This window comes from Saccostrea echinata, unplaced genomic scaffold (genome assembly GCF_033153115.1).
Source record: "Saccostrea echinata isolate AGI-Se365-2 ecotype Australia unplaced genomic scaffold, CSIRO_AGI_Sech_v1 ptg000030l, whole genome shotgun sequence".
Lineage (NCBI taxonomy): Eukaryota > Metazoa > Mollusca > Bivalvia > Ostreida > Ostreidae > Saccostrea > Saccostrea echinata.
In genome coordinates, this window is record NW_026889779.1 from 24,353,306 (window position 1) to 24,641,663 (window position 288,358).

Sequence of the window (288,358 nt, forward strand, 5' to 3'; positions counted from 1 at the left end):
AATTGCATGAAAAATGATCAACAAATACATTTTCGGACAAAAAACTATAAAGGTATCCAGGCATTCGGAGAAATTGCCACGGCATGCTTTATTTACTTAAACGGTATTCTAGTTCTTTTATATACTTCAATTTTTTATATATTTGATATGATATAATATGTAGTGTAAAAAGCTTGTACCTTCATTGCAAGACATCACAGATCACGTCTAATTTCATATCTAATTGTTAATAAGCATTTTTTTAAGGTTGGATTAAAGGAAATTCGATTACAAAAAATTATTAATTTTTGTACTTTCTGGGGGTACAAAGTCAACTTTATAAAACTTCAAAAAATCTTCCATCATATTGGAAGGTGGCTTGCTTAGTGGCGTTAAAGTATTAATAAATGACCGTGATTTTCATAAAAAATAAAGGAGGTAATATTCAGGTTATTTTCTATGAGGACAGAACATGTTTGACTAATAAGGTACATGTAATATGAAATTTTCTCTGCTATTGCCCTTTTAAGAGCTAAAGACTACATCAGTTTCAAAGATGTCAAAAAGGCACTGAAATGCTGATTAACAGTTTCACATTTTGGAAGCTGTATACCTCAGAATTTGGTGATCAAGACCTTCACTAAAAACAAGACGAATCACGGCTGCTGTTGGTTCCTATATTGTATAAACCTTTTCTTCTTTAATAGCCATTTTTCTGATACTGAATTTATATTCAAGAATAATTCTTTCATCATTTAGAGAAACACTTAAAAACACTTTTTAAAAAATATCTTTAAGTTCAGACACACCTTTCCCTGACAATTCATTGAACAGAGATATTTTCGGAATCAGTGATATTATCATTTATCTCGGATTCTGATATAAGGAAATCATATTTCCGAATTAGTGCACGTTGAGATATCATTCATGATCTATGATCCCTTCCTCTTGACCCTCTCTATAACCGACATTCAGTTCAGATATTTGTGATCAACACCGTCCGACCCGGAATATTTTTGATCAAGCTTATTGAATATCTGGCACTTCAGGAAAATATTTATTAATAATTATTTGAAATTATTTTTAAATTGAAGTTATAACAAAACAAAAATCAAAAACTGTGAATATTTAGAAAAGATGTTAGTTTCATGCAGATACTGTTACTGCTCAGGTTACCCCCCCCCCCTCCTCTCTCTCTCTCCTATGCTGACAGGTTGCATATATATCCCTAAATTTGATTCTAATATCTGCTTTAATTTGCTTTTTTACATGTCAGAACAAAAATAAATACGTCTTGCTTATTTTGCATCGCGAGTTATCTCGTTTCTTCTGTAAAAGAAGCGAAGAAATTGTTCAGACGATCAGATTGTGATAGTTTAACAGATCTATGTAGCAAGTCTTCAGTCGTTCCTCGGTAACTAACAAAGTCATACTTTTCAAATCTGAGGTTGATTCCACTTCATGGGAATATTGATTGGAAGGAATTCAGTGATACATTTATATTTTTTAGATCACTTCCTGGCATTTCCAAATTCCATTCTTTTCTCTTCCATGCAGAGTTTCCTGAATCTGTGTTTGAAAAAAAAAATCTGATTCAAGCAAAAAGTGTATATAAAAATAATCAAATCTTTACAAATTAAATTCTGTGTATGTTACATTAAATTTTTAGAATTCAGAGAATTTAAAACTAACTATAACAATCATACAGGTATACGCAATTAAATATAGATATTGTCCAATAAAAGGGCTTTAACGTTCCATTTGAATCAGTAGACTCCCTTCTACACTGTAAAACTAATCTTGTTTTTAGTATTTTTATTTTATTTTTATTATTTTATTATTAATATTCATTTATTTTTGAATTTAATTAATTTAAAAAAAAGATTTACTATTTATTTATTTTTATGGAATTCCATATATGACAGCCAGCTGCTTACTGTCAACTGTTCACTGCTTACTGCCAACTGCCACTTGTTATAGATGATATTGCCTGTTTTGTTATCTTTAATACGTATGCTTTAATAAATCCTATGCAAGAAAAGAACGGCGAATGATAGTATTGTTCTGCCAACAACCTCCAAGTTCAATTTTCATATTTATGTCACAGCCTTTAATAAGTGGTAAAATACAACACAACACGGCTGCTGGGTTCGATGTTTATATATAAAAATATATTCTACGATTATGGAATTTTATAACATAGAAGGAAGGGTGACCTGAAATATAACAACAGGTATCAAGTATCTCTCGCCTCACTCACACTTTTACGCGGATCATAATTTAAATTTTATAAATTTGGATAATTTAGAAAATACTCGATTTGAATAAAATAATCAAAGAGATATTGAATAATAATTAAATCCTTAGAAATAATTTACCAATTATTTCTTACCGTAATTCCTAGACTGAAGTTCACAATTATCGTGAGATAAAGTTGTGTTGGGGAGAGAGAGCGTCTTCTCTCCCCAAAGTCTAAGGTTGGAGTGCTCGAGAATTAGTATTGGCGCGAATGCGCAGGGGACAGAATAAAACCAGTTTGACCACTCACACACCCGTACTCTCACTGACCACTCACCCGTGCAAATGAATGAATGAATGAATAAGGCAATGAATGAACATAGTGAATTCCGTAGTGATAACGGAATTCACTAGTTACTATAATAATATAATGCCTTAGACAAATGTATGAATATGATATGAATGGTAATTAGTAATATTAATTAATTAATTATAATTCACCCTGTGACATTTATATAGATATTTATGTGAATTTTCATAAAGCATAACTTATTTGGGAAAACAAAGAAAGATAAGTCTTTAATTTTGGTAAAACTTGCGTTTTTTACTATAGAAAACAACGAAAATTCAGTTTCAAAACATCCCCCCCTCCGTGAAACAATAATTCCTCTTTACAGGTATTTACAGGTATTATGAAATGTTATTTCACAAATTCATACAGAAGGTTTTGTTGTTTCACCGGGAGGGAGGGGGATATGTTTACCAAACTAAACACAGGAAAATAGTCGTTTTATTACCAATTTCAAAATTCCATGAATCTTTGAAAATCTGGTGATGTTTTAAATCCTGATTTCAATTGATAAAATTTTCTACCCCTTATGAAAGAAGAGCAATTAACTTTTTGCCTCTGGTTTTCAAAATTATAAATTCATAATTAATGAACTTTTCTTTGCATTCAAACAAGTTTTAATGGCCAGATTGTCATTTATATTTAAATAGATGTAAAATGTAATCTGGAATCGAGAATTAGCGTGCGTAGTTCTTACAATGATAACAAAAACTGGTGGATTTAGAAATTTTTGAACTGTGAAGGCGAGGAAGGAGTAAATCCGAAGAAGGAATATTTCCTCTTAAAAACAAAATATTTAATTCCCACATTTTCTTGCAGACAAATAATTCAATAGTTTTTTGACGCGCCGGGGATGTGAGGGTGTTGGGTATCCAGCACTATCTTTTAGTGTTTCTTTTTACCTATGAAAAGTACCTGTATTTGCGAATTTTGCTGTGTGTCTTATTTAAATCGTTTTTATGGTTAATGTCAGATCTGTAAAAACATTGGTGGTGGTGGTGGGGGGGGGGGGGGGGGGGGGTTAGTCCCCAGTAAATTGCCAACATATACTATACAGAAGTGCAGTCTTAATAATGACACCTGTGACCTTTTTTATTACTTGTCAAAGGATTTCTGTTGGGTTGTGCCCCCCCCCCCAACTGGAAGATAAACTGTTTTTGCATAGAGTAATGCCTTTTATTATGATTTTTCATTAGTATTTCTAGTATAAATGCATCTAGCAACAATGTTACCAAAGATCCTACTAAAAGTTTCTCCCCCCCCCCCCCCCACACACACACACAATTGTTTTCTGACGTTATATGAACCTATAATCTCTCCACCGTCAAAAAAGCTATTGAATTATTTGCCTGCAAGGAAATGTGGGAATGAGATGTTTTGTATTTTAAAATTAAGGGGAAATACTCTTTCCTCCTATTTATTCCTTCCTCACCTTCGCCGTTTAATAATTCCTGAAACCGCGATTTTTTTTTGCAATTATTGTAATATCCTTGCTATCATAGGGTTTATTCAAGCATGCGTATTAAAAAAATTAAAGATAACAAAACACGCAATGTCATCTATAACCAGTAGCAGTTGGCAGTAAGCAGCTGGCAGTTGGCAGTAAGCATTGATCAGTTGACAGTAAGCCGCTGGCAGTTGGCTACGAAAGCCTATTAGGATCAAACTACGGTAAAGAAAAAAATTAAAAGGCGTTATAACGCCTTTTGAAAAGGCGTTATAACGCGGAAAAAGGCGTAATAACGCAAAAAAAGACGTAATTACGCCTTTCCAAAAGGCGTTATAACGCGAAAAAAGGCGTTATTACACTTTTCCAAAAGGCGTTATTACGCCTTTCTATAACAGGCGTTATTACGCCTTTCTAAATAGCGTTATTAATGTAAGAAAATTTCACTTGCCTTTATTTGCCCTCTTTCCATTTCCATCCAATAAATTTCATTATAACGTAACCTGTCTTCTTTTAAGGTATGTTCGTTTGTTTCATATTAATTCAAGTCTTATTGTCATATGTTTCTTTATTTTATTGTATTAACTTTATTATGTGTTCTTATGTGAAATATGTTGTTTAATCATGATAGTTTTATTTCAGATTATTTTGTAATTCTCTCTTTCCATTTCCATCCAATAAATTTCATTATAACTTAACCTGTCTTCTTTTAAGTGACGTATAATAGAGTCACGATCGAAGACTGCTGTTGGTGAACACCCTCACTACTGTACAACCAAATAACCAAGCATAACTCAAACTAGATACTACCCCAAAGAAGCAACTACTACACACCCGAAACACGTACAAAATTATTACGCCTTTCTAAAAGGCGTTATTACGCCTTTCCAAAAGGCGTTATTACGCCGTTATTACACTGTAAAAAATGTGCTTAGGAAATAAACACTTCCATTACGTGTTTAGATCTAAACGTGTTTGATATTGTGTTTAAAAACAAAACACTTATGTCTAAATGTATTTAAAATCTATACGCGTTTAGATATTGAACATGTTTTATGTTTTAAATTCGGTCAAGTGCAGAGTTATCTTCCCGGAAATGATACATATTTGAACGTTAATAAGCGCGGTTGTCGAAACAAAGAAAATCACAACAAAACAGTAAACGATGTTTTCAAGAAAGCTGATGAGAATTTGAGTGCCAACCACCGCAGAAATAGTGAAAAACATGTGAAAGGCTCATTGTTATTGCTATAGGGTATGTATGCTTTTGTTTTTATATAAAATAAACATGATGAGCAAAGTAAATAACATTGCACTTTATATCAAGGATGTCTTTCGGTGTCATATCATGTATTCATTAATGAGAGTAAATATTGAATCTATAGTTGCAATAATATTTATTTAAACATTTTTTATATGCTTAGTAATTGATGTAAAACTTCAGCATGTTCAGTGAGAAGCACATACTGTTACTTATGCAACGTACGTCCTTTCTTACAGGTTAACTTAATTGGATAGCAGAGAGAAAGAACAAAATTCTTTTCTGATAATATATGGATGTGAATTATACTGCCGTAGAAAATACCTTCAAGATTATCCAGATAAGCTGTTGCTTTGTTTACATCACGACGGATTTGAAATAGTGATCCGTATTGCATCACACTGCAAGAAGCACACCATAGCTGGAGTCTTTTACATATATATTTACTTTGTATTGTGCTACTGGTACAAAATGCAGACAATTCAACAACTTGGATGTTACTAACTCTTCAGATGCCAGATAGTTTTATATGTCAAAACATCTAAAAGACTTTGTGACAAACAATGGAAACCATTCACAAGTAAAAGGAATTCCACCAGACAATGATTCCATGACTGCGTGAGAACACTTTGCTGTGTGTTAGGCCTTTTTTTATCATTTTAATATGATGTTTAGAAGTAAATAAAACTTGAAACGGACACACCTGTTACATTTTTGGTTTTCTTGCAGATCTTTGTTTAAAACATTGAAGTGTTTAGCTTCTAAACGCGAATCTAAGTGTTTAGAATTGCGTTTAAACTCTAAACATGTATGTATTTAGGTTTAAAACACTTTCCATTATGCGTACTGAAATTCAACATGTTTAAAATTTAAACGCATTAAAAAAAGTGTGACAAGAATGTGTTTAGAAATGTGTCTATCGTCTAAACACATTTTTTACAGTGTATACGCCTTTCCAAAAGGCGTTATTACGACTCTTTTTTTCAATACATTACTTATTTAGCCCTCCATGGGGGCATATTATAATTAGATTTCCAGGAAAAAAGATTTTTAAATGTGTAAAATATTTTCAGTGTTAAACCAACTTAGTCCTTCACTGATGCCAGACGCCTCTACTAAGGTGCATGGATTTAAGAAATTTGGTTGAAGGCTAATTGCTCATTATACCTATGCAAATAGTTTGCCTGTTTTTTTCCAAGAGGAGAGAAAAATATTTCAAAATTTGACATGGATTTTTAATACGTGGCTAGCAAAGCCCAAAGCTGGCTCTGCGTATATCCTGGATTTTCAAAAGTATAGTGTTGACTTCTCTTAATATGCATGCAAAATGCGAGATGTGCAGGAATATAAAAAATACTTTAATTTATAATATAATTGATAATATTAAAACTATAATCTAAATATTGCATAAATAAAGATGGCTTTGGTTCAATCTTTCATATATTTATTATTTTAAAATAACGCCTTTCCATTTTTTGATATAACTCTTTTTCAAACAGGCCGGTAGTACGAATGGGGGGGGGGGGCTCCCCCACCCCACTTTTTGGGAGAATAGTCTTGCTATAGTTTAAATATAAAAAATCATTTATTGATTGCTTGGTCCCTTAACATTTTGTTGCAGTATGGTTAAACTCGGGCAAGTCATTGCATTTAAAAAAAGTTTTACCGAAAAGTTAGAAAAAGATTCCCCTCATGTTTAGGCATTTTTTTTTGGGGGGGGGGGGCTTGTTTCTTGTTTTTTTTTTTTTTTGTTTGCTTGTCAATTTTATGGGAGGCTGCCCCCCCCCCCCCCCTCTTCAAAAGCACGGGCCTGTCAGAGACATAATATTGGCCCTTCAAAAGGAATAATAACGCCTTTTTGAAAGGTGTATTAATGCCTTTTAGAAAGGCGTAATAACGCCTTTTAAAAAGGCGTAATAATGCCTTTTAAAAAGGCGTAATAACGCCTTTTTTTTTAGAAAGGCGTAATAGCGCCTTTTTAAAAGGCGTAATTACGCCTTTTGGAAAGGCGTAATAACGCCTTTATTTGCGTTATTACGCCTTTTCCCGCGTTATAACGCCTTTTCAAAAGGCGTTATTACGCCTTTTTTCGGGTTATAACGCCTTTTAATTTTTTTTTACCGTAGTTTGATCCTAATAGGCTTTCGTACTTGGCAGCAAGCTGATAGCTGTCGTATATGGAATTCCATATATTTTAGTTTTTTTGTGTTTTGGGTTTTTTTTTTTTTTGTCTTTTGTTTGTTTGTTTGTTTGTTTTTTTTTTGTTATTGTTTTTTGGTGGTCATAAGACCCCTTATCTCATATACTGGTAGTACATAAAGATTTTTCTCTAAGAAGGGGGGGTAATTTCGCGAATTTTCTTGGTAAGAGTTGATATAAAAAAGCCCACTTCCGGTGTGATTCCACAAGAACGTGCTGACGACTCGATTGTCCTTGGGCTTGGTGCAAAACGCCGAACTTGAAGCTGCATGCAAGTAATTTGGCTATTATTGCACAGATAATCATAACGAACAACAGTGGATAACTGACATGTATTTTAATCTTGCAGTGTCATTTTGAATATTAATGATGAAACAGCAACTAGCAACTCGTTGCGTTATTCGTCACGCCCCTTTATCTTTTCACAATATTTTTGCTGTTTTACAAACTTGCAACCTTTTCACGTCATGTGTTTGAAACAGAGATGTTATTCATGCCTCTGGTTTGGGGAAGTGTGTGTGTGTGTGTGTATGGGGGGGGGGGTGTTAAGATGTTTTGTGCCTCGGTTGTTTAATGAAGTGTTTGGGTTTCGATTGATTGATTGTATGTTGTTTTACGTCCCGTACGAGAATTTATCAATCATATAGAAATGTCACCATATACTGGTGAAGGACTTCAAATTTATACCTTTCAAGATCCAGTTTAAAGACTATTTCTACCTAAGTAGCTATTAAAAGATACCTAGTATTTAAACCTACTTGAAGTAGCTACTTCTACCTACTTTTACCTGTCTTTGAAAATAAAATAAAATAATAATTATGGTGCATCTTTAAAACAGGACAAACTTATTGTCAATGTTTATCATCCTGTGCACTTCCACGGAAAAATTCAGGGTGATAATTTGAAAACTTTTCAAGGGTGGAGATTGGAGAAGAAATGCATTAAAAATCATCCAAAAAACATTTTATCTAAGAATGCTTGAAGATTAGTTTTAAAATTGATACAGATTTGTAAGTCATTTTAGACTTTGTTTTTATCCTTAGCTACCAGAAAATGAAACTGGATGGACTGATATTTTTAATGCAGAATTGATAAGCAGGATTTGAAATTAACAGTCGCCCACTCGCAATTTGCGACTAATGTTCCATGTGGGTGACTTAGAATAATGTTCAAGTTGCCCACATGGCGATTAGAAAATTTATGATAGTAAATATTTGTTTTTCAATTTTGTCCGAATGTTTTGTATTTTTCTCTTGAAAAATTTTGTAATCAGTAAAGTGCTTTATAATTACCCGTAAGAAGTACTTATACATAAAGCGTCTAAGTGATTGTGTTGGGCACAGTGTGGCATCGACGGGTCAATGAGCCCAAGAAACCAAAAAGTACTGTTGTTATTTGTGAATGAAAATGTGCCATGTGCTCTATATATGATATTGAATGATCATATCAATCTTCATAAACAGAAGAGTTCCACTTCAAATTTAGATAAGTCGTGCATAATGTTATAATGGATAGAAAAGAAACACGAAGCACATGATAAAAAAAAAAACCGAAAAATGGGGTTGTTGTTTTATATTCAATAGAAAGTTTGATAATTTGTGGGCGAATAAATTTTTGATGTGGGCCCCAGAATTGCAAGGTTCAGTAGCCCACATGGCTATCAAGGATTACAAGTTAGTTTAAAACCCTGATAAGTGAGAAAGTAATCATCTTTTGCCAAAATTTTTGTCGTATTCATCATCAGTGTGACTGTATTATCAGCTCACCTGAGCAGAAGGCTCAAGTGAGCTTTTCTGATCACATTTTGTCCGTCGTCCGTCTGTCCATCTGTCCGTCTGTAAACTTTTCACATTTTCGACTTCTTCTCAAGAACCACTGGGCCAAATTCAACCAAATTTGCCACAAAGTATCCTTGGGTGAAGGGGATTCAAGTTTGTTCAAATGAAGGGACACGCCCTCTTTCAAGGGGAGATAATTAGGAATTAGTGGAAAAAATAATGGCATCATTTAAAAATCTTCTCAAGAACCACTGGGCCAGGAAAGATGAAACTTATGTGGAAAGTTCCTCAGGTAGTGTAGATTCAAGTTTGTTCAAATCATGACCCCTGGGGGTAGGATGGGGCCACAATGGGGGATCAAAGTTTTACATAGAAATGTCTATAGGAAAATATCTTTAAAAATCTTCTTCTCATGATCAGCAAAGCCATGATAGGTCACATTTATATGGAAGTATCTTCAGGTAGTGTAGATTCAAGTTTGTTCAAATCATGACCCCCGGGGGTAGGGTGGGGCCACAATGGGTGATCAAAGTTAACAGAGGGATAGATAGGAAAAAATCTTTTTCTCAAGAACAGAAAAGCCATGATTAGTAGAATTGATATGGAGGCATCCATGGGTAGTGTAGAATGAAATTTGTTCAAATGAGGGACCCCGGGGGTAGGGTGGGGCCACAATGGGGGATCAACTTTTTACAAATGAATATATGGGAAAAAATCTGCTGCTCAAGAACAGCAATGCCATTTGTTATATTGATATGAAAGCATCATCAGGTAGTTTAAAATTCAACCCCCCCCCCACCCCAACCCCTGTTAACTTTTCAATACTAAACTGATTTTTGCTTTTTTTTTCCCTAGCCATTGTGCTCAGGTGAGCGATGTGGCCCATGGGCCTTTTGTTAAATTTGGTGCTCACCATATTGTGCCTTTCCTGTGTTTGGTCACAAAAAAAAAAAAGCAAAGCAAAAAGTAGGTAAAAATAGCTACCTGTAGTAGGTTTAAATACCTAGGTAGCTATAAGTAGCTACGTAGATAGAAATAGTCTTTGGACTGGACCTGCTTTACTCGGCACTCAGGGCCATTGAGCAGTGAGAGTTCCTTATCGTGCCAACACCTGCCATGACATGGGCTCGGATTCAAGGTCTCATTCGAAGGACCTCAACTTTCACTTCGAAGTGCTGATCTCTTGGGGAAGGAACAGTTGCTACCTATTTTTTTATATTGACTAAGGTCAGTTGTGGCCGTGATTCGAACACTTGACCCTCCGATCACGGAGCAAACTCTCTACCGACTGAGCTACCGTAATGGCTTGGGTTTTGATTTAAAATACAACTGTAGTAAATTACCCCTAGTATTAATTTTTGTGTGTTGGATGAGGGCATAGTAAAGTGGTTGACAGGTTTAGTTAAGCATACTAAGTATTTGGTTGAGTCACTTCTACACAGATATGAACAAAATTATGGAGGGATTTTAGCCAAACTTTCTCTAAAGTGGTGGGTTTTTTTTTTTCAAAAAGAACATTTTGTTTTACCTGTGTTTATGTATCTGCTTGTTCATGTTTTTAGTGATTATCTGAAAAAATCTAATTTAACAGTTCTATTTAATACATGGTGACTTCATTTTAATTTTTACTCAAGCCCTAGATGCAAGGAGTTAAAAAATGTAAATACAAGCATTGAATCATTATTTTTTGAAAGTTTCGTTGTTTCATATAAATTTTTGTTGGTAATTTTTGCTGGCCAAAATATCCTCAAGATCTTTCTGAGGCACCCATTATAGAAACTTGATAGTTTGTTTATACATGTATCACTTTCTGTCATCCTCCAGCATTCAGCACCATACATTAAGACAGATAGTACACAGCTCTTATACAGCTTGATCTTAGTGTGTCTGCTGATGCTGTTTGACTTCCTTATATTCTTAAGCTTGACAAAAGATCCTCTGGCTTTGCCTAATCTTGCTATTATGTCCTTGAATAAATAAATATACACTGTACTTATTAAATTTTTTTGGTGAATATTGCAGGGGTTGAAATTTTCCTGGAAAACTCACTAGCCCAGGGGCTACTGATCAGTTAAAAAATACTAGCCCAAACCTCAAACTAACTAGCCCAACAATTTTTTTATGTAAAATTAAAACATAACAAGTTAAAGTTCAAAACACTCTGATGACAGGAACAAATTAACTAGTTCTCAGTCGAAAGAGACAAGTATACATAGAAAAGCGAAAGTAAAATGACGAGAATTCTTTTTATTCCCATTCTCCTAGTCGGATGGACTATCATTACATTTATATTAGCTAGCCCGAGACTTAAAATGACTAGCCCCGGGCATTGGGCTACCGTATATTTCAACCCCTGTATTGACTTATTTATTGTGTATGACTTTTGCATGATTATGATTTAGATATACATGTATGACTTTGAATAATTCTGTACTTTGGGTAAGAATTATTTTCCTAAATAATTTGTTGTCCTCCTTGATTTTAATTTTATGTCATTCCTGCAATAAAGATGCATTTATGCATGTTGGAGACACCCAGATTGGTTAGAGACCAGAAGAGCTTATGCGATAGTAAGGTGTCCATCGTCCTTCCGTCTGTCTGTAAACAATTTTTCAAAATGCTACTCCTCCTACAGTTTTGGTCTGATTTCAATATAACTTGGCACACAAGTAGACTACACTAATATACATGATTCAGTGTATCGGTTTTTGATTTCGATGAACAGTGTTGCCATGGTTACTAAATATAGAAATTTCCTTGAAATACTTTCAAAATGCTATTCCTACTACAGTTTTGGTCTGATTTCAGTATAATTTGGCACACAAGTTGACTACACTTAAATACATAAATGTCTTTATTGTTTTTTGATTTTGTTGAATGATGTTGCCATGGTTACTGAAATTGAAATTTCTGTAAAATTCTTTTAAAAGGCTTCTCCTCCTACAGTTTTAGTCTGATTGCAATAAATCTTAAAAAAAAAGAGACTAAACCAAGGATCATTATTCTATTTATTGCTGTTGCAAAGTTTTAAGTCCAAGTGTTACTTTTATCTTTCCTTTGTCCAATCTAATTAAAATTAGATGTTCCGAATCCGCTACCGCTTCTCAAACATCTAACAACATCCCATTCGGGGTCACGTCAGAGCGACCTTTCGATTACCCAATGAAATCGCCGTCGTCGAAATCTTGGCTTATAGTTCGGATGCGATTCTTTTTTTACTGCCAAACCTAAACGCCCGAGGGGTTTCGTAGTAAACAAAATATGCATGGTAAAGACCGTGCTATATATGAATGTGACGTGGGGGATATATAGTAGTTTGTGCATTTTCGTTTGCGTTATTCAGGTAAGAATGCCAGACTGGCGGACTATAGCTCAGTTTATACCAAAATTACTTTAATTCATCGTAAGACAGTCTACTGAGCATCAATAATGTAAAGAAGTAGCCGTGGAACTAATTTTAGAATTGTATACAGAAGGTTGAATCTGATTGGCCAAAATTTTTATGTTTATTCGTAATCGAAAGGTCGCTCTGACGTGACCCCGAATGGGATGTTGTTAGATGTTTAAGAAGCGGTAGCGGATTCGGAACATCTAATTTTAATTAGATTGTCCTTTGTCATAAGTGCAAACCAGTAGAGCTACAGTCTCGACAGAGACTTTTTTTTGCAAATAGAATAAAAAATCTAACAAATATGATCTTTTTCAAAGTTTTTTTTATGTAGCATTTCAGAGTTTTGACATGATTGTCAGATTTTCCAACTATTTGCACAAGCAGTTTTTGTAGATTCTTGATTTTTGCGGAAAAAAATTTACATTTTTGTGCAGACTCTAATTTCGGTGTTTGTTTTAGTATTAAATTCTTATTTCTTGTAACTCTGTTTTGGGGATCGTCTAGACTGATCTTGAGAAAATGAATGTGTAGTATTGGTACAAAACTTTTTTTGCAGGGTAGTTTAGATTAATCTGTAGAGTATGTTTCTGAATAATGATGTTGATAGTAAGCTATCTGCATGCTAGCTAATTGAAGGAGTGGAATTATGCTACAAGTGATGAACAGGGATCAGTTGTTTCTACCAGGAAGCACTGGAGCAGTTGTAAATGAGTGGGACTAAGATTTGTCACTGAGGGGTTTATAACTTTGATTGTCTTCTGTGAATTAAAAGTTTCAGTGCAGTATTAAATACCATAGAACTAATATTTTTATCCATCACTATTTTTTTTTTTTTTTTGCAGTATGGGAAACCTATCTAAAATTGTGGACTCTCTGCCAGAACACTATGGGTGTGTTATCTTCACAGGTGTGGCCAGCACTTTTATAAACATGTGGATGGGTATTAATGTAGCCAAAGCTAGGAAGAAGTATGAAATTCCAGTAAGTACAATACATGCAAAGTTAAAAGTTGAATAATCTGTGTTTGGGGACAGCTTTCACCACAGTTAGAATATGTCCAATATAGTTGTAGTGTATCATGAATATAGTAAAATAGAGTGGATCCACTACAGCACAATTTTGGATATACAGTTGAACTTCGGTATCTCGAATACTGATATGTCATATACCATGGATATATCAAAGTGATTTCAAAGTCCCAAACACTTAATTATTCTTTAAGTATTTTACCCTCCATATCTTGAATTTCTCGGTCCCATTGAGTTCGAATTAACGAGGTTTGACTGTATTACTTACCTCAAAATAAGATGCCATGTTGACATTCGAAACTCTCTGAATTATTCGTAGTATACTCATAGATTAGAATGATCTATCCTGTTATTTTACTGCATTGCCAACACATGGAACAAATTATTTTGTTGAACCTTGTTTGTAGGACAAAATCAATTCAACGAAAGAACGTTCTACTTAAATTAATATTTGCATACAAAAGGAAATTTTTTTGTTAATCTATTTTACATCTTTATATTTTGTTAATAATAAAATCTTCTTACAACAATGTGTCATTTCATTTGTCTTGTTATTTTCTTTTTTTTTTTTTTTTATAACTATTTAGTACCCCAACATGTACAGTCCGGACAACAAAATGTTCAACTGCATTCAGCGTGCACATCAGAACACGTAAGAATATTAAAAACATATTTTGAAAACTCTGACTGTCTATCTGTGTTTGGATAGATATAGCTCAAAATGTAATTTTAAATGGCTTTATCATTCCTTGCTTCTTGAATCTTTATTTATTTAAGATGTTGATATTATATAGACTTTGTCAAACTGGTTATCTTGTCAAAAACCAAATGGCATACTATTTTTTGTTTAAATATTTCAGCATTTAAGATAACAATATCTTTTGTTTAAAATGACCAAGATAGTTACCGAGTATTTTAAAGATACTACCTTTAATTCTGATATTAACTTTTGAAAAACTACCATCAGTCAATGATTTAGTTATTAAAATTAGATTGCCATTCTGCCTTTACCCTAAAGTGTCAGTCTGTTCTGCTCTCTCATTGACCAGATGTTATTCATACTTCACCAACCTTTGGTAAAAGGTGTCCATGAACTGTAAACAAGGTTTCTAAATCAAAGATTAAAGTTAATTAAGACTCAAATTCATGGTTCCGGTTATAATGTCCTCTTTCTTTGATTCAGTACATTTATTATTTATATTTCACACATTGGATATCATTGGATGAAAAGTGTGCCATGACCGTGAACTTCATATTCAAAGGATAACTTCAAAATGTTGGGAGTATATTTTTTCTGTCTTTTGCTCAATATTTTTCATGTTTCATCCACTGAGTGATCATTGGTTATATATAAGGATGACCAGTGAAATTTAACCAATAGTGAAGATAGAATATTGTTAGAATTTTTTACCAGCAATATGCTTCTATACTTTTGGCCTAGCATTACCCACTTTTCTTCCGAAGGGTCTATTTAGGAGAGGGGTATGCAGATAAAGAACTTGATCTTTAACTCAACAAAGTTCAAGGTCATTGAATTAGACTGTACTCTATATTAATATTTCTCCCCATGTCCTTATATACCAATTCATATATATTTGTCACAAAGAGTCGTTGGTTAAGAATGTGAAATGACCAATTAAATTTCTAAGGTAAAGGTCAGCCAAAAAGAAAATTAGTATAAATTGTAAACACTAACCTGTATATGTGTAATATTTTATTTTTAGACTAGAGCGCTATATGTATTAATGTTTATATTTAGACTAGAGAGCTACCCACAATTCCTCATGCTGCTATTCATCGGAGGACTCCAGTACCCCGTAAGATAGATTATTTTTGTTTGGTTTGCTGGTGAAGATTTAAATATGCCTTATCTTTTGCACAAAATGCATGTATTTTGATGACGGGGTTTTGTAAATGATGTTCATAAAATGAAATAATCACCACTTACTTCAGCTAAATCTGTAAAATCACCAGAAGATAGTAAGAGTTTGCATTCTACAGACATTAAACTGTTGTACTTTTGATGTTACAGAGAACATCTGCCTGTGCTGGGACCCTGTATTATATCAGTAGAATTTTCTTTGCCAAGGGCTACTATACAGGAGGTATGTATATCCAGTCTGTGCAGACTGATGGTCTGTCTGTTTAAGGCTTGATGCTTTTTCTAAGTATCCTACATGCATTTAATATTGCAATCTGTACAATTTTTTTTCATTTAATTACCACATTGTTTAGTAAGAAAACTTGTTTAATACATTTGCGTGTATGTTTTTTAAGATAAATCAATATTCAAGGTACATTGTTACCTTTCCAAAGTTCTACAAAATCATGCCTGCTTTGCAGATCAATACTTATTGAAAAATACTAAAATTAAAAAAAAAAATAGATTCAATAAAGGCAATAAAGAAAATACTGTACATTTACAAAAATTGGCTTATACATTCAAAATTTAGCGCAATCTCTGGGTATGGAGTTGCTGGCAAAATCATTAATTAGCGCTCTACATGTCGGTGCCATATATTGTATTTATAAATGATTTCTTAGCGTTATTCATGAATTAGCGCATCGTTGTCTGCGCCAAAGCGGCTAAAATATCATAGATATGAAGCCCGTTTTTTTAGTGCACATACAGTAATATTGCTTAGAGCTGATATGACTCAGTTGAGAGTTATGACCCTTTATTTGGTAGAATGCAGCTTTCATCACATACACATGTATCCCAACATATATTGATTGTATTTTACAGAACCAGAGAAGAGGCGATGGGGATCATTTGGATATATTGGGTTGATCACCATGCTGGGTTGTACAGTGGGCGTCGCCCTCCGACAGCTCAAAGTCTTCCCTCATTAACTGTCCATTTAATGGGAATCTGACATTTTTTGTTGTGCTGTGCATAATTAGATTATTTAGCATTTGTTGTTTAACATTGAAAATGCTTGGTTGATTTCTTTTTTACTTCTATACTGATTATGTTTATATTGACACCGGTAAATATTCTTACACACAAAGAAAATACAAGTAGATTATAATTTATTGACAGAAATTACACTTTATTGTTGATTCTTATTGATTTGTAGTGTATTTCATTAGGAAATGTAATGATTTAATATACTTTTAAGTTTAATTTTATGCAGTTCAAAAAGAATTGTGAAAACAGAATTGCAATTAACATACAGTGGGTAATATCCTTGTTTGAAAAATCATGCTAAATGATTAAAATTTAAATAGAACTGTATGTCTGTCCCATCAGCTGGTTATTTTGTTTTGTCAGTTTTCATGTCCATAAGATTAGCATTGAGTGTTTTGTAGGTTTTGAATAACTGTCCTTGTATTTAATTGTTAGGACGATAAATATGTGATCATGATTAAATGGAAATGAAATGATTTAGTCTTTTTATTTGTTAATGAAACAGGTTGGCCAGGCCACTTGTACAGATTGGGTATGAATTTTCTTGAGTAGTATATTAATACTGATGGAGGAAGATTTATGTACCGGGGTATATGCTGAGATGAAGCAGCCACTCATCAGATTCTCATTCTTTAACTCCGGGGATATTGTACATGTACTTTCTCTTATGTGTTTTAAAAAGAAAACCACATAAAAAGAGGTCAGGAACCTGAATGGGAATACTTTCCCTGAGAGTTCATCTTCAGTGGTACAGCAGAGTGTGCCATTCATTCTTTATTTTTGCATGTAAAATGGTAACTTAAATGTTTTTTTTTCTTTTGAAACCAAGAGACACTTCCATGTCACAATATACAGTGTAAAGGAATTCAACAAAAATGAAACATTGTAATGTATATTAGTATTTTATTATGCAGTAATACAAGTTCTTCATAACAAGGTACATTATGCTTCAAAATTAGTATTTTTGACATAAAAATATTTAATGTCTAAACAACTTGAATTAAAAAAATATCTGTGGATAGAGGAGTAATAAATATGAGTATTGGCTATATTAAAAACTGATCTGCTGGTACAATGTAAGTCTGATTGTAAACATTAAAAGGTAGTATTCCTGAGCAAAATAGTGCTTTTAATTGTTTAAAAATAATTTGCAGCATATTCCTCAAAACAATGCCTGAGTGATATGTTGGTATTTTCATATAAATGTGGAACCATCTACTAAAAAAATCTCAGCACTTATTTGGTACAATTAAAGATACTGTGAGCGAATGCACAAAATGATACCCCTGCAAAACTTCATTCTGTTTTCCAATTAGTGACCCTGACCTTATGCAAATAACCTTGTGTTTGGTTCCCCAGAAAAAGAGATGTATCTTCCTCTGTCAGTGACCTGGCATAATTCACTATTTTGTTAATTTGAACTAATGTTTCTCAATTACAAAAAAATATGGCCTGGACAGAAATGTTATACTTTTTCTGCCAGTGATTTGAATCTGCCCAAATGCCTGGATTAAGGCCAGAACAAATCGTTCGGTTATAAGCAATTATTGTGACCAGTATCTCTCAATGTTTTTTTTTTCCATTACAAAGTAAATGGCTCAGACACAGCTGTAAGAATAAACAGCTGACAGACAGGCATTTCCTACATATAAGTCTAAAGTTTGCCCGGTGTATAGAAATATGTACATGTACATGTATTACCATATAACCATTTAAGTATACCTATAAATTTTGCAGGGTGTATAAAAATATGTACATATAGGCCTACTGTATTACTATTTATGAGTATATGTTATATGTTCAATTATATTTACATATTAGTGAATGAGTATTTCTTTGTAGAAACACTGTAGAATATAATTTTGAAATGAATATTTACAAACATACAGATGTTTTTGCACTGAGGGCCAGATCTACAATTATGAATGAAACACACATATATATACAGATTGTGGACATATTATTAAAAAATCATCAAAATAAAATAGGTAAAGAGAATGATAACAAATGTCAAGACTTGGGATATTCTGTCTCTCACTGATTAGCTAAGTTACATCAAATCATTTGATTTAAAAAAAAAACAACCTTGTATTAAGTGAGCAAGTCTGTGTATGTTAATGACAGAGCCACATTAAGAGCTAGAATAGTCATGCTAAATGTGTCATTCTATAAGTATAAGGAATTGTCATAAACTTATGGAAAGGCATTAAAGTACATCATTATGTAAACTGATAAACATACATAAACAGATGGATTGTTCTTTTTTCAGTCTCAAAATAACTGTATGGCTCAAAAATACTTTGTATAGTTAACAATTAATTGCACATTCAATACTCAAAAACCATACACACGATCTACTAAAAACACTGTAACACAGTGAATCACAATAACATGTAAATTCTTATTAACAAAAAAAAGGTCATTCTTCATAATAATAATATATAAAATATCTATATGTAATCTTGATGACAGCCAGGTTCAAATCAGCATATTAAAAAAAACAGATATTTAACAGCTGTCCACAAAATTGTCACTCAAAAACATCACAGGTAAAAAAAAAAAAAAGAGTGCCTGTTAATTTTTCAGCTTCAAATTTTTATAATAAGGCAAAGATTGCTTCACAGCCTTCTCAAATGAGTACAGTGGAGAGTATTTAATCAATGTCTTAGCTTTGTCATACTTAACGTAAAATTTCCTTGTGGAAAAAATAATTCCTGATAAACTCAGGGAAAAAGAGATTCTTTTAAATGGTGAAATTAGAAGACAAAATGTTTCCACAATAAGACAAATGGCAAACACCAAAAACAAAGGGATGTAATACGATGTCAATTTAAACCCCCTACTCTCTAAAAATGGCTGACTCAGTACCTGAAGAGATTGGGGAGGAGTGTCGTCCATGATAAACATTCTCTCATTTCCAAAGTGAGGATCACCATACATTGATTTTAAACAACATACAAACCCCCAAGCTACATTGCCAACATAGGCATAGGCTTCAAGATTGTGTCCTCTGCCCATGCGTATGAATGTGCCCTTGTTTTCTTCTGCATACTGTAGGATCATGGCAATCAGCTTGTCTCCCTCTCCATACATTGTTGGCGGTATTAAAGATACAGTTCTCAATTTCTTCCCTTAAAAATAAAATTCCTCCTTTAAATGAAACAGAATTCAAAAGAATGGCGATTTTTTTTTTTTCCACCTAATGCACTTTAAGATTATCTTCTTACTTTCCAATAAACTATTTCCTATTTATCAAAATATATAATATACATGAACATATATCAATAACTGACCATTTGATAGGAGTGTTCTGTCAGCGTTCAGTACCAGTTTCTCTGCCTCCTTTTTGGTACCTCCATAATCTCTGAATAACAATGGACTGACGTCCTTGAGTTCTGCTTCAGTCCCTCCCAGACAGTGGGAGTAGCCTTGAACGGTACTGATAGAGGAGCAGTAAATCAAACTAGTGACACACTCCTCCAGGCAGGCAGAGATCACATTCATGGTGCCTACAATAGGTTGTGTATAAAAATATAGCTGCAATACCAGGGCACTGTCAGAATCAATATCTTCTTAGCATTTTTATGCTGTTTGCTCAAGTGTAATTCTATACAATACTTGTATATTTTAATTCACTGAATGTTTTCTTCCTTACATCTCATAAAAACTGTACTGCTGTTTATCTGAAGTAATAAACAAAATATATTCATAAACCAGTTAGATCTGGGCTTTTAATGTGTATATGTAGATTTAACTCAAAATGTGAGAGAATAGTTAAAGGTCAACTTTTTCATGGCCATTCCATTGACATAACCTATGCTTAGATCAATAATACAATATTTTACATACTTTCATCTACTTTATATAAAAAAAAATTAAAAATAAATAAAAATATAAATGTTTTTCTTTTCTTTTTTTTTTTTTTAAAAATTAATAAGCTTTGGTGGATTATGTATTTTTCCGTAATATTGCAACCATTTAATATCTCCTGTTTTTAAAAAAACATAATGAAAGCATTTCATTGCTTTAGTTTACAGTACTATAAAAATATTGCATAATGACAGTTACTGTAAATGATAATATGTTGACTAGAAATGGTATTTATGCATGAGGCATATAAGAATCCCTTACTAAATTGTACACTAATGCTCATTCAAACAAGATGTGTTTGTGAAACACTGGTGCCCCTGTACGGCAGCTCAGGGCTAAGGTTAAAGTTTCTCATATGCAAGTCAAACTCCAAGGTCAAGGTCAAGAGATCAAAAATGTTGGTACCCAAGGCCAAAAATAAAATTAACTTTGTTTGGCGTTGCCGGCTGACTCCCATAAATAGGTGCGGTCCGAAGAATTTTTTCAACAGATACTGATCATAATTTTTATTTCGTTATATTCATCCAGATTTAGGTGTTTGTACGTTTGCGTATACAGAATGGGAAAGAATCATGTAAACGCTTGATTTATCAAACAGTTTTCATTTATAAGCATCTATGTGATGTTGAATAAATGTGTATCACAAATTCAAGCATGGCTGTAGAAAGCAGAAAATGTAAACTCGTATAACAGAAGTTGATGGCATGATTCTGTGGATGTGGTTTTAAAAGTAAACTGATGAATAAGATATACCAGTTCGAAATAGAAATTTCACGGTACAATGTCCTGTCCGATTTGCTAGATGAATCTAGCTGCTATGCTTGGATTCGTGCACATGATAACGACTTTACACTAATGTAATGTCGGTGATTTTTAATACCATGTATATTAAAGGTTTAAAACTAATAAGGTTTGAAAATCAGTGACAAAACTGGGAATCAATTTGGACTGTGGTTGTTGTTAAACTATCGGAAACCCATGACGTTCGGATACTAACAATATGTACCATTTCTGAAATTTTAATTAAAAAAAAATATTTTCCCTACCTACCGACCCAAACGTATAAATACTAAGTCGGCAACGCCAAACCAACAATATTTTAATTGTGGCCCAAGGGAAGGTCTTGTCACAGGAAATATACACCTGTGAAATATGAAAGCCCTAGCACCTATCATTCAAAAGTTACTGCCAAGGTTATAAATTTTTTCAAAAGTATGTCAAACTCAATGGTCAAAGGGTCAAAATTTATGGTGCCCAAGGGAAGGTCTTTTCCCAAGGAATACACATGTGAAATATGAAAGCCCTAGCACCAACCATTCAAAACTTATGGTCAAGGTTGAAATTTTGCAAAAGTAGGTCAAACTCTAAAGTCAAGATGTCAAATATGTTGGTACCAAAAGAAATGTCTTGTCACAAGGAATACACATGTGAAATATGAAAGCCATAAAGCCAACCAATCAAAAGTTATGAGCAAGGTTAAAGTTTCTGCAGATAAACAGACAGAGAGACAGATGGACAGAGCATAAACTATATGCCCCTAAATATTCCATTACGGGGGCATAATAAAAAAAATTTCAGCAAGTAAGATGTCTGAAATACAGTTTTGTAAATTATGAGAAATATACTTTGAAATATCTAAGGATCTAATAAGAGTCACTGACATCTTATATTAACACACTAGCTTCATCAAATATTTCTGTCAGATGAAATAATAAGGCCACATGTGCAGAGTGTATAGCTTACATTTTATCCATGTGATTGCAACACTAAATTGCTACGGTATAAACTTACCCTGGACATTAACTTTTTGAAGAAGTTTTTTATCTGGCTGAAACCTAACATCTATAATAGAGGCCACATGGATCACAGCAGTTGCATCACAGAAAGCCTTCCTAAGAGCGGCTGTCTCCCCTAGACCCCCTGTATAACTCTTTACCTTTAATCTGTCTTTGTAGTCTAAAAAGTACAAAATAATTCCATCTTATACAAATTACATATACTTCCCAAAGCTAGCCTTGGTTAAAGCAGGTGGTACTCACATTGTAATTTGACACATTTATTACAAGTTCTTTATTAACACAATGTAAAATGTACAATGTCTTTATCTGCTCAAAATATTTTTTAAATATGATATTATAATGTGAGTATGAAAGAGGGATCTTTTTCACATTATCCTACCATTAAACTATTGTAGTTTGAAAATTACCGAGAAACTTGACAAAGGGTACCAAATCAAACACCCTGATGTCTGTCACCCAGGGAGCATTTAACTGGAGGTGTTTGACGATGTGCTGACCCAGGAACCCGGAGCCCCCTGTCACCACCACTGAACACATATCTCCCAGCAGAGTGCTGCAGTCTGCACATTAATGGCTGCTTGATCTCTTGAGTAGTTCCTCCATTATTTCAAACATCTTACTGTAAATATTTTCAATAACATTTAATGACAAATATGTATTTATAAAAATGATAATTATACTGTCATTATATAGAATACTAATTAATGCATGTCTGACTTATTGACTATACCATAGTGATGGGAATCCGTAATGAGAATTTCATAATCCATGACTGGTTTTCTGTAACTAACTAATTTATTGGATATAATTGGAAAACAAAAATTATACATAATGATTAACCATTAAATTATTCAAAAGCTAAAAACATCATAATTAACCATTAAAAAAAAAACAAATAGTAATATGTGTACGAAGACTTTTATTTTGTGAGAAAAAGCATGTTGAGCACCCATTATTAGGAAAAAAAAGAATGAGGCCATCATTAAAAGAAAATATGTCTGATGAATACTGACCCACATTTTTCAAGATAGGTAGGTATTTCGAGGATGGGGGCATTACCTAATACATTAAAGGTCATAAATAAGAGGCCCATGGGCCACATCGCTCACCTGAACACAATGACTAGGAAAAAGCACAAATCAATTTAGTGTTGAAAAGTTTACGGGGGATGGGGGGGGGGGGGGGTGAATTTTAAACTACCTGAGGATGCTTCCATATCAATATAACAAATGGCTTTGCTGTTCTTGAGTAGAAGATTTTCAAAGATTTTTTCCTATATATTCCTTTGTAAAAATTTGATACCCCATTGTGGCCCCTCCCTACCCCCAGGGGTAATCAGTGGAACAAAATTTAATCTACACTACCCGATGATGCTTCCATATCAATATGACTAAACATGGCTTTGCTGTTCTTGAGACAAAGATTTTTTTTTCTTTATATTCCTATGTAAAACTTAGATTCCCCATTATGACCCCACCCTACCCCCGGGGTTCATGATTTGAACAAACTTGAATCTACAATACCTGAGAATGCTTCCATTTCAATATGACTAAACATGGCTTTGCTGTTCTTGAGAAGATTTTTAAAGTTTTTCCTATATTTCTATGAAAAACTTTGATCCTCCCTTGTGGCCCCACCCTACCCCCAGGGGTCATGATTTGAACAAATTTGAATCTATACTACCTGAGGATGCTTACATATCAAAATGACTAAACAATGTTTTGCTGTTCTTCAGAAGAAGATTTTTTAAAGATTTTTTCCTAAATATTTCCTTGCAAAACTTTGATCCCCCATTGTGACCCTACCCTACCCCCAGGGGTCATGATTTGAACAAACTTGAATCTACACTATCTGGGGATGCTTCCATATCAATATGACTAAACAATGTTTTGCTGTTCTTGAGAAGATTTTTAAAGTTTTCCCCCATATATTCCTCTGTGAAACTTTGATTCCCCATTGTGGCCCCACCATAACCCCAGGGGTCATGATTTGAACAAACTTAAATCTAAATTATCTGGGGATGCTTACATATTAATATGACTAAACAATGTTTTGCTGTTCTTGAGAAGATTTTTTCCTATATATTTGTGATAGGGTGATTTATTTCATATATTAATTATTATATTTCAGGATTAAATTAATTCAGTTAAATTGTCATATTTATTTCTTTACAGCATTTCATTTATTGAATAAATCCACATGGAATTATTTACATCAATCTGTGTTTATTGAGTTATTTATAGATGTATGACATCACAGTGGTCATTTAAACCCCTGTCCCTTTTCTATATATATCTTGTGTAGTGTCCAGGCCAACTTGGATTTCATTGGTTGGTTAGTTTCCCTCTCTTTTGGTTTTACTTAGTTAATTACTTTTGTTGGAGATCTTGGTCTGAGCAGACATATTGGCTTTTTGATATGATATGACTTAATTATGACAATGACCAAGACAGGACAGAATGCAAGTTTACTTTTACTATTTTCATTATCTCTATATAATTGTTTATCTGTTAAATTCCCAAATAACAATATTCTAATATAAAGTATGAAAGTTCAGTTTGTGTGATTATTTTATGACTTTGTAAATATTCACAGTAATAAGTATATTTTATATCTGTGAGAATAAGTGTGCAATACAGTAAAGTTATATAAATTTATTATTCATACACAGATCACTGAATAGAGTACAGCTGTGTTCAGCTTTATATATATTGGAGTTATGGCTCTATATCACATATAGGTATGATGTATATATATTTTGAATATTGTCTATATAATTATATTATTCTGGAAGAGTTCAGTATAATTTGATCTCATTGTTTTATCTATATATTCCAGTGTTTATACTTTGTACATATTATTGATTAAGAAAGATAACTCTTAATGTTTTATCTATGAGCACAATTAAAGGGAAATAACTTCATTTTACCGTGCTATCTGGCAAGTGATCAACATGTATCTTTTGTTATAAAATATTTATGTTTGTTCAATATATTTCAGAGCTGTGATACTACTGATAATACTGAGATTGAATATATTTATCCACAACGACAGTATGGTGTTTGTCATTATTTTCCTTTAAACGAACCCCATTTCATATTTCTATGCAAAACTTTGATCCCCCATTGTGACCCTACCCTACCGCCTGGGGTCATGTTTTGAACAAACTTGAATCTACACTATCTGAGGATGCTTACATATCAATATGACTAAACAATGTTTTGCTGTTCTTGAGAAGAAGATTTTTAAAGTTTTTCCCCATATATTCCTCTGTAAAACTTTGATCCTCCATTGTGGCCCCACCATAACCCCAAGGGGTCATGATTTGAAGAAACTTGAATCTACAATACCTGAGGATGCTTACATATTAATATGACAAATCATGGCTTTGCTGTTCTTGAGAAGAAGATTTTAAAGACATTTTCCTATATATTTCTATGCAAAACTTTAATCCCCCACTGTGACCCCACCCAACTCAGGGGGGTCATGATTTGAACAAACTTAAATCTACAATACCTGTGGATGCTTCCATATCAATATAACAAATCATGGCTTTGCTGTTCTTGAGAAGAAGATTTTTAAAGTTGTTTCCTATATATTCCTATAGAAAACTTTGATCCCCCATTGTGGCCCCACCCGACCCCAAGGGGTCATGATTTGTAAAAACTTGAATCTACACTATATAACAAAGGTTTCCTATAAGTTTCAATTTTTTGGGCCATTGGTTCTGGAGAAGAAGATTTTTAAAATATGCCACCAAATTTTCACTATTTCTGAATTATCTCCCCTTGAATGATGGCATGGCCCTTCATTTGAACAAACTTAAATCCCCTTCACTCAAGGATGCATTGTGGCAAATTTGGTTAAAATTGGCCCAGTGGTTCTGGAGAAGAAGTTGGAAATGTGAAAAGTTTACAAATGGACGGACAGACAGACAGGCAGACAGACAGACGGACTACAGACAAAATGTGATCAGAAAAGCTCACTTGAGCTTTCAGCTCAGGTGAGCTAAAAATATGACCAATCATGGCTTTGCTGTTCTTGAGAAGAAGATTTTTAAAGATTTTTCCTATATATTCTTATGTAAAACTTTGATTGCCCATTGTGGCCCCACCCGACCCCCGGGGGTCATGATTTCAACAAACTTGAATCTACACTATCTGAGGATGCTTCCATATAAATATGACCAATCATGGCTTTGCTGTTCTTGAGAAGAAGATTTTTAAAGATTTTTCCAATATATTCCTATGTAAATCTTTGATCGCCCATTGTGGCCCCACCCGACCCCCGGGGGTCATGAGTTGAACAAATTTGAATCTACACTACCTGAGGATGCTTCCACTTAAGTTTCATATTTTCAAGCACAGTGGTTCTTGAGAAGAAGATTTTTTAATGATACAATTAATTTTTCACGAATTCTTAATTATCTCCCCTTGGAAGAAGGCCTGGCCCTTCATTTGAACAAACTTGAATCACCTTTACCCAAGGATACTTTGTGGCAAGTTTGTTGAGTTTGGTTGAAATTGGCCCAGTGGTTCTGGAGAAGAAGTTGAAAATGTGAAAAGTTTACAGACGGACAGACAGACAGCTAAACAGATGGACAGACAGACTACAGACAAAATGTGATCAGAAAAGCTCACTTGAGCCTTCAGCTCAGGTGAGCTAAAAATTCATTTATGTTTTCATTATACCCTGGACAAAGTACTTTATGATTTAATAACATTTACTGCTGTAAAAACTTTCAATCTAATCTAAAAAGTGACACAGAAAAATATGATACATGTAAACCATAACTTTGAAAACAATACAAGTTATCTATATTTACCCGGGAAAAAAATTACTGAAAAAAAATGATGGGGTAGGGGCAATTTTGATGGTTTGGTCAGAGTATATCAATAATTTTTCATTGTTGGCCTTAGGTGCCATTACTGAGCACCTTTTCAGGGTACCGTATACGAGGGGTTATCAAAAAGTTCGTGGACTGAGGCGATAAAATTAGTACTATGTATTCTGTGCTTTCAAAATTTATAAGGAACATAAAACAACAAAAAATAAAGAAGTGTTGAAAAATTTAGCTTGATACGTTCATTATTTGCCAAATTATTATAAAATAAAAACGATATTATATGATCACCCGGCGCTGTCTCTGTTTAGTTTCATGACGTCCGACAACGTCATTGTTTTTCAATGTCTGATTCTTCTACCTCAAACACTTATCTTGATGAGATTCACTGGAGCTGAGTAAGGACTAAAACACGTCTTGTTTATATGACTTTACAATGCCATGAACAGCTGCTTTCAATGCATATAATATTGTAAATGGATTTATACATTGGGAGAGATCCTCGCTTGATTATGCAAGCATATTTTGATTTTTAGAGTTCAATATCTATCTCACATGATCAACGTCGTCTTTTGACATGATTGACTTTTCACACCTTGACTACAAATCGACATTAACTGTTAATCCCTTTTCTCTTTGAATTTATTTTGGCATTAAAAAACAAATACTCTGGATGCATTTTATTTCTCTATAGCCAGTTTAAACATTTCCTAGGTCTATACTTGTTTTTTCAGGGGCAAAACTTTATAGAATGTTGGAAAAAGAAACCCTCCCCCTTTTTGACGTCATTTTCAAGCCCTTAATTGTTTAGCACTCCATACCAAATTTACGATAAAATTTCATAGAACTTACAGAATAAGGTAAAAATTGCATATTATAGGGAACAATAGTGTCCCATCACATACCTGAATTAATGGGATTTTTGAATGTCAAGTATTCATAACAAAAGAGTTTTTCTCAGTATCACTCAGGTCGAAAAAAACGTCATGTTCGAGGTTGCGCCGCCTGGACATACCATTGCTTACAAAAACATTACTAATTTATTAAAAAATAAAATTTATGATTTGTGGTTTAGTCTATAGATAGAAAAGATGATGCTAACTAAATATTTAAAAATTCATTGATGTACCTAAAGCGGTTTTAATTTTATGGTGCTAGTCCACGAACTTTTTGATACCCCCTCGTATACTCGCTTATAAGTCTGTTTTTTGGGAGTTAAATTTTGGTCCAAAACTCTGTGTCCGACATATATGCGAGTCATAAAAAAATGGCATTTTTCTGGATGGCGAAATGTAGAATTTTATAAATATTTCCGGCCGTTATCATTTAACAAAGTTTGGATATATTATATCATTCTAAGATTACACATAAAGTACAAGCATTTACATATTTCAGTAATTTTATTTTTATCTTAAGTGTATATTACTTATTTGTTTAATGAATTAAAAATTAAATTTTGGTGTCATTTTTAAAAATATTATTTGAAACCAGGTTAAAAGATCAGAGCATTTTTTTGAAATTGTCTACCAATTCTGGAAAAAGTTGTACCAACTTATAAGCGGGTCAATGGCAAATCCCTCCAAAATTACCCCAAAAAAATACAACTGACTTATAGGCGGACCGACTTATAAGCAAGTATATACGGTATATTGGATAAATTGTGGCTGAAATCTTGCATTCCAAAAATAGGGCTTTGTGATAAAAATAGAACAACAGTTACTGATTTATCGAAATAACATTATTTTTTATTATCGAGCGCTTGGAATACTGACAATCAACTGATTTTCTGATTATTATTGATGATTGGAACACCACTACAATTCCAGAAATAACATTTGAAAATATTTTTAGCAAGCACAAATGAGGTCAATTTAAAGCAATATATGGCATATCTGAGCTAAAAAAATAATAATACGAGAATAAGTGTAGATATACATATTATATACATATTTACATTCAAATTATAAATTTCACCGATTTTGAACTTGAATAACCTCACTTTCTATAATTGAATTGACTTTAAACCTTGTCTTATTTAAATGTGGAGTCGGTAAATAAATGGGTTATTGTTTTAAAATTTTAATATCTTTGAAACACCATTGATTTAAATTGTGTAATTTATAGGAAAGTCCTATCTTTATATAAAGTAATAAAACAAATAGAAAGATCTTTTTAATTTTGGTTATCTGAACAGAACTTATCAAAAAATATGCCATATATGACTGTAATAAGTTCATCATTGGTGCTTTTGTGTTTTTCTAACATGTGCGTGTCTTATTCTCTTTAGAGAAGTGGGCAGGCTGTCACCTACATCCACTTCTCTAAAGAGAATAGTGCGTGTCTGAGATTAATAATCCAGTCTTTACTGTAACAGGTGTGTAAGATACTTCAGAATTCAGAAGACTGTAAATGTAATTGAATCACTTTCAATTTGTATGAATTAACTGCTTTGCAAATACTTTCTGATTGCATTTCATGTACCTATATTTGGTTTTCGAGAGAATAATCTTAAACTGAACATTAACCAGGGTTCTAATTAATGCAAACGTCTGCAGTACGCTAGTTTACTACACTGTAAAAAATGATGTTTAACTTGTGTTTAATTTTTAAACAGTCGTGTTTTACAATTAAACATGATGGGTTTAAATACAAAACATTAGCGTTTAACATATAAACACGACTATTTAAATTGGTGTTCAATAAGTAGGGTGTTTAATCATCCATCTTAAACACCCAATGTTCATATGCATCAAATCAAAAAAATTAAATTAGGTGTTGCTTCTCAGTATTGCTGTGTGCATTTGCCATTTGTACAATTTCTTAATTTATGAAGTAATTCCGCACATACTAGAAGATATTTTTCAACACAGAAAAAATACGAATAGCCAGGCAATACATTGACTTTAGATCATACCAAAAGCAATTAAAATTAACATTAATTTATGGTAATTTTGTGCCAAAAATTCATAAATTTCATAAACTGTTCAAGGGGAAAGAGAAACATATATTATGATGACTTTTCTAATTTTATCAATATTTTAATCACCGGTGTTTAACACGAGTGTTCATTTCTTAACCATATCATATATTTATAAATTAAACACATGGTATTTATATAGAAATTGCAACTTAAACACCTGTGTTTAATGCGTTATGATAGAAAATGACGCAATTGATTATGTCATAACATGCCATTTGAACGCAGAAGATGCAGAATCACGCATATACTGGCAAAACACCACATCTAATAAGGAAACAGGAGGTATTTATACATTTCTTTATATAAAATCTGAAAAAAAAAATTGAATGCTTAATACATTAGAGATTTATACTGCTTTTCATTTATGAAATGCTGGATTGTAAGGCCTATCGTCTGAGTGCAAATGCGGCCATGTGCAACGGTCGGCATAAAATGTTTGTAGTCTTTAAGTATATTGCAATATATAATTAATTTGCAGGGACGTTCATCTCTTATTGTGAATCCTGAGAAGAATACATTACTTGATAAAGGAAAGTGATTTTAAACGAAGATCACACTTAACCTTGAGAGGTGAGTTTAAAGGGCATTTCAAAGAAAAAGGGTCACCCCACCCCCTTACACACACACACACACCCTCACACACACACATCCTCATACACACACAAACAAAAACATTATTGTTTCCTACCCTACACTAGTTTTGGGTCTCCCAGTAACATGAAATTTAAGTAAATGTAATCCAATTACCTGCCCTTGATAAAATTTATGCTCCCTATCACGCATTATTATGATTATTTGCTGACCATACATAACTTAACATATAAGCGTTAACAGCAACACTTTTCATCCCCTGCCCGCGCATGTATTCATTAAGGAGACTTTACATTTTTGGGGAGTGTTGTTTACATTATAGAAAATGCCTTGAGTAGCCCCCACCCCCTTCTCTTAATTGTTGCTGTTGGGCTGCTCCTGCAGGTACATTGATATTTAATTTTTTAGTGTATACTCTGTTTGTATGCTTATATGATTTATTTGTATTGCAGATTTTTATTTCAAACTTGTTTCTCAGTATGTAGTATATAATTAAAATTGGCGTGAAGGATAACAAATTATTTTTTTATCTCAGTGTATTCTTTTACAGATAATTTTCTGAATTTGCATAGTGAATATTTTTTATCTATCTATTTTTCAGGATATTTCTGATAAGAAGAAGGAATTAGAAATACTAAGGTTGAATAAAATTTTGGAGAATGGAAACTGGAGATCATCATCCGTGGCAGAAGAACCTGAATTTTACACACAAGCAGAGGAGACTGTTTAACTCGGTTAGAATATTGTATGAAATTTAGTGAGTGATACCCCGGCAGCTCTTGTGAAGTTGCAAGAATATTTAATGAATAAGTCGTTTACAGATAAAAACTGGAAATTTTCTTCATTTTGTTAAAACTCTGAATATTAGTGAAAGTAAAATTAAACAGGTACAACTGGATTTATTAACTGCAATACATACACAATGTATATATTCCGTACCCGGGCAATAAATAACAATTTCAGTCTTGGTGCATTATATTTAATTATTAATTTGTTTGTTTTATTAAAAAAGATGTAATGGACGCCCTGTCCCTTTTTTAAAATAAAATTTCAAAATTTTATCCCTGAAAAATAATATTTCATTTTATTAAGCGATTTTCCTATAACAACCCCCTCGCCACCAGTTTTATTGAATTTTAGTTCACATGCAGGTTTTACATGTTCATGCTAATTTTTTTTTTTTTACTGATAATTCTATCTTTCAACTTGAATTGAATTATGTATCTACATCTGTGTGTTAGCAAATGTGTTGATAAATGTTATAATTGTTTATAAAGTTTGAATCTCTATTCAACATTAAATAATTTATTAATTAAGCTTTATGTACATGTTCATCAACAGTGTGTTTTGTACTGTTTTATGTTTGTTTCAAATAAAAATGTTGAAAACGTATAAACACGTTTAAGTGTTTATTTATTTTGTAAATTAAACACGTTGAAGTGTTTAAAAAATGACGTATAAACATGTTTAAGTGATTATTATCTGTTGCATCGAATAAACATGTTTAAGTGTTTAGGTTGAACGTGTTTATTAATAAAACATGAAATGTTTAAATTTTAAACACGTACGGTGTTTATTTAGTAAACTCCTTGTGTTTATTCAGCGTTTAATCTTTAAACGTTTTGTGTTTTTGATGTGTTTAGTATTTAAACAGATTGAGAAGAAAGTATTTAAATATTAAACCTCATGTGTTTAGAATTTAAACATTCTTACGTGTTTATTTCTTAAACACTTCACGAAGTGTTTAAATTTTAAACGTGTTAAAGTGTTTATTATCTGTGGCAATTTGGTGTTTATTTTTAAAACACTTATTTTTTACAGTGTACAATTCAATTGTACAGTAATAAACTAAAGTACTGTATGAAACAAGCGCCTGTGTCAGAAACACATAAATTGAGATGATGAGTTTAAAACTGTACCAAATTTCTTTCATCTTTCATTCTTTGGCAGCATCTCTCCATTTCCGGGTTCCTGGTTCAGGTTTTAATCAGCACTCGTACTGAAAGTGATTCGTCTTTATTAACTGTACAGTGTCTGAGTATGCTGAAAAGAATTCATCCAATAGCTAATCACATCAATGAAACAGAACTGAAATACTAAATTTTAATTTATATCACAATGCAATTTTTATACACTCTTTAGTTAATTGTTTGAACAATAACCCATGTTGGGAGTGTCAGTGGGGATAATTTTACTCTAAATACATTTTTTCCCCTTGATAACTCCCAAGGGGTCTATTGTCGGGGGTGGGGTGGGTTATCATTTTCAGTCTAACTTACCTGAATTTACTGACCCACCTCCCCTCTGGATGGATGTTTTTGTGATTATGTAGCTGTTTTTGGTTTATAAAAAACAAGGGAATTCAAAGAACCGTGGTCCCTTACTTTGGGTGGTTAAGATGCAGTTCACGTTATTTATGGCATATTGTAACTGTTTTGTTTGTGTGTCCTTCAAACTTCTAGGTCAAGATGCTGATCATAAAGTCAAAAATGATATACCTTTCTGAATGGTGTTGTAATATAGGTAATGTACTCGGCTGTAAAATATGAGAGCCCTATCTTCCCTCATTCAAACGGAATTGCCAATGTATAGTCTGTCCCACTGTATATATGTGGAAAGGTCTTGCCACAGGTAATGTACATGTGAAAAAATGGAAGCCCCATCTTTTCTCATTCAGAAGTTAATTATGACCAAAGTTAAAGGTTTTGTGTCTTTTCCAAATATACTATAATTTTTTACCCTGTAACCTTGACCTTGAAATTTGACCTACCTTTCAAACTTTTAATATTAGCTAAAACTTTTGAATTAGAGAAAATTGAGCATTCATTTTTGACATGTGCATTACCTGTGACAATTAGAACCAAGAAGTTCGACCTACTTATCAAAAATTTGAATTTTGGCCATTACTTTTGTTTCAGAAGAGACAGGGCTTTCATATTTTTTTTAAATACATGTGCATTACTTATAACAAAACCTTTCGGATTATATTATGGTATTTGACCTCATGACCTTGATCTCGAACTTTGATGCAGTTCTGAGAAGCTTTAATCTTTGCCATAACTTTTATTAATTCAATAATTTATATCTTTTTTGAATGATGAACAGACAAGACAGCTAGGGCACACAAACAAGACAGTTATAATATGCTATTTATAAATAATTGCATCCCAACCGCTATAAGACACCGAAAGCGGGGGGGGGGGGGGGCACTGAATTCTTTGAATTTGCTTGTTTCATCACTTTTGTAACAGCCCTGTGCATTGAATAATTTAGAAATATGAAAACAAAATTTATAAAAGATTGCAAATGTCTCTAGCTTGTGACTTTTTTCTTTTCTATTATCTCTCTTCTTTATTATATCGATGATTTGAGAGTCATTTGCAAGCACTATGATCGATGCATATTATCAAATTGACATGGAAACTACACTGATTTGTATTAGTGATATATATGTCAGAATTTTTGTCTATTTTGATTTTTGAGTTGTTCTATAATTAATAAGCACTTTCTTTAGTTTTGGGGATAACTCACTTGTTATGAGTAAAGTAGTCAAAACAACAATGTTCATTTTTAATTAACAATGTTCATGGAAAGACATTAGGAAAAATCCTCTGAAACTCTTCCCCAAGAACTAGGTGAGACACGTAAAACAGTACGCTAGCATTTTACTATATGTATCAAAAGTTATTTCAACTAAATTGCAGTGCATGGCTAAAGTTTAGGCATTTCTAAAATATACTTTAAACTTTTCTTTTTCATTCTTCTTATTTCCTGTAAACTAAAAATGCTCCTGTTTGAAGATATAATCAAAGAAGACAATATTCAGACTTTAACAATAGTTTTAAATTTTACAGACTTCTATTAGGTAGGATGTTATCATATTCGCTGTACACATAGTGAGTCATTTGTGAACAATGACAACAAACACTTCAGTCATCTAGCCAGTTCCCTCTTCCTGAAATATGTAACCTTTTACCGTGGCCATCAAAATAAAGTCATTTAATTGATGTTTCAAATAAATAAAGTGTAGTCTTGTTAATTTTACTGAAATTTACATATTTCAATGTAAAACATTTTGAATTAGAATTTTCTCGTACATTCCAATGTAAATATTAGACCCTTAATGATGGGGCCCGACCGACAATGAACAAATATGCATAATAACACTATTATTGACCAGGGGATCTTAAATTTTTCTTTCAATCACCCCATAAATAAGAAAATCATCGTATTAATTATTTTATTACGAAAAAAGATGCAGTCCTGTATTTGAAGAAAAGTTAATTAACCTTCACCCAAAATTGAAATCGGAAAGTGGCCGGAGAAGAAATCGATATAAAAAAAAATTAACAGACGAACAAACAACAGAGTAGATCTTGCGCGAATCTTCGGCTCAGGTGAGCCACGATATCGACGACTCGAATTCGCCACGATATCGACGACTCGAATTTCAGTAAACGGCACCAGTTACATTGGTTGTTTGGGTTTTCTTATGCATGCAAGTATTAACATGGCAATCTAAATTTACGAACAGCCATATATTTTTCTAATAGTTTGCTTTTTTTTAAGTATTTTTCTTAAAGTACCAATTTCTTGACGCTGCTTGCACATGTTGCATTATACTGTGAGTGCTTTTCAATATTTAATCTTATGTACGAAGTACTATGACTGGCAGACATTTTGATAACCACAATTCGCTTTAACAAAGTCCACCAGCTGTAACACCATTTATTTGCTTAGAAGAATCGGTAACGATTAATCAATAACCAATAGATTCGATTATATTTGATGTAAGGTAACTTTTTGAAAATAAATTTCGATCAATAGCAATACTAATCGTTTAGTGATATATTATACATATAACCAGTAAGATTTTGGTTATAAGTTATAAAAGTAATTCCTGGACTACATGGACTATATCCGTTGTTTTAGCGCAAAAGGGGAAGAAGGAATGTTGGCGGGAATACAACGTAAACGAAAAAGGTGCCGTATTCCTTATGGTCTCCCAATATAAAGTCCAAGAACTGGTAAAATCAGGTTTACGAAATTTATTATGGACGATGGTAAATAACAATGAATATGAAATTTAACAATATAGTTTACAAGTCTTAACCGAGTTGGATGTGGCCGGTAGAACATCGGGCCTCCAAACTGAAGAGGGAATAATGGACATAGCTTTTTGTTAGATAGAGAGTAAACAATAATTGAATTATGACACTGGCTGAATTAATTGATGGACATGTATGTTTCTTTGATAGAATGGACATAAATATAGGATCTCCCATGATTTGTAGTTGGATATGATTTTTATCCAACGAGTTGTGTGTTTTTTATCCCCGAGCCTTGGCGAGGGGATAAAAACACACAACGAGTTGGATAAAAGTCATATCCAACTACAAATCATGGGAGATTCTTTTTATCCCATGTTTAATACTTCACAACCAATATTTTACACTGTTTTATATAGGACTCCACTTTATTTTACTTCATCGCGCTAACGCAAAAACCATTGTGACGTCACAACTGTGGATTATGAAAAATTTATCCAATGAGTCATATCCACGGGATAAAGGGGTAAACATGGGATAAAAGACATTGCTAAATAATTATATAAACAAGTTATTGATATAAGATTAACAGGTCCTGAGGCATTTACACCTAACGAGTATCAATTCTTTTGACAGTTACTTAAAAGTCAATTGGAATGTCTTAATCCTGCTTCAAAGAGAATGAGACACAGTCAAATAAATAATAGACATACAATGATAATGGATAGAACATTTAACAGATAAACGTCCAAATTTAGTATATAATATATTAAAAAGTTATTTATTTCAAAAATGTTAATTTTGCTCGGTGATAATATCCTTAGGCCTCTCAGGGAAAACACGTCCTCGTGTTTTAGAAAGGAACACCCTCAATAAAATGGTGAGCACTGTTGGCACTGACAATGTCCGTGGAAGTTGTTGTACCCCGGGTAAGGGCTGGGTCCGTTTTGTCTCTCGTAATCAATAATGTCCTCTAACCTTTCGATTTCCTGATCTTGGTCGTCGATTTGATTCTGGAGGTTTTCGATTTCTTGAATTTGAGAGTCGATTGTGAAACGGAGGGAATTAATCTCGTGCATTTGACCATTAACTTGAAAGCGGAGACTGCTGATGTTGGCCTCCTGCTCGTCTGTCTGCTCCTGTTGTTTTCTCATGTTCTGGTCTGCTGTGTATAGCTGTGTCGACAACATTAGGATTTCCTCCGTTTGTTTTTTATTCTCGGCAGAAAGCTCTGATATATACGGTCTGAAGCCATTTTATTGTTCTAGTTTGCATTGTTTAGTTTTATTTTTAGGTCGACTATTTCCTGCTGTATTTCAGGTTTAGGTTTCTGTAGGTTTTGTTTCTAGTTGTGAGACTCTTGCGGCACTTTCATGTTGAACGGAGATGAGTTGTTTCGTTGTTGATTCGAAGTTTTGCTAGATAGTTATAGACAAGTTTAAACTTAAGATTTAAACTTTTAATGTAACATACATATAACTACAATTAAAACAAACATAAGTGGTAGTAAACAAAACAAATCAATAGATGTAAGAACATCGACAAATCTGACTGATTAATCATGTTTTGGAGTCCGTTAGCCTATATTGAAACATGTTGCTATTCATTCCAGAAAGTGTGTGGCGCCTTCTTCCTACATGTACGTAAGACTTCCTGTCTTCTCTCCTATCACTGTGTGAACGATAAACTGCTTTTGCAGAATGAGACAAACACGGTTCCCTTTGGGCCTTTACAGGAAAAGATGTATTCAAATTACGGTTATAATTTGGTGGGTTGTCCATAGCAAGTCTTCCGAACATATGTACTCTGGTTTGAACTTCTTTCTGTTTTCGGTCCGATTGACTTCGACGGACGCTAGAGGAAATAGGACGATAGTTGTCGAACCTCCTGTCCGACTGTGTACGGCGCAGGACTCCGGGTACGACAGTTTTCAAGGTTTGTGAGCAGGGTTTTTCATCTTCATGGAAACGCAACAAGTCATCCAAAGTTTGTGTTCCGTTGCTGCTCATGGACTCCGGTGCAAACCCAAACCTTCTAAGGTCGGCCTTCTTCGATTGGTCTGCCTTATCTTCTGCGCCTAAATGATCTTCATGGTCATAATTTTTTGATTCTTTTTCCAACTTTTCTCTTCTCTCAAGATTAAAACTGAAGTTCGGTAATTGATTTGAATCCACATCTTTTTGCACTGTTTGTATCGAATCAGAACTGCTAGTGGTAAGATTGCTCCTAGAACTTGAGACTGGATATGCACCTTTGCAAGAAGAACACAGCATAATCTCTTTAATGTAGCTTAGTTTCTCTTTAAGATCAATGTACTGTGGAGATATAGCTTCTTGCACAGTTTCCATATGTGTCCACAAGCCTCCGTGTTTGTCAATGTCTCTAAAAACCAGTCTCCAGACACTTTCTGATGTCCTGAGAGAGCTCAGCATTGCCTCCATTGTGTCATGGTGTACCAATCCCTTACTATACAGTACATCTATGGAGTCACGGATATCAACCTTCTTTGCTATTGTGCAGGCGACGCAGTCTTGTTTAAAACATTCTCCATCCGTCCTGACGTCCGAGATAGTATTCAACCATTCGTCATCCGTCTTCTCAAGAATGTTTTTGAAACGCTGGAAAACCTGTGGACCGTAACGACGAAGACGCATCAAAAGAAACCGAACCTGGTCTTTTCTATTGTGGCTCAGTTTTCTGATGTTCTCATGGTCAGACGGTGAAAGGATATAGTCTTCCAGGAGGCTGTCCAGAAAAGCATTTATATGAAGACGTTCCACAAAATTAATGTGCTCCGACTGCAAGAAGGCATCAAATGTAGATTCTGAAAATACACGTACATGTACATGTGTATGGGCATATGAATTGTTCGCTTACATATAATGGGCAGGTAAAATATTTCTGAAATTCATTTTGACAAAAATATAAAGCTTTAAATTAAAATGTTTGATTAAGAAGAAAGCAAATAAATTATATTTACAGTTTGTCAAAAATAATATTTTTCGTACAAACCTGTGTTTTCAGTAGTTGTACTTAATGACAAAGAATCAGTTGATGTCTCGTCACTGGCCGCGTATCCATGGCGATAGTTGTGGTTGTTGTTATTAACTTCCACAGAGCGGTTCGACATTTTTCTAGATATTTCATTTAAAATTTCTTCATGTCTGTTCAGTTTCACATGAATTGACTGAATCTCTGTCATCAACTTCTTCCAAGAACCGACTTCGTCCATTACTCTGTCCTTTTATATGTTAACTCACGGTAAATTATAGATTATTTTAACTGCATAAAACCATGACCACGTGAAGATATATGTCATGTTTTAATTTTAAATTTAAAAAAAAAAATGCTTCTACCACATTAAAAAAAAATGTAGAATACATGCACACATATGCACAGTAGTTACCCATTTTGAAATAAGCATTTTTATTTTTGAGTTTAAACAAATGTTATCATCAAAGCAATGCAAGTTTTTTTTTCCATTGACACATCGATAAAAATAGACTTAAATAGATCGAGATAGCATTGCTCAGCCAGGTAAAAAACCGCAAAATGTTCAAGTATGTGTAATACAGAAAAAATGGCAAAAACAATTAAGAGCTGTGTCGGTAGCAGATTTGTTTTTAATGCACGTATGTTAAATGTAACTGGAAGTTATAATGAGGAATGCTGAAAATATGACCACTAAGGCTAAGATTTTATTTGACAAAATAAAATATGTCAGAAAGGACACTAGGAAGCAGAAATTTATTTATTTTTTTTAATTACATTTTATTCCTTTCATGTACTTTTCAAATCAAGTCGTAAATAAAAACAAAAATAACAATTAATCGACAACTTAAATGAAAAAAAGAAGCCAAGATGTGTTCATGAAAGACTGATGCCCCCGTATGGCAGCTCATGGACAAGGTTAAAGTTCTTTTCCAAAAGTAGGTCAAACTCCATGCAGGATCATGGGGTCCAAATAAAAAAAATGTTGGTATCCAAAGAAAGGTAACAAGGAATACATATGTGGAATTTAAAAGCCCTAACGTCAACTGTTCAACAGTGTTTGCAGACAAACATACACACCAAAAACTAAATGCCTCCTGCAGCCCCTATCAGCTTCCTTGTGTTTTGATTATTTCATTTTTTCCCCCTCAAATTAAAAAAAATGCAATGGCAGAGAAATACACGAATGTGTATGCACGAGCTAATTTAAGACGAATATAATGTTTTCATATTCCTTTGGTAAGATTGCAAGCCCAATCAGCACTAAAAGAATTTTATTTTCCCAATGAGGTGTAAAATTAACTATTATAACCTTAAGGACCCTCTATACACCAGTGCAAAATGTTTTTTGGACATTGAGAAAATTATATTGTATATAGGTGTAAATTTTGAGCTTATCTATATAATTTTCAATATATGGTACATGGCATTTACCCCCAGGAAAAATGTTCAAAGACAACAAAATATCAATGAACAGAAATCACTGTTGTTTACTTAAGTGGATAAAATATATGCAAATGAAGTGTTCAGTTAATTTATCTTGGCCTTTTAAATTGTTAAGAATGCTTGAATTGATTACAAATTGAGAAATACACTGTAGATTTCAGTTTATTTGAATTTAGATCTAAGGGCAGATCACTCTGACTGCAGTAAAAATACCACAGAATCAGAACTCTTTAGTGTGCAGTGTATAGAGGGTTCTTAATTTCAAAACAAATACCAAGACTTCAGATTACTAGTAGGTACACTATTTTACTCAGGACAATGTCTTAATATAACAACTACGATTAAAATCTTACTGCTACACTTACAACTATAGTATATTGTATGGCGTCTAGGCACAAAACTCTGGCTTTTATAAAGACCGAGAGCACGTCCACGTACTCAATCGAGATACGTTGTGCAAAATGGCAAGAAATAAAGAAGTACTACATTTATCAGTGTACGTGGAGACATAAAATTCTTCTTTTTATGCGGTCATTATCATTAACTGTGGGTTTTGCATGGATTAAAGTCCTTATCAAGCGTTTTAACTGCTTTAAAATCAAATAGCAGTCTCCAAATCATTGGAAGATATAAAGTTTAATACAATTCATTTCATAAAATCAGCTCAGATAAAAAGTCAAAGTTGACAGTTCTTTATATATATATATATATATATATATATATATATATATATATATATATATATATATATATATATATATATATATAACAACAAGATCAATACTCATTTAATTTTATCTTAATTGAACATCGATGCCATGAGGACTGAAAAAAAATATTTATAATCTTTTTTCAAACTACATTTAATATTTACTTCGAATGTTAATTGATCGAGCCTAAATTGAATTACAGAACATTCCTTCCTTACAAAAAGTCTTAGTTACTCTATCCAATGTAAAGCATATTTCCAAAATATGAACCCAGTCATTTTAACCAAAAAACAAGTAGTCCATTGGTTTTACTTTTTAGTGGTGTAATTACTATTAATGTATGAAGACATCAAGACGTACCAAAATCTGATTATGGTTCTTAATGTATGTTAACAGCAAAAAAAAAAAAAAAAAAAAAAAAAAAAAAAAAAAAAAAAAAATTGTGATGCAAATATCAACAAAAATGTTACTTGTCCCCCTTTTCGAAGGAGAGATCAATAAATTAATAATTTACTCAAATTATTGATGGTGATTTGAACATTAATTGTGAGCACAGCTATGTAAGATTTGAATGAGCATTTAGAGATGACACGGATAACTTTTCCACTTTGTTATTATTACATCCTATCCAGATAAACCTCCCATCTGTTGCCAAGCAAGTTGGTTTTGAGTTCATCCTTTTCATCAATATCAATTTGCCATCTTCGTCTATTAGATGAATACCAGACATAACACAGGAGTCTGCAAGAACAATAATTCCACTTTTTAACATGCATATACCCACGAAATATCTCTTGAGCTTATCGTCTGCGGGATAGCGAAAACGAGGCTCTCCAGTACTATCCACACAAACAACGTGAGATGTGCATACAGTAGTTTCATTTATAAGGCAAAAATATCCTCTAGCAGACTCCAAAACTCCTGTGATTTTGGTAAAGCTCAAGTTAGTAGAGATGGGAATGTTTTCAAATTTGAACTCTTTATCCTCATATAGGGGATATTTCTGAAGATGTACGGACACAGCTTGTTGAGCGTTTGACTGCAAAGCTACCAGAATTTCTTTTTCAGATTGACATAAACTCATACACGTCGGTTGATACGGAAATGGATCGACAAATAAAAAAGAGGTTAGATGTCTATCTTTTGGAATTAGAGGAAGTCTCTGTTTCTGTTGCAGTTTAAATATTCCAGTTTTCTGCATAGAAGAAATAAGTATTTCTTTTGAAGACTTAACAATGAATCCGTTTATCTCAAAACTGATATCAGCTTTTATCTGAGCAATTTTATCATTACTTTTGACTTCGTAGATTTCCATTCCTGATGCCATGAAAAGACATTCATTTGCTACAGCCAAAAATTCTGGACTGAATTTCAGTGATAAAGAAGATATTGACGTGACGATTGTTTTGGGAGGAATTTCGGGAGCAGGGGAAACAGGAACTAAATACTCTCCCTCGTCGTCAGGTTGAACAGGCTCCTCGATTTTCTCGTATATTTCATAATTTATTTCTCCAAACAGTGGTTTTAATGCAGTGAAGATGTCTTTCGAAGGTGACGGAACAAATTTTGGTATTCCGGCTTGTTCTCGTGACTTTGTTTGCCGTGATTGCAATTCCTGTAATCGCTTCTCAATACAATCTATTTCCGTTTCCTCTAGTGAAGAAACAGACGACAAAGACTTGTCAACAAATGCTTCAATTTCTTTCACAGCTTCTTTCTCACTTTGTAGAACGTTATCAATTTCTTGTTTTGAACAGTTTAATTCCTGTACTATTTCGCTGGCTATCTTGTCTACTGTCTCTTTGAGATGCTCGACACGTTTCTTCACATTATCTATTTCTTCCTGTATCAGTTCGCTTTCAGCCGCCATCTTTTCTATATCTTTTGCGAATATTGGATAAGAGTCTTTCTGGAACTGCTTTAGTTTCAGTGACGTCGATGTTCTTCTCTCTTCTATGAGGTTTCTAGCCTTGCCGAAGTTGTGATTTCTACAATCACCACCGATGCATTCATCACAGATTCGTCTGTTGCACGTGAAGCAGAAAAATCGTGTATCTTCGTCATGGATGGAACACTCCGAAGTAGACGACGATCGGGAAGACATTTGACTTTAATTCAACATAAATCAGCTAATAAATGAAAGGGCTGTGCATGAAGAGTTCTGATATTTAAATTGATATTAAATTTAACAAATTAAATATTTACCTGATATTCTGTTCAAATCTCAATCAACCAGGAAGTAACTATTTCTTTGAGAATTGGTATTTACATAGCTCTGGGACACCGCGTCTACTTTGGTTTAATACTAGTAACCCAATCATCTATATCGATCAGAATGTATGTTGAAGGTTAACTATTAAAGGATTGACAATCTATTATGTCTTTTGTGCAATAAATGCTTATAATGTAAAGCATGACTGGATGTTAGATTTAATGTATGTCATCAACAGGTTAAAGCCAGCGTTATCTACTACAAAAAACTGAAGATCTTAAATTTCAGATAAATTTTGTACAAGTCTTCCTGTCAGGCCCTTGCACTTTTAGCTCACCTAAGCCGAAGGCTCAAGTGAGCTTTTCTAAAATTTTGTCCGTTGTCATCGATGTTGTCGTTAACTTTTTTTTACAATTTCTTATTCTCCAAAACCACTGGGCCATTTTCAACCAAACTTGATATAGAGCATCCTTGGGTGAACGGTATTCAAGTTTGTTTAAAGGAAGGACCACGCCATCTTTCAAAGGGAGATAATGGAGAATAAGTGAAAATTTAATGGCATCTTTAAAAATCTTTTTTCTCAAGAACAGCAAAGCCATGGTTAATAATATTTATATCGAAGCATCCTTTAGTAGTGTAGATTCAAGTTTGTTCAGATCATGACCCCCGGGCTAGGGCGGGGTTACAGGCGATCAACATAATTATAGAGGAATATATTATTATAGGGAAGAATCTTTTAAAATCTTCTTAAGAACAGCAAGTCCATGATAAGTCATAGTGTCATAGGCTATTGTGGGGCCACAATGGGCGATCAAAGTTTTACATAAGAATACTTCGGGAAAATCTTTTAAAATCTTCTTCTAAAGAACCGAAAAGCCATTATTATTCATATTTACATGGAAGCATCTTTAGGTAGTGTTAATTGAAGTTTGTTTAAGTCATGACCCCCGGGGCTATAGCGAGGCCACAATAAGGAATCAAAGTTTTACGTAGGAATATGTAAGAAAAAAATCTTCGTAAGAACAGCAATGCCATGATTAGTCATTTTTATATGGAAACATTCTCAGGAATTCAAGATTGCTTAAATGATGACCCCTGGGACTAGGGTGGGGCCACAATGGGCGATCAAAGTTTTACATAGGACTTATGGGAAAAATCTTTAAAAATCTTTTTCTAAAGAACAGCAAAGTCATGATTAGTCACATTTACTTGGAAACATCTTCAGGTAGTGAAGATTCATGATTTCAAATCTTGACCCCTGTGAGTAGGTTGGGGCCACAATGGGCGTTCAAATGTTTACATAGGTATACCGTATATACTCGCCTATAAGTCGGTTTTTTGGGCGTTAACTTTTGGTCCAAAACTCTATGTCCGACTTATAGGCGAGTCATCAAAAGCTTGGAATTTTTCTGGACGACAAAATATAGTATTTTTAACATACCTTCGACGATTATCGTTGAGAAATGTCTGGACGTATTATTTATGTATTCTAAGATTATATATAAAGTACAAGTATTTACAATTTTATTTTGATCTTAAGTGTATATTATTTATTTGATTAATTATTAACAAAAATATTTCTTTAATTAACTTGTGACTTACTGTAAATCTATCGTTTGTCGGTAAACTTGAATTACGAACCCGATATACCGGTAATATGTTCAGCTTTAATGTATAATTATAGGTACCGTCTGCAACGTTTTTGACAACAGAAATAATATTCTTAAAAAATAATTCAAAATACTATTCTGGAGCTATTAAAACTCGATTGTTTATGAAAATGCTTCCCATGTGTAGTACCCGATTTTCTCGGGGCGCGTGCCACTAAATAAGCACGGTGTCAGGTAAGGGATACAGGTAATTAAGAGACAATAATTGCTAATAAAATATCAAACATAGCGTTATTAAAAACTCTAGATATGGCTTGGACATTGAGCACCTCCTAATTAAATATCATCAAAATGTTACTAGACTCGTTACATAGTTCTTCACCATGCCAAAGAGATCGAGATCCGCCTATGATCGAGATCGGTGTATAAAATATACAAGACAAGGAATTTAACGCTTAAACAAAACAGTATAAAAAAGAAAACTAAAATGGTAGTGGTCTGGTTTGTTGAAAAATAAAAATATTAATTACCGATGTCATATCCTAACATATTATTTGACCACAGGTAAATACATTTATGTAGAGTATTGATATGAAATTTATAAGAGAAGACAAAAGAGAGATAAAATGTCGGCGTAATTTCTCAAATTATTATTTGAAACACATGTTAAAACATTAGAGAATTGATTTGAAATTGCCCACCGATCCTGGCAAAAAGTTGTACCGACTTATAGACGGGTCAATGGCAAATCCCTCCAAAATAATCTCAAAAATCACAACCGACTTATAGGCGGACCGACTTATAGGCGAGTATATACGGTATATAGAAAAAAAATATTTAAAATTCATCTTCTCAAGAACAGCAACGCCATGGTTAGTTATATTTATATGGAAAGATTCTAAGGTAGTGTTAATTCAAATTTGTTCAAATCACGTCCCCCGGGGGAAAAGCAGGGCCACAATTGAAAATCAAACTTTTACATAGAAATATATACTAGGAAATCTTCTAATGCCATGAATAGTCAACAAAATATTAAACCATCTTCAGTTTGTATAGAATCATTTTATTTTCAAATCACAACCCCTGGGGTAGTTTGGAACCACTTATATATTAAAACTTTTCAACAATGAACCAATTTCGGCTTTCTCTAGCCAAAGTGCTCAGTTGAGTGATGTGGCCCATGGGCCACTTAACTTGTTTTATAGACTATAATCAAGTGACTTTCAAATAGATCATCCTTGTGACATTCTAAAGTAAATTGGACATGATACTGACAATGCAATATAATTTCAATTATCATCTCTATATTAATTGCAGATTATTGAAATATGCTTCTTCAATGCAGATCAATAATACGAACACGAACAGTACTAGTATACACCTTTGTTCAAAAAGACAAAGCCCGGATTCTCTCTGTTTACATATATGAACTACGCTATTCCTTTTGGTTATAGTTATAGCGTAAGAAATCATCCACTTGAGTCTTATGAAAAACTGGACTCTCTGGTAAATTTGATTTCCTCGACTGTTCCATCATCAAATCCAACCCAAACGAGGTCATTAAAATCAGTAACGATACTAATGGGCAAGGGCCCTCCTTTCCCTCTTCGTTCAAAGTGTAACTGACACCCATCTTGGTCAAGAAAATGGATTCCTGATAAAACACAAGCGTCTGAAAGAACAACCATACCATCCTTTAATATACCGATCCCCAGAAATTTCCTTTTGAGTTTTTCATCTTTTGGATACCTATATCGAAGGACTCCTTCGCTGTCAAAGCAAACTAAAAACGAAGAGTCAACTTCGTCCTTGACTATAGCGCATATATCGCCATTTGTATTCTCGGCCACGTGTGAAATTAACGGAATCTGTATTTCTCTGGGCAGAACCAATTTTTCAAATGCTACACATACTTTCTCTTCAATCGGATACCTTCTTAGTTCGAACGCTTCGTCTCCAGTAATTTTTAGTCCTAGCAATAATGAGTCCCCGTGGACGCTATTCCCCATACATGCCAAGAGTAATCCAAGGGGATCTACAAAATTTGATAATTGGCACTTTTTTGTTTTTGCACTTTTCATCTCAAGTATATACACCATACTTGATGTCATCAGAATAAGATTTTCATTGGATCTTTCTATCCCTCTGATGATGTCGTTTGTATCTACTAGCTCCTTCGGCTGTTTTTCTTTCTCGGGCTTTATTTTGAATAGTTTGGATTTGTCGGTTATAAAGAACTCGTCATTCTCCTTTATAAAATGATGGGGCTGTATGCCTAGGTTGTAGGTGAGTACTATCTTGGCTGTGAAAATATTTTGTCTTCCTGAGGGTGTTTTGTGAACTTCCGGTGACCTTAGACTCATCAGCAAATATTCATCGTCCTTCGACGGCAACACCACTTCTTCATAACGACCACTTTTTGGTGGCCTTTTGGGCAGTTCCGAGGGCTTTGGACTCATCGGTAAATATCCATCTTCCTCCACGGGTAACAACACTTCTTCATATCGCCCAAACTGTACATAACCAAAGACGGTCTTTAGAGCAACTGTGTCGTTCTGTCCGACAGGACCTACAAATGTTGGTGGTGTCGATTTTAAAAAAAGAAGATCAATATTTTCTAGAACTTTCATCCTGGCATCAACTTTGTCTATCTCATCTTCATTCATTGAACCCAACTTCTTTAAGGACTCTGTAGCAAATTCTTCTTTTTCCTGAACATTATTTTCAATTTCCTTGAAGTATTTCTCCATTTCTTCTTTTGACTTCGTCAACTCCTCCAGAGTTTTCTGGCAAATCTTGTCAAGTGCGTTTTTAAGCGTTTCTGTGCGTTTGTGAACCTTTTCAATACCTTCATCAATAGAGGTCATTTTCGCTCGGAAATTCCCAACTGTCTGATCTTTTTCTCGGCTCATTGCCTCTAATTTTTGCTTTATGGCTGACCTCTTGATATCAACTTCATTTCTCGCCCTTTCTAAAGGGTGCCCTTTACATTCCGCGAGTACACAATCATCACATATTCTTCTTTGGCACATATTGCAATAAAATCTGGTTTCTTCGGAACAATGAACGTAACACGGATATGCCAACATCGTCAATGAACAAAAGTATGATTCCCAAAATATCAGTAGAATTTAAACATAATATCTGACGTCACAGGAGAAAAAAATATCCTTTAGTTTCGATTTCAAACAATGCGTATAATAAATTAAAGGTAGGTTGTTGCGAAATTTCTGCACACATTACCTGTAACTCAACATTGCTGTCTGTTAAATGGACAGATAATTGTGCAGTTAGGTATTATTTAGTAATTGAATTATCGCTTGAGTTTTGAAGAGACTGTTATACCATATGTTTATGAAGACTTTTATAAGATGGAGATTGGATAGACTCATATGGCATGTCAAACTTTGCAAATTTCGATCTTTTCCATTTGTATTGTATAATTTTCCATTTGTATTCTACAATTTTTCATTTGTATTCTACAATTTTTCGTTTGTATTGTAAATTTTTTTCATTTGTATTTTTTAATTTTTCATTTTTGTATGGTAAAATTTTTCATTTGTATTGTGTAATTTTTATATGTATTCTATAATTTTTCATTTGTATTCTATAAGTTGTTATTTGTATTGTATAATTTTTATTTTATCTATAATTTTCCAATTGTATTGGATAATTTTCCATTTGTATTCTATAAATTTCCATTTTTATTGTTTAATTTTACAATACAAATGGAAAAGTATACAATACAAAAGGAAAAGTATACATTATATACAAATGGAAAATTAAACAATACAAATGGAAAATTATACAATACAAATGGAAAGGATAGAATATTGCAACGTTTGATATGCCATAGGCTCAGGCACTTCCATAAATAATTATCCTGTCAAGTAACAACAAGCAAAAGAACATTTATTTACAGTAATGCATATTCAAATTATCTGTTTACCTGGAGATGGAGTACAAATACCTTAAATAAATGCATCTCTCTCTCCCTCCCTTAATTCCTCTGTCTCAATGATTCCAGGGATGAGGGAGAGAAATGATTTTGATGTATAAGAAGATCAAATGAAGTGTAATATATTGTAATATATCACTTTATTTTTATACGTAATATTATGCGGTCGTCCAGTTTTCATACTTGTTAAATCTATGTTTATCATGTGCCTGCCAGAAAAGTTGTTCGTTTACGATTTTATTGAAAATAATATGTCAGCCTATCTTGATACGATTGTAGTAATAGCTATTGTCGTCATATTTTACCTGTTGTTGCTTCATGTAAAGTTGTAGGATTTATAATATCAGGGATAAGAGGGTGGATTTTACATTTCATGTTTTGGTAGTCATCATACTTTACTCGGATCGTCACTTCCGGTTAAGTGACATATTTACTATAGTAATCTATGATTCAAGTTATGAATATTGGATCAGATTCTACATTTTAATTTGAGTTGTTGTGTATTTTGAGGCTATAAGTAGTTCTTTATTGTCAGCATTAACTTTATTATCAGTCAGCTTGATCGGAACTACATTTGTTTACGCTATCGTTGGTAGTTACGATATTCATACGCTATATTGTTCAGTATCTATTGTACAGCCTAGGGATGTTTTATAAACATTGAAGGTATTAATTTATTCGTCTAGTCAAGTTTATGTTATGTATTCTATTTCCAGTTGTTAATTTTACGTTGTTATTTTTGTTACGATATTGTACGGCAGTTTGTGTGGCAAAAGTAGTTCTGTATGGGAACTTGTGTGGGAACTCAGCTTCCCGTACAAGCTGTTGATTGGTTGATAGTTCGTACTGCATATTTTCATTGGATAATTTGTGTCATGTGACAGGGGATAGGAGGTTATATAAGCAAGCGCGTACTACGTTACGACAGATTTCAGCTAGTTGTACGGCGGCAACATTTAAAAAGATAAAGAAGAAAGCTAAGACGGTGAGATACTTATAATGTAAATTACAAGTAATTAGCCTAGTTAGAAATCTCCTACCACACTGGACGACCTAAACTTGTGTTTCTGAAGAATCAGCCATGTTTTCTTATGTTGTTATATGTGTATTGCCTATATTGTTATGATAATGAGATGCTATACGTACAATAAATGATAAGTATGACTGATCATCATCTTAAGTATTATTCCACCAAGTATCTACAGAGAGAGGAGCCTGGTCTATTTTACATGAGAGCAAATTAAATTGGTGCATCCTGGTAAATAGATGATTTATTTAGATGATGAAGCAATGACCTGTATACATACTGAGGTTTCAGAAATACTAGCCACCCCTTGGGTAGCTTACAGAAGCATCATTTTTTGTTACGACAATCTAAATTGAGTGCGGGTTCTTTAGGATTTTAAATCGCCATTTTTTTTTGTATGCCTCCAATTAAATGTTTACAGAAATTTATGTAAAAGGTGATGAAAACGGACAGTAATCAATCTCATAAATTCAGTTAAGAATATATGAATCGTGAATATGGCAAAAATACGGATCCCTGGAAGGTCAGGTGCCGAGGAGGAGTAAGCATTCCCTGTCGACTGAACACATCAGCCGTGAGACGTCTGTATTAATCAGGTAAACGGAGTCATCCGTGCTCAAAATAGCATAAAACAATAGCCTAACAATTGATGTGAAACATGTCAGTTAAAATACGACCCAAAGATAGGTTGTTTTTAATTGCAAACAGTCGATATAACGACCATAAAATTTGCTGAATATGCTACGATTTTAATCGAGATAGTAGAAAACCCTGTAATATCAATTTACTGGTCAATAGTCTCTGGTTAAAAATTGATCGTACTCGGACACCCTCTTGAGTATCAGTTGGAAGACATAAACACCATATGCAGGTAATTGTGGAATATCATTACATATTAATATGGGAAGTTGACAATGGAAAAGCTGAATTAAGTCATCTCGTTTAGTCAGACAATATTTGGAATTCTTTGGATTTCCCATAGCAAAACATGGACATTGCCATTATACTCGATAGAGGGAATATCCATTTTGTTAACGCAATTCCTCTTGTACCCCGGCATGAAACTCATTAGAACTTTCACAAAATCTCACTTACATACTTCCATGAAATGCAATTTGCCTTTATACTCGTATGGGAGCCGGGTTCTCATTTTGTGAGTTCAATTCTAGTTTTTATATACCCCGGCTTTAAAGGTGAAGGGGGGGGGGTATATAGTGATGGTGTCCGTACGTCCTTTTCAGGCACGTAGTATCGTTATTGGATTAAAATGGGCCATAAAAAAAATTTGGCAACTTACATGAACTTTGACAAGAAAAATAAGGTCACTTGTCCAAACACCAAAATCCTATTCCGTTTGTTGGGGGGCGGGGAGGGCAGGTTCCAACTTTTTTCCACGATCAAATTTTCCTGATGCATGTACATTACCAAGTGCATTACGTACCACAGTCTAACTATACCACTACAAAAAGCGGGGGCCATCCACCCTTTCAAAGTGGGGGGACAGCCATCCCCTTCCCTCAATACTACGTGCCTGCATCTACTGTGGGGTAGCCACCCTTATCCGCAACTTGAACTTTTCACAAAATCTTTATAACGTTGTGCCTTTTTGCATCTCTTATTTTTCGTTTCGATAGGAAAGATATTTGGGGTTTCCCATAGCAAAACATGACTTCTAAGCTTGGGGGTACCCATCTCTTATCCACAACACCTCCTATACCACTGAATAAAATTTAATGACTTTCACAGAATATTACAAAGTGCCATTGTGCATCTCCTATTTTACGTTCCGATCGGAAAGATACATACATAGGGTTTCGCATAGCTAAAATTATTATTAATAAATAATGGACTTTGCCATTGTGCTCGAAAAAGGGTGTACCCATAATATTGACGCAACTCCTCCAAAGCTTCTGAATGAAATTATGAAACTTTCACAGCATCTAATTTACATAATGCCAACAAATGGAGTTTGCTATTAAACTCATGATCACGGGGAGGTGAGAAGGGTCCTTAAATGCTCACAGTTACTTAAGTTAAATCTGCAACCATCCATTCATTTTTCTGGGCTGTACTCTTAATTGACACTTGACAAAAATTACATATATGTATATTTCTGTTATCTTAACGTAACGTTATATCAAACACTTTTCCCCATGTTATCGGTTGTATAAAAATGTAATCTTAGATACTAAATAATCATTAAAACCCCGTACATCACCATGATTTAAGTTTTGAAACCTTAGTATTCTTGCCAATGACTAAAAATTGAATTTAGGTTCGGTGACCTTCTGACAAGAAAGTTATCTCTCATGGGATATATGACTATTATTCCTATAACGAATTTGCCAAGTTTGCCTCGCCAGGTATGTTGAAATTGTGCCCATTAAAATATTTTCACCAATTAATCAGATTGCTTTTGAAAAAAATCATTAGCGATAAAGCAGTTATATGATGATAAAATCTATTCCATATTTCAAAGGTTATGATCGCTGGGCAATGATATACAACTATAGGCGTCGGAACGGGGGGTGGGGGCTTAGCCCCCCCCCTTTTTTGGCAAGTTTGCCAAGATAGACATAATACAGGCATTGAACATTGGGCTGTAGGTTTAGCCCCCCCCCCCCACTTTCAAGAAGTTCACCCCACCCCCCAAATAGGATTTTTGGGTTTGGTCAATTTTCAATTTTACTTTTTTTTTTTTTTTTGCTTGTCAAGTTTTTTTAGGTTTGAATTTTTTTTTTCACTTCCGACGCCTATGACAACCATATCTTTGAAACGCTTTTCACCTTGCGTTGCTGACCTACTTGTGTCATGGGCTTGCTGCAAAATCATATCTCAAAGGTCAGGGTCATATAATAAAGGTCATTAAATGAACGCCATTTATATAACTGGAAAAGTGGAAAATATCTTCTTTTTTGTCAAGAAACAACATCAAGTTTAATCAAAAGTCAAAATAAAAAGGAAACACAAAAAGTTTGGTATTCTTTTCTTTTTTTTTTAATAACAAAAATCCTAAAAGAGCTTAGGCTGTAAGTTATGGTTAGAGAACGTATGGATTTACAACACAATATACTACAGTAAAATCCAACATCCTTCACTTGTAAGTAAACAAACAACAATACAGTATAAACAGCATCAATGACTGAGGTAGATCTTCTCAACAAATAAAGGATTTGTCCCATTATTAATTTTATGATGAACTTTCTGATTAAAGCTATCCAAAATGGGGGAAAATCAATAGGTATCATTATACATGTAACAGTCTACACTATACACAACCATCTAATATCAATAAAAAAACAAATATTGTTGTAAATCATTACTTATGTAAATCTGTTAAATGAAAAAAAGAACATCATTGCTATGACTTGTATGTATCTTCATGTGAATGTTCAACATGCTTTGTTCACATTTTACCAAAGAAAGTTCACGTCTCCCCTTGTAATCAAATAAAACAGATATAAATACTGTCTTCACTGTACATCTAAATACCAGACAATGTCTGTGAATTAATGCATTCAAAGTAAATCTATTATTTATTTGTGATGATTCTGTAAATTCTATTTTGAAAATGTTTCAACCAAGTAAAGGCTGATAATTTATTCTTAATTAAGTATATGTAGTATTGGAATGCATTGAAGTATGAACAAAATAAACCAGCTAGCATAAATAAACTTGAGATAGCACCATTAGCGACATAATAAAAGATAAATCATAATACATGTACATGAAAATAAAAATATAAAAGCAATAATCTGAAAAAATGACAACCAATCTTGGGAACAGAAAGTAACTTTAAAAGAACTAGATTATTATATTTATTGTTAGAAAAATTGTAGCTTTCAAATTGGGGAAGTGAAATTAAAACTGAGGACACTGTGAATTAATCTACATGACTGATCAATAGATGGCACATTATTTGTACAACTTCTAAAACACTGTGGCAAATTGAAAGTTAAATCTTGAACAATTATGTCATACCAGATATTGACATTGAAGAAAGTCAATCATTAGTAGGTAATAAATCTGAATATGTCACAATAAATTAAAAAAGTTAAAAATCAAAAATACATTCAACCTTTGGCTTCCTACTTTTATGCTATACAGGCATTTAAAAAAATCTGTATACAGCCTGATTAATCTATATCAGGGTTTTATTGGTACAAGTAAATATTAATTTTATATACTATATCATACACAATTGCACTAAATGCATCATATTGTCTTTGCAACTGTTTTTGTCTTGCAAGCAGTTGTTCTTCCTATAAATCATGACATCATATATGCAGTGAATGAATAAATATAGAGAATTGCTTTACAATATCTGATCACGAGTTTTTGATCTATTACTGCCTACTAGTAGTTGTACATCTTTAGTAAGATTATACAGTAAAATTTAATACTGTTGTGCAATCTTGTATGAAATATTCTACAGATTAAATACCCAAACAAATTCTTTCTTTTATAAGTCCCCAGTAATAGTTCCAGCCATAATATGATTAACATGCCTTGGACTCCTGGATTCCTCTCAGAATGGTTTTGTGACAATCTTCTTGTCGTCCAAAGGAAGAATAAAGAACACAGAAGCGGCAGTGGTGAATATAAAAGCACCCCATCCAAAGCCGTACGTCCAATCAAAGTTCCAGGTCTTCAGTGTATAACGCCAGTGTCTGTCTGTTTGTAGGTTGATAATGTCCGAGTTAAACATGATTGGATAGATGATTAACGTTAGCAGATCCAGAAGAGCTACACAAAAGAAACAAATTTCTATACACTCTCTCCTCTGGTGAAACATACTCATATTAATCTCTCTACACCTGAACTGCATGTAGGAAAAAAAAAACCCTGAATCTTTCTTTCAAATAAAATAAATAATAGGAAAGAATAATGGTTTATTTATCCTATAGTATTCATTCTATTTATTAGGAATGAATGAAAAGTTTATCAATATGAATAATGGTACAGTTGAACCTCATTATCTGGAACCCGATGGGACCAAGGAAAAACTTATGTTATCTGAGGATTCGAGATATCTAGGGTAAAATACTTAAAGAATAAGTGGTTGGGACTTCCAATTCACTTCAACATATCCATGGTATTCGAGATATCTGTATTCGAGATACCGAATTTCAACTGTATATTAAACCTGCATACATCAGGTGGGTAATAACAGAGAGAGATACTCTGTATAATCACCGCTGTGTTATAGTGAACTTTCTTCTGAGTCTCTATTGAGCAGACAAGGAAGGTTTCTCTGTAGGAAGGCCTTGCATGCAAAGTTAAATTCCCTTTTCAACAAAAAATAAACAAAAGGATTTACAGCTGAATTACAGTTTGCTAAAAATATAGCACTACGCACTACGACATCTCTTACATTTGTATTAACATCAATAAAATACATTGGTATTGTCCCCAAAAAGGGAAACCAAAACAATACAAAGATACAGTGCAATAGTGTCATGATTTTGGCTGTATGTTGATTCATTTTCCTCTCATCTGATGATGCCATTCTTATAACTGCTGCTAAAAACCTCTGTTGTTTACGTGCCACAAGAAAAATCCTAATATAAAGAATAACGGGTATCACAGTTATAAACACCAAGAAAGCCAGAATGCCATGTTTGTCTACTAAAGGCCAAATCTCACGATATGGTCCGCAGTAATTCATAATGTCACTTCCTGTTTGTTTATCACCTGATATTCTAATCATCACTGGGGCAGTCATTAACATACAACTGAATATCCAAATTACAACTAAAATAATGATGGCAATTTTTTTTGTCATTAATGTATGGTATCTCAGTGGACATATAATAGCAATATAGCGATCCACTGCAACAGCTACATGGTTACACATCACAGCAGAATATATACCCATTGCCGAGGCATGGCGTATGATACACACAGCTGGAAGTTTTGCAATCTGATTTCCTCCGATATGGGAAGCCATAACCATTGGTAGATGAATCGCTCCTAACAAAATGTCTGCCACTGCCATGGAGAAAATGAAGTACTTAGTAGCCACAAAAACTTCAAAATTACATCTTATGAATGAAAAAATGACAATCAAGTTTCCAGCAATTATACACAGAATGAGGATTCCAGTAAGTATGCCTAGAACAAACAGGCCGCGCTCTCGGGCTAACTCAAATTCATCCAAGGCCATTTCCAAGATGCCTCCAGAAAATGTTCAGTCTAAGACACCTTCATAAAAAGTTCAAACTAGTATAGTAAGAATAAAATCCAAAATTTCAGATAGCAGTTATTTCATATCCTAGAACCAACTTGAAAAACAAATAAAGTGATTTTTAGTCTAAATATGGAATGGGATACCATTATTGTGACTTAATATTTTAATTATTTTCTGCATGCATGGACTTAGCTCTGTAAATAAATAATAGGAACAAACACCTTAATCTGCTAGATCCAATTAAATATAGGATAAAAATAGATATTTTTTGTACTCTTAATACTCCATTTGGTAATCTTACTTAATGAATTTAAACACCTACATATTTTTCTCCTATTGAACATACCTATAAATGTTTGTAACAGGGTTTAACAGCTTAGTCATCATAATTACCTGGAAAAATACCATACATCTTAAATGATTCTAAAAATAGAGTCTAATTAGTGCTTAATTAAATCATATCAAAACAAATAATAATAAGCTTAATTAAATTAATGGACATATTGTGATTGTTACTTTTTCTAATTAACAATATAAACCATTACTAAACATTAAGATACAAATACTGCCCTCTTCTTTACAGCTTATTTTGTTTATATGCAAAAATTTGTCTTTTTTTAAAAATACTTAGTCTAGATAAATCAACAAAGGAACCCTTTATATTTGTTTAAATTCACTAATTACATGAATCATAAACAGAATCAACTATTTGTAAAAGTGAATTAACATAATTAATCCTTAAATAACATTATATAATATTTGTTTATAGAAACCAACAAAATATGTTCCCATATCTCAAAAAATTTGGTGACCGAATAAAAACATGATTCAGTTAGCAATATGAAATATAAGAATGTACTGTTTATTATGTTTATAGAGTGGCAAAGTGAACTGAATTAACATTATCCTTAACAAAAATTGAGACCTGTTTGATGCATATAATAACATTTTTTGAAAAATTCTTCTTATCAAATAAATAAATAAACCTGGAATGAAGAATTAAATCTCCTTTTCCAATTAGTCACTTGCAATTTCTTTATTTTGAAGTAATTATACAAGCCCTTCTGCTTACAAAATTTTTATTCTTGCATAAATAAGAATTTAATAAGACAATAACCCAAAGTTTTGAATTTATTTCTGCTTATAAATAACAAATTCTTGAAAAAAAAATGAGGTGTCATGAAAATTTGGTAATCTTCTTTATTTGCTAGTAGTGAGATTCAATGTATATTTGTGTAAAGTCGTCTTACCTACAAGGGACATAACTGCCCCTGCCAAGACAAACCACAACCTCTTGCTGCAATGAGAATGGATACAGAGGCCCACAAATCCACAGATAAAGGCCCCCAGGCACAGAAGGAGGGAAACCAAGGACAAGGCCTGACAAACCTCCAGCCAGCCTGAATAATCAGATACCCATATATCTGTCATTATCTTACAAATTAAAGAAAGAAAATGAACCACTCTCATCTAAAATATTGTAAAATAAATGTACAGATATCTACAACAATAAAAAATTAGTACAATTTAAATTTTAGTTTGATTTGACTAGAAACATTTAGGTCACTTAAATATCATAATGTTAAAATATATTTTTTAAGAATGTTGAATTCATTCTCTTTGAATTCATAGACTACAGAATAATTAAGGATTGATTCAAGAACTATGAGTATGAAATAAATCTAAATCAAAAAAAAAATCAAACCGCTGTCCGGCAAGCAAAGTCCACCGACACAGATATCCCATAATCCCCAGGTGATAATGTGAGAGGTGCGGAAAAACTGGACTTCAACCCAATCCTTGCCAACTGCTGCTATGATGAGGAAAACTCCAGCTATTCCAGTAAAGGCCTCACCAATGATCTATTTAAATAATTAAAAATTGAAGTAATAAATAAATTGTATGCTTATATGGCTTTCAGATATACCATTAAATGTATTGGAAAAACAAATTTCTTCATCTCTGAAGACCATATCAATTTCTTTTATAAACAATACCAATGATAATATTAGCTGCAGATATGTAGCTCGCTAGTCTGAAAAAATTGGGATGGACGACCAGAGAGCTACAGTGCCACCCATTGAAAAAAGTGTATATTGATTGTGCACAAACAAGTGTGCTGTTTCTTGATTTATTTCTCCGTACATATCAAAATATTACATACCCTGTGTTCCTAACATATTCTTTTACTACTTCCACAGCAAAACTGTATGTAAAAGTCATGTACGAAGTGTGCTGTCTTGCCACCCAAGATGGTGAAATTTTCGATGGTCTCAATTTCAGGCCCAGGAAGGATATTAACAACAGTTTTGGGAAATGTTTTTTTATTGTGGAAGTAGTGAAAAAATATGTTAGGAACACACGGTTTGTAATATTTTGAGGTGGCAGTTTAATCATATGGAGAAATAAATCGAGAAACAGTGCAGTCGTTTTTGTGCACAATAAACATACACCTTTTCAATGGGTGGCACTGTAGCTCTCTGGTCGTCCATCCCATATTTTTTTTTCAGACCAGCGAGCTATTTATCTGCAGCTACAATGATATGTATAGGTACACAACAAACGTTTTGCAAGAAGTTGCACACTGGTTTTTTACCACAGGCATCTGAGACTGAAGCATGGATAACAACACCCCCCCCCCCCCCCCCGCCTTAACTACTATCTAGAGTCTCATGACATGTTTATAAATAGTATAACCAAAAGCTAGCTTCAGCATGTTCAGTCCTTCTAACACTAAATGTTATTGGATGTTAGATCGAATTAAACAAATATTTATGTATATTTTTTGGCAGTACGGTCTGCTCAAATAGCTTAATGATTAAATGTTTAATGGACTTTAACTGATGTTAAATAGTCTCCTAAAAATACTGTAGAAGTCATTAAAGAATGGTACAGATTATGGCACAAATGAGATGCCATTCATAATGGATAAAATTTTATCATCTACATCAAAAAATTTCAAATGACAACCCTTTTCTACAAACATGCATACCTTAAAAGGTCTTATGACGATAGCATTTTCTGACATTTTTGCTGAAAAATTACGAAAAAGACATAATAATTTGATTTCGTTTTGCCCTTTCCAACTGAAAAATCAATAACAAAGGGAAGTCACTCCATTATTATTAAGCACTTCCGGTTTAAGATTGACAGAGAAACAGATACACGTGCTTGCCTATTCATCAGTCAAGACACAGATATGTCGCGATTGATCGTGAAAAATTTACCCAAAAAGGTATGCCTTGTTTCTCTTTAGATGTGAAAAAAAAAATAGAACTGCTTGATGTACTGGGGAAGTTGAAGGTATTATCACTATCAGCAGGTTGGTCAGTTTTCTACATAATTTGAAATAAGTACACCGTACTCAGGTACTTTATTGTATATATTATATGGTTGTGATATATGTAATAGATTAGGCATAATCATGTTATTAAATTCGGGAATTGAATAATTTGACGGTGTACACGTTAACGTGATTATTTTCTGCATATCTAACGCATTTTAATGATTCACAGCATCTCCAGAATTTAAAATAATTCATATTATATATATATATATATATATATATATATATATATATATATATATATATATATATATATATATATATATATATATATGTATATTATATTATAGATTAGGCATAATCATGTTATTAAATTCGGGAATTGAATAATTTGACGGTGTACACGTTAACGTGATTATTTTCTGCATATCTAACGCATTTTAATGATTCACAGCATCTCCAGAATTTAAAATAATTCATATTATATATATATATATATATATATATATATATATATATATATATATATATATATATATATATATATATATATATATATATTCACGTTCTTTTTCTGTGGTATCCCTTCGAAACTTGTAAAAGGGAAAAACGGTTAAGTTGGGACTTTTATTCTTGGCACAGTTTCTAATATGGTCACTGACGGGGGTACATCGGTATTTTTCCCTTTTACAAGTTTCGAAGGGATACCACAGAAAAAGAACGTGAAACCAAAGAAAAACTTTTTATTAACAGATATAAACCTGTTTTAAATGCTACATAATTATATTTTGTATCAGATATATACTTTTTTCCCGCAATTTATATCTGTATTATTTGTATGGAAAATTTAATTTCCCGTATTAAATTTCTTACGTTATGTCATGACGTCATAATTAACTTTACTAATGCGTAAATTCACATTAGCGCTTTTTGACGTCACAGTAAGAATATTGATTTTGTATTTATGTGTAACTAAGCAATATGTTGTCAAACTCCTGAAGATTGAAAATGAAACCGGTAGAGTTTATTTCGGTGTTAAGATTTTTTTTGATATATATATATATATATATATATATATATATATATATATATATATATATATATATATGTATATATATACATATATATATATATATATATATATATATATATATATATATATATATATATATATATATATATATGAATATTTTATGGTAATATATGATATACTGTAAGGAAGGATGAATGGAATAACATGAGTTTATATATACAGACGAACATTGGTTCTGTCCAAGTAAACTGAATACAATATGAATAATATGAATCGAATACAAGTCAGGAATTAAGCAGCAAATTGAATAACATGAATGTATGTATAGAAAGGCAATGTTCTAAACGTCCATGAAAGGGGAGATATCCCGGAAAAGGGTTTCTTTGGGGTCATACAGATAAAAAAAATGGGGCTTGGATTTTTTTGGGGGAAGGATTTCATTCTTAAATTTGCAGGGATTTGAATAAAGTGAATATTGAATAACATGAGTACATACAGACGCAAATACAAACCAATAGGACCAATTCAATAATACAAGTCAGGAATTAGACAGCAAATTCGGTAATATGAGTGTATATTGATGCATTTAAAAAAAAAATACAAATCAGGTATATATATGTATTTTAAGTTTGGAGAGTTATTGCAAAGCATTTTCCATGCAACGTTACAGTACATTGATTTGATAGCTGCAGATCTGTAGCTTGCTAGTCTGAAAAAATTGGATCGACAACCAGAGAGCTACTGTGCCACCCATAGGAAAAACTGTATATTTATTGTACACAAAAACGTGCTGATTTATCGATTTTTTAAATTCTTTTTTTGTTTTTCAAACTGCCATCTCAAAATATTACTGTGTTCCCAACATATTCTATTTCCACAACAAAACATCCCATATATGTCCATTGTTAATAGCCCACCTGCATCTGAAATTGAGAGCATCAAAAATTTCATTTATTTATTCTGCCATTTTAAGTGGCAAGACAATTCGGTCCAATGCACTTTGTGCAGATGTCAATTGAGTATACAGTCATTTGACCAGTTGCGAATAGGGAACCGATTAGACGCTGCTATAAATATATGACAGCATTATTTCAAAATCTAATTTGTTTGTCAAAGTAGTTCAGTGACTTGCAGAATTAAATGTTGTTTCATGAATTTAAAGTTCAGCCTTTCAAAAAAACTTTCTATTTTAGCAAGTTAACATGGGTACTCATTTTACTAGTTAAGAATAAGCCAACGAGTTCCGAATACCCTAGCGGTTCCCATGCAATTCGACCTTACCGGTATATTAAAAAATATCCGTCCCACACATTATCAATTGTCATGCCTAGGATAAGTTAAAATAAATGCCTACCAGTAAGTAAGTGGTATTTCCAAAGGGTAAAGAGAAATAACAGTCACATTTACAATGAAGAAATAACAGAAAGCTAATGTATTATATAGAGTTTATAATGGGTATTCGGAACTAGGAAAATGAGAACACAAAAATATTCCGATATCTTCCGGTGGTCTAATTATATATTTTCGGCAAGCTTTAAATTTGGTATTTGTTAAAATACATATGAAACTTACTTTTGATGGTTGAAATGTTGTTTTATGTGAAAAATTGATGTCTTTACAGACTTTTTTCTGCAGACAAATGCGTCGAGGGGATTCAGATTTGTTGCATTGTAAAAGTATGTTGCCTGTTGCAAGTACGGTAGCGGACACAAACTGATGGCAATAAATCAAAACTTCACATAATTCTAACACTCATAGATAAGCCTTCATACCATATGTATGAATTTACGTTTACACTTTTGAAATTATTAATTATTAATTATCAGCTTTTAAATTATTAATTATTAATTATTATTAATTATTCGGAACTGGTCAAAATTCGGAACTGGACAAACGACTGTATGTGCAATTGAGGTAAGTATTTAGTGAAATAAATCCAGAACAGATCGCAACTTTTTGTACAACATGTACAATAAATATACTGTTTTTTTCTGGGTAGCACTATAGCTTTACAATCTGTCATTTATTTTTTTTTTTTACGGAGATATACAGTTATGCAGCTAATGATTTAAAGAATCCAGCATATATAACAACTGGAAATGTTTCATTTTTCTCTTTATATCAGATCAAAGAGGAGAGAGTGCGATCGATATTTGGAGCAGTTGGAACGCTGACAGATTGTTCTCTTAAGTTCACCAAAGATGGAGTGTTTAGGAACTTTGCCTTTATAGGATACTCTTCTGAAGCAGAAGCTGACCAGGCTGTTAAACAACTTAATAAAACCTTCATCGATGCCAGCAGAATTAGTGTATGTTTGAATTAAGAATGATTTCATTTAAAGATTGAAATGGACTGTTCATCCTTTTCACCCAAGAAGAAAATAGGCAAAATTCATGCAAAAGTATAATACAATTTATACTTTTGTATGAAAGTTATGAAACAGAGTTTATTTGAATTCATAAAAATTATCATGCATTAGTTTGAATTATCTGTCGTTACTTGTTACAGGTTGAGAAAGCAAAGGATTTCAGTGATGTGAATAAACCGAGAGCGTGGAGCAAATATTCAAGTGACAGTTCTGCTTTCCAGAAGAAACACAAAGATACCGATGTCAAACAAAATGATAATGCCAAGGTAGTCAATGATTTATAAATAATTACTCGGTGATCCATAAATAATAACTCAATGCTCAATAAATAATGACTCAATAATCAATAAATAATGATATACTGAGTGACATTCAGTTGTGGGTTATCTTTAGTTATTACATATACTTTTTATGATAGTTATACCCCCCGCAAACGAAGTTTAGGGGGGGTATATTGGAATCAGCACGTCCGTCTGTCTGTCCGTCTGTCTGTAGACGAGATTTTGTCCGGACCATTTCTTAGAAACTGTTGGAAGGATTTGTCTGAAAATTTGTACACTTATTATTCACCATATGAAGGTGTGCACCTGGTATTTTCATTATGATTGGATAATTATTTTGCATTTTACAGGAGTTTTTTTCATTTTTATTATGTGGTTTTGTCTGGATCTGTTCCCAGAGACTATTGCATAGATTTGTATGAAAATTTGTACACTTATTATTTACCATATGAAGATGTGCACCTGGTATTTTCAACATTATTCGATAATTTTTCTGCATTTTACAGGTGTTTTTTTTTTAATTTAATTTATTGACTTAGTCATTTTGGGTTCATGTCTAAGGTTTGAGACATAGAATCTAGAACATCTGTACAAAAATGTGAACTACAGCTTAAAACTACTCATTAGAACTAGAAAAAACCCACAAAGTATTAAAAACAGTTTTTACATTACACAGCAGATAGTGTAAATCCATTTGTCCCTTGGGAGTAATAAGTGGACATGCATCCAGTTAAAGATTAATTAATGAGTTCAGTGTGGGAAGCTGTTAGGGCATCTCTGATCAAGCAGGTCTTATCTATATCTCAGGGGAATTGGGCAGAAAGAAATAAAGATCTCTGTTGTCGAAGTCTCTTAATTGTAATTTATGTCTGTCAAAATACATAGTTACTAAAACCAGCCTTTTATTTTTAAAATGAGTTTGATATAAAGGTATTAAAATCAATTTGATTTTCTATAATTAATTATGATATTCTTTTTTTCAACAATCAATTTGCAGAGTGTCATGTCTCACAAAGATGGCAGATAGTTGCAAACTATTTTTTCAATGTTAATAAAAAACACTGTAATTATTAGTGTTTATGTTTTATTAGGCTGCACCTTAGTTTCATTCATTAAATAAAGTGGCCTACCACAGCATGATACGCCCATCAAATATTGTTAAATTATCATAAACAGTTTAGATTCAATTGTTTGAATGACATCTTAGCGAGACAAGGCAGTCTGCAATTTGTTGTAAAGATATAAAAATTCAAATAAAAAATGTACAATAAATAATTAGTTTAAATTATATTATACAATATCATATAACTTTTAATTATTATATACAATATCAAATTAGTTTTAATTACATCAAATTTATCTTGAAAGTAAGACTAGCCAACAAGAACAATTCAATACAACACAAGCATTATTAATTAAGAGACTGATTCCTTTTGCCCAATTCCCAAGAGATGTAGATAACACCTGCTTGATCAGAGATGCTCTACCAGTTATCTCCTCACACTAAACTCATTAATTTCTCTCTAATTTGACATGCAATTTTCTGCTATCAAAATTTTCCTTGACCAGTGCCTGATCATTACACCCATGGGAGAGGTGGAATTTTTGTTGTTACAGATTGCTGTAAAGAACATAATGAAAAAAATAAGACTAGTATTTTCTTGATTTAACACTTTTTTAATAAAGATACTGCAATACTCTGACATCTTTTGGGACTGTGTAATTTAAAAGTTAAAAGACATAGTTTTTTGATTCTAAGTCTAATGGTTTTCTAGTTATGATTTTTCCATATCTGGCCTTAGCGTCTTTATTAAAGGTCAGAGCAACCTGGTTTTAATGTGCGACACACCTTCTACCCTAGATGTATCAGCTGACAAAGTTTGATAATTCTAGGCCTAATAGTATTAAAGTTATGAGCCGGACATGAAAAAGCTAACGGACGGACAAACATGAATGCTATAACATAATACGTCCCGTCGTAAGACGGACGTATAAAAATATATAATGAGTAATTAAATTTTCACTGTAAATGTTTAAGGAAATTGTGAACACCTCTCACATCTAGAAAACATTAGTGATTTGGTACTTTCTCTGAAAAACCCAGCGGGGGGTATTTGTCCCTTTTGGACAGTTCTAGTTTGAATTGGGCCTATAATAAAATATTGTTTGTTTGCAGTTGCATCCTGACCCACTTAAAAAATGCACTTAACCCAATTTTTAGCTCACCTGAGCCGAAGGCTCAAGTGAGCTTTTCGGATCAAAATTTGTCTCCAGAATCTTCTCCAGAATCACTGAGCCAATTCCAACCAAACATTGGCACAAAGTACCCTTGAAGGAAATACAAGTTTGTTCAAATGAAGGGCCACTCCCTCTTCCCGAGGTGGTATCTTTTAAAAATCTTCTTCTCAAGAACCACTTGGCCAAAAAAGTTGAAACTTAAGTGAAATCTTCTATACATAGTGTAGATTCAAATTTGTGTTCAACACAAATTTGTTCCACAATGGCTGATCAAAGTTTTACATGTATAGGGATACATAGAAAAAAATCTTGAAAAATTTTCTTCTCAAGAACAGCAAAGCCACAATTAGTCATATTATTATGGAAGCATCCTCAGTTAGTGTAGATTCAGGTTTGTTCAAATCATGACCCCTGGGGATTGGGTGGGGCCACAATAGGCAATTAAAGTTTTAGGAATACATAGGAAAAAATCTTGAAAAATTTTCTTCTCAAGAACAGCAAAGCCATGATTAGTCTTATTAATGTCAAAGTATCCTCAGTTAGTGTAGATTCAGGTTTGTTCAAATCAAGACCCCTAGGGGTTGTGTGGGGCCACAACAGGGGATCAAAGTTATAAAAAAGAATATAATTGATATATCATTAAAGTTTTCTTCTCAAGAAGATCAAAGCCAGTCTTATTAATTCAGAAACATCCTAGAGTAGTGTAGTAGTGTAGAGTAGTTTCAAAAGTGTTTCAATCATGTCCCTGGAGGTAGGACAAGGCCTCAATAGAAGATCAAATGTTGGAACCACATTTATATTTAAACTTTTCAATACCGAACTGATTTCTGCTTTTTCTTAGCCTAAGTGATCAGGTGAGTGATGTGGCCCATGGGCCTCTTGGTTTTCCAGCTTCTGATTAAGATTAACTTTTACATATACATGTATTGAAACTTCATTTTTGAGATTTTAATGTATGTCAATTTGATGCTCAAATTAAATGTAGTATGCAGATACATAAACTTTTCAGTGGGAACCTAGGAAAATCTCGATGATTTGTAGTCCAATAAAAACATGAAAACTAAATGAAAAAAAAATACCCACTCTCAAAATTGTGGATTGGCAACTGCAATTAATTTTCTTTTTCAAGCTTAGCATTGCATGGTTACTTTTTTGAGTAGAATAATGAGAAGAAAGAAAAGAAGAAAAAATCCAGAGAAAAAGTGGTTGCTGAGATGTTGGGAGAGGTAAAATTTAAACAGTTTCTGGTAGTGGATTGAATACTTGAAAAAATTTCATGTCTGACCAGATCTAGATTTAAGTACATGTACATATATGTGTAATAGCAACATTGTTTTTGTATATCGTACGGCACATGTGTAATTAAGCTTATTATTGGAGATTATACATACTCATACTTTTAGTTCTGTGTACACAATGGAACATAATTATATATTTTTAAAGTTGAAAGATGATCCTAAGTTTGAAGAATTTGTACAAGCTCACCAGAGAAGTGGCAACAAGTCATTGTGGGCAAATGATGAGGTGATGCCAAAAGGAGAGACTTTAGAGGAGTCAGACAAAATGGAGGAGCAGGAGAGGAAAGGGACTGAAAATGATGAGGAAGGCAATGAGAAAGGCGATGACATTGATGAAGAATTGGAGGAGGAGGAAGATGTTAAAGGTACAAAGACAATCCGAATCATGATTTGTTATACATGTATATACTGTAGATGTACTTTTTTCCGCATGGTGTTATTTTCTGCAATATACGTGGTCACAAACCTTCCACAAAAAATTGTTCCAGTGTACTTAAAAAACAATTAACATACATGTATAGTGGCAATCTAAGAAATCTGCTTAATTTTATTTCTGCGCATTGAAGAGAAATTGTGATTCCATGGAATTTTGACTCGATCTGTGGAAAAGAGTATGTTTACAGTACTTCAAAGCTACATTATGCCACTAGATGATCAATTTTTCTTGGCAGATTTTTTCCAGGAGGAAGATAAATGTATTTTCAACTGTGACACAAGTTTGTATTAGCTAGTCTGATGAAACATGATAGAGAATCTATAAGATGTGTATGGTAGTAGTTGACTGACTGCCCTTGTTATTAGGATTTTGAGATTACAGTTTGTTTCTCTCAATACAGACCTTTGTGTATGATACATACAGTAAAACAGGCTTATATTGAAGTGCCTGGGATGGCCATTTTTGCTTCATTGTAAACATAATTCATTATAAGTTTACAATATATTTTAAACTCACAGGGAATGAAAATCACTTGGCTGTAAGTGTCAATTCATTATAAGTGTGTTTGCTATAAGCGTGTTTTACTGTATAATATATTTGCACAGTTGATTTAAAAATTAATGCAGTATACAAGTATTTTCTTTTTTTTTTTTTTTGGAGGATAACATTTATAAACATTGGCTTTTGAATTTATTGTCAACATTCTAGAAATGTAGTGCTGAATTTATAATGTTTTTCCTTTCAGAAGATAAGGATAAGCTGGCAACAAAGAAGAATGTAACAGATTTGGATGTAAGTACAGTTTGTGGACTATGAAGTGTTTATATTTTTTATGACTATAGAGTCCTTAATGTATTATTATTATTAGTATTATTATACATGTATGTACATGTATTTTCTGTGATTAAAGCTATTGGAAAAGTAACACAAGTCAAAATTAGCAAGTCAGTCTTTAGAATACATAACAAAGTAGACTTGAACATACTTGTATTTTGTATTCCACCAGGTGATGTTATAAATATTTCTTAAGGTTTTATTTCCTGTAATTTACTAATTCCTACTACTGTATTATTGTAGTACTTGAAATCTAAAGTATCCAGTCAGGCCATATTTGATGATAGCAGCTCAGACTCCGAGGAGGATGAAACCGAGACAAAAACTAGCAGGAAAACAAAGCTGAGGGACAAACAGGTGGAGGTCAGAATAGAGCTGGATTTCATACCTTTATATATGAGAAAAAAATTACCACCAATTACGAAATTCGGATAAGCATTATCTAATTAAAATTTCATTATTTTTTTTTTTGTTTTGTATGTAGCCTAACAAAGCTGAAGAGAAATACATGCTGAAAATGCGAAACCTGCCTGTTTCCTCTGGTGAGGTAAGTAAGGATTTATTATGTTTAATCTTGATTTTACCATAGATACAGGGCTTGACACGGTTTTTAATTGAAACTTGGGCTTTAAGGTATTCATAGCTAACCCTGAACTACATGCCATATAAAGGTTATTTTCAGCAAATGGCAAAAAATGATAATATTATCCTAAACGTGGGCATTTGTTACTTGCATAATTAATCTTTAGCGATGAAAGGGTTAACACTGTTTATTTTCAAAGACAATACTTGTGATTTTTAAATTATTAGTGAAATTTATTTTCAGCATTGCCAAGACCATTGCTAATAATGCAATAATTAGATATTCACTAAAATTTCCCTTTATATGGTATGGTTTGCTATATAGAACAAAAAATAATATATTAATTGCATCATCATTAGAGCATCATTTGGGCAGTCTAGATTTAATTTTAAGGTTCCACAGAAAATTAGGGTGGAAAGGATGATGTCAAGCCCTTCATATGAAACATTGAACTCATTCTACAACTACATTTGTATGTACAAAACCAGTCAATTATGGTATTTTATTTGTAAAAAATTCTTTAGGTAAAAGATATGCTTGTAGGTATAATTGCAAAAATACTACATGTACTTTCTTTTTCAGAAGGCAATCAAAGAGTTTTTCAAACCAATCAACATTAAGGATATTCGTTTGCCCCAAAACAATCAGAAGAAACCTATAGGTGAGTAGATAGGAAATCGTAAACTGTGTCGTATGTATGGTGGGAATTGGACATATATGTAGTTGCATTTGAAGAAAGGTTTAAACATATTACTTGTAACCTGAAAGAGGGTTTGAATCTTAATCAAAGGGATGTAGGGATGGGGGTCATGTATTGTCTACTGTTGTTGCTCATTGATGCATGCCAGTGCCCCAAATGTGTGGGAGAGCTCTTCTGATTGTACTCGTATGTATTCCAGTATGGCCTATGCATTTTTTTTTCATTTATCAGTTTTACTCCACTTCAAAGCAGGAGAACCTTTTTTAAATTGTATTAGTAATTCTTCATTTATTTACCATGAAACCTCAGAAGGGTATTCTTGAAAAATAAAAAAAAATTCTCTTTTTCAGGAGTAGCCTATGTGGACTTTTCCTCAGAAAAAGATCTTAATGATGCCATGAGAAGAAACAAAAATTATATCAGTAAGGCTTAGTAATATGTAGTAAAAAAAAAAACAAAACAAAAACTATATCAGTAAGATGTAGTAATATTTAGTAAAAAAACCAAAAACTATATCAGTAAGGATTAGTAATATGTAGTTTTAAAAAAACAAAAACTATATCAGTAAGACTTAGTAATACATTTAGATAGTAAAAAAACCCCAAAAACTATATCAGTAAAATAAGTAATCTATAGTAATAAAAACCCAAAGACTATATCAGCAAGACTTAGTAATATGTAGTAAAAAAACCCAAAAACTATATCAGTAAGACTTAGTAATATGTAGTAAAAAACCAAAAACTATATCAGTAAGGCTTAGTAATATGTAGTAAAAAAACCAAAAACTGTATCAGTAAGACTTAGTAATATGTAGTAAAAAAACCAAAAACTGTATCAGTAAGACTTAGTAATATGTAGTAAAAAAACCAAAAACTGTATCAGTAAGACTTAGTAATATGTAGTAAAAAAAAACCAAAAACTATATCAGTAAGGCTTAGTAATATGTACTAAAAAAATGTCATTGCTTAGAATTAAAGTGATCCCGATAAATGATAGATATGTTAAATGATCATCATCTGTTTTCCTCATGAGAATCAGTTGTATAAGCGTTATTAACTATTTGTTCCTTCATTCATTTTTATTGATACATAAATTTCTATATTAATGGGTATCTATTGAGTATGAAATGGTAACGTTGACTATAAAAGTATACTTAAGAGGAAAGAAGAACCTGAAGGTGTCTATTTGATAATACTTACACATAAATATTCCAGAAAGTAAGAGAGTTTACTTGAAAAAATGTGAGAAAGGGGATGTAACTCAGCTCAAAGATGAAGAGAAGGAAAAACAGAATAATGATACACAGTCTGCAAATAAAAAGGTACGATAGAGTTACACAGAATGTAGACAGGTGCTATACCAGACTTAAGCTTTACATTGTGTAGCTAGTAAAATCATCACATCTGTTGTAGAGGTGGGAAGAACATGAAGCTCAAATGGACAGTGTAGCAGAGGTAAGTACAAAACAACCACAAATCAGTGATATAGTGTTAAACAGGTGTAACAACAACCACAAATCAGTAATCGAACAGTTAAACAGGTGTTACAACAACCACAAATCAGTGATATAGTGTTAAACACATCAGGTGTAACAACAACCACAAATCAGTGATCTATTGTTAAACAGGTGTAACAACAACCACAAATCAGTAATCGAACAGTTAAACAGGTGTTACAACAACCACAAATCAGTGATATAGTGTTAAACACATCAGGTGTAACAACAACCACAAATCAGTGATCTATTGTTAAACAGGTGTAACAACAACAACAAATCAGTGATCTATTGTTAAACAGGTGTTACAACAACCACAAATCAGTGATATAGCATTAAACACATCAGGTGTAACAACAACCACAAATCAGTGATCTATTGTTAAACAGGTGTAACAACAACCACAAATAAGTGATCTAACAGTTAAAAAGGTGTAACAACAACCACAAATCAGTGATCTATTGTTAAATAGGTGTAACAACAACCACAAATCAGTGATCTATTGTTAAACAGGTGTAACAACAGCTACAAATCAGTGATCTATTGTTAAACAGGTGTAACAACAACCACAAATCAGTGATCTATTGTTAAACAGGTGTAACAACAGCTACAAATCAGTGATCTTTTGTTAAACAGGTGTAACAACAACCACAAATCAGTGATCTATTGTTAAACAGGTGTAACAACAACCACAAATCAAAAATCTAACAGTTAAACAGGTGTTACAACAACCACAAATCAGTGATATTATGTTAAACACATCAGGTGTAACAACAACCACAAATCAGTGATCTATTGTTAAACAGGTGTGACAACAACCAAAAGTTAGTGATTTATTGTAAAACACGTGTAAAAACATCCACAAATCAGTGATCTGTTGTTAAAAAGGTGTAACAACAACCACAAATCAGTGATCTATTGTTAAATAGGTGTAACAACAACCACAAATCAGTGATCTATTGTTAAATAGGTGTAACAACAACCACAAATCAGTGATCTATTGTTAAATAGGTGTAACAACCACAAATCAGTGATCTATTGTTAAACAGGTGTAAAAACAACCACAAATTGGTGATCTAACAGTTAAACAGGTGTAAAAACAACCACAAATCGGTGATCTATTGTTAAATAGGTGTAACAACAACCACAAATCAGTGATCTATTGTTAAATAGGTGTAACAACAACCACAAATCAGTGATCTATTGTGAAACAGGTGTAAAAACAACCACAAATCAGTGATCTATTGTTAAACAAGTGTAACAGCAACCACAAATCAGTGATCTATTGTTAAATATGTGTAATATGAGTAAAAAGAAAACAACCACAAATCAGTGATCTATTGTTAAATAGGTGTAACAACAACCACAAATCAGTGATCTGTTGTTAAACAAGTGTAACATAATAAGTAAAAACAACCACAAATCGGTGATCTGTTGTTAAACAGTTGTAATAAAAATGGATCAGTAAAAAGAAAACGACCACAAATCAGATATATAGTGTTAAACTGGTGTTTAATTTCAAAATATTACCAGATGAAACTTAGAAAGTGCAATTGAATGTAAAATTACTTAAAAGCATTTTATACTTGTATGGACTGATATGAATTATTCAGATGTTGTTTTATATAACTTATCTTTATAGAAGATTTGAATTTTGCAGACTGGGAGATTGTTTGTAAGGAATTTACCATATAGCTGTACACAGGAAGATTTAGAGGAACTGTTTGGAAAGTTTGGTAAGAAATTTAATGAAGTCTGAATAGTTCTTGTACAGGATATGTTATCACAAAAGAGTAAGCTCAATTTGTATATGTATATTGTCAGACATGCCTGTGTTATAAAATGATTCAACACAAGTAAATGTTTTTTTTTTCCAAACATGAGGCTGGTATTACTTATTTTCACTGGAAAATTCTTAGTGGAAGAACTTCACATAGACCACATAAATTTAAATTTTAGAATTTAGAAAAACAGCCAAACTTTTATGCTATTTTTCAATATTTTGTATAGAACGCAACCTCTGATTTAAAATGTGCAATTATATAATGATAGAACTGTTTAAGAAGATTCACCTTGGTCAATATTGACATATTTCTGGTGAATAACAAACCATATTCACCACCAAAAGAGTCCATAATATCTACAGGGCCATTTTATGCATAAAATGAGCCTAGCTCTTTTCAATGTTACCCTCAACTACATGCAGTATTTATTATACAGAATGTTTTATACAAAAAACAAAAAAGGTAAACCATTTGCACATAAATTCTGTACTGTCAGCATTTATAGCACACCTAAGCCAAAGGCTGAAGTGAGCATTTCTGATTGAAATTTGTCCGTTGTCTGTCATCGGTGCTTGTCATAAACTTTTCTCATTTTCATACTATAATTCAGAACCACTGGGCCAATATCAACCAAACTTGGCACAGAGTATCCTTGGGTGAAGGGGATGCAAGTTTGTTCAAATGAAGGCTGCACCCTCTTCCAAGGGGAGATGATTAAGAAATAGTGAAAATTCTCAACAAGAATCGCTGGGCCAGAAAAGATGAAATATGTGAAAACTTCCTGACAAAGCATAGATTCAAATTTGTTTAAATCGTAACCCCTGAGGATAGGATTGGGCCACAATAGGCAATCAAAATTTTACATATGAATATACAGGAGAAATCTTATAAAATCTTCTCAAGAACAGCAAGGCCAAGATAAGTCATATTTACATGGAAATTTCTCAGATAGTGTATATTCAAGTTTGAACAAATCATGACCCCATGACCCCATGGTGTAGGGTGGGGTAAGTATGGGCAATCAAAGTTTTACTTGGAAATACATAAAAAAATTATTTAAAAGTCTTCTCAAGATCAGCAAAGCCATGATTAGTCATATTTATATGGAAGCATCCTCAGGTAGTGAAGATTTAAGTTTATTCAAATCATGATCCCCGTGGGTAGGGTGGGGACTCAATGGGCAATCAAAGTTTTACATAAGAAAATAAAGAAAACATATTTAAAAGTCTTCTTCTCAAGAACAGCAAAGCCTTATTAGTTATATTGATTTGGAAGCAATCTCAGATAGTGTAGATTCAAGTTCATTCAAATCGTGACACCTGAGGGTAGGGTTTGGCCACAATTTTACATAAGAATATATAGGGAAAAAATCTGCTCATAATGAAAAGAAGGGCCATAGTGACTTAGGTGTGCATTTTGGCCCATGTTTTGGAATAACATCCATCATTAAGTGATGTTGACAGTTGCTATGTTCTATCACACTGGAGTGCATGGTTCCATCATTCAGAGGGTAATAGTGACTGTAATTTTAAACAAATATTTCTCAATGAATCAAATTCAACTAATATACTTGAAAGTATAATATTTTCACATATAGGGCCCCTGGCTGAGGTTCATCTTTCCATTGACACTGTCACTAAGAAGATCCGGGGTTATGCCTTCATCTTGTTCATGATGCCAGAGCATGCAGTTCGAGCCTATGAACAACTGGATGGATCAGTGTTCAAGGTTCATGCTTCTAACTTCTACTTAATGTTAAACAAGTACTTGTATATTCAAGATTTGATTAATCTTTACAATTTCATAATGAGAGTTTGTCCACGACTTGATTGTTATTCTACTTGTAAATTTCAGGGTAGAATGTTGCATATTATTCCTGGGAAAGAGAAGCTGGATGATGATACAGAACACTCAGGTAAAAATCAAACAATGAAACTGACAAGGTACAACAGAACACTCAGTTAAAGATCGTGAAACTGACAAGATAAAGAATACTCAGGTAAAAATCAAACAATAAACTGTCGAGATACAGAGCGCTCAGGTAAAAATGAAACAATGAAACTGACAAGATACAGAATGCTCAGGTAAAATCAAACAATAAACTATCAAGATACAGAGCGCTCAGGTAAAAATCAAGACTATGAAACTGACAAGATATAGAATGCTCATGTAAAATCAAACAATAAACTGTCAAGATACAGAGCACTCAGGTAAAAATCAGACTATGAAACTGACAAGATATAGAATGCTCAGGTAAAATCAAACAGGGAAAGTTAGCAAAAGAATGCTCAGGTAAAAATCAAACGATGAAACTGACAAGATACAAAATACTCAGGTAAAAATCAAACACGGAAAGTTACAACAGAATGCTCAGGTAAAACTCAACCATGAATGTGACAAGAATGTGAAAGTAATTATGTTCTTTGTATTCCTAGGAAACAATACATAATGTATAACATGACTGATCTTTATTATTTTTTTTTATGTACAAACAAATCTTCTTCTGATTTTGTAGAAGGGTCATCTTTTAAGACCAAAAAAGCTGCAAAGCAGAAAGCAGAGGCAACAAGGTAAATCCCTCACCTAACTGAATGATATAACAGACTGCAATATGTGCAATATATATTGCCACATAATCTCATTAAACAATGAAACACTACAGTTAATTTATGGTAGTTTTATTTTATCTACCTGATCTTTCAGCTCCCATAATTGGAATACCTTGTTCTTGGGAGTTAATGCTGTAGCTGATGTAATGGCAGCCAAATACAACACAGAAAAAAGTCACATTTTAGATCCAGTAGGTTCTTTTTTTACATTTAATCAAAATTTAAATCAATTTTCAGACATCTAGCAGTTATTTCAGTAATAAACCGGTATCAGTTTTTCTCATGAAAAATACTGATTACTTTTGAAGGAAGCACCTCAAAGTCTTGGTGTCAGAATGGCCCTAGGAGAAACTCAGATTGTGGCAGAAACTCGGGACTTTTTAACAGAGAATGGAGTTGTCCTAGACAGTTTCAGTCAGGTTTATTTTTACTTCCATTATTATTTCATCTCATCCATATGTTACATTCAGTGATAGTTTCTATTTAGTCAAAATTAGTATGGTTTGATTTAATTAGAAGAATGTTATTAATACCAATGTTTATCATCAAATCTTTTGCCATATTTGTCTTAATTTTCTTAATGTCTTGTTATGTACATTTATTTGTATTTAGTTGAAATATTCCTCTGATACAATGTGCCTTAAAGCAAAGAGCATAAATTCTCATAAATTCATTTATAGGCTGCAGCTCCACGAAGTAAGACGGTGATTCTAGTAAAAAATCTCCCAGCTAACACTGATCCTGAGGATCTGCGGACAGTCTTCAGCAAACATGGGGCTCTAGGGAGGGTCATTTTACCTCCCTCAGGAATCACGGCCATTGTGGAATACTTAGATCCAACCGAAGCAAAATTAGGATTTAGAAACCTTGCTTACACTAAGGTATACAATTGTTTGATTGATTGAAACTTAACATCTTTTGGATATAACAGACATGTATACATATACTAATTAATGAAACCTTCCTTATTACTAAGGATGCCAGATGTTTATGTGCAGAAGTAAGAGGCACATCAGTTTTGTTTTCTTTCTGCAGTTTCAGCATGTCCCACTATACCTTGAATGGGCTCCTATGGAAGTTTTCCGATCACCTGTTGTCAAATCAGAAGAAAAAGAAACTTCAAAGGACTCAGAAATGTACAAGGTACATTATAAAAACTCTTCAATGTTTGTATATTATCGATTTATTTGGCTTTGTGCACTTAAAATATTGGCAAAATGCACTTCAGTAAATTTGTACTCCTTAGGCCATCTTTTAAAAAAAATGTTTGCTCTCTCCTGACCGACTGGCTAAAAATGGCCTGATTCAAAACTTTTTTAAACCTTCAGGAAGCGACATTTTTTTTTTATTCATTTCAGAATTTTCTAATCCTGTCAATAACTATTTTAATTGTATTGATACCTTCAATTTTAAAAGATTTTAAAAATTCTGCATTGATTTTGAAAATTTCTGAGATAAAAAATTTTCCCACCTACTTACCAACCCAATTTTTTATCCTGAGTTTAGAGAGGGCAAGCAAACTTTATTTCAAAGATGGCCTTATATTTAAATTCCTACTGAATGATTTACCTTTTACCTAATTCATTTATACCCGATATAAACAGCACTCAGGCCATCATTAAATTTTTTTCTTTGATGTACTTCGACCCACAATTTTCAAGGTGAGTAGGTGGGCAGTTTGATGATTGTTATTGATGTAGTGATTTAATTGATTAAGTGATTTAATTGATGATTGTCATTGATAATGCAGAAAGAAGAAAATGAAGAGGAGTCATCTAGTGAAGATGATGAGAGTGGAATCCCAGAACCTGATTCTACTCTCTTTGTGAAAAATCTTAACTTTACCACAACTGAAGAAGGGCTCAGAGAGGTATGGAATTTTGTTGTTGTCATCAGATAAGTTTGTTGTGCTCTACACTTTAAGGAAGCGATTGCAAGGCGTCACGTGATCGACTCATGTGATGTTTAAAAAAAGAAGATTTACGGTAACCATTTCCGGAATAACAGCTGAATAAGGAGCGTGATTATGATTACGCCCATGACAAAATATCTTCGTGGCAATAATTTTAAAGCAGAGAAAGAATAATATTAAGATGTGATGTTGCAGAGTGTTGGTGAGCGTCGACGCAGACATTTTTTTTAATTCCTGGTTTTTTTTTTTCGTTTCGACACGTCTACCTTTTGTCGTAGTTCTGAACACTGAAATCTATTTCATGAATAAATTTAATTCATATCTGGATCTTTATGTCCTCTAGTTTTATTTAAAATATTAGAATTTTATTTGAGATCGGTTTCTTTCCTATAGGATCTCCATCTATGAATCGATATTCATTTCCTAGAAGCTTCAGACGGCGTGATTTTCTCAGTGATTATAATGAATATAGGCCTGTATGGATGGACAGATAAATGAATGCGTTTTTCATATATACGTGTATAGACCAGTTTGAGGCCGCATGCTGGACATGAACGTATTTTTAAAAATATCGCAGAGGAAATTGTTTTCCTCGGTAAGATCTTCTCTAGCATTTTCAACTCTTACATCGACCATGTAAACATTGAATCGTCGGCACATTATTGCGTAAACATTTATAATTGTTGTGGTAAAATGTTTTATTCGTCGTATTTGGTAAAAAATTGAAACTGAACACACTTCTTCTGACAGAAAAGAAAAGTTTCTTTTTGCAAGTTTTCACAAATCTAGCAAAAAATACGCGTGTAAGAATGACAGATGAAACTAAGAGAGGTTAATTCTGACAATCGAGGTACTACGGAGGTACCAGGTATACCAGAGAGGGAAAATTGTTTTGAGCATATTACATTTTTGAAAAAAAAAATTCAACTCATCCTGCTCACGGGAATATATTTGAAAAATGAATTTGATTTTTTAAAATTCACGAGGACATAAACAAAGACGTTTCACCTCAGCATATTTCATGAACCGCGTGAGCATGAAGCGCAAATTTATAAATGTCATTCAACGATTATTTTTGAAACAAAACAGTTTGCACTATAGTTTTGACGTCAAGTGTGGCATTATGACGTCACAATGGAGATATGTAGGCTTACCTATGATGATTATTGTTTTCTAACTTGCAATGAATCTGAAGGGAAAATATTTGCAAAATGTAAATATTAAATAGCAAATCATGAAATTTGTCAAATAAGATAATAGTTAGGATTTTTATATACGGTATATATTGCAGGTACAAGTTCTCTGAAATAACCTATTCATTCAATGTGTTCAAGTGACTCACCCCCCCCCCCCCCCCCCCTTTCCGATTCCAAGTCACAGTGCAGAGAACTCGATGAGTGTTCAGAGCATGAACAATTTGGCCCTTAGACCACTGTGCACTGGTTTAGAATGTATATACATGTACTTATGTTGATATAATAACGGAATGAATATTTTGGAGATGGGGAAATAAAAAAAATATGCATATTGTTGTTTTTTGTGTACATTATTTTATATTATTCTGCTATCATTCTGCTCTACGCATAAAATGAGCAACCACTACAAGATTTTCAGGAAAAAATATTTATTAATCTATACGTATTTTCTATAGTTTTTAACAGATTATGCATATTTAAGGTTCAGCAACAAACCATCAGATTAAAATTTATGAAATCTTTTAATATTTTAGGAAAGGGGGGGGGGGGTATTGAAATGCATGTAGCTTAAAAAAGAATGTGATGACCCCACTTCATATTTTAAACATAAGTCACTTATAATAATTGTTACAAAATATATTAATTTTGGGAAAATTCATTGGGCAATTTTTTGTCAAGACGTTGAAAACTGCTCTTGGGGTGAAAATATTACTGCAAATTTACAATGACTACTCCCCAAAGCAACTGGGGCATTAGTACATCTATCAATAGTTTCCGATACAATTTTTATTTCCGATGAATATAAAGCATGTTATTTAATATCTGGTGAAAATTATTTAATTTGTTTCAATTTTGATACCTGTATGGCATAATTAAAAATTCACTACATAAATATCAAAATATTGAAAAACGGTGGTTACCATGGCAACCATATCTTCCTTATAACCCTGATGACCATGGTTGAAATTTTCATATGATGATACCATTAACGTAAGGCAAATTATATGTAAAAATGAGAAAAATTCATTGAGCGGATTTTTTTCATGTACCCTTGCAATCTCTTCCTTAAATGGGTAGTTTTTTTTTCTCAGAAAAGAAAAAGAGCAAGGTTACTCAAATTGATATGAAGGACTATAAGATTTATGTTCCCATAAATTTACATATTAGAGACACACCTCATACTGTAAGAAGGTTATTACATGAACTGAACTAAAAATTAACCAATGTAAAATCATGTGGATCAAGTGTATGGCAGTAATAAGGGGTGTCACTCACTGTATCATTTCCCAGGAAGAGAAATGTTTCAGATGAGCATTATGACCCATTACCCACTTTTTTCTTTTTTAGAAATTCAAGAAATGTGGGAAAATACGATCAGTTTCAATCGCAAAAAAGAAAGATATGAAGAATCCAGGTACATGTTTTTCTTAGTGGAGATACCATACTTATACTGGTGCATTTACATTAGTTAATGATTAAGTCAATTCTGTGTCTAAGTTTAGTAATTAAAAATGAATTTTGTACCTAAAAAGGAAAAGTAAGGTTCTTCTATAGTTAATTGTTACTTAGTAAAGTTTATTCTGATGGGAAATTGAGAATTTTGTGTGTTTTGAGTTAACCTGTTTACTACTGTCCATTATTTTACAGGGAAATACTTGTCCATGGGATATGGATTTGTGGAATTCCAGAATAAGGAAAGCTCAATGAAGGCCATTAAGGAGCTCCAACACACTGACCTAGATGGCCATGCCGTAGAATTAAAGATTTCTAACCGGACAACTCTCACGTGAGTAACACACACATCTATTTCACGACACAGGGCTTTTAAATCCCGAAAGTTAGTCTTATTATGTCAATCTAAAATTTTGTTGCATTTTTAGAGTGTTCTTTATTTGTGTTACTTGTAAAATTTTAAACTTTTAATTTAAATTTTGACTTACAAATTTGAAAGTAAACAATGATACTGGAAACAGATCCGGTATGTTCACTTTTGAAAAAGTTTAACATGGCGTTTAATAATAGTTTCCGAAATTTGAACATATCTTGATGAGTTATACTTCCCTTACTTTGCCCATATACAGTGTACACATAAACAATCATGTTTATCAATTTTTTCATCCTCTTCTTTGCTGAACTTCTTTCAAGGTTCTGAAATTTATTTTTACTTGTCTATACATGTATCTGCAGATTTGGACTAAAATACATGAACAAGCATTAAAAACTGGATTTTGAGTTATGTCTCTTTGGTCATTTAAATATATAACTGATAGTGACAATGCAGCATATGTTAAGTATCCGCTTAATTTCTTTTTCAGAAAGGAAAAACCAAACACAAAGAAGAAACAAAAAGTTAAAAAGCAGAAAACAACAAAGATTTTAGTGCGGAACATTCCATTTGAGGCCAAAAAACCTGAAATATATGAACTTTTCAAGTACGTGCTTGTTATTTTACTATATTAATTTGGCAAGAAAACTCATCAGATGCAATTTAGAAAAAAACTTATACAAAGAATTGAGCAATACTACTCCTTATTGCTGCCCATCTTAAAGCCCTGGTAGTATTGCTCTGTTTTCCAGACAAGACAATATACATGTACGTATTTTTAGTCTATCCACTACCATAAATAGATGTCATCTGGTAAAGTATAGATTAACATAGAAGACTTCAGTGATTATTTACCATAAGTAATGATAATTTAAGATCTGCTTGGATAGAGATCTGCTTTCATACATATCTACCATATGCTGTTGAGTTGTACTTAGTCCAAAGCAATGCAAGATAATCCATTGTTACAGTCCCTGAAACGTTCTACTTTCCCACTTGAACGGTGAGCGAACGCTGAACGAACGGTGAACGAACGGTGAACGAACGCAGAGCGAACGGTGAGTGAACGATGTGTGAACGCTGAACGCAACTTGGTGAACGATGTGTGAACGGTGAACGGTGAGCGAACGCAGAACGCAAACGGAGCGCAAACGCGAACGCAAAGTGAACGGTGAACGAACGGTGAACGCAAGATGAACGATATATTCGGAATGCCTCTGATCTTTTCCTTGCATTGAAACTATTTTATTATATTATAATGTTAGGTGCAAAATAATAATAATAATAATAATAATAAATAAATAAATAATAAATAGGTAAACCAATAAATGAATGAATAAATAAGTCAATAAAATAAATTCTCCAAAATTGTCCTAAGAAAGACGATGCATGCACATTAAGTTTTTAATCACACGATTTTTATCGCATTAAAACATTGTAATTGTTGCCGAACGCTGAAGTATAAAAGATGTTTTTTTAGTTGGAAAATAAAAATGTTTATTCTTATTTGATAACAAATCAGAGAAAACTTCTGACTTACAGAATGAATTAAAGCGGTTGTAACATCCATTCATATATCTCTGTGTCAATGCGATTTCGTGTAAAGTAATGAAAAAAAATAATAATTACAAAGGTCAGTGGACGTTTTGCATTTATACGCTCGTATTTTAAATGTTTAATACAATAATATATTGTGTCACTTCTCTATTTTTCATGATGATTTATTGAGCAGACTTCTACATGTATCTGTAGATGGCCGTGATTATACGCGGACAAGATAATACAAAGATGCATATTCATATTATTTGTTATAAATTCAATTTTCAGAACTTGATATTTAAGTAATATGCTGTTATAGTGTTTATTAAACAGACAAATGAGAGAGAGAGAGAGAGAGAGAGATACCGTTTTAGCCCCCCCCCCCCCTCCTTTCAGGCTTTACTAAATGTTTGTACCTATATCAAACAAAAACTCTGAATTTTTTTTCTAAATATATCAGACAGTGAAAGTAACTTTTTTTTAATCAACAAATCATATCCATTTGTTTGACAGTCATACTAGTTTTTATTTTCCTGCTTCAAGTTCACACGAAGTCCACGTGCTTGTGCTGTCAATCAAAATCATTCGACACTGTGCAGGTGTGAAAGTTTCGTCACATCGAAGGCGAAGTGCGAGTATTTCCAACAAGTTATAACATTTATTTTCATCATTTCTAGATTTGATTCCAACATTTAGATAATAAATGAATAAAATACATTGGGCATTAACACTTGAATTTGAAACATACTCTCTGCCAATTTCAAATACCACCGCCGACATGTGTACATTTTGAACTACTATTGTTTTGTGACTTTTTTTAGATGCATGTTTGGTTTGAGACTGAAATTTTTGTTCTAAAAAAGACCTTAACTTTTATTTTTAAAATGTTAATTAAAATATTCTGGAAATACAGTACTGTCTAAGTAACCGATTTGAGGGAAAGGGGGGGGGGGGTATTAATCATATCGAATGGCAAACATATAAAGTTACGGTGAAGAAAGAATTTTTTTCTCTATAACTATAAACTTAACATATTATAGTAGAGAAAATTCTGTAGTGCATTACATTTTAAATAAATATTTCCTTTAACCACACTATCAATTTCATTCGCTCCAAAGATAATAAATTAACAGGATATCCGCAGTACTATGTATAACTCTCAGAACTAGTTCTATCATATTTTCTATAGTAATTGAAAAAAAGGTGTTAGAAATAAATATTTTCGTAATTTTGCTGCCTAATTATTTTACTTGGATAATTATATCACAAACATTTTATTTAACAAAACAACAAATTGTTGCAGAGCTTGAAGTATTTGCACATTGCCCTTAGTTAAATTTAATATTTCAGCATCGGTCTACATAGGTACAGAATGTGCTTATAACAACATTTATTTTCCAGAGTAATTTAATAAATAACCGAACAGCTAAGTTAGAATAATAAATATATATATCGTAGATATTTTCCCCCATTAAATAATGATTCTTCAAACACGATATGTTAGTTATTAAATTAAAAAAAACAACCTGTAACTCCTTACCTACAAAAAGATAAGTCCTTTCACTTCGGAGTTCCGAATGACAATCAAAACTGAACGAAAGGTGAACGCTGAACGCAAGGTGAACGCAAAGTGAACGGAACGAAGAGCGAACGCTGAACGCTTTGTGAACGGTGAACGCGAGCGCACGGTGAACGGTGAACGCAAAACTGTGAACGGAGAGCGAACGGTGAACGCACGGTGAACGAACGGTGAACGCACGCTGAACGAACGGTGAACGAACGGTGAGCGAACGGAAAAATGGGAAAGTAGAACGTTTCAGGGACTGTAGTTAATTTGTATTATCTAAAAATAATACTTACTTGCTTAATGAATTACAGGGTGTTTGGAGAACTAAAGTTTGTGCGACTCCCTAAGAAGCTGGGTGGAACAGGATCACATCGAGGTTTTGGATTCGTGGATTTTCTGACAAGACAAGATGCTAAGGTAAGTCACGGGTTTTCTCCTTGATTTTTTTTTTTTATCCAAAAAATAGACCTAAAAGGAATACATTTAATAACCATTCAAAGCTTAATGAAAACTATTTTAATATTGATGTTGAGTTTGATATTCAAGATTGAATGATAGGGTCATCATTTTTCTAAGTAGAGATGATGAGAGAAATTTATTTTTTCAAATAAAGTTGGATCCCAGATAGATAATAAGAATATGATGGTTTCTTTTATAGATAATATTTTCTTAGAATCATTTGGAAAAAAAATTTGAAAAGTAGACTTATTCTATTCATTTAGCACTATCAGTTAAGTAGAGTACCAGACTTTCGGTCTTGAGCCCACTTAAGATACATATTATGCAATAATATGCTAACGGAAAAAAGAAACTGTGCATCGGTAAATTTAGCATAAAACTCAAAGTATATCATTTATAGTTATAAGCAGATATAATTGATACAGATAATCATTTTAATGACAAAAGACTTGAACTCGACTCAATTGCATGGACTTTTCATGGTGGGCAAGCACATGTTGTTTTATGACGTAATTGTATTCGCATGGTATCTCGAGCAATATTTTTTGTGCGAAACATTTTTCAAGACTGGATTTGTTCAGAAAATCACTTTGGTATTATAAGAATCTGAAATTATGCTATGCCAAGACTAAATGAAAATCAACATCTTCGTGCTATTGGAATGCTGCAGGCTGGGATGGCCCAGAATGTTGTTGCACGACAATTTAGTGTTCACAGAAACACTATCTGCTCTTTAATTATGGAGATGTTTCCAACAATTCGCAACACTTTGGATCGACCACGTTCAGTATGTCCCCCGTGACATCAGTTCGCCAAGATAACCATATCAGACTCATGCATCTACAAAATCATTTTCAGACAGCAAGTCTGACTAATCCTAGCATCCCCGGTCTTAGGTGCATAAGTGCAAGAACTGTACGTAATTGCTTGTGCGAGCATAACATCAGACATAGATGTCATGTGATACGTCCAGCACTGCTCCAACCTCATCGAACTGCACAATTAGCATGGTGTCAGAGACATCTGAGGTACTGATTTCAAGATTGGGCCAATGTTTCTCATTTTGACAGCAGTGACAGTCGCCGAAGGGTTTATCGTTGGGATGGGGAGCGTTACTCTGATGCTTGTGTAGTGCAGCGTCCACAATTTGGAGGTGGTAGCTTAATGGTGTGGGGTGGTAATACAGCTCATGATAGGACCCCTTTATAGATAATCAGTGGAAACCTGACAGGCATTCGCTACAGGGATGAAATAATCCAATGTCATGTGATACCGTTCATACAGAGACAACAAAGTCCCTTTACCCTGCAACAGGATAAGGCCAGACCGCATGTTGCCCATGTTGTCAGAGACTTTATTGCCCAGCAGAATGTCGATGTCCTGCCCTGGCCAGCAGTTTCACCTGACTTATCACCTATGGAACACATATGGGATGAAATGGAAAGACAGTTACATGGTTTACCAAACCAGCCAGTGACGTTGGATGAATTAGGCCAGGAATTGACCAATATCTGGAACAACATTCCCAAGGCATTTTTGAACAATTTAGTGTCATCATTGAGTCACCAGTGTCAAACGTTTGAATGCAAATGGTGCATGGCCTTATGCGGTATTAAGTTTGTTAATCGCATTCCAAGTACCATTGTCTTTTTAAGGTCTTACAAGTGACGTTTTATGACATAAACATAAATTCTGCATATTTGTAAACAATACATTTGTGAATCATGCTACTGAATTTAATATATTGTCACTGATATTTAATTTTTTATTTTGTACTTTAAATAATGCACATTTTCTTTTTTCCGCTAGTATATGATAAAATATATTGATTTCAACAAAAAATGCATAAAAATGTAACATTTTGAACCCTTCTTTTAAAATTTCTTTTAGACCCCCCTTAAATTAAGGGACTTGTATCCCCTTTCCATGACACCCCCCCCCCCCTTTTAAGGTTTAGATGTTTCGGTGCATAGAGTCATTAAGCTTTCCAAAAAGAATATGAAGGTGAATATCTTCAGAATTCTCTACTCAGGAGCAAGGCTACATTTTTGTTTCACCTACAAAGCAGAGCAACAGGGAAGGATCACTTTGCCAAATGACTCTTTGTCCATTCTTACAAGAGATACCTAAAGTGGGATATAATGAACATATTTGATATGTCAGCAAGAGGTTAAACCCAAACACTGGAGATAACCCAACAAGAGTTTTCAGATACATTGCACAGTAAATGTAAGAGCAAGTCTATAGCACAATAGTGTAAAGGTGAACACCGAACTGAAATTGCCCAACCCTTTAGTGAAAATACGTGTATCAACATAAAACTGCACTGCTAAAAAATATGCAACGAGACCTTTTATCATTTCCACCATATAATGGAATTACAAACAAAAGTAATCCACTGCTAGTTTTTGCTCGAAGTTAACACTCTACTGCATAGCTGTCTGTTAATTAGCCTGTATCTTTTGTATGGTAAAAGAAGAGAAATTTGATATTTTGCATGTAGGTAACATAAGAACTTTTGTTTCATGCAATGGTTTCTAACCCCTTGATCTTGTCCTTTGAACTACTTTTCAGAAATATTTTCTAATGACTGTGTACTCAATATCTTTCAAAGATGTGTGTTAGGGCTGTGATAGCAATCCATTGTTGCTGTTGAAGGTGAATGACCACTCAAGTTCTTAATCTTGGCCTTGTTGATGTGAAGTTGAGGACATTATATATCAAACATGTCATTTCTTGAAATTTTCAGCAATCATGTTCATGGGTGAGGGTTGTTGCCCATGGGCCTCATCTTACTGACATCGGTGCAGGTTGAAAAAAAAAATTTACAATAAGGAGTTGCACATATTTGATACTTTGCAATTTAATGTTGTACCATACATTAAAAAAAAAACATGATTCATGTGAAAATTTGTGATAAATTTATGCTAACTTGGGCAACAATGAACTTGAATATATAAAAATTTCCTGGAGTAGAATACATGGTACATGTTAATGAAGTAGCAATAAGCTGGAAATTTGTACTTATTTCAAGTAGATGTTTTTTTCAGAAACTGAAATAAATATATATAATAATTAGTGTTTACCTGTTACTGTACAAATAACGGTTTAAAAGCAAGAGATAAAATACTAGGTGCTGTGATGGTTTGGGGCTAATATATTTGAGAGACTGTTTATGGAATGAGAATATTCATGATGATTTTGTTGGTGGTGATGAAGAGATGATCTTGGCCAAGGTCAGGCTAGATTTGGTAGATTACTAATGTCACTTTTTAGCAGCCTATTTTAAAGCTGTCAAAATTATGCCTTTATGTAAAAATAAAAAAATAAAAAAATAAAAGCAAAATCCTACATACCGACCCTATTTATTCTTAATTAGCATGTGATTAGTAAACAAACATTTTTTAGCTCACTGAACTTTTCTGATCACATTTTTTCCAGCATCTGTATAGCTGTCCAGCTGTCTGTAAACATTCACATTTTCAAATTCTTCCCAAGTATCACTCAGCTGATTACTACCAAACTTGCCACAGAGTATCCTTGGGTAAAGGGGATTCAAATTTATTCAAATGAAGGGCCACACCTTCTTCCAAGGGGAGATACATGTAATTATGAACAAGTGAAAAATTAATTGAATCCAAAGAACCACTAGGCCAAAAAATATTAGTCTTAAGGTGAAAGTACCTTAGGTAGTGTAGATTCAAATTTGTTCAAAATATGGCCCTGGGGGTTAGGATGGGGCCACAGTGGGCAATTAGAGTTTTACATAGGAATACAAAGGGAAAAAAAATATTTAAAAATCTTCTCAAGAACAGCAAAGACAATCATATTTATATGGAAGCATCTTCAAGTAGTGCAGATTCAAGTTTGTCCAAATCGTGACCCCCGGGGGTAGGATGGGACCACAGTGGGTGATCAAAGTTTTACATAGGAAAAATCTTTAAAAAATCTTCTTCTAAGGAATAGCAAATCCATAATTAGTCATATTAATACAGAAGCATCCTCAGTTAGTGTACATTTAAGTTTGTTCAAATCAACCCCCCCCCCTTCCTGGATAGAGTGGGGCCACAACAGGGTATCAAAGTTATACATAGGAAATTAGGAATATATAAGAAAAATTTTCTCAAGAACAAAGCCATGACTAGTTATATTAATATAGAAGCATCCTCAGGTAGATTTAAATTTGTTCAAATCATGACCCCAAGGAGTAAAGAGGGGCCGAGAACAGAGAATGGATTATAGTAATACAAAGGAATACACAGGAAAATCATTAAAAATCTTCTTCTCAATAACAGTAGAGCCGTGATTAGTCATATTAATTCAGAAGCATCTTCAGGTAGTGTATATTAAAGTTTGTTCAAATCATGTCCCCCAGTGGTAGGGCTGGCCAAAACAGAAGATCAATCGTACAAGAAAAAATCTTGTAAAATCTTCCATGATTCATCAAAGAAATATGGATGCATTCTCAGTTAGTGTAGATTAATACTGAACTGATTTCTGGGTTTTCCTAGCCAGTGTGCTCAGGTGAGCAGTGCGGCCTCTAGGCCTCTTGTTTCTTAGGCCTAAGTGTACATGTGTTTGCTGTAAAATATGTTTCGATGTAGTGACTTGATGCAACTTCCACTCCCTAAAGAGAGGAGTGAGATAGTTTTTATAATTGCAACAATTTTCTGAATTAATTCAAATTAATTTGTTTGGAAGCTTGGTTCAGTGTTGAAAAAATAAGACATCATTTCAACAGTTTTTTATGAAAATTCTTTACAAGAATTTTGGCATGAGGTATTTGTTTGAATTTAAAACTGAATAAGTTATGTTTCTTGATAGAAAATATGAAACCCGACAGAATTAAACAGTAATGGACTCGGTTCAAATAGAAAGCCTAAATGCTAATGCTTTTAAGCTTGCTGTCTTTGGACATGTTAATGGAAAAATCAATCTTCTGGCACCACACAAACAAGTCATTTTAGTGATGTTCTGTAGAAATAAGACTAACTCCCACATCTTATTGCATAATCCAGTTATCTCTGAGGAAGCTATTGATTTAAATTGTTTCTTTTCTACAATGTTGATCTGTAATTGTCTTACTTATATTTACTGGTAAATATAATAAATCATATACAGCATTGTTGAATTTATAAAAGGAAATATGACTTGTTGATCTTACTTATCTTAAAATGTGTAGTAAATTCGATAGCGTTATGTGCAATCCAAATAAGCCGGACTTGAATAAGCTTTTCTAATATTATTTTTATATATATATATTTTTAGAATACTGTTAATGTATTATATTTAGCATGTACGATATTTAGTGGAAATTGATTTTACAAGTTAGCAAAGATTTGATATTGTGAATTCTGAACATGCTATCATAGATATAAATATATACATACATTACATTTAGCGATGTACTGGTACTTGATTTAGCAGAATTGGACTGCTTTCTGCCAAAGGCACTAAATAGAGTACATGATAAAATGTAAAATGTTTACAGTACATTGTTGAAGTAGGCAAGCATTTATTACATTTTCAACAGTGAAATACTGTGATTTATTTATTGAATAAAAGTGATATTCTCTCACAGTGTGAAAGGATACCAAAATGATATTCTCTCACAGTGTGAAAGGATATCAAAGTAAGTAAAAAATAATTTCTGGACTGTCATAAGATAGAGATAGTAACTTGATAGAGCTAAAACTGCAAATTTCTTCCCAAATATGTTGCTAAAAGCCATGCTATGTAATGTTTTCAATCTCAGAACTGCTAAGCTGTGACGTCTCAACCGCTCAACTATGACGTCAAGCCTATGACACTTTGTTAAGAAAAGACAGAGGCAAAGGGAAAATCAAAGAAAATGTAATAAACAGAAAATTCAATGTTTTGTAGATGAATATGGAATTTATTTCACTCGTGAGACAGGATTTTTTGATATTTTCACTCGTGCTTTGCACTCGTGAAAATATCAAAAAATCCTGTCCCACTCGTGAAATAAATTCCATATTCATCTACAAAACATTGAATATCCTCTATATACATGATGTATTATATATTGTTTTTACCTAAATATTCTTTTCAAGAAATTGTTTGAAAGTAACAAATCTCCAATTCAGCAACAGGGGCAAGCCCCTGATAAACCCAAATTATTATGAAAATCTTGTTTGAATCCCTACATGTACAGGTGAACTTCGGTATCTCAAGCACTGATATCAAGAATATGGATAAGTTGAGAGATTTGAAAGTCCCAACCCCTTATTCTTCAAGTACCGGGGTATTTTACCCTGGATATCTTGAATCCTTGGATGTCTCAAAGTTTTTTCTCGGTCCCATTGAGTTTGAGATACTGTCAGGTTTGACTCTGCAAAAAGTGCAAAGAGTATTCCTTTGTAAAATCCACAAATTTAGACTAACAAAGTTAACTTGTGAAGAAATTGGATGGGAGTGATGGAGAGCAATAGATACTTCAGAGTGATGAGGATTGAAATCAATATTTATCATCATCATGTATCAGCAAATACAATCTTTCATTAAGTCAAATGCTGACTGACTTTTTTCATACTAATTGTTAGGCTATTACTTACACACTGAATTGTCGACAGATTTTTCTGTTATTTCCCGATCATGACAAGGAGCACATGGCGGGTGAGATCGGTCAGCAGGGGATGCTCACTCCTCCATGGCACCTGATCCGACCTCTGATGTCTTAGAGGTCCATGTTTGCTCTGCTCCTGTTTTGTAATGTTTAATGGACTTTTGAGCTGGAATACTGTTCGTTATCTCCATCAGTCATATATATGTACATATATCTGACCAAACACTTGGATATCTGTATAGTTAAGATTTTGTCCATTTACAGGAAGTTAGAATAATTCAATGTAATTATTATGACCATAATCAAGGGTTCTTCAACAAGACACTGGTCCAAGACTTAATTGTACACACTGCAAGAAACACCCAAGAGATGGGAACACACCAATATTCTTCAGTCTCTGAGTAGCAAGAGATACCGGCAAAATAATTTGTTTTCAACCTTTTTATTCTATTAGAGAGCTTTTGATGCCCTTTGTCACAGCACACATTTGTACGGAAGGAGACTTGTGTTGGAGTGGGCAGAAAGTGCGGAGGATCTAGATCAGCTTCGTAAGAAAACGGCTGAACATTTCCATGAAGGTCAGTAATCTCTTGGTTATTTTTCTGGTTAATAATGTAGAAGGGGCCTACTTAGCTTCAAAAATAAAGCCAAGGGAGTATGGAATAAGAATTGGTTTTTAAGGAAACATTGAATAGGAATTGGAAGTCAAGTTAGTTTGAAATACTACTTTGTATTCAGGGGGTATGTAATTTACAGTCATTGAAGTATGGAATAGAAATTGATATTCAAGAAAGTTTGGAATTGGCAACAAAAGAATTATGGAATAGGAATTGGCAACAAGAAAAGTATGGAATAGGAATTGGCAACCAAGGAAGTATGAAATGGAAATTGGTTTTAATTTAATGAGTATGGAATAGGAATGAATATTTTATATATATATATATATATATATATATATATATATATATATATATATATATATATATATATATATATGGAATAGAAATTGGCAGTCAAGGGAGAATGGAATAGGAATTGGTATTCTAGAGAGTATGGAATAGGAATTAGTATTCAAAGGAGTATGGAAAAGGGAATTAGTATTCAAGGGAGTATGAAATATGAATATTCAATATATATGGAATAGAAATTGGCAATTAAGGGAGAATGGAATAGGAATTGGTATTCAAAGGAGTATGGAATATAGTATTCAAGGAGTATGGAATATAGTATTCAAGGAAGTATGGAATATGAATATTCAATATATGTGGAATAGAAATTGGCAATCAAGGGAGAATGGAATTGGTATTCAAGGGTGTTGGAATCGGAATTAGTATTCAAGGGAGTATGGAATAGGATTGGTGTTCAAGGGAGAATGGAATAGGAATTGGTATTATACATGTAGGGAGTATGAAATTAGCAATCAAGGAGGTATGGAATATGAATTGATTCAAAGAAGTATGGAATAGGAATTAGCAATCAACAGAGTATGGAAAAGGAATCAAAATTCAGGGGTTTTGACAGTTTATTAACATGATATCATGTAGTGGGAGTTAGCACTAATGCAAATGCATTTTCAAAGCCCTTATCCTTCCATTTATCTTTCTTAAAGTATTGAAAGAATTTTACCTCTTTTTCAATAGAATTTTTTTAAAAAAAAAGAAGAAGAAAAATCTAGAGTATTATGATAGAAAAGGTCCCTTTTTATTAGTTGTTAATAAACAAAGTAAGGAAGTTAGCGATGTGGAACATACATTAGTAAATACTTTCACCACCCACATGTTTATGCAGGGAAATTGCCTTTGGTTTCTCCTCATCGTGGTATAACACTTTAGGTTTATTTACTTCCTGGTCACACTAACAATTATGTGAATGTTGATTCTTCTTATTCATCATGTACTGTGCATATTTTAAATTTGAAAAAAGAAAATATATTTTTGATTGACATTTTCAAGTATTTGTGCTTTATTTTTAGATGGACCATCCAAGAAACTAAAGAAATCAGCCATTCTTGACAACCTACAGTCTTCAAATTTAGAATTTTAATAGCTTTAAACTACTGTGTTTCAAGATTTTTAATAATTGACATCATTACAGTTTTTGTATTAGATTTATAATCTAATTTTAATTTTAATTTTTAATTGTAATTTTAATGACTGTTTACATTTCTCCACTATTAAAAATCTGTGGAAAAAATGTTCTTTTCAAATTTATTTTTTCATGAGCTTGAAGCATTTACTGTAAACCAACTATTATTCACCTCATCTTTTATTCGCAATTCGTCAGTTTAAAATCAATCCGCGACGATTAATTTTCGCGACTCAGGAAACATTCTCTGCAAATACAAAGTAAAATAAATGGTTCGCGGCAATTAATATTCGCGAGTTAATGTAGGTCACGAATCTCGTGAATATTTCTCGCACGCGAATAAAAGTTGGTTTACAGTATCTGGCAAGGGTTTTGATGCCCCCTTTTGAAAAAGGGGGGATTTTGGTTTGCACCATATGTTGGAGGGTCAGTAGGTCTGTAGACCAATTGGTGTCACATCAATATCCTTGACAAACATAAAACTTGGTCACTGGTGCTCTCTAAGAAGTAGATGATCCCATTTAAGGCCCTACATGATTTTGACATCAGAAGATAAAAAGTCAAACTTCTTTGGACAAAGGAAAATGTTGTCTGCTCAATATCTTGAGAGTTGAGAACCCTTTACTTGATAGACATCACACCTGAGGCCTGTTCAACAGAGCGAGCTCTGACAAACATTTCTGTTGAAGGGATAAGGAATTTTGGCGAGCGCTCACGAACGTTCGCTCTGTTGAACAGGCCTCTGGTACACTGGAACCCCCCTGAGGAGTTGAACCCTTACTGATTTTGAGGTCTCAAGATCAAAGGTTAAAGTTCCCTGCCAGACATCAAACTTGGTACACTGGTACTCTCTAAAGAGCCAGTTGTACAGATCTATTTAAGATACAGGTAATACTAGTGGCCTTTCATTTCTCGTAGATGTAAAATGAATTTTTGGCTAGTATGGCTTTTGCCGGGTCTGTTTTTTGTCCATCGTCGTCCGTAGGTCAAAAACTTTTGAACATTTTCAGCTTCTTCTCTGGAACAATTGAACCAGTTTCATCTGATTTTGGCATTTAGCATTTATGGGAGAAGGAGTACAAAAATGTAAAATTCATGGCCCCTGCCACCCTGGTGCCTGAGGGGTTGGGCTAAAACCATCAAAATTAGTACAATCTTTAAAAATCTTCTTTATTCCTGAACATCAAGAAGTCAAACTATTCCCATGAATGTAACAAGAGGCCCAGGGGCCACATCGCTCACCTGAGCACTTTGGCTAGGAAAAAAGCAGAAATCAGTATTGAAAAGTTTAAATATAAAAGTGGTTCAAAGAGGGGGAGGTAATAATTTGAACAAACTTGAATCTACACCCTAAGGATGCTTGTGAATTAATATGATATATAATGGCTTTGCTGTTGTTAAGATAAAAATTTTTATTGATATATCCTTTATAATCCTTTGTATAATTATGATTATCTGTTATGACCTCTCTATTCTCCTGGGGGGTCATGATTTGCACATGTGAGTTAAGGCTAGGTATAGGCGTTTCTATGCAAATGAGCTAATATGCAAAAGAGGTATATTTATTATTCAGAGAAAGTTTTGATTTATTTTCTTATGCATACTTAGTACCCACAATATGTTATAGCCAGTTCACATTATGACGTCACTGATCTAACTACTGAGGTAATAAATCACATCAACAAAACAGCTTCGGCACAAGGGATTACCCTATTTATTTTTACATAAAAATTGTATAATGCTAAGAAGAATATTCTATTAAGATTAATAAAACTGCTGCACAAATCCTTGGCATTTTCTCATTTGGTCAGAATTTGAGGAAACTTAAACTGGACTGTACATTTTTACCCTTATTCAACTTAAAACAATTACAAATAGAAATTATACAACTGAGCTGTTGATATTTGTGCAGCAATACCAGCAAACTTTGGGATATATTGCTTCTTAATACACCTTGATTCAGTTAAATAAAATAGAGCATGCCCAGGGCCGAAGCATTTTTGTTGATGTCCATTGTAATTTTGTGTAGTAAAGAACAATGGTCTTATTATATCATAATATGACGTCATAATGTATACTGGCTAATCTCATGTCATGGGTACCAAGTATGTATTAGACAATAAGTTTTAACTTTCTCTGTATAATAGATATAGTCCTTAGGCATTTTAATTAGTTTATTTGCATAGAAATGCCTATACCTAGCCTTAACTCACCTGCGTGAACAAATTTAAATCTTATACATTACCTGAGGATGCTTTTATATTATTATGACCAATCATGGCTTTACTGTTCTTATGAAGAATTTTAAAGATTTTTCCTGTGTAAAAATTTGATCACCCATTGTGGCCACACCCTATCCTCGGGGGTCATGATTTGAAGAAACTTCATAATTTGATCAAATTTGAATCTATACTACCTGAGGATGCTTCCATATAAATATGACCAATCACGTACAGCTTTGCTATTCTCAAAAAGAAGATTTTTAAAGATTTTTCTTATGTAGCTTTTTAAATGATGCCATTAATTTTTCAGGAAGTCATAATTACCTCCCCTTGGAAGAAGGCGTGGCCCTCCATTTGAACAAACTTGAATCCCCTTTACCTAAGGATACGTTGTGGCAAGTTTTGGTTGAAATTGGCCCAGTGGTTCTTGAGAAGATGAAAATGTGAAAAGTTTGTAACAATGAGAGACAATGGACAAATTTCGATCGGAAAAGCTCACTTAAGCCTTCGGCTCAGGTGACATAAAAAGTATTGAGCCCTCTACCAAAATTGTGAAATTCATGGCCCTTGAGTTGGGGGTTCTGTTGCTAGGATGGGGCTCTGTTGAATATATAGTGAGAATGCATTATTTATATAAAAAAAAACTCTTCTCCTTGGTATAAGCAAACAAACTAAATGCATAGTTATGATGAGCAAGGGTGCCTTTTCCAAACTTGTGAATTTCATGGCCCATGGATTCAGTTCTGATGTTAGGGTGGGGTTCTGTTCATTTTATACTGAGATGCATTAATTCTTTATAAATGTTCTCCTTTGCTCCTGGATATTAAGCAAGCAAACTAAATGCATAGTTATGATGAGCAAGGGCGCCTCTTCCAAATTTTGTGAATAGCATGGATTCAGGGTTTCTGGTGTTAGGCTGGGACTCTTATGATTAAATATTGAAAATGCATTTATTCTTTTGAAATCTCCTCCTCTGCTCCTGGGTATTAAGCCGATGGAATAAGTGCATATTTATGATGTGCAAGGGTGCCTCAGGTGGCATATTGTCACATCATATAGCCAAGTGGTGAGTGCAGGTAACAAGTATTGCCAAATTGTTTGTATACCCAAGAGGCAAGTCTTGGTACCAAGTGGCAAGCAGCTAAGTTGTTTGTGTAGCCAAGAGACTTCTTTGTGTACTTAATTGTAGCACTAGGCAAGTGACAAATACATTATCTGTATATATTCAGTACCTTACACTCTAGGCAACTGTCCATTGTATTTGTATATTTTGCATTCATTATCATCCACGTAAGACTTTGGCAAACCAAGTACGATCCCAAGGAGATCACTCAGGTCTCGCATGTTACAATAAGCAAGCGTATTTTTACCAGATTCTTGGGCAACATAGCTTCATTTTTGTTAATTTTGCTTTATACTTCTATGGATTCTTTGGAATGTTGTATTATACTCAGGTGACCGTTTAAGGCCATTGGGCTTCTTGATTAAGATTTTTCATAAATACAGTCAAACCTTGTTATCTCAAACTTGATGGGACTGAGAAAAAACTTGAGATATCCGGGGTTCGAGATATCGAGGGTAAAATACTCAAGAAATTCGTGGTTAGGACTTCCAAATCAGACATATCCATGGTATCTGAGATATCCGTGTTCGAGATACTGAATTTCAACTGTATTTCAATGTTAAACTGTGGCCCCACCCAACCCCTGGGGGATGTGATTTGAACAATTTAGAATCTACACTACCTTAGGAGGCTTCCAGATTAAGTTTCATCTTTTCTGGCTCTGTGGTTCTTGAGAGATTTTTCCTATATATTTCAATGTAAATCTTTGATTCCCTATTTTGTGGCCCCACCCCTCCACTGGGGGGCATGAATTGTACAATTTACAAGGGGCCCAAGGGCCTTGAATCGCTCTTCTGATACACTGTACAACCTATCACTTCTGTTTGAAGCCTCTAAGTATCCTGTATATTTCGATAAAGCCTTGAAATTCCAAAGGTAGGTCATCATGACCTACATTTTAGATGAAACACTGAGAACCCAAGATGATTCTAAGCCAATTAGTACCTGAGAGTAGGTCATGGTGACCTACTTATCACTTGTCATTCTCTGAGGACCCAAGATGAATCAACTAAGATTGATGATTCCAATTAATACCTAAAATATTTTTAAAATTATATCCATAAAATTTCAAAAGTAGGTCACAGTGACCTACTTTTCAGATGACATACTTTGAGGACATAAGATGCATCAACTGACAAAGTTTGATGATTCGAAGCCAATTAGTACCTGAAATATTTAAATAAAACCATAAATTATCAAAAGTAAGTCATGGTGACCTACTTTTCAGTCGACCTACTTCGAAGACCCAAGGTGCATCAATTGACAAAATTTAATGATTCTAAGCCAATTAGTACCTGAAATATTTAATTATAGTCATATAAATTAAAAAGTAGGTCACGGTGACCTACTTTTCAGTTGACCTACTCCAAGGACCCAAGATACATAAAGTGACAAATTTTGATGATTCTAAGCCAAATAGTACCTGAAAATATTGTAGTCCTATAAATTGAAAAGTAGGTCACAGTGACCTACTTTTCACTCGACCTACTCCAAGGACCCAAGATGCATCAACTGACAAATTTTGATGATTCTAAGCCAATTAGTACCCGAAATATTTAAATTTAGTCATGGTAACCTACTTTTCAGTCAACCTACTCTGAAGACCCAAGATGCACAAACTGACAAAGTTTGATAATTCTAAGCCAATTAGTACCCGAAATACTGTAGTCCTATAAATTGAAAAGTAGGTCACAGTGACCTACTTTTCACTCGACCTACTCCAAGGACCCAAGATGCATCAACTGACAAATTTTGATGATTCTAAGCCAATTAGTACCCGAAATATTTAAATTTAGTCATATAAATTGAAAAGTAGGTCAAGGTGACCTACTTTTCAGTCGACCTACTCCGAGGACCCAAGATGCATCAACTGACAAAGTTTGATGATTCTAAGCCAATTAGTACACGAAATATTTAAATATATAAATCGAAAAGAAGGTCAAGGTGACCTACTTTTCAGTCGACCTACTCTGAGGGCCCAAGATGTGTCAACTGACAAATTTTGATGATTCTTAGCCTATTAGTAACTGAAATATTTAATTATAATCATATAAAGTAGGTCACGGTAATCTTCTTTTCAGTTGACCTACTCCAAACACCCAAGATACATAAAGTGACAAATTTTGATGATTCTAAGCCAAATAGTACCCAAAAATATTAAATACAGCCATAAAATTTCAAAAGTAGGTCATGGTGACCTACTTTTCGGTTGTTGTACTCCAAAGACCCAAGATGCATCAACTGACAAAGTTTGATGATCTAAGCCAATTAGTACCTGAAATATTTAATTAAAGCCATAAATTTTCAAAAGTATGTCATGGTGATCTACTTTTCAGTCAGCTTACTCCGAAGACCCAAGATGCATCAACTGACAAAATTTGATGATTCTAATCCAATTAGTACCCGAAATATTTAATTATGGTCATATAAATTGAAAAATCAGTCACGGTGACCTACTTTTCAGTCGACCTAGATCAGATTTTTCGAGCAGAGGACCCAAGATGCATCAACTGACAAATTTTGATGATTCTAAGCCAAACAGTACCCGAAATATTTATTTATAAGTCATAAAAATTGAAAAGTAGGTCACAGTGACCTACTTTTCAGTTGACTTTTTTTTCTGAAAACCCAAGAAGCATCAACTTACAAAGTTTTATGATCATAGGCCTCAAAATATCCAAAATATGCCTCTAAAATTCAAATGCCTGCAAAGTTCAAAAAGGAGGTCACTTTGACCTACTTTTTTATAAATATGTTTTATGGTCCCAAGATGCATCATCTTACAAGATTTAATGATTCTAAACCTCTCAGCATTCAAATTAATGACCTTAGTTGTTTTGAAAAACATTTGTTATATAATATTAAAAAAGTAGGTCAGGTGACCTACTATTTAGTTAACGTTCTCTGAGGACCCAAGATACATCAACTGACAAAGTTTGATGATTCTAATCCAATTAGTACCCGAAATATTTAATTATGGTCATATAAATTGAAAAATCGGTCACAGTGACCTACTTTTCAGTCGAACTAGATCAGATTTTTCGATCAGAGGACCCAAGATGCATCAACTGACAAATTTTGATGATTCTAAGCCAAATATTTATTTATAGGTCATAAAAATTGAAAAGTAGGTCACAGTGACCTACTTTTCAGTTGACTTTTTTTTCGAAAACCCAAGAAGCATCAACTTACAAAGTTTTATGATCATAGGCCTTAAAATGTCCAAAATATGCCTCTAAAACTCTTTGAATTCAAATGCCTGCAAAGTTCAAAAAGGAGGTCACTTTGACCTACTTTTTTATAAATATGTTTCATGGTCCCAAGATGCATCATCTTACAAGATTTAATGATTCTAAACCTCTCAGCATTCAAATTAATGACCTTAGTTGTTTTGAAAAAGATTAGCCATAAAATTCAAAAGGTAGGTCAAGGTGACCTACTAATTACTTAACGTTCTCTGAGGACCCAAGATACATCAACTGACAAAGTTTGATGATCATAAGCCTTAAATTATTCAAAATATGCCTCTAAATCATTTTGAAAAAGAATGGCCGCAAAATTTAAAAAGTAGGTCACCGTGACCTACTTTTGAGTCAACATTATATGAGGTCCTTAGATGCATCAACTGACAAGATTTGATGATCCTAGTCCTTATACATATGTAGTAAGCAAAATATCAACATTTTAATAAAATGTAATTTTTGGTCAACCTTGAAGTGACCTTGAGACCACACCCTTTGCCCCAGGGTAAATCCCCATGCAAATTTTAATCTACAACATATCCTCCACCTTTCGTGTAAGTTTGGCGATAACCTGTCAAGTGGTTCTTGAGAAAAAGATTTTTTAGCAACCAGTACTTTTGGTTTTATTTATGTAATTATCTCCCCTTGTTTAGGATCACAACCCTAGTTTTGGGAGCCCTTGGGCCAAGGGTACCCTGTTACAAATTTGACAATAATTGGCCAAACGGTGCTTGAGTTATGGCCTATATTCCAAAAAGTTTACGAAGAGCTAAAAATCCACCTCAAGAAGCTTCCACATAATTTTCAGTATTTCTGGCCCAGTGGTTCTTATTTTTTAAGGACTCCATCCTATTTTTGTATTTTCTTGATTATCTCCCCTTGGCAGGGGGCTTGGCCTTTTATTAACAATTTAAACTCCCCTCTACCCAAGGATGCTTTCTACCAACATAGGTCAATATTGGCCCAGGGGCTCTTGAGAAGTTGAAAATGTGAAAGTTTACAGATGGCTGGACAATTGGTGATCAGAAAAGCTCACTTGAGCTTTCAGCTCAGGTGAGCTCAATGGTGGGGGGCTGAAGAGACTCAGTTGACCCAATAGAAGTTGGAAATTTACCCCCCCCCCCTTTTCCTTGTGCACCTTTTTCACCTCTGTTATTAACAATTTTAACTTTTGCAAAGGATAGAGGTGGTGACAATAGTTTATAATTGTTTCCTCCAAAAGTGCTTTATAGCATTATATAATAAAACCCTAACATCCTCTGTTTATTGGCACTCTTTACTGTTAAAAGCAAGACACTTTACAAAGATACATAGGGGAAAAATATCTAGAATAAACTAGGTATCAATCTATCCACTTTTTATTGTGATTAAGACTTCTTCAAACTTGTGAGATTTTAATGTCACAACACCAGACAAGACATTTTAAAACAGCAAAGGCCGAAATCAACAATATACTAGAGCACAGATTCATATACTATAGTTGGATTTATTCTTCCAGAATTGGTGATGTCATAGACACTGACAATATTCTCTTTCTTGAAGACCTTTGGCTTTCCTGGCAATCTTGGATGTCAGTTAATCTTCCCACATTGCCAGAGCTAAGAACCACCAATCAGGAAATATGTAAAATTCACAATAGAAATATAGAAATCAAGCACATTTTTCTTCAAGTTCAAATATGCCTTTTACACAATGAAACACAACTAATACTGACAAATTCCATTCTTAAATAATAAAATATTACTACAATCAGCTCTCCATACATAAAAAAATGTGCACTAGTTGTTCTAAACTATAACAATATTAATAAGAATCATCAAAAGTTAGCAACATTTAATAATAATAATAAATATAAGTCCAAGCGAAAGATTTCAAATCCTGGCATCCCCAATCCCCATTTTCCTCAATGTTAAAATATTAAGTCAAACACTTTGAATGCTTTTTCTGTTACAACCAATCACGTAGATATAAAAATCTGTTACAATATTGAATTTCATCACAACTGCTTTCAACATTTTCATTTATTCATGCTGTGTATATTAAGATTGGTAAAAATGACACAAAGATGAAAACTGGTCTTTGATTACACTCCATTTTTTTTTTTTTTAAATAACCCTATGTGAATAAATATGTCTGGTAATTCCCAAAAATGTGAACCAAAGATAAACCAATCCTTGCATTTCCTACCATGCAAACAAAGAAATAATAGAGAATTTCATAAACAGGTAAGATACAAAGTTATAATCATGCTCCTCTCATATTACATAAAATGAACAGACATTGGGTTCTTTTCCGTAGGTGTTAAAGGCCTAGAAATTTTCTCCTAAAGTGATAAGGATGGTTAGGATCTTTGATTACAGGATCAAAGAACGGGTTATAGAAAAAGAGCAGATATCTAACTGATCATATATCACAATAGTGTCAATTCCCTAACAACATGCAACTGTTATTTTCTCCTTAATTGATGTCTGTCCAATACATGAATGGAACATGATCAGTGAATGAATGATATACGTCCACACAGCTCAGCACATCAAGTGTCCAATTGCCATGTTGACTATGTCCAGTATCTTATCACTTCTACTACTACTAGGTCTGATTATGATTCCTCTTGCTCTACATCTTGCAATTGCTCCCCTCCTCTTTGTTCACTATCTGTTTAAACACAAATACACAATCATTATTAGTAATATCACACAATTTTTATCTTCTGGGCCATTTACCTTGTGAAAAAAAAAATCCTTCAGTTACACTTCAGCTAATACATTACAATGACGTGACTTCCGAATTGTCATGCAACAAACAAAAAAGGCTCACAAAAATTATCTGTAATCACATAAAGGATGAAATGATACAGCACCTTTATGATGCAATACAAATCGCAATACACTGATCTCAACTTGATTATTTTTGATTCATTCAAAAACATACCCTTAAAAACAATGATTTAAGTTGGTCATATAATGTTTTTTTCTCTAAATTGCAAATTCAAAATTCAGCTGGAGATTGGGAATGCCTATTTTTTCCCTACTTTTAATCATTTCTGTAGTTTCACTTTCACTTTCTGTAGTTTCACTTTAGAAAATCTGTCAACATAAACCAATGGCATTACTTTGTGCAGACATTGCATGTTTTGCTATTCCCCCTCTTGCAGCCAACATCTGAGTAACATCCTTGCACAAATATATTTTTATTAGCTGGTTCAAAATGCAGATGGCTTGTATTTTGAAGAATTTTCAACATTTTTTGTTAACTGTTCTGCGTTGTCCTTTTTGTAAACATTTGTACACACTTGTTGACTGAACTTCCAATTATCCAATCAGAAAGCCCATACTTAGGTAAGATGTATTACATCTGACCCAAAATGAATCAAACACCAAATCAAAGACACAGTATTGTGATTCAATTGCATCGAGATTTATCATTTTACCCAAACTCAATAAACAATACTCTTACAATAGAATAAGTTGAACTAAAATAACTTTAAAAACACTATACTTTAAACCAAGATATTTGAAAATAAGAAAGCAACTCCTACCTTCACCTTGCATATCAGAGGTCCATAGGGTTAAATTATCTCTTAATAACTGCATTATCAATGTTGAATCTTTATAGCTTTCTTCACTTAAGCTATCCAGTTCAGCAATGGCATCATCGAAAGCAGCCTTGGCCAACCTACAAGCCCTGTCAGGGGAATTTAGGATCTCATAATAGAACACAGAAAAGTTCAAAGCTAATCCTAGTCGAATTGGGTGTGTGGGTTGAAGATCAGCCATTGCTATATCACTGGCAGCCTTGTAAGCAACTAAACTAGATTCTGCAGCATCCTTCCTGTCTGTTCCAGTGGCAAATTCTGCGAGATATCGGTGGTAATCTCCCTTCCTGCAAACACAACAGGAGTATTAAAATCTGTTGATATGTAAAGTAGTAATCACTTCTTTTCAAAATATAGTGAATTTGCCTTACATTTACTGTTGTTTAAGTATCTATACAGTTTATTTTACTGCTATACACTGTATATATAGACTTACATTTTATAGTAGAAAACTCTTGATTCACCAGTGGTTGCAGATGAAATTAGATGATTATCAAGGATCTCCAAAACGTCTTTGCAGATATCTTTCAGTTCAGTTTCAATCTATTAAAAAGGGAGAACTGATCAATTGATTCATTTCAAAGGAGTTTTAACAAATCTTGAGCATGGCTGATGTTAGTATAAGCCATGCTCATAATGTCAGGTTTATCATACAAGTCTTGAAAATGTAAAGAAAACTTCAAAAATTTTAGACTAAAATTTCTTGCATACAAAAGGAGGTGGAAAAAGACTAGCAACCTGTTGCCTGTAGGCCTTGACTTGGTTCTGTTTACTTGAATCGTCCTTGGATTCGCTCTTTTGTTCAATACTTGTCATGATTCTCCAGGATGCACGTCTAGCTCCAATGACATTCTTAAATGCTACAGACAGCAGGTTCCTTTCCTCTACAGATAGTTCAATACCTGATACTGCTACCTTCTTCATCGCTTCAACCATTTCTGTAAAATTAAATACATGCTATCTTCATGTATTTTCAAGTTGACAATGCCACTATTAAAAAAACACAATGTCTGTAGTTTCCTCTGATTGTGTACAGGTTTGCTCAGTACTAGGGTCAATTACACATAAATCTTACCACCTACACATGCCTTGAGTCAATAGAGAATTCAAAGAACCTAAGTCATTGTTTTGATCCATGTCTTTCAAAATGATTCTCAACATATATCAAACAAAAAAAAAAATTTACATACATTGAGTGTGTAACATTCTGTTCCACTACAGTAAATATATCGTCTTTCATCAGACATCATGCATAATTATATGCTGTCTGAATGCATTAACAGTTTCTGAATTATGTTGTATGTTACAGTTACTTATGTGAGCATACGGATTACGTCTGTTTGGTTTTTAATGATACTCTGAACTGTAAAATAGAGAATTATCTTAAATAAGAACAGACTTCCTGTTGATCATTGGATTACCTCATGATAATCAATGGCGATTATCTGTGACTTATTTATTGAATACGAGCAAAATCTGGCAGTAAGAACACAAGAAATGGAAAATTCAGGATGCAATACACTTATAAGACTATATATTTGTAATTCTGTCAGTAACTGAGTGACAGAGACCATCCTTTTATGGAACTGACTCATTCAAGATGGCGACGACGAACATTCAATATCCATGGACACAGTTCCGCATAACACCTGCTTAACTTTGACGATAATTACTTATTCTAGAATTTCTACTGAATATCAGAATCTCAAAATGATTCTATTAAGTTTAAACTCATGGCATAATCCTAGCAAACTGACAAGTGTTTATACTACATACATTACGCTATGCAAAAACTCGTAATATACTCGCATTCCAATATTAACGTGGGATAAGGGAGGGGTACGAAAAATATACAAAATATAATGAACATTACCATCATATCTTTCAGCCTGTTCAGCTAACTTGGCTCTATAGACGTTATCTTCCCGATCAGCCATTCTGGATGATTGTTCTTAACCTTTGATTGGCACGGATTTTCACAGTCCTCTTCTGAAAATATTTCCAAGATGGCCGAAAGCGCCAAAGAAAGTAGTGCAGAAGTTGTGGAGGTCAATATATTCATGCGCGGAACCGAAAACATGTTCATTCATGAAGTTGTATTCAGTGTGTGCACTACTTTTACGCCAAAATTTAACTAGATCAAAGCAGTTCTACCAGAGTCTTGATACTCAATGCATAATTTGTGCATACCCAGAATAAGTAGACAATAAGAGAAAAAAGACCCGCATGTTTATACGAGTGTCTCAAATGACCAGAATATATTCCCACGCCCTTTTTAATGAAATGTTAACCATAAAATGTGCGGATCCAGTGGGGTCTGCAATTCGTAAGCTTTTCAGTGACCAAATAATGCCCAGGTGTGATATCGGATATATTGCAATTTTTACGGTATAGGCACAAATTTTGCATACCTGCAAGAGGCTCAAGGGCCTTAACGGTCACCTGAAAATGAAGTGATCACAAAAAGTTCTGTAATGCATATCACTCCATCTGGAACTTGAACTGATCTCATGTGACATGAATTTTGAGGACTATTATGTTCACCTAACTGTCTTTCATGAACTTTGCTCCCAATGGTTGATTAGGAGTAGATAAGACAGACCCATAAATACCAAACTTTCCCCGGGGGACCAAAAATATCAAAAATGGGTTTGTATAACCAAAATAAAAAAAAAATGGCATCATTGCTTTGAAGGGGGGGGGGCGTACTCACTTTTAGCAGAAAGTATTTTGAGGGTTATAACAATTGAACATATACAGGTTTTACAAAAAATAGTAGAGCCATGCTGCCAGCCTATATGTACGATATAAATTTATACACCCCCCCCTCCCGGCACTGCTCCGGACCTGTAAGATTTAAGAATTTTATAACAAAGCCTCATCCCACTCATCCCAAGGACTCGCTGGGGATATTTGGAAAAGATTATTAAAAGTCCTTTCTTCATATTATTAAAAAGCTTTACCACACTCTAGGACCTGAACACTGAACGGGGGGACATATTTATTTCATTTTTTTTTTAATAGATTGGGTAATGCTCATTATAATCAATTCAAAACCATCTATGGGTTTCAATTCTTTATATCGAATTCATATATATTTTTCTTTATGCCCTATAATTGATGAATTTGATAAAACGAATTTAAATTCATTAGAACAAATTTTAGAATGTGTTTAAGGTAATAATTCCACCCTTACAAATTTATTGGTTTAAAGCACAGGTACATGTACTTGTGGACAGGACCCCCAATCTTCAGTGACAGTGTGAACTGACATTTTAGGTTAAAATAAAATAAATACATGTTTTTAAAACAGAAAGACCAGTGGGGGCATAACGTAAACAAACCGGAGTGACATACATTTCTCTCTTATAATGTATAGTGGGGTATTTTTGTGTGGAACAATTATTTTGAGGTTTTCACGATTTTTTCCTTTGGTACATATGATGAATTGATGAATAAGTGTAATAAATATAATTTGTGAAAAAAATGTCCAACAAACATCGGGGTTAAATTGGGGGGGGGGGGGGTTCCAGTCCACAAGTACCTGTGGTTCAAAGTAGAAAAGGGGCATTTATTTTCATTAAATATAGCCTAAATTAATTAATAATCACAAAAATGTAAAGGTTGCCATATTTTTTAAGATGTCTGATGGACATTAAAAAAGGAGGTATTTGTCATCCTAAAAAAAATGTATACTTTTAGAAAACAGTATTTAAAACTATGTAAAAACTGGTTCAAATACATAATTCTGATACTGAAAGTTCCAAAGTAGTTACTTTATAAATATGCGTGAATTGTGAATATCAGGGGAAACATTTGATATTAGAAGTACAATAGAGAAAATGTCTGAATGAAGATACATGAGGAGGAGTTATTGCCCTTATCACAATAGATTAAATATAGTAGTCCTGATGGTCTACAATGTAGCCTGAATATTCTTGAAAATTATTGTGTTAATTGGAAGCTACAGATTAACACGTCCAAATCAAAAATTAGAGTATTTAATTCTAATGGTAAAACTTTTTTAAACCATTTTACTATAAATGGTATCTGTATTGAAACTGTTGACAAATATTGCTATCTTGGTATAAATCTTAAATGTAATGGCAAATTTAACCTTGCTGCAGCTCAGTTGGTAGATAAAGCCAGAAAAGCTTTATTCAAGATAAAGAAAACCCTTGTAATACATAATTCCTGTCGATTACTTGAAAAATTGTTTGATACCATGGTAATTCCCATTTTGCTATACGGAAGCGAAGTTTGGGGTATTGAGTCGGTCATAAAAAATTCAGGCTCGGCATCTTATGAAAAGTTTCATATTAAATTTTTGAAAGAAATTTTAGGAGTTCATTGCAAAACTTCAAATAATGTTTGCTATTCTGAACTCGGAAGACTCCCAGTCAGATCAAAAATTATTATGTTTGCTATCAAATACCTTGATCATTTAATTTCATTTGAACATACATTGGCACATGATATTTTTATCAAAACTAAAGAAAATAACACATGGTCTATGTGTTTAAGGACTTGTCTTAATAACTTAGGGTTTTCTTATTTAACAAATTTTAATATGTCATTGAAACCAGTGCTTAGCATTGTTAAGCAACGTATTCATGATCAAATATTACAAGAACAAAATGCAAGTATCATGAACTCCTCAAAACTATCATTCTATCGAAACTTCTGTTTTAATAATAAACGTGCACATTATGTTGATAAACTAGAGTCACTGCATGATAGATCAGTTTTAGCAAAAATTAGGTTAAGTGCACATAATTTAGAAATTGAAAAAGGTAGATATGTTGAAATTAATAAAAATGATAGGTTGTGTAAAGTTTGTCAAAACCTTGATATTGAGGATGAAAAACATTTCATTTTGCTCTGTCCGAAATATGAAGCACAGAGAAAAATATTCAAAACAAAATTATCTACTTTCCCTAATTTCAACCAAACAATCCATAATAATGACAATTTGTTAAAATCATTGATGAAAACCAGGTGCAAAAGGGTTCTTAAAATATTATCTTCATTTTTATGTCAAATATCTGATATTAGAAAAAATGTTCTAGCTATAAATGAGTAACTACATTGTTATGAATTACCTAGTATCTGATGAGTACACTACATTATTTGCTACACCAATTGTTTGTATTCTAGTTGTGTTCTACTGTATTATTATACTTATTAATGTGTTCTGTATGGGCCTTTACCAATTACTGTAATTGTGTTTGTGCCAATAAAATATTTGTATTTGTATTTGTATAGAAAAATATGCATTGTAGTTTCATTGCATGACCAATTCAACCCAACCCAGGAGTCTTAACCCCAAACACAGGGACTAAGAATTTTACACTGCTGCAAAGGGTTAATCGTACGTGCGAACAACTTGCCACATAAATGAAGATTTTCAATAGTGTAACGTATTTTCAATTTATGACCAATTATATTTCCCACCTTGAGCCTTGGACATGCATGGGGGTCATGCATTTTACAACTTTTCAAGGCTATAGTTATTTATTATAACACGAATTTCACAGTTTTAGAAAAGGTTGCAGGCGTGGATCTAGATTTTTTTTTCAAAGGGGGGGGGGGGTTGAAGAAGAAATGAGAGCTGTTATATAATTAACGTTCGTTTATAGTTAACCGACAACGTAATAGGAAATACAACATGGATGTAGTACCGTTTTTGAAAGTGGGGGGACCAGCCAGGGAATAAATTTAAATTGGCTTAAGATTTCTGACAAAAAAGAAAATAAATCTCCGAAGCCGAAAATCCTATTACGGGGATGGGGGTCCATTTTTTTCACAACCGAATTTTCTTCACACATTACTTCAAAGCCTTTCACTGAACATTTTTTACAGTAAAAACACAACAAATATTCTGGACTCTCTCCTCTCTCTCTCTCTCCTATTTTCTTTTAGCAAATCCAAAAGGGGGGGTGCAACCCCCGTATCCCCCCTCTGGATCCGCCACTGGGTTGTATAGTTTAACACAATGTAATCAGGCAAACAGTTTGTCTGCTAGATTCCCATAAGAGATGCTTAACTCACCCAAGGGGACCCGGGGGACATGGATTTCACAATGTTGGTAGACGATAAGTGCTTATTTTTATCATGCCAACAGAAGTAAAGGAGATTTTCTGATATGATAGCACCGAGGGCCTGAATCATGGGGTTCTGAATTTCACAATTTTCGTATAGAGGACTCATTGCTAGGTGGCTGGTATATACGGAAGCGTATTAGGTCCGCAGCAGTATCTTTTATCAATTTGTTATAACAAATTAGTAATTTGTTACAACAAATTAGTAATTTTGTTCTAACAAATTACAATTTTGTTATAACAAATTACTAATTTGTTATAACAAAGTAGTAATTTGTTATATCAAATTACTAATTTGTTAATAAAAGATACTGCTGCCGCCCTTATACGCTTCCGTAAGTATAGGATATAGTATGAAATTTTTTGTCCCCCGCTTTCACTGAAAGTGGGGGATATTAATTTCGGTTTGTACCACAACTGCCTAAGGAAGATCCCTATTTATTTTGAGGTCAAAAGGTCAAGGTCATAAATTCATAATTTCCGTCTGTGTGTAACACCTTCTTTTCCAGGCGATCTCAAGTTAAAAAATTCCAAACAGGGATCCTAATAAGCTCTTATAGGGATCCTAATAAATGTTCCCTGTTTATTTACGAACTTTATTATCCCGACAAAGTTCCAAAGTCGGTATTCTTTAAAAAACAACAACAAAACATCTGAATCTTCCATTAATGGGGAAGCTTTCATTGTGCCGGGTCAACGACGATGTTGGGAGATATTCCAGTGATCGAACAAACAGGAATTTACACTATATAGGGGATGCTTTCTTAATACGACAATCGATAACTGTCCTTCTGCAGAGGATCTAAAAGATTTTCACTTTAAGTTTATAATCCTGTATAAAAGGACCCCCAATTCTTGTCCATTTTGGGACACATTAATAAATCTATATTTGATCGGGAAGCTTTCAAATGTCTTTTGATTCTTCAGAATGTTAAATTTTACTACTTGATTACCTCCTCTTGACAAGAACTCCACCACACTCAAATCCTTTTTCCAAGGGTGATGCTTTGTTCCAAGCTTAGTTAAAATTAAGTCGGAAAGACTAGGCACTTAATTTAAAAAAAAAACCCTCTCGAGCCTTAACTCAGTTGATTTAAAAAAAATGATGTTATACATATATCAATACACTGTATATTATCAGTTAAAACAATTTATTTTTCATTATGAGCACATTACAAAACAAAGTCTATATATCACAAAAGAAACTGAGGTGGTTGGTTGTTTAAATAAAAGAAAAATATAATATTCAAGCCCAGAATACACAACCTAATTATCTGTATTTCACAAGATTATTTTTTTTTAATTAATTTTAACAATCATTATCTACACTGATCATTTTCATTACAGTTATTATTTAATACAATTGCAATATAATATTTTATATATAGCACAAATAAAGTAATGCTAATCAACGTTTTGTTCATTCATCAACACAAAGAAATGCAAAATTTTTATCACTTCATGTACTGAGTAAATAATTTAAGGAAAATGTCATTTCTGTTTACATATTTTTTCTAATTGTATTTTTTTTTCTAGATTACAAATTCCCCAAGGGAGAAACATACGACACACATTGGACATCACCTGAACACAGCTAAGTTCTACAGTGTGTAAATAGCACCAGAATAAAGTTTTAATATCAAAGTTATGGGACTTAGCAACTGGAACATGAATTTCAGCATATAAACCACAAATCTGAAACTTGTGGGTTTTTAAAAGTTAGATTGCAATATTTATCATGTTCAGTGTTAATAAGGCAATTTGTTCTTAAAACTAGGCTTCCAGTAAAGTTCATTTCAAAATATACATATCTGATGTACAAAAATATAATCAAATATTAAATGAACATATAAAAAAGGGGAAAAAATCAAATGAAGGGTACCAAAACATCTTTGGATAACACCAATTGACTTAAACATCTCAGAAATAATGTGAGACAGCCCGTAACATTCATCTTTGAATTACAATTATACATCAAACAATCCATATTACTCTTGGAATTATATCAATTAATCCCTAATCATCTTGGGATAGTATCAGAAAATCCCTAATCAGCTTGGGATTATATCAAACAAGCCCTTATCACCTCAAGTCTGTGACAACAATTCCTTATCACCTGCAGATTACATCAGACAATTCCTAATCACCTGGGGAATACATCAGACAATTTCTAAACATACTGGGAATTCATCAGAAAATTCTTAACTACAGAGGGATTACATCAAGCAATTCTTAACCATATCAGGAATACACAAGACAATTCTTAACAATATTGGGATTACATCAGACAATTCTTAACCATAGAGGGATAATATCAGACAATTCTTAACCATATTGGGATTACATCAGACAATTCTTAACCATATTGGAATTATATCAGACAATTCTTAACCATAGAGGGATTATATCAGACAATTCTTAACCATATTGGGATTACATCAGACAATTCTTTAGTGTTACAGGATAACATCAGACAATTCTTAATCACCTCGGGATTACATCAGACAATTCTTAACAATAGCAGGATTACATCAGACAATTCCTAATCACCTCGGGATAACATTAGACAACTCTTAATCACAACGGGAAAACATCAGACAACTCCTAACCATAGTGGGATTATATCAGACAATTCTTAACCATAACGGGATTACATAGGACAATTCTTAACCATAGTGGGATTACATCAGACAATTCCTAACCATAGAGGGATCATATCAGACAATTCCTAACCATATTGGGATTACATAGACAATTCCTAAGTTTACAACAGGCAACTCTTACACATCATGACTCTGAGTCATCTTGATATAACATTGAACAACTCTATAAATTATTTTGTGAAGACCAGTGCTTGAACTCTACATACTTGTACTTCAATCACAGATTCCAAAAACTGACATTTGAAACATGGAAATAAAATTTCTCTGCTTCCAATTTTAACTCATGCATTAATCTTGTCCATGATTTTAACAATAAATATAATAATAAATGTATCTTTAACGAGGTTCGCTCCTGAGCTTTTGAGCAGATTTTTATTTTAACCTATATTTAAAAAAATCTGCGTAATGTTTTAATTCTTACAATAAATTTGGATTCTACAATGCCAAATAAACTATATTCAGTTAAAACTCCATGATTAAATTCCGTACCAAAAGCATTAAGTGAGGAACTATATTTTGTGGCGGAAGGTTTTTTAGAAGAAAATGATCATTTTTTCTCTTTCGAAGTATTTGAAGTATATGTTAAGTTTGGATTCCTATTTTTACATGCAGTCTGCACACAGAATTATTTTGAGCAGTGAACTGTTTTATACTGGTCCTAAATTATATATTTAATAAACTGTCATGAATTCAATCATCATATTTGATAAATAAATCAAATATATTGTGAAAATCAAGAGAAAAAATAGCCCTAATTTAAGCTCAAAATTAGCACTATTTTAGTAATATCTAAAAAATAACATCACAGACCCCCACTTTTAACTTTCTTTTCTCAATATACAAGATACTTTTAATCATTCTTCTTAAATTCAGTGAAATGACATTACTTTTAAATGAGTTTTTTTCTTGTTAAATTTGTAATGCTAGCAAAATGAAATTTTTTGAGTGCAAAAAGGTCAAAAAATGGAACGTGCGGAGTACTTTAAAATTTTTTTTCGTTGTCAAAAATTTTAATGGGTCTATTCAAGATGAAATAAAACTGTGTTTGTTCCCATAACTTATTTGAATAAAAAATATCGGAGGAAAAACTTAAAAAATTGATTTATGTGTAATACGTTTTTACAGTGCAAAAAGGTCAAACTAAATGCTCTGTAGCGCCAAAAGAAGCGCATTGACCCCCATTTTTTGTTTTGGTTTTTAATTAAGCTATGTGTATAAATTCTAAAAATATACTTGATAAAAAATCCTCATTACTTTTGATGTCAGGATCCAACCTCCTTAAGAACTTTTGAATGTATTAATATTTTAAAGTGGCATTTTTAAAAACAAAAAAATTATAACATGTATTTATATAAGCAGAGCCCTGTTACAAAGATCTTTCAATTGTGAATTAATCTTAAATTATTTACATCAAATAAAAGCCAACAACAACTTGTAATATCAAATCAAAAGCAAAATTCGGGTAATTAGGTATAACCTAAGGGCTAGGTTCATTTGTGATATAAAAGAATCATAGAAGATATTATACATTTTGAGCATACATAATGATTAATAGTATATTACAAAGTATATAAAGATGTCCACTGTGCCATTATTCTTTTAATATATAATTAACTAACCACTAAAACTAAACTTAAGTTAAATGTACCATATATCTTGTAACATTATAATTAACTGACCATGGCCCACTACAACTAGACTAGATAAATGTTTAGAATTTTGTGTTTTCCAAAATTACATGTAGAATTATTAACTTTTTAACTATCTAAATCTAAATCTTAATTTTATTTTTATCTTCTGATGTTTGAAAATTCTTCTACACAGAACAAATTAAAAAAAAAAAAAAAATTCTCAGAAATATCTTGTGTCAAGTACACCCCTGAGATACATTAACTAACCTTGGTTTAAATTAACACATTTGTTACTCTGCTTCTTCAGATAAGCAAGCTTGCTCGTCTGATAGTTAACAATCGTAATGGAGAGTTAAATTTGAAATGTTACTTTTCATTCCACAAACTTACAGCCTTCATACATTTCATAATATCCAACCTTACAGAGGTTTACCTAAAAAAAATTATCATCTTATCAAACTCTTTCATTTCTAGAGGTATTTTGGTCCCCTTCCAAGCATACTTCTATTTAACTTCTAGGGTATATTCATACCTAATACTTTAAACCAGGTCTTTATCTTTGTTACAAACTCATTTTTTCCCTTTATCTTTACCAAGAACAAAAATAGCACGGAAGTAAATTCAGAAATTGTTTTCAAGGTTAACATATTTTTTTTTTGTTCACATTTAAACAATTAACAAGTGTGTGGATAGTCATTAATTTACATGGATCCAATTAAAAACAAAATTGATGTATAGTATGTTTGAAAACTTGAGTGAACGCCAAGAAATACCCTGTAAATACCCAGAAATTCAACATAATGTTTGTAAAATTGTACTCTTTGTGTATTAACTATTCCAATCTAAAGTTTCTAATCATTTTAAAATATTTATTTCCAATTACAGATTTCCATCATATTTAGTGAATTATATATTTCAAAATTTTTAAATAAAAACTTTCATTACAGCTACAAAAATGATATACAAATGCCACAAATTTAAACATATTAATGAAGAGGACAGTGATGTCATTTCATGTTGAATTAAAATTGTATGGTTATTGCCCATAACAGTGAAATTTTGATTTCCTTTTAACAAGGACTGCTCAATGCAAGATACCTTAATGAACAAAGATTGAATTCTTCCTAGAATTACAGAATGATGTTCCTTCATTAGATGGATTACATTTTGACATAAATCATACTACTGACACATTCTGGCAGAATTTGATTACAAAACACTGCAATATCTTCAACAAATCAAGCACACTATTACATTGACTCAGTCAGACTAAAACTTAATCATGACAAAATACATGTATTCAAAAGTATCATGACAAACACTCAGACCTTACATCTAGAAGTCTTAATTTGTTGAATTAGAAAATAAAAATAACATCTTTCCATTAACACACACAAAATTCATTCAAACACTTTCATACTTCAATTAATTAATTTACACATTAATGAGTAAAAGCTATCTAATATACGAAGATTAGTCCACTTTGACGGTGGATTCTTTCTTGCGGATAAAATCACTCTGCAGAAGACGATAAAACAGCACAATATTCATAATTGTCATCACTGCGAGTCCAATGCTGCCAAGGGTGTAAAACACAAAAGGAATAAGGTCTTTGTTGATCAACAGCCATTTGCTCATCCAAGCCATCACCGAAATACGAAACCCCACAAATGTTCCTAAGCAAAAAATATAATATTTATATATATTAGAATGAGCTTCAAGTTCTTTACTTTGTAACTTGATAATGTCATTGTGCATTACATTGCATTTAGTTGAATCCACATTTTTCAAAAGTCATGCCCCTTGACCACCATCTTTGGGGAAAACCCCATAGGATTCTTTTCTCAGCAAACATGACACAATCATGGGAACAACTGGCAATTTTGAGAGCTTAATAGAATATTGACAAGGGGCCCAGGGGCCACATTGCTCACTTGAGCACTCTAGGTAGGAAAAAGCACAAATCAGTTCAGAGTTCAGTATTGAAAAGTTTAAATATAGAAGTGGTTGGGGGGGGGGGGATTTTAACTAACTTGAATCTATACCTCATAGGGATGCTTTTGAATTAATATGACAAATAATGGCTTTCTGTTGTTAAGAAGAAAATTAATATATCCTTTGTATTCCTTTGTATAACTATGATACCCTGTTATGGCCCCTCTATTCTCCTTAGGGGTCATGATTTGAACAAATTTGAATCTACATTACCTGAGGATGGTTCCATTTAAATATGACTAATCATGGCTTTGCTGTTCTTGAGAAGAAGATTTTTGAAGATTTTTCCTAAGTATTCCTATGTAAAACTTTGATCGCCCATTGTGGCCCCACCTTACCCCTGGGGGTCATGATTTTAACAAACTTGAATCTACACTACCTGAGGATGCTTCCATATAAGTTTCATATTTTGAAGCACAGTGGTTCTTGAGAAGAAGATTTTTAAATGATGCCATTAATTTTTTCACGAATTCATAATTATCTCCCCTTGGAAGAAAGCGTGGCCCTTCATTTGAACAAACTTGAAAACCCTTTATCTAGAGATACTTTGTGGCAAGTTTGGCTGAAATTGGCCCTGTCGTTCTTGAGAACAAGATGAAATTGTGAAAAGTTTACGACGATGACAATGACAGACAATGGACAAATTTTGATCAGGAAAGCTCCCTTGAGCCTTCGGCTCAGGTGAGCTAATAATTTCAAAAATATGGCAAAAATTGCCATGATCAGCAATTAGCTGAAATTTGGACTTTTCCTGGATTTATATTGGCTTTATGTTCTTGGACTCATTGACTTACGTGTCAAATGATACAGCATAATCATAATCATGTTTACTTCAAATACATACATATAAACAGTCAAACCTTGTTATCTCAAACTTGATGGAACCAATAAAAAAAACTCCAAGATATCTGAGGATTTGAGACATCCAGGGTAAAATACCTCACGAAATAATAGTTGGGACTTCCATATCACCTTTACATCCCCATGGTATTCCAGATATCACTGTTAGAGATAGCGAAGTTCAACTGTACATGTATATTTTTTTTTTACTTAATTCCATGAATAGATTGATGTAACTTTCCATACCTAAATTGATAATGCTATTCAGTCTGTATAATTTATTGTCTTTTTTAAACTGGCAAATTTGTAAAATCTGTCTAAGGTGAAGGAAAATACTGTTTAGCTCTATCACCAAGGCAACCACAGCATAACCAACATACATCCTGGATACGATGGATACACCAAAACAGATGATGATCTGAAAGAAAGAGATTAACTGTGTTAATTTTAATTTTCTGGATTAAGTTGTCTTTGCCACAACACTTATATAAAAAGCACTTATAAGCAAAGTATGGTAATACATGTATAAAGGCTGTCCAAAGTTAATTATATGTTTAACATCTGCCACACGTTCAGGTTTAAGAGAAATCAGTCTGTGGAAAAACAAACAATTTGGAATTCAAAGTATCCATTCAGGTTTGATTTTACATTTAGCGACAAAATTCTGCATCCAGTAGTGAAAGAAAATGTGCTAAGAAATCATAGTTGGTGCCTTATACATGTGTAACTAAATAAGATAATAATAAGAAAACCAGTGATGTCAACAGTATACCATCATAAATGAAACATAAATGGTTTTACAATTAAGGTTTATAAAAATTTCTCATTTAGTGAGTGTTTTATGTTAGCTGTCAGATCACAGCCTCTTAGTCATCATTATTTTTCCTGAACCATTCTCTGCATTGGAGAAAATTGAAAGGTTTTTATTAATTGTAGAGAATGTTGAAAACCAATATCATACTAATATATACACAGAGTATTCATGTACCTACAATTAAAAGGCATGAAAATATTAGACATTGACATTTTAGAAGGAAGAAGCTTAAAGAAGATATGGGATTTCAAGTAAAAGAGAGGAAATAAGGATTGAGCATTGGGAAGTATTCCTTTGACTCTGTATAAATGTGTGTATGGAAGTCAAGGTAAAATAATCTAACAGCCATGCTTCACTAAATATTGACATTTTCCCTTACAAAACCAAATGCTAGTACAGTGGAAATAAAACAGAAACACAGCTTCAATAAAAGAATGTAATCAATATCGTCATCATGATTTTAATTGTAGACAACGGTAATTACAAGAGGAAGCATTATCCTACAGTGTACCACGTATGTATAGTGATATAAATCCATTGGACATACTACTAGACCTAGTTAAAAGTCACTCTTCTGCAAACCCAGTCTACAGTCAAGGGACATATTCATACACCATCTCTGTACAAATTGTGTCAAGTTTTTTTGCATGTTCGCATATCGTTTCATGTTTTCTTGCATGTTCGCTAAAGTACATCATGTGCTCACAAAAGGATGCAAACCAATATGTGTACTAAGGAAAAATCTTTTACATGTGTAATGCAAAACTGACTTAGACTTAGATATCAAATCAATAATACTATATTATATCATATATATATATATATATATATATATATATATATATATATATATATATATATATATATATATATATATATATATATATATATATATATATATATATATATATATAAAGCACTAAAAACCAACAACACTGTATATCCTAAGTGTCGGATCTACTAAGTAGATACAAGGTCACGGATGGAAATTTATATAAAGCACTAAAAATGACCAACGACACGAACAATTATATAATTGTCAATTTTTCGGGACGACCTGCCCCTTCCTCAGGACAAAGAAAAAGTTAAGAAGTCATAAAAACAAAGGAAATAGAGAAACAAAAACAACTAGCACTACTACTAAACTACCAAACACTAAATATTTACAGTGTTACATGTTAAATTTCAAGTTAATAAACAGTCGTGAACAAAGAAATCTGGAGTGCTATGAATTGCGTCCGGTCTATCGGGTGAACTCTGGTGAAGTGCGATTTACATAATTGAACGAATTAATTATCGCTAATTAATTACAACAAGCAGTAAATCGTACATTGTCTTATTCTCTCAAAATAGCGTAACTATACATGATAAAAAGAAATTAAAGAAAGATAATATGGAAGGGCAATTTGAAAATAAATTTGGATATATTATAAATTTGGAAATCGATTAAGGAAATACACAAAAATGTAAGCTGTAAGTATCTGGGTAGGTTGTTCCAGAATTTCTAATGCGAATTAACGGTAAAGTTTACACTATATAGAGAGAATGAACTTGTTTGTTACAATCCGGGATTGGGTCAATTTTGAGAGAATAAGAGAATGTACAATTTACTGCTTGTTGTAATTAATTAGCGATAATTAATTCGTTCAATTATGTAAATCGCACTTCACCAGAGTTCACCCGATAGACCGGACGCAATTCATAGCGCTCCGGATTTCTTTGTTCACGACTGTTTATTAACTTGAAATTAAACATGTAACACTGTAAATATTTAGTGTTTGGTAGTTTAGTAGTAGTGCTAGTTGTTTTTGTTTCTCTATTTCCTTTGTTTTTATGACTTCTTAACTTTTTCTTTGTCCTGAGGAAGGGGCAGGTCGTCCCGAAAATTTGACAATTATTATTGTTCGTGTCGTTGGTCATTTTTAGTGCTTTATATATATATATATATATATATATATATTTCACCTTGAATAAAGGTCACAGTGACCTTAATGAAAATGTGACACACCCTCTGCTTAAGATCCATTATCTGTCTAAGTTTGATGATTTTAGGTAAAAAGAAATTCCCAGTTCTGACAGAATTTTGCCATATTTGGCCAAGTCACCTTAATTAAAGGTCATAGTGACCTTAATGTAGAATGCAACAAACTATCTACCTTAGATGCATTATCTATCCTAGTTTTAAGATTCTAGGCCAAATAATTTTCCAGTTATAAGCCGGTTAGGGTTTTGTCAGATTTAGCCATATCTTCAGAACTGAAGGTCATGGTGCCCAACCTAACACACTCTCTACCAAAGATGCATCACCTGACAAAGTTTGAAGAATCTAGGCCTCATAGTATTAAATTCATGAGCCTGACAAAAAATCTAACAGACAGACATGATTGCCAAACCAAAATGTCCCATCAAAGACAGGCTTATAAAAAGCATATTAAGTTTGATAAAAATATCTTTAACAGTTTCTTTGAAACTATGCTAAATACCAATTTAAGAAAAGTGAAGTCAAGGTCAAAAAATGTTGATTAAGTTGAATAGCATTTAGACACCAAAATGTCTCAGCATATGAAGTTTGTAAAAATATCTTGAATAGTTTCTTTGAAACTTAGCTAAACAGTCATTTTAGAAAAATAAAGTCAAGGTCAAAGATCAAGGTAAAAAAAAGTTAATGAATATTACCTCTTGCCAATATGTATCAGCATACATTACATAAAAGGTTTGATAAAAATATCTTAAATAGTTTCATTAAAACTGAGCTAAAACTAATTTTAGAAAATTGATATCAAGGTCAAAGTAAAAAAAGTTGATGAATTTGAATACCTGGTAGCTCTCTCCAATATGTTTCAGCAAAAAGGGTTTGATAAAAACATCCTGAATCATATGAATACTGAATAGTTTCTTTGAAACCAATCTAAACACAAATTTTTGAAAAGTAAGGCCAAGGTCAAAGGAAAGGCCAAGGTCAATTTTTTTTCATTTGAATAGCCGTCATCAATATGTACATGTATCAGCAAATGAAGTTTGATAAAATGTCTTGATTATATAGTTTTTTTGAAACTGAACAAAAGGCAAGGTGTGATTGAAGGATTAAAGATGGACATCACATGACAAACGCCCCAGCCATATTCATGGCCGGGCATAAATCTACAAGCATAGCAAAAAAAAGTCTGAATTACAAACTATGATGGAATGACAATGATTGAATGTCAGAATGACGGACAGAATTAGGGGTAACACTATAAGCCTCCCTGACAGGTTTTTCAAGGAGGGGATAAAAAGTTTAAAACATCCAAACAATGTTTTACGGAACGGTCAAAATAAATTCCACTTTGAATGAGATGTCTGACTGCTATTATGGCATTCCTAACAGCCTCAGGCAAACAGTTTGAATCTTGGGTAAGACAAAATGCATGTTGCTTTTGAACATGTTGAATCCAGTCACTAAATGTATAATGTTGAATACCAGGGATACTTCAAAGCTAGCTATTCTTTGGTCCCAATTAAATTTCAAATATTCAGATATCCTATTTTTTTTGGGGGGGTGGGGGGGTGGGGGGTGGGGGGAGGTAGTGCTGCCTGTCCCACAGAGTTTGAGATACAAATGTATTACCATGTATGCCACTTCTTTGATCTCAAAAAGAAAACTTGTGTAAAATATAGAATCACATATACAATTTATCTAATTACCCTACCAGCAAGCTGGAAGTAGGCTATATGTTTTCACCCATTTCTTAATTCTTTGTCTGTTGTCAGGAATAGTCAGAAAGTTTATAACTGATCTAAAACCTCATTGGAATAAGTTATCCCTTATTGTCCTCCATACATTGCCAGCAGTTGTTAGTTTAAATGGGGGACACTGTTTCCAAATAAATGTACATGTACAATGAACTCATTGCAACTCTTTGGATGTTGATCTAAATATTTATACATATTCTTAATAATGTTTAAATGCCTGATCTAAAACTTCTGGTAATAATTTAAGATTGATTTTTCTATTTATTAAATACTAATATACAATGTTTGATCAAATATTATATTAGGTTCTGAAACATGATTAGTGTCTGTTTTGAATTAATGCAACTGTTTCACAGTTTGAAATGAAATTATTTATATTGCAGAATTCTGGCATTTAAAATAAATGTGAGTCTTTCAATCTAGTTGACATAGCAAGTGACTAATACTTTAACATGTTCACAAAGCTGTAATATAAATAGGAATTCAATTAAGCGACAAAAAATTGGAATATATATTTGCTCTACCTAAAATGTAATTTTGGTAATATTTTTACCTAAATTCTTTGAAGTTTCTTTTTAAATGTTGTTAAATGGATCTATACCTGAAGACCATAACATTTTGTTCAGACCTAGTGATAAATCTTAACTGCATACATTATGATACGTATTAAATTTAAATGTCTTAACGGTAGGTTTATACCTATGAAACATTAATATTTGACACCATTCACCATGTTCACCAGTCAATAACCTTAAATACACATAGGTACAGTGAAGTCACAATGTCAGCCACTTTTCACAATTCCTAATGAATTACAAGTGACCCCTATCTCTCTAGATATAATTATACTGTTTGTGAGAAAGGTTTGTGTAAGTTTTATAAGATTGTAAGTCAGTGGCCTTTGTTCAGTATATTCAACGATAAGTATGCAAATCATAGTACAAAGGCTACTGACTGGTTTGTAGTTGTGTGTCAACAACTGCAAGCAAAACTGTACAAGTTCCTTTTTTGCAATAAGATTAGACTGCAGGTCATATGAAATTTCTCATGATTTCATCACTTTTATAAGGAAACGGTAGAACTTCCCTAAAGAGTTTAATGTTTCTCTACAACTATCTCAGATACTGGCTAAAGAATTACAGGGTACATAGTATAGTAGTTGGATTTCATAAAACATCAGGCTCTGAAAGAGATTTAAGTCCCTCTAGTCTAATACCTAAGGAGGTAATCTTGCTTTAATGAACATGATGGAACAAACCCTCTTAGAAAAAATTCATAAATTGGGGGCAGGGGGATCCAAAAGGACTGTTAAGAAAAACAGGAAATGGCCAGTTCAGCGTGACATGCATGAAATTTTTTTTGAAGTATTTTAATATTTATTTACAGTCACAAGTAGACTCTTTTTTAACATAAAGAGGTAATAAACCACTAAAATAGATCTGTTCTCTGTTGAAATGTACTCACCACAACATGATGTCCCATCAATTCAAAGGACTGTCTATTTCTCTGGTATCTCAGCATATCAATGGTATCATATATAAAGTAACCTATAAAAAACATAGTATACCGTATAAAACAACCTACAAAAAACAAAGTAAACCTATAAAATAACCTACAAAAAACATAATATACCCTAAAAAATAACCTACAAAAAACATAGTATACCGTATAAAATAACCTACAAAAAACAGAGTATACCGTATAAAATAACCTACAAAAACACAGTGTACCCTATAAAATAATCTACAAAAAACATAGTATACCCTAAAAATAACCTACAAAAACATAGTATACTGTATAAAATAACCTACAAAAAACATAGTATACTGTATAAAATAACCTACAAAACACATAGAATACCCTATAAAATAACCTACAACACACATAGTATACCCTATAAAATAACCTACAAAAACATAGTAAACTCTATAAAATAACCTACAAAAAACATAGTAAACCCTATAAAGTAACCTACAAAAACATAGTAAACCCTATAAAGGAACCTACAAAAAACATAGTATACCCTATAAAGTAACCTACAAAAACATAGTATATCCTATAAAATAACCTACAAAAACATTGTATACCTATAAAATACCCTACAAAAAACATTGTATACCTATAAAATAACCTACAAAAACACAGTATACCCTATAAAATAATCTACAAAAAACATAGTATACCCTAAAAATAACCTACAAAAACATAGTATACTGTATAAAATAACCTACAAAAAACATAGTGTACTGTATAAAATAACCTACAAAACACATAGAATACCCTATAAAATAACCTACAACACACATAGTATGTACCCTATAAAATAACTTACAACACACATAGTATACCCTATAAAATAACCTACAAAAACATAGTAAACCCTATAAAATAACCTACAAAAAACACAGTAAACCCTATAAAGTAGCCTACAAAAAACATAGTATACCCTATAAAATAACCTACAAAAACATAGTACAGTTTGTTTCATAATTTATGTTACATTTTGAATCTTTAATTTGACAAACACAAGAAAAAGACCATCTTCGCTAGCCAAGGGTTTCTGATACGCTACTCTCCTCATAAGCCCTTGGCATACGGTGTTAAAAAAAGTTGGGATTTTTTTTCTCAAGTTGTGATTTGAGTTGATCGACATCGTTCGACCAATCAGCAATTGTTTTTTGTAAATGACGATATTTGCGTTCGGGATATATCTTGACTCTTTAATATCGGTAATGTAAAACGCAAGTAAACAATGATCCGTAAGATAACATGCCATTCTATGAATAGCAATATGGTGTCATCCAATTTCTAAAGCAACGTGCAAAATATGTGATTAAGAATCTATACTGTTTAGATTTGCATTTTTACATGTTTAAATAACAAATTAACATAACTCAATACCTTCTTGTTAATTATCTTTAAAAACAATTTTTTTTAAAAATACGCTTTTTATTTCTGTCGATGACGCAATCTGTGCGTACCTGGTAAGAATCATGATCACGTGACAAAACAATCCCGTTTTTTTTTCAGCACCGTATGCCAAGGGTTTATGAGGAGAGTAGCGTACCAGAAACCCTTGGCTAGCGAAGATGGAAAAAGACACAGACAAGTGTTTTTATCAATTTGATGCATGCATCCATAAGGTTCATTGTGTATAATTACCAACCAAAATATTAAACACTGGACGAAATCTCAAACATTAACGAAAATAAGAGAATTTTTTTTTTTTAAAATTACGCCATTTTTGTTACGTTGAATTTCACGACGCCAAAAGCCCAAATTACATGTTCTTAATGATCTCCACTATTTCAACTATAAATGAAAATTGTTTCTCAAAATTTGTTTAACCTTGTCACACATATTTGTTAGACACTCCTCATTTGAAGGTTTATGCTGATAAGTTCAGTCCATTTCGAAAAATAATCAAATTATGACACCGGTGTTTATGTCACAATTTATCATTGTAATACCATGATTTCCTTAACTTTTTCACATGGAACAAAAATGCAAGATTTGATGTTTAAAAGGATATATAGTTTGCAATAGAAATGTAATAGGTAAGAAATATAATTAGTTTTGAAAATGTAACATACATTATGAAACACCCTGTATTATCCAACTTTAAACTTGGCCATAACTTTTCAACAGTTGGTGCTAGGGCTTTCAAATTTCACACGTGTATTCATCCTGACAAGACCTTTCCATGGATGTAAATATTTTTGAATTTTTGACCTTGACCTTAGAGTTTGACCTACTTTTAAAAAACTTTAACCTAATGGCCATAACTTTTGAACAGTTCACTCTAGAGCCTTCAAATTACATTTTTGATCTCTTGACCGTGGAGTTTGACTTGCATTTGAGAAACTTTAACCTTCGCCATAAGCTGCCATATGGGGGCATCAGTGTTTCACATCTTGTTATGATTCTTTGCATAATAACCATGATATAAACTGGATAAACTAACATGTATCAGTATGTACCAATAATACTAAATAATTATTAACTACTACACAGGATTTGATCAAGTGAGTGGTCAACCCCCTAAATGACTGTGATGATTTAACTTTACATTCATTATCACAGTGTGTGACTAAATGATTTAAGGTTCAACATGAAAAAAAACATAGATAATATTACTTATTGAAATTTAAAAGTATCATCCTTATTAAATGCGACCATCATCTGTGTTTTTAAGTCTTGCCAAGATACCTATAAATGCTTGAATTTTGTCATGTTAATTCACTGAGGTGAGAGCCTATTATTTTCTTTCATTGTCAAAATCACATATATTTATCCTTTGATTGAAAGGGTAGTTTAAATGATTGTCATTTTTCTCAACTTCTGTGTACAAATAGTGCTTTAAAATTTACATTGCCACAAACATTATGTTAAACATGTTAGCTCTTATTATTGGCCACGCCCCAACTGAGTGTAAGCTGTTCAAATATATCATTGTTTGAAGTTTGTTTCATACTAAAATAAACACTTGTGTGAAAATAAAACAGCTTTGCCTAGTGTTCAAAGGGAGAAAATATACCCATACACGTATATTTTAATCAAAGTAGGTCACACGTGCTTGCACAACTGGTTGCGTAACTCAGAAAAATTATAAATTTATGCGTCCTATAGCATATATAAATCATGGTTATTTACCAACAGACACGCTGATCAAAGTGTGCGCCAATACTGTGTGAGTCTTGATCATGTCTTCTGCCAACTTTGGGTTGTCGTAGAAACTAAAAATAATGAAAAATTGGTAAAAAAGTACACATAAAGAATGAATTCACAATATAAGCTTAAGTTGTAACAAAAAATGTTGATTTCGTTCAACCTACCATAAACAAGACCAAAACCCAGTGATGACTGAATGAACAAGTGATGTAGAAATGTTTTTCCATTTCCAAGCATTCTTTTCGGCAGCTTTCGGTAGCAACAATTCGGCAAAAACACTTAAAACATAAAATCCTACAAATGATAAGAAAACCACTGTTAATCCGTAAACAGCCCCAGAAAATTCCTCCGGCCAAATTTCCTTATTTATAAACTCCATAGTAAATTATTTGATGTCTCGAACAGTTTTTAAAATAAGCAGCATATCACGTGTACGGTCCTTTTATTTTGACAGAAATCACGCCAAAGTTCAGATAACGAGGTCACTATGTATGGCGTCAAATCAAATCTACGGAAACTCCTTAGGATAATCTATACACATGTAGAGGCTTCCCGTGGTTATGGATACCCGTACTTCACAGTTTGACTCTTGAGTGCTTTCAAGAGTGACGTCTTCTTCGATATGAGTGATTAGAGAGAGGGTACACTTTATGTTACAAGAAAGGGGAACATTTTTTGACTGGAGTGGAAATCGAAACCGTGACCGACCTATACATTACTAGGTCAGGTGCCCAAACCACCGAGTTATAGCTAGGGCGATATCCAGGATCCATACAGCATGTACACCACAAACCGCTTTTTTTCTATGCCCTCGAAAATCCATGCACAATATTGACCCATAGCATGGGGTTTTAAAGGGGGACCTCAAAATAAAATTAAAAAAAAATACACTAAACTTTCCAAACTCGAAAATCTTATTGGGGGGGGGGGGGGGGTTGAACCTTTCTCTAACTTTCTGGTACACATTTTTTTTTTCAAATGCTGGATTTTGCCAGTGCTCGATTTTACAGCAACAAAAAAGGGGAGGCAACAAGCATCTCAATTCTTGATATTTGATTGTAGATTTTTAGGATGTAAAAAAAAAAAAAACGACATCATAATTGCATTCGTTTATGAAGAGCACGGAGTTTTTCAAAAGTGACGGAGTTAGGGTACTGAAGGAATTACTTAGGGTTCTTCGACTCTTAAGGGTCCAGTTTGGATATACAAGGCCCAACCATGAATTTCCTCATTTCTGGGTAAAATTCGTTAGCTGTTTTTCCACCATAGACTTGCAGTTGAAAGTTTATTTCTGAATATTATTTATATGCAACTGCGAAGCTTTCAAATATAGAAAAACCTCTGAAATCGGATCTAAAGTCGTAAGTATTGGCACCAAACAACCATCATTCAACTTCCACCCCATTTCAGTTGGACATGGTAATAATAATAATGGACCCGTACAGTCCCGTAGGAAGCAATTTCACTTTGAGGGGGCACAACCATACATTTTCAGTTGGGGGGGGGCACTATCAATTAAGTACCAAAAGCAAAAAAAAAAAAAAGGTCATCAGACGTTATTATTGAGGGGGCACAAGCATAGTAGCTATGTTTTCTATAGTATTCTATATATCGGCAAAATTATTGGGGGGGCACGGTTCCGTGCCCCCCCCCCCGGTTCCTACGGCCATGCCGTAAATGTTTGCCTGTCTCAGTATCAACGCCTGGTAGTGTGCTCGCTTTATATGCATGGGTAATTAGGCATCACTAGTCGGAGGTATATTCTAGGGGCTTTTTGATTTTCCAATTACAGTAATCTGAACCGTGTCAGTTGGTATACGACTTACGGACGAATTTTTGACAGTCTTTGGTTTTCTGATCAGTTAATTCTTCCTTTCCTTTACCCCCCCCCCCCCCACGAGAAGCTCATAGTTATTTCTGAACCCCCTCGTGGAAGGTATTTTTGATATACCATAGAGAAAAAAGACGTGTCGCATCCTGTCAGTACATGAAATTCGACAAAATCCTTGCCTAACTCTAAAGAAGAGTAATTTTTTCGACATCAGCATGGACAGGAATGCTTTTTCCCATTTAAAAGGTTCCGGTAATCATCCACAAGTGTCTATCTATTTCTGAAAAGAATGATAAAATGGGTAGAAATGAAAGAAAAAGTGAGCAAGCTCACATATCCCACGCTCCCCCAAAACTTGACAAAGTAACACATAATGAATGGCACGGTGCACTTTAATTACACTGTATAATTCAAAAAGGGGCATTATACTTGCAAAATCATCACTTCAAAACTTCTTGCATATAAGGACATTCAAATCTTTGTATGTTACAAATTTAATTGGGCTGAGTTTCTAGATAAATAATGGAATAAAAATTTCTTGGTATTATACAAATCTATACACATTATGTCTGAAATACCTGCAAAGTTTCAGGAAATTCAGTGCAGGAGTTATGCTGACAAACTGTTATTTAAATTCCTCAGTGATTTCGATTTGTTAATTAGTGTAAGTCCATGTCCAACGTATGACAATTTACACATTTAAATAATTGATGGAAACAAAATTATGATGTAGTCATATACTGTACTTATGAAATTATATAAGGCAAAGCACTAATCTGAGGTGGGGAGGGCCGGGGCCTTTTTGTGTACTTCTATCCAAGATTTGGTGTGTGTGTGTGTTGAATCATTCATATTTTGATCTCAGAATCAATAGGGGTCTTTCAAGGTCATAAAATATTTCACATAAAATTTCATTACAAAAGCTGATTCAAGTGTATTTCCTTATTACGTGGCTGCAAAGTTTTTTCAATAATAGCCAAAACTCTAAGGGCAAAAATAATGGAATCGGAATTTCCTGACACTATGCACATCTACACGCTGTGTCCAAAATATCTGCAAAGTTTGACGAAATTCTGTGCAGCGGTTTAAGAGAAGTTGCACTGACAAATTGTTCATTTCTATATTCCAGATATGGCCAAAAATCTAAGTTGAAAAGTGCCGAAATTACAAATTTCTTGTAAAATCATTAAATTAATGAATATCTGACGAGGAATTAAAAACAATTTGAAACATAATAACAACCATTTAGACTTAGTATTTAGCAACATTTTAAAACTTTTATTCATAACTTTCACGTTTTGATCAATGAGGAATTATTCCAACCAAGCAATGAAAAAAATATCTCATTTCCCCATTTGTACATTCTAACACAACCACAAATAGATCGGCCGCTGCTGCGTCCGATAATAACTGATTTGTTTGTATATTTCAAAGAACCACTTGTATCAGTAATTGAAATAGGCACTGGTAGGAATTCCTGCTTCAGTAATCTTCCCAAATCAACTTTCCTTCCTGCTTTACAAAAAAATGCAATGACAAGTCTTTGCAATATGTTTCGACCAGCCTTAAGAATTTTACCAGATTTTTGAAATATCTGGACGACTTGGTCAAGTGTTCTGGTGCTGGGTAGGGCTCTATTTTAAATTTGTATTCTACTGAAAGAAGTTATTTTCCTTTGCTATTTACCTGTGATAATTAATCACTGTAAATAATGTCATTGAAAGTAAGGTCAATCGAATAAAAGAATTATATAAGAATGTTTATAATATATAAAACAAAGAGCACTTTCATCATTTTTAATGGTCAGATAGATTGTAAATGATAAACGAGAGGCCCATGGGCCACAACCCTCAACTCAGTAACTTTGGCCCCCTGCTGTTCTTCACCAGATTTCCCCTTGTAATACTCATTGTGACCCGATACTACCAAAAGGGGGGGGCATGATTTGAACAATTTAGAATCTACACTACCCCAGGAAGCTTCCACATAAGTTTCAATTTTTCTGCATGGCCTTGAGGTTGTTGAAAAGAAGATTTTTAAATATTTTTCCTGTATGTTTCAATGTAAAACTTTGATTCCCTATTGTGGCCCCACACTACCCGGGGGCCATGATTTGAACAATTAAGAATATACACTACTCCAGGATGCTTTCACATAAGTTTCAGCTTTTCTGGCCTAAAGGTTCTTGAGAAGAAGATTTTTAAAGATTTTTCCTGTATGTTCATTGTAAAACTTGGATTCCCAATTGTGACCCCGCACAAGCCCCAGTGGTCATGATTTGAACAATTTAGAATCTACATTATCCCAGAATGCTTCAACATAAGTTTCAGCTTTTCTGGCCCAGTTGTTCTTGAGAAGGTTTTTAAAGATTTTTTTCTATATATTTTAATGTAAAACATGTATTCCCTATTGTGGCTCTATCCTACCCCATGGGGTCATGATTTAAACATTTTATAATCTACACTATCCAGAATGCTTCAAGATAAGTTCCTTTTCTGGCCCAATGGCTCCTGAGAAGAAGATTTTTAAATATTTTTCATGTATGTTTCAATGAAATTTGCCGAGATAACGAACAGTATTCGAGCTCAAAAGTCCATTAAACATTACAAAATAAGTGCAGACAATCACGGACCTCTAAATCTTCAGAGGTGGGATCAGGTGCCATGGAGGAGTGAGCATCCCCTGCAGACCGGTCACACCCGCCATGTGCCCCTTGTTATGATCGAGAAATAACGGAAAAATCTGCCGACAATTCAGTGTATAAATAATAGCCTATCAAATAGTATGAAAAAAGTCAGTCAGCATTTGACTGAAGAACCCTCGAGCTCTCTACACTGCATAGTAAAGAGTTCTGATTCTATGGTATTTTTCTGCAGTTAGAGTGATCTGCCCTTAGATCTAAATTCCAATAAATTGAAATTGACAGCATATTACTTGATTTGTAACTAGTTCAAGCATTCATAACATTTTAAATAGCCAAGATAAATTAATTGAACACTTTATTTGCATGTATTTTCTCCATGTAAGTAAACAATTATAGTGATTTATGTTCATTGATACTTGATTGTCTTTGAACATTTTTCCTGGATCCGGAGATAAATGCCACGTATCATATATTGAAAATTAAATTAATAAGCTCAATATTTACAACTTTACTCAATATAATTTTCTCAATGTCCAAAAAAACATTTTGCACTGGTGTATAGAGGGTCCTTAATGATATATTGTATTTGCTGACAAGGTCATTGTATCGACCATAGAACTTACGAAATGATGACTTCAAACGAGACTGTTGATATTCTTGTTTCATCAAGTTGTTTGTCAATAACTTAACCTCGTTTTAAAAATTGTTCATACGTAGAGCATGCTCTGGCGTATCGAATCAACTGAGAGATATAAACCCCGTATGCAGGTGATATATAAGGGTATATTGCTGCATAAGTAAGGGAAGTTGACGATTGAAAATTAAAGTCATCACGTTTATCATAAAGCTTTGTTGTTAGATTACCATTAAAGTCTTTTTCTAATAAAATATCCAAATATGAAACAGATGTGTCAGACTCTATGGTATCTTTTATCTCAAGCTCACCGGGATATATCGTGTCGACATAAGAATGGAAATAACCATTGTGAATCGACAATACGTCGTCAATATATATCTAAATGTCGAGTTGAAGGCCACAGCAAGTGTTTCCTTCTTTTCACGTAAAAGATTTTGAACAAATTCTGCTTCATATGAAAACAAAAATAGGTTTGCTAATAACGGGACGCAATTGGTACTCATGGGAATTCCCAATAGATTGTTGGAAGACCTGGCCCCAAGACCATAAACTGAGAATTAACTTAAGTCAAATGTTGAATTTTAATATCTTGAGTTTTATTTAATGTATTTGCTTAAAATTTTGCAATTTTATATAGCATTAAAATTTAATTACTTGATGAAAATTTTGTTTCATTATCAAAATTATTTCAAAAGTTATATTGGTTTGAAATTTTGACTTAAGTCTGTTCTCAATTTATGGTCTTGGGGCCTTGTCTCCAAAAACCACATTAGAGAGTGTCAATCAGAAACTCAAGCATCTTTTTAATGTCAACTTCCGAGTACTTGTGTGTGCAATCAAAGTGCTTTTTAAGAAAATAATTTTGTAAATGACCAATGATAAGGTAAGTAAATTTACGAGTTCCATTTTTATTGAAAAAGCAGCTGTCAACGATGTCAGAAAATCTGGACTTTAATTTAAGGTGGGGAACAGTTGTATATAAAGTTGAAAAGTCGTAAGGTTTTATGTTGTTGATTTTGGTAAAATTTCGTGATTTCTAATGTTCCAAAAGTTCTTTGGAATATTTTAATATCCACATCTGATTTACACCACTTCTCGAATATATTGTTGCACAGTACTCTTGAAGTTTCTCCTTCACTACTGTTAATATCTTAGTGAATCTTAATGTAAAACTTGGATTTCCTGTTGCGGCCCCACCCTACTCCCGGGGGCTATGATTTGAACAATTTAGAATTTACACTATCCCAGAATGCTTCCACGTAAGTTTCAGCTTTTCCTGCCCAGTGGTTCTTGAGAAGAAGATTTTTAAAGATTTTTCCTTCATATTTCAATGTAAAACTTGGATTCCCAATTGTGGCCCCACCTACCCCCGCGGGCCATGATTTGAACAAATTAGAATCTACACTGCCCCAAGATACTTTCACATAAGTTTTTGTATATTCTTGATTATCTCCCCTTGGAAGGGGGCTTGGCCCTTCATTTTAACAATTTAAATTTACCTTCACCCAAGGATGCTTCGTATCAAGTTTGGTAGAAAGTGGTCCAGTAGTTCTTGAGAAGTTGAAAATGTGAAAAGTTTTCAGACGAATGGACAGAAGGACGAACGACGGACAACGGGTGATCAGAAAAGCTCACTTGATCTTTCAGCTCAGATAATCTAAAAATGAGACAAAATTTTTTAAGACCAACAGAGGCAAATGTAAGAGGGAATGTGGTGGGTTAACCAACAAATAGCAAATAGATCTTCTTTAAAATTTGTTACTTAATACTAATCCAATTTTTTTCTTTTTTTTTTTTAACCCCGATCATCCTAGAAATTGTCTTGCTTCTGGGCAAATAATACAAGTTTATTTTGTTTTATGTTTTGTTTTACTTCTATGGATCCATACAGTGTTATCTTATACTCAGGTGACCGTTAAGGCATTTGGACCTCTTGTTGATAATACGACGGGCATTTGAAAAGTTCTGAGAACTTTTGATAAAATATTATTCATTGAACGAAAGTTGATGAGTTTGATTTTTGTCAGATTGTCGAGCGGATTTATCTTTTAACGTACAGGTTGGGAACAATTCCCCTGTAGAGAGATCATCTCGCTACAGCGCGATTATCCCTCTCTAGCGGGAGAAAATACATCTCGGAAACCCGAGATTTATATTCCGATTCCATCTGTAAACGTGTTAACTACCGTAAAAGGAAAATCCGGAAGCATGTCAACCCATTTGTTAAATATTTATTGTCTCATCTCAGTATATTTGCTTTAAAATATTGCCTCTACTGCTGCATACCTTGGAAATTTGAATAAGATCTTGCACAATTGTATAGACTTTCTACGGAGGACCACAAGTGATAAATATCAGTACGAGTAAACTTGCTTATTGCAGATGTACGTATATCTTTCGCCTTATTTTTTTAATAACCCCGTTTGAAAAGCGGGGGGTATATAGTGATCAGGTGTCCGTCAGTTGGTCTGTCTATAAAGCTGTCCGTCCGTCCATTACGATTTGGGGTACCCATCTCTTATCAGCAACTCCTCATACCACTAAATAAAATGTAATGATACTTTTACAGCTTCTCTTTTAAATTGTGACCTCCTAATTTATTTTTTTATCGGACAATTATTTGGACTTTCCCATAGCAACAAATGGACTTAATCATTATACACATGTGGGAGCAGGAGTTTCATTTCATGAGCTCATTGTTACACTCGTCAATGTTTGCAGGATCTTCTATATATTTATTCTTTTGTATATTTTACCCGTGAATGAAAAAAAAAAACCATCAGTGTAATTTTCACTTTCTCGTCCTACATTAATAACTCAATTTAAAAAAAAAAGAAAAAAAAAACATTAGACCATACTATTGTATTGTTCTCAGAATATAACTGTACATGTTATTTTGAAAAAATCACAAATTTTCGGCGGCGAGGGGGGGGGGGGGTCGGGGGATAACAATTGCAAGGAACAAATACAGTAGGTAGGTTATGTGACTAGATTTCTTTAGATTTATACCGAAGTTCAAAAACAGATGCATGGTAAAAGCTATCAACATTAACCATTTTCAATTCACAGCCAATTTAATTTAAATAGTCTTATGGGTGACCTTCAAGTATGACTCGACTTACAGGAAGTCATATAACCTGCAATACAACTCAAATGCTTTTTTCTTACAATTTACATCTTTAATGAATCATTCTACTATTATATAAATAGTGCACGTTTTTGAGGGTAACAGTTGAAATTGACACCCCAAGGAAAACCATTGTCAACCGACGCGTCAGCGGAGGTTGACAATGGTTTTCCGAGGGGTGTCAATTTCAACTGTTACCCTCAAAAACGTGCACTATTTATTTTATTATACTGAATGTCTTATTGATTTCGGGTGTCATAAAAAAATTCGGAGATCGTCGTTAAGTTCACGCTTAGAAAGCTTTCAAACTCCCCGCTTCTATTTTTCTCAATAAGAAAGCTTCGGAAAAGATTAACCAACCTCTTTATTGTTTGTTTGCTATCAAAAAGTCCTTTGTCATCTAAAGTTTGCACTCGCAGGGATGTTTCGTCTGTCGTTTGTTGTTTTCAAGTAAGCTACATCGGACGCAAGCTTTTATTGACGTCGTTTATTCGGTTTCTTTCAAACGCACAACCGACGCTTTGAGAATTCTACGGTGAACCGTATGCGCATGATTTGAACGCATGTGATATTTTCGTAATGTTACCCGTTGTCAAGTGTGTTGCTAACGCTGAGGGTAACATTACGGATTGTTAAATGCGTCTAAACCAATCAGATTTTAGTATTTAACATGAAAGTATAATAAATACAAATGTCATTGTTGTTGTCAGCGTAATTTCCCGTCTCGCCGCTGGCTTTTCCACCTCAAAGACTGGAGAATGGACTCTAGGTTCCAGGGCTGGCTGGCCTAACTACTACACACCATTGGCGGACTTTAGGCACTAGGTGGCCTCACTGTTGTACAAAAACTCTGACGTATGGATGAAACCTGCTCCAACATATACATACAAGTTTTACTTACAAGCTCTAGTGGCTTTGCACAAATACACACAGTACTCATTATCGGATTTATAGATAATGGACACGTCTTAGATAAGACTCAATTACACACACATGAGTTGTTTAAATTATACATACAACTCTTACACAAATGCAATATTCCGAATTGCTACTTACGGACAAACTATTATGACAGAAATTGTACGCCGTACTTTGAAATATTCAAATACATGTTACTATAGATAGAAATCAAATTAAACGAAACAAACATGCCAAAAATGATGAGAAATGCGGTGACTGGATGTTTTAGGACAAATGAATGATATACAAAAAATAACTTAAATTACTATAAATAGAATTATAAATATAAACCTTACCTCAGAAAAACTGGACCATTATACTGCTAAAAATAATAGCACACCAGAGCAAGCACTGTCATGAATCGCAAGGGTACATACATGTAAAATAGAAAGATATGAGGAGATTAAGGCGTCCTCCTCTCTGGACTGCCGCGTCCAAACTAATTTGCACGAACTGGCGGGTTTTAAGGTCCTATGAATTGAGGTTCAGTGAAGGCTATTTACAATGATACCAAATTTAAAAAGAGGGGGGTTCCCCACGGGATATTTACATGAAATTTAAAATGCATTTACAAAAGAATGATAAGATGATTTTAATGGGACAATTTTATTGATATGCACTTATTTCGCCTTCACTTTCTTCATCTTATTACGTAATAACTCCCAAAATGACACCAGAATCCCGAGCGTTTCTGATACTGAAAAGTAAAGTTGCGTTTTTATGTCCACATGAGAACACCAATATTTTATCAAACCATTCTCAGAACTTTTCACTTGCCCCTCGTTTAGTGAAAATGCATTATAATCCTTTAAACAAGAGGCCCACAACGCTCACCTGAGTAACTTTGGCATTGCTGTTTTTCATCCGATTTCCCCCTTGTAATATCTAATGTGGCCCCGTCCTTCCCCGGGGGTCATGATTTAATGAATAATTTAGAATTTGCTCTACCCCAGGATGCTTCCACTTAAGTTTAAGCTTTCCTGGCCCAGTGGTTCATGAGAAAAAGATTTTTAAAGATTTTTCCTATATATTTTTATGTAAAAATTGGATTCCCTATTGTAGCCCCGTCCTACCTCCAGGGGTCTTGATTTGAACAATTTAGAATATACACTACCCCAGAATGCTTCCACATAAGTTTAAGCTTTTCTGGCCCAGTGGCTTTTGAGAAGAAGATTTTTACAGATTTTTTCTACATATTTCAATGTAAAACTTGGATTCCATATTGTGGCCCTGCCCTACCCCCGGGGGTTATAATTTGAACAGATTAGAATCTACAATAATTCAAGATGATTTCATATAAGTTTCAGTTTTTCTGGCGCAATGGTTCCTGAGAAGAAGATTTTTAAAGATTTTTTCTACATATTTCAATGTTAAAATTGGATTCCCTTTTGTGGCCCCGCCCTAGCCCCGGGGGTCATGATTTGAATAATTTAGAATCTACACTACCTCCGGATGCTTCCACATAAGTTTCAGCTTTTCTGGCCCAGTGGCTTTTGAGAAGAAGATTTTTACAGATTTTTTCTACATATTTCAATGTAAAACTTGGATTCCATATTGTGGCCCTGCCCTACCCCCGGGGGTTATAATTTGAACAGATTAGAATCTACAATAATTCAAGATGATTTCATATAAGTTTCAGTTTTTCTGGCGCAATGGTTCCTGAGAAGAAGATTTTTAAAGATTTTTTCTACATATTTCAATGTTAAAATTGGATTCCCTTTTGTGGCCCCGCCCTAGCCCCGGGGGTCATGATTTGAATAATTTAGAATCTACACTACCTCCGGATGCTTCCACATAAGTTTCAGCTTTTCTGGCCCAGTGGCTTTTGAGAAGAAGATTTTTACAGATTTTTTCTACATATGTCAATGTAAAACTTGGATTCCCTATTGTGGCCCCGCCCTACCCCCGAGGGTCATGGTTTGAACAATTTAGAACACTACCTCAGGATGCTTCCACATAAGTTTCAGCTTTTCTGGCCTAGTTGTTCTTGAGAAGAAAATTTTTTAATGACCCCACCCTATTTTTGTCTTTTCTTGATTATCTCCCCTTGGAAGAAGGCTTGGTCCTTCATTTTCACAATTTAAACTCCCCTTTACCCAAGGATGCTTTGTACCAAGTTTGGTTAAAATTGGCCCAGTGGTTCTTGAGAAGAAGTTGAAAATGTGAAAAGTTTACAGACGGACAGACAGACGGACGGACAACGGGTGATCAGAAAAGCTCACTTGAGCTTTCAGCTCAGGTGAGCAAAAAAAAACTCTGCTCCTGAGTATTTATCAGAGAAACTAAGAGCACAGTTATGATGAGGAAGGGTGTTTCTTCCAAAATTGTTAAATTCATGGCCCCTGAAAGGGATACTGGAGTCAGCGTGGATCTCTATTAATGTGATCATGGGGGAAGCGGGCTCTATTATAACCATGCTCTGCTTTAAGTAAGCACTGAATTATTATTTTTTTTTTGAAAGATGTAGTCTCATAACTGCAAGGGTGCGCTGTGAAAATTTGTTTGCACACACAATTGCAGTTATGAAACTAGATTCTTCAAAAAATAATTATTAGCATTCTTTTACTACCCGGGCCCGTAGCAACGGTTTCAAAAACGGGGGGGGGGGGGGTCAACCCCCCCCCCCCCCAAAAAAAAAAATCTGACAAGCACCCGGCTCCCCAGCTACATGCCTTATCTGCAAATGAGATTTATATCTCAGAATCCTTGTATTATCCTTCGTATAAGTTACAATTAATGGAAGAGCCATTGCAACAGCCTCTGCCAAAGACTGTTCAATATGAGCGTTGTGGCAACGCACTTTGAAAAAAATACTTGTTAAAATTGGGACAAAATTAACGCACTTTGAAAAAAAATTTCAAAGTCCGTTAAATTTGGGACAAAATCAACGCACTTTGAATTTTTTTTTCAAAGTGCGTTAAGAGTGTACATCAACATTTTTTACCATGGAGATACGTAACGCACTTTGAAAAAATATGTATAAAACAAAATTTCTGGACTTAGATTTAAGTAATAGACAGCATTATTTTGTTATATTTCTTTCGAAAAACTGATGAATTGATCTATCCTCATCGAGAACGAGAAGACAGATAGAAGGCCCCTCGACCGAACTCTTTATCTTTCCTACCCAAATATATGTAATTACATAACGTAGTATGACATTGGTATACTTTCTCTCAATAAATTTGAGTTATCGTAAATTAAATAAAAAAATTGAGATAAGCTTTCCTAGAAAAAAAAATAATAACGCACCCTTTTATATTAAAGAAGAGAGGTTCAGGGGCCATATAACTGATCTAAGCAACAATGGCCAACTGACTATTCTTTGGCCAAAGTAGATTTACAAAATCAACTTGTATAAAATGCATTAAAAATGTTCATACCTCTTACTAATCTAAGAACTCTCTTAAAAAAAAAGACCATCATATTGTGCAGGAATGAACATTTTTTTCATCTTCTAAATACTTATCAAATAACTATAAAAAGACCATCATATTCTGCGGGAAAATTATTTTCAATGGAAAAATCATAATTGCTCCCCTTTCCCTAAGAAAAATGGGATGCTTTAAGTCATAAATCGACCCCTACATCTACAGAACTTATTATAGACTGGAAATAAAAAAAAAGAAACGGAATCGTGCTACTAAACAATCATTCCTCCATTATTACTAAAAGACCCATTTCCCTTTTAGTACTATTACATTTACAAGAACCTTTGGGAACTAGACAACCCCTAAAAATCTTTAAAACGTCTATATCTCAGATCCTGAAGTGACGTCATCACCGAAAAGTTATCCATAAAGGTTCAAAGAATTATTCATCATACCTAAAATTTGCAAGAATATTGACCAAGCCGTGTACATTTTTTTTTCAAAGTGCGTTAATATGGTCAATATTAATGCACTTTGAAAAGAAAAATTTTTTTGTCAAAGTGCGTAAACTTGGTCCCAAATTTAACGCACTTTGATTTTTTTTTCAAAGTGCGTAATTTTTCAAAGTGCGTTGTAACAGAGCGTGAATATTGATTTTCGCTTAAAACGTTGCACTTGCACGGCGTTCAACGTTAACTTTCTGACGTCAAAATAAAAACCATACTTTAATTTTTTGACCTCCGTGTCCGTGTTACATAGTGTTTTGAATGCCTTAGCCTTCCAAACACTTTATTAGCAAAATACATGTGGAATATATGTATATATGGCAAGTTATTCCACTTTCTTACTCACTTAATCAGCGAGACCAGCAAGCGGCGCGAAGAGAAAATTCGGACTGTGTACAATAGATCCAAGCCAGTTTGTTAAAATGAAATATGAAGATAACGAACAGTATTCAAGCTCAAAAGTCCATTTAAACAATATAAATCGGGAGCAGAGCAAACAAGGACCTCTAAAACATCAAAGGTAGGATCAGGTGCCATGGAGGAGTGAGTATCCCCCGCCGACCGGTCACACCCGTGTGCTCCTTGTCATGTTCGGGAAAAACGGAATAATTCGTAGACAATTCAGTGTGTAAATAATGGCCTAACAATTAGTTTGAAGAACGTCAGTCAGCATTTGACTTAATGATAGATATAGACCATAGAATTAAAATCATATCCACGGTATTATATCGCGGGTATGATTTTTTTAAATAAAACGTTAATTTTACGTTATATTTTGTCAGTCCTCCACGGTTAAGTGGCGGCGTCTCAAAATGAGTCATAAATTCTCGAAGGGATGTTAAACAAACCACAAGTGCTTGTGGACAGGACCCCCCCCCCCCCTCCCGAATATACACCATGTTTATTTGTTTTCTTCCATAAATTAATCTTCTAATACACATTTACAGTGTATTAATTCGGATGAAAAAAACGTAGAATTAACGTTTTATTTAAAAATCAAATTAAAAAAACAGTATAATACCGCGGGTATGATTTTAATTTTACGTTTTTCCCCATACATTGTATTCAGGGTGGAGGGGTGGGGGATCTGACCAGAAGAACCTGTGAAACAAACTTCCGATAGTGATACGAGGGTGTTGACTCCCATCTGGCTTGTTTTTTTTAAAGGACAGATGATACAAAAAAAATTATCAAAAATCCTGAAAATAACAACCCAAGATATATTATAGGATTAAAATGAGTAAGTTTAACCGCATAGATTTTAATCACAAGTACTTATAATTATGGACAGGACAGCTCCCCCCCCCCCCCCCCCGATATTCAACCCCGGGGCTTGTTGGACGTTTTTTTCACAAATTATATTTATTGCACTTAGCCTATTCATCATGTGTACCATAGGAAAAAAAACGTGAAAACCCCAAAATAATCATTCCACACAAAAAATGCCTCACTATACATTACTGATAATGTATAGTGGGGTATTTTTGTGTGGAACGATTATTTTGGGGTTTTCACGATTTTTTCCTATGGTACACATGATGAATAAGTGCAATAAATATGATTTGTGAAAAAAAATGTCCAACAAGCCCCGGGGTTTAATGTTCGGGGGTGGGAGGTCCTGTCAACAAGTACCTGTGACAAAAATGGAATTTTAAGTGACAAAAAATTGTAAAGATTAATGAGGATGGTTGCAGAAAGGCTGAATTTTGAACATCATAGAAAGTTTACAAATTCTTAATATTTTAGAAATGTATTAGTCACATTATTTACAACCAAAATAGGTCAAAAAATATATACCAATCCAGGCATCCATATTTTTGTTTGTATCATATAACCTTAAGTTTCGGTTTATTTTGTTTTAATATAAAAAAGTTATCTACCTTTTAATGGATCCTTGATAGGGATGTAAAAAGGCATCAGGTTTCTTGTTTATGTTCAAAGGTTAGCGCGAAACTCCCATGTCCGATATGCCATTTCTCATGTACAACTGTACGAGTTAACTCTTCATGTGAAAACTTCCGGTAGGTACTCGAAGAGCGAGGAATGGGAAAACGAAAAGAATCAGGAACGGAGGAAGACATATTCTCAGGTAAAATATAACTCTATCCTCAGAAAGGTCTTTACCAAAAACATGAAGAAAAGTAAAAGATAAATATGATTGAACCTTTCTTTATTTATATCCTTTCAAATATAGTGACAGAGAACATTCGAGCTGTTAATGTTTTCATAGAGCTACCCAGACCAATATCCTCAGTCCAGTTAGCCTTCTACATTAGCATCTACCTGTCTAACATGATTGTGAAAATTATATACATGTAGTGTGAAGTACATTTAGTTTATTTCCTTTCTTGTATTATAAAATAGACCAATTATGCTTAACAGGTCTGGTACAATCACTAGATTTAGCTACGTAGCTTGAATTACCTACATAGCTTTATTTACCTACCTGAAGTAGCTTTATTTAGCTATTAAATCAAACCTATTTCTTAAATTAGCATTTTCCCCAGAAAGTGCAGAAAATTGCACTTTGACAGGTCCGGCACAATCTCTCGATTTAGCTCTATAGCTTGATTTAGCTATATAGCTTTATTAAGCTATTCAGAATAGCTTGATTTAGCTATTTTATCACATTTTTTTCTCAAATGTATTATCTTCTCAGCATGCACAACAAGTCGCACCTTGGTGCAATGATAATATTCAACCTTGAACTCTTCTGAAAATAATGCATGTAAAAATCACTCATCAAATTGTGTTTCCTTAAGAGACTTTGTACTCCAGGGTTCGACACTAACTTTTTTAGGCTTTAGTCCAGCCAGACTAGTGCTTCATTACTTTTACTAGTCCACACGCAATTTTATTAGTCCGTCAAAAAAAAAGGAAACATCAATGTTTTTAACATTAATTAAACGTGACAATTTATATACGTATTATTTTTTGAAATAAACAAAGTATTTACATGAAATATATTATTCCACAGATTCATTGAAATTTCGCAATCAGCAAGTACGATCGTTTTCCCTATCTCGTTTTTTTGTTTTTGTTTTTTTTTTGTCTTTACATTACATCCAAAACGTCCAACATCTTTCTTAAAAGTGTCATACTAAATCATGATCGCTAAAACTTTATACTTCATATCGATCAGTTGGAAAAATTAAGGACCCTCTATACTCCATTGCAAAATGTTTTTTGGACATTGAGAAAATTATATTGAATAAAGTTGTAAATATTGAGCCTATCAATTTAATTTTCAATATATGGTACGTGGCAATTATTTCCAGGAAAAATGTTCAAAGACAATCAAGTATCAATGAACAGAAATCACTATTGTTTACTTCCGTGGATAAAATACATGCGAAAAAAGTGTTCAATTAACTTATCTTGGCTATTTAAAATGTTTTGAATGCTTGAACTGTTACAAATTGAGTAATATACTGTAAATTTCAATTTAATGGAATTTAGATCTAAGGGCAGATCACTCTTACTGCAGAAAAATACCATAGGATCAGAACTCTTTACTGTGCAGTGTAGAGAGGGTTCTTAAGCGCTGAATTGACGTAACTACCCGCCAAAAGCTAGAAATCTAAAAATACACGCAGGGTTTTCCAGTAAAAGTTGTAGAGAATCGGACATCGGTAATTTATTCATATTGTTTTTCAGAAATTTTTATTGGTCCGTTCGGACTAATTAGCCACATATTTTATTAGTCCGAATGAAAATGTATTAGTCTGAGACTAACGTTAATTCGAACCCTGTACTCAAAGTTCTAAAAGTTTTGGGGCTATATAAAGCAATTGATACAGTTAGATCTTGAATGAAATTATAAAGGAGGTCAATTATGGTCAACAAGATAATTGATTCGTAATAATTCAGTACAATGAGAAGCAATCTTACTTATCCATGCCTCAACACACACAAGGTAGTGTACTGTAACCAAACAATGGAAATTCATCTTTTGCTTAAAAGTATTCAAATGCTGCAATGTTGGAACTATCTTTGATTTTGGTTGTTGTTTTGATAGCCCATAGTACATATATGAATAGTCAATTACTTGCGACTTTTTGTCTATTTTGCACAAATAACATTTTTGTTAAAAACTGCATATAAATAGCTTTATCAAGCTATTTTGAATAGCTTAATAAAGCTATATAGCTATTTCAAGCTATATAGGTTAATCAAGAGATTGTGCTGGACCTGTTTGATGCAGTGATTATTTTCAACTTTGAACTCATCTGAAAACATCTCATGAAAAAATCACTCTTGGTGATGTGTCTTTTTCTGCGCAATTGCAATTGCAATCAAAGTTCTAAAAGTTTTGGGGCTATATACAACAGTTAATTTGTGACCTAACAGTTACCTCTTGAGTGAAATAACAAAGAAAACCAGTTTTGGTTAACATGAGCACAATGTGAAGTAATCATACTTATCCATGCCTCATCGCACACAAGGTGGTGTACAGTTACTCATACAATGGAAATACATATTTTCCTTAAAAGTGTTCAAATGCAGCAATGTTAAAGCTATCTCTGCTTTAGATTGCTAATACCTAGATGTCCAGCTACGGTAGGTAATTTTAGCTACGTAGCTAAATGTACTGATTGTACTGGACCTGGCTTAAACAGGTTGGGAACAATTCCCCTGTAGAGAGATCATCTCGCTACAGCGCGATCATCCCTCTCTAGCGGGAGAAAATATATCTCGGAAACCCGAGATTTATATTCCGATTCCATCTGTAAACGTGTTAACTACCGTAAAAGGAAAATCCGGAAGCATGTCAACCCATTTGTTAAATATTTATTGTCTCATCTCAATATATTTGCTTTAAAATATTGCCTCTACTGCTGCATACCTTGGAAATTTGAATAAGATCTTGCACAATTGTATAGACTTTCTACGGAGGACCACAAGTGATAAATATCAGTACGAGTAAACTTGCTTATTGCAGATGTACGTATATCTTTCGCCTTATTTTTTAATAACCCCGTTTGAAAAGCGGGGGATATATAGTGATCAGGTGTCCGTCAGTTAGTCTGTCTATAAAGCTGTCCGTCCGTCCATTACGATTTGGGGTACCCATCTCTTATCAGCAACTCCTCATACCACTAAATAAAATGTAATAATACTTTTAAATTGTGACCTCCTAATTTATCTTTTTATCGGACAGATATTGGACTTTCCCATTGCAACAAATGTACTTAATCATTATACACATGTGGGAGCAAGAGTTTCATTTCATGACCTCATTGTTACACTCGTCAATGTTTGCAGGATCTTCTATATATTTATTCTTTTGTATATTTTACCCGTGAATGAAAAAAAAACCCATCAGTGTAATTTTCACTTTCTCGTCCTACATTAATAACTCAATTTAAAAAAAAAAGAAAAAAAAACATTAGACCATACTATTGTATTGCTCTCAAAATATAACTGTACATGTTATTTTGAAAAAATCACAAATTTTCGGCGGCGAGGGGAGGGGGGGGGGCAACAATTGCAAGGAACAAATACAGTAGGTAGGTTATGTGACTAGATTTCTTTAGATTTATACCGAAGTTCAAAAACAGATGCATGGTAAAAGCTATCAACATTAACCATTTTCAATTCACAGCCAATTTAATTTAAATAGTCTTATGGGTGACCTTCAAGTATGACTCGACTTACAGGAAGCCATATAACCTGCAAATCATCGCTTATACGTGACGGCCCCCCTTGTTAACTCAATAAAAATATAATAATTTTCATTGTAGGAATAATAAATTGTTAATTACGAAGTATTTCACATAGTGTTAGTAAATCTTCTTTCTAAATAAATGCGTACCTTTAAAAGCATTTATTCCCTTGGGCACTTTTTATTTATTATTTTGGTCAAATTTTTTGGAAGCCCCCCCCCCTCCTTTTTGAAAAAAAAAATCTACAGGCCAGGGTTCTCCTATGCAATCTCTGTATTGGAAAGTATCTGATGCACTATTAAAATTTACATTTGTTATGCAGGATCCCAACATGATTCCCGCGTAAGTGTCCTCAAACGTGGAACTGTTCATTGCCACCGGAAAAAAACTTTAAGAATTTGTCATTGAAGTACATGTACGAACACTTAGGGCCTATACATCTTCAAACTAACACAACACGTGGAAAGCAGTGATCACTCAACAATTTCGCATTTTTGTTTTCTCTGTGTTATAAAAAAATAATTCATACTAAACTGTTTTGTGCCGTTTATCAGTTATGCTTGACTATGTTCCTATGAATATTGATGAGCTAAGACAACCAATGAAAATCTAGATCACCATTTGACGGTTATTATGCGTCGAGAATATCACGCTTACTGCAAGTCCAAGAGTTACTATACATGTATATCAACATTTTGTACTATGTCAATATCGGTTAGACTTAATTTAAACTTTTTTAAATTGATTTGTTTTCAATTATATTTAATTATTTAATGGGGTATCCAGCTTGTATGTATGTCATTGATAGTTGTTTTTTTTAATCATGACTTTTGAACAAATGTTACAACCCTGCTGCGCTTCTATACTTCTTGTAGTCCACCAAAGATCAAATATTTAAGCAATGGTCATGGGTTTCTGGAGAACGTAATTATTACCTTCTGTGCACGAAGGGAAAGCTAAAACCTTAACGAATATAATTTGGATATCTATTCATATTTTATATTGCTTCATAAACATATATAACTGTAAATTTTAAAACCGTTGCAAAAAAATGCACGATTTACACTTGATTTTCGCCTCCTATTCTCACATGCAGCAGTGATTGTCTTAAATTTCTAGCCCAGGTTATCAGTTTTATGTAGGAAATTCAAGCTTCAATGCAGCGTTCTCCCGGATTTTTAAAAAGCACGAGATTTTTGATTATTTTGTAATCAAAACAACAAAACACCTGTTTATGGTAATGTTTATTATACCGCTATAGAGGGATAATCGCGCTGTAGCGAGATGATCTCTCTACAGGGGAATTGTTCCCAACCTGTTAAAGCTAACTTATCTTGATCAGGATATTTCTGTTTTGAAAGGCTTTACTGTCATCTCTTTTTAAAGTATTTTGGGAGAAACAAATTTAAAATGAACCAAAGGCTTCTAAAGTTGAACTTCAGTATCTTAAATATTGATATCTAGAATACCATACATATGTAGAAGTGAGATGAAAGATCTGTGTACTCTTTCCCTATGTATTTTAACCTCAATATCTCAAATTCTTGGATATCTCTAGTTTGTTCTCAGTCCCTTTGAGTTTCAGATAATGAGATTTGACTGTATGTAAATAAAAATGTGATAAATGACATTGTTTCGAACTAATTCTTTTAAAAATGATGAGCAAATAGTAACCATCTTTCAGTGCTCCAATTATTGAAATACAGTCAAATCTCATTAACTCAAACTTGTTGGGACTAAGAAAATACTTCGAGATTTCTGAGAATTTGAGATATCCAGGGTAAAATACTTATTAAGAAATAAGCACTTGGGACTTCAAAATCACTTCAACATATCCATGGTATTCGAGATATCTGTGTTCGAGATACCGGACTGATACATGTAAAAATACTGAAATGACTTTTTTCCTTCTTCATTTTGTAGAGATGGGTATCACCAAAAATTTTGTATCGCGATATATCACGATTATTTCCCAAAATATCACGATACTATCATAATATTTTTACGCGTAATTTTTACTAGGGTTTTAAATGAATTTCTTTGATTTTCTAACAAATATAGTGTGAAAACATAACTTCCCTTTTTTCATTTTTATTTATATACAAATAATTTAAAAGCATGTTCTAATGCTAGGATGCCGTTGTTTTACTGTTTTACAACATTTTTTACTATTACTGTAATTGTAATTCAAGAATTTGAACAAAAAAAATAATAATTTCCAGAATTTAAAGTTACACACTTAAGGAAGCTCTAAACACTGCTCAGTAAAGGGTTCAAATTCCATGGTAGTTTTATGCAGTTAGAGTGATCTGCCTTTGATGTAAAATGGAATAAATGAAACTCTACAGTTCATGACACAATTTAGAAAGATTAACATATTCTTAGCATTATGTTATACTAAAATAATTTAATTCTGATTGTAACGTGCCATTTGATTGGATAAAAAATTTACTTTATATCATATATATTGGATTGCCTATATCACAATGACTTTCATCAAAAACGTATCAATCCACCTGATGTTACTGTAACATTTAAATTTTGTACAATTTGAAGTCATTTTTAAGGGCAATCATCTTTTTTCTTACACAAAATGAATGAAAATTAAATTATAAGGAACGAAATTAAAAGCTGCACAATTTATACGGTATAAAGTGGGTTGGAACAGTTTACGCTTTTTTATAAACCGCTTCGCGATTTATAAAGCGTAAACTGCCCCAACCAACTTGATACCGTATAAATTGGGTAGATATTAAATTCATTCCTTAAATAAAGTAATTGAAATCATTGTTTGCATGTTCATTCCCAATGTAAGTAAACAACAGTGATTGCTGTTCACTAATACTTCATTGTCTTTGAACAATTTTCCTGGAGAAATATGGCAGGTACGCTATGTTGAAATAAAAAAATTCATTATGTACACCATTATTTGATAAAATTTTCTCAAAGACCAAAAACATTTTTAAAATTCATCAGTGTTTAGAGCTTCCTTAATACCGGTATTTTAGTCTCCGTATCACGATACGTATTGCGCAATAAAATTCATGATATACTGGTATACGGATAAAATCGCACATCCTTATCATTTTGGTCAACCAAAATTGGCAAGTAGATCTGAAAGTATGTCCATCCCCATGTAAGAGGTAGGGATATATTTTTCTCATGTATTAAGGTACTTGGTGCAGTAGTTATAGACCTTGCAACCTTTAAACTTGATCTATAACCAACTTTTCAAAATAGTTCGTAGTACCGATGAACTTACCTTTGAGAGGTAAGGTTTTTGCACTGCTTGTCATTAGACATTCTGAGAATTACCAGTTTTACAGTCCATTTGACCTTGACCTTTGACCTAATTTTCAAGAATACTCTGAATACTCAAAAAGTGGGAGGTGTTCAAACTCAAACATCTTATTTCATCGGGTGCCGTGGTAAATTTTGTTTGATACCTTAACTGGAGAGATTTGACCATATGTGACAGAAAGTTGGGGGGAAGGGGGTCACTAGCCTTTCATTGAAGATTTTCATATTATATGAATATTAAAACATGCTACATGTCTGCAGACTGATGTCTCTTTCAAGTTTTGAATTTGAGGGGTTTTATGTGTGTATAAATAAATACTATAATTCTATCTTTGATCCTTTCAATGGGAAATAATTAAGAATTGGTGAAAATATGATGCCATCTCTTTTAAATTTTCTTCTCAAGAACCAGCAGGCCAAAAAAGTTGAAACTTATGTGAGACTTAATTATATACGAGGGTTGTCGGTAAAGTTCTTGGACAACATTGATAATTACTGACCAACATTGATAAAATATAGGAAACTATTATTTTCATTAAATTCATGTTTCAGTTGATTAATATGCAAGTTTTCATCACAAACAAAGCACAAATAGTTACATTCTATCAGATACAAAAAAGAATACACACTCATACCCGGAGCACTCAAACAAAAATCCTTGACGTTAATCAACGTGAAAAGCTAAATACATTTAAGTTTTCTTAACGTAGTCACTGTTAAACTCAACATATTTCTTATGTCGCTTCAACCAGTCATCAAAAATGTGCACAAACTGTTCTGGTTTAATTTCATATGTGAAATTATAATATTTAGCAGTTCCTGTCTCAGATCCTGCAAATCATCAAACCTCTGTCCTCGTAAAACGACTGTGTGTACGGAAATACGGCAAAGTCACGTTACAAACTTCATTTTTTACAGCACTACAATCACGGAAAAATGGTCTTCCTTCACGCATGTCATCCAGTAAACTGTCTCTTCCGTCCGAAAATCTTATGTGCCACTTAAACACTAAAAATAGATTACTTTACCATGATTTCCCGACTGTTTAAGGAATTTATGGGTTTCTGTCGGTGTTTTTCCGATGTCTACACAAAATTTTATCACTACTCTCTGCTCCAACTTTTCCGAAAATGTCCCTTTTTCGGAACAGTGACGATCCTGTCTGAACAAACTCTGACCTCAATTTCTCTGCCATTTTGAAACTTTGAACTTTCAAATTTTAAAGGTTTGACGTTATAACTTTTGTCAACCTTATAATGTAAAAGCCATCCAAATTTCCGCAGAATTTTACAAAAAACAAATGAAATGTATAAGGTGATAAATAACTTTTTAATTAAAACTTTGTTGTGCTCCGGGTCACCATCCCAAGTCTAATAATGACGTCATAATTGTAATTATACACTTAAAATTGAATAAAATTTTTCATTTTGTAATTCACACATAGTAAAGAATTATAAATATACTAATGATAAATATCTATGACGCAACTTTTATTTAAATTTTAGCTTGTCCACGAACTTTACGGACAACCCTCGTAGAGTGGATTCAAGTTTATTCAAATCATGGCCCCCAAGGGTAGGATGGAGCCACAATGGAGGATCAAAGTTTTACATAGGAATAAAGGAAAAATCTGATGAGGTTTCTGAACAGTCTTATGATTTACACTTTAAATTATACAGATTCCTCAGCTGTTGGACATAAGAAGCATAAAAAACACAAGAAAAAGCACAAAAAGAAGAAGGACCTAAGTGAAGATTATGCAGTCATTCCTGAAGGAGGGGCCAGCAGTGGTCCTAAAATCAAACTTAAGCTGAAGATTGGTGGACAGACAATGGGAACAAAGAAGTTAGTAGTCTTTTATTCTGTCCTTTCATATTTTTTGGATAGAATTTGTACTGATAAAATTTATTTCCCTGTCTTTATGAGTGAACACCTTCATAAAGAGGAACTACCATGGTACGTTCCTCATTCATATAAAGTTTGTAGATAATAGATGCATGTATCAATGATAGAATGAGTAAATTCTAATGGAGAAGACAATTATTAACTAGTAACCATACTTAGAAAGCTGATGCCGTGCTTTGTTTCTTAAATTTGTATTAAATTACTTGTAAGCTTGCCATCAGTGGAGAAGACAGAAAACAGTGGGGATGATTCCCCAATTATTGATGTCACAGATGATACTTGGGGTGGTAAGTGGACTACAGATATAAAAGTTACAGAAATTTAATATTTATTGCTCTAGATTTATTTCATTGGGTCCAGAATATTAAATATTATATTTAAACCTAGCATGTACATGTATTTAGACATGTATTGGACTTTTCATAACATTCTGATTTTCCCTAGTGTATGTAAATTTATCTAAACAAAAAAAGAGTATGTAAGGATAACTATATAAGAAAAAGTTTTTTTTTGGGGGGGGGGGAGGGGGGTCAAACTATAGTAACATAAAATGCAAGTTTCATACATTTAGTAATATAAAGGAAATTCTGGCAAATGCAAGAATTATGAATGGACTTTTTCAGAAGGTGATGAGCCCTCTTTCCCAACAAAGAAAAAGGGTGATGATACGTCAGACGAGGAAAAAGAGTGGCTGGATGCTCTGGAGAAGGGGACACTAGACGACTCAGGGATGTTAAAAAGGAGTAAAGATCCTAAACTGATGACTGCAAGACAGGTAATGATGACTCAGGGATGTTAAAAAGGAGTAAAGATCCTAAGCTGATGACTGCTAGACAGGTAATAATGACTCAGGGATGTTAAAAAGAGCTAAGATCCTAAGCTGATGACTGCCAGACAGGTAATAATGACTCAGGGATGTTAAAAAGGAGCAAAGATCCTAAGCTGATGACTGCCAGACAGGTAATAATGACTCAGGGATGTTAAAAAGGAGTAAAGATCCTAAGCTGATGACTGCTAGACAGGTAATAATGACTCGGGGATGTTAAAAAGGAGCTAAGATCCTAAGCTGATGACTGCCAGACAGGTAATAATGACTCAGGGATGTTAAAAAGGAGCAAAGATCCTAAGCTGATGACTGCCAGACAGGTAATAATGACTCAGGGATGTTAAAAAGAGCTAAGGTCCTAAGCTGATGACTGCTAGACAGGTAATAATGACTCAGGGATGTTAAAAAGGAGCTAAGATCCTAAACTGATGACTGCCAGACAGGTAATAATGACTCAGGGATGTTAAAAAGGAGCAAAGATCCTAAGCTGATGACTGCCAGACAGGTAATAATGACTCAGGGATGTTAAAAAGGAGTAAAGATCCTAAGCTGATGACTGCCAGACAGGTAATAATGACTCAGGGATGTTAAAAAGGAGTAAAGATCCTAAGCTGATGACTGCTAGACAGGTAATAATGACTCAGGGATGTTAAAAAGAGCTAAGATCCTAAGCTGATGACTGCCAGACAGGTAATAATGACTCAGGGATGTTAAAAAGGAGTAAAGATCCTAAGCTGATGACTGCTAGACAGGTAATAATGACTCAGGGATGTTAAAAAGAGCTAAGATCCTAAGCTGATGACTGCCAGACAGGTAATAATGACTCAGGGATGTTAAAAAGGAGCAAAGATCCTAAGCTGATGACTGCTAAACAGGTTATGATCCCTACACTGATGACTGCTAAAAATGTAATGATCCAAACTGATGACTGCTAGAAATGTAATGATCCAAATTGATGACTGTTAGAAATCTAATGATCTAAAATTGATGACTGTTAGAAATGTAATGATCTAAAATTGAGTCAGCTAGACAGTTAATGATCAAATGATGATCTTATGAAGATAATGATGATAGAAATTGAAGTCTGTTAACAGTAAAATATAACTAATGGTGGGCAGGTCTTGACTTTCTATATTGACCAATGTAAAGATGTCTAAAACTAAGAACATCTTAACAGATGCATGCTGGCCAGCGTGCCCTAGTGGGTATTTATTAATCTCAGATTGACGACCACTAGAAAATATATATTGGCCAAACTGCCAAACTCGTAATGAGGATCAAAAGTATGAATGACCCTAACTAATAACAGAAAATGATGATTATTGATACATACAAACTGTTGACTTCTGGACAGGTAATGAACTAATGATGGTATGAACTGATGACTGCTTTACAAGCAATGATAATGCAAAGCATCTTTTTGACAAAATATCAATTTGTCCTTTGACCATTTAATTTCTCTTACTAGACGTACAGCAGACTTGGTGTTTGGTAATGTTTTGTTTTTTCAATAATCCCAGATGATTAAGATTAATCCACTGCTTTTATACCAATATCTTGTTCTGATTTAGCTTGGCTGTGATATTCTGACTGCGATTTATCTGATATCAGATTGAACTGTACACATGCATTTATTTGGAAGTATGAATATGCTTTTATAAGGCTGTTACAGGACATAAATCTATGCATGGTTAGTGATTGCATGTACAATTTATACTTGTTCCAATAATATTCTATTTATTTTATTGAACAGAGAGCCTTAATTCATGGACAACAAGCTGAACTTCTACAACTGCCATCAGGTCAGAATATTATATATCTCTAACTGTACAGTCTTTCCAGCAGTGCTATACTTTAAGCATCATAAGAAAATACTTATTTATAAATTTGACATAATTTATGATGGGGAATTTTCTCACATCACAAAATTTTGATGTTATAGAAGATATGTTTGTAGCAGGAGGAAGAGACAAAACATTTTTTTTAGGGACAGGTAAACTCACTTTTGGGGCAGAAGTATGAACACTAGTCAATCTTCTAGTACTACATATTCTTAACAAGTTCTTCTGTTCATGTAGGATATAAGACAGTGGAACTAACAGAAGAACAGGTGGAAAAACGACAACAGAGGGCCAAAAAACGGCGACAACAGGCACAAGAGAAACGAGAGAAAGACAAAGTAAAAACTCATGTGCAGACTTATAAATCACTGTTACAGTATAAATTCATTTTAGAATATTAACACAATATAATTTAAAGCATACACTTTTGTAAGTATTATTATTGTGGAATTTTCTTTGTCTCCCACTTTCATGAAAGCAAGGAGACATTATACATTTGTTGACTGGGTCGAGGAATACTGTACAGCAGGAAATTAACTCGCGGAGTTAAAATTTAAAATTTGCTAAATTCACGGAAATAAAAATTCCGTGAATTCAACAAACAGTGAATAATTCTTCAAAAATTGATATGGATAAATTGAAATATTACCGATATCTGTGATTAAATTTGTTAAATCTATTTGTGTTTCCTTGCAAACATAAAAAGCAGTAATTAATATAGCGGAGATGAAGACTGTCTTCCTAATTATGCAATTGATCAATCACTACACGTAACACATAATTGTTGGGTTTTTTTAAAGCTTAATTGACAAATAAACATCTATAACTAACATTTAATTCTGCCACCCAGTAGAGGTGCGATGTAATTATCTATAAAACATGTATTGTTAGATTTCACCCGTGCGTATCACTTAGTCTTATTATCTGATATCAAGGCATTTACACAGTAAAGACAACACTGTTGCACATTGATTCAATTTTATTAACGGTTCAACATTTTACTATCGGTACAGACAACTTATTTAGATTCAGAGGGATTTAAATATACTGCAGTAAATACTACTCTGTACTCTACTCAAAACCTACCTATTCATGAACGAACACCTGCCAAAGGGCTTCTTTTTTTATATGAATGTTTTTGATACGACTTGAAATCACTTGAATAAATTATTCGAGTATAGACTCAGATGTATTTCAAAAATATTTAATAAAAAAAAAATAAGAAAGAAAACAAGAGAAAGAAAGAAGAAAATTTATCTGAATGCGTAACATTGTAAATCGTACAACATTTTGTCTTCTAATTGGGATCAGTACAGTGTTTTGTTCTAATTAATCGGGTTCAGAATCGACACAATACGCAAGGAAAATACTTGCAGTGCTGCAAAAAGCTTTTGTATAATTTTTTTTCCTTTCTGCGAATTTGCTGCAAGTTGAACAAATCGCGACCTTTTCCGACCGCAATTTTAACCTGTTGTACAGAAAACATAACTCATTTGGCCCAAGAACACAGTCAATGAATGTTTTGTTATACTTTTTTATTTATTTATTTATTTATTTATTTATTGGCATACATGTATCTTGTGCTGGCTTCCTTGATGTAAATTTCCTTTTACCACCAGTGCAGTTAAATTCATTATTGTCAAACACCAATGAATGCCTATGAGATTTAGCTGATCCCATCCAAAGTGTGACATAAGTGGTCCATTATCTTTCTGACAGGTCCAATATCTCTCTCCACGGTCAAACATATATTTAAACAAAAGAATGCTTTCTTTGGTTGTTAGTATGGGAATTAATGTTGCAGCTGTTGCAGAAAAAATACATAACCCGCGTTTGCAGGTTATGTGAATTTTGTCTGCAATAGCAGAATTATCTTGCTGTATTATCCATTTAAATTTCTAGAGTGACATAGAAAGTGGTAATTAAGATTTAAGCATACTGTTAACCAACTATTATTTGCATCAACTTTTATCAGCAATTTGTCAGTTTGAAATCAATCCGCGACAATTAATTTTCACGATTGAGGAAACATTCTCTACAAATACAAAGCAAAATAAATGGTTCCCGGTGATTAATATTCATGAGCTAAAGTAGGTCGCGAAAGTCGTGAATATTTCTCGCACGAGAATAAAAGTTGGTTTACAGTATTGATTTAAGCATATTGTCTTAAAACATGTGCCATGCATTAATTGGAAGAAATAATTCAAGTTATTCACGTATTCAATAGAAATGTTTCCTTTACAGAAACAAACTTTGGATAGACTTCTTAAAAAGCAAGAGACAAAGTCCAAGGGTCCAAAGGTATGAAATGCTAATTCCACCTTATACACAAGTATTTTCATCTAGTATATTTTGGTAACCTAAGATAATTAAGTGACTTACTGCTATCCATTTTCACCTAGTGTGAGTAATCTGTCAACAATAACATTTTTACTTTTTCAATTTACTATTACTCTTGGGCCAGTATCATCCCAAGTTGCCACACTGAATCTCTTTGTGAAGAAAATAAAAATTTCTTCATGGCCATGCCCCTCTTCATTGATAGAAGATTTAAGAAAAGATAGTGTCATTAAAAAAAATCTCCTAAAGAACATAGTTAGAATTAAGAAATCTTATGTGGAAGCTTCCCTTTATACAAATGTACTGTAAACATGAAAAAATTATTCACTCAAAATTTAGTGCAATTTTTTCTCTTTCATTGATTAGCATATTCATAATTTAGTGCACTTAATTCTCAAAAACTATAGATGTTTTTTTGATAATATATTTACAATTAGCATGAACATGAATTAGGCAATGAGGCATGGCACAAAAGATGCCAAATTATGATTACTGCTAAAATGAATATGTTTACAGTCAGCATACAGTACATGTAATGAAAATTAAAAGCTGTTCAAACCATGTCCCCTAGGATAGGACCACAGATGAGATTTCAGTTAAATTAAAAATCTGGTATGTACATGTATAGGGAAGTCTAAGAAAAAATGTTTAAAAAACTACATTATAAAAAATGTATCAAATTTATGCACATACATGTGCATCTTCTTCTTGTTCATTTTCTTCTTTGTGCAAACTGGTCACGGTATCCTAGTGGTAGGGCGCTTGCTTTGTGATCGGGAGGCCCAGGTTGATTCTCGTTCATCACGCCACGTCAAACCTAAGACATAAACATGGGTAGTAACTGTTCCTTTGCCAAGCACCTGGCACTAGAAGCGAAAGTCACGGGTATCTTGGATGAGACCTTAGAAACCAAGGTCGTGTGTCATGGTAGGCGTTGGCACGATAAAGAACCCTCACTGCTCAATGGCCCTGAGTGCCAAGTATAGGTCCAAAATTGAAGCCCTTCACCGGCATACGGCTATTGTTATGAGTAAAAAATTCTCAAATGGATAGTTAAACAACATAAAATCAGTCTTCTTATGCAGATTTTGGATGTCCTTTTAATTTATTTTTTTTAAAGCACTGTAGATGACCACAAATTTTAAATTTTATTTGCACAGAAATATGTAGTAAAAATGGTAATAAAACAGCAGTGTAATGGAAATCACAATAGTGTCCATAATGTTTTAATAATATTACTTTCAGTAATGCATATTATACGAGGGGTGATCAAAAAGTTCCCGAACTAATTGAATTACTTCCTTAAAAGAAGTAAAATGAGGTTTCAGTGTTCATTATTTTTTATTATTATTATTAGTAGTAGTCCTCTCTTGTTTAAATGCACATTTGCCATTGTTCTGCCCATGCGCGAATCACGTGATTCAGGCGGTCACGTGACATGCTCCGAAGCTGTCTGTTCACAGAGGCTATGAGATTTTTCCGAGTCTTATATTTCTTACCATGCAAGTTATTTTTTATAACAAGAACAGGCTATCTGTCAGAAATGGCCAAATTTCAGCAATAGGATGGGTGGATAAGGATATCCCTTCCCAGAATAAGCATGGTGACCATCACAACCCGAGTCCTCTGTCTTGGGAGCGTGGTTTATCCAATGTGGAAAGAGTATTGGCACCTTCTTTTTTTTTTTTATATCTCATATGTTTAAAATCTAAAACAAACCATATTTTAGGAATTTGATAATTATATTATTGTTCAGATATTCAACTATTTCTCTAATTGTAACTTGGCGATCTTTCAAAACAAATTACTCAACTAAGGACACATCTTTTTACCGGTTTGCCTTCGCTGGGCAACAGAACAAACATCATTTTTAACCATCTCCTTGCCCTTACGAAAACAATAAATCCAATTAATGATTGAACTTCTGGTAAGTCTATTGTCTTCATAAACCTTGTACAAATTATCATATTCTACTGCAAAGAAATTTTCGAGATATACATGAAACTTTACAGCTCTTCGTTGCTCGAGTATGACTGAGTCAACCATTTTTCGTCACAAGTCACCTACTTATTGACGTCATTTTCACATTGTGACGTCACAAACACGGAGCAAAACATTATATAACATCTGCTATTTATAGAACATGTTAATGTCTATATGTGTGCCAAATTTCATTCTGACCTGAATTGTGGTTTTGTAAATGTAGAGATAGTTCGCGAAGTTTTTGATCACCCCTTGTAGTTGTAAGAAATTTAATTACTGTAGATTCCTTATTTTTTGCGAGTACTTATTATCGCAAAATAACTCTTTAACGTCAAATCGCAAGAACAATAATATACGAGTGGATGGTTAATCAAGAGATTTTAGATGGATTTTAGCACCATAAAAATAAAAGCAAGTAATTTTATTTTGTGAATGGTGTTTACACATTTTTAGGTCACCTGAGTTTACTTATGTGACCTATTGCTATCTGTTTTCGTCTGTCTGCATTAGTCGTCCGTCTTGCATTAACATTTGAACATTTTCACTTCTTCTCTGGAACCACTGAACCAATTTCAACCAATTTAGACATATAGCATCTATATGTGAAGGGGAGTAAAAAGTGTGCAATTCATGACCCCTACCCCCTGGGGCCTGAGGGGTGGGGCTAAAACCATCAGAATTAATGCAATCTTTAAAAAATCTTCTTTACTCCTGGACGTAAAGCAGGCAAGCTGTTGGCATGAATGTAATAAGCATTGAGTCCTCTACCTAAATTATGAAATTCATGGCCCCAGGGTCAGGGGTTCTGGTGCTAGGACAGGGTTCTGTTGAATATATAGTGATAATGCATTATATCTTTAAAAAGCATCTTCTCTGCTCCTGGATATTATGCAAACAAAATAAATGCATAGTTATGATGATGAAAGGTGCCTCTTCCAAAATTGTGAATTTCATGGCCCCAGGGTCAGGGGTTCTGGTGTTAAGGCAGGGCTCTGTTGAATATATAGTGAAAATGCATTATTTCTTTTAAAATCTTCTCTGATCCAGGGCAAACAAACTGAATGCATAGTTATGATGAGTAAGGATGCCTCTTCCTATACTGTGAATTTCATGGCCCCTGGTCAGGGGTTCTGGTGTTAGGGCTAGGCTTTAATGATTACATAGTAAAAATGCAATAATTCTTTGACAATCTTCTCCTTTTCTCCTTGGTATTAAGCCAATGAACTAAGAGTATAGTTATAATATGTAAGGGTGCCTCTTCCAAAATTGTGAAATTCATGGCCCCAGGGTCAGGGGTTCTGGTGTTAAGGTGGGGATCTGTTGAATATATGGTGAAAATGCATTATTTTTTAAAAAAATCTTCTTCTTTGATCCTGGGTATCAATCAAACAAACTGAATGCATAGTTATGTGGGTAAGGGTGCCTTTTCTAAAATTGTTAATTTCATGGCCCCTGGGTCAGGGGTTCTGGTGTAAGGGTGGGGCTCTAATGATTACATAGTAAAAATTCTTTAAAAATCTCCTTTTCTCCTGGGTATTAAGCCGATGAACTAAGAACATTGTGATGATATGTAAGGGTGTCTCTTCCAAAATTGTGAAATTCATGGCCCCAGGGTCAGGGTTTATTGTGTTAGGGTGGGGTTCTGTTGAATATATGGTGAAAATGCATTATTTCTTTAAACATCTTCTTTGATCCTGGGTATTTAGTAAACAAACTGAATGCATAGTTATGATGAGTAAGGGTGCCTTTTCCAAAATTGTTAATTTCATGGCCCCTGGGTCAGGGGTTCTGGTGTTAGGGTGGGGCTCTAATGATTACATATTAAAAATGCAAAAATTCTTTGAAAATCTCCTTTTCTCATGGGTATTCAGCCGATGAACTAAGAGTATAGTTATATGTAAGGGTGCCTCTTCCAAAATTGTGAATTTTATGGCCCCAGGGTCAGGGTTCTAGTGTTAGGGCAGGGCTTTAATGATTCCATAGTGAAAATGCATTAATTCTTTGATAATCCTCTGCTCTCTTTCTGGGTATTAAGTAAGCTTACTAAATGTAAAGTTATGATGAGCAAGTGTTACTCTTTTGAAATTGTGAATTTCATGGCCTCTGGTTTAAAATGTGAACCCAATTTAATTGTGGCAAAGTTGTTGCATGATACTCAGTTGACCTATAAGGCACTGGGCCTCTTGTTGAAAAGTATTTTGTGTTGTTGTAATTAAAGACAATACATTTATATACTTATTACATATACAGTTGAATTTTGGTATCTCAAACAAGGATATCTCAAATACCATGAATATGTTGAAGTGATTTTGAAGTCCCAATTGCTTATTCCTTAAGTATTTTACTCAGGATATCTTGAATCCTCGGTTATCTCGAAGTATTTTCTCAGTCCCTTTGAGTTTGAGATAATGAGGTTTGACTATATCTACCATGTAAAAGGTACATCTTTTAATTTGTACACTTCATTAATCTGGATGATTTGTTCTGGAACAAGGATCTTGATTAATGGATTAACAAGGCTTGCTTGTTTTGCATCTGGCATCTGTGTATTGGTCTTTTGAAAAGCAGAAAAAGTGTTAAAATTATAGTCCTACCTCAAATAGATGGTGTAGATAAAAAATGACATAATGAAATGATTTTAAAATGTAGGTCAAAGGCCAAGTTCAAGGGTCCTAGGTATAAAGTCAGGTATTTCACAAAAACATTAAGCCAAGCAATGCATCTGCAAAATGTATAATCCCTACTCTTACTGTTTTAATCGAGTAAATTGTGACAGCTTGGTGATCTTTGCAGGCAGCAGAAAAAAAATTCTTAATTATATAAATTCAAATTTGTTTTTGCCCTTTATATATGTTATTAAGGGCTTCCAGTTTTTCAAATCTGACTGTTAAAGTCATTGATCTCTTGTATACAAGTATGCAGTTAAGGAAATTCAAGAGTAGGTTATGTTATTTTCTTTTCATATACCGGTATATTGAAAAAATATTTAAATAAGTACAAAGTACTGTCAGCCACAGAAAAACTAAAGAGGAAAATCTGATGAAATTTGTGATTGTTATTTGTACTTACAATGTAAGTGAAAAAAAAATCAGTCAATGACAACCTAAAGCATCATATTTAAATACATATATCAAATAGGATTATGAAGTGAAAATTTAATATTAAACTCAACAAAAATTTTTTTGTTATTGAAGGTCAAAGGTTCAAGGAGAAGCAATATTCCCAGGGTCCGCTACATCAACAACAGATCTGAGATCTCCATAAGTGTTCCTGTGGGAATACAGTTCCCATTTCTCCCTCAGAAAGCAGAGTGAGTTAAAGTTTTCCGTCAGGTTTTTGGTAGACAGAAGAATGAAATCTCCATAAATGTGTCAGTAAGGTCTCAATTTTCCTGTAATATCCCTATTGCATATTCTTGCTGGATATATTAAGAGTAAAATCTCTAGAGCTGAAACCAAATCCATAAATCAATATTCAAATATTCGGGACTACTATTCGATTCGTATTCAAATATTCGTCGATGTTATATTTTAAGTATATTTTTCTAAAATATTATAATACCTATACCATTTGCAGACCAAAGAAAAATTGTATACGTATATAAAAATAGAATTGATAACAATATAGTTAATTGACATTAATCTGCCCATTGTTAAAGCTTCTGCTCAAAGGAAATGGAAGAGACGATATTTTTTCGGTGATGCTGATTTTGCCCTATTTAGTCAGCCCAAGCAGTAAAGACTTTTTTTATCACGCAAGGTTAGGTTGGTCAGAAAAATGTGTAAATTTACAAACTGAAATAGGAAACTGTTTTTACATGCTAAAATTTATAAAAATCTATGCATGGAAATTACAGAAAAGTCAGTTTGATAGTAAGAATGACATATACTGTAGAAAAAGTCGAAGTGCAAAAGTCCACGTGCGTTATCTGGTATTCACATTATGCATTACTGAACATGCTTGTAACATTTTAAGAGGTCAATCTGTAAATAAACTTGTTTCAAAAAATTAAGTCAGTAATTAGTTTTTAGGAATATTTCTTTTTAAAAGAAATGAAATGGCGGGGCCATGCAAACAATCAGGGATGAAATTGGTATAGGCATGAATTACACTCAATATGAAAATAAAATATCATGAGCATATATTCAAAAGGATTTACACTGAGAGAAATTATGTGCATTCTTTGTTTAAATTTTTCTAATCATATTTACGGTACTTTCTAACACTAATAAAATCCCGAGGGTAGTCAAAAGCTCAAGTGGAGCATCATCTTCACAATGTCAAGGTTTTGTGATTTCGGAACTCCACACAAACCCTGGGTTTGTGTGGAGTTCCGAAATCACAAAACCTTGACATTGTGAGGATGATGGAGCATCGAAAAAATAAAGTAGTGCTAAATCCTTATTAATACTATAAGTTTTTATCGTTTAAGTACCAATATAATTTAATCAACAAAGTAAACATTGAAGTATAAATCATGTTACCGAATATTTGAATGCTAAATTTCCATTCGAATATTCGCCATTTACTATTCATTCCCAAATATTCGAACATTCGTTTAAGCTCTAAAAATCTCTATCAATATTTCTTTAATATCCCTGTTGGTGTTTCTGCAGGGTAAATAAAAAGTAAGATCTCTTATTCTCTATCAGTATTTCCATATTGAATAGTGAATTTCTTTAGCGGGTGTGAAATTTGGTGGAACTTTTTTTTGGCATATACAGAGTTCAAGACAATGCAAACAAGAGGAAGCTCACCTTCTAGATGATGGTTCAGTATGTTTAATATACATTTGAATACCGATTTACGCAAGAGTTTTCATAAAAACCAATACCATATGAAAGATTAATGTTTTATTACAGACTAATCAAAGTTATTTTTATGTGTTCAGTACACATGTATGCAAGGATGCAAAGTTAACAATTAAAATTTTAGTGGGCTACCATCAAACTGATAAAATAAGCCATAAGTAGCACTCTGCTAAAATTTTCCACTATAGAGTAAGTTAAAAGTAAGATTTCTGTCAACATTTCCAAAAAGATACCTATTGGCTTTCTCTGTCAATGTTCCTGTAAGTAGTCCTTTCATGAAATGACAAAAAGTGAAGATAACGAACAGTGATGGATCTCAAAAAAAAAATCTATAAACAACACTACTGGAAGTAACTATTGTTTATTGATAATACATCATAGATATATCTAAATGTCGAGTTGAAGGCCACAGCAAGTGTTTTCCTCTTGTAGAAGATTTTGAATAAACTCTGCTTCATAAGAATGTAAAACAGGACGGCTAATAAAGGAGCACAATTAGTGCCCATTCAAATTCCAGCAATTTGTTTGAAGACCTGGTCCTGAAGACTTCATAAATATTGTCAAAGAGGAACTCCAGCATCCTATTAATATCAGCTTCAGAGTACTTGTGTGTAGAGCAGAGTGATTTTTAACAAAGTAATTTTGTTGATGACCAGTTACAAGATACAACTAGAAATATGTCCATAGGACATGAATGTCCCGCCAAGGGTTTATTAGTAATGCAACATTTTAACACAAATTGAGAAAAGTGAAGTCAAGGTCAAAGGAAAAGTCAAGGTGAAAAGATATTGAATTATTGATGCAGTGGAATAGCTTACATCAGTATGTATCAGCATATGAAGTTTGACACTAATTTAAGAAAAGTGAGGTCAAAAAGTCAAAGGAAAGGTCAAGGTAAAAAATTGTTGACGCAGTTGAAAAGGTTACAACAGTATGTATTAATATATGAAGTTTGATAAAAATATTATGAACTAGATGAAATCCCGCGCAAGCGCGGGGAATTGAATTTTTACCAATGCTAACGAAATAATTCAAAAAATATATTTTAAAGTTTCTACTGACAATTAATTACAGGCTTACAGCAGGTAGAAATACCACTCTGTTCAAAATCCCGCAGTTAGCTTAGGAGCAGTTTTAAGTAGATATACGCCCCCCCCCCCCCTTTTTATATTTTTTTTAAACTTGAAAATATCAATTTCATTAATTGCTGTTTTTTCTTTACATGTTAACAACTTTATATTGATAAACTTTTGTATTTTTTTCTACATATTGTACTTTGGGTGCTTTGACTCTATAAAAGAAGTGAATGTGCATATATTACTGAATTTGTCAGTACATTTTTTTTCTGTAAGGGGGGGGGGGGGGGATGAAAATTATTTTATCACACCTTAGGGATGGTCTAATATTTAATACAAAATACTGTATGCAGAAAAACCCACTGAAATATAATTAATAAAGAACAAAATTTAACCTCATTTGTGAAAAATATTACTATATAAAAATTGTACTCGGGTTTGTTGCCATGGTGCTCATTTTTACTGGTATATGTATTAGCACAAACTTATATTACTAATAGTCTTTCAATATATAAATATATTTACAACTTTTGTGTTATCAATTGCAATTGTTTACCATTATTTCCATGCCCATTCACATCAAAGTATATTCATATAGTGATTATCTCCTCGTTTTTCCTTTTAACATCGGGTTCGATGCCATCTGACGTTCTAGAAATTTCCGACAAAAGTATGATCAGGGACTGACGAAAATGATTTGCACATTTTGTTTTTTAATCAGTTATCACAACTTATTTCTTCTGTAGCACTTAAATCAAGTTTTGATTAAATAATTCATTCATGACGTTTTATCAAATAATTAAACGATTACTTGTTGTTAGTTACATCAAAAATTGCCAGTATCTTAGATCCGCCAACCGGAACCACCACCATACTCTCTTTTTTACTATTTCACGGCTGTTTATCGAAAATGAAAGTAGACTTTTAATTAAATTAATGATAATTACTATGGGAGTAAAATCAAAATATAGTTTACGGACATCAACTCATATCTAGTGTAATATTAGAGGAGTAAGTATGAACCCTGGTGCGGGCGTTTTTGGAGTTTATTGGCAAAATTTATTAATTTATAAGTATAGATGGTTTCATTAAAACTGAGCTAAACACTAATTTAAGAAAAGTGAGGTCAAGTCAAAGAAAAGGTCAAGGTCAAAAATATTGATGCAGTTGAATAGCTCTCATCAGTATGTATCAGCATATGAAGTTTGACACTAATTTAAGAAAAGTGAGGTCAAAGGAAAAGTCAAGGTCAAAAATGTTGATGCAGTTGAATAGCTCTCATCAGTATGTATCAGCATATGAAGTTTGTTAAAAATATCTTGAATGGTTTCATTAAAACTGAGCTAAACATTAATTTAAGAAAAGTGAGGTCAAGGTCAAAGGAAAGGTCAAGGTCAAAAAATGTTGATGCATTTGAATAGCTTACATCAGTATGTATTAACATATGAAGTTTGATTACACTATCTTGAATGGTATTTTTAAAACTGAGGTAAACACTAATTTAAGAAAAGTGAGGTCAAGGTCAAAGGAAAGGTCAAGGTAAAAAAAAAAGTTAATGCAGTTGAATAGCTTTCATCAGTATGTATCAACATATGAAGTTTGATTACACTATCTTGAATGGTATCTTTAAAACTGAGCTAAACACTAATTTAAGAAAAGTGAGGTCAAGGTCAAAGGAAAGTTCAAGGTCAAAAAATGTTGATGCAGTTGCATAGCTCTCATCAATATCTATCAGCATATGAAGTTTGATAAAAATATCTTGGATAGTTTCTTTGAAACTGGGCTTTGAACAGAGCTAAACGCAAAGTGTGACGGAAGGACAGACGAAGGACGGAAGGACAGAAGGACGGAAGATGGACATGACAAACACTATATGCCACGGCCATATTCATGGTGGGGCATAAAAATTTCCAACTTCCATTTTTGAGTTGGCTCACGGAGCGAGCTAATCCTTGCTATCACAGCTGTTAAAATCATCACTCATTCATCAAGGTGATTCATATGCCAAATATGATAGTTCTAGCCAAAAATGCTTTTGTTTGAGTGATTGCATAAACTTAGTAGGTATAAACAGTATAAATTTTCATATTGTAACATTATTTATGTCTTAATGCTTTTTAAAGAAAAATTCAATTAAATATCCATTCAATGTACAGTTACTGTGTATGAATATTTGTGCAAGCATGTTAGGCGGATCTAATCTTCCCATCTGAAGTTTATTTATCATTGACCTACATTACTCCCTAACACACACCTGCTGGTTTCATTTACTGCAGCTAGTGTGATTGAAAAAATTATTTTCAGAATCCAGGTTTGCAGTGTGAACCATCTACCTAATGATAAATAGGCCAACAATGTAGAATTTTGTAACATAATCATGGTGACGTTATTTACAGGTACTCGAGTCTTGGTTTATGCATTATGCATTTAATAGTATGCATTTTTATATGCATGTAGTTCATTGATATGTAAAACAAATTTCGATAAATTTAAGTGTGTGTTTTTTATGCCCTGCCATGAATATGGCTGGGGCATATAGTGTTTGTCATGTCCGTCTTCCATCCTTCTGTCCTTCCGTCTGTCCCTCCATCACACTTTGTGTTTAGCTCTGTTCAAAGCTCAGTTTCAAAGAAACTATCCAAGATATTTTTATCAAACTTCATATGCTGATAGATATTGATGAGAGCTATGCAACTGCATCAGCATTTTTTGACCTTGACCTTTCTTTTGACCTTGACCTCACTTTTCTTAAATTAGTGTTTAGCTCAGTTTTAATGAAACCATTTAAGATATTTTTAACAAACTTCATATGGTGATACATACTGATGTAAGCTATTCAACTGCATCAATATTTTTTACCTTGACCTTTCCTTTGACCTTGACCTCACTTTTCTTAAATAAGTTTTTAGCTCAGTTTTAAAGATACCATTCAAGATAGTGCTATCAAACTTCATATGCTGATACATACTGATGAGAGCTATTCAACTGCATCAATATTTTTTGACGGTGACCTTTCCTTTGACCTTGACCTCACTTTTCTTAAATTAGTGTTTAGCTCAGTTTTAATGAAACCATTTAAGATATTTTTAACAAACTTCTCATGGTGATACATACTGATGTAAGCTATTCAACTGCATCAATATTTTTTATCTTGACCTTTCCTTTGACCTTGACCTCACTTTTCTTAAATAAGTTTTTAGCTCAGTTTTAAAGATACCATTCAAGATAGTGCTATCAAACTTCATATGCTGATACATACTGATGAGAGCTATTCAACTGCATCAATATTTTTTGACGGTGACCTTTCCTTTGACCTTGACCTCACTTTTCTTAAATTAGTGTTTAGCTCAGTTTAAATGAAACCATTTAAGATATTTTTAACAAACTTCATATGGTGATACATACTGATGTAAGCTATTCAACTGCATTAATATTTTTTATCTTGACCTTTCCTTTGACCTTGACCTCACTTTTCTTAAATAAGTTTTAAGCTCAGTTTTAAAGATACCATTCAAGATAGTGCTATCAAACTTCATATGCTGATACATACTGTTGAGAGCTATTCAACTGCATCAACTTTTTTTGACCTTGACCTTTCCTTTGACCTTGACCTCACTTTTCTTAAATTAGTGTCAAACTTCATATGCTGATACATACTGATGAGAGCTATTCAACTGCATCAATTTTGACTTTGACTTTTCTTTTGACCTTGACCTCACTTTTCTTAAATTAGTGTTTAGCTCAGTTTTAAGGAAACCATTCATAATATTTTTATCAAACTTCATATGCTAATACATACTGATGTAACCTTTTCAACTGCGTCAACAATTTTTGACCTTGACCTTTCCTTTGACCTTACCTTGACCTCACTTTTCTTAAATTAGTGTCAAACTTCATATGCTGATACATACTGATGTAAGCTATTCAACTGCATCAATATTTTTTTTTACCTTGACCTTTCCTTTGACCTTGACCTCACTTTTCTCAATTTGTGTTAAAATGTTGCATTACTAATATATCCTCGATGGGGCATTCATGTCCTATGGACATATTTCTAGTTCTTTTCAAATATCTGAATATAAGTTACTTAATATAAACATAATCATAATGCTTAGATTAACTTAAAATTGTGTGAATACACGTATATAGTTAGTCGGATCTTGAAAAATTTTCCCATTGATATCTAATGTTTGTTTTCCATTACTGGAGGTTCCCTTGTTTCTTAGTGTTTGTAGCTAGCTTACGTTTAAATGTTTGATTTTTTTCACTGTTATTTTTTCTCGCTTTTTAACATGATTTTTCCTTTTCCCCTTGTTTCTTTTTTTAAGTTTTCACTTTATTGTAGTTTTTTGTTTCTTAGTGGAACACTAAGATCTGGTCAGATTTATGATAATTATAATTAAAAAATACTTAAGTGAAGTCTTTTTAAGAATTCAGTTGACTTGAAAAGGTGGGAGATAGACCATTAACTTTTTACTTTTGGAGGTGTGGGGAAAATTGAGACCCTTTCAAATTTAAACAGATGTATTTGGATCCTGATTCAAAATGTTGAAATTTTTGTCACATTATGTAAACTTAATTGTGTATTAACAAACTTAGACTTTGAATAAATAAATAAAATCTCATGTGAGATGGCATTGAAGTCCTTAATTTTTTAAACTGAACATGGAGACCTGATATTCAATCTCTTTAGATGCAATATAAACTGAATATGAGGTATAATGTCCAGTTGTATGACAAAGCTCAATTAATTCGATCGAGTCGACTCTCAGGCCCTTCAGGCCTTTGATTATTGAAGAAGCAGTTTGCTGGACCTAGCAATGTATCTCTGTTTGTAAGAATTTTTATGAATCCACTATAGGTAGGGTAGATAGAACTCACCTTTGTTGACTAGAATGTTAAAAGTATTGAACACTGAAAAGTGATTTTGAAGAATTTCATCTTTAGAAAGTGAGCTGTGAGTATAAGTTGGATTTCCAGACATAGAATTAAAACCAAGTTCTAAAATACAGTGATAATAATGAGCCTTACAAACAAAGATGATATTGTTACAAGTCTTGTCCGCTGGAACCATAACATATTGTTCATGCAGTCTTTCTAATTCTTTTATCACCTCAGATTTAGTGAAAGCGGGAGGATAGTCTGTTCATGATATGCAGACTATCAATAAATCTAATACAGAGTGAATCTAATATTTTGTTACAATGTTTATTATTTTTTTATTTTATTTTAAGTTTCTAATTTTTTTGAGTAAATATAAAAACCATATAAAAATCTACAATAGTTATGAAGTTTATAAAATCATCATGAACTTTATTGATTTGACCCTGTCTTTCAGTACTGTTTCAGTACTTTGATTTTTATTTATAATCTTTAGGACTTTCCGTATGACTGATATTTGCTGATATTTAGACTATGATTTTCTTTGTAGGCCTCCCAAGCCACCTGCAGTGTGTGGAGTCAATGGATGTAAAAACCTGAAGAGGTATTCTTGTTCCAAGACAGGAATTCCTTTGTGTAGTTTGGACTGCTATAAAAAGAACATGATTCTCAAATATACAAAGTTACCCATTCCTGCAACATGACACACTATCTTCTGTGACAAGTGAATGATCTTCATTATTTGAAGTTGATAAATTGTATTCTGTATGATGAAGGCAGTTGAATGGTGGATTTAATTGAGACCTATCAGTTTCAGTGACCTTACCTTCTTTGTCTCATTTTGAATACTACAGTAGTAGCTATGACCTGTTTTATTTTCAAATATGTGACGGAAAATTGTTGGAATGGTACATGAATGTTTCATGTAAAATATGTGTATATGCTGAAAATCTTATAATGAAATATACATGTAGAATGCAAAGTTGAATCCAAATTCCTGATTATCATTTGCTAGATGGATTATATGCATTTTCAATACTCTAGGAATACCAAAAAGTATATTTTTGGCTCAATTCATTTAAAAACAACTTCCCTATTAAATTATTGTAAAAATATAATGATTGTACATTTAAATTAATTTACAATTTTTTCCCCTTGCAATATTCTTTTGCGTTATTTAACTTTAAATTCCAACGTCATAATGGTTCTTACATCTATATTAAACACACCAGTTCTGAAAGGTGCTAAATTCATAAAAATCAACAAAATCAACAATTATGAAGAGAGAAAATAAAAGAATGTAAATATAAGCAAATAAGAGAATGTAAATATAAGCATTGAATTCTTATTTTTGGAAGTCGTCAGTCCTATAACAACACCTGGCCATGCTGACAAATTGAATACCGCGGGTTACTGTGCTTATGCACGATATTCAATTTGTTGGCACGGCCAGTTGGTGTTATACAGTGTAGGACCGACAACATCCAAAAATAAGAATTCAATGCTTAAATGTAGGTTTTTTTTTAAAAAAAACAGAGATGAACACTTTTGTACAGTAAATATAATTTCATTTTTACAGAGACCTTGGATTCTGTTTGTTATTATGAGGTTATATTTTGTGTAAAGGATGGAAACTCTTGATTACACTGCAGTTAATCACGTGGGATGTATTGGCTAAATAACAACTGCATGCAACAGTTGTAATGATTTATGAGTTTGTTTTAGGAATAGAGCACTGCTCTTTTTAAAGTTGATATGCAGCAATATCCAATAAGAACTTAAAATGAAAGGTTATATGCAGAATACGCAGGTTATTTCTACACGTAAGCAAATATTAAAATGTAATAATATAGAAATAAGCTGACAAGAAAAGTTGTATGTACATAAATCATGAGAATGACATTTGCAATGAATACCACCATCGAATATTTACAGGAGGGGGGGGGGGGGTCTGGTATTAAGGCGGGTCTCTAATGATTATATAGTGAAAAATCTTCTCCTCTGCTCCTGGGTATTAATCCGATGAACTAAGTACATGGCTAATGAGCAAGGATGCCGCTTCCAAATTGTGAATTTCATGGCTCAGGGGTTCTGGTGTTAGGGCGGGGCTCTAATGATTATAAAATGGAAATGCATTAATGCTTTGAAAATCTTCTCTGCTCCTGTATAAATAGAGTAAAAGTTTTAATAAGCAAGGGTATTTTTACCAGATTTTTGAATATCTGGACCATTTGGTCAATAGTTTTCAGGAAACAAGACGAAATTCAGAGTAGATGTTAATATTATAAGTCTCTACATGTAATAGAAATGAATGCGAGGAGTGTTATGGTCCTGGCCAGGGCTCTATTAATTTGTATTCTACTGAGAAAAGTTATTCCCCTTTGCCATTCACTTTTGATAATTAATCAATGTAAATAATGAATTTGAAATGTTAATAGAATAAGAGAATTATGCAAGAATTTTCATTGTATAATACAAAAAGTACTTTCATAGTTTAATGATCAGTTAGACTTGTAAATAATAGATAAATAAAAATTAGACAAAAATAAAATCTTATTAAATTTTTTTCAAAGACCAAGAGAGGCCAATGTTAAAGGTTTTAATATTGGGTTAAAAATAGTACAGAAGCACTAATAGTTTGTTAATAGTCTCCATGGTGATAAAGAGGGGGAGGGGGGAAGATTAGAACTTAATTTATGAGTTGTTACTGACACTAAATTGTTTCATCTATCAGTTTATTTTATACTCTATTGATCCTCTTAATTGGTTTATTATACTCAGGTGACTGTTAAGGTCCTTGGGGCTCTTGTATTATATTTTTGGCGGACTAGTATTGTTTGTTTGCTTGTTCATAATATAATTGTAAAATCATTTAGCTTTTGCTATTTTCTGAGCATTTAACATACAATTATAATTGAAACATAAAATAAGTGTGCTGTATAAAAATTTATTAAAAGCGTAAACATGTAGTAATATATGAATTAATTAATCTACACCACTGACATAGCAAGTTATACAATAAAAAAGTAAGCATTTCAATTTTGTTAGTCAAAGCTTTTCTGACTTTCACACACATACATAACAGGCAAAAAATAAAAAGTAAAAATAAATGAAAATAAATAAATTCCTAATAAAAAAAGATGGTCCCAAGTCAATTGTATTTTACTAAACCCTAAAAACTGTTGAACTTACTAATATGTTAATACCATGACAAGTATTATGCATGTGAATTTAACATGTACCTAACATGGACCTGGTAGACCCATCTTCCTTAAAAATGTACTGGTTTAACATTATCATAGAGCTGACAATTTTCTGTTGTTGTTTTGAACAAATAATATTGACAATAATCATGATAATGTGTTGATGAGATTGGACACAAGTTTCATTTTAATTTGTCATATCTTGTTCAATTTATATCAGCTTACTGAGCTTAAACTACATTGTAATTCATTGTAGATGTTGCAATTTGCTCAAAAAGACAAAATATTTATCAATATACAAGTGATATAGCATACATACATAGTAAGCCAACTTAAAGTTCTTTATTATAACATAATAATGCACAAAAACACTTAATTTTCTCTCACTGATTACTAGTAGTACGTTACCCACCGGTATCCCCACACTGCAGGTGACCCGCAGGATATTTCAGCGGAATTTCTAAAGGTGTAAATGGATATTTTATTATACACATTTTAGTGAAAGAAAAAAATGGTTATTTTTCACTGGAAAAATATTGTTATTCTTTCAGATGTTGATTATTAACTTAATTAAAACGAACAGACTGAACTATATCATGTTTTAGTGCTGACTTGATCACTTTTTTAGCTCTCCTGAGCCAAAAGCTCAAGTGAGTTTCTTCTGATCGCTCGTTGTTCAACAGAAGGACCAAACCCGCTTTTGAGGGGAGATAATCTAGAAAAAGCAAAAATTGGATGGGGTCATTAAAAGAAATCTTCTCAAGAGCCACTGGGCCAGGAAAGATGAAACTTATGTGGAGGATTGGTGAGGAAGTGTATATTCTAAATTGTCCAAATCATGACCCCCGGGGTTAGGGTGGGGACACATTAGAGGGTGAAAGTTTTTCATTAAAATGGAGAAATTTTTTAAATCCTCCAACCCAAGAACCACTGGGCCAGAAAAGGTGAAACTTATGTGGAAGTTTCCTGAGGAAGTGTAGATTCTAAATTGTTAAAATCCTAACTCCAGGGGTTAGAGTGGTCCAAAATAGGGGAGAAAGTTTTACAATGAAATATATCAGAAATTTCTTTTTAAAATCTTCTTCTCAAGAACCACTGGTCTAGAAAAGGTAAAACTTATGTGGAAGCTTACTGAGGAAATGTAGATTCAAAATTGTTCATATTATAACCCCCACGGTTAGGGTTATATTAGTCACAATTAGGTATCAAACTTTTACATAAAACATATAAGGAAAAAAAAAATCAAAATCTTCTCAAAAACCACTGAAGTTGAAAAGATGAAACTTGTATGAAGGTCTCTGGGGTGAAGTGGGACCACAATAAGAGATCAAAGTTTTACATTGAAATATATGAGAAAAATCTTTAAAAATCTCCCTCTCAAGAACCGCTGGACTAGAAAAGATGAAACTTTTGTGAAAGCTTCCAGATATAATGTAGATTGTAAATTGTTCAAATCGTGCACCCTCGCGGTAGGTTGGGGCCACAATAATGAATCAAAGTTTTACATTTAAATATATTGGAAATTTTTTTTAAAATCTTCTCAAGAACCCTTTGACTAGAAGAGATGAAACTTATACGGAAGCTTCTAAACATTATGTACATTCTAATTCTTTCTATTCATGGACCGCGGGGTTAGGGTGGGCCACAATAAGGGATCCAAATTTTACCACTGGACCAGAAAAGATGAAATGTGAAGTCTGCCTGAGGTAGTGAAGATTTTAAACTGTATAAATCGGGGCCCCTAAAGGTAGCGTGGGGAATCAAAAATTCGCATGAAATTATATAAGGATTAAAAAAAATCTTCTAAAGAAACACAATATATCTATCAATTTGCAAAAATTGTCATGTGTGAATTTATTTTTTTTAGTTAAATTATGGACACGATTTGAGTTGGCTAAAATCATGATGAAAATTTACATAAAGCATGTATACCGGAAAAGAATTTTCTTCTCTATATCTGCAAGACCATGTTAGTCTTATTGATATTGAAGCATCCCTATGGTGTGCGGATTCAGAGATCCCTTAGAGTTTGTGACCATAATATGGGGTCGCAAATTTTCAAGGTAATATAAAAATCTTTAAATTTGAGTCTTCTGAAGAACAGCAGGGCTAAAGTAACTCTGGTGAGCGCTGTGGCCCATAGACCTCTTGTTACTAATTTCAATTGTGTTTATCCTGCTTAAAATCCTATGAGCTGGGGGGTAGCTAACGGGAGGTTTATAGAGGCCCGTAAGAAACAGGACGGGATGCATGTCCCCAAAATTATGACTATATATACTACCGGTATGCTAATTTTCAGTGGTGCTGATCGACTTTAGTGTAGTCCCCCCTTCCCCTACATGCCTGATATGTGATTTGACAATTCTCTCGAGAAAATTTAAATTCCACTTTTAAAATGTCCACAAATTTTTCTTTAACGTATCCGCTAAAATGTCTACAGCCGCCTCAGATAAGGTACTACAAGGAAAAACAGAATATACCCAGGCAATCATTCAGGTGTAAAAATCACAATGTTAACTTGGTGAAATAGAAATTTCAGAATGTTGACACAGCTAGCGTGAATAAATGTCACATAAATTAAAAAAAAGATAATCTAAACTTATCTTTTGTTATAGATACGCTGAAAACGACTCGTAAAAGGAAGAGATTTATCCTTGTCCGTCTTATTTTTCTTCGCTGGTTTTATTTTTTAACCCACTACTTTACGGTTCGAAGTATTTCGCTGTACAGATCTCACCTGTTTGGACGTACATGTTACTCAGTCGCAATAAAATTATCGAAGGAGTGAGAGAAAAAGTAACATCAATTGCACAGATCAATACGAGACGTATATTACAAACAAACACAAAATGCACCTAAAACATCGAAATAAAATGTAAACACTAAGACCACAGGTGCTTGTGGACAGGACCCCTCCCCCAATATACACCCTGGGTTCAAAGATATTTTTGTCTTCTTTCATAAATTTTTCTTCCAGCAGACATTTACAATGTATTCATATGGAAATTCCAAAAAATAACGTAGAATAAATGTTTTATTAAAAAAAAATACCCGCGGTATTAAAAGTATAAAATCATGACCGTCGGGGGATAGGTGGGCCACAATGGGCAATCAAAGTGTTTTACGTAGAATTACATAGGAAAAATCTCAAGAACAGCGAAGCCGTGATTATTCACATGCCCAGGTTGTTTAGATTCAAGTTTGTTAAAATCATGACCTCCCGAGAGTAGGGTGGGCGGGCCAGAATGTGCGATCAAATGTTTACATATAGGAATATAAAGAGAAAAGTATTTTTTCCCCTCAAGAACAACAAAGTCATTGTTAGTCATACGGAAGCATCCAAAGGTAGTGTAGATTCATTTTTTTTTCAAATCATGTCCCCTGAGATAGGGAATGACCTCAATGTGCGATCAAATGTTTACCAAGGAATACATAGCTAGGAAAAATCTTTATCTCAAGAACAGCAAAGCCCTGGTGAGTCAGTTTTATATGGAAACACCCGCAGGTAGGGTAGATTCAAATTTATTCAAATCATGACCTCTGGGGGTAGAGTGGGGTCACAATGTGTGATCAAGTTTTACAGAGGAATACATGTATATGGGGGAGGGGACCTGCTGATGAAGAACAGCAGAACCACACGTGCCTCGGGTGAACGTTGTGGCCCTTGGCCCCTTGTTACGAGTGGTGCTCACGCTTTTAAGATTTAAACCTTTAATGTAACATAAACCACACTAATACGAAGGGTGATCAGAAAGTTTGTGAACTAATTGAATAACTTCCATAAAAGAAATAAAATTAGGTTTCATTGTTTATCATTTTTAAAGTAGTCCCCTCCGATTTTAATGTACATCAGCCACCGTTCTTCCCATGCGCGAATCACGTGGTCCAGGCGGTTACGTGACATGCTCAATAGCATACTGTTCACAGAAGGTAAAAGATGTTTCCGAGTCTTAGATATTTCTTACCATGCAAGTTATTTTTTACAACAAGAATAGTCCATTTTTCGCAAATAGCCAAAATTCAGCAATAGGACGGGTGGATAAGGATATCCTTTCCCAGGGGTGCGTTCAACAACGTAGCTGCTACGTAGCCGCTGCGTAAAGCTACGATGTTGAAGGCAAAGCTAGCCTAGCCGCTACGTAGGGAGAGCTAGCATAAATATTTAATGCTAAGTCCTAAATCCAATATGGCCTCCTTAGTTACAACTTCGCAGCACACTAGATTTTAACTAAACGGGAAAATATTTTCTACATCTTATCGAATTAAATGTAAATTTACATATATATTTTCGCATGAAATAAACTTTTTTTGTTCCAAAAATAAGTCTTTACTGATATATTTTTATCTCAAATCTTAGACTTAGCTGCTAAGCTAGCTGTCCGTTCAATAAAGATAGATATCTACCACTTAGCTGCTAGATTAGCCGCTACGATCTTGAACGCAGCCCAGCAGTTACAGTATGAGAATAGTGACCATCACACCTCGACAACTCTGTCTTGAGTGTGTCATTTATCCAATGTGGATCAAGTATGGGTGCCTTTTCTTTATCATATCTAATACATGTATGTTTAAAGTCTAAAGTAAAGGATATTTTAGGGATTTAATAATTATTTTATTGTTAAGACATTCAACTATATTTCTAAGTGTAACTTGGCGATCTTTCATTACAAATTGCTAAACAAGGACACATCTCTTCCTCAGCTTACTTTCACTGGGCACCAGAACGAACATCATCTTTAACTATCCCCTCCTTCACTTAAACAATCAATCCAATTAATGATTGAAATTCTGGCAAGTTGTCTTCATAAACGTTGTACAAATTATTATATGACTTCCAAGATATACATTTAACTTTACAGCCGTTCGACTGAGTCAACCAATTTTTGTCACAAGTCGTCTACACATTGTGACGTCACAAACATGGTGCTTGTCATAATGTAATGACTCTATGTCAATCTGTTCTGAATTGTGGTTTTGTAAAATATAGAAGTTTGCGAACTTTTTGATCACCTCTCGTACGTACATAGCGCAATCACAAATTTGCGTAGAACTACAGAAAATATTGAATGTACCATACACAGGGAAATGTATCCCTAAATAACATAATTTATGTCATATACAATACCACACAGTAGCAAAGACATGTACGAAATTAAAAAAAAAACTCTTTAGTTATAACTTTAAAATCGTTTCATATATAAATATATATTTAAAAAGGTCAACATTTCCAATCTTTTACTGTGCGGTCCAGAAAATAGAATGTTGGACCGGTACAATGTATGTGGAATGTTCGATCGCTGGTTTTTTTTTCCTCTTTGTTTGTCTGCATGTTTGTTTGTTTGTTTTTAAGTAAAACTTAATTTGAATTTGTTAATTCTCAGCCTAGGCTGGATATTTAATTTGCATTCGTTTGTGTTCGACAATTATGAAATTGACCAATTTAAGTAATATGTTTTGTGAGTAAAATCAAAAATGTCATCCGCATCGCGCAAACATGGAAACCAGTGCTAGATTTATAAAGGAAACAATTTCTAAAGGTATAACAAAACATTTACTGACTGAGTTCTTGCACAGAATGCGTTTTGGTGAACCCTCAACCATTGTTGTCTTCGTTTATAGAATGACCTCTGGCAGGCAGTTTGGTTCTCAGGTGCGACAAAACGCATAACTGCCCTAAACCCAGTTAACAAATGCATAATATTGCTGTGTTTTTTTTCTCTAAATCCAGCATATTGAATGTTGGCAGTAACACAGTTCAGACACTTTATCATGAAAAAATTATTTCACACTTGTTATATCATGAAATCAAAATAGTAAGTTCCAGTCCTTCATGTTAACATCGTTATCGTGTAATCACCACTGCACATAAATACAATAACTAAACAAGAAAACGGCTCATGCAATTTATATATTATCTCATGCAGAAAAGATTATGTTTTCCTCAAAACGGGATATGAATGGAAACTACATCTTCGTCAAAAAAAAAAAAAATACTTTAACCTTTGGATAAATTGCAACAACATAAACTGTCTGAATACATTCTAGATAACTAAAGTACTAAATTTATACAGTACACCGGTCAAAATTTCACTGGATATCTCAACAAAAGTCAAGACCATATTACACTGTTTTAGAGTTAACATGACCATAAGTCAAGATCATGAAACAGATCATGCGCTTATTTTAGTATGTTTTTACTCGATCATGAGTACAAACGTATTAAAAGAATTGATTTAAAAGCTTTTAAAGTCAAACAGACTAATATGTCTACTTCCTAAGGAAGAAATAAATAAAATATACTGCACATAGCATCTTATTTTATTAACATTGCTGTGAATATCAGCATCACGACCTGCACTCTGTATGAAGACTGTTTTCTTGCACCACCTGTACCGGGATCTGAAGTGGCTGCTACTGTAGTTATTCTGGAAAACAAAGCAACATGTATACTATTTGTGAAAGACCCCTCACTGAATCGGAACTTTCGCTGTAGAGAAACCTATGGACTTGGAATGCACTGAGCCCCTACAAAGTCACTATTTTGAAGGTCAGTTCAGGCCACGATTTATGAAGGTAAACCCCACGTCGATTGACAAACCGCTGCATGGTACACTTATTTCCAAAACGAAAAAAAGAGGAAAAGAAAAGCCTTAAATCTTGTCAGTTGTATACAATATATATAATTTTAGCTTTTTAATGAAATCAATATTTTGTTCGCTACAAAATCCCACCCTTATACTTAATAATATATTTTCCTCTTTTTTCTTAAATGAGAAGGATTTAAGATTCCTCTAAAAGAATTTAAGTTCGAGTTTAATGAACTAAACAAAAGAGGGATAATATTGCAAACAGACGGCACACCATTAAGCTAAAATGAGGAAATAGACCCAAGACAGTTTGTCAACCTCGGTCTGGTTGATTGAAAAAGAAAATGAATAGTTTTACGGGATGAATTGTCCTTCAAATTCTAATTCTGGGCCAACCGTGAGTTTTCCTCTTATTGTTGAACCCAGATTCATAAAGCCTCCAACAAGTCAACACGAGTTACAATTTTTGTACGTTTATATGGAATCAGCATGGAATATACTTTTACATGAGTTTGGGATGTATCAGCACCGAAGGTCTGATTCCAACTGACTATAATTTTAACAACAAAACATACATACTGAACAAAGATATGACAAAATAAAGGGATTAAGAAGAAAGTATAAAGAAATCAAGTATCAAACAATTATTGAGCGACTGGTGACATTTTAGCGGCATGTATATAATAGAATTAAAGAAGATGAAAGAATAAGTGACAATAAATATAAACAGAAGTCAATTAGGAGATTAACTGTCCATGTCAGACTGCCTCAGGTAGGATTAAAGCTGTGCGGAATTTATAGAATTTATCACATTTGCCGAAATATACGAAAAGTTTTTATAACAATTTACACATAGTCCGAAAAGTTAATTTACACATTAATTTATAATTAGTCCGAAAAGTCGTATTTTACACCGTAACAATGGTATAAATGAATATATACAATCATGCGCATTGAAGTGGTAAAATTTTTCGTTTGAATGAAACGTTTGGGACTTTGCAATCGAATATCAATTGTTACATAATGACACACCCATTTCTTTAGAATTGAAAAAGCAATATTCGGCGCAATGTTTTAAGAATCGCACTCTCTGAGACTAGCAAAGTGAGTTATGCTGTATTGGATATATGCCGAATACAGTTTTGTATAAAAAAATATCAGATAGTTTGAGGCCCGTTAGGGCCGAAAACTGTCTGATATTTTTTCAAACAGAATTGTTTGAGGCATATATCGTACTTTAAAACATTGCTGTGATGTCAATCCTTTGTTCTTGCAGTCTAAAAATTTACCTGTGGCAGTCCGATATTAGTGAGCAGTCTGATATTAAGTGTAATATCAGACTCTCTCAGTATTGATATCCTTCAAAATTGGACTGTTAAGGAACAAAAGAATTAACCAGAAGTCTCTGATGAGACTTTAGTTCTACTGGTCTGTACGTATATCAAAGAAAAAGTAGCACTTGGATTTGAAACTTTGCAACATGCAGCAATAAGTAGAATTATGTATCTTAATGTAGTCTACTTGTGTGCCAAGTTATATTGAAATCAAACGTAAACTGAAGGAGGAGTAGTGTTTTGAAAGTATTTCACAGAAATTTCTATTTTTAGTGACCATGGCAACACCATTCACTGAAATGTAAAAAAAAGATAAATGCTATTATGTATCATAGTGTAGTCCACTTGTATGCCAAATTAGATTGAAATCAGACCAAAACTGTAGCAGGAGTAATGTTTTAAAGGAATTTCATAGAAATTTCTATTTTAAGTAACCATGGCAAAACCATTCATCAAAATCAAAAACTAATTCATCAAATTATGTATCTTAGCGTAGTTTACTTTTGTGCCAAGTTATATTGAAATCAGACTAAACTGTAGGAGGAATTGTGTTTTTAAGGAATTTCACAGATATTTCTTTTTTTAGTAACCATGGCAACACTGTTCATCATAATCAAATACTGATGCACTAAGTTATGTATCATAGTGTAATCTACTGGTATGCCAAATTATATTGAAATAAGATCAAAATTATAGCAGAAGTAGCTTTTTAAAGTAATTTCACATAATTTTGTTATTTTTAGTAACCATGGCAACTCGAATCATCGAAATCAAAAACAGATGCACTAAATTATGTATCTTAGTGTAGTCTACTTGTATGCCAAGTTATATTGAAATCAGACCAAAACGTAGGAGGAGTAGCGTTTTAAAGGAATTTTACAGATATTTCTTTTTTTAGTAACCATGGCAACACTATTCATCATAATCAAATACTGATGCATTAAATTATGAACCATAGTGTAATCTCCTTGTATGCCAAAATATATTGAAATCAGACCAAAACTGTAACAGGGATAGCTCCTTAAAGTAATGTCACAGAAATTTCTAGTTTTTGTAACCATGGCAACTCCAATCATCGAAATCAAAAACCGATGCACTAAATTTTGTATCTTAGTGTAGTCTACTTGTATGCCAAGTTATATTGAAATCAGACCAAAACGTAGGAGGAGTAGCGTTTTAAAGGAATTTTACAGATATTTCTTTTTTTAGTAACCATGGCAACACTATTCATCATAATCAAATACTGATGCATTAAATTATGAACCATAGTGTAATCTCCTTGTATGCCAAAATATATTGAAATCAGACCAAAACTGTAACAGGGATAGCTCCTTAAAGTAATGTCACAGAAATTTCTAGTTTTTGTAACCATGGCAACTCCAATCATCGAAATCAAAAACCGATGCACTAAATTTTGTATCTTAGTGTAGTCTACTTGTATGCCAAGTTATATTGAAATCAGACCAAAACTGTATGAGGAGTAGCGTTTTAAAGAAATTTTACAGAAATTTTTTATTTTGGGTAACCATGGCAACACCGTTCATCAAAATCAAAAACCGAAGCATTAAATTATGTATCTTAGTGTAGTCTTTTTTTTTTTTGCCAAAATATATTAAAGTGAGACCAAAACTGTAGGAGGAGTAGCGTTTTAAAGGAATTTTACAGACATTTTAACATCAATTCTCTGTAAGGACCAAAATTTTACTGTAGGGCTGTGGCACACACCATGAGCGATTTTCATGAAACTTTTTCACGTGATTAATGCCCATACACTATGACATAATCAACATTCAAAATTAAAGTTACTACCTTGGTTGCCATGGTAACGGGCTAATATAGATTTTGTCCCCATTTACTCTCAATTCAAGCATAAAAATGCTATATACTTGATTTCTTGTGGTTTAATCATCTTTATTATTTTGAGATAATTCATACATTATATGAATAGAACAAATGAAGCACTATATAACACAATTAAAAAAAATCTACAAGTCACCTGCAAATTCTTCAACTGATGGCTCAAAGATGACCTAATTCTTACATTTTGAAAATGGTCGTTTTTACCCTATATTTCAAGAAGTCTTTCAAGAAATGCAGGCAATTCAAGAAAAAATCACCTTAAATTTTAGAAACACCATAATAATATTAGTTAACTTTTATGAAAAGTGGAGTGGGGATATTTTTCATTTTCGGTATTTTTAACTTCGAAAATTGGCATTTTGCCAAATAATATTTTGTTCAAAATGTTACTAGACACTGGTTGTTTTATAAAATTTCTTTTCCAAACATTTTTCTCACTAATAAATAAGACAAACGGAATGATTAGTAAATATTATTAAAGATAATAAATAGGATAAAACAAAATTAAATGAATTATTATTGTTTCTCTATGATCCTTTACAAAGGGCAGATTACTCAAAATATAAAGAAAATTTCACTGGAACTTATCAGTAAACAACATTTTTAAATACTAGGTAAAAAATGCAAAAAGGTAATGGATTAAAACTCTAATGATACTTTTCAATCAAAAATAATAAATAAATGACAGATTATTACTTTTTCATGCATAGGTAGGTAGATACAGTGTATTAATTTAGCAGGTTTGAAATTTGATAAGCTAATGTTAATTTCCTCCTTTTAAATTTTGCTTGTTCCCAGATGCAAATCTTTAGATATCAATTTTATTTGGTTAAAGAAATTTAGAATTATTTAGACTGACCATAAATTAACACCCCATTAAAAACAATACCATTAATGAATAGTCTTACAATCAGAAAACATAGTTACACATATTCATGTGAATATGTATAATTTTATTGTTACTTTTAAAAACGGTTTTTTTTTCAAATTATTAATCAAGCAAGAATCTACATCTAAACATTATCCAAAATGTGTATTTAGAGATAAACAAAATGTAGAAAATAGCTGCTATATAGCAATTTTGTAGACAATAGAAACAGCTAGGCTTGATGTTTCCATGATTTCTCTTTACATCAGAGGTTGACCATTATGTGGTGTTGTGTCTGACCAGTCAAGAAGAATTTTAAATGGGTTTGAAAAGTGATACTTAAGATAATCATCTTCATCTTTTCCCCTGGAAAAAAAACATACATGACTGATTGTATACTTTAATCAAAAATCAATTGTTTAATATCTACTACATTTTTCATGTGATAACAAATACAAGTATATAAGCATATCTATTTTTATCAAAATGTATATAATACTAACCTAGTAGTTAGTATTTACATCTTGAAATAAATTGCCTCAAAATTCCTGCATGTGTACTTAAAAAAGCAGGCTTCATATCACAGGTGCTTGGGGACGGGACCCCCCCCCCTCCCCTATAAAAATTCATACTCTCGGATACTAAAAGAGAACTTTTAGTATCAGAGAGTATGAATTTAATAAAAGGTTAGTTTTAGATTATATTTTGGATTTTTGAATTGTAATACTTTGTGAATATGTCATAGAAATATATTTTATTATAAAAAAGTCGGGGAGAACCCTTGGAGTAAGGAACGCGGGGGAGGGGGTCCCATTCCCAAGCACCTGTTCTTCATATTTTATTGCCTTTAACGCAGACAACAATGCACCAATTCATGAATACCTTAAATAAATCATTAATAAATACAATACATGCCGCAGGCGTGTGTAGCGCTAATTCATGATTACGCCAACCACTCCATACCCAGTGATTGCGCTAAATTTTGAATACGCCAATTTATGTACACATACAGTATTTTCAGTGTAGCCAATTGCAAGATAAAAGTAACTGAAACAATTTACCATCACCTACTTCAAAAGCTGTCTCCATGAATATTAAATTGTTCAGTGAAGATACTGTCCAATGTTCAATTCTCACGGTCAATTGCAAGGTTTCTGTCTCCATTAGTTAATTTTGTAACTGCCTTCTGCTTCTGGTATATAGCCTTTGTGTTGAATAAAGATGATAAAAACACAAGAATAAAGGTTCTCTTTAATCAGTTATTTCCCAAGCATTTGCAACTATATCGATCATTACTGTATACTGGATATTTCTTTTGTAGTTAATTTACACATGTAGGCCTATGCAATTTTCTTGTATAAATCGTATGCATTAGGGATAATCATACAAGTCATCAACACTATTTCATATATATATATTGAATTAATTAAATTATAGTGTACTTACAGTTGCTCATATATCCTTCATCGTTGTACTATTTGAGTGCAACCTTTCATAAGTGATGCTCCTGTGTCACAGTCCTAAAATGTTAACAATATATACATAGAAGTATATATAATCAACAACCAATTTGTTTTTCTTTTCATAATTATTACACCCCCAGAATCTGTCAAAATCATGACTTTTATAAAAGATTGATAAATTCATGGTGGCAGTGACATTAAAAAAAAAATGAAAACTCAATATCCAGACAATTGTATTATTAAAAAAAAAATTCACCTGCTTTTTATTGAAAATTATTTCCCTATATATCTTTTCATCTTCTTTTTTCTTTTAAAAGCACCAGTACATCTAAAATATGTTTAAAATATTTTTTTTCAAATTAAAGAAATTCATTCTTATTGTTAATCATGAATGGATACATTTACATTGGTATATTATATTTATATCTTATTAGTTTGTATTTATAGCTGCAGTTAAATATGTTTTGTTCTTTTGCAGTGAATCGGAATTATATGACTTCTTTTTAGGCTAAAAAAATTTGTATGTGTTTCTGTTAAGTCGACCTTCTCTAATTTTTACCCAAGACCTACTACTTTTTTGGCCAAATTAGATTTTAAACTGTACCAATTGCGGATTTAGAGCCCCCCCCTTCTTTGTGTCCAAAATATATATCAGATTTAATAAATCAATTTTTTGGTGTGGCCTTGAGCCAGTACCCCAAGACCACACTGGTCCCCCCCCCCCTTTTCAAGATTCCTGGAACCGCCACTGTGTACAATGTTACCAAAAATGTATATTTTTTTATATAGCCTTGTGTATATTTTTCATTACATACAAACTTACATCTTCTACAATATTCTCCTCCTTTTGATAAACTTTGTAGTTATGATTTACCAAAGTAAGTTGCTTTCTGAAGCAAGCAAAAATTCCTATAATGCAAATATATTAATCAGATATATATCTGGAATGTCCTGCTAACATGGTGATCTTTGAATATAGACCAATTAAATCTATTATATAAAAAGATTATTTAATTTAAAATTATGTCAATTTATTTGAAAAAGCTTCTTACATGTAGTTTTTATACAAAATGAATATTTGAAAACATTCAAATTTATACCTGTGCCTAGGGGTTGTTCTAACCATTCCCACTGACTGCCCTATCTTCTGCTTGTTGTTTTCCTCCAATTGCATCTTGCATTTTTCTCATGGGTTTTAGAGTACATGGAATCCCACATGATGGGAATGCAAGTCAGACCTCATAAAATTTGTTTCAATATTTTGCAAAGTGAATTTGACATGAAAAATCTATTATCATAATAAAGACCTGTACATCATTATCAAGTTGAATGCTGAGAAAGCAGTGTCTCCATCATTTGATGAATTCCTTTGCCATTCACACCTGAATTCCATTTTAAAAAGTTGAAAAACACATCATTTTTCCGTTATTGTCTCATGTTTATTTTTCTGGCGTCTGTTTTTGCCACATGTTGTTATAAACTTCTTTAGACTTCAATACAGGAGAGTCAACAAAGGGAAATAACACCAGTTTAATTTTTTTGTCTTAAGTGCAAAAGAGTCAGCAAAGGGAAATAACTCTAGGTTAATTTTTAGGAAAAGTTATAATTTGAGGGGATTGAAATATGACTTTTAACTGATTTCCCCACCTCAAATCTTTTTGCATCTTTTAGATCTAAACTTGATCTTACTAAAAAGATCTTTTTGCTAAGTTTCAATTGCCTGCAAAATTTAATATGCATATCAAGAAATATGCACCTTTGTATTCATTTTTATGACAAATTCATGTAAATTGATCTGTATCATATTAAAAACCTTGTGTTAAATTGAATAAAATTTATATGCACAGAAACTTTGATTACTTAGCTATAAAATGAAACCCATGTTATGTTCATAACTTTCCTACATTAAGGAAGCACGGAATTATTTTACATGGTGATGACAATCAGGTCAGTTTTGCCATGACAAAATATTTCAAAGTCGTTGCTATGGAAACCAAGGAGGTACTGTCCAAAATTTACCTACCAATAGTCTTTATATAGGTCACTCTCTAATATTATAGTGATAAAATAAAATTCCATGATAGTGCGTGGCCAAGCATTTTTGGTCCTTACAGAGAATTGATGTTAATTTTTAGTAATCATGGCAACACCGTTCATCAAAATAAAAACCTATTCACTAAAATATGTATCTTAGTATAGTCTACTTTTTAGCCAAGTTATATTGAAATCAGACTAGCGTTTTAAAGGAATTTCACAGAAATTTCTATTTTTAGTAACCATGACAATGCCATTCATCAAAACCAAAAAGGATGCACTAAATTTAAATCTTAGTGTAGTCTACTTGTGTGCCAAGTTATATTGAAATCAAACTAAAACTGTAGGTTGAGTAGCATTTTGAAAAATTGTTTACAGACAGACGGACGACGGACACTTTACTATCGCATAAGTTCTTCTGGTCTCTGAGTAGAGCTAAAAAGTATGCTTATTTAGCACACGGCAAATTAGTTAAATTTCATACATACAATTATTTTGAAACAAAATATTGATCATACAGAATTGAAAAAAAAAAAAACTTTTAATTTAAACCGAATGTACTGCTCCGGGAAGGAAGAAAATATGACGGACCAGATCATAAAAAAAGATCATTTCTCTGGCTTTTTTAAAAGGATAGACTAACTGGGGGCCACCAGAGAAACCCCAAAACTTTCAAAAACCGGTCATAGGAAATGCCACTGAAATATGGCTGAATTATGATCGGTGTTTAGCAATATACAATCAATATTTTAGTGCTAACAAATTCCCTTATCTGGGTATAATAATTACCATCGAAAGTACTTGATCACTAAAAGCAGAGTTGGCTGATAAATCTCTCATTTTAACCATAGAAGAATTTTATCAAGGCACATACGGACAGGCTAAATATAGAAAACAAGATGTGTTTGTGAAACACTGATGCTCCCGTATGGCAGCTTATGGCGAAGGTTAAAGTTTCTCAAATGCAAGTCAAACTCCAAGGTCAAGAGATCAAAAATGTTGTTACCCAAAGAAAGGATTTGTTCAATGGATACACCTGGTAAATAAAAACCCCACAAGCACCAACCATTCAAAAGTTATGGTCATAGATAATATTTTCTAAAAGTGGGTCAAACTCCAAGGTCAAGGTCAAAAGGTCAAAATTAATGGTACGCAGGGGAAGACCTTGTAATAAGAAATACACATGCAAAATACAAAAATCCTAGCATCAACTGTTCAAAAATTATGGTGAAGGTTATAGTTTTTCAAAAGTAGGTCAAACTCCAATGTCAATGTCAAAAGGTCAAAATTGTTGGTATCCAAAGGAAAGTGTTGTCACCAGGAATATACCTGTGAAATATGAAAGCCGTTGTACTAACTGTTCAAAAGTTATGGCCAAGTATAAGGTTTTTCAAAAGTCGGTCAAACTCTAAGGTCAAGGTCAAAAGGTCAAAAATATTTACACCCATGGAAAGGTCTTGTCACGATGAATATACATGTGAGGTATGATAGCCCTAGCACCAACTGTTCAAAAGTTATGGCCAAGGTTAAAGTTGGGTAAATTTTTGCAAAAGTGGGTCAAATTCGAAGGTCAAGTTTGACCCAAAGGAATTCTTGTCACAAGGAATACACATGTGAAATATGAAAGCCATAGCTCCAACCAATCAAAAGTTATGGGCAATGTTAAAGTTTCTGCGGACAAAAAGACAAACAGCTAAACAGACAGACAGACGGACAGGGCAAAAACTATATACCCCCGAATCTTCGATTACGGGGGCATAAAAATTGGCAGTGTCTAATATACCTTCAGCATCTACTTTATTTTCTGTAGTTGTTCAGTTCAAGTTCATACGTATCTGCATTTTCCTTTCCATTCCAAAAACAAAATTCACTAGATTGTCTGTATCATAATTCGATGCATTGCTTTAATTTATGCTTCGTGTATGTTTTAAAGAAGAAAAATAGTCTCCCCACTTTCTGTATCAAACACCAAATTACTTCAAATACCTACTACAATGTGTAGCTGATTCCCTAAATATTGACTACTTTTCATTTAAGCCTGCATTCTTGAAAGAATTGCTTCAGTGGTTATTACATTGTATTAACACTTTTGTTAAAATATCGGACTGTCTCAGGTAAATCAAAAAGCAATGTTTTAGGATAAGAAATATCATGAAGTTGAGAGAGAGAGAGAGAGAGAGAGAGAGAGAGAGAGAGAGTCCCCGCTTCTGTAAAACTCACGCATTGAAACGAACATGTACATAATTACAGGTACATGTATGCACTTGTCATGTTTATTTAAGTTATCACAGCACGTGTATCGATCAAACGCGTGTTTACCTGATGTTTTTGTATATTGCCGATATGATTGCTTATTGTATTTAAGGAATACCTGTTCTACAGGTATTCGAATGAAGCTGTGAAAAAATTAGGACAATCGAGGGCTTTTTCTCAGTGCAAACTGATGTTTCCTTGTCCACTCGCTCCTACAATAAACCGTTTTCGCCTTTCTGAAGAAATGGATGTGTCATTATGTAACAACCAATAATTGAATTTTGGTTGTAACGCCTCATTTAATTGGATAAAAAATGAGTTTATATCGTATAACTTGTGTTACCTACGTCACAATGACTTAATTACGTCAAAAACGTATCAATCCGCTCGACGTTACCTTTAAATTTTGTACAATTTGAAGGCATTTTTGAAGGAGAAATTGTCTCATTATTTACTCTTAATGATGGAAAATTAAATAAGGAATGAATTTAATAGCTACCCAAGTTGTACAGGTATAACCTGGGCTGGAACATTTTACGCTTTTTATAAACCGCTTCGGGGTTAAGAAAGCGTAAAATGCCCCAAACCAAGTTAAACAGTATAACTTGGGTAGCTATTAAATTCATTCCTTAATTGTTAAGAAGAAAGCTCAAAATATTTCATTCAAATGGAAAAATTTACCACTTCAATCAGTCCAATAAAACCATGCGCTTCATTGTAATTAATGTACTCAGTTATAAAAGCTCATAGGGTAATGAACTATACATGTATGTACTTTTCATACATGTATATTTTTCACATGCTTGCTTACATTGACTGTACCCTTATGTATTACTAATTACTAAACGTTATAAATCTGAGAAAGTTGCAGCCAGAAGTGTATGCTTATGATGAACAAGAGCGCTTCTTGCAAAATTGTGAAATTCATTGCCCCTGGGACAGGGGATCTGGAGTTAAGGTGGAGCTCTATTGACCATATAGTGAAAATGTATTAATTCTTTGAAAAATCTTCTCTACTCATGGTTATTTAACAGACAGACTTGTGCATGGTTATTATGAGCAGGAGTGCTTCTTCTGAAATCGTGAAATTCATGGCCACTGGGTGAGGGGTTCTGTTTTTCAGGGTGGGGCTTTATTGGTATATAGAAAAATTCTTTATACAAATCTTCGATTGTTCTCTGCTCCTGGGTACAAATAAGCGGACAAACTGTACACAGATACGATGAGCAACAGTGCTTCTTCCAAATTTTGAATTTCATGGCTCCTGGGTAATAGGGCGGGGCTCTATATTGATCATATTGTGAAAATGGATTAAATATTTGAAAGTCGTCTTATCTGTTGCTGGATATTTTACAGAAACTAAGTGTATGTTATGATGAGCAAGAATCCTTCGTCCCAAATTGTGAAATTAATAGCCCCTGGGTCAGGGGTTCTGGAGTTGGAGTGGGCGCTATTGTGATCATATATGAAAATATTAACTCTGCTTTAAGAGAAGTTATTCCCGTTTGTTATTCCCCTTTGATAATATTGTAATTAAAAGGTCAATTAAAAAAAAGAAATATGTGGTAACTTTTATTATATAATACAGAAAGTACTTTTATAGGTTTAAATGATCAGGTACACTTGTTAATTAAAGATGAATAACAAGACAACGTTAACGCTCACTATTCTACATCAGCAGATTTTTTTACAAGGACATTCCTATGTAAAACTTTGATTATTATTGAGGCCCACCCTACCTCGGAATCTTGACAAAAAGGTAAATCTATACTACCTGAGGATGCTTCCATATTAATATGACTAATCATACTTTTCCTGTGCTTGAAAAAAAGTTTTTAAAGATCCTTAACAATGAATTCCTATGTTTATATTTGATTACCCATATTTCCTATATACTCCTTCTTAACTTTGATTGTCTTTGATGGCCCCACCATACCTCTGGATGTCATGATTTGAACATTTTGTACAATAGCTGAATATGATTCCATATAGATATGACTAATTATGGCTTTGCTGTTCGTGAGAAGAAGAATTTGAAATGATTTTTTTTTTCATATATTCTCCTATATTAATATTTTATCGCCCATTGTGGCCCCACATTACCCCCCAGGGGTCATGATTTAAATAAATTTGAATTAAAAAACCTGAGGATGTTTCCATATAAGTATGACTAATAGTGGCTTTGCTGTTCGTGAGAAAATTTTTGATTATTTTATCTTATATACATGTATTCCTATGTAAAACTTTGATCGCACCCTACCCCCCGAAAGTCATGATTTGAACAAATTTTAATCTACACTACCTGAGAATGCATATATATATTAACAAGTTAAATTGATGCAATGCATCAAAATTTAAAGACGAATTCAACATACATCTAAATGCTGACAAAAAAGGGCATACAAACTTCACGTGCTTATACCCTGGATCTTTGTCACGTGATAATACCAACCGATATGTATTTGAAATCTAAATAATAAATGTGATTAAAAAAATCCATTGTGTCATTTGCAACTGTTGTGTATTCAAAGCAAAATTTAGTTCTTTAACTTTTTACAATTTATTAATTATTTTAGGCACTGTAATTCATATCCGGAAACGCAATACGTTTTATTTTTATATCTTACGCACGTCCATGTTTGGGGAGCAGTTCATGTAAGCACTTCTCATAAAAACATGGGTAATGAGACATTATTATTAAATTCTATTGCTTCTTTGGAATAATTCCTTATTGATAAGTAGATAACATACATAAAAGTTATATATATATTTTTAAATTTGCTTAATACCTAGTCTAAATGATTGTTATAACGTTTCAATTTGTTTTTCATTTCTCATCAGATATTTTTTAATTTTCTATTCTTGAGAAGATAAATTTTAAAGATTTTTTCCAATATCGATCGCCCATAATTGTGGCCCCAGCCTACCCTCAGGGTCATGATTTGAACAAACTTTAATCTACACTACCTGAGGATATTTCCCTCTAAATATGACTAACTATGGCTTTGCTATTCTTGAGAAAAATATTTTTAAATATTTTCTATGTATTCCTATGTAAAACTTTGACCACAGGTTTTTATGTCTTCAAATCAAGGGTCTGGGTCTTTCCATGGAAAATTTGGTTGAAATTAGGAAAGATGTCCTATTTAACATTTTACTAAATAAATTCAAAATGAGAGTTTGCAATGTATTTATTGACTTAATTTACTTTCAGTCAGCAAGTTTTGCAACATGCCCTATGTACTAGTAAATTTTTGAACACCATTTCCGATATACATGTTACTGAGTTCGTACATTTTTTTGATCACATTTGTTTGTTTCCATTGTACTTTGGAAATTTTCTTTTATTAAATTGGGAAAAACATATACTTTTTACCATGAAACAGAATAAAGGCCCCCTACGACCCCTAAAAAACCCTAGACCACCCCTTATAGCTGCACCCTACACTCGGGGTCATGATTTGAACAAATAGGAATCTACTCTATGTCAGGAAGTTCTACTTAGGGTTCATAAAAATTAAACCATCTGTTCACTCATTTAAAATGTTGCTTTGATGCTTATGATTTTCCACAAAAAAGAGTATTTTATAAGTAAAATAGAAACAAATTTAGCATAGCTTGTGGGGCAAAATTAAACAAAAAAGACATTTCAACTTGACAAACATATTAAGAAATAATAGACTTGTATCCAATTAGAGTTATCTCTCATATCAGAGTATTAAAGAACCTTAAGTTTCATCTTTTCTGACCCAGTGGTTCCTGATAAGATTTATAAATGATGTCATTAAATTTTCACAAATTTTTAATTACTTCCATTGAAAGATGACTTGGCCCTTCATTTTAATAAACTAAATAACCCGTCACCCAAGGATGCTTTGTGGCAAGTTAGGCTGAAATTGGCCTAGTGGGACTGGGGAAAAAGCAAAAATTAAAAAAAAGTTAACAGACAGCTAAACGGGTGGACGAACGACGGGCAAATTTGATCTGAGAAGCTCACTTAAGCTCTCAACTCAGGTGAACTAAAAAAAAAAAAAAAAAAAAAAATTAAATCCCATGCTTTGTGCATCTGAGCATGATTTCTTATCATACTGACAATGAATGCATGACTGTGGCCCAGAAGATATAAATATGTTTTAAATATTTTATATACATTTGTGTCTGTCAACAAAAGAAGTTAAAACCCGTCTCCGATTGCCCTCCTCCTTTGTATATTTACCTTTGTATACGTGGACAGGTAGATTCAGCTAGGTAACATTTCTCGTCAGGATTTATCTCTAAGCATGATGGCCCTGTCAAGGTACAATACAGGTAAACACGGTCAAGTTTTCTTCATGGTTAATTATAATACATGATGTCAGAGTTTGGAACATGTAGTTAATACTTTTAAAGCATATTTTCCATAAAGAATTTGTTCATTATTGATAGAAGACTTACATTCATAAAGTTCGTTAGACTGATACACTTTGTTTGGACACGTCTCGGGAAATAGATTTGTACAAGGATTTTGTTGGTTAAAGTAAACGCTTTTTATGAAACTGTTGTAAACTGCACAAAAACCTGTAAAAATTATTTAATATTTTTTAAATATACTTTTTAGTGCTAAAACAAGTTGATACATGTTCTATTGTATTGATCTATTCTTGACTCTTGTCAGTGTTTACACAATAATATGAAAGAATTTTTAAATTCCCGTCCTGCGATACTTTGCATAGTTATGGATTGGGTCGATTCTATCTCGGAATTTTTTGGTAGATTCACGTTCACTTTGTCACTAATGTAATTTGATTGATTTCTCTATTTTATCAAAACAAAGAATATCAATATATGCACTGGATCTTTGTGGTCAGATTACGGTCCTAAGAGATTAGGATAACTCCGTTCTGAAACGGGGCACTGTCTAAAGCATAACAAAGTCGACTGCCTGTCACTATCGAAAGGGAATCGGGTTAATATTAAATCAGGTAAGTAAAAATGATCATCCTAAAGTTTGAGAATTTTACGTTTTTTCATTGTTACTAAGACATGTAAGACTTGGTAAAGATTAGAAGAAGGGGGAAGCATAACGTACCTTGCAGAACACAGTCACTTTCTCAGCAAATTACAAATCATATGAAGATTTATAACAGAAAAGTGCAAAATCAATGAAAAGCAGTACGCACTATTTAAATTACTGATAGCAAATAAGGTAATTGGTTAAATTTGGGTGTAAATTATTTGTGCTCAAACCTGGCTGTATTGGTTCTGGAATGAAACAGTCCTCTATAGTGTCATTCAAATAGTTTGTAGGGAGACAATGATAAACAAGATTTCCGGTATTGTTGCAGATAATTTCCGATCTAATCGTCCAAGAAGTTTCATTCCTCGGACATTCCCAGCCGCTTGTTTTTGTGAAAGGATACATCTGCAAGAACAAAATGAAAAGAAATAAAAAAAAATGTCAAGGAATTTACCATAATCACCATTGTAACCTAGCAACTAAGCTTTATGATAAACGTAATGACTTTAACTTTTCAATCATCAACTTTCCTTACTTGTGCAGCAATATACCATTATCACCTGTAAACGGGGTTTATATCTCAGTTGATTCGATGCGCAAGAGCGAACGATTTCTAAAACGAGGTAATTTATTGACAAACAAGTTGATAAAACAAGAATATCAACAGTCTCGTTTAAAGTCATCATTTCGTAAGTTCTTTGATCGATGACCTTGTCAGCAAATACCATCTTTCATTAAGCCAAATGCTAACTGATTTTTTCATACTAATTGTTAGGCCATTATTTACACACTGAATTGTCTACGGATTTTTCTTTGTTTCATCATGACAAGGACCACAGGGCGGGTGTGACCGGTCGGCAGGGATGCTCACTCCTCCATGGCACCTGATCCCACCTCTGATGTTTTAGAAGTCCGTGTTTGCTCTGCTCCTTATTTGTATTGTTTTAATGGACTTTTGATCTTGAATACTGTTCATTATCTCCATATATTTCATCCTACGGATTCATCCTTACTAATTAAACAAGGTAGGTTTTATTCTACGTCCTTTTTAGCTCACCTTTTTTTTTTTTTTTTTTTTTTTTACACTTTTAACGTCTTCTCCAGAACCACTGGGCCAATTTCAACTCAATTAGCCACAAAGCATCCTTGAATGATATGAATTAAGTCTGTTCAAATGAAGGTCCACGCCCTTTTTCAAGGGAAGGTAAGTGAGAATTTCACGACATCTTTTAAAATTCTTTTCAATAAAAACTGGGCCAGAAAAGATGAAACATGTTAAACCTTTATTACATAGTGTAGATTCAAGTTTTTTTTCAAATCATGATCTCCGGAGGTAGAATTGGGTCACATAGGGCATTCAAAGTTTTACATTGGAATATATAGGAAAAAATCTTAAAATCTTCTTCTCATGAACAGCAAATATTAGTCATATTTATATGGAAGCATCCTCAGGTAATGTAGATTCAGGTTTGTTCAAAACATGATACCTGGGGGATAGGATGGGTCCACAATGGAAGATCAAAGTTTTATATAGGAATACAAAGGGAATATCTTTAAAAATCTTCTCAAGAACAGTTAAGTCATGATCTGTCATGTTTTAAAATTAAAATTCGGAAGCATATTCAGGCAGTGTAAATTGAAGTGTGTTCAAAGCATGTCCTTCCTCTGTCCCGGGGAATGGTCCACTTAATGTTCATGTATATTTAAACTTTTCAATACCAAACTACTTATTACTGTTTTTCTTTGGCCAAAGTGCTCAGTTGAGCGATGTGGCCCATACTTTTTTTTTTAAAAGAAAGGATTTTTGCTTCATTGGAAAATGTAAAATGTGCTAAATGATCAATGATATCATTGCAGTACTAATAGTACTTTTTCTACAATTCTTGATCTACATTTTTAGTTTTATGTAATGTACACATATATGAACTTTCAATAACTTTCAGTAAACTGTATGCCAACTTTAATATCTGTGATGTAATTTGTTGGGATTCTTCATACTCAGACAGGTACGAAGTGGAATCACATGGGATCTGTAAGTTTGATTTTCTTTTATATGAATCATGATTTATACGTTTCCCACTTTCATTATAATCACTATAAAATATATAATCATTAAATTTTTATGAATTAAAAAATTATGATTAATAATGTTGTATATTTTAAGTTGTGTATCATTATCATTATATGTAGTATTTTATCAGAGACATCTACAGCTACAACCTTGAAGAACCTTCAACAGTTGCTACTGTTACAGAATATTGCATTTTTATACAGTATTTTCTTTCTGACATATTTTCATTAGCGAAAAAATAACAACATTTTGTCCCTATCTTCAAATTGTAGATGTTTTTTGGGATAATTGAAAGTAAGCCAGAAAGAGACTACGCCCACCAACACTTGAAAGCCTTATATATTTATATAGCTTGATTCTTAGTTTGCATGCCTGAATATTTCTTGTCAAATTATTTTGATGAGACTTTATGGTTAAATCTTGCATCTTCTACATTAAAAAAATACGAATCTAAAACAAACACAAATCACTATAATTCAAAACAATTATGAATAGGATGATATATTCCAATATTTTACTATTATTTTAAAACCGTCCCAGTAGTCCAACACAGGTAAGTTTAACCACTGCATGAATCTTTACTGTGTATTAGGTCACTTCCTTTACATGTGTTAAGGGATATATTAGCAGAGAAGACTGCACCTGTAATATTCAGCCCCTCCCACACCTGAGATTACCCACCCGGTAAAAAGTCTGCCAGGAAGTGAGTATAATAGAATATCAGATACATACCATTGTAAATAGGTACACAAAATTTAACATTTTTCAGTTGGTTTTTCAGTACTTCCCCTTTGCTTATTATTGCTAAAGCTAAAGAGAGAAATGAGGGGGATAAATCCCCATATTGAATGGGAAACACTTTAAGCAACACTCACGATATTTAGATGCAAATAATAGGTAATAAATAGGAATCTACAGGTATGCTTATAAAATGTCCATAAGATACATCTTAAGATATGTCTTAGGATATGTCTAAAGGCATATCTTAGAACTTACGATATTTCTATCTACAACGGAAGCATAATTGGAGTATCTTAAGTTAGTTTGTGAGTTCCATCCTATGCATTTTTGTAAAACAAACATTACTGGTACATACACTTTGTATTTGCAGTTCCATCACGTAAACTGGAAATTATTGAAATGTGTAAAAAGTAAATCCTAATTAAAACACTCTACTTGTGAGTGCGGATCAAAACTGAAAGCGTCTAGATACCATAGGCGCAGTTGCATAGGCACTCTCCATCTGCGTAATTTCGTAAAGTTTATTTAATTTATTTAGGTCTGCCCTTCTATACTATAATATTTATAAGTACATAAGGATAGACCTATATGACAGACTTATTAATCATTTACGAAATTGGACGGCGAGCACCTATACTGTTTTCTGTTGTATATATATACAAGAAACACTAAAATCGTATAACAATACATTTTCAGACCGAGAAGAATTAAGTTTAATCTATAATCTTAGAAAATAATTCGATGCCTTGCTTGTACCCAAATGATCAACAGCTCTCTCTCTCTCTCTCTCTCTCTCTCTCTCTGCTTTTGAAAAGATATTTCTAATTTGTGCCTTTATTTTTTGATTTTTTTTTACTCCTATCATCAGATATTTCTCCCTATCTTCCGGTCAATCTTCCTATCTTCACTTGAAAACAGTTGTTCTTATCTTCAAACCAATTGGTCGCACGCATGACGTAATGTTTAGAGATCGCAGTGTAAGGAGTTGATCCTTATGTCGCGGGTTCGAATCTCACTGCGGAACGTGGAGACCGGTCCTTCGGATGAGACCGTATAAACTGAGATCCCGTGCATGTCGCAGTGGATACTGGCAAAAAAAAGAGAAGATCCTTCACTACTCAATGTCTCTGAATGCCGAGTATAGGTCTAAATTTGCAGCTCTCCACCGGCAAGTGGTGGCATCTCCATCGGTCTCACACAATTATTCCTCGAAAATTACCTCGATACATAATGAGACTTAAGATGCATGGGATACAAGCTTCTGGTTGGGGTAATTAATGAAGGATAAAACCAGAGACGTCGGAATGGAATACTAGGAAGTCTCTGGTTTTATCCTTCATTTATAACCCCAACCGGAAGCTTTGTATTCCCATGGGTACCAATTGCGCCCCGTTATAAGCAGACCTAATTTTGTATTCATATGGAGCAGGATTTGTTCAAAATCTTTTACGTGAAAAGAAGAAAACACTTGCTGTGGCCTTCAACTCGACATTTAGATACATCGGCGATGTATTGTCAATTAACAATGGTTATTTCCATTCTTATGTCGATACGATATATCCCGGTGAGCTTGAGATAAAAGATATCACAGAGTCTGACACATCTGTTTCATACTTGGATATTTTGTTAGAAAAAGACGTTAATGGCAATCTAACAACAAAGCTTTATGATAAACGTGATGACTTTAACTTTTCAATCGTCAACTTCCCTTACTTATGCACCAATATACCCTTATCACCTGCATACGTGGTTTATATGTCTCAGTTGATTCGATACGCCAGAGCATGCTCTACGTATGAACAATTTCTAAAACGAGGTAAGTTATTGACAAACAAGTTGATGAAACAAGAATATCTACAGCCTCGTTTAAAGTCATCATTTCGTAAGTTTTATGGTCGATACAATGCCCTTGTCTGCAAATACAATCTATCATTAAGTCAAATGCTGATTGACTTTTTTTTCATACTATTTGTTAGGCCATTATTTACACACTGAATTGTCGACGGATTTTTCCGTTATTTCCCGACCATGACAAGAAGCACACGGCGGGTGTGACCGGTCGGCAGGGGATGCTCTCTCCTCCATGGCACCTGATCCCACCTCTGAAGTTTTAGAGGTCCGTGTTTGCTCTGCTCTTATTTTGTAATGTTTAATGGACTTTTGAGCTCGAATACTGTTCGTTATCTCCACATATTTCATCTAAAGTCTTACTATGTATCGAGGTAATTTTCGAGAAAGAAATGAGTGGTTTACAATAAAGAGGCTCAACTAGAAACGTCTGAAACGATTTATTTGACAAGAAAAAAGTCTCTCGAAGCGAACGATGTGATTTTAAAGTAGGTGAATGATTGATATATTAACAAAATACGAGCTTGAAGCGGAGGTGCCTGAAATTGAGTTACTAGGTACCTTGTGGAAAGAAAAAGAAGGGGGTGATCCCATATATGAAACAAGTGCCTGTGATTTTTCCGCATGTAAATGAAAGTCTCCTGCATATCAAGAAAACCTGTTTATTCACCATGTACTTTATAAAGGTACATTCACTAAAACTTTAGTACTCTACATGTTATGGTACATTTACATGAAGTTGTCAGTGCATAGTAAACAAAGTAATCCACCGCGTCACTTGTGCGCAAATGGTTACATTTGCTGGGTGCCTCACATGGAATCAATTGTGACAGCCGCTGATTTGATCCAAAAAAAAAAAAAAAAATGCGCACCATGTTTCCGGAAATTGACATTCATTCTCCCCGCCCAAATAAAGGAATTTCAAGATTGCGCAAAAAAAAAATTGCAAAACGGTTCCTTATATAGATTACTTGCATGGATCACTAGTTCACAGTTAATATATATATATATATATATATATATAGAGAGAGAGAGAGAGAGAGAGAGAGAGAGAGAGAGAGAGAGAATAAGGTGCAACATGCATTAAAAATATGGTATATACTGATAAAATGAGTATGAAATCAATGTGGCAGTGCATGATATCTCGATTCCGACTTTTTGACACCATATAGCTAGCTGTGTGTAGCATTTCGTAATATATTCAATATACATGTGCGTGTATGAAAGTTTTTATCACAGCTACGGTATAGTATTAATTTAGTGCTAGAACATTTTATATATCTGCTCAAGGACACCAATTAGTACACAGTAGTTCTTACCTTAGTGTTTTGTAAACACAGAAACGTTTTTCTTCGTCACTGATTTGTCACTCTTGCTGGTGCTATCAAATTTGATATATATATATATATATATATATATATATATATATATATATATATATATATATATATATATATATATATATATATATATATATATATATATATAGTGTTAAAAGTTTTTAAAAACACAGTACATTAAAAGATGATTCGTCTAGAGCCACAGGTAAATTCGGAAAGGTAGCTCTTAGGTACGAAAATGTATAGTGTTTGCGGATAAAACGGGTTGAGGAAACCTATATAGTTATAGAACTGCATGATTTTGTTTTCAATCAATAAATTCGCATCCTAGTGGTTTTTTTTTCTCTCCCGGAAATCTAATACGTTCAAAAAGATAACATATAAGTGTTGAATAATAGCATTGTGTTATCCTTACGTTTTATCATCTAACAATTGAGTAAATGTCTGTCTTTGGGGGTTTTAGCCAGTCATGTATTTTTTCCAACCGCAACTTCTCGGGATTTTCCACAAGTTTGCAGAAAAGGCCCGAGAAGATGTAATATTTTGTTTACAATAAACATAGATAACTGTTGCGCAGAACTCTTGATTCCCACCTACATTTCAAGTCAAAGTAGAATTCATTAGAAAGTGATTAATTCGTATTAAAGTGTCAATTAATGCATTGCTTTAAATTACAACTAGGTGTTTATAAAATTCTGTTCATAAAATCGATCAGGCATGAAAACATGGAAATCGTCGCAGGGTGTTAATGAAAGTACCTTCTGGGATTTGTTGGACACAGTTAAACTATACCTCCTTAATTTTCAGTTTTCTTTTATGTTACATGTAGAACATGCTCGATCCATTTTTTTTCTTTTTGATTTATGATAACAAGTAAAATACCTTCAGACCGCCTTTCGGCCTCCTATAGCACACCAGTACACATGTATATGAATGTGTAATGGTTTTAAAAATTTTTATCTAAATTCGTAAATTGATGTGTTATTTTCACACTTTGTGTGTATCCTAATTACCCTTCATGTTTATGCTATGTACCGCTGTGAAGCTGACTGCTATATTTTTATTATATGATTAACTGTTTTGACTTCTGATCTTAAGGATCCAAAATATAATGTTCCCGTCAGGAGCGGATCCATGTAGTTTATACTATGTTAAGCATGATTTTGATTTTTACACTTGAACTGTTAATTAACTTCGCTCATGTTATTGTACTATTATGTGTATATTTGGGTTTTTCTTGGATTTATCTTGTGATTTTAAGTGATTGTATATTGTGATATGTGTAAATAATAGATTTACGCTACCAAAATAAGGACTCTAATTACTGAAGACGACTATGAATACGACAGCTTGGTCGGCGCTACGTATGTCAGCTTACATCAACCACTCTGACAGTGCACAAATGTCCCATTGTTATAGAGTCGAATTTCCCCCTAGCAACCTTAATCCCCATCCCGGAAACTGCTTGTACTTTAGAGTATGATTTCACCTCTAGAGCCAAATTTCTCCCTCTTTCTTTCCCATTTCCGCCACACACCCTCACACACACACACACACCCTCCCTTGTGTGTGTGTGAGAGGGTGTGTGTGTGAATATAAAAAAAAACAGCCAAATGGTTCATATGAAAATTGGAGAAACAAGTAAATATATCTGTTTCTTTTTTTAATGTAAAATGATAATACAACACAATATTTTGGGAAAACAACATTTAGCAAACACAAGGAAAGGTTTTTTTTTCCGGATTTTTCTCCTAAAAATTATCAGTGTTTTTCTGTCATTGGTGTTACCTTATAAAGGATTGTTGTATAGAACCAAGTGAAAAACTTATGAATGCAAACTATGATAAAAATTTACTAGGACTATTCCAGTTTACTGACATGTCCAAAAGTATCATTATCCAGTGGTGCAAATTTAAGTTTTCAATCAGATTTGGACATTGACATAAGACATAAATTAATTGACACATGCTAAACTATGCTGTAAATATGGTGTTATGTGTGTAAAACAGTCATTCTACGATAAAAGGACCAATTAAGGGTATAAAACATGAAAAAAAAATAATTGTTTCTAAAAGCAAAATGAACATAATTCTCTAAAGGACATATCAGTGAACTTGAAAAAAAAGAATTGTCCACAAATCTGGTATCGTCAACTTTCTACAACAATTTTAAAATGCCATTGATAAATAAATGAAGCGACGTTGAGATTTGCAGTGGAATATTTCAGCATTACATTATATGTTCATATCAAAACTGTAACTGCATATTTACCAAACCATGTGTGTATGTTAAGTCTTAGAGTTGAAATCGATCTTTGAATTTATAGTTTAGATATTACAACGATAAATTTGTAAGCGACACATAAAATTCTTAATTGGTCGTGTTTTTGTAGAATGACTGAAAAATCAAAATAACACATTTTATGATTTTTTTAAGAAGTTAAATTAGGTAATGTAAGGTTATGTCTTACATTTAAACCTATTAAAAGTAAAAAAAAAAAAAACACCAGTATTTAAAAAATGTCTGTAGGGTAAAAGGGTCTCAATTGTGCCTGATGAAATGTTTTAACTTCCATATTCTTCATTAAAGAAATAGTAGATAAAATGTATTAATCAAAATCTCTTGTCACCGGTGTTACTTCACTAGTCATTGGTGTTACCATAAAAAGGTAAATAAAAAAAAAAATAGAGAGATTAAAGAAAACTAAGTTAAACTTGACTAATTTTACTTTACTCAGGTGATAAACTCTGACATTAATTTATGACCTGTGCATTATTCAAAAGAGAAGATATATTTTATGAGCGTAAAAAAATGATTGTCATTGGTGTTACATGTACATGTACTAAATTGTCATTGGCGTTACCATGTACTGAAAAAAGCCTCTAAGTGGAAAATTGATTTATTGAAAAATAATTCCAAACTTGCCTTCAAACACCATGAATTAGGTGGCATAGTAGAATACAAATTAAATAAATTTTCTACATAAGAAGAATATATTTTGCCTCCAAAAGTACTTGTTTTGTCAATGGTGTAACCATACCTGTCATTGGTGTTAAACTTTAGGAAGTAATGCCAATGACAGTAACACCAATGACGTACAAGTCACAAAATGATCTGGTATCTTTAATTGACCCTGGATAATGTAAAGGTCGTGTCCACATTGTAATAAGATCACTCAAAGAACACCTTTCGTAAAAGAGTTGAATGAATATCTAAAATTGTTTTGAAATAACGATGAAAACACCACTGACAAAAAAAAAAGTTTGTAATAGTCTACTTCCTTTACTTCAGAAGTCCATCAGTATGTGACCATGAATATCATAGAACAGCTTGAATTTGTTTTTGGTGAGAAGTGATGTAATATGGCTCAGGACTGCTTATAATCTCTTATCAGGATTGGTAACTCTTTTGTAGCCAAAACAAAAATAGTAACACCAATGACACATTCTTGTACAGTCATATTTAATGCTGTATCAGTTTAATGGAACACAGGGCTCATATTTTTTATTCATAGACATATTTTTTTAAACATATATTTTATGCATATATGATTTTTTAGACGAAAAATCAAACCATTTTTGGCATATTTATCCTTATTTGAAGAGAAAAATTTCACTGACAGTATAAAGTTGGCCGATTGGTGTGATAAAAATCATCCATAGAATAAAAGAAATTAATTATGTGAAAACTCTATTAGACATAGAAGGTATAGCTGTCATAGATTGTAAAGTAACAATCTAAAATGGAGAAAAAAATAAAAAAAATAAAATTTTACAATGAAGTGACACGTTTAGCTGCTTTTTTTTTATAATGACTTATATATATATATATATATATATATATATATATATATATATATATATATATATATATATATATATATATATATATATATATATATATATATATATATGACTTTGGAACAAAATTACTTTCTTTGTGCAAATCAAGTGGATTACGAATACTTAATGGACGTCATAAGCTTGCAATGGACAGAGATTTTACTTTTATGGGAACAAGAGGCATGAGTGTCGTTGACTATTGTATTTCAACCCCTGACGTGTTTGAGGTAATTGATAAATTTATTGTGTCAAATTTCACAACTTTCTCTGATCATGCCCCATTACATCTCCAATTTAAAATATTTTCTAGTAAAACGGACAAGCAGCAAAAATCTTATACTAAATGTAACAATGACGGTACACAGAATTTAAGGCAGGCAAGAAAAGACGGGCGTATACTTGGCGTGTGATCTGCAGGAATCATGTGTACGAAACATTTATGGTTTAAATGTCCACGATTTGGTCGGCTGGCCAGAAGTGGACAGACTTTACCAAGTTACGCACAGTGGAAAATGTTTAGATTTACATTGAAATAGCTTTCAAATTTGAAATATTTTAGTCCACTTACCTTAACTGTTACGATAACACAGTAATACTTCACATAAATAATAAACACCTAACAAAATAATAGGGTATGATATATAAAATGAAGTTTCAGTAGGTTTGAAAAATTGCTTTCGCTCCCCGTGCAACTGAACCAAAATTTATCTCTTTTAAAACATAAATCAGTAAATAAAATTCACTTGATTGTTTGTATAAAAAAGAAAAAAAAATAAATTGCTCCATGCGAGGATCGAACCAAAAACTTCTCGACTCCTAAGTGCGATGGACTGGTAACGCATACTACTGAGCTATCATCGCTACATAAATACTCAGGAATTTAAAATGACAAAGAAGCAACGCATTTACACATTGGTATTTTTTTTGGAAAAAGTTCATTTTTTATAGTCTCTGGGTTTTCTTTCCATTTTTTTTTTTTTTTTTTTTTTTTTTACAAATGTTTGTTCGTTTCTTTGAATACAAATGCACACAAATGTCTTTTTCAAATCATGGAGAGAAGACCCAGAGATAACAAATATTTAGAAAAACGCGTTTAAAAATGTAACATTTTGTACCAATTGACGCATCTAGCCATGTTTCAAGCTATTTTTAGGGAAATCAAAACACACTATTGGGAAAATGTTTTCATTTCCTTTTTCATAGGAACATGATACATCAAAAGAAAGTTAAAATTTAATTTTACAGTTCAATAAAGTTTTCACTTTTCAAGTGCGCCCCGATTCCTGCCGAATGTCAATCAAAAGCGCCCTCGTTCTTTAAATGGAACCCCGATTACGTAAATGAAGCAAAAACTGAACTATTAAAGGCATTGGAAACACTACATTCTTTACTAGAAGCCCCGGAGGATGAATCTTAAAACACGATTGACACATCTATAGATCTTTTTACAACCCAGATAACACAGGCCATGAAACCCTTTTTTGAAATACAAAGAAAACCAATGCGTAAAATTCGTTACTCATCCGGAACGACGCACGAGGACAAACCTTGGTTTACAGCAGAATTGAACACTGTTGAAAAGAAAAGAACTCGGTGTATACAAACGTGACCTCTACCCGTTCAATCAAAATAAGACTCAGATCGTGCACCAGAATTTAATGCAGTCAAAAAAAAAAAAAAAATACAAGACACCGGAGGCAAGGCTAAAAAGACAGTTTAAACGTCAGGAGGGAAACGTACTCGATTATATTCGTAAGAAAAAGTCCAAAAGCGTTCTTTAGAAAACTTAAGAAAAAAAATATTAAGAAGTGAATACACACCCCGATACCATCTTTCATCATTTTTAAGGAAATTGCATCTAACACTAACGCGCGGGCGTGTTCGGATTTACATATTGATGGCACTATTATATTCGAAGAACTTGATAAAGAAATATGTGAGAGGGAAATTTTAGATGCAATAAGCAGATTAAAGAAACAAAAATCACATGGAACAGATTAATTAATTAATGAATATTTTATAGAATTTAAAGGAAATCTTGCCCCATATCTGTAAATTGTATAACTCGGAAAGAAAACCAAGAATGTGGTCTGAGAGTATAATAGTTCCTATATTAAAAAAGTAATATATGTCAGATCCAAATAATTACAGAGGCATTAGCCTAATTAGCTGTTTTTGTAAATTATTCACGTCAATTCTAAATCAACGTCTACTCTTAATCAAATGACAATAATATTATTACAGATGCTCAGTTTGGGTTTCAACCCAATAGGGGAACTACAAAGGTTATATTTTGTCTTTCATATATTATAGATATCACGTTACGTAAGAAAAAAACCCCGTTTATACTGTTGTTTTATTAGTCCCCTACCGGTGAAACCGGAGGGGACTATAGGTTTCCTCTGAGTCTGTCCGTCCGTCTGTCCGTCTGTCTGTCTGTCCGTCTGTCTGTCTGTCCCTCTGTCTGTCTGTCAGTCTGTCCCACTTGGTTTTCCGCACTTTTTTCCTAAACGCTTGCAGATATTGAGCTGATTTTTGGTATGTGAGTGTATCTTGATGAGTTACAGATCAAGTTTGCATTTCGTTCCGCTTCATTGATTTTTGACGGAATTACAGCCTTTTCAATTTTTACGGGTTTTCCGCAATTTTCTTCTAAACGCTTGTAGATATTGAGCTGATTTTTGGTATGTGGCTTTACCTTGATTAGTTATAGATCAAGTTTGCATTTTGTCCCGCTTCATTAATTTTTGACGGAATTATGGCATTTTCCATTTTTAACGGGAACAGAACCAGATTACACTTGCCGGTAGGGGACTAGTATTGCTCATGCAATACTCTCAGAATGCTTGTTGATTTCAAAAAAGCATTTGACTCAGTAGATAGAATTAAATTATGGGGAAAACTAAGTGCTATTGGTAAAGAGGTGAATTGCTTAAAATTATTCGTGATATGTATCAAGGTATGATGTCATGTGTACGGTCTACAGACACTTTATCAGAATTCTTTAAATGTAAAATGGGCCTTTTACAAGGGGAAGTATTGTCCTCGATATTAGATATTATTCTCACTGCATGTGAATGATTTTGAAATGGAATTTTTAGCAAAGGGTAATATTCCATTACAAATATTAGAATTAAATCTTTTTGTTCTTATGTATGCTGATGACATGGTAATTTTTGTGGAAAGTGTAGAAGAACTACAGTCTATGTTAAATACATTGTATACTTATACCAAAAAATTGGATCTAACAATCAATGTAGAAAAGACTAAAATTGTTTTATTTAGAAATGGAGGAAAAACTGGTCATAATGCAACATGGCATTTGAATGGAGAACCTATTGAGATTGTTGACAAATTTATCTACTTGAGAATGCTTTTAAATTATAATGGAAAATTTAATATCACACAGAAGCAATTGTCTACACAAGGTAGAAACGCTATGTTCTCTCTCAAAGCTAAAACTAGTGAAATGTATTTGAACACAGAAACAATGTTGTCTCTGTTTGATACTCATGTTGCTAGTGTTTTAAATTATGGATGTGAAATTTGGGGGTTTCATAATGCAAAAGATATAGAAAATGTGCATTTGCAATATTTAAAATATGTGTTAGGTGTAAGAAAAAAATACAAACTCTGAAATGATTTATTATGAAACAGGGAGATACCCATTGAAGGTAGTAAGTTTACTTAGAATTATCAAATTGAGGTTCAAGGTGTTAAAAAAATTGTATTCTTTTAGCTTGTTATGATATGTTACTTGAGGAATGTGAAAAAAATATAAATAGCTGGATAACAAATATAAAAGAAAAACTGTTTGAAATTGGGCTATAGGCGATCTTTGGTATAGTCAGGAAAGCAGTCAATTGAAAACACATTTTCCTATTATTAAACAGAGAATTGTAGACATTTTTATTCAAACAAGTTTCAAGCAAATAAATTGTTCATCAAGATGCAAAATTTTTAAGCATATCATTGATAATTTCTCTCTCCAATATTACTTAAGAAAAGCTATTCCAATCAAATATAAGAAACAATTAAGCAAAATACGTATGTCATCCCATAACCTAGCTATTGAATATGGTCGTCACAATAACATACCAGTAAATAACAGATATTGTGAAATGTGCCATTTAGATATTGAGGATGAATTTCATTTTATTTTAAAATGCCCTCACTTTAGTGATATTAGATGTCGATATATTAAGAAATATGAGTGGAAAAAACCTTCAGTTTTCAAGTTAATACAACTGCTCGGTGTAAAATTTTTTAAAGAACTGTGCAATTTAGGTATTTACCTCAAACGTGCTTTTGAAGTACGTGAAAGTGTCACAAAATCATTTTCTGTCTAATGTATATACGGTCAAACGGTATATTACTAAAGTCTGTTACAATTTAACATTATATACTACATATGTTTATATTACCATGCCACACAACCTTCTTTTGATGTTTGTTATATTTACTCAATGCTATAAGATGTAGGTCTTGGACAATATATATATATATATATATATATATATATATATATATATATATATATATATATATATATATATATATATATATATATATATATATATATATATATATATATATATATATATATATATATATATATATATTAGGGATGGCAATCGATTACAGAATTGCTAATCGGTTAACCGCAAGACGTTCCGACCGATTAACCGGTTAATCGTATCAAAATGCACGTTTTCTTGACAATTGTTTTTCAAGTAGCTCTGTCCATATACACAAATAGACCCAAATAAGACGATAGAAGTTTAAAAAACTCTCTATTAGTCTTGATTCTGGATCAGAAAAATACGGGTAGATATTTTTTATTTAAATTTCAGTAGACAAGAAAAAATTGAGAAAACCATGAAAAAAGCCTAAGAAATCGCACAAGTTCTGTGTGCGTTTCTGCATTTTCACTATGATAATCAAAACTAGATGTGAACTCTATAGCCTTTTCAATGTTTGTTTAGTGAATAAATTGGATTGAAAACTGAAAACGACAAACACACCAATTCATATTGCTCAATGATTCAATTATTATCATTAAAGAATTACGTGACAGTCGCAGTAACGACATGGTGTTTTCACAGTAATTAACACTACATAAACTGAACAATTATGCAACTGTCTCAATCTGGAGATTTAAATTATAATGACATGTACGTCCAAATTAGATTTAATCCTAAATTATCATCCTTTGTGCAGAGATTTCTTTTTTAAAAATAATTTTTAAAAAAATGTGTTCAATTCAACAAATATTTTATTTTATCCAATTAACCGATTACAGATTTTCTAATCGATTGCCATCGTTCCGACCGAGTAATCGGTTAACCGGTTACAAATTGCCATCCCTAATATATATATATATATATATATATATATATATATATATATATATAGAGAGAGAGAGAGAGAGAGAGAGAGAGAGAGAGAGAGAGAGAGAGAGAGTACCAACCAGACCCAACCTGACACAAAGCAGTCCCAGAGCAGTCCCGGGAACTGCTCTCTGGGACTGCTGAAAGCAGTCCCACAGCGGTCCCAGAGCAGTTCCACAGCGGTCCTAGAAAGCAGTGGGCGGGGTTAATTAATTTAATGGGCGGAGCTTACTCAAAAATGAGATTACCAATAAGCAATGTAACTATAAAAGGCAGTTGAAATTGATGAAGCATTTCTTTCTGAGTAATACCAACAGATATTTACAATTCTTACGCGACAGTCATTTCTTTTTTCTTTAATTGATATTGGTTTCCATATTTATTTTTTTCATATATAAAAATTAAACTTGAATTGTTTATTTTCTACCAGAATTAGCTTTAAAGAGATCTTATAATTATAGAGCAAGGCCGATTCCCATACTATATACTCTTAACGCATTTTGCGTAAGTATTGGAGCTTTATTTGAAAAATTCTTTGTTAAATTTTGCCGAATATTATTTTTCAGTCATGTTTATTTTCACTAACTTGCCAATTTAATGATCGTTAGATTCTCTATGTAACAGAAAACAATAACACTAAGTTTTAAGTGTTTTATTATATAAACGTTCGAGTGTACGTCTGTAAATCACGCGAATGGAACCCTCAGATTATGTTCAAAATTAAATAATCCCGAAGTAAATTTATACACATTTATTGAAACAAAGATTTTTTGCAGTACATAGATTGAAATTAGTGTCATTGTTGACCAGCACGTTCAGTGAAGTGTAAAACTGATACCAATATAACATGCATTGACTTTCTGCTAATCATGCCCAAGGCGATTGAAACCTCAGGCGTTGGCACCATTTTTTACAATTGTATTGCTTTTTATTAAGCGGCCAGGTAAACACACACACACACACACACACACACACACACACACACACAAAGTCACAATTCCCGATATTTTCAAATGTTTATTTTTTAAATAAATGTACTCTTTTAATAACTTGTTTATAAATTAAAATAATTCATAAATAAATCTCCCAATAATTATTTACATTGTTTATGTGACGTAAGAATGGTAGAATAATTTTATTTCATGATCATTTTAATAATTTTTTAGGTTTTATTTGAGGGTGGTAAAAAATAGCACGGAATACTATTATTTAGCATGGTGTTAGCTTTTTCAATTAAGAAAAAAAATCCAGTACAGTTCGTCCCTCTGAATTTTTAAATAGTGCTAATGCAAACTATGAGTACATTATTTGACAGCATAAATTAATTAAATAGGCCTAGATAATTTTTTTCAAACACCTGTGTTTAATTTAAGGGATAAAAATCATCTCCTGACATTCTAGACTAAAATTGTGTAAATTAGCCCATGAAGACATTTAGTAATTACATGTATAACTATCTCTACTTATTAAAATTTTGTAAGAAATCCTTGTTTTTTTTTTTTTTTTTTTTTTTTTTAACTTTTAACACTTTCTCTGCTGTAAGTAAACAAAACAACAACAGGGAACCTGCAAATTCAGAATACACTAGGGGCGGAGCTATCATGTCACTCAGAACCTTTTTCATGCATGAGTGAACAAAGCAGTCCCAGAAAGCAGTCCCAGGGACTCCTGGGTCTGCTTTCTAGAGCAGTTCCAAAGCAGTCCCATAGCGGTCCCAGAGCAGTCCCACAGCGGTCCCAAAGCAGTCCTGGGGGACTGCTTTCTGGGACTGCTTAGGTGTCAGTTTGGGTCTGGTTGGTACTGTATATATATATATATGTATATGTATATATATATATGTATATATATATATATATATATATATATATATATATATATATATATATATATATATATATATATATATATATATATATATATATATATATATATATGAAAGAAAACTGGTGTCCAAAAAAAATTATACCTGCCTCAGACAAGCAAAATCCAAACTATTCTAGTTGGAGTGAATTGCTTTACCAAACAGAGTAAGATTTCCCCCCAGGAAAAGTGAATCTGGTGTGTGATTTCCATGGGAGTAATGCTACTATAGTGATTTTCTGTGTGGGAAACTTCTATTCAAGAGCCTATTTAATTTTCCGGGGGGAAATCCTACTCTAGAGCCAATTTTCCGGGAAAATATTTTAGAGGGGAAACCCTACTCCACAAGACCGGTCCTGTAGACTAGGCTTTCCCCTCTAAAATCTTCCCCCGGAAAACTACCTTTAAATTGGGATTTTCCCCGGACATAGACTCTAGAGTAGGATTTCCCCCACGGAAAATACTCTAGAGTAGTATTTCCCCTACGGAAGTCCCACACCAGATTTGTTTTCCTGGGGGATCCTACTCTGTGTATTAGTTATAGAGTGCATTTTCCTCCAGAGCCAATCCCCCAATAAAATGTCAGGCCTGCACTTGAACGGAGGGAGAAGGGGTCGACACATTGTTACTAGTGTCCCTCATTATAAATTTCCCTCAGGTGTTATTGCAGTAGACAATCTTAATGGAACTTGACAAAAACTATAATCAAAAAGTTCAGTTTTTGCAATCGACATTCAAAATTTTTCAGAATTGCCACAAGTTCCATTGAAACATACGAAGAATGAACATTGATTTTTTTAAATTTCATTTTTCTCAGTATTTTTTTTTATGAAACAATATTTACATTTGCAAAGGTTTCCCTGTTTAATCATAAACGATACACATAATTTGATAGTGACGTCATAAGTGAAAGTTTATCCTCAAAGTATGCGAAAAATATGCATTTTTAGGTTAACAAAAACATACTTGATTCAAATACTCGCATGTAGTATGTGGAACCTATCATTAATATAAAGTTAAGAATTTTCTCACATACTTTTGTAAAAACCACCTTATGTATATATACAGTACCAACCAGACCCTTATATCAGGTCATAGATTTCAGATAAATAATGGGGGTCGGCAACTTTTATACAAGCATTTTAATTTACCTGATCATTCTATTTTGTCAATGAAAGTTAGAACTCTAGAAAAGATTTACCACCACACAAACAGCCCATCACTGAGTACACCTTTCCGTAGACAACGAGAAGAATTTTGGATTAGAAAGCTAGGGACAGCCTTTCCCTATGGATGTAATGACAATGTCGATAGTGTTGGAAATCTTTCCAGTCCACAGTGTAAAATGTAAATGTGATGGGACTTTTTTAACCATACACAGAGACGTAAGTGTAGTCATGGGCATCGGTCGTATAATAAACCTTTAATACACGATGTCTCTTTTGATTCATAACTACCTTACGTAAATCAACAGTTAGGTCTACATCATATTCGAACCAAACTTTACTCTGTCCCTTTGAAACTTTTAAATAGTCTTCTTGAAAAGGTCAAGGAAAGTCCATTTTTTGATTCCTCGACACCAGAATATAGGCTGGGATCTGTGATTATGGATATTGCAAATCATAGGCTTTTTAAACCCCCACGTTTTACTGAGGAAAATGCAGCTAAAACAATCCGTTTTTCTTTAAACTTCAATACGCCAACAAAGGAATTGACACGGTAAATATAAGTAATATTCTTAATCACAAAAGGGTCCAGTCTTGTATTCCACTATATTCAAGTTAAATACTATACCTTGTATTTCCTACAAATATACATCGACTATTGCTTCCAAACTTTTTAATTACAAGAAAACTTTACAGGGCCTGGATGTCGAATATTTGAAACATAATCCTCCATCATGGTTATGTTCTTCTTCACCCTATAACTATAGTCCTGCTGGACACGTTATTACTGGTGACGTAAATATAGTTAATAATGAGGACCTTAGATCACTAATTTTAAAAGGTCCTAAATATAGGGAACCCCGATCCTTCAACTGGCGTCGGAATTTCATAAATATTATGGATTCTGTAGAGGACTACGTCAGGCGATGGGCCAGACATGAAAACGAAGACCTTGACACTTTGTCAGAATGGATTAAATGTATCAGATGTATGTTAAAATCGCGCATAAAAAGATTGAGGGGCAATATGAGAACCATCTATCCTTCTGTATTCAATAATCCAGCAGTGAAAAAAGAATTAGATAGATTATATGATCAGTACGTGCTGGTCCCTGCTGACAAAGCAGGTAACAACATTGTTTGTAAGGCTCATTATATTAAATGTATTTTAGAGGAACTTGGATTTAATTCTACAAGTGGTAATCCAACCTATACTCATAGTTCCCTTTCTAAGGAAGAAATTCTTCAAAATCATATGTCAGTTTTGAATATTTTTAATATTCCAAACAACCAAAATGAATTTGAATTACCATATCTATATTGGATTCCGAAACTTCATAAAAATCCTTACAAACAGAGATACATAGCGGGTTCCAGTAAATGTTCTACCAAGCCTCTTTCTCTACTCCTCACTAAGATATTAACATTAGTGAAGGAGAAACTTCAAGAGTACTGTGCAACAATATATTCGAGTAGTGGTGTAAATCAGATGTGGATACATAAAAATTCCAAGGAATTTTTGGAAAATTTGAAATCACAAGATTTTACCAAAATCAACAGCTTAAAAACCTACGACTTTTCAACTTTATACACAACCATTCCCCACGATAAATTAAAGTCCAGGCTTTTGAATATCATTGACAGCTGCTTTTTCAATAAAAATTGAACTCGTAAATTTACTTACCTTGTCATTGGTCATTTGCAAAATTATTTTGTTAAAAAACATTCTGATTGTACACACAAGTACTCTGAAGTTGACATTAAAAAGATGCTTCAGTTTTTGATTGACAATATCTATGTGGTTTTTGGAGACCAGGTCTTCCAACAATCTATTGGAATTACCATGGGTACCAATTGCGCCCCGTTATTAACAGACCTTTTTTTGTATTCATATGAAGCAGAATTTGTTCAAAATCTTGTACGTGAAAAGAAGAAAACACTTGCTGTGGTCTTCAACTCGACATTTAGATATATCGACGACGTATTGTCAATTAACAATGGTTATTTCCATTCTTGTGTCGATACAATATATCCTTGTGAGCTTGAGATAAAAGATACCACAGAGTCTGACACATCTGTTTCATATTTGGATATTTTACTTGAAAAAGACGTTAATGGTAATCTAACAACCAAGCTTTATGATAAACGTGATGACTTTAACTTTTCAATCGTCAACTTCCCTTACTTATGCAGCAATATGCCTTCATCACCTGCATACGGGGTATTATTAGTTACATAGTTTTGTAGTGACAGGGTACGGGATGATACCTGGTTAGTAAATTTCATACCTGGCGAGGCGAAGCCGAGCCAGGTATGAAATTTACTAACCAGGTATCATCCCGTACCCTGTCACTACAAAACTATGTAACGAATTTACCCCACCGATGAAATGTTTGTGGTCTGTGGTTTGTAAAATTGTTTTTCTCCGCTATATATGTTTCATCACTCATACAGTGCCTATTATGACGTCACGTTGTGTTACGTAATGTTGTTTTGCGAGTGTTTCATAACGTACTGACAGTTTCGAAGACTTTGAGTAAAGTGAGAAAAAGGTTCCATCTCGTTACTTACGTAGATTAACTTTTTACTTATCAACAGACACCCGCAAACCTCGTGAACTCGAATTGTTCGAATTGTTACAAAAGAACGATAACTCCGCATCAACCATGTATTGATTTTCAAGCGACTAGGTATAAGTAATACACCCCCTTCACGTGACAGACTTCAACCAATCGGAAGCCAGGATTTCATCGAAAAATCATCAGAGGTGGGGTAAATATATCTCTCAGTTGATTCGATACGCAAGAGCATTCTCTACGTATGTACAATTTCTAAAACGAGGTAAATTATTGACAAACAAGTTGATGAAACAAGAATATCAGCTGTCTCGTTTAAAGTCATCATTTCGTAAGTTCTATGGTCGATACAATGACCATGTCAGCAAATACAATTTAACATTAAGTCAAATGCTGATTGATGTTTTTCATACAAATTGTTAGGCCATTATTTACACACTGAATTGTCGACGGATTTTTCCGTTATTTCCCGATCATGACAAGGAGCACACGGCGAGTGTGACCGGTCGGCAGGGGATGCTCACTCCTCCATGGCACTTGATCCCACCTCTGATGTTTGGAGGTCCGTGTTTGCTCTGCTCCTATTTTGTATTGTTTGATGGGCTTTTGAGCCTGAATACTGTTCATTATCTTCATATATTTCACCGATCCATAGATAAAATATTGGGCCTGCAGAAGGCAAACAAATTATTTAAAAAAAATGTTCCAAGGTGGCCTGACATAATTTTAAAATTCGTTAAACGAACAGGTACCGTCTTACGATATTTGAGTGACTAATTTTACAATTTCTTATAAGTTAAATTTCGGTTTGAGACTCAGTGATTTGAACTATATTTTAAGAAGTTAATACTAAAGAGCACTTCTTGAATCGAAATCTCCATATATTTCCATTAAAAAATCAATTGACTTTAAAGTAGACTTTTAGCCAAATATTGTCGGTATTGTTTTGGCATTAAAAAAATATGGGGAAATCCTAATCTGAGAAAGAGAGACAGGAAATTTAGCTATAGTGGAGGATTTCCCCTCAAGAGGAAGTCCTAGTCTACACTAATCTTCCGGGTTGGGCTTTATAAAGGGTGTTAAGAAAGTTTATTCCACATTTTTCTTTCAATCCCGAAAAGAAATACAATGAGAAGATATTTAAAATGTTTGACATTTCTTGTTCACAGAGTTCATTTTTGCTACTGACAAGGTTTAATCAGTGTATTGTTTAAACAAAAAGGGAAAGGCTGGTATTGAAACAGATGATGTCTGTGCTGAAAAATCAGGGATGCAGCATATTTGTGAAATATCTTATGCAAAATATCTTTCAAATACCTATACAAAATTTATCAAGTCAGTATAGAATTCCAATATGACAAATCTATTCTTTTGAAAAGTGACTGATCTTTCTTTTATCTAAACTCATCAGTTTTGTATGATGGAAGACAAGCTGTGAAGAAACAAAGGTAAATAATCCTACAATAACAATAAATAAATTTTACAATAAATTACCAGCAGTTCTGTCATTTGAGTGTTTTAAAGATGTATTTTCATAAGAAAAAAAAATCCTATAACTTCCTGCTAGAAATTAATTTCTATAATTCGAAAGCACAATCTTGTGAATTTCTCAGACTGGAATATTAATCTCTTCAATTAAACACTACTTTGAAATTTTCAAAAATATTTTATTATGGAACGAACTTTCTTTATATGAGGGGAATCCTACTCTACAAAACCGGTATTGCGATTTATGCCTGCTGCGGCGCCTATTTCACGTGCAAATACCGTTTTATTTTTTCCGAATTTTTGCTAAATTCGTATACGTGTCATGTAGATATGTGATTAGTTTTGCTTCATGTTTATGAATCTCAATAAAGTATGATGATGTAGGTTTATCATTGCATAAACAACCTATAAATAAAACGATTAAAAATGATTTTAAATATTATTTTTATAGTTTAGTAAAGCATTTCTTTTCTTTTTTTTTATATTTATTAACATGATCATTAAGATTGCAACTTTAGAAAAAGCAATTTGTAATTATCCTATAATAAATAAAATAAATATACTTTCAAATTGCGTTGACATATCTAATAAATGTTTAAAATTACTCTATAATTTTAAATGTACAATATTGTAACATAGGACACCTTTACCTCTTTTCTAGCGAATAATAATCCTCTCCCATAAAAAAGATTTTATTGTTTTGAGTAAAGGAAGAACGATTACCAAATCAATAAACACATCTTGAATAAAAGGATATTTCAAGTCATATTTTACAGTGTATATTCTTATGGAAATATATATCATAACTGCCTGATATTTTACAGTGTATATTCTTATGGAAATATACACCATAACTGCCTGCAAAAACAGTCCAAATATATAGAATAATACAACATTGAATAAAAAGCAATTCAAAAAAATGATAATAAAATAAAAAATATAAAATAAAAAAATAAAAAATAAAATAAAATAATAATTTTGATTAGTTCCTTCTAAAATCCTTGTTTTCTTGTAAATTACTCGTCAGTCACAACATTTCAATAATGATAGTGATCGGAAGGTCGTGTGTTCGAATCATAGCCGCGACTGACCTAAGTCGATAAAAAATAGTTAGCAACTGTTCCTTCGCCAAGCGCTCGGCACTTTGAAGTGAAAGTTGCGGGTCCTTCGGATGAGACCTTAAAAACCCTGTGTCACAGTAGGCGTTGGCACGATAAAGATCCCTCACTGCTTAATGGCCCTGAGTGCCGAGTAAAGTTCAAAATTTGAAGCCCTTCACCGGTATATGGTGATGTCTCTGTATGAGTGAAAAATTCTCGAACGGGATGGAGAACAACATACAATCAATCAATCAATAATGATAAATTTCATGCACTGACGCACCATAGCGTATCAACTTTGATACACGTCTGAAACTACATCCATCTGCGACTGTTTTTAGCACAGCTGAGCCAAAGGCTTAAGTGAGCTTTTCTGATCGAAGGGTGTCAAGTGTCTGTCTATCGTGTGTCATCTGTAAATTTTCACATTTTCAACTTCTTCTCAAGAACCACCGGGCCAATTTCAATCAAACTTGCCACAAAGCATCCTTGGATGAAAGGGATTCGTTTTTTTTCATGTAAAGGGCCACGTTTTATTTCAAGAGAATATAATACAGAATTAGTGAAAATTTAACGACATATTTTTAAAATCCTAAAACATATAGGAAATATATTTCAAAATCTTCTTCTCAAGAACAGCATGATTAGTCATATCAGTACAAAATCATCCTCAGGTAGTGCAGATTTAAGTTTGTTCAAATCATAACCCCGGGGGTTAGGTGAGGCCGCAACAGGGAATCAAATGTATACATAGGAATGTATAGGAAGTATATCTTGAAAAATCTTATTCTCAAGGACAGTGAAGCCATGATTAGTTATATTAGATACAAGTTTGTTCAAATATTGACCCTCGGAGGTAGGGTGGGGCCACAACCAGGGGATCAAATTTATGAAAATATAGGATATATCTCTCAAAATCTTCTCAAGAACAGTAATGTCATAATTAGTCATATCAGTACAGAAGCATCCTCAGGTATTGTAGATTCAAGTTTGTTTAAATCATGACCTCTGGGGTAGGGTGGGACCACAACAGGGGATCAAAGTTATACATAGGAAAATTTATGAAATATCTTTTAAAAATCTTCTCAAGAACAGCAAAGCCATACGCAGCACTGTTAAGGCGTACTTCAAAGAAATCAACAGAATATAAACGTGCATAAATACATACCTTTTTAAACTGAATTTATTTTTGTAAAAGAACTAATATTATCTTATGACTTTAACATTCTTTGAAATAACATTGTATACCCCGCTCTATACTGAATTTGGTTTGGTCACGTTATTTGATAGTCACATGATAATGCATGTAATGTGTACTGTATGTAGGTCACAAACAAATTTCAATATCGCAAGGGCATACCCTAGTTAAAATTAAAAATTAAAGTAATATATTGTTTCTACATAACTTGTAGTTTATGGAAAGTGCTGCTGCTTTAAATAGAATTCGCATTTTATTAGTTTAAATTTTAAGTTATCTGACTTATGTCGAAATAGTGTGACCTTTACCAAGTATTTTATGTATTTATTAAATCATGCTATCGATTTCAGGAAAGCAGCAGCACTTTTCAAGTTAAGGAATAAGTCCGTTATGTGTATTCAAAAAATGGTCAAGATCTATTAAGTGTATGCCCTTGCGAAAAGGCGATTTAATGAGGCACCTCGGCGTGAACATGCACACCCTGTAGACAAAAACACGGTAGAATTAATTCAATACATTCTCTCGATATTTTTTAAATAATGGCACTAAACAAACGTTTCAGATTTGTATTAATGGTCTACCTAAGATTTGCAAATAATATTCTGTTTAATAATAAAATGCATTTTTCACTGTGAAAAAATTACTTGATCCGCCTCTCACTGCACATAAAATACGTCAAACTTTACCATGATGACGTCATGTCGACAAGTGCATTGCGATCAGTAACTTGTTTATATCTTGCTGTGTGGGATTTAACTAGCGACAAAAATGAATGCAGTGGTAAGTTTTGATGTAGTTCATTACTCTTATGCAGTTTAGATTCGCAAATTATTTCATTTTCTGTTATAGTGAGGAATTGCTATATTGTGTGATGTCACAGTAAACTTTTCCCGTATAAATTAGGCCCCGCCCCCTTTATGCAGCCTTAACAGAGCTGCATACTTATTCATATTAATACAGAAGCATCCTTAGGAAGTGTAGATCCAATTTTGTTCAAATCATGATCGCCTATGGTTAGAGTGAGGCCACAATCAAACTTTTACGTAGAAATATAAAGAGGAAAACTCTTTATTTTCTTAAGAGATGGTAAATCAAAGAAATATGGTTAGTGCAAATTCAAGGTTGATCAAATCAAGACTCCCTGGGGTGAGGATAGGTTGGGACCACTTCTATATTTTTTTCAACAATGAATTCATACCTACTTTTCTCTAACCAAAGTGCTCAGGTGAGAAATGTGGCCAATGAGTCTTTTGTTTCCCAGATGTTCCACATGGACTAGATTCTCGACAGTCTCCGTCCATGTATACCCTGATTCAAACACTACATCTACGACCGTTCCCGATTTGTATCTACCCTGATAGCCTCCATAGACTACATCCTTAACTGTACTTGTCCTGTATTTTCCTTATTACCCTACACAAACTACATCCACAACTGTACTTACCCTGTATCTACTCTGTTACCCTACACAGACTACATCCACAACTGTACATCCACAACTGTGCTTGTCCTGTATCTAACCCGTTACCCTACATAGACTACATGTCCTGTATGTACCCTGTTACCCTACTCAGACCACATCCACGACTGTACCCATTCTGTATCTACCCTGATACACTATACAGATTTCATACACGACTGACTTCATCCTGCATATGTTGTGATACACAAAATAGACTATATCCATGTACACATTGCATAGATCTCTGTAGATAAACTGCACTGACTACAAGCAAGGCTGCATCCGTCCTGTATGTACACATATACATTGATATAAAACGACAATATCCACGAATATACAATGTACCCGTATTGTATTTATTTATGCTCTTTAAATGACACACACATATAACATTTTACTCACACACAAAATTACATATTTTAAGTAATAAATATCAATAATTACAAATAAAAAATATACTGGATATTCTATAACTCTATAGCCACATAATCATTCTATAACTACAAAGATATGACAGCAAGAGACCCAAGGGCCTTAACGGTCACATGAGAACCCAGTAAAGAATCCATGAATTGGTAATTGATTATATAACACAAAATAAACTGAAATTCAAAACACAAAAGAAATGGGATAATCAGGTATCGACAAAATAATTAGATTGGTAATAGAAACAAATTAAAAACTTGCCTGCATATGCCAGCGCTACCTACACTTCGTCACTACCACCATACAGTACTTTTGCATGAAACATAGTCTTTACAGAGTACCCCAGTCCATTGGCCTCTTTGTCTTTGAATTATATTTACTGTACACATGTAACGTATTTTCATCTAATTTTTATTCATCTATTAAAGAGACACCGTGACGGAAAAACGGGAAAAATGGATAAAAGTAGAATTTTTGCAAGACACATGCAAATTTTATTCAATTCTTGAAATTATTAGGTTTCAGAAAATTACAGATTTCAGAACCTAAAAAATCTAATTAAAAATAATTTTAGTATGCCCAAACATGAAAATATTGCTTCACTTCCTCCTCTTTAAGGTGGGCATGCGCAGAAAAATTGAAGAAGTTACCATGGTGTCAATTCCATAGATATAAATGTCGGATGACCGAGGATTTTGATATAATTTTCAGGAACTTAATCCTCACTTTTGATTGTTCCAATTCAATGTTGTTTACAAGTTTGGCGCTTAATATAAAAGACACATGACCTTGACATTGTTGACATTGACCATAACAACCACATCAAAGATACAACTTTTCTTTTTCCTGCACTTACATTTTGCAGTCTTTTCTTGCTTTTAACGTTCAGTTGAGATCTCAAAACTTCGCCTTATTCATATTTCTCATAAATCTTTAGCTTTATGATACAATTATCTTAAAAGAAACACGTGATACTGACTCACTATGTAACTTTAATTTACAAGTCTCCCTGAAGATGTTTCTTTATTGTTATAACTTCGACAAGTAAGCAAAGTATATTTTATCACCAGCAACAAGTTTACATTCATTTCCAAGTAATCCCTTACATAACATATCTACAAATAACACATACACACATATATATACTGTGAAAGTTGTTTTGGGCGAAAAAAGGGGGGTAATCAAATGAAAACAATTGTTTTATTATAGTTAACACAAAGCGATAAGTAATCAGTCTGAATTTTTTAACCTTTCCTTAGAAGAAAATTAGAAGTATATAAATTTTGCTAATTACAATGCATCACTGATATTTTGCAAGTGCTTTTCATATTCATAGGACATTCTACAACTTTTTTAACAACAACAATTTTTCGATAAAAATTCATTCTGTGATCCCCTTTAATACAGCATCAACAATTAATTTTGGAACACTTTTATTTTAACTAGCCAAAATGAATTGTTTTACAATAAGTATTAAAAAGTTTTGAAATTTATAAATATTCATATTTTCATACTTACCAAATAATATTGCTAGTCTGTCAAAACTACAATGAATATCAAACTCTTCTAAAATCATTTTTCAATGGTACACCATATTTCTTTTTACATGAAAACATTTGACTCACAAGAGGCTAAAGAGCCTTAACGCTCACCTGATTATAATAAAATATTGCAAAAGGTCCGAAGTATACGAAGTATATAGAAGTATACGAGGGGTGAACAAAAAGTTCGCGAACTATCCCTATATTTACAAAACCACAATTCAGATCAGAAGAAATTTAGCACGCATATAGTCATACAAATGTTCTATAATTAGCAGTACGTAGAGACTTGTGACAAAAAATGGTTGACTCAGTCGTATTCGAGCAACGAACGGCTGTAAAGTTTAACGTACATCTTGGAATTTCCTTTGCAGTAGCATATAATAATTTGTACAAGGTTTATGAAGACAAAGGACTGGCCAGATTTTTATTCATTAATTGGTCCTTTCCCTAGGGATGCAATGACAATGTCGATAGTGTTGGGAACCGTTCCAGTCCAAGTGTAACAATGTAAATGTGAGCGGAGTCATGAGCATCGGTCTTACAATAAACCGTCTCTTTTGATTCATTACTATCTTATGTAAATCAACAGTTAGGTCTTCACTACATTCGCACCAAACTTTACTCAGTCCCTTTGAAACTTTTAAATAGTCTTCTTGAAAAGGTCAAGGAAAGTCCATATTTTGATTCCTCGACACCAGAATACAGGTTCGGATCTGTGGTTATGGATATTGCAAATCATCGCCTTTTTAAACCGCTACGTTTTACAGAAGAAAATGCATGCAGCTAAAACAACCCGTTTTTTTCCTTAAACTTCAATATGCCAACAAAGGAACTGACGCAATTATTATGAGCAATATTCTTAATCACAAAAGGGTCCAGTTTTGTATTCCACCATATTTCAAGTTGAAGACTACACCTTGTATTTCCTACAAATATACATCGACTATTGCTTCCAAACTTTTTAAGAGCCATTCTCTGTAATGACTTGAACTTTTATATAGGAGCTGTGGCACGCATAGTCTCACAATTTCTCCAAACTCTCTATGATAAAAGTCTTTGATACCGTTAACTCAAATCAGGCAAAAATTGGTTGCTACGTGTCATGGTTACCATAGCAACATGTCCTAAAGTTTGAAAAATGGCATTTTCAACATCTTCAGAGTACCACAGTTAACGTTTGCAGCAAAGCAAACAAGTGGCAATGACTGTTTCTGAAAAAGGCCTGGTGTCTTAAATGCATGATAAACATGTTTGGTAAATCATCTATAACATACGTTACTATGGAAACAAAGTATTCAAAAGTAATAATTTTGTTCATTTAATTTTTTAAAGTCATACACTTAAGAATAAAAACAATTATAGGTTGAAATGCAAGCAAATAATAGAGAAGAGATCCTTGTAACATATACCAAGGACAAAATATGATATTTCTTATAGGTTGATAATGGTTGCCATGGTTTTAATACCACGAAGGGATTTTAAATTTACTCTCTTAGTGTTTTAATCTTATCCTATCTTTTTAAAAAGCATATTTCTATATAACTGATGATCAATTTTTAAAGGCCTTGGTGTGACCCTAATTTTCACATTTCAAAAAATTCAATTTCAATTCTTTAAATAGTGCGTTACTATGGAAATAAGGCGAAAAAACATGCATAAAAATCTGAAAAATACTCCGTTTCCTTGGATACGTACCGTTGTATGTAGATTCCCAAAACTTTAATGATTGATATATGTGAACAACTAAGCTGACTTTCAATTTTGACTATCACCCAATCTCTAACTGGATGCAAAAAGCTGGCACGAGGGTCTAATATTAGCAAAAAATTAACAAAATTGAACATTTTCTCTCCATAGCAACAGTGTTGTATTTTTCAACAACCTTTATCAATATATGATATTCAACTTTAGTTCTACGAGATAAGTACTATTCAAGGTGATTCAAATGATATTTTTCTTGATTAAAAGGTTGGTAAATTCCTAAAGCAGCAAAAAAAATATCACTTTAAACAACTAGTACGTTGTTTCCATGGTTACACTGCAAAGTAACAATTAATCTCAATTTTTCTTATGTTGTCGGTGTTGCAAGGTCCTAAGGATGCATATGTGCCAGTCATGAATTTTATTGTTTTCCCTCATGATAGAAGCATTAGCCCAATCATAGCAACAGATTTTGCATGGTAACACTGTGTTACCATGGCAACCATGAAAGTTATTTTTAGAATAATATTGCCAATACCTAATTACATGAGGTCAAATATTTTTCATTGTTTTTCTTACGTTGTTGATTGAGTTTGATCATGTAACATCTATCATTTGTGGCTATATATAGAGCATTTTTCAGCATTTTTCAGCATCTAAAATGTATTCCAAATGTACCCATGGTTACCACTTACTTAGAAATAAATTCTAAATAGTTTCTTTATAGCACAAGTGGCAACAAGGTGTCATGTTTTTGGGAGAATGGTTTGTTTGTTTTTCTTAGTCTTTATTAAGGCTTAATAAAGATTTAAAGTGGCTGAAAATCTCAATTTTTTCAACTTTTCTGGCTGTTACCATGGCAACCAAGACACTTAGCAACGAAATTTTATTTGATATACGTTTCTGGTGTCAAGTTGTAATAATGGGCAAAGTTTCATCAAAATCGGTGACCATGCGTGGCAAAGAAGTTTAAGTGGTTACAGAGAATCGCTATTAATTACAAGAAAACTTTACAGAGCCAGTACGTTATGCATCTGATTCATAATCCTCCTCCTTCTTCACCCTACAACTATAGTCAACATACAACATAGTGATGGACACGTTATTTCTGGTGACGTAAATATAGTTAATAATGAGGACCTTAAATCATTAATTTTAAAAGGGCTTACATTTAGGGAACCCCGACCTTTTCACAGGCGTCAAAATTTCATAAATATTATGGATTCTGTGGATGTTTACGCCAGGCGATGGGCCAGACATGAAAAAGAAGACATTAACACGTTGTGTGAATGGATTAAAAGTATCTGATGTATGTTAAAATCTCGCATTAAGCGATTGAGGGCAAAATGAAAGCTAAATATCATTTTGTGTTCAGTGATTCAGAAGTGAAAAAAAAGATTTAAATAGATTATACGATCAATATATACTGGTCCCTGCTGACAAAGCAGGTAACAACATTGTCTTTGCTTGTAAGGCTCATTAATTAAATTAATTTCAGAGGAACTGGGATTTAATTCAACAAGTGGTAATCCAACTTATACCCATAGCTCCTTTTCTAAGGAGGAAATTCTTCAAAATCATATGTCAGTTTTGAATATTTTTAATATTCCCAACAACCAACATGAATTTGAATTACAATATCTATATTGGATTCCAAAACTTCATAAAAATCCTTACAAGCATATATAGCGGGTTCTAGTAAATGCTCTACCAAGCCCCTTTCTTTACTCCTCACTAAAATATTAACAGTAGTGAAGGAGAAACTTCAGGAGTACTGTGTAACAATATATTTGAGAAGTGGTGTAAAACAGATGTGGATATTTAAAAATTCCAAGGAACTTTTGGAAAATTTGAAATCACAAAATTTTACCAAAATCAACAACATAAAAACCTACGACTTTTCAACTTTATATACAACCATTCCCCGTGAAAAATTAAAGTCCAGGCTTTTGATATCATTGACAGCTGTGTTTTCAATAAAAATTGAACTCGTAAATTTTCTTACCTTGTCATTGGTCATTTGCAAAATTATTTTGTTAAAAAAACATTCTGATTGTACACACAAGTACTCTGATTGATTGATTGATTGTATGTTGTTTAAGGTCCCTCTCGAGAATTTTTCACTCATATGGAGACGTCACCACTTGCCGGTGGAGGGCTGCAAATTTTGACCTATACTCGGCACTCATGGCCATTGAGCAGTGAGGGATCTTTTTCGTGCCAGCACCTACTGCGACACGGGACCGCGGTTTATACGGTCTCATCCGAAGGACCGGTCTCCACGTCCCGCAGTGGGATTCGAACCCGCGACGTAAGGATCAACTCCTTACTCCGCGACTCTAGAGCACACGCTCTAACCACTGCGCCATGCGGGCGACCAAGTACTCTGAAGTTGATATTAAAAAGATGCTTGAGTTTCTGATTGACAATATCTATGTGGTTTTTGGAGACCAGGTCTTCCAACAATCTATTGGAATTCCCATGAGTACCAATTGCGCACTGTTATTAGCAGACCTATTTTTGTTTTCATATGAAGCAGAATTTGTTCAAAATCTTGTACGTGAAAAGAAGAAAACATTTGCTGTGGTCCTCATATCGACATTTATATATATATATCGATGACGTATTGTCAATTAACAATGGTTATTTCCATTCTTATGTCGATACAATATATCCCAGTGAGTTTGAAACAAAAGATACCACAGAGTCTGACACATCTGTTTCATTTTTGGATATTTTACTAGAAAAAGACGTTAATGATATTCCAACAACCATGCTTAATGATGAACGTGATGACTAAATTTCCAATCGTCAACTTCCCTTAGTTATGCAGCAATATACCTTCATCAACTGCATACGGGGTTTATATCTCTCAGTTGATTACATACGCAAGAGCATGCTCTTCGTATGAACAATTTCTAAAACGGGGTAAGTTATTGACAAACAAGCTGATGAAACAAGAATATCAGCATTCTCGTTTAAAGTCGTCATTTCATAAGTTCTATGGTCGATTCAATTACCTTGTCAGCAAATACAATTTATCATTAAGTCAGATGCTGACTGACGTTTATCATACTAATTGTTAGGCCATTATTTACACACTGAATTGAAACGGATTTTTCCGGAAAATCCCGATCACGGAGGGTGTGACCGGTCGGCAGGGGATGCTCACTCCTCCATAGCACCTGATCCCACCTCTGATGTTTTAGAGGTCTGTGTTTGCTCTGCTTCCAAATTTGTATTGTTTAATGGACTTTTGAGCTTATATACTGTTCGTTATCTCCATATATCGCATTCACGGACTGTGAATCGGAAAAATTACGAATCTTAATTGTTTTTCCTGTCTCTCAACTAATCACATTAAGCCTATCTATTTTAGTTTAGTTTTTCTATGATAAACAACTTGTAACACGTGCATTTGAGTGTCAACTGAATCCATTCTGTTTACACTATCTAATTATTTATGAAAGCTTTTATTTGATTGGTGCTTCTCAATGAGAGAAGGAAGCCATAAAATATAAAATAAAATTGGCCAGCTCCCACGGCAACATGTTGACTCAGGACCCTGGCATTGCGAGAATGGGGGATCACTTATCAATTTAGTTTTTTCTCTTAATTTGAAAGTTAAGGGAGAGAATTTCACTAGTACAAGATGTAGTTTTCTTCCCAGATAGGGAACCCCGTCGGACATGTAAATGATTTTCTATTGTTTGGCACGAATCGCCATAAACCCTGAAAATCGGTCACTTCGTTTTGCAGGAGTTGTCTGTGTCCTGTAAGATTAGAAATGTGCTTTATTCTACCAGGGGTTAAACTCATTTAAAAGCAAGGGTTTTCACTTTTTCATATATTCCCAATCGCACACGATTACCAGAAATAACATGCGGTGTCTTAATGAAATTGCTCGCCACAATGACATTGGACGTCCGGAAACCGCTGTATCCCAAACAGGTGTTGCGAATGCTCTTAATGTCCCACAAAGCACCATATCACGATTGTGGGATAGGTATCGTAGGCAAGGATTTACACGTGATCGTCCAAGCCCGGGCCGACCAACCTTGACATCAGCAGTCCAGGACCGTTACATAGGTTAATGCCATTTGAGAGAGAGATTTGCAACAGGAACATCTACAGCATTTTTGATATCAAATAGGCGCAGAATCTCTGATCAAACTGTTCGTAATCGTTTGTGGAAGGCAGGACTCGGAGTAAGACGTCAAGTTAAGGTAGTGGTTATGACGCAACAGCATCGTCAGAGAAGACTGTAATGGGCTCAAATGATGTGGCCATATTAAAGAATATGGCCACATCAACAATGGAGAAAAGTTTGGTTCAGTGATGAATCAAGAATTTTGTGGGATAGGTATCATAGGCCATCCAAATCTCCAGATCATAATCCAAAAGAACATCTTTGGGATGAATATGCAGGCGTATGAGACAGAGACAACCAAAGCAATAGAACTTGAACAATTGGCTCAGGTGTTGCAGGAGGAGTAGAATAATATTCCTCAACAGTGTATCAGAACTTTAATTGCGTCAATGAAAGGCGCTGTCAGTCTTTTATTGATGCTCGCGGAGGACACACTAGTTTATAGGGACCTTGACCTTTGCAAGTATTAAGACAGTTAATGAAAAATACTACTTTTACATCATTACTGCTGTACAAATAAACTAAACCATTAAACCATCAAAAAAATTAAAATCCTTTGCAAAGTTTCTTTTGAAATTTACTTGCAAATTCTCTGTATGCGTTTCTTATTTTGAAGAGTATATATAAAAGTAAGATTCCTCAATGTCGCATGAAATTAATACATATACAATATGACGCTAAATCACAATATATCGGGATCGCAGACATTAATGCGTTCCCCTCCCCCTGGTGTCAATGTTCTATTCATAAATATGTGTATTATTAGGACTATTCGTGGATGCATTGAAATTAACAATATCATAAAAGTGACATTAGCTATGTTAACTCTTTAATGAACCTCTATTGACCCCCACCCCCGCAACAAAAAATATGTATTTCGTGACAAAATATCAATTAAATGTTTATATCAGCAGATCAGATCAAACTCCTTATTACTTAGAATGATGAAATATCATTTTTGCTTCATTGTGGACAATCTGCATAAGCTCAGTCACAAAGTTAAAAAGGGGGAGGGGTGTCAACCAAGTAAAATATTTGACAAGCAACAAGAAAAAAATAAACAGAACAATTGCAATTGGTCTTTCCACAGAAAGGTGATTTGATAATCCAACTGCAAGAATTCTCCATTATTTTCGTTATACATTTGCAAAATACAGATTGGGATACAAAGATTAAGATACTCTTAGCTTGACCTTCCCTCCCTTCCAAAGTGGCGAAAGGGATAGTAGCCTCTTATGACTACGTCTATGATCGAACTTATATAACTTACAGCAATAAAAGCAAATAAAGGAAAGTGACTAAAGTTATGATAAAACACTATTATGATAAAAAGATACAATACGAAATATATTTATCTTCTTATTCTTCTGTGTAAACAAACATAAATTATTTATAAATTAAAACTCAAAACACTTAAATATAGGAACGGCTCGTTTGCATGAGTGCAACAGACTTTGAACAATAAAGGCAGAAAAAAATCACAGAATAAAAGTTATCCCCTCCCTTTCAATACCAAGATTTTCTGTTGCTGTAAGCTGATGTTTTATATTTTCGGATACATAACCATCTTTGGCTGAATCCGATTTCAAGCGACCATGCTTTTTAAAAATTCTATCACAAACACCCAGTTTGCCGCGGCGGTAGCACCGCCTGAACGAAGGCTTTGTAGACCAAACCTGGATTTGTGTCACCCTAATGATGCAAGAGCATCCATGTGCACTGTTTGTCATAAGGCAATATGAAAAATACCAGCATTACAATCCCCTTGACCTTGACCTTTGACCTACCTTGCAAAAAATATTTTAAGCAGTTTAATTAAACTTATGACTTTTGAATTTTGAGAGGCAGGGTTTAGATAATTAGCATTAATACATTTTTTATGAGCTCATGATAGTGTACTGTGAAACCGTATGATATTCAGTTACCAGACAAATTTATAATTTTAAATACTATGAAAATACATTGGGGTCGGTATTCCACAATGGATCGTGTAGACTGAGATTTTTAGTAAAGATAGACTGAGATCTCTTTTGAATGATTGATGGAAACACGTTAAGACCATGAAAAAGTACTTTGAAACTGTATGATATTAAGATATTATGACGGCGTAAGAATTTCATAAATATTATGGATTCTGTAGAAGACTACGCCAGGCGATGGGCCAGACATGAAAAAGAAGACCTTGACACTTTGTCAGAATGGATTAAATGTATCAGATGTATGTTAAAATCGCGCATTAAAAGATTGAGAGGCAATATGAAAACCATCTATCCTTCTGTATTCAATAATCCAGAAGTGAAAAAAGAATTAGATAGATTACATGATCAGTACGTACTGGTCCCTGCTGACAAAGCAGGTAACAACATTGTCTTTGTTTGTAAGGCTCATTATATTAAATGTATTTTAGAGGAACTTGGATTTAATTCTACAAGTGGTAATCCAACTTATACTCATAGTTCCCTTTCTAAGGAAGAAATTCTTCAAAATCATATGCCAGTTTTGAATATTTTTAATATTCAAAACAACCAAAATAAATACGAATTACCATATTATATTGGATTCCGAAACTTCATAAAAATCCTTACAAACAAAGATACATAGCGGGTTCCAGTAAATGTTCAACCAAGCCTCATTCTTTACTCCTCACCAAGATATTAACAGTGGTGAAGGAGAAACTTCAAGAATACTGTGCAACAATATATTCGAGAAGTGGTGTAAATCAGATGTGGATACTTAAAAATTCCAAAGCACTTTTGGAAAATTTGAAATCACAAGATTTTACCAAAATCAACAGCTTAAAAACTTACGACTTTTCAACTTTATACACAACCATTCCCCACGATAAATTAAAGTCCAGGCTTTTTGATATTATTGACAGCTGCTTTTTCAATAAAAATGGAACTCGTAAATATACTTACCTTGTCATTGGTCATTTGCAAAATTATTTTGTTAAAAAACATTCTGATTGTACACACAAGTACTCTGAAGTTGACATTAAAAAGATGCTTCAGTTTCTGATTGACAATATCTATGTGGTTTTTGGAGACCAGGTCTTCCAACAATCTATTGGAATTCCTATGGGTACCAATTGCGCCCCGTTATTAGCAGACCTTTTTTTGTATTCATATGAAGCAGAATTTGTTCAAAATCTTGTACGTGAAAAGACGAAAACACTTGCTGTGGTCTTCAACTCGACATTTAGATATATCGATGACGTATTGTCAATTAACAATGGCTATTTTCATTCTTATGTCGATACGATATATCCTGGTGAACCTGAGATAAAAGATACCACAGAGTCTGACACATCTGTTTCATATTTGGATATTTTACTTGAAAAAGACGTTAATGGTAATCTAACAACCAAGCTTTATGATAAACGTGATGACTTTAACTTTTCAATCGTCAACTTCCCTTACTTATGCAGCAATATACCTTCATCACCTGCATACGGGGTATATATATCTCTCAGTCGATTCGATACGCAAGAGCATGCTCTACGTATGTACAATTTCTAAAACGAGGTAAATTATTGACAAATAAGTTGATGAAACAAGAATATCAGCTGTCTCGTTTAAAGTCATCATTTCGTAAGTTCTATGGTCGATACAATGACCTTGTCAGCAAATACAATTTATCATTGAGTCAAATGCTGACTGACGTTTTTCATACTAATTGTTAGGCCATTATTTACACACTGAATTGTCGACGGATTTTTCCGTTATTTCCCGATCATGACAAGGAGCACACGGCGGGTGTGACCGGTCGGCAGGGGATGCTCACTCCTCCATGGCACCTGATCCCACCTCTGATGTTTGGAGGTCCGTGTTTGCTCTGCTCCTATTTTGTTTTGTGTAATGGACTTTTGAGCTTGAATACTGTTCGTTATTTCCATATATTTCATTCAGTCACCACACCAACTCATATTTAAATACCATAACAATACATCGGGATCGGTATTCAACAATGTATCATGTTGATTGAGAATTGTAGTAAAGACAGACTGAAAAATCTTTTGGAGGATTGTTGGAAAGACGTGTTAATAAAATGGCAAATAGTTATTCCTATTAATTTTAATTTAATTATTCATTTGAGGGTTATGAAACCATATTTTCTTTGTCAGATTCTTTGGCAGTCATCCTATCCATGGATCTGATATCATTTTATTTCTTTGCAGGCAAATGCACGAACTGTCAGTCTATCATGCTTATAGTAAATAAAAAGTTGACCACCCTTAGATTTATTTTACACCTTTAATGAAGCTACATAGCAGGCGACACATGCGTTCCTTGGAACACTCTAGTTTGATATTTTTTGCTATATTGTATATATCATTAAGCCCAAAAGATAGTTCCTCCTTCAAAGATTCAAGCTTGTTCTCGAAATAAGACTAGAATAGATTAAACGTATCAGCTAAATCCGAACGTTGTGAATCTTGAAAAACAGTCGGCGATGAAACACTTGGGTGGACAGTCCCCTCTTTATTTGAAGGATCTCTCAACAAATTTTCCCCAAGTCGTCCCGGTAATTTGAAGCGAGAAAATCAGTAGTTTTGCGAGAGATCTAGGGAGTCTGTTGCACAGAAGGCAGCGAAATCTCGAATAACTTTAAAATCCTACTGCCGAACACAGGTAAACAACCCGTTCCGCACAAGCTCATTCTACTCATCATAGAATCTATTAGCTCGTTATAACGGGATAATATATAAAATATAATTGGCAAAGGGTGTCTTTACCACCAAATTTTTGAAATTCTGAACCACTTGGCTGTATTTAATCAACAACAAGATGAGTCATTTTGGTAAAAAATGCTACATTAAAAAAAATCTTAAAATTAAAATTTGCTATATTTGAGTCATCTCTTCATCTTTTACGATTTTAAAGCATATTTTTGTGCATTTTACTTATGGTAGTACACAATAGGCCAAAATTTTCCCCTAATTCATTTTTGTTCAAACTTTGTTATTTTGTTCTAGGATACAAAATCTCTCCTGATCGGTAATTTGAAAGAAATTCTATTATACATTTTTTGAAATATGGCCTGTCAGACCCCTGTAAGAAAAATACAAATAACTAGAAGAATAATTAAAATGGAAACGAGATTAAAATGTGTCAAAACGAGGAAAACTGAACCGACGGTTTAAGATATTTTGGCGATTTAAAACAAATCCAATGTAAAACAAGCTCATTCAGAGAATTTGTTCCCCCCCGCTTAGGAAAAAAAAAGAAGAGTATGCACAGTTCTGGGGGATGGACCCCCCCTCCTGAATTTGTAGAATTATTAAATGTATACATGTATATTGAAGCAAATAAAAAAATTCCAATATGGATATAACGATTTGATTGCTTATTCTTTAATATGTGTTAGCGTATAGAATTTTCTTTTTATATTGAATATTTATCACACTGTAATAATGATTTTATGAGTTTGTACAAGCCAGACGTCAACTTTTCATTTCACATGCAGAATACTATCATTTAGTAAATAAAAAAAAATTAAAAAAAAAGGCTAGCCCGGAATTTGAACCCGGTACCTCTCACATGCTAAGCGAGAGTCATACCCCTAGACCAAGGAGGCACTTGATTATACAGCAAATCAAATGCAAACATTAGATCACATATAATGTTTATATTCACGTTCGATATTGCCAAAATTTACATAATACATGGTGTCTAATTTAGCCTTAACTAAACAGTTGTAATAGATGTAATAAGAATATTAAGTCCGCCGACAACCTGTATTATACGTAATAACTCTCCACATACCCCTGTGCTAAAAATAGTGCCAAGCGACTTTTAATACAATAGATTATTTTAAAAAAACGGAGCGGGACACTTTGAGAGGGGCGAGAGAGGCCCTAGGGCGTTATGGTATAAAATTTCATTGCAAAAGCTCTTTGAGATATCGCCCGGAAACGAAAGTGTTACACACAAACGGAATGTATGAAATTACGACCTTGAACTTTGACCTTTTGACCTCAAAATAAATAGGGTTCTTCCTTAGGCCACGTAGAGTTGTTATGTAAATTTCATTGCAAAAGCTCAAAGGATTCTCGAGATATCGAGCGGAAACGAAAGTGTTAAAACAGACAGAATTTATGAATTTATGACCTTGACCTTCGACTTTTTGACCTCAAAATCAATAGGGTTCTTCTTTAGGCCATAGGGAGTTGCTGTTCAAAGTTTCATTGCGAAAGCTCAACGGGTTCTCGAGATATCGCGCGGAAACGAAAGTGTTACAGACAGACAGAAATACAGACGGACGGACGGACGGACCACAGGGAGTGGTTCTGTTAAATTTCATTCTCGAAATATCGCGCGGAAACGAAAGTGTTAAAACAGACAGAATATATTTATTAATGAACTTGACCTTTGACCTTTTGATCTCAAAATCAATAGGGTTCTTCTTTAGGCCATAGGGAGTTGCTATGCAAAATTCCATTGTGAAAGCTCAAAGGGTTCTCGAGATATCGCGCGGAAACGAAAGTATTACAGACAGACAGAAATACAGACGGTGAGACGGAAGGACAGACAGACCCAAATTAATATCCCCCACTTTCAGTGAAAGTGGGGGACAAGAAATACCAATGGAAATTGTAGGAGGAAGGTTTATTTTTTATATAAAGTGCCATTAAGTGCCGATCGCTTTAAGTTGTAAACAACTGCAATTTTGACTTAAAACGCCATGGAACCTTTTTTTTGTCTCCCGCTTGAAATTTTACATAGCAACTCCCTGTTGCCTAAGGAAGACCCCTTTTGATTTTGAGGTCAAAAGGTCAAAGTTCAAGGTCGTAAATTCATACATTCTCTCTATGTGTAACACTTTCGTTTCCGAGCGATATCTTTTAGCTTTTGAGCTATTGCAAGTAAATTTTATACCATAACTCCCTATGGCCTCTCTCGACCCTCTCAAAGTGTCCCGCACCGTTTTTACGAGTTGATAGAACATCAACTCAGTTACGCTCTTACTCAGGTTTTTCTACATTGCAACCAAAGAACACAGCTCATTTATTTAGTTCCTTCTAAAATAATTTATCTTTGAGTTTGGAAAATTCAACATAAATGAAAACGAACTTTTTTTTACTGCGCGTTATACATTTTCTTTTCAAAAAGCAAATTTATATTAGGTATACACAATATCATTTTTTTCAAATTTCTTTATTGTGTCGGTCCGACAAAAAATATATAAGCGCTGAAGAAACAAAAGTATATTTCTTCACTTCTCATATTTCTGTATATGCATATGTGTGGAGTCAATTTTTTAAAATTTCATTTTTTCCCAAACATTTGATTTATTAAATGAATCACTTAAAAATGCTGAAGAAAAAGGTTTGAGATTAAAATCTGCAAATAGACTGAACTACTTTTCATCTTCCTACGCACCACGCTGTTTTGTATATAAACAACAATGAATGCATATTGGCACGAAAAATCCACAGCGTTATTTCAAAAGAAAAAGACTTAAATTGAAGCATACTTAGAGAGATAAAGGAGACACATCAAAGTAATTACATTTATGCATTGTTATATGTAATTCTGATAGATAATTAAGCTAAGTCTGTGAGTTTATCGATAGTCACATACTGATCGAGTATATGTGTTGCATGTTAATAATAGCGCCATCTTCTCCTCACTGCTAATGGCTCGGCTTTGTACAAATTTTTCTCTTCAAGACGATACAGAATCTAGTAATTCAAAACAACTATTTGTTTATTTAAAGAGCACAACTCTTACTACATGTATTAAGGCTGGGGTTGACCTGGTAAAATATGCGAAACTTATCTCCATCACTGCCAGTGTAGCTGATAAGAACTGTACTGAGCAAAGTCAGCTCTGTTTACAAATTACCCATAAGAATATTCTCATCCATTTTGTACGTCATTAAATAAACATATTGTACAACTGAAACTTGCGCACTCTTTGAATCTGTATCATTAATCAATAAATTTTGAAACAATTCGATCTGCTGTATACACATGTATATAATGTACATTAATCACAAGACATAAGATTCTGGAACATAAAAAAATCATTACTGTAAATCTCATAAAAAAGATACCTGCATTTTTATGTTATCGTCTTTTTACTTTGGAGAACATTGTTTGAAAATATCCTTTAAGACAACAAAGTATATACTGAAAAAAGAAACATTTTATTTATTTATTTTCTAAATAGCAACATATTTACATTAATTAATCTTATCACTAACACACGATAAGGCACTGCCACATGGTCTATACTACAGTATTAAATTTTAGTGTCATATTTAAAAGCGGAATAACTCAATTTCTCTTAGAATTGGTAACAAATTTAAAGTGGTCGGTTCATTTTGATAAAACAATTATTTTATGCTTACATAATCTACTGATAACAAATGATTTAAATGATTACAAATTATACATTTTAAAGTAAATTAATTAATATGTGTCTATGCAAAATGCTAACTTGAAAAAAGAGGCTTTCTTAAAAAATTACCTACCATTAAATTTGACAAGTTTTGTCCAAACTGGCTGAGAATTTAATTTAAGAGCTAAATAATTGTATTTTGTCTAGTTTTTAAATGTGCTATGTGCCTCTCAAACCCTTGATTCACAAGTGGCAATGCAAAAGAGATGGTCATTGCTTTGTGCCTGGAAAGATATGTGTTAACCTTTTGTTGAAGTACTGGAATTTCAAACATAGATGTATTGAAGAATTCAGCTATCAGTGTTTTGTATGTTGGAGGACAACCATCCCTTGATTTCAAATGTGAAGTGAACAATGATTTTTAGAATTAGCTATTTGTTATAACTTAAACTGAATTTAAATCTACGAAGTTGATAATGTGTCAATGTCACAGGACTTTAAGATCGGCAACAGTTGTGTTGATTATATTAGTTTGACCCTGTGTTTCATGATTGTATCATTACTTTCATTAGTGTAGCATTTATTTGTAAATCTGAAACCTGGATGCTGTATAAAACTTCTGGAATTAAACTTACAATTTTGTTTTTGCTTTCTGTATTTGAAATTGCTTGTGTCAATTATGAAATATTTATGGACAAAAAAATTTGACATTGACTTTCTAAAAATTCATTCTCTTGTCCTGTTTACTACACTTCCAACTGGAAAACCAGAATAATGTTTTAAAAATGACATTTTTATACGAAGTATAATACTAGTAATTGATCATAAAAAATTGTAAAATGGAATACTTGCTCCACACGAACTAAGGATTGTCAAAAATTGTGGTTTAAATACACTTTATGATAGTTGTGCAAGTGCATTTCATTTGTTACAATAAGGCAGCAATGCTCAATAAATGTATAAGTATAATTATACTGTAAAAAGAAAGAAATATTGTTTTCTTACAATATCACAAAGTATTATTTGTTAATTGGATTTTAAAATACATTGCATTATGTCATGAAATTGACATCAGAAATCAAATGGAAATTCAAATTTCAGTTTCTAAATAGACATTTCATTTTTTCATCACTAAAGCAATCATTAGCTAAGCTTGGACAACCATCAACTTGTATCAGTACTTTCAGTACTTTGATTTTTTATATTTATTGTATTAAAAGTGGCTTGGCACTATTTTTAGCACAAGGGGCATGTGGAGAGTTATCACATATAATACAGGTTGTCGGCGGACTTCATATTCGAATTACATCTATTAGAACTGTTTAGTAAAAGCTAAATTAGACACCATGTATTGTGTAAAATTTTGATAATAGCGAACGTGAATATAAACATTATATGTGACCTAATGTTTGCATCTAATTGTCCCCCGCTTTCACTGAAAGTGGGGGATATTAATTTGGGTCGGTCTTACGTCCGTCCGTCCGTCCGTATTTCTGTCTGTCTGTAACACTTTCGTTTCCGCGCGATATCTCGAGAAGCCCTTTAGCTTTCGCAATGAAATTTTACATAACTAAAGAAGACCCCTATTGATTTTAAGGCCAAAGGTCAAGATAATAAATTCTGTCTGTTTTAACACTTTCACTTCCGTGCGATATCTCGGAAAGCCTTTGAGCTTTTGGAATAGAATTTTACATAACTCCCTGTGGCCCGAGGAAGACCCCTATTGATTTTGAAGTCAAAAGGTCAAAGTTGAAAATTTATACATTTTATCTGTGTGAAACACCTTCGTTTCCGGGCGATATCTCAAGAAGCTTCTGATCTTTTGCAATGAAATTTTATACCATAACTCCCTATGACCCCGCCCGCCCCTCTCAAAGTGGCCTGTCCCTTTTTTTTTAACTTTTTTTTTTTCAAAAGTCAATTGGAAATTTTTTGGCTTCGATCACGCTCAAAGTTTTAGAGTTACTCCCCATTTGTATTAAAAGTTGTGTTGCACTATTTTTAGCACAGGAGCATGCGAAGAGTTATTACATACATGTACAATACAGGTCGTCGGTGGGCTTTATATTCTAATTTCATCTATTAGAACTAGTGTTGTCAAATCGGACAATTTTTACAATGTAGTAACCGGTTACTCGATTACATTTCCGATCGAATACCCGGTTACTCGGGTGATTTTTTTTGTTACAGTAACCATATCTATTATTTTTCTCATTCTTCACCTATCGGTAAAAAAAAAACTCTGTATATGAACTTTATTTACAATTACAAACTCAAACACACGCACACACAATATCTTCAAAACATTTTGATTTTAGATATCACTCGAAACGGGCATTTTGTTTATTTATTTATTTATTTATTTATTTTTTAAAAAATATCGACACCTGAAGAAGACAAATAGATACATGTATATAGTCGTCAATAACATTTTTACAATGGCTCTCGTTACGTTTTCCTTTTCAGCCAACCACCCCCCACCCCCGATGCATGTTGCATCATCAAGGAGAATACTGGTTGATTTGTAGTGTCCAGTAAATCGCTGGTTTCCGAATAATGTTTTAACCTTAGATGATTTAACATATTTGTAGTCCTACCCGTATATGATAATTCCGATTCACGTAATTTATATTTTGCAGATCTTGAATCGGTCGTTCTTTTAAAATCCTTCCAAGCTTTCTATGTCTGCGGCGGCATCTTATTAATTATGTTCCTTTGACTTGCACAGGTGTAAATAAGGTAATTATAAGTCAGGTCTTCAAAACTTTGTACTCCCTGGCAATCAAAGCTATCAATTATATAAACTGTGAAAACTAATCAAAACAAATCAATCCTATATGTGAACCACTAGATCAAGTCTAACGGTAAATAAATGCAGAGAAATGTGTTATTATACATTTATAATCCAAATAACATTTATTTTCTACGTATTTACTATGTAAAATGTATTTTTATCCGAGTAACCGAATAGCAGTTTTACTAATGGATACTCGCATCATTCGATGGTTAACCGGTTAACCGGGTACTCGTTGACAACACTAATTAGAACTGTTTAGTTAAGGCTAAATTAGAAACCATGTGTTGTGTAAGTTTGATAATATCGAAAGTGAATATATACATGTATATGTGACCTGCTGTTTGCACTTGATTTAATTTGTATTGGTCTAGGGATATAATTCTCGCTTTGGATGCAAAAGGTCTCGTGTTCAAATCCCGGACGATCTCGTATTTTTTTTAACAAAATGTTTCTTTCGATTTACTAAATGAAAGTACATGTGTATTCAATATATGAAATGAAGAAGTTATGACGTCTGGTGTGTACAAACCTTTTCATAAAATCAGTATTACAGTGTGATAAATATCTTACATTAAAAGAATCTTCTGTAAACATTTTAAAGAATAAGAGATCAAATTTATATATATATATATATATATATATATATATATATATATATATATATATATATATATATATATATATATATATATATATATATATATATATATATATATATATATATATATATATATATATATATATATATATATATATATATATATCTATCTATCTATCTATCTATCTATCTATCTATCTATCTATATATATATATATATATATATATATATATATATATATATATATATATATCTATATCTATATATATCTATATATCTATCTATCTATCTATCTATCTATCTATCTATCTATATATATATATATATATATATATATATATATATATATATATATATATATATATATATATATATATATATATACATATTGGCATTTTTTATTCGCTTCAGTATATACATTTAATAACTTTGCAAATCCAATCCAGAGGGCGGGGGGGGGGGGGTCTGACGCCCCCCCCCCCTCCCGATCTGCGCATGCTCTTCTTTTTTAGCTCACCTGAGCTGAAAGCTCAAGTGAGCTTTTCTGATCACATTTTGTCTGTAGTCTGTCTGTCTGTCCGTCTATAAACTTTTCACATTTTCGACTTCTTCTCCAAAACCACTTGGCCAATTTCAACCAAACTTGCTACAAAGCATCCTTGAGTGAAGAGAATTCAATTTTGCTCAAATAAAGGGCCACGTTCTCATTCAAGGGGAGATAATTAAGAAATAGTGAAAAGGACAAGGTATGGTATTGGCCGAATCTGGCCCCTTATTTGATGTAAAAATCAGAACACAGTTAAAATTGTGATAGTTTATAGTTAAGAACTTAAAATGATGTTTGTTTTAAAACCAGCACTAATTTTGATTCAAAGCTTATACGGAGGCCACAATTGAGTGCAGAAGTAGGACATTTTCACGATTTTCCTCAATTCTGGTGAAATTTCGTGAAATTTGAGATACTTTTCACTTCGGGAAACATAGAGCACAAGCTTGCCTATCTGAGATTTTTATATATATGATGCCTCTGATACTAGTGTATGAAATTTATAAATTTGGTAGATAGGCAAGCTTGTGCTCTATGTTTTCTGAAACGAAATGTGCTGTAAAATCGATAAAAATTTGCATAAAAATGAGAAAATTCGGAAATTGACATATTTCCTTACCTTTCTGTGACCTCTATGTATCCCGTAACTTAGAACCAATCATCATTTTGTGGCAGGGGTGACAACAGGTTTTTATTGATAAACTGTTGCATCATTCTAAAAGACACCCCAAACCAGGGGCCAAAAAGGGGTCTTAGCTTATCTTGTCCTTTGTTGGCATGTTTTAAAAATCTTCTTTTCAAGAACCACTGGGCCAAAAAAGTTGAAACTTATAGAAAACCTTCTTTACGTAGTGTAGATTCAAATTTGTTCAAATCATGACCCCCGGCGTTAGGATGGGGTCACAACGGGGGATTAAATAGTTATACATAAGAATTTATTGGAAAAAATCTTTGAAAATCTTCTTCTCAAGAACAACAAAGCCCTGTTTAGTCATATTGATATGAAAGCATCCTCAGGTAGTGTACATGTAGATTTAAGTTTGTTCAAATCATGACCCCCTTGGGTACGGTGGGGGATCAAAGTTTTACACAATACATAGGAAACATATTTTAAAATCTTCTTAAGAACAGCAAAGCTATAATTAGTCATATTTATATGCATCAGGTAGTGTAGAATCAAGTTTGTTCAAATCATGACCCCCGAGGGTAGGGAGGGGCCGCAATCGGGGATCAACGTTTTACATAAGAATATATAGGAAAATAACTTGAAAAATCTTCTTCTCAAGAACAGCACAGCCATGTTTAGTCAAATTGATATGGAAGCATTCTCAGGAAGTGAAGATTCAAAGGACAAGGTCCGTTTGGTGCAAAATTCGACCCCGTGTCAAAATTAAATGATATTCCTCAAAACTCTTTGAGAGAGTATGTATTTTCATGAAATTATCAATGTATGCATGTACAAAGCTTTATTCGTGTTTTATGTGAAAGTAAAGATAGCATAGTTTACGTTAACGTTGCGATATTTTGACGTTGCTTTATGCGACGTCATGAACAAGAATTGAACGTCATGTTTTAAAATAAATCCAGCTTATATGTATATTTTATTATGTACGTTTGTTAAATCTCATTTTCATAAACGTACAATTCGATGTATTGGTATACATTTGATAGCATACCATGCTTACTAAATTATTTTTCATTATTAAAGACAAATCTTTATAGCATTTGGTATGGTTGGCTTTGAAAATTTTTGAATCATAAGGGAAACAAAGGGGTGTACATGTACAGTACATTCTAAGCGGAGTTCTCACTTTTTGCACTGGCACAAGCAAAGTTATTGGCTTTGTTTGTTAACTTGACGAAACGTAATTGCCAGGACCGTTAAACTTTTTCTTTGATTTTGATTTTGATTGCAGATGTTCAAGAAAATGATTTTGTGTGTAATTCTACGTATGTATGGATCGCAAGATCCAGCCTATCTGCATTATATTTTCAAAAAAAAAAAAAAAAAAAAAAAAAAAAGAAGTTTACTTCTCCGCAAGTACTTGACATTGCTTTTCTGGGGCTTGATTTACCGAAGTTTACCTGTGTCTACCTATTATAATATTTTATTTGCGCTGTCCAGAGGCAGAGCCCATCCATGCATGCGAACCTTCGTTTATTCTTTTATTTCGGCAGTTTCGGAAACTATTAATTTATCTTTTTTTTTTTTTTTTTTCAAAAATGCAGCTTATTCCGACACGTGAATATATAAGGATCTACGGGTTATTGAACAGAGGGCATGTTTTAACGATGTTTTATACGCGTGTTAACCAATACATCTTCACAATGTCAAGGTTTTGTGATATTGTTTCTCTTCACAATCTTTTTAAATAGGAACAATTTCACAATACCTTGACATTGTGAAGATGTAAAGGTTAACGCATAGATGACCTACAATCCATTGGGTCTTTTTAACGATGTTTCAGAGACTTTAATTTACATTAATTCATCCCCGTGGTAGACAAGGAGCAAAAGGTACTAACTGGTTAATAGAGAATTGCGCTGAAAAGAAAAAAGATACTATAGTACTCCACGGTAAAGAGGGATTTTTCGCGGAAAAGAAATGTCGACTCGCGGAAAAATGTAACAGCGCAATTGAGGAATTTTCCTGTAATTTTTCCCAGAAAAGGGAGTGAGGTGTTCCATACCAACCCCCAACCCCCTCCCAAAAAAAAAAAGGATCGAACCAAAGGAGAAAACCTTATTTAAATTAAAAAAAAAAAAACAAAACCTGAAAAACCTATTTTGAAAGGAGGATGTCACTTTACCTTCCTACATATCTTACAAACTTTACACAGTTTTCTTGGCCCTTACCCCTTCAATTTTTTGGTATTTTACTATATGAATTTTATTCAAGTGGTGGGTGTTGGGATGGGGTCCGGATACCCCCCCCCCCCCCCCCCTGCGGATCCCTTACTGCTTCCTCTAAGTAATCGATACCTTTGTGACGACAACCTATGCAAGCGTATTTTAAGGACTCTAACTCTAAACACCAAGGAAAAACATTTTTTAGACTTTTAGAACATTTTATCATACACGTATAAAGATGTACATTATGAGCTAATCTAGTTCATTTCAAGGATAAAGTGCTTGCCTTATTTCACCAGGAAAATTGTTCTCAGACAATCAAATGTTAGTGAACAGAAAGCACTGTTGTTTACTTACACTGATAATATTGTATTCATTACTTTATCTTGGTCTAATATAATGTTAAGAATACTTCAATTTAATATTGTGAACTTAAGTTATCCCTGAAAGTAGATGGCCCTTTGTTCATAACAAACAGAAAGCAATATTAATTTCATTTTGTTATTTGGGGGAAAGAAAGCAGACAGTACAGTTGATACTTTTTACATGTTTTAGGGGGGGGGGGTCTATTCAATGAGAGCTTTGATTACATGAAATATTTATAGTTCCTGAATCACACATATAGTAGAAATTAAATCAAAATAGTTCTTCATTCATTCTATTGATAATTAATTCAGTGTTTATTTTCAAGATGACAAAAATTAAAAAAGTAAGAAAGAAAAGGTTGACGTGGGAAAAGTATCATTATGTTCATCATGGTAGTGAAATTTCAAGTAAAACTTTACTATTTACCCATGTAGGGGGTAGGTTAAGATTTTTTCGACATGAAACATTGTAAGCCAATGACGACACTTTGGTTGATTTCAAAGTTTATTAAATAAATCCAAATTTACAGTTATCGTATAGTTTTGATCTGAATAAACCAATACTCTGTTTATTTCAATGACAACAGGATCCGTCCAAACAGAAAGAGTTGAAGGCTGAACTCCCAAGAATAAATAAAAGTCCAAAATAATGATTCTCAAAAATAGAATAAATTAATGAGAGAGAGAATTGAGAATCTGAGATGAGAATAAGAAAGAAAAAGACAATCACGCCGATTTCTGGCAAAACAGGATATTTTGTGCTCAGAGGGTATTCATGGTCCCGGATATAAAAATGCATTTCATTGGCTAACCCCCCATTACTAACCACCTACGCTTTGTCCGCAGGTCTGTCCGTTGACCTATGAGTGTTGACTTATGCAAGTAAACACTCATTACTTATATTTATGGGCTCAGTCCCCATTTCTACACCCCAGGAGTTCTAGCCCTAAGCTCTTTTACTTATTTACTTCAAAGTTCCCAATTTTATTGCTCTTGGTCAAAAATCTTAATAATACCATTGCATTTCCGTTCAAATTTTATTACTTACTATCGATGGGCTTGATTGGTCTATTCGGATCAATTTCAGTACAAAATGATTTACCAAATTATAGTACATTGGAACAACAACAAAATCCAATTTGTTTTAACAAGATAATAATAGTTCATAAAATTAAAGTCCTTTTTCCAATTATAAAGTCACCGAATTTAAGGTACTAATAATATACATTCTGATTAAATAAACTTTTATTTCATTTTACTTTCACTACTAATAACTAAAAATGATTATGATATTAATATTGTCTAAGTTTAAAATGTTCAAATAATATGTCTGTGCTAAACCCTATAGGTTTACAACATTTTTCCAATTCGAATCAGCTCTGAACATACGTGCCTGAACGTTACATGTGGATAAATTGAGACTACTAACTTATAAACAGGTTAAGCAAACAAAATGTACACAAGAAAAAAAATAAATTCTAACCGGGGGGGGGGGGGCACGTCTGTGCTGGATCATGTAAGTACTAGATTGTTGATATTGATATCCTGGAAGTTATTATTTCAATAACCAGTGAAAACAACATTTTCTACAAAATCCAGCACCGTGGAATCCATTTCACAATAAATCCTTACATTTATCCTTACTTATACATTGTATATGCATTTAATAATCAGTTTCTATGTTCTATGACACCCTGTATATAGTTTATTTAAAATTTTCCCATGAGTTGTAACAATTAACAAAAATAAAATCAGCTATATTTTCTACGATCACTGCATTACATGTTCGAGAATATTTCACTTATGCACAGATATCAGTGGATATATACTTATCATTTCTTAGCAAAGATTAAAATCTGTTTTAGTAAACAAGTCAGAATTTAAGTTTTGCATGTGCTCGCAGATAGGCAATGCTTTTTGGATATTAATACAGAAGGAGAACAAGCAAACGATGTGATTCTTGACAATCAAAAGAAAACACTCTTTAATCCTCTGCCATTCGTTACTTCTATATTATGTTTCTATATACAATTATACATGTAGGTCTGTCGATCTATAGTGATATTAAGAATATAAATATAAGAGGAGCATTTGGACACGACCCCCTCCCATCCGATATTATCACTCATGTAGTAATTTATAACCCCCAAGTTTATTGTTTCCTTTTTTTTTTTTTTTTTTTTTTTTTTTTTTTTTTACATTATGTAAATATTACATCCAACCTTTATGTAATCGCTATTAAGTGTACATACGTACATAAAATGCTATATATTACCCCTTTTTTTTGACCATCTCGAGAATTGATGTGAAAAAATACTTTTATGTGATGTATAATGACTTTACGGATAATTTGTATGGAACTCTTCAAAAAAGGTAGCTGAAGTCATCGATAAAATATATATGACAATCTAGATTATGTTCGGAACTGATCTACATAGCATATATTTTATACTGAGAGGCGCATTGTTAAATCTATTGTGATATTTTGCCAGGTTTGTATCCTATCTTTGAAACTTAGCCTCTAATTTTCACTATAACAACTCAAAAAAGTTATGTCCATGTACATTTTCCCAACAGGCCAAATAGATCGGCGAAACCATTGTGACGTCAATTTTTAAAAATGACGTATAAATTGTTTTATAATGTTCAGCTTGACATGATTATGGACACAGGGTTATAAATAAACTATATGTAAAATAATAATTATATGACAATTGTAAATACTGAAATTTTTTTTCTGAACTGCTACTTTTTTTCAACCACCTAACGTCCAGATATCGTCTAACTCGGACAACTGTCGCTTAGTTAGTGGTAGTCCGAAATATCTGACGTTTTCCAGGCTTTTTTAACGATTTTGATATTTTACGTGCCAGGAACGTAAAGTATCAAAATCGTGAAAAAAGCCTGGAAAACGTCAGATGTTTCGGACTATAAAAAATAAGTTTGTGGGTGCGGAAGTAAGATGCTAGATTTATAACGTTATACTAATATAGGGCCCAATGTACATCTGTTTCTGAATTCAAGCAACGTGTAAAGAATTAGTACAGAGCAGATCTTCATAACATTGATGTGATAATTTTATCCTTTATATTAAAGGATTTTTAGCAATATGTGGCGAGGTATATTCTCAATAATATTTAGATCTAGCAAAACATCGTCGAATGCATGTGTATTGCATGCTGTAAAATGAACACATTTTTTAAAAATAAACATGGTCCGCACAATATCACCATCGTAAATTTTTGCATATAAAATGCTTTCAAATCGATGTTTCATTTGTGAAAATTTCAAAGTGGTGATATAATGCGGACCTATCGAAAAATGCTTTTAAGTCTCTGATTTTTAACGATTTTTCCGGAAATACGCATTCCGTGCAAGATTTGATTAAGAATAAACAGTATACAGGGGACACATTCTCAAAGTTTGGATTTATTTTTTTAACAAGCATATATCCAACCTTTATTTTCAATGTAAAGTTTTGATTCAGTGTAAACTTTAATTTTTATAAATTCTCAGGGCCAAATATTATATCAAATGAACCCTGTCCTTTGTTGAAATCATGACCACCTGGGGTAGGGTGGGCCAGTATGGGGATCAAAGTTTTACATAGGAATATATAGGAAAAAAATCTTTAAAAATCTTCTACTCAAGAACAACAAAGCCCTGTTTAGTCATATTGATATGAAAGCATCCTCAGGTAGTGTAGATTCAAGTTTATTCAAATCATGACCCCCGGGGGGTAGGGAGGGGCCATTATGGGGGATCAAAGTTTTCCATAGGAATATATAGGAAAAAATCTTCTCAAAAATAGCAAAGCCATCATTAGTCATTTTGAAATGGAGGCATTCTCAAGTAGATTCAAGTTTGTTCAAATTATGTTCCCCTGTGGGTAGGGTGGGGCCACAATGAGTGAACAAAATTTTACATAGGAATATTAAGGAAAAAATCTTCTTCTCAAGAACAGAAAAGCCATTATTAGTATACAGTTAAAGTATATCATTGAGAGAGTTAGCAAGATTCCAGTTCGCCTCGGGAAATAGTCCTGGTCGAGTGGAACTTGCTGACTCCTTCAATGATATACTTTTAACTGTTTTATTATACATATACAAACGTAAAATTTAGAGATAGCGTGATTTCAAAGCAGGGATTAGCTCCCTGAACTAACCCACGGGGATTAGTCCATTCACGTATCATACCAATGTAAAAGTAAAATCTAGAGGATTACGGATAACTGAGAATTAGCTTTCGAAGGAGGGATTAACTTACTTCACTGACGCACGGGGATTAGTCCATTCATAACGATTTCTAGGGAAGTAGTCACATCTCACGATCTAATGTTATATATGAAAAAATCAGTAGAGGTATAAAAATCATTTATATGGAAGCATCATCAGGTAGTGTAGATTCAAGTTTGTTCAAATCATGTTCCCCTAGATTTAGGAAGGGGCCACAATTGGGGATCAAGTTTTTACAAAGGAATATGTAGGGAAAAATCTTTAAAAATTTTCTGCTCAAGAACAGCAAAACCTTTTGTTATATTGATATGGAATGTTTAAAATTCAAGCCCCCCTCCCCCATGTAAACTTTTCAATACCTAACTGATTTGTGCTTTTTCCTGGCCAATGTGCTCAGGTGAGCGATGTAGCCCATGGGCCTCTTGTTTCCTTACGCGGGGGATACAAATTCTCTGAACTAGCTTGTTTATATTTACATTCGTGACTAATTTATAGCTTTAAACCCATAAAATGAATCTTCTTTTTTTTAAATTCAGCGGTATAAATTGAATGTATTGACTTTGAATAATGCCAGTCTAGGTAGCTCCTGACACCCCATTTGTGGACTAGGAAAGGGGGCATCTGAAGATACATTGCCCCTACTTGTTTGTCAGCATTTCGAAATAAAATAATTGGAAAGTGTTTCACTTATTTGTTATACTACACATTTTTCATTTATTTTCAACCATTATTTGTCAGCACAGTGTTATAAGATATCAACTAAATATTTGTAACAGTATACATGTATTCCGAAAACCTCGTTCCTTTTGTAAGACGTGGAATAGAAGCAATTCATAAAGTTTTGTTGAGATTCTATGCCTTGTCAAGATACATATTACTTTCGTGGTAATTTATCTCGATTTGATAGGATAAGTTATATTTATTTCTCGAGCTATCTAGCCTGATATTCTTTGCCATAATATGATAAACTGACCATTAATTATGGGGAAGGGCAGAAATAGTTGTAACTATGCTCTACTTTTTGTCATTAAAAGAATCAAAGGATTGGATCATTAGTAGAATTTGTCTCCTCCTCTCTGTTACAATAGGAATAGATGTTAATGATGTTAGTGATAGTCATAATTAAAATAAGAGCTCCCCCAACTCCGATCACCAGACCTCTCACCAGAGGTTTAAAAACAGGCGGAGTCTCTTTATTTCTTATTGTCTCTTTACCATTGCTCGTTGTGTGAAAGTTACCTGAAATGTATGTGTAAAAAATGAAAACATTCTAATCAATTATAAAACAAGAGGCCCAGGGGCCACATCGCTCACCTGAGCACTGTTACTAGGAAAAGAGGAAAAATCTGTTTAGTACTGAAAAGCTTAAATACATAAGTGGTCCCAACCTACCCCTAAAAGGGAGTGGGGGGGATGATTTGAACAAAATTAAATCTACACTAAATAAGGATGCTTACATGATTTTTTGACAAACTGTGACTTCTTTCTCTACAAGTTTGAACTTTCACTGTGGCCCCACCCAACCCCTGGAGGTCAAGATTTGAACTAACTTGAATCTATACCACCTGAGGATGCTTCCATATAAATATGACCAATCATAGCTTTGCTGTTCTTGAGAAGAAGATTTTTGAAGATTTTTCCTATATATTCCTATGTAAAACTTTGATCGTCCATTGTGGCCCCACCCAACCCCCGGGGGTCATGATTTGAACAAATTTGAATCTACACCACCTGCAGATGCTTCCACATAAATATTATCAATCATAGCTTTGCTGTTCTTGGGAAGAAGATTTTTGAAGATTTTTCCTATATACTTTTATGTTAATTAAAACTTTAATCTTCCATTGTGGCCCCACCCTACCCCCGGGGATCATAATTTGAACAAACTTGAACCCACATCACCTGAGGATGCTTCCAAATAAATATGACCAATCATAGCTTTGCTGTTCTTGAGAAGAAGATTTTTGCAGATTTTTCCTATATACACCTAATAGATGTTAAACTTTGATCGTCCATTGTGACCCCACCTTACCCCTGGGGGTCATGATTTGAACAAACTTGAATCTACACCCCCTGAGGATGCTTCCATATATATATTACCAATCATTGCTTTGCTGTTCTTGAGAAGAAGATTTTTGAAGATTTTTCCTATATATTCCTACGTAAAACTTTGATCTCCATTGTGGTCCCACCCTACCCCCGGGGGTCATGGTTTGAACAAACTTGAATCTACACCACCTGAGGATGCTTCCATATAAATATGACCAATCATAGCTTTGCTGAATTTTTGAAGATTTTTCCTCTACATCCCTATGTAAAACTTTGATCGTCCATTGTGGCCCCACCCTACCCCCGGGGGTCATGGTTTGAACAAATTTGAGTCTACACTACCTGACAATAATTCCACATGAGTTTCATCTTTCCTGGCCCATTGGTTCTTGAGAAGAAGACTTTTCAATAATGCCATTAATTTTTTGCTATTTTGTAATTATCTCCCCTTGGAGGGGGGCGTGGCCCTTCATTTGAACAAACTTGAATCCCCTTCACCCAATGATACTTTGGGCTAAGTTTGATTGAAATTGGTCCAGTAGTTCTGGAGAAGAAGATGAAAATGTGAAAAGTTTACGACAACGCCAACGACAACGACAACGACGACAGACAACGGACAAATTTTGATCAGAAAAGCTCACTTGAGCCTTCGGCTCAGGTGAGCTAAAAACGAAATGTGAAGATAAAAAGTAATCATTCTCAAAAGTCCTTTTAAACAATAAAAATTATGAACAGAGCCCACATGGACCTCTGAAAATAAGGCGGGATAAAGTGACATTGAGGAGTAAGCATCCACGCCGTATGATCACATCGACGGGATGTATACTATGTTGTGCACGGGGTGTATGCTTTCGGAGCGATAGAAAGGGGGTCAAGGTATGTTTTTGTCTAATTTTTCAATTTATGGAAATATTTCGCCGGAAAGCATATGCTTACGGAAGAAAGTTTTATCTATAGGGAGTATATGGATACTTTTGACTCCATTGTACACTCTCTAGTTTCATCAAACTCAACACAATTCCGAGGATCAGAGCAAGATTGACACTACATTGCTTTGATAATATTTACATTTCCAATGTCTTTGTCTGAGATAAAATTACAAATTGTAAAAATACTTTATTTCTACATAAATCTACTGGTTCATCGATAGGCGCGGTTAAAAAAAAATCACGTGCGGGGCGGGGCAAATAGAGACAGAAGCGTGGCTATTAGCACGGAAATTTGCAGAATCAGGAGCATGTAAATATAAGGAATAACTGTCAGATTTTTCGGATTCATGACGATGATCAATCGATTGGCTTGCATGATAATTTTATGCATAAACGCCTTCGGCGTTTATGCAAATTATCACGCAAGCCACTCGATTGATCACATCATGAATCCAAAAAATTAGACAGTTATTCCTTAAATCAAATATCAGAACAAATCTTTGCTTTATCATCACTTTTCTATTACTGTTAAAAAAATGTTACTTACATAAATGTATTAATAGATTGTCTGTAAATAAAGTAGTTCGTATTTAAAGATATTGACGAAAAATCAATGTTGTGCCTGGGGTGTATGCAACCTGTTGGTCTCGAGGTGTATATCCCCTCTTTTTCATACAAAAGTTGGTGCGAAGTATCATTGAAAGTACTATCCATACAAGTGTATTAGCGACAGAAAGTGTAAAAGAAAGACCTTAATGCCGGACCAAGAATTAATTTCCATAAACGTACTGAAGTAAAAAACAAACTAGCTTAAAAAAATCAACAGAATTAAAAATTGCAAAAGGGATGGATCAGCGACAGTCATTAACAATATTTGCACTTTATGGGGTGCAAAGAGCAAACCTTATCTGGATTAACGCTAGATGGGGCACTGGTCTAAATCTATGTAATAATGGAATCTCTCCCAAAGAATTTAGGGAGGTATTAAATGTACCTACTTAAGTGCCTAAAAATTGACCTTGGACCCCCCAAAAGTGTATTAAGTTGGAAGGATGAGCCCTCTCCCCTCCCCATTACGAAATAAGTATTCAAGTTTGGGAAAGGAGAAAGGAATAAACTTTCTCTGTCAACAAATTTCTGCGTTGGATTTGTTTTGGTCTGTGGTGGAACTCCCCCCCCCCCCCAAAAAAAAAAAAAAAAACCTGGTGACATCTCAAAAATTTGATAAAAATTCATGTCAGGGACATAAAGCTAGAAACTATCAATCAACCATAGAATTTTCGAAATATTGACTTTAAAGGAGATTGTTGATACAGTACCTGGGTTATCTAGAGAATGCATAGGTGAGAAATAAGTTATGATGATATTTTTTGAAGATTGTATCAAAATCCTCGGTTAAAATTCTCAGTTCATTCATTTCTATGGACTTGAGACTAAGGCAGTTTCGTCAACTTTTCTGCGCACGGGTACCTAAAAAAGGAGGAAGTGAAACAATATTTTCCTCCTGTGGCAGAAATTTTTTTCTCTCCATTAAAATAGATTTTTAGGTACCGAAACCTATAATTGTCTTAAACTGAATACATGTACTTTCAAGAACTGAACCGAATTCGCATTGGTCATGCAGAAATTCTAGTCCAATGTGCTTCACTAATCAAAAAAAAAAAAAAAAAAAAACAAAAAAAAAACAAAAAAAAAAAACAAACAAACAAACAAAAAAAAAAACAAAAAAAAAAACAAAACAAAACAAAAAAAACAACAACAAAACAAAAACAAAAACAACAGCAGCAATATATGCATTGCAGTACATTGAGGAGAGGATGCTAGGATTTATTTCTCACAGCAAACAGAGCAGTATTATTGAAGAAAAATGTAAACCCAACTATGCTTCCCTCGCCGCCTAGGAAAAACCTTAGATAAAAAAATCACAATTTTGTTTTGTGTGTAAAAAAAAAAAAAAAAAAAACTACGTAAACCTGTGAGTCCGCAGCAATTGCAAGGTAAACAAAATGAATGGCGGGCTAATTCTTGCAAACCTATCACAGGCACTTGTTTCGGTAATAAATTTTTAACCCATAGTATAATAATAACACAAGGTATCTAACTCGCTCGTCGAGTTGAAAAGTCGAATTCAACCATGAAATGGTATGTGCTAATCCCGCACAGAGATTTTGATTGGCTAAAAATCTGTTTCTAAAATTACATCGGATAAACATCGAAATGTTTTAAGGGAAAATCAGACGTAAACAAGTTCTATTTACTCATGCAATATTTAAACACTGGAATTGAATTTTTAAACCCACTCATTTTTTAATTTTGTTCTCTGTGCGGGATTAGCACATACCATTTCATGGTTGAATTCGACTTTTCCAAACGGCGAGCAGAGTTTTGACGCTGTTTACGGATACTAAAGAAAATAAAGACAAGCATGCCATATATGGTTGTGTAGATAAATTATCGTAGAAAACATAGGTATAAACAGTTTGTCAGTGTATTTCCTCTGAAAGTGTAAATGAGTGCGATTCTGGGGGAGGGGGGTACTCCGTGTAATTCGGAGTTAGATACCTTGTGTTATTATTACACTATGGATTAAAAATTTATTACCGAAACAAGTGCCTGTGAAACCTATGTATAATATGTAAATTTAAAAAAAAATATCAAAGTGCTTAAATTAGACTTGATCGGACAGAGCGTGCGCTAGAAACTGAACTCTAACACTACAAGAAAATTATTCAACGCGTCATTTCCCAAATCTACGGTTGTTTCCCAGTATACAAATGTATACATTTGTATACTGGGAAACAACCGTAGATTTGGGAAATGACGCGTTGAATAATTTTCTACATACATGAAACGAGGCTTCCGGTCGCCCGCGTGGCGCTGTGGTTAGAGCGTCTGCTCTAGAGCCGCGAAATAAGGAGTAGATCTTTACGTCGCGGGTTCGAATCCACTGCGGGACGTGGAAACCAATCCTTCGGATGAGACTGTATAAACCGAGGTCCTGTGTTGCAGTAGGTGTTGGCACGAAAAAGACCCCTCACTGCTCAATGGCCCTGAGTGCCGAGCATAGGTTAAAATTTGCAGTCCTCCACCGGCAAGTGATGGCGTCTCCATATGAATGAAAAATTCTCTAGAGAGCAGTTAAACAAATCACAAACAAACAAACGAGACTTCTGCTTCGGTCCACAAATTTTTTTTTACATGTCATTAGAACAACTATTTCCCGCTATAGTATCATAACGCGAGAAATTATAATTTTTGTCATTTTTCCCGTTTATGCGTAAAGGTGTCGTCAGGAAAATTGAACAAAAGCTCTCGCTCAGGAGATCTGTACGGAACCCTATTCCCCTGAGATTTTCAAATTTATTAAACTTATTTAACCCCCCCCCCCAAAGAACACATAATCCTTTAAATTTAATTAGAAGGGTCATTTATATGACGAATAGCGACCTGCCAATTAGAAATGTCCAATGTCGTGTCATATACTAATGCCCCCCACCCCTCCCCAAAAAAACCCACCCACCCCCAAAGAAACAAGATTTATGCGAATGTACGATTTTCCTTTCTTTCATTTTTTGTCGGGGGGGGGAGAAATCACCCTCCTCCATAATAAAAGTTTCTGGGTTCCTCTAATATAGAGGGTAAAGAAAAAACATGCATTCTTAAATACAAGTCAAATTCAGACAGACAAAACATTATTTACTAATTTTGCCTCACCTTCTGTTTCAATTATTTGTATTAAATTACTGGTGGCTTTCTCTGTTGTGCCTATGATCGTACCTACATTAAAAACGTGTTTGTTAAATACGAGTTTTTGTTTAGAAAGACTTTGAAAGATTTCGTGTTGCGCTGAGGAAAGAAGGAAAACTCTAGCCAAACTTTCTGAAACTCAAGACAAAGAAACTTACTTGTCGCAAAACACCCGTGTATAAAATCACAATCATCTTCAATACAGGTACACATCTGACTGCATTTTGAACCGTATGTTGGATATGTACAGGAGACATTGCACTCCACACCGAAATATCCTGGTGGACATTCTTTCAAATATAAGCAAGATTTAAATGTTCTAAAATATAAGATTTTTTTTAAAATAAATTTAAACAATATTAATATTGTGAAACTGAACCTAAAACAAACAATAAAATAAACTAAATGTACAGACGGGTCATTCGTAAAGTCACTATTCATAAAAATGCAGTAAGTATTTCGTGTGATAAAATAACAATCTCAGACACAAGGTCTTTGAAAATTCATTAAATTATAAAAGTTCAGTGTTTTAAGATAATATTAAATCTTAAGTAAATTTACCTATACAGTCAGTTCCATTATAGAAGTAAAACGTGCAACATACTGGCACATCGTTTAGTCTGAAAGATAATATATAGAGGATATTCAATGTTTTGTAGATGAATATGGAATTTATTTCACGGGTGGGACAGGATTTTTTGATATTTTCACTCGTGCTTCGCACGAGTGAAAATATCAAAAAATCCTGTCTCACGAGTGAAATAAATTCCATATTCATCTACAAAACATTGAATTTTCTGTTTATTACATTTTCTTTGATTTTCCCTTTGCCTCTGTCTTTTCTTAACACAGTGTTATAGCTAGGTTTGACGTCAAAGTTGAGAAGTTGAGACGTCATAGCTGAGCAGTTGTGAGATTGAAAACATTACATAGCATGGATTTTAGCAATATATTGGGGAAGAAATTTGCAGTTTTAGCTCTATCAAGATGGTTAGTTACTATCTCTATCTTATGACAGGCCAGAAATTATTTTTTTACTTACTTTGATATCCTTTCACACTGTGAGAGAATATCATTTTGGTATCCTTTCACACTGTGAGAGAATATCACTTTTATTCAATAAATAAATCACAGTATTTCACTGTTGAAAATGTAATAAAAATAGTATATTATTACTCTCATCTAGGGGTCTTTTTTTAGGTCACCTGAGTCACTCATGATAACTTGGGAAACAGTCAAAATGTTGTCCCTTGATAAGGCCATCTTTAAAAAAATGTTTGGTTGTCCTCTAACGATCGACTGGCTAAAAACTCAAAACTTTTTTAACCTCCAGGAAGCAATTATTTTTTTATGCATTCCATAAAATATATTTCGAGAATTTAGCATTGATGCTGAAATTTTCTAGGGAAATAAAAATTCCCACCTACCTACCGACCGAATTTTTTACATCCTGGGTCGGGAGAAGGCAAGCAAACATTATTTAAAAGTTGACCCAATCGGTATTAAATTAAAATATACAATCGTGAAAACATTAATTAATGTTTTTGATTTTTAATATTTACATTAAATGTAATCTTCTTTGTGAAATCTTTTGGAAATTTACAACATTCAATACCCTACAACACACATAAAACCTTGTCATTGCGCGTTAGAATACAAAGTTGGAACTATATGCATTTTCAATCCTCTAGGAACACCAAAATGTATATTGTTTTGGCTCAATTTTATTTAAAACAATAACCCTATTAAATTATTGTAAAAATTTAACAATTGTACGTTTAAATTAAATTCCTCGCAATATTCCATTGTGTTATTTAACTTTCAAAGTCACAAGTCACAACGCCTCTTACGTCTTTAGCACAATGAAAAGTTAGAATTCTAGAAAAGATTTACCAACATACTAATAACCTTCACTGAGTACATCTTTCCGTAGACAGCGAGAAGAATACTGGATTAAAAAACTAGGCACAGTCTTTCCATATAAATGGTAGCAATGACAATGTCGATAGTGTTGGGAATCTTTTAAGCCCAAAGTATAGCAATATAAATGTGATGGGACTCTCTAACAGTACACAGAGACGTAAAAGTAGTCATGGAATGGACATCGGTCTTACTATTATAACCTATTATACAAGATGTCTCTTTTGATTCACTACTACCTTATCTAAATAAACAGTCAGGCATTCATCACATTTGAACCAAACTTTACTCTGTCCCTATGAAAGTTTTGAATAGTCTATTTGTAAAAGTCAAGGAAAGTCCATATTTGGATTCTACGACACCAGAATGGAAGCTTGGATCGATCTGCTCTTTAAATCACCAAGTTTTGCGGCAGAAAATTCCCGTTCAAACAACCCGTTTATTCCTGAAACTTCAATATACCAACAAAGGAATTGATATAGGTAATATTCGTAATTACAAAAAGGTCCAGTATTATATTCATCCATAATTGAAGTCCACACCTTGTATTTCCAACAAATATATATCGACAACTGCTTCCAAACTTTTTAATTATAAAAAAAAACTCTACAGTGCCTAGTTATCAAGCATCTGAAACATAATCCTCGAACGTGTTCATATTCTTCACTCTACTGTAGTCCTGATGGATACGTCATTACTGGTGTCATAATTATAGTTAATAATGAAGACCTTAAATCACTTATTATAAGAGGGCATGAGTTTATAGAACCTCGATCTTTCAACTGGTGTCATAATTTCATAATACAACTGTATTATGAATTCATTAAAAGATAACGCCAGAAGATGGGCCAAATATGAAAAAGAAGACCTTGACACTTTGTCAGAATGGATTAAATGTATCAGATGGGATGGATATTGAAATCGTGTATTTAGCAATTGAGGGGCAATATGAAAACCAAAACCACCTATCCTGTTTTCGACAATGCAGAAGTGAAACAAGAATTAGATAGATTACACGATCACCCGCTGACAAAGCAGGTAACAACATTGTCTTTGTTTATAAGGCTCATTTCTGTGAAAGCAGAATATTCGTTGGGGATATCGATATTGGGGATATTTCGTTCATTTCGTTGTTATAAATAAATTAGTAATGAAATTAAATGCCACACAAAATTTTTATATTATTATATATTGAATAGGGTACTTTCGAAACAACGAAATTTAACGCACATGAAATCTTTTTAGATGTCAAACTAATGTAATGTAATTTTATTCCCACGGAAATTTCTGCTTCTACCTTATTTGAGTTGTATTTCAGAGGAACTAGGATTTAGTTCTGCAAGTGGTAATCTCACTTATACCCAAAGCTCCCTTTCGAAGGAGGAAATTTTTCAAAACCATGTATCAGATGCAAATATTTTTAATATTTCTAACAATCAAAATGAATTTGAATTACCATACCTATGCTGGATTCTAAAACTCCATTAAAATCCTTACAAACAAAGATACATAGAGAGTTCCATTAAATGTTCTACCAAGCCTTTTTCTTTACTTCTCACTTATATATTTACAGCAATAAAGTAGAAACTTCAGTGGTACTGTATTCATATGAAGCAGAATTTATTCACAAACTTCTACACGAGAAGGAGAAAACACTTGCTGCGACCTTCAAGTCGACATTTAGATATATCGACGACGTCTTATCAATTAACAATAGTTACTTCCATTCATATGTCAACTTGATATAAAAAACGGCATAGATTCTGACACATCTGTTTCATATTTTGGATATTTTACGAGAAAAAGACTTTACTCTTAACCTAACAACAAAGCTTTATCATAAATGTGATGACTTCAATTTTTCAATCGTCAGTTTTCCTTACTTATGTAGCAATAAACCATTATCTCCTGCATATGGGATTTTTGTCTCCCAGTTGATTCGATACGCAAGACCATGCTCAACGTAAGAACAATTTCTAAAACCAGGCAAGCTATTGACAAACAAGGTGATGAAATAAGGAACTCGGAAATTTTCACATCTTGTGATTGGTCATCAGCAAATTAAAATTACTACTTTAAAAACCACTCTGATTGTACACACAAGTACTTTGAAATTGATATTAAAGGGATGCTGGAGTTCCTCATTGACATTTTTGTAGTCTTCGGAGACCAATTTTTCCGACACACTGTTGGAATTGCAATGGGTACTAATTGTGCTCCTTTATTACCTGACTGTTTTTATATTCTTATGAAGCACATTTTTTCAAAAACTTCTACGAGAGAAAAGGAAAAAGAAGCTGTAACCTTCAATTCGACATTCAGATATATCGACGATGTTTTATCAATTAACAATAGTTTCATTCGTATGTCGACTCGATCTGGTATCCCAGTGAACTTGAAAAAAGACACCACTGAGTCTGCCAATATGCTTCATATTTAGATGTTCTGCTGACTATAGACGATAAAGGCCAATTAACAGCTAAATTGTATGACAAACGAGATAACTTTAGCTTTTCCAGAGTCAACTTTTCTTATTTATGTAGTAATATTCCAGTATCATCTTATGGTGTTTATGTCTCTCAGCTGGTGCATCAAAATTGGTACCATATATGATTTACATTGCTACTCAAGAGCCTGCTCTGAGTACGACCAATTTTTAAAGCGAGGCAGGCTACACATTGATAAGATGATGTTATAGGGATTTCAACAGACTAGTTTAAAGTCAGCATTTCGTAAATTTTATGGTTGTTATAATGACCTTGTTAGCAAATATAACCTGTCAATGGGTCGTATTTTGGCTGACTTGTTTCATATCAATTGTTAGGCCTTTATTTTTGTATTAAATTGACTACGAATAGTTCCTCCTACCTGATCAATACTAGGGTTCACGGCGGGAGTGACTGGTCAACAGAGGATGCTTACTCGTCCTAGGCACCTGATCCCACCTCTGGAATTTCCATAGGTCCGTGTTTTATTCCATCTTCACATATTTTTATTGTTCATGGATTTTTTGAGATCGATCACTGTTTGTTATCTTTACCTTTTACATTTTATGGTCAATACAATGACCTTGTCAGGAAATACAACATATCATTGAGTCAAATGCTGTTTTTTATTCTAATTGTTAGGCATTATTTACACACTGAATTGTCTATGGATTTTCCCGTTTTTTTTTATCATAACAAGGAACACACGGCACGTGTGATCGGTCGGCAGGGGATGCTCACTCCTCCATGGCACCTAATCCCCCCTCTGATGTTTCTGGAGGTCCATATTTGCTCTGCTTGTATTGTTAAAATGGACCTTGAGCTTGAATACTGTTTGTTTATCTCAATATTTCAACCATGAAATACAGATCAATAAAACAAAATTTTATGTGTTTAAGAGCGTGTTAATAACAGAAAGATTTTTTTTAAAGATTGACTTAAGAGTCTATGATAAATGATCAAAAGTCATGTCAATTTTTGAATCACTTCGATATATTTTTAGTTACAGCATGTTTTATTTATTTGCCATTAGAATATTGCTCGGGAATTTAATTGAAAAAAAAAATCATTTGAAATCTCTACTTTTTTAATGATGTTTTAAAATGTCAAACTCTCTGAGTTTCAGTGACATTTTTGGACAGCCTCTTTTTCAATTCATTTGACTTTTTTGCACTTTACTTGGTATTTGGCAAGGTGCCAGTTTGTTTAAGTATGCATTGTCAGTCACTATGCAACAAACAAATTCTATTGCAATGACTGTAAATTGTAGAATCACGCCTCAAATTTCATTCCTATATTGCATCTGTAAAGATTAAGGCTTTGTTTTTTTTAACAATGTTAAGATTTTACTGGGTAAATACATACTTAACCATTTATAAAAATATATTTACATCCACTGAATATTATCTCCTTTATTCCTTATGAAAACTACGGTCGTTTATCAATACTTTCACGCCGCTAATTAGCAAGCCATTTGTTTAGATATTTTGAGCAGTGACTCTTCTATCAATGTAAGTTTCAATGATGTACATATCGATAATACAATAATTAAGGTACTTAATCCTACTTTATATGGTTATTTCTACAGACATAAATATAAGAAAGAAAATGTCTTTTTTTCTTAGTTAGTATTTGAATGAACGTTTCAGTTATTTTGGAGAAAATAACATAACCAGTTTACGCGAGTTATGTATTTTTCTGCAACAACTGCAACATTAATTCCCATACTAACAACCAAAGAAAGCAATTTATTGTTTAATTCAAAATGTTAATTAATGTAGAAGTTTTACCACAAAATCAGACCGTTTTCATTGAAATAAATACAGAAAAAAAGACAGAAACAAGTAAATATTTGAAAAAAAAACTATATCTTTTTTACAGCAAATAAGTATGTTTGTTGATGGCAAATCATGACAATTTTGGTTACTTTTTTTTAAAACGTTAATTTAGGATAGTTTTCAAAGTTTTAACAGTAGGTAACTTTATCTACTTTTTTATGTTAATGTTTAAAAATAACAGCCCCTTAAGTTTAAAAAATCTTGTTATTAGCGAAATAAGTTCAATTTACGGGGAATATTTACCGAAAAGTCTTATACATGCTATCAGAGCTATTGCCCTTGACAAGGACTTTTTGTTAAATGTAAATAGGAAACACAAAAAGTCTTTCCTACTGGCAAAACACTTATATGTAAATAATAACATTCTTGGCTTTTTAATCCATTATCTGCTGTTGATTATAGTGAAATTTTAATTTGAGTTCAAGCTTCTATGAAGTACATATGACTCTTCTGAAGATTATTCTTTCTTCCAATTTCATGTGTGTAATGTAAATCTACACAGTTTCAAATTGTGAATTTGATAATTGCAAACCATATGTATTTTTGTATACATCTGGAGTTAACCAGAAACTCTCCTTTTTTTAATTATATATTATACATGCCTGAAAGACATGGATGAGCTGAGAAAACATTGGGACAGATTATGCAAGTCAGGACAGAAAGGACAAAACCGTTCAGTTTCATTATAAAAATATATTTACATCCACTGAATATTATGATGCGCATCTGGTGCATCAAAATTGGTACCCTATACATGTATGATTTACATTATGACCCCTGGGTCGAGGCCTCTGCTGGTTAAGTGTTAGTCCCCAAGGGTCTCTACAGCCCAGTAGCCTAGTACTTCGGTACTAGTTTAAAAATACGGATATAAATTCAATTGCTGTGGTAAAATTTAGAAATTTATTTCAAAATTAAGGATTAACTCCCTCATGCATAGCTCTGATCCTTCGACTATTTGGCTCCAGTCTTTGGCACTTTTTTCAGCTCTTCATGATCATAGTCTTTTTAATCTAAATATTTTGGATTTCCAACCTTTCGGCATGAGCATCACTGAAGAGACATCATTTATCGAAATGCGCATCTGGTGCATCAAAATTGGCACCGTATATGATTTACATTGAGATGTTTTTATAGATAAAGATAGGCAGATTGAAATAAAACTGATAAACTTTGTACACAGGGATTTAACTTTTAAATATTTTTAGTTGACACAAAAATAGGAATGAAATGGAAACTTGTAGATAAAAGCATATTTTTAAAGTGTATTTTATTCTTCAAATTCATCAGATTATTGCCTTTTAAATTGACTTATCTTCTAGTTTTTAAAAAGTACAAAGCATCGTATTTCATTTTAATGTAATAAAAGGTTGCAACATTCATATATTTTTATAAGTTTTCAATTAAAGCCTTACATTGTAGCGTTTTAACCTTTCATATTTTGAAGAAAGTAAAAGGTTGGAAAAAATGCCAACTTTTCTGAGTTATCTCCCTTTTTGTAGGGCTGAGAATTTGTCTCTTTTGTTTGACGTCCCTTCGAGAATTTTTCACTCATATTGAAAATCTATCACTTGCCTGTGGAGGGCTGCAAATTTAGACTGTACTCCGCACTTACGGCCTTTGAGCAGTGAGGGATCTTTTTCGTGCTAGCACCTACTTGGACAATGGACCTCGGTTTAACTGGTCTCTACGAGGAATATCAATTTTGTCAATAATTGATATTCGAATATTCGATTAGATTTAGTTAAATTTATATATGCATCATCTTACCCTTCATGACAGATTTGGAAGAATAGAACTAGCTGTATAATTTAGTAGGTGTACAATAAGGAATTTTACATTAGCTATTTAATGAAGCTTTGAAATAAATATTTTGATTTGAGTGTACATGTAAACATCCGAGATATAATTCTAAAAAAGAAAATTTCTTGAAGCTTTTAATGATGAACTGATCGTCTTACCAAAGGCAAGATTTTTTAATACTGTTCAGATTAAAATGGATGTAATTGATTACAATTATCTACCCAATAAGAGTTGTAATCCTTGATCCAATGTTTTCAAAATATAAACAAACACTTCCAAAGACAATTTACGTAGGTAATTAACAATTTTCCAGAAAATGGTTTTTAAAATTTGGAATATGTACAACCCAAGATAATCAAGTAATTGACGCAATTTACTGTGAAATTGATCCCTTTACGGTTTTACAGACTAATTCTATAAAAGAAGTAATTCAATGATCAATGAATTTATTTTGTCAAGTAAACTCTTCGCATATTTTAGACTGACAAAGAAGGGTTTCATTTTGTTGTCCTCGAAATTAATCATAGTCATCTCTTTTTTTGAAATCTGGGGAAAGAAACGAATATATGAATCGTAGTTAAACTCATCAATTGAATATTCGAATAATCGAATATTCGTTGACATCCATAGTCTCTACATCACATAGTGAATTCGTTTAGGGCTAAGAAACTGAAGGGCTAAGATATTATTTAAAAATATTGCAATTGAAAGAATGATGTTTCTAAATTAGTTTTACTTGTTTTACCTATAAAAGATATTTTTAATAATGGTGGTAATAATTATTGCTTAAAAGAGTGACATTTTTTCCACCTATATGCATACATATATAACTGGAATCTGGCTAGAAAGAACAAATTATAGATGTCGCTTCTTGTGGTAGCCATATTGAATAGATCAGAAAAAAATATTGAGTTTTATCCTACTCGCAGAAACTGTAAAATACTTTTTTGTGGGGTCAAATTTTGTGGTTTGAGGTAAAATTGATCTTAATTTATTATTTAATTAAGGGATTTGATCGAGGATAAACATATAGAAATATAAAACTTGAGCATTTTGTGGAGGATATGAATTCGTCGGTTTTTTCACACCACGAAAGCAATGAAAATAAATTAGTGAATTCACAGTATGTAACCTACCCACAAAGTTTCTCTTGAAAATTGGAGAACATTGCTTCCGGTGTAGCGACGAAAAGTGACCCCCGTAGAACATAAATAATAAAACTTTTAAAAATGAGATGTGATTCACGTTAATCCTGGGTAGGTGAGGTCGGTGAAGGCCTAGAGATAAATGAGTTTCTTGATTGTTTCTATACTTTTAAATGTATATTCGAGATGGAGCAAAATATCTTCCTCCCCCTTATAACGCCACTTCTTAGCACAAGCATCATATACAATACATATGGTAAGTTTTTTTTTGCTTGTATCCCAATGAGATATATTATTGAGAAGTATAAATGCAAGATTATATATACGTCCCCCGTCAACTTTTATCATTTTCTGGGTACACGAATCCATTGAATCATAAACGTTCGGCATTATTATTTTTAGAAAAAATCCCTCTTTTAGGTTCATTCACCCTTATTTATTAGATGAATATTAATACCTCTGCTCCGAAGGAATTGGGGGGGGGGGGGGGGTTTACTGTTTTACCCCTGCGCGTCTCTTTGTGTGTCTGTCCGAATTTTTTTGGTCTCAGTTGATGCTAGAAATTTTAATAGATTTTTTTTTGCATTCTGTGCAAATCTTCTCCGTTTGTCTGTTCCCGGGGAGGGGGGAGGTGTCACTAGAAATCATTGGCTCATAGATTTCTTGTTTCTCATGTAAGTTTTATACTTACAATGCATTTATTGTCTGTGGATTATAATATATGTTATGGAGGAAATAAAAGACGAATGTATCTAAATAACGTTAATTATGAAACACTATTATAATATAATATATATCGTTTGAGTCAGGATCGCTACAAGTACGTTTAATGCTACGACCAATAACTCGAACAGGTTAAAAAGGATTTTTGTCACAAATTAAAACCCGAGTAAACGACAACTGATAAGATATTGGCATATCCTTGCAAAGGAAAATGTGATTTTTTTTTCTCTGATTTAACTTTTATGTTCTACAAACGCAAAAAAAAAAAAAAAAAAAAAAAAAAAAAAAAAAAAAAAAAAACATTATAACGCCTTTTAACTTTTTCCCCCATAGATTGATCCTAATGGGCTTTCGTACAAGTGCACATATGCATTATGTAAATAAAATACTTATAAGGAGGATTTTCGATGAAAGAAAAAAAGAAGAAGATTTTTTAACTTTTATCCTAAAAAATCCTTTTATACACACAGCAAGAACGCTTAACTTGCGTACACAAGCACCTGACGAATGGATAGTATACCCCCCTTCACTTTTCAGGCGGAAAACAAAACGATATCAGACATCGAAATAAAGGTATGATAGATTATGAATTCATGTATGTATAAGAAGTTTTTGTATATCTAATAAGAGTTCTTAGAAGTTCGGGGTGCCTGTGTTTGTGTATAGGAAAGACTTACATGGTCAAAAGAGATTTTTTTTATTGGTTAGCAAATTTAAAGAGTATTTTAAAACTCCGTAACCCCTTACCGTCATAATTCGCGGCTATAGATACGCTTACATGAATCTCGCATGGTACTTGATTTTAACACAATGTTTTACAATATTTTTGTACAGTTCTATATTTTTTTACACACACAACTTCAAATGCACCAATATTGCCAAGCATACGTAGGAAAAAGAATTAATATGCAAATTAGACTGAGAAGATTTTTTTTTTGCAACATTCGTTTTTTTTCTATTGGTAAAAATTAACTAGGAAGAGGAAAGACGTTACTTTAATTGTTTATAGACTTTTGTCAATTCTTGGTATACCAAACACCTCTTTTTTAATCAAGCACTTTTTTTAAAATGTAAAAAACCTCTTTTGTTTACGCTTTGTTGAAACTAGCAAACGACAAAAGACATAGGTAAAGATTTTGAGCTAATCGCTTTTTGGGACCCTGAGATCGAAGATCAGAGGCAACTTAATTTGATCATGTCTCTTATTTTCACAAGTTTAATTTTCCCTATGTTTCTATGAGAAGAAGTTTGACAAGTTATTCATAGAAAATCAAAGATATTTATGAGATTCAATTTTCTTAAAAATCGCCTCTTTTCACGCAAATTTATTTGGGTAAGATTCAAAAACGCAAACATTTCTTATAACTTCTGAAGAAAACAAACGTGTCAGATTTTATTTTTATTCTTTGTACATTATTTACCCAGAGTAAAGTCAAAGGGGATAACAATTTTCGAAACTATTTTTTTATTTATGTGTTTCTATTTCTGACACCAGCTAAGAAAACGATCCTGATTTTTTTTTTAAATAAAGACAATTTTGAAAACTTATTTTATAAAATGTGATAAAAAAAATATAAGCAGAAGTCTCTGACGAGACTGTAGCTTTACTGGTTTGTACTTATAACAATGGAAGATAAAAGTAGCACTTGGACTTGAAAATTTGCAACAGCAATACATAGAATAATGATCCTTGGTGTAGTCTCTTTTTGTTTTATTGAGATTTTTGTATTATTAAGATTTATTACAATCAGTAGCCTTTTAAAAGAATTTTACAGAAATTTCGATTTTAGTCACCATGGCAACATCAATCAACAAAATAAAAAAAACAATAGACAATGTTGTATCTTAGTGTAGTGTACTTGTGTGCCAAGTTATACTGAAATCAGATCAAAACTGTAGGAGGAGTAGCATTTTGAAAGTATTTCAAGGAAATTTCTATTTTTAGTAACAATGGCAACACCGTTCATAGAAATCAAAAACCGATATAAAGAATTATGTATCTTGGTGTAGTCTACTTGTGTCCTAAGTTATACGGAAATCAGATCAAAACTGTAGGAAGAGTAGGGTTTTGAAAGCGTTTCACAGAAATTTCTATTTTTAGTAATCATGGCAACACCGTTCATCGAAATCAAAAATCCGTTTACAGAATTGTGTATCATAGTCTAGTCTACTTGTGTGCCAAGTTATATTGAAATCAGATCTAAATTGTAGGAGGAGTAGCGTTTTGAATATATTTCAAGGAAATTTCTATTTTCAGTAACCAGGGCAACACCGTTCATTGAAATCAAAAACCGATAAACAGAATTATGTATCTTAGTGTAGTCTACATGTGTGCTAAGTTATATTGAAATCAGACTAAAACTGTACGAGGAGTAGCATTTTGAAAGTACTTCCCAGAAATCTCTATTTTTAGTAACCATGGCAAGAGCGTTCATCGAAATCAAAAACCGATAGGCCTACACAGAATTATGTATCTTAGTGTAGTCTACTTGTGTGCCAAGTTATATTGAAATCAGACTAAAACTGTAGGAGGAGTAGCGTTCTGAAAAAGTATTTACAGACGGACGGACAAACAGCTAGACAGACGGACGGACGACGGACACCTTACTTTCGCATAAGCTCTTCTGGTCTCTGACCAGTAGAGCTAAAAATGCTCGTATTCTTGCTCTAATAGTTATAGAACATCATTATAGCCTATTTATTTTCCTGTAATGGAGATAAAACATCTTGTATTATTGATTTAGGGGGTCAAATTTCTACGTAGAAAAATAAACCGCGGTCAATATACTACAGGGGGTCACTTTTCTTCGTTACACCGGACAACTTTGCATGGTTTTACCGTAGACATGATCTTAAAATTTTTTAATTATACAGAAATAAAATAATGTGAACAATAAAATGTCTTTCTTTGACTCTTAATGCAAGATTAACGGTTGCAGCCACTGCAGAAAAAAATACATAACCCCTTCACGCAGGTCATGTATTTTTTCTGCAAAGGCTGCAACGCAACCATAAATTCCTGCATTAACAATGAAAGCATCTTGTTGTTTAAATAAATAACACGTGCAAAAATTTCAGAATATAATTATTTCCTTTATCAGACTTCATCCGATTTATCGTTTTTTTTTTAAAGTATGCACTTAAGAAATATGACACAAAAAGTATCTTTGAATGTCCTTATTTCTGACTCGGTGATACTCACATACATAACGTCTAAATTTTAAAAATTTCTTTCCTCTCCACATGATACTTTACCAGTCTCAGGTTTTCAAATCACTGAGAGGGTATAGCATAGTGTGTAGCACGTAACCTTGATAGTCCTGCTTTTCCATCTCTGTTAAATCGACACCATGCAAGATTGTCTGAAAGTTCACCTTGCCAAATTCATCTCCTATACTTAACTACTGGTAGGGCGCTGGCTTGGTACCTGGGAGGTACAGGGTTCGATCCTTGTTTCTGTTGCCGTGTCAAACCTAAGATGCTAAACATAGGTAGTGACTGTTCCTTTGCCAAGCTCTGGGTATTAGAAGTGAAAATCACTGGTTTCGGATGAGACATTAAAAACCGAGATCCCGTGCCATGAGTGGGTGTTGGCACGATACAGAGCCCTCACTGCTCAGTGGCCCTGAGTGCCGATTGAATGTACAAGTTTTAAGCCCAGTGACGTCTCCTAGGTATGAGAAATTTTTACAATCTCTGATTAGTACTTAGCATTCTAATCAAGATAAAACAGTCATTCTTTTATGGGCATGTAAGTTCACCGATATTTGTCTTGTTCTGGACGAGACAAACGTCCAAGAGCACCTCACGAATGACATGTTTTAGACAATAGTTTTGCATTTTAATAGTTTACAGACCATTGTGCTTTTACTTCAGATCAATCCTTAACATTGAATTTTCATCATTAATTTTCCAGTCTGAATCTGATGTACAGTTCTAGGTTCTCTAAGAACTGCTAGTATAGGTTTTTCATCAATCTCGAAATGTAGTAATAATCCTTTTTTCCTCTCTGTTTAACTTCCTTGTCAGTAAAATGCCTTGTACACGTTTTTAATATTGTATAGGATGAATTTAAAACTAAATGTCATAACATACATACATCACTTCAAGAACTGCATTAGTCACAAATATCATAAATCAAAATTTCGGTTGAAGCAATATTTCTTCGTCTGGTGTTTTAAACTTGTAATCTTGGAGGGACACGATTAAAAGATATTTATTTTAAATAGCTGTGACTCTGTGTACATAATAAAGACCTGGACCTGTGAGGTATATAATCTTACATAAATAATTTCGAATACACTCACATTTAAAAAGCATCTTTTTCCATTTGACATTCCAAATATGACTCGTTTGAAATTGCATGAAAACTAGACAACACTTGATAGCCACATTTCTATTTCAGTATCAAACAACGTCCTACTCATTCCAGATTTTTCCTTCTGCCAATTTATTTATCATGATCAGTCTTCCATTAAAGTTGTCTTAATTCCCCCAAGGTGATTTCACTTCTCGTTTGTTAATTCCATGACTCTTAACATAATTTAACTTAGAGACGGACCTTGTACAAAAGTCCACCAACTAACAAACATCTTTCTGCCTGATGGTGTTTATGGTCGTAAAGCCCCAATCATTGCCTCAATCATAGATTTCTAAGGACAATTTCCGGGTGGACGTTACTGTATCTGTCCCGAGATCCGTAAGATCCGCGAGCTCATTGCTCTATGACGTAAGATTTACGTCACTCACCTGATAAGGGTAAGTCTTGCACACTACTCGACTGCATGGTTAGGGTTAGTCATGCACCCATCTGAGAGATTAGGATTAGTTCTTGTGCAAGTATTCGACTGATTAGGGTTAGTCTCGCATCCATCCGAGAGATTAGGGTTAGTCCTCGCGCATTATTTGACTGATAAGGGTTAGTCTAGCATTCGCCGGGAGATTTGGGTTAGACCTCTCAAACCATTCGAGAGATTAGGGTTAATACCATGTTCTTTTAGATTAATTAAGAAATTCAGCTACATCTGTATTTTTTGCAAGATTTTAATTTAGCTTCAACGGCATCTTATCGGTTTGTTCACATGAAAAATGGCTAAGTACGAAAGAAACGCATGCGCCGCACGAGCTTCGTTGACAATTATTTTTGTCGATTTTTCAGTGAAAAACATTTTTTATTCCATTTCTTTCAGAAAACGAGGTTAAAAATTTCGTGTAAATCAAATTTTTCAACTAAACTTTTAACCGTAGAATTCGATTTTGGGATCAAAAAGGCCAAAAACCTCGTACTTTTTATTTTTTGTGTTGAAAAGTCGTATGTTTTGATGCTACTGATTTAAGTAAAATTTTGTGATTTCAAATTTTCCAAAGTTCTTTGGAGTTTTTAAGTATCCACATCTGATTTACACCACTTCTCGAATATACTGTTGTACAGTACTCCTGAACTTTCTCTTTCATTACAGTGAATATTTTAGTGAGGAGTAAAGAAAGAGGCTTGGTAGAACATTTACTGGAACCCGCTATGTATCTTTGTTTGTAAGGATTTTTATGAAGTTTAGGAATGCAGCATAGGTATGGTAATTCAAATTCATTTTGATTGTTGGGAATAGAATATATGGGAATTGATCATGATTTCTGGGCATTTGGTCCACTTTTATAAAGAACTCTATCGACACGAATCCTTATCTGAGAAAATCTTCTACTGTGTATCTCGTATAAAGTCAGCATTTTGTTATTTTCATCACCGTGATATATGGACCTTGTTTACAAATACAGTCTATCGCTGAATCGAATTTGAAACGAATGTTTACTGACCCCAATTTTTAAGCCGTTGTTGTCTTATTTAGTTTGGGTAGGTATTATACCTGATCAATATAGAGTGCCCAAGCAGGTGCGACCATTGGACAGGGAATACTTACTCCTAGATATCTGGTCCCGCCTCTAGTATTTCCATGTATCCGTGTTTATGTTCTTTTCGTTATTGCAATTGCAAAAAGTTATAAACTTTTTGACAAAAGCACACGACTTCCACATGAATTCAATCCAAGAATTAGTTTGACATCCATTTTCACCACATAAAATTAAGATCATGTGTTTTGTATTTGTGTTTGACTGGTAGAGTCACAAATCCTAAAACTTTATGATGTGACTTGGATATGACCTCAATGATTTTCCGCAGTCAGGATGATTGTACAATCTCCGTACAGTGTATCTTCTCAATTTCCTGAAATTGATCTAGTGGTGTACCTTAATGCAGTATATGTATCCAGCTGACAAATAATTTGTTTGTCACGAACTTCCAATTCTGTAATCAATTTGTTGGAGTGTTTTTTTATATCCTGTTTTTATCCACATCAAGTACATGGTTTGTAATTACTTACACTGAATTCGTTTTTATGCTGTTGACTTATAGCAGATCTTTAAAAAAAAACTTCTCCTGTGTAGAGATGGGCTTTTCTGAATATAATAAACCAAGGGGCCTTCGCCCGCCATAGTCTTGACTTGTGACAGTGAAAGTTTCTGGAGTGCGCGATTCCATGGCTTTCTCCATTTGCAGTTCTGAGCTAACTTGACTTTAGTTTTCTCGTTTACCATAATAGCAGTTTTTCTATAATGTGGGTTGCAAACTGTTCAAATGGCTCACCCGTTACAGGAATAATACTGTGAATCTTGTCATGACGGAAAATTCTTTTTAGGCTTCAGTTATTCCTATTATTTCTCTACATACATTTTTACGAATTGTTTTACTCCTCATTTGAAAGTTTCATGTAGAAAATATCGACTTTCTTTCTATCATTCACTTAAGGTGCGAACAATTTTTTAGTTCTCGTTTTAGGGGTCTTCAAAACATGAATTCTCATTGTTAAGAACCCAGATGGATTCAACATCCATTGCCTCCTGTTCCATCCTCCGAACTACACCGCCTTTCACCTTTAATCCTGACTTCAAGATGTATTTCTGACTACGCAATGTATGTTTATATTTTTTGAATTCAAAAATAAAATCACAAATAAAAGCTTTCCAAAGAGCTTTACTGACTAAAAACAGTCAATATCTAAAGTATATTTAAAGTGTGTGATGTTTTTGCTGTGATGAACGGCTTGTAAAATATTGAAAGAAGTTGTCAACAAGAAGACTCTTGCAGGCTGTAACTTTCTTTACTGATTTGTTCTCATAATAAAAGACTGAAAAACTGGACCGAAAAATATGTGGCAACAGACATTTTCTCTGTATGGCAGGTTGTATCGGATTAAAACTGTAGGAAATGTATCCTTTTCAGACACCAAAGACAACCAAAAACATTATTAATAATAACCATTGCGACACCGTTCGTTTAATAAAAAGATTTGTATATACCTGTATTATTTTAACTAAGTAACTTACATGTATTATTGTCTGTGAGTACCAAAGAAATTGGGCATATTTGATGTATTCAGCAGAAATCTGGATGCATTTGAAAAAGTAACATTTTCAATGATCCTTTAAAAGATAGATCCTCCAAAACTTTCTTGTTGTTCCTCTTGTTTTAGTTATTTACTCCAGCTTGATACATCATTTCAGGTGATTTTAGTATACATGAAGTTCAAAACGACGACCTGAAAGCTATTATTTAAAAAGTTTCTATATTCGAAAAGCCAAGATCTCTCAAGTCGCGACAGAACTTCATTTTTACGCATTATGAATACCGTCGAGGAGTATACTAGACGATGGACTAAACATGAAGGGGAAGACCTTGATACTGTCAGAATGTATGAAACGGTTTAGATGTACATTAAAAAATTGCAACGGGCAATGAAGGTATCCGACCCATAATAACCTCAGATTCAATGAAATTAAATGCATAACATATGTGTTTGGGCTGAATACTCAGTATATTTAGACATAATTTTTATGTTTTAGTTTGACAATATATAAGAGCGGAAGGTGCCCTAATTTCTTACCTTACCCTGTCCTTGAAGAGTTATTCCCTTTTGCTTTTAATAAATAAAAATGAATTCTAAATAAATCTATCAGGTGAGAAATAGTTTTCAATCGTTTTTCTATTCCTAATGATTAAATGAGTCTTTTCACCACGGCAGTTACATGTATTAATATTCTTAGTATTTGAATTTTTATTTTCGAAAATTTCTTGTCCACAAAGACCCCGATGCAATCTTCATTGATTAATTTCTGTTTAAGTAATTGCATTTTTGAAAATTTCTCTTGATTAATTATTTTCTACTCTAAAATGCTTTGAATAAATATCAGAGTATTTTAATACATTATGGATATTTAATGTTAGATTGATTGATTGTGTGAATGTTTTACGTACCGTTCGAGAATTTTTCACTCATATAGAGACGTCTTTAAAGTTAGAAAATTAGGTCCTAATATGGGTCGGATACCTTCAGGGGCGAAATGTTATCTTCATCTTCCCATCAAAACTGTAAGAGGCTTAATTGTTTACAGACAGACTAATAGTTATGACAAACTTTGACAGCCGTTAAATTTTTTTTCTAAAAATTATTTTTTAAAATGAAGTTACTTTAAATATATGTTTAGATGTGATATTAAAACAAGAAATCTATAAAATGCGTGAACAGTCATATTGCAAAACAAGTTTTGGTGCGAAAGGTCCTTGTGAGAACCGTGTTTTGGATGTTGTGGTCAGATTTGGAGATTCTATAGGTCGCCTTTTATGACGCTTCCTGAGTGATTATCTGTTAACTAATATAAGAATATAAGGACATATTTTAGAAAATTATAAAGAAGATTGTATAATTTTTTTTATAAGAGAAGCGGTAAGCTTAAAAAAGTGAATTGAACTTATAAAACCTGTCTTGTAGAGTAGGCTTACCAGTCTAAAATAAGAAGAGTAAGATTTCCCCCAGGAAAAAAAAATTATAATGTTTGATAAATGAAATAATTTGATAAGTAACAGCAAAAGCAAGATCGACGGATAAAGATAGTGAACTGAACAGAAGATCTATCGACGGATAAAGACACACGTTATTACATGTATAATATATATTCCGATACAATAAACAACAGTTGTTTAATTGATATCATTAAAGAATTACAAGACAGACTGGGTACTGACATTATGATAGTGCTTAAACAGTAATCAACACTTCACAAACTGACCAATTACCCCCACGATCTCAATCTGAAGCGCCTTAATTAAATCAAAACTATGTGAAAACGCAAACTTCTCAACATGTAGAAGTTCTTTTAAATTAGAAATTGTTTTTTATGAAATCTGCGTGCAATTTTACACATATACTACTTTTTTCCGACTAACCAATTTTCCAACCGATTATCATCGTCCCGACCGAGTAACCGATTAACCAAGGGTTTATTCCCCCGAACGGCTACTCGCCAAAACCAACATCGAATTATCACACTCAATTAAATGGCCCTCTAAAGGGTACAGGAATACTTACCTGTAGCTGTATAAATAAACTACCTGAATAAAGTGTATTTAAACAGAAAAAAAATCTACTAAGTGATTTTTTCAAATGTAAAATTTATTAATTATACATTTATGAATATGTCACAACTGATTTTAAACTCTGAAGTGTATGTATTAATCTGTGTGTCAATCATTATTGACAAAGACAAATAATTTAAAATCAAATATTAATAATATTCAATAAAATAATTTATCAAATAAAATAATTAAATAAATTAAATAAAATTATTTGTCTTTGTCAATAATGATTGACACACAGATTAATACATGCACTTCAGAGTTTAAAATCAGTTGTGGCATATTCATAAATGTATAATTAACTAGAGCCGAGCTCGTTGCAATGCAACGAATAGGTCTTCCGTCGGAGCTCCGGACAGGACATAGTGACCTTGAGTCAAGGTCATGCAACATTTTAAGGTTATAAACAATCCTGTAAGGGGCATCAACATTCAACGTTTCAACAGTAGAAAGACAGTTAAGGAATGTAAAATTCCCCTGTCAGTGAACTTGAACTTGTCCAAATAACCTTGCGTCAAGCCATGACATATTCTGCAGCTGGTTAAGAGCAAACACCATCTGTATGTCACCGACATAAAAAAAAATCACAGTCACGTATTCTTTCAGACTATTCATCCAAAACATCATATTCTAAGTGACCTCGAATTGAAGTCAAGGCCATTACACACTCTGGATGATATATTTATCATCTTTTCAGTGAAATGCAAATGCATGCAATTTTTTCTATTACAAAATTATGGACCTTTTTGTTTATTTGTTTGTATGTTGTTTAACGTCAGCTTCGAGAATTTTTCAATCATATGGAGACGCCACCATTTGCCGATGGAGGTCTCCAAATTTGACCTATACTCGGCACACATGGCCATTGAGCAGTGAGGGATCTTTTTCGTGTCAGCACCTACTGCCAGACGGGACCTCAGTTTGTACGGTCTCATCCAAAGGATCGGTCTCTGCATCCCACAGTGGGATTCGAACATGCGACGTAAGGATCAACTCCTTAATCCTAGACTCTAGATCAGACACTCTTACCACTGCGCCACGTGGGCGACTAGACCTTTTTGAATTTTACACTTATTATATCAGTGACCTTGAACTTGCCTTTAAGGCCTATGTTAAGGTCAAAAACAACCTTTGAACAAATTATGAGCTTCCAGTGGTACTCAATGACAAAGGTATACCTGAAAAAAAATATTGCACTTTTCTGTCAGTGACCTTGAACTTGCCAGAAAGACCTTGGATCAACGTCAAAACACATTCTTGGATCATAAGCAATCTCTGTATCAAGTAAACGCTTCCAGTGATTTTATATAACAAAAGTTATAGCATGGGGAAAAAATAATATTTATCTGCCAGTGACCTTGAACTTGCCGAAAAAACCTTGTTCAAGGTCAGGACAAACCCATCTCAAGCAATCTGAGAAAAAGTTTCCTGCGTTCCTCCCATCCCTTATAAATTTATAATCCATTTCTTCTGCCAGTCTAGTACTATGTTATCTCAAACCGGTGGATCATAAGCAATCTTTGTTCCAAGTATGAGCTTCCAAAATTACAGCACATACAGTAATCTTACACTTCTCTGTGAGTGACCTTGAACTTACAGGAATGACCTTGGATGAAGGTCGTGTCAAACCCTTTAATTTTGTCATAAGCAATTTCTGTATCAAGTATGATACTTGCTATTTTTTCCCAGTGACCTTGAACTTGCTGGAATGATATTGGATCAAAACCATGACACACCCTCGGATCATTAGTAATCTTTGTACAAAGTTGACCTTCCAGTTTCTTCATAACAAAGTTATAATATCCTTGGCAAACAATCACGTACAGACGGACAGCTAGGCAGACGGACAGTGTGATTCCAAAAAACTCAAAACACCTCCACCCCAAACCCACACTCTTCGTTTGGGGGGATATATAAATTCCTATGTTAAATTATGAACACTCTTTCCGGCCCAAACCTTCTCCCTGGAATCAATATTTGAAAAAAAAATGAATGTATGCTATGTTGGAAATTTTCTCATTCTAGTCCAGGGGTTCTTGAGAATACTATTTTCAAATGACCCCATGCGCGGATCTAGAAGGGTTTGGGGGCAGTTAAATGTATATACTAAACCAAGTAAAAGTGACCATGCCCCCCCCCCCCCAGAAAACGCGGACCCTTCCTCGAAAACGCGGATCTGTGTTAAAATGGTATGAAAAGCCTTAGGTATGAAGCTTTAAAAGTCAACGACCCCCCATACACACACACACACACGAAATTGGTTTTTCACGTTTGGGAAAAGAGTTTCTTTTTTTGGCTCGTCAAGAAATTTCTGGGTTGAAATATTTTTTTTTATTGGGACCCCCCCCCCCCCCCGTGGAAAAAAATTCCTTGATCCGCGCCTGGACCCCATCTAACTTTTACTACATGTATCCGTTAAAAGAGGATGTGACCCTTCATTTGAAAAAAAACTTTACCAAAAATATTCTGTGTTAATTTTCGTTGTTATGGTCCAGTGGTTCTTGATAAAAATGAGAAAAATTTACAAGTAGCTTTAGAACAACAACGACGATAACGCTCATATACACCAAGAAAACAAACAAAGATGAAAAATTATGAACAGAAAAGCTTCCTTGGGTCTTTGGCTTGGAAGGTGAGATACTTATTAAAAATTGAAATTATTTTGTCATTTTTTTTACAATCGACGGGCCTGCATTTCAAAGAGAGAGAGAGAGAGAGAGAGAGAGAGAGAGAGAGAGAGAGAGAGAGAGATTCTAGCTAGGTATTTGAATAACAGTGACATCGGTTCAGAAAACAAGGTCCCTAGGAATGTACATGTATATAAAATAGGCAGTGCCTATCTCTCTCGGAATTCATCACCTGCTTCTATAAAGCTCCATCCTCACTTGTACTGACATGTACCTGGTAAAACCAACCGACTGCGAAAGGAAAACTTTCTATTTATTTCGAGGATGGGGGTATACGTATACTGATGAGAGGAAATTTATTCACCTATACGTTCATTAAATATGAAAGATTGCTTCTGAGTATTTGTATACGATCGCACGACTTTCGTGTTAATTTATAAAAGTTGGATTATGTAAGCAAAGAACTAAACTAACATTTGTTGTAGATGAATAAAATAATTAATTAGCCGTTTATAAGTTTTTTTAACATCTGTAAGAACCACTTTATTATCGTCCTATTATGGGCGCCCATGATATATTAGACAATGTGTTTAATTAAAACATAATTCAGATATCGACATCCAAGAGAACAACACATTCTTTTTCAGTGGCGGATACAGGAGTCTTGAAAAGGGGGCCCGACCAGTTTTGGGTCGGGGTAGGGGCCCAAAGCCACATAAAAAATTGATTTATTAAATCTTGTGTATATTTTGGATACAAAAAAGGGCAGGCCCCCTGAACCTCCTCTAAATCTGCCAGCGTTTTTTTTTCATTATCTATCAAAAGCGTTGACAAAGTCAAAAAGACGGTTTTAGTTTTTAGGGCATTTTTACAGTGATATGAGAAAAGTCTGATAATTGCTGTTAATTTTAAGAAATAAAGTTCGGCATTTTTCAACCTCGTTCGGTATAATATAATTTACTGATAATTTTCTCCGTTAAGGAGGAACACATGGACGAAGGATAAAAAAGCGGTATTCTGCATGTACATGTACACATCATTGCTATAATTGTGTACTTGGGATTAAACCCCAAATCCTTCGTTACATTGTATTTGGGTATAATTTTTACATGTTCTCAGGCGGATAATCATTTATTTTTATCTGTCTAAAGACATTAATGTCAGTTATTAGAGAAATGTTGTTATTTCGTCGTTTTTTCCCCATCCTTTTGGTTTACACGTTTGCTTTGTACACAAAAGCGTGTGATCATGTACCACTGTTCCTACACGCTATCGATGTGATCAGGGAGAACATGATATCATCCAGCAATTTACTCCTTATGAAAACACTTAATGAAAACATATTAGGTGAAAATATATATACCTGTTAGTATCTTAGTGCCTGAGTATCGACCTGTTTCATTGCAGTGTCACCAACCGCAACGATCGCTGGCCAGGACTTGAATATAATTTATTACCGTTATTAAAACAGCTCGTCAGCTGAGCGGACCTATGATTTAAACAGTAAAATAGGGAAATTCCAGAGTTCGAAGTGTATTTAATTTGGGCGCTCTTCCACATAGACAAATAAAACCGCATTTACGCGTACTTACATGCATGTACCAGTAATTCGTGTCATGGGTAAATTCAGTTTATTAGATGAAATAAAACAAATGCATAAGATTAATCTTCCTAAACAACACGTTTTTAAAATAATCTATCTGATATAAGGGACGGTATAAAATAACAAAGAAAATAACGGGTTTGTGTTTGTATTTAATTTAGAATGAGAACAAATCTTAACCTGTCAAATCATTTATAAAACATACTTCGTTTTCCAGACACTAATTGCCATGCGTAATCTTCACATGCACTGACCAAGAGGTCACAAGTTCGAAATGTATGGCTTCTCATTGCGTGAATTTTGTCAACACATGTCGGAGCAAACTATCTAAGCCAATTGATTCCCAAAGAAAACTGCATAGGAAGGGTTTTTTGGTACACTTTTTAACGGGTAAAATTCTTTCGACGCTCGATAGAATTTTCAAATACAAGTGAAATATTTAGCTTCCTTGCGTCCGACGTAGTATTTTGTATGCAATAATATTGTAAGTGAGGAAGAAAATAATACAAACTCAAAAGTACTTAATTTTATTTTCGATTTTCCTGACAATTAAAAATGTGACCTCTACGTACAATTATCGTGATAATTATATACATGCCGTTTAATGTTCATGAAAGAAATAGCACCTTGTTAAATAATAACATTAGAAAGATAAATAAACTGTTTCTTTAATACGCAAACAAAGTGGTCTTTTCGGCATTCAAATGCATTGAAGTGAATAAGTGAAGAAGGCAGTTAAGACTAGCTGATTAAAACGAGCGAGTGATAAACAGTAAGACGAAATCATATGAAAGATTCGAAATGATTTTAAAGTAATTCTCCACAAAGCGCAATTATCTCAACATCGAGAAATACAATGTTTATAAAAATAAATATGCAACTTTCTTGTATTATGTAAATTGAAATGTACTAGCGACTTAATCAAAGATATTACGAAATAGTCTGAAAGATTCAACATATTTATCCACTCATCACTTAGTTAACAAAATGTATTTGGAATGGCCATTCTATGGTTTGTTTTGTGTATGACCTTAGGTCGCTGGTTCACACGCCGATTGATCCTCGGTGACCTCCTTTGCCACGCGCTATCGAGGGAGGGGTTACATAATTGTAAACACACAAAGTGAATGTAAAAGGCGTGTACTTAATGGCTGTGAATAGTCTATGTTTAAAGTTTTGTTTTATTTTCTAACTTTATTGTTTGTTTTTATATGATAAGAAGAAAAGGTTATCTTTTTTTCCCTGTTTAGTAGACTGGTTTATCCAAATTTGAAAACAAACGATATAAAAGGGAAAGTTGTCAGTAAATAATTTGGAAATAAAGCACAAAATACTTCAAGAACCTGATTCTAAAGAATATTAGCATCTAATGTAGCTAGGTTTATTATTTATAGTAAGTTTATTTTAATTACACGCATGAAGAGCTCTTGTTTACTTGCTGAATGAAAACACTTACCTGTATATGTGTTATGCTTCTAGCTCATTTAGAACACAAGACTCAAACAAAATAACATTTTCTTGAGATCAATAAGATGTTAAATAACAACTTTAATTACGGCAGCTATTTCGAAATATTTACCGTTTTTGAGTTATAAAGCAAAAACTTTAAAGGGCCCCAGATCCCTAATTTTAGGGGCCAGACCCTTTTTAGTGGTGTCAAATGAAAGGCCTTAAAATTGTGCACAACTTTTATTTTACATGTTTTATCAAATTATTTTTAGTTTAGAAGATAAAAAGGAAAATATGTGTAAATTTTCAGTCTTTTAGGCGTTCTAATTTTTGACCCCTCTCTAGCGCCATTTTGAATACAGAAATTGAAAAACAAAAGCCGATGTGCACAACTTCAGTGCTTCTATTATTTAAATTCGGTAGAATTTCTACTCCAGCTTTTGTAGTCTGTGAGCCTTTGTCTGGAAATGAAGCGTCCTAATATTTTCATTTAAAGGGAGATAACCCAAAAGCGGAAATGAATTTTTGAAATGTTTGACAGCATTCTGATAGAGTTTTGTAACGTCTATAAACCCTGTAAATTTGAGCAAAATCCGTTGAGAAATGAGCAAGATATGAGGTCTCAAAGTTGGCGTCTAGGAAAAAAAAAGAATAATAAGAACTAGAGCCGAGCTCGTTGCAATGCAAGGAATAGGTCTTCCGTCGGAGCTCCGAACAGGACAGAGCGACCTTGAGTCAAGGTCATGCAACATTTTAAAGTTATAAACAATCCTGTAAGGGGCATCAACTTTCAATGTTTCAACAGTAGAAAGACAGTAAAGGAATGTAAAATTCCCCTGTCAGTGAACTTGAACTTGTCCAAATAACATTGTGTCAAGCCATGACACATTCTGCAGCTTGTTAAGAGCAAACACCATCTGTATGTCACCGACATAAAAAAAAATCACAGTCACGTATTCTTTCAGACTATTCATCCAAAACATCATATTCTAAGTGACTTCGAATTGAAGTCAAGGCCATTACACACTCTGGATGATATATTTATCATCTTTTCAGTGAAATGCAAATGCATGAAATTTTTTCTATTACAAAAGTATAGACCTTTTTGTTTATTTGTTTGTATGTTGTTTAACGTCCCTTTCGAGAATTTTTCAATCATATGGAGACGCCACCATTTGCCGATGGAGATCTGCAAATTTTGACCTATACTCGGCACACATGGCCATTTAGCAGTGAGGGATCTTTTTCGTGTCAGCACCTACTGCCAGACGGGACCTCAGTTTGTACGGTCTCATCCGAAGGATCAGTCTCTGCGTCCCACAGTGGGATTCGAACCTGCGACGTAAGGATCAACTCCATAATCCACGACTCTAGAGCAGACACTCTTACCACTGCGCCACTTGGCGACTAGACCTTTTTGAATTTTACACTTATTATATCAGTTACCTTGAACTTGCCTAAATGACCTATCTTAAGGTCAAAAACAACCTTTGAACAAATTATGAGCTTCCAGTGATACCCAATGACAAAGATATACCTGAAAAAGAATATTGCACTTTTCTGTCAGTGACCTTGAACTTGCCAGAAAGACCTTGGATCAAGGTCAAAACACATTTTTGGATCATAAGCAATCTCTGTATCCAGTAAATGCTTTCAGTGATTTTATATAACAAAGTTATAGCATGTGGAAAAAAAAATTATCTGCCAGTGACCTTGAACTTGCCGAAACATAGGTAATCAAAGATTACTAAGCTCACCTCGACGAATGTTATCTATAAGTAAGGTAAATCTCACATCATATTTCTTTCCTAGTTAGTGTACATTCCAAGATTAATATCCATCAATATTAGATTCAGAATCCAAAGTAAGTCTGGAACTGTCCATCTCTAGATACATCATCATTCATGCTAATTTGGTTAAAATATGGCTAAAATTCACTCATGTGGAAAATCTAGGTCAGATCCAGAATCCAAAGCAGGTTAGTTAGTGTACATCCCTAGATGCATCATCCATGCAAGTTTGGTCCAGGTAGGGCTTATATTTACTTGGGCATGGACCTGCTCCAAAAAAACTTTAACCTGATCAATCATCTGGAAAATCTAGGTCAGATCCAGCATCTGAAGCAAATATGGTAGTGTCTATCCCTAGATGTATCATCCATGCAAATTTGGTCCAGGTAGGGCTTTTAGTTACTTGGGAATGGACCTGTTCCAAAAACTTTAACCTGGTCACTCATCTGGAAAATCTAGGTCAGATCCAGCATCCCAAGCAAGTGTGGTAGCGTCCATCCCTAGATGCATTATCCACGAAAGTTTGGTCAAGGTAAGGCTTAAATAATCACTTGGGAATAGACCTGCTCCCAAACCTTTAATCTAGTCACTCATCTGGAAAATGTAGGTCAGATCCAGCATCTGAAGCAAGTATGGTAGAGTCCTTCCTTTGATGCATCATCCATGCAGGTTTGGTCCAGGTAGGGCTTATAATTGGGTACCTGCTCCAAAAACTTTAACCTAGTCACTCATCTGGAAAATCGAGGTCAGATCCAGCATCTGAAGCAAGTGTGGTAGTGTCCATCCCCAGATGCATCATCCATGCAAGTTTGGTCAAGGTAGGGCTAATAGTTTCTTGGGAATGGACCTGCTCCAAAAACTTTAACCTAGTGACCCATCTGGAAAATCTAGGTCATATCCAGCATCCAAAGCAAGTGTGGTAGTGTCCATCCCTATATGCATCCTCCATGCAAGTTTGATTCAGGTAGGGCTTATAATTACTTGGGAATGGACCTGCTCCAAAAACTTTAACCTGGTCACTCATCTGGAAAATCTAGGTCAGATCCAGCATCCGAAGCAAGTGTGGTAGTGTTCATCCCTAGATGCATCATCCATGCAAGATTGGTCAAGGTAGGGCTAATAGTTACTTGGGAATGGACCTGCTCCAAAAACTTTAACCTAGTGGCCCATCTGGAAAATCTAGGTCATATCCAGCATCCAAAGCAAGTGTGGTAGTGTCCATTCCTAAATGCATCCTCCATGCAAGTTTGATCCAGGTAGGGCTTATAGTTACTTGGGAATGGACCTGCTCCAAAAACTTTAACCTGGTCACTCATCTGGAAAATCTAGGTCAGATCCAGCATCCGAAGCAAGTGTGGTAGTGTCCATCCCAATCTGCATCATCCATGCAAGTTTGGTCCAGGTAAGGCTTATAGTTACTTGGGAATGGACCTGCTCCAAAAACTTTAACCTGGTCACTCATCTGGAAAATGTAGGTCATATCCAGCATCCGAAGCAAGTGTGGTAGTGTCCATCCCTAGATGCATCATCCATGCAAGTTTGGTCCAGGTAGGGCTTATAGTTACTTGGGAATTGACCTGCTCCAAAAACTTTAACCTGGTCACTCATCTGGAAAATCTAGGTCAGATCCAGCATCCGAAGCAAGTGTTGTAGTGTCCATCCCTAGATGCATCAACCATGCAAGTTTGGTCCAGGTAGGGCTTATAATTCCTTGGGAATGGACCTGCTCCAAAAACTTTAACCTGGTCACTCATCTGGAAAATCTAGGTCAGATCCAGCATCCGAAGCAAGTGTGGTAGTGTCCATCCCTAGATGCATCATCCATGCAAGTTTGGTCCAGGTAAGGCTTATAGTTACTTGGGAATGGACCTGCTCCAAAAACTTTAACCTGGTCACTCATCTGGAAAATCTAGGTCAGATCCAGCATCCGAAGCAAGTGTGGTAGTGTCCATCCCTAGATGCATCATCCATGCAAGTTTGGTCCAGGTAGGGCTTATAGTTACTTGGGAATTGACCTGCTCCAAAAACTTTAACCTGGTCACTCATCTGGAAAATCTAGGTCAGATCCAGCATCCGAAGCAAGTGTTGTAGTGTCCATCCCTAGATGCATCATCCATGCAAGTTTGGTCCAGGTAGGGCTTATAATTTCTTGGGAATGGACCTGCTCCAAAAACTTTAACCTGGTCACTCATCTGGAAAATCTAGGTCATATCCAGCATCCGAAGCAAGTGTGGTAGTGTCCATCCCTAGATGCATCATCCATGCAAGTTTGGTCAAGGTAGGGCTTATAGTTACTTGGGAATGGGACTTGCTCCAAAAACTTTAACCGGGACGCCGACGCTAACGCCGACGCCGACGCCGACGCCAACGCCGGGGGTATAGCATAAGCTCATCTCGACTTCGTCGAGGTGAGCTAAAAAAACCTTTGTTCAAGGTCAGGAAAACCCATCTCAAGCACTCTGAGAAAAAGTTTCCTGTGTTCCTCCCACCCCTTATAAATTTATAATCCAGGCACGAATTTTGCCACTTCTTCTGCCAGTCTAGTACTATGTTATCTCAAACCGGTGGATCATAAGCAATCTTTGTTCCAAGTATGAGCTTCAAAAGTTATAACACATACAGTAATCTTACAGTTTTCTGTGAGTGACCTTGAACTTACAGGAATGACCTTAGATGAAAGTCGTGTCAAACCCTTTAATTTTGTCATAAGCAATTTCTGTATCAAGTATGATACTTGCTATTTTTTTTCAATGACCTTGAACTTGCTGGAATGATGTTGGATCAATACCATGACACACCTTCGGATCATTAGTAATCTTTGTACCAAGTATGACCTTCCAGTTTCTTCATAACAAAGTTATAATATCCTTGGCCAACTATCACGTACAGACGGACAGCTAGGCAGACGGACAGTGTGATTCCAAAAAACTCAAAACACCCCCACCCCAAACCCACACACTTCGTTTGGGGGGATATATAAATTCCTTTGTTAAATTATGAAGTTCAACACTCTTTCCGGCCCAAACCTTCTCCCAGGAATCAATATTTGAAAAAAAAAATGAATGTATGCTATGTTGGAAATTTTCTCATTCTAGTCCAGGGATTCTTGAGAATACTATTTTCAAATGACCCCATGCGCGGATCTAGAGGGGTTTGGGGGCAGTTAAATGTATATACTAAACAAGAGGCCCATGGGCCACATCGCTCACCTGAGTAACTTTGGCCATGCTGTTCATTACCAGACCCCCCCCCCCCCTTGTAATACCTATTGTGGCCCCACCCTACCCCCAGGGGCAATGATTTGAACAATTTAGAATCTACACTACCCCAGGATTGATTGATTGGTTGTATATTGTTTTACGTCCCATTCGAGAATTTTTCACTCATATAGAGACGTCACCATATACCGGTGAAGGGCTTCAAATTTTAACCTTTACTCGGCACTCAGGGCCATTGAGCAGTGAGGGATCTTTATCGTGCCAACGTCTGTCGTGACACGGGGCCTCGGTTTTTAAGGTCTCATCCGAAAGACCCGCAACTTTCACTTGAAAGTGCCGAGCGCATGGCGAAGGAACAGTTGCTACCTATTTTTTATCGACTTAGGTCTGTGGCGGCCGAGATTCGAACTCACGACCTCCCGATCACGAAGCGAGCGCTCTACCGACTGAGCTACCGTGAACGGTGACTACCCCAGGATGCTTCCACATAAGTTTCAGTTTTTCTGGTCCAGTGGTTCTTGAGAAGATTTTTAAAGATTTTTCCTATATATTTCAATGTAAAACTTGAGATTCCCCCTATTGAGGCCCCGCCCTATCCCCGGGGTCATGATTTGAACAATTTAGAGTCTACACTACTTGAGGATGCTTCCACATAAGTTTCAGCTTTTCTGGCTCAGTGGTTCTTGAGAAGAAGATTTTTAAAGATTTTTCCTATATATTTCAATGTAAAACTTGTATTCCCTATTGTGGCCTCGCCCTACCCCCGGGGGTCATGATTTGAACAATTTAGAATCTACACTACGCCAGGATGCTCCCACATAAGTTTCAGCTTTTCTGGCTCAGTGGTTCTTGAGAAGAAGATTTTTAAAGATTTTTCCTATATATTTCAATGTAAAACTTGTATTCCCTATTGTGGCCTCGCCCTACCCCCGGTGGGCATGATTTGAACAATTTAGAATCTACACTACCCCAGGATGCTTCCAAAAAAAGTTTCACCTTTTCTGGCTCAGTGGTTCTTGAGAAGAAGATTTTTAAAGATTTTTCCTATATATTTCAATGTAAAACTTGTATTTCCTATTGCGGCCCAGCCCTGTCCCTGGGGGTCATGATTTGAACAATTTAGAGTCTACACTACCCCAGGATGCTTCCACATAAGTTTCAGCTTTTCTTGCTCAGTGGTTCTTGAGAAGAAGATTTTTAAAGATTTTTCCTATATATTTCAATGTAAAACTTGGATTCCCTATTGTGGCCACGCCCTACCCCCGGGGGTCATGATTTGAACAATTTAGAATCTACACTACCCCAGGATGCTTCCACATAAGTTTCAGCTTTTCTGGCCCAGTGGTTCTTGAGAAGAAGATTTTTAAAGATTTTTCCTATATATTTCAATGTAAAACTTGTATTCCCTATTGTGGCCTCGCCCTACCCCCGGGGTCATGATTTGAACAATTTAGAGTCTACACTACCCCAGGATGCTTCCACATAAGTTTCAGCTTTTCTGGCTCAGTGGTTCTTGAGAAGAAGATTTTTAAAGATTTTTCCTATATATTTCAATGTAAAACTTGGATTCCCTATTGTGGCCCCGCCCTACCCCCGGGGGTCATGACTTTAACAATTTAGAATACACTACTTGAGGATGCTTCCACGTAAGTTTCAGCTTTTCTTGCCCAGTGGTTCTTGAGAAGATTTTTTAATGACCCCACCCTATTTTTGTCTTTTCTTGATTATCTCCCCTTGTAAGGGGACTTGGTCCTTTATTTTAAAAATTTAAACTTCCCTTTCCCCAAGGATACTTTGTACCAAGTTTGGTTAAAATTGGCCCAGTGGTTCTTGAGAAGAAGTTGAAAATGTGAAAAGTTTACAGACGGACGGACAGACAGACAGACGGACGAACGACGGACAACGGGTGATCAGAAAAGCTCACTTGAGCTTTCAGCTCAGGTGAGCTAACAAGTAAAACTGACCATGCCCCCCCCCCCTTAGAAAACACGGACCCTTCCTCGAAAACGCGGATCTGTGTTAAAATGGTATGAAAAGTCTTAGGTATGAAGCTTTAAAAGTCAACGACACCCCCCCTCCCCCTTTCACACACACAAACACACACACGAAATAGGTTTTTCACGTTTGGGAAAAGAGTTTCTTTTTTTTTTTTTTGGCTCGTCAAGAAATTTCTGGGTTGAAATATTTTTTTTTATTGGGATCCCCTCCCCTCCCCCCCCCCTCCGTGGAAAAAAAATCCTTGATCTGCGCCTGGACCCCATCTAATTTTTTCTACATGTATCCGTTAAAAGAGGATGTGACCCTTCATTTGAACAAAACTTTACCAAAAATATTCTGTGTTAGTTTTCGTTGTTATGGTCCAGTGGTTCTTGATAAGATAAAAATTAGAAAAATTTACGAGTAGCTTTAGAACAACAACGACGATAATGCTTATATACACCAATATAGCAAACAAAGATGAAGAATTATGAACAGCAAAAGCTTACTTGGGTCTTTGGCTTGGGAGATGAGATACTTATTAAAAATTGAAATTATTTTGTCATTTTTTTTTTTACAATCGACGGGCCTGCATTTCAAGAGAGAGAGAGAGAGAGAGAGAGAGAGAGAGAGAGAGAGAGAGAGAGAGAGAGAGAGAGAATTTCTAGCTAGGTCTTTGAATAATAGTGAGATCGGTTCAGAAAACCAGGTCCCTAAGAATGTACATGTATATAAAATAGGCAGTGCCTTTCTCTCGGAATTCATCACCTGCTTCTATAAAGCTCCATCCTCACTTGTACTGACATGTACCTGGTAAAACCAACCGACTGCAAAGGAAAACATTCTATTTATTTCGAGGATGGGGGTTTACGTATAGTGATGAGAGGAAATTTATTCACCTATACGTTCATTAAATATGAAAGATTGCTTCTGAGTATTTGTATACGATCGCACGACTTTCGTGTTAATTTATAAAAAGTTAGATTATGAAAGCAAAAAACTAAACTAACATTTGTTGTAGATGAATTAAATAATTATTTAGCCGTTTATAAGGTTTTTTTAACATCTGTAAGAACCACTTTATTTAAAAAACAAAAACAAATAATCGTCCTATTATTGGCGCCCATGATATATTAGACTAGGTGTTTAAATAAAACAAAATTCAGATATCGACATCCAAGAGAACAACACATTATTTTTCAGTTTCGGAAACAGGAATCTTGAAAAGGGGGCCCGACCAGTTTTGTGTCGGGGTAGGGGCCCAAAGCCACATTATAAAGAAATATATGGAGATAACGAACAGTATTCAAGCTCAAAAGTCCATTATACAATACAAAATAGGAGCAGAGCAAACACGGATCTCCAAACATCAGAGGTGGGATCAGGTGCCATGGAGGAGTGAGCATCCCCTGCCCACCGGTCACACCCGCCGTGTGCTCCTTGTCATGATCGGGAAATAACGGAAAAATCCGTCGACAATTGATTTATTAAATCTTGTGTATATTTTGGATACAAAAGGGGCCATGGGCGGATATAGGATTTGTGATGGGGGGGGGGGGGCGTGGATAACTTCGTTCAGGCAGGGGGTCTGGGGGCCCAGGGCGCGAAGCCCCCGGAAGCTCCTGGGTTTTCGTGAATTTTAAGAGTCAGTAAAACCAGACACAAAAATAGTTGTATTGATTACTTCCTTTACACAAAAGCCTATAAGCTATGAATTAAGTTTGTAACTTACAATACTCTAAAGTCTTTGTAGGAATTTCACGTCTGCTTAAGAATAATGTACAAATTTATTAATCATTTGATAATTTTAAATTCAAATTTACTCTTGAGAAAGCAGAAACTTTGTGTATCTCCGAACTTCGTGAATCTCCGAACTTCGTGTATGTCAGAAGTCGTTCTGAATCATTATTATTTCAGCAAGGATGCTAGTCAACCTGATATTTGTACATGTATGTAACTCTAATGTTATTCCAAAAAGTGTTGTTGTTTTTTTTTTAAATTCCATTCACTGACCTACACATGTATCTCCACCGCAGCCAACGAAACAATATAAACAAACACGCTGTAACGTGCAGTTCCCTTTATAGCAGTATGAAATAAACGAAGCACAATGATACACAAAGAATATCTGAATATTGAAAAATTAAATATTGCAACGTTTGTTTTTATAAGTATTATACATATATGACAGATACACTGTAGGGTAGGGTGGTGTAATTTCGACCGATTATTTTTTATATTTAGATTTGTTCAAGTATGTCACTGCGCATGCCTATTACATGTATTACGCTCAACATTTACTGGATTATTTTTCCTTCGGAATACCTTTTATTGTTCAGATTACATTGTGTTATATGTATTATTCGTCATGATATAAAATAAATGTGTTCGATTTACAAGATAAGTGTGTTGGGTAACTTCAACTGCACACGGGGTATTTTCGATCGATGTGCAAATATAAATGAAATTATTCGCGTCATCTCTAATTTAAAAAAAATACATATATATTAATTTAAATTATTCTGTTGTAAAATATAAAAAATTGTGAAAAAATGCTGACAAAAAGAAAAAAAAAGCAATTTTCAAAATGTACCTAATTTGAAGACATTAAGTGCACCAGGTGCCTAGAGACTAATTTACCGATTTATCAAGGCATGCTACAAATATATATATGCGCAGGCATCTAAACCGCATGTAAACAAAACAGATGATTTTTTCACGGTTATAGAACTAGTTTCTACGGAGTATTCTTGTACATAATACTTACCCTAATACTTTTTTATACGGATGGTGGTCATGATTTTTTTCTGGTAACAAATAGCATTGCGTCATTTTCATTGGTCGAACTGAGTTACCTGCTGACGCCGTATTCATGCAAAGGGTAACTTCGGCCGATTTCTGTTCAGCTGATTTGCATTTTATTTGTAAAAACTAAATACTATAAATTTAAAAGGTATGAATTTAAGTTGCAAAGTTAAACATAGTTGATAAATATCCACTGTGTCTTTCTGTATATACAAGATATTTTTAGAGGTGATAAACTATTAATCCTCGCAATGGTTTAAAAATACTCGTCCGTAATTTTTCGGGCGATAAAGTTTCTTCTTGGATGTAATTTTCCAGTAAAGAAATAAATTTCGCCTATTATTATCAACATTGATTTGTATATGAAAAATGCATTTTCTTTCTGCATAAAATAGATGTGTGTACACTATAATGGGTTATAAACAAATTATTTTAAGGTATTTATGAACAGTCGAAATTAACCAGGTGGTCGAAGTTACACTCGTCTGTGACGATCCTAACCTATATCCTGACGTTAAAAAAAGTCTTGTATCTATGTAAGTAAATTACTGCATAGTTACACCATTTGATAAATAAATACATCAATCAGTGGATAGGTTTGTAACGTAGACCTTCTGATTTTAAATTCATTTATTTACCTCACTCGGCACACCTCAGCCGATTCGTACCTCATCTGGATGAAGGTGACGGAATCAGCCGAGGTTTGCCGAATGTTATTTACCTTCGACCAGCCTTTAAATATTGCAGTATTTTTCTTTGCATCATCATAGGAAATTGACAAGTGCTGTCTACCCTTCAAACGAAATCGGGAGACGTTTTCCGCTTTGAATAATTATGAGATAATATTCATAGCCTAGGGAATGCAAGGTTTTCAGACTTGATTTTTAAGAAAACCGATACTTGGTCATAAAATAAAATTACCATTTTTTAATTGACTATTAATTATAAAACCAAAGTATGACATTATTAATATTAGTCATGTCATATTTTGAAAATTATAGGGTGGGGGGTGCGCCCCCTAGCCCCACTTAAATCCTTCAGTGGGGGCAGGCCCCCTGAACCTCTTCTAAATCTGTCAGTGTTTTCTTTCATTATACGGACTTGCAGAATAAGCGAAATACTCCAGACATTTAATAAGAATCTCAAACCCGATCTAAAACGCATTGACAAAGTCAAACCAGACGGTTTTAGTTTTTACGGCATTTTTACAGTGATATGAGAAAAGTCGGATAATTGCTGTTAATTTTAAGAAATAAAGTTCGGCATTTTTCAACCTCGTTCGGTATAATATAATTTACTGATAATTTTTTCCGTTAAGGAGGAACACATGGACGAAGGATAAAAAAGAGGTATTCTGCATGTACATGTACACATCACTGCTATAATTGTGTACTCGGGATTAAACCCCAAATCCTTCGTTACATTGTATTTGGGTATAATTTTCACATGTTCTCAGGCGGATAATCATTTATTTTTATCTGTCTAAAGACAATAATTTCAGTTAATAGAAAAATGTTTTTATTTTGTCGTTTTTTTCCCCATCCTTTTGGTTTACACGTTTGCTTTGTACACAATTTAAGCGTGTGTTCATATACCGCTGTTTCTACACGCTATCAATGTGATCAGGGAGAACATGATATCATCCAGCAATTTATAATTACTTCTTATGAAAACACTCAATGAAAACATATTAGGTGAAAATATATACACCCATTAGTATCTTAGTACCTTAGTATTGACCTGTTTAATTGCAATGTCACCAACCGTAACGATCGCTGGCCAGGACTTGAATATAATTTATTACCGTTATTAAAACAACTCGTCAGCTGAGTGGACCTATGATTTAAACAGTAAAATAGGGAAATTCCAGAGTTCGAAGTGTATTTATTTTGGGCGCTCTTCCGCATAAACAAATTAAATCGCATTTACGCGTACTTACATGCATGTACCAATAATTTGTGTCATGGGTAAATTCAATTTATTAGATGAAATAAAACAAATGCATAAGATTAATCTTCCTAAACAACACGTTTTTAAAACAATCTATCTGATATAACTGGTATAAAATAACAAAGAAAATAAAGGGTTTGTGTTTGTATTTAATTTGGGATGAGAACAAATCTTAACCTGTCAAATCACTTATAAAACATACTTCGTTTTCCAGACACTAATTGCGATGCGTAATCTTCACATGCACGCAGGGGTAATAAGGAAGCATACAAAATATTCTACCTTGACTTA

At 33.5% G+C, this 288,358-nt stretch overlaps 11 protein-coding genes across 15 annotated transcripts; 3 read left to right on the forward strand and 8 right to left on the reverse strand.

Moving 5' to 3' along the window:
* The first annotated feature begins 7,641 nt into the window (after positions 1–7,641).
* Positions 7,642–17,057, forward strand: LOC133196597 (glutathione S-transferase 3, mitochondrial-like). 2 transcript variants are annotated; one of them, XM_061332462.1, is made up of 6 exons: positions 7,642–7,744; positions 13,485–13,623; positions 14,258–14,322; positions 15,430–15,487; positions 15,703–15,775; positions 16,417–17,057. In XM_061332462.1, the coding sequence occupies exons 2-6, from the start codon at positions 13,486–13,488 to the stop codon at positions 16,521–16,523; spliced, it is 441 nt and encodes a 146-aa protein (XP_061188446.1). In that variant the 5' UTR covers positions 7,642–7,744; position 13,485; the 3' UTR covers positions 16,524–17,057. The 2 variants fall into 2 exon arrangements, with proteins under 2 accessions (XP_061188446.1, XP_061188447.1); XM_061332463.1 differs by having other exon boundaries at positions 7,654–7,748.
* A 436-nt stretch (positions 17,058–17,493) lies between these two features.
* On the reverse strand, positions 17,494–150,301 carry LOC133197576 (3 beta-hydroxysteroid dehydrogenase/Delta 5-->4-isomerase type 2-like). Its single transcript, XM_061333680.1, has 5 exons — positions 150,295–150,301; positions 22,658–22,810; positions 22,243–22,407; positions 19,875–20,090; positions 17,494–19,712 (listed from the first exon to the last, which is right to left on the reverse strand). Exons 2-5 carry the CDS (start codon positions 22,785–22,787, stop codon positions 19,156–19,158), a joined length of 1,068 nt encoding a protein of 355 aa, XP_061189664.1. The 5' UTR covers positions 22,788–22,810; positions 150,295–150,301; the 3' UTR covers positions 17,494–19,155.
* Positions 37,232–38,883, reverse strand: LOC133196598 (uncharacterized). Its single transcript, XM_061332464.1, has 2 exons — positions 38,725–38,883; positions 37,232–38,536 (listed from the first exon to the last, which is right to left on the reverse strand). The coding sequence occupies exons 1-2, from the start codon at positions 38,840–38,842 to the stop codon at positions 37,272–37,274; spliced, it is 1,383 nt and encodes a 460-aa protein (XP_061188448.1). The 5' UTR covers positions 38,843–38,883; the 3' UTR covers positions 37,232–37,271.
* LOC133196970 (uncharacterized) lies at positions 41,416–42,963 on the reverse strand. The gene has a single exon (XM_061332813.1). It carries the CDS (start codon positions 42,961–42,963, stop codon positions 41,416–41,418), a length of 1,548 nt encoding a protein of 515 aa, XP_061188797.1.
* On the reverse strand, positions 52,641–58,943 carry LOC133196601 (p53 apoptosis effector related to PMP-22-like). The gene is made up of 4 exons (XM_061332466.1): positions 58,849–58,943; positions 57,562–57,718; positions 57,107–57,256; positions 52,641–54,412 (listed from the first exon to the last, which is right to left on the reverse strand). The coding sequence occupies exons 1-4, from the start codon at positions 58,882–58,884 to the stop codon at positions 54,195–54,197; spliced, it is 561 nt and encodes a 186-aa protein (XP_061188450.1). The 5' UTR covers positions 58,885–58,943; the 3' UTR covers positions 52,641–54,194.
* Positions 54,449–56,111, reverse strand: LOC133196599 (histamine H2 receptor-like). The gene has a single exon (XM_061332465.1). The coding sequence runs from the start codon at positions 55,830–55,832 to the stop codon at positions 54,870–54,872; it is 963 nt and encodes a 320-aa protein (XP_061188449.1). The 5' UTR covers positions 55,833–56,111; the 3' UTR covers positions 54,449–54,869.
* LOC133197573 (probable RNA-binding protein 19) lies at positions 59,003–92,034 on the forward strand. Of its 2 annotated transcripts, none has more exons than XM_061333674.1 (27): positions 59,003–59,091; positions 62,301–62,483; positions 62,684–62,809; positions 66,223–66,288; positions 66,506–66,725; positions 67,542–67,588; positions 67,874–67,993; positions 68,115–68,177; positions 68,796–68,874; positions 69,264–69,335; positions 70,128–70,234; positions 70,326–70,367; positions 72,069–72,144; positions 73,790–73,920; positions 74,047–74,107; positions 74,708–74,762; positions 74,896–74,992; positions 75,110–75,220; positions 75,482–75,682; positions 75,837–75,944; positions 76,552–76,671; positions 79,257–79,323; positions 79,557–79,695; positions 80,225–80,341; positions 83,152–83,257; positions 90,340–90,463; positions 91,858–92,034. In XM_061333674.1, exons 1-27 carry the CDS (start codon positions 59,056–59,058, stop codon positions 91,926–91,928), a joined length of 2,745 nt encoding a protein of 914 aa, XP_061189658.1. In that variant the 5' UTR covers positions 59,003–59,055; the 3' UTR covers positions 91,929–92,034. The 2 variants fall into 2 exon arrangements, with proteins under 2 accessions (XP_061189658.1, XP_061189659.1); XM_061333675.1 differs by having other exon boundaries at positions 67,545–67,588.
* LOC133197574 (14-3-3 protein epsilon-like) lies at positions 99,900–104,194 on the reverse strand. The gene is made up of 5 exons (XM_061333676.1): positions 104,026–104,194; positions 102,891–103,090; positions 102,589–102,695; positions 102,096–102,439; positions 99,900–101,212 (listed from the first exon to the last, which is right to left on the reverse strand). Exons 1-5 carry the CDS (start codon positions 104,087–104,089, stop codon positions 101,157–101,159), a joined length of 771 nt encoding a protein of 256 aa, XP_061189660.1. The 5' UTR covers positions 104,090–104,194; the 3' UTR covers positions 99,900–101,156.
* Positions 111,920–125,081, reverse strand: LOC133197580 (TLC domain-containing protein 2-like). Its single transcript, XM_061333685.1, has 5 exons — positions 124,764–125,081; positions 124,582–124,664; positions 121,393–121,475; positions 115,629–115,800; positions 111,920–114,223 (listed from the first exon to the last, which is right to left on the reverse strand). The coding sequence occupies exons 1-5, from the start codon at positions 124,976–124,978 to the stop codon at positions 114,021–114,023; spliced, it is 756 nt and encodes a 251-aa protein (XP_061189669.1). The 5' UTR covers positions 124,979–125,081; the 3' UTR covers positions 111,920–114,020.
* On the forward strand, positions 139,688–167,286 carry LOC133197578 (INO80 complex subunit B-like). Its single transcript, XM_061333681.1, has 9 exons — positions 139,688–139,764; positions 148,321–148,486; positions 148,757–148,833; positions 149,170–149,321; positions 151,126–151,174; positions 151,451–151,551; positions 153,458–153,514; positions 158,731–158,846; positions 166,855–167,286. Exons 1-9 carry the CDS (start codon positions 139,719–139,721, stop codon positions 167,006–167,008), a joined length of 918 nt encoding a protein of 305 aa, XP_061189665.1. The 5' UTR covers positions 139,688–139,718; the 3' UTR covers positions 167,009–167,286.
* Positions 167,287–169,237: 1,951 nt separating this feature from the next.
* LOC133197581 (uncharacterized) lies at positions 169,238–196,928 on the reverse strand. 3 transcript variants are annotated; one of them, XM_061333688.1, is made up of 5 exons: positions 193,706–193,775; positions 191,133–191,307; positions 190,341–190,463; positions 190,123–190,195; positions 169,238–169,967 (listed from the first exon to the last, which is right to left on the reverse strand). In XM_061333688.1, the coding sequence occupies exons 1-5, from the start codon at positions 193,733–193,735 to the stop codon at positions 169,901–169,903; spliced, it is 468 nt and encodes a 155-aa protein (XP_061189672.1). In that variant the 5' UTR covers positions 193,736–193,775; the 3' UTR covers positions 169,238–169,900. The 3 variants fall into 3 exon arrangements, with proteins under 3 accessions (XP_061189672.1, XP_061189671.1, XP_061189670.1); XM_061333687.1 differs by lacking the exons at positions 169,238–169,967; positions 193,706–193,775 and adding exons at positions 175,271–175,932; positions 196,882–196,928; XM_061333686.1 differs by lacking the exon at positions 169,238–169,967 and adding an exon at positions 175,271–175,932.
* Between the last annotated feature and the right edge of the window lie 91,430 nt (positions 196,929–288,358).

Coding starts and splice junctions, on each gene's coding strand:
- LOC133196597 (XM_061332462.1), top strand. CDS start 13,486: ATGGGAAACCTATCTAAAATTGTGGACTCTCTGCCAGAACACTATGGG. Junction 13,624..14,257: donor GGAAGAAGTATGAAATTCCA/GTAAGTACAATA, acceptor ATAACTATTTAG/TACCCCAACATGTACAGTCC. Junction 14,323..15,429: donor CAGCGTGCACATCAGAACAC/GTAAGAATATTA, acceptor GTTTATATTTAG/ACTAGAGAGCTACCCACAAT.
- LOC133197576 (XM_061333680.1), bottom strand. CDS start 22,787: ATGTGTTCAGTGGTGGTGACAGGGGGCTCCGGGTTCCTGGGTCAGCAC. Junction 22,408..22,657: donor ACCCTTTGTCAAGTTTCTCG/GTAATTTTCAAA, acceptor TGTACTTTTTAG/ACTACAAAGACAGATTAAAG. Junction 19,713..19,874: donor CAGAACACTCCTATCAAATG/GTCAGTTATTGA, acceptor TTTATTTTTAAG/GGAAGAAATTGAGAACTGTA.
- LOC133196598 (XM_061332464.1), bottom strand. CDS start 38,842: ATGTCGAACCGCTCTGTGGAAGTTAATAACAACAACCACAACTATCGC. Junction 38,537..38,724: donor TACAACTACTGAAAACACAG/GTTTGTACGAAA, acceptor GTGTATTTTCAG/AATCTACATTTGATGCCTTC.
- LOC133196970 (XM_061332813.1), bottom strand. CDS start 42,963: ATGTCTTCCCGATCGTCGTCTACTTCGGAGTGTTCCATCCATGACGAA.
- LOC133196599 (XM_061332465.1), bottom strand. CDS start 55,832: ATGGCCTTGGATGAATTTGAGTTAGCCCGAGAGCGCGGCCTGTTTGTT.
- LOC133196601 (XM_061332466.1), bottom strand. CDS start 58,884: ATGTCAGAAAATGCTATCGTCATAAGACCTTTTAAG. Junction 57,719..58,848: donor TCGTCATAAGACCTTTTAAG/GTATGCATGTTT, acceptor TTATTTAAATAG/ATCATTGGTGAGGCCTTTAC. Junction 54,413..57,106: donor GGCAGTTATGTCCCTTGTAG/GTAAGACGACTT, acceptor TCTTTTGTGTAG/CTCTTCTGGATCTGCTAACG.
- LOC133197573 (XM_061333674.1), top strand. CDS start 59,056: ATGTCGCGATTGATCGTGAAAAATTTACCCAAAAAG. Junction 62,484..62,683: donor TCGATGCCAGCAGAATTAGT/GTATGTTTGAAT, acceptor TACTTGTTACAG/GTTGAGAAAGCAAAGGATTT. Junction 79,696..80,224: donor TCTAACCGGACAACTCTCAC/GTGAGTAACACA, acceptor TTTCTTTTTCAG/AAAGGAAAAACCAAACACAA.
- LOC133197574 (XM_061333676.1), bottom strand. CDS start 104,089: ATGGCTGATCGGGAAGATAACGTCTATAGAGCCAAGTTAGCTGAACAG. Junction 102,696..102,890: donor TCAAGGCCTACAGGCAACAG/GTTGCTAGTCTT, acceptor CCTTTTTAATAG/ATTGAAACTGAACTGAAAGA. Junction 101,213..102,095: donor CTCTGATATGCAAGGTGAAG/GTAGGAGTTGCT, acceptor GTGTTTAAACAG/ATAGTGAACAAAGAGGAGGG.
- LOC133197580 (XM_061333685.1), bottom strand. CDS start 124,978: ATGGAGTTTATAAATAAGGAAATTTGGCCGGAGGAATTTTCTGGGGCT. Junction 121,476..124,581: donor TTTGATCAGCGTGTCTGTTG/GTAAATAACCAT, acceptor TGTTTTTTATAG/GTTACTTTATATATGATACC. Junction 115,801..121,392: donor TGATGGGACATCATGTTGTG/GTGAGTACATTT, acceptor TCTTTCTTTCAG/ATCATCATCTGTTTTGGTGT.
- LOC133197578 (XM_061333681.1), top strand. CDS start 139,719: ATGGGAAAACGAAAAGAATCAGGAACGGAGGAAGACATATTCTCAG. Junction 139,765..148,320: donor GGAGGAAGACATATTCTCAG/GTAAAATATAAC, acceptor TAAATTATACAG/ATTCCTCAGCTGTTGGACAT. Junction 151,175..151,450: donor ACTTCTACAACTGCCATCAG/GTCAGAATATTA, acceptor CTGTTCATGTAG/GATATAAGACAGTGGAACTA.
- LOC133197581 (XM_061333686.1), bottom strand. CDS start 193,735: ATGTTAAATTTTGTGTACCTATTTACAATG. Junction 191,308..193,705: donor TTGTGTACCTATTTACAATG/GTATGTATCTGA, acceptor TTGTTCTTGCAG/ATGTATCCTTTCACAAAAAC. Junction 190,196..190,340: donor GTCTAACGAACTTTATGAAT/GTAAGTCTTCTA, acceptor GTACCTTGACAG/GGCCATCATGCTTAGAGATA.